A 268,196-nucleotide genomic window follows, 5' to 3' on the forward strand; every position below is an offset into this window, starting at 1 on the left:
TACATACAATATTAAAATTTCATTCAAATTCTGTAAACAGATATATCACATGCAATCGTTCTTCATACCAAAATAGGTGGAAGTGCAGGAATCAGGTTGATATCGATACTGTCTGCCCTTTATTAACATGGAGCAGTGTAGAAAAATCATTTGTCGACTACACATCACTTACAGAGTCCGAAGTGAGACAGGAAGTCATCAGTGTCCACTGGTCAAGCTGTATCCTCCACAGAGTAGGCTGGGCTGATTGTCATCCATGTCAAAATGTTCTGGTATCTTGAGACCAACGGCACACCTTGTATGATTTGACCATTTGATATAATAACTGTTATCAATAAGTAATAAATGAGACATAATGTAACACAGCAACTGACAACTGAGACAGGGTGTTCCCACTTTTCGAAACACAGCAACTGTCCACTGAGACAGGGTGTTTTGACTTTACAAGACCCAAGACTGAAGTACTAAGGTTGAAACGATTAGGGCTGCAACGATACAGGAAGGTGACGATACGATACGCATCTCGATATTCTGGTCATGAAACGATACGTATCTCGATATGCAATGATACAAAAACAAGACTTAAAGCATGTCAAGATTGAACCTTTCATGATTTTGGAACAGTCAACATTATTTTATAATAACAAGAATACTGAAGTTGTTCAGCTTCAAAGTGAAACTTACTCTAACTTTCCTTCAAAACAATTCAAAGTTCAAACACCAGAAAATAATTAATGTACTTCACCAGTGATACAACTTCAAAGAATTTGTATGCAATGGTCGAAGAAATTGTATCTGAAATTATTGTTTTAACAGGAATAATGTATTCCAATATGGTGTTACCTTAGTTGCAGCTTTGACTCTATATGTATTTAAAATTATGAAAACCACAAGCGTAGCATTTTGGTACTGGTGATTGCTGTTGCAGGATATTTTTACGTATGGAACAATTTGACCAGTCATCGTAGGGACTTCCCTGCGACAGGTATTTCGATTGTGAAAATGTTATGTTGAAATATATTAGCCAAATTGCCACAAATACGACTTTTAACGAGTCAAAGTTATCATTTTTAATATATGTATCCATTTTTAGCAACTAAAGTTCGTTTCAATGCGTCAAATGCGGTTATCTGACCGTGGTTGCTGTATCTCTTCACACACAATTTCACCTAACTTAATGAAAACAATATTAAATGAAGTTTTTAACAAAATTAATAAAATATATTACAAACACATGTCCAGATAAAGTCGTAAAGTCTCGTATCGTATCGTGACCAGAATATCAAGATGCGTATCGTATCATGACCTTCCTGTATCGTTGCAGCCCTATCAAGTACCCGAGTTACCCCTCCCAGGCCTATACTCCATCAGGACCCTGACTGCTCAGTACCCACCCGACCGAGTACCCTAGTTACCCCTCCCAGCCCTATACTCCATCAGGACCCTGACTGCTAAGTACCCACCCGACCGAGTACCCTAGTTACCCCTCCCAGCCCTATACTCCATCAGGACCCTGACTGCTCAGTACCCACCCGACCGAGTACCCTAGTTACCCCTCCCAGGCCTATACTCCATCAGGACCCTGACTGCTAAGTACCCACCCGACCGAGTACCCTAGTTACCCCTCCCAGCCCTATACTCCATCAGGACCCTGACTGCTAAGTACCCACCCGACCGAGTACCCTAGTTACCCCTCCCAGCCCTATACTCCATCAGGACCCTGACTTCGGAGTCAGAGCCTCCTAAGAGCTGAGGTCTCCACAACTCACCTCCACTTTCCTGTCCCCCACCAGTCTCACCAACAACACAACGTGTTGCTCACTACTGGCCACTCCAGGCCTAGGACCATGTACATCAGCATAGTATCAACTGAACAGCAATAGTCTGTCGAATGATCAACTTAATCACTGTCAAATAACATCAATATCACAGTTCACATTGAAATTCAATACAATGCCATGGAAGCTCCATATAAAACATGAACACATTCGGACTTGCAGGGGGAGACAAGCTATGCAAATACAACTTACTCAAAACTATGAGCTATACCAGGATAATTTATAGGAACCAATTAATTTGTAGTAACAACACATTCTCTGGACCAATATTGTCGTAACAGGTGATCTCCAGAATAAATAATGGCTTATTTTCAATGTACATATATAACTTCTCTTGGTCCAGAAACATGACATCATAGATAGTTATCCTAACTGATTTTCCAAACTGATGATATCACACAAACATTGTTTTTTTGTCACGTTGATAGCAGAATAATAACAATTAAAAAAGGGTTAAAAAATAAAAGATTTGGTTCTCAGGCAATGACTTTTGAAAATATAGTGCAGGCGGTGCTTCTTTTTTTTTCTTTTTGCTTGTTCAAACTAGTATGTAACCAAATAAACAGTTGTGTACCATGAACCTGGGAAAGGGCCTCCCTACATAAACAAGCATACAAGCTCCTATTGCCGCCATAACCATAACACAAGACGTGCAGTAAAGCAGTGCGCATGTAAAGGGAAGTAACTGCATGCTATACTGAATCAGATGGTTTTGAAGTATTAGGATTTTTTTAATTTGTTTGACAATGGAAAAAAAATGAAATATGTGGCTTTATGATGATGCGGACGATGCCTGAGAACCAAGACTATTATATTGTTTAGCCTATTCATATTTGAACATACTATATGGTCTAATCAATTCTTAATCAACATCAGGGTGAGGATGGTGTTAGCGTCATGAAGAACATTAGTGGTTTCTGATTACAAAGAGTACATCAGTATGTGAGGAACTTTGATGTCACAAGTACTGTTCCCTCAGATGATTCTCTGTCCCAAGGGCTGGCAGTCTCTGAACAAGCAGCTTCACACAGTGTAGAACTGTGTTGCTGCTGATGACTGGACTTCGATCTGCCCGAGCTTGAACTGGATCCTCTTGAGCCAGTTGAGGAGGATGGTGGAGTTGAATGAGCGTTGGTCCCGGGTTGGGTGGGGGGGCTCCCAGTTCTGACACATCTGTAGTCGCACATGGAGGTGTCCCGGCAACTGCAGCAGCAGCAGCATCAACATTCACATCATCATGTTCAGAAAGAGATCAACTAGGTACGTGCTTGTGTAACAGAAACCAGTGTTTAGAAATTAAGGTAGTCCTTAGGGTTTTCTGCTCCGCGTGTTTGAATCTATAGGGACCTAAGGACACTTGATTTGAATGTTAATTTCAAAAGCTGAAAACTATGGAAGCCTTTTAGGGTCATTTGTTTATTTATTTTTTTCTTGGAATTTCAAGATACTAAGTTGAAATTTCAAGATACAAAGTTAAAATTTTAAGATACTAAGTTGAAATTTCAAGATACAAAGGTAAAATTTTAAGAAACTAAGTTGAAATTTCAAGATACATGATCATGAAATTTCAAGATAATAAGTTGAAACTTAAAGATTATAACTAGAAATTTCAACTTATTATCTTGAAATTTTAAGATGCTATTTCAAAATTTCAAGATATTATGTGGAAGTATCAAGATTCATAAGTTGAAATATGAAGATAAGTTGAAATTTTAATTCAGTATCTTAAAATTTCAAGAAGAAAAAAAACATGGCCCAAAAAGGCTTCCATAGAAAACAGATTGGCCGAGTGAATTTTGTGTACACTGCATTCTGCAATACTCAAGCAACCAAGCACACTGTGTCAAAAGGGGCTCTTGTATTGTATGGCTCACACTTTGATCGTGACGAGAGGGGATGGGATGTAAACCGTGCACACTGTGTCAAAAGGGCCTCTTGTATTGTATGGCTCACACTTTGATCATGACGAGAGGGGATGGGATGTAAACCATGCACACTGTGTCAAAAGGGGCTCTTGTATTGTATGGCTCACACTTTGATCATGACGAGAGGGGATGGGATGTAAACCATGCACACTGTGTCAAAAGGGGCTCTTGTATTGTATGGCTCACACTTTGATCATGACGAGAGGGGATGGGATGTAAACCGTGCACACTGTGTCAAAAGGGCCTCTTGTATTGTATGGCTCACACTTTGATCATGACGAGAGGGGATGGGATGTAAACCATGCACACTGTGTCAAAAGGGGCTCTTGTATTGTATGGCTCACACTTTGATCATGACGAGAGGGGATGGGATGTAAACCATGCACACTGTGTCAAAAGGGGCTCTTGTATTGTATGGCTCACACTTTGATCATGACGAGAGGGGATGGGATGTAAACCGTGCACACTGTGTCAAAAGGGGCTCTTGTATTGTATGGCTCATACTTTGATCATGACGAGAGGGGATGGGATGTAAACCATGCACACTGTGTCAAAAGGGCCTCTTGTATTGTATGGCTCACACTTTGATCATGATGAGAGGGGATGGGATGTAAACCGTGCACACTGTGTCAAAAGGGCCTCTTGTATTTTATGGCTCACACTTTGATCATGACGAGAGGGGATGGGATGTAAACCATGCACACTGTGTCAAAAGGGGCTCTTGTATTGTATGGCTCACACTTTGATCATGACGAGAGGGGATGGGATGTAAACTATGCACACTGTGTCAAAAGGGCCTCTTGTATTGTATGGCTCACACTTTGATCATGATGAGAGGGGATGGGATGTAAACCGTGCACACTGTGTCAAAAGGGCCTCTTGTATTTTATGGCTCACACTTTGATCATGACGAGAGGGGATGGGATGTAAACCATGCACACTGTGTCAAAAGGGGCTCTTGTATTGTATGGCTCACACTTTGATCATGACAAGAGGGGATGGGATGTAAACCATGCACACTGTGTCAAAAGGGCCTCTTGTATTGTATGGCTCACACTTTGATCATGACGAGAGGGGATGGGATGTAAACCATGCACACTGTGTCAAAAGGGACTCTTGGATTGTATGGCTCACACTTTGATCATGACGAGAGGGGATGGGATGTAAACCAAGCACACTGTGTCAAAAGGGGCTCTTGTATTGTATGGCTCACACTTTGATCATGACGAGAGGGGATGGGATGTAAACCATGCACACTGTGTCAAAAGGGGCTCTTGTATTGTATGGCTCACACTTTGATCATGATGAGAGGGGATGGGATGTAAACCGTGCACACTGTGTCAAAAGGGCCTCTTGTATTGTATGGCTCACACTTTGATCATGACGAGAGGGGATGGGATGTAAACCATGCACACTGTGTCAAAAGGGGCTCTTGTATTGTATGGCTCACACTTTGATCATGACGAGAGGGGATGGGATGTAAACTGTGCACACTGTGTCAAAAGGGACTCTTGGATTGTATGGCTCACACTTTGATCATGTCGAGAGGGGATGGGATGTAAACCGTGCACACTGTGTCAAAAGGGCCTCTTGTATTGTATGGCTCACACTTTGATCATGACAAGAGGGGATGGGATGTAAACCATGCACACTGTGTCAAAAGGGACTCTTGTATTGTATGGCTCACACTTTGATCATGACGAGAGGGGATGGGATGTAAAACCGTGCACACTGTGTCAAATCGGACTCTTGTATTGTATGGCTCACACTTTGATCATGACGAGAGGGGATGGGACGTAAACCGTGCACACTGTGTCAAAAGGGGCTCTTGTATTGTATGGCTCACACTTTGATCATGACGAGAGGGGATGGGATGTAAACCGTGCACACTGTGTCAAAAGGGGCTCTTGTATTGTATGGCTCACACTTTGATCATGACGAGAGGGGATGGGATGTAAACCATGCACACTGTGTCAAAAGGGGCTCTTGTATTGTATGGCTCACACTTTGATCATGACGAGAGGGGATGGGATGTAAACCGTGCACACTGTGTCAAAAGGGGCTCTTGTATTGTATGGCTCACACTTTGATCATGACAAGAGGGGATGGGATGTAAACCATGCACACTGTGTCAAAAGGGGCTCTTGTATTGTATGGCTCACACTTTGATCATGACAAGAGGGGATGGGATGTAAACTATGCACACTGTGTCAAAAGGGCCTCTTGTATTGTATGGCTCACACTTTGATCATGACGAGAGGGGATGGGATGTAAACCATGCACACTGTGTCAAAAGGGCCTCTTGTATTGTATGGCTCACACTTTGATCATGACGAGAGGGGATGGGATGTAAACCATGCACACTGTGTCAAAAGGGGCTCTTGTATTGTATGGCTCACACTTTGATCATGACGAGAGGGGATGGGATGTAAACCATGCACACTGTGTCAAAAGGGGCTCTTGTATTGTATGGCTCACACTTTGATCATGATGATAGGAGATGGGATGTAAACCATGTACACTGTGTCAAAAGGGCCTCTTGTATTGTATGGCTCACACTTTGATCATGACGAGAGGGGATGGGATGTAAACTATGCACACTGTGTCAAAAGGGGCTCTTGTATTGTATGGCTCACACTTTGATCATGACGAGAGGGGATGGGATGTAAACCGTGCACACTGTGTCAAAAGGGACTCTTGTATTTTATGGCTCGCACTTTGATCATGATGAAAGGGGATGGGATGCAAACTATGCACACTGTGTCAAAAGGGCCTCTTGTATTGTATGGCTCACACTTTGATTGTGACGAGAGGGGATGGGATGTGCAGAGAAAGTAGAAGATGGTTACCTGTGCATGGTAGGCAAACAGGATGCACTGCCACATTGGGAACAGCTGAAACAGAGAATGCACACTTAACATGAATGACCGACAATCTTTACATTGTTTGTTTGTTTGTTGTTTAACGCCTAACTCAGCAATATTCCAGTTATCGGACGGCGGGTCTGTAAATAATCGAGTCTGGACCAGACAATCCAGTGATTGATATGAACATCGATCCAAGCAATTGGAATACGATGACATGTGTCAACCAAGTCAGCTAGCCCGACCACCTGATCCCATTAGTCGCCTCTTCCGACAAGCATAGTCGCCTTTTTCGGCAAGCATGGGTTGCTGAACACCTATTCTACCTTGGATCTTCACGGGTCGACATTCTTTACAATACTCAGGACAACAAGAAGATCTATTGTAAGGTGGTTTGTCAATTATACTTCTAAAAAATATTTTGGGTTAGAGCAAAGATTCCTATACAGGCTACTTATTTACAAAGCAAAGGAATTCTTTACCAAATCTGATTTTTCTTAGTAAGAATTTAGAATTTAGAATACAGCACCACAACTTGTGAGGACGATCTCTGCCATAGGTCACGTGTCACTAAGACCAGTATTTGTGAGAATCCGTTGGACACAAAATCGCAAGCTTCAGATTGTTAGCCCGATAACTAACCAACTGAGCTTCGTCCACACTGTGAAACTATGTGCAAATTTACCTAGTCATGCCTATGACTGAACGGAACTGCACAGAAAGGTCAAATGGGTGATGGACACTTACGAAAGTTACGGGTAGTCAAGGAGTCTTGTGACTTTAGTCTACAGACACTTACGAAAGTTAGGGGTAGTCAAGGAGTCTTGTGACTTTAGTCTACAGACACTTGCGAAAGTTACGGGTAGTCAAGAAGTCTTGTGCCTTTAGTCTACAGACACTTACGAAAGTTACGGGTAGTCAAGGAGTCTTGTGACTTTAGTCTACAGACACTTGCGAAAGTTACGGGTAGTCAAGGAGTCTTGTGACTTTAGTCTACAGACACTTGCGAAAGTTACGGGTAGTCAAGGAGTATTGTGACTTTAGTCTACAGACACTTGCGAAAGTTACGGGTAGTCAAGGAGTCTTGTGACTTTAGTCTACAGACACTTCCGAAAGTTACGGGTAGTCAAGGAGTCTTGTGACTTTAGTCTACAGACACTGACGAAAGTTAAGGGAAGGCAAGGAGTCTTGTGACTTTAGTCTACAGACACTTCCGAAAGTTACAGGTAGGCAAGGAGTCTTGTGACATTAGTCTACAGACACTTCCGAAAGTTACAGGTAGGCAAGGAGTCTTGTGACTTTAGTCTACAGACACTGACGAAAGTTACAGGTAGGCAAGGAGTCTTGTGACTTTAGTCTACAGACACTGACGAAAGTTACAGGTAGGCAAGGAGTCTTGTGACTTTAGTCTACAGACACATATAAGTGATCCCGATGCATAATATACACGATACCGAGCGGTGAGGATAGAGCCGATATGGCCCGTACCTAAACTATTTGATATCTCACACAACAAGTCCACCCACGGCAAAAGGAGCACTATGCATTGTAAGATGGTACAACAATGGGGTAAAAGTCACGGGTCAATCAGCAGTAGTCAAGCTACATAACGCTGACCTGGAAATAATTTCAAGACCCGAGCAAACCAGTGCCTTAAAGCATGAGCAATGATCCATGGCAAGATGACACACAATCAAAACGTCGATGTGCCTGACCACAGTCCATTTCAGTCGACAGAATCCCCACAGATTAATATCGCCACAGACAAATACACCGATGAGTAGGAAGAGAACCCACCTTGGCAAGGACACAGGAGTTGCACTCCTGGAGGGCTTCCATGAGTCCCAGAAAGTGAAGGTTCACCATCTCCACCAGCTGCCACAAAAACAATGTTACACACTGCATGACTATCTACACACGTGTATAATGCCAATGGTAAGAAGTTGCAGGTTTTAACACAGAGTTGGTGATAGTTCAGCCCTATTGTCGGCCTATCATTAAGAGACACTACAGTAAACAATGAACATGAACACAGGGACAGTTGTAATGCGATTGTCGTATGCGATATATATACTTACTAATCCAATGCAAATTAACATCCTTGAGTTCCTTTAATATATAGCGATATAAAATGTTGTGATAAAAGATTCAATTGAATTTTTTTTAAATGTTTTAATAGAGTTCAACTGTTCGCTCTTTATCAAAATTCAGGTTTGTACATTTTTTATCTTAAAAAAAAATCCAAAATATTCTTATGATTTCTTATTTAATATCTGGAGATTTTTATTTTTTTAAAGTGTCAATTATTTTTTGTAGTAAATATACATTCCAGACTTGAATCAAAGAAACTAAACAAATCCTGAAATGTATTGTGATGATTGGATAGGTGAATGTTGTTTAACGCCATAGTCAATATTCCAGACATATCACAGTGACCAGCTATGAGTCATCAGGGCAAGACAACACTCTGCTGGCCATGTCACCAAGCCTGACCACAATATCCACCTTAGTCGCCTCCTACGACACACAAAGGGATACTGCTTCACAAGCACCAGGTCTAATCAGGGCACCAAGTCTAATCAGGCCCACCGCTGAGTAGTGCTGCAAATGAATGTTAAGGACATCTTGTGTACATCTACAAATTCAATACCTACACGAAAGATAAAACTAGAAAAATACTGATAAACTAGGAGAAGCTCCAGGATTTCTCCCCTGAAATGAAACAGAGAAGATCCATGCTGTGGACGTGAAAACATGCTCCATTACAGCTGGCTAAAGTCTACAGAAATGTGAAAAGGGAATCAGATAAAACAAACAAAACACTGGTAGACATACATTTTTATGATAGGTCCATGGTCTTTGCCACATTAAACAAATGAGTATCATTGTTTTATATTTCCTTGTGTGGCTAATAACATGGAGGGGGATGCTTGTGTTAAATCTAACCTGGTCTTGCTACTATAACAAGTCTCATGCAGACCAAGATTGTTAGTAGTCTCTAGGGGAATAGCATAGACACTAAGTCAACAACTTGGGACTGATGACTCTTTGAACAGCATGTAAGTTAAAACCATTGCAGGTCGGGCTGGGACGGGTAACTCGGGTACTCGGGTCGGGTGGGTCCTGAGTAGGACCAGGGTACCCACAGGACTACCCGGACCCGTGGTTAGTCACGTGATATATTGTTTATATTGTCACACTATAAGTGACTAATGTTCGCATTTCTTTCTGACTATACACGCATTCCTTCTGACTTTATATCTTTCATTAGAGATAAAACGACAGTTGACTTGAAGGTATACATGACCAGATCGTTTTATATGAGTATCTAAATACATTAACGGTCAAACTATTCCCAATCAGACATTTGTACCTATCTCTTGAGACCAACAGCAGGTACCCGTGTAGGGTAGGGTAATAGTGAGGTGGGTACCCGGATGGTACATTTGGACTTGTCCCAGCCCTAATTGCAGGTCAGTGTGATGTGGGAGGGTACATCAGTGACGCAGGTCTTAGAAATTTAACACTTTGGTGAAACTCATGAACACAGATATGGAACTGACCCACCATGGATTACAGGATCCTGGCCTATCAAAGGGATGCAATTCTGCTTAGTAAACTGTTTTCATCCCAATTTGAATGGGCACAATTGCTCCACAATTCACTGAGCAGAGTTGCTTCCCTTATACATGCAAGGATCTGCTATCATGGGTTTAAATCACCCAACCTACTTATGGTCATAGGTCTGTCAATATCATATCCATGTTTGCAGGTTCCACTAAAGCGGCAACATCTATGACCTCGGTCATGTTGGGCCTTCCTCCAACAATTAATTCGAGATGCCGTAACAAAGTCACATACTTTTCAAAGTGTCATTCAACCCAACTTATTCACTCTAACAATGATATGGAAGGTAAGGTAACATAAAATCTGTGTGAGAACAGACACTTTGAGAGTTAAAAATTGGTAAATCAGCAAAAGTTGTGTTAAGTAGACAAAATTGTGTTAAAAAGACAAAATTGAGCGTGCAATCGCATGCATCAATTTGTGCAAATTTCTACACATCATGCTAAAGAACAATGGGTGTGTGATAACGGCAATATCAAACCTCTAGTGTCGGTTTATCCTTCAGTGTGTCATGGAGCACAAAGAAAAAAATTGTGCCACACATTTAGCCAACCTCCCACAATTGTACAAGGACAGTCATGAGGTAGGTGCATGGGGCGTGGTGAATATAATGTAGTCAGCGACTTCAACCACTAGTCCAAAGCCTGAGTCTATTATCATGGGCATTAAATACGAACATGAGTTTTGTAATATATACATTAATGAATAAGGTATCAGTTTTAAACATTAAACATTATTACAAAACTCATCGGATGCTATTCGCGCACACAGCTAATATTAGTCCCCATATTCACACTAAAATCTACTTGAAGGATGCCAAGATACAGTTTCTGGTAGATTCAGAAGTTTTGCCACAGACTGATATTGTCCGTACATGTATCATACAATTTTGGCCACACCAGCCAATATTTAGCAGATACATTGTACAAATATGACATATCAATTCAGAGCATAATGATCAGGCTGGAATATATTTATTATGTTATACAAACCTAGAATTATCATAAGGTTGATAAATTTTTTAGTCAAACCATCAAAAATTATATACATTATATTTAATCCATAAAAACAATGAGGGACTAAAATGTGCATTGTTTGGTCACAATGTACATACCTATATTGTATACGTCTACACGTTTCAGACTAACACCATCCTCAATTATCAAATGCGTCCCATCACCCTTCTATATATCATAATATATTCAACACTACCCTGTTCATTGTTGACTGAAACAAAAGGTGATACCTCCACACTCATCTTTCAAGCGTCGTCCAATATGTGCAAGTTGTATGCAATGATTGACACTAGAGACTAACTCCTTATAAAGTTTATTCGACAAATCCATCCAAATATCCCTATACTTTGCAAAATGTTTGACCCAAGCCAAAACTAAAAGAACAAATAGTTAATCTCAATAAGTAAACTGTAGAGTCATACTGACACATCAACAACATCACATTAATTCTCCACCCACCAGAGTGTGTCCTCTTGGAGTAATGCGGTACCATCTCTATACCCACCAAGCCCCAGTGCACCAACCTCCTGACACAGTGAACCATCAACTCCCATCACTGCCCAGTGACGAGCTCACCCCACATGCACATCCCACTTCCATCTTCCTGAGGCAGGGGATTTAACTGACTATTAAAGTCCAGTTTCCACGCTTGCCGAACTAGGCTGGAATTATAGAGTCATATTTTGGCCGGACAAAACGGTATGCAGAGTCCAATCAAAATCTCGTAACAAAACTGTCTCGCAGATTTCTGTCTACTGCAGGATTTGCAAAGCATGTGTACCGCCAACTTGGCATCAACAGATATTTTCCAATTTTTTTCATATTTTTAATTAACTTGGTCACGTGATTTGACACACTTCACTTTTCTTTATCACAATATTGATTTTGATTATCGATCAGATCGTCTTGACTGGGTGCTGCCGTCTTGTTGAAGTAAATGCAAGGGATATGAGAGGTGGAATCTGATTGGTCAATATTAGGGACATGGAAGGGACACAACTCGTAATAGCCACTGGTGGCACTACGATGGAGCCCAGAAATTTCAGCCTAGTTCGGGAAGGGTGGAAACAGGACTGCTACAGTCAGTTGACTCCCTTGTCTCAGGAAGATGATTCTTCTCATCAAAACAGGCAGGTTTAACCACGTGCTTTACAGCTCAGTCGCCCGACTTCCATAAATGTGGAAAAACAATGAAAACTCTTTTCTTCCAAATCTTTTATGAAATGACATAATTCTGTTTCTTACTGGACTGACAATTTTGATGAATAACTTTTTATAATTGTTATTAAATTATATTGTTATTTCAAACACCAATCCTAGTCATAAACTAAGTGAAAAAAGGCCTTTATCACTAATATTTCAGAAAAATGTTCAGCACGTTCCATTTTACTTGTCTGCATGTTCAGGATTAGTTCATGACAACAAGACAGTGATCCTCCAAGGGAGCTCTTAAGAAAACATGTTATCATAACATAACAATTGAATATGACATTAAGTAATGTCATTTTTTATGCAAAGTAATAATTAAAACATTGAAAACCCAGCCTTTTGATGACGGAGACAAGGAAACTGGCCTCCGACATGATGATCAATTTGTTAACCAGAAGACGATGTTAAACCATGCTGAGTTGGAAGTATCAGTGCAACATCATCATGTGAAGACCTTTACCAGGATGCAAGACGCAAGTCAACTTTGCTGGACATTCTTTGCAGTGTGACTTTAGCCACTAATCCATAGCCCGAGTCTAGTAAAATACCTTTTGGTATAATAAGCTTTAATAATAAACACTAATATCTACTGAAAATATTATCAAGAGACATGTTAAGGCTAGTAGACTGAAAATATTTTTGGCACAGACTGTCTTTGAATAACAGTGTAATACATTCTCTTGTCTTCTGACGAATGCTTGCGCCCAATTGGTCAAAACAAGATTATGATCAGGTATCAAATTCCATTTGATACCTCTCAGTTAACCAAACCTTTTCACACAAAAAAACGTGTGTATGAATACATCAATCTGTCAATAGCCTACACATAAACAATGGCTGCTGTTAACCCAGCAGAATTAAATCACTTCATTCCAAATTAAATAAGAGGTATCAAATCTACCTCAAATTTCAAAATACATCAGGTTTATCTCCTACACGAACACCTCGCCACCTCCATTTGTTAAAAACCATGATATATATCTTCCTACACTGGCGCCACCTACCTCCTTGGAGTGGGAGAGCAGCTGTAGGATGCCCGGCGTCACCCGGGCCCAGAAGTCCATGATGTGGGCGGATGCAGACTGGTACTGCTCGCTGTTCTGAGGGTGGAGCGCTGCCGCAGACTCACAGTACATTGTCCACAACTGGAACAGTCAGCTGGATTAGTACATGAAATATTGTTGTAAGGTTAAATCATGATACTTTCACATCTGTATGTCACAGACCCGTGACGATCTCGAGTAGAATAGGTTATCTGCAACCCATGCTTGCTGTAAAAGGCAACTAACGCGATCGGGTGGTCAGGCTCGCTGACTTGCTTGATGCATGTCATCGTAACCCAATGAGTCAATGCTCACGATGTTAATCACTGGATTGTCTGGTCAAGTCTTAAATATTTACAGACAGCCATCATATAGCTAGAATACTGCCGAGAGTGGAGTTAAACAACAAACAAACAAACTGTATGACACAGACCAGTAATAAAATCCTAAATTAACAAGTTGAAAGTCTGTATCCCATCCCAGCCAACAATGTTCCACAATATCACGGTGGCCTGTAAACAATCTCGTCCGGACCAGCCATCCAGTGACGGAAAGTTTGAACAATGATCCACACCAGGGCATGATGAAGTCACTAAATCTGACCAGCCAATGCCTTTCATCAACTGTCGCAACAAGTGAGTGAGTAAGTGAGTTGTGCTTAACGCTGCTTTTAACAGTATTCCAGTTATATCACGGCGTGTTAGCTTAATGTGGGAGGAAAGCCCGAAGTGATGCAGGTCTCAGACGTTTACCACTCCGGTGAAACCCACGAGCACGGGTATGGTGCTGACAAACCTAGAAACATAATCGCGGCGACCCGGGATCCGAACCCACAATCATAGGTTTCTGGCGTGCCCAAGGGACGCAACTCTACACAGCGAATCAGGGCGCCTTAGACGACTGGGCCACCCGTGCCCCCCGCAACAAGCATAGGTTACTGGGGACTAATTCTACCTTGGACTTACTGGGGACTAGGTCTTCAGGAACCCATGCTTTCCGTAAAAGGCGACTATGCTTTTTGTGTATCGATGCTCAGGATATCAATCACTGGATTGTCTGGTCCAGACTCGATTATTTACAGACTGCTGTCATACAGCTGGAATATGCGGCATCAAATAAACAAACAAACAAACAAACAAAACTAATTCTACCTCGGAATCACTCTGGGGTTTGCCTCTGTAAGGAATTGAACCAATTTGATGACAAGCTATCCAAGCAGTTGTTTAATGACAAAATACTTGCTTCTACAAGTGCATTCCAGACAGGGTGAACGGGAATGGAAGACTGATGGAACTGCTTACCTGACACAAGATGAACGCATGGAAGAGTGATGACATGTGCAGTACGGTGTCCTGGAAGAAGAAACACCTCATGGTACATCCATGTCCTTCTCATCACCTGTATCTTCTACACTATTACAACAACACTGTCACAATGTAAATGTTGATGGCATGTTGTACTGACGTTAATTGTCAGAAGCATCTAAGATGATCTAAGGAAGTTCTTGTCCATCTTCTTTAGTTTTCAAGAATCATAACCTAATCTCTTAACTTGTTGTCTTTCACGATACAGACACAATCTGTATAAAATTCAAAATTACATAGGCAAACAAAGATCCTCTGTAATCGCAACAATGAAACACATATAGCACATGTGGTGTCTTCTAAGGTAAGTGACTTTGTTTGAAATATGTCTCTGTGAATAGGTACCTGGTAGCATGATTGGAATGTGACAATTAACCTCCTGTGCCTCAAAGGCAGCAAGGGTTAGATACCCCCCAGGGAGCTGAGAATGAAAATCAAGTGCACAATGATCCGTTGACCAGGATAATGATATAGGGCTTTGAGCATGCTTTAAGGTGTGGATCAGAAATAAACATTATTATTAAGAGTCCTGACCTTGGACTGTTCAGCGAAGCCAGTGACGATGACCAGGACATGTTCCGAGATGTGGCACCCTGCCTCAAGGGGCACCGGGAGACAGGAGATGGGAGCGGCACCCTCCGTGACAGCTGTGTGCGTCAGTGAGCCAATCAGAAGCCAGGACAGCAGGCGAATATGTCCGATGCAGTCTATGAACTCCTTCGGTCTACGAGAAATAACGAAAGTTGATTTCCCCCATTATAAGCATGAAATCCTGAAACTCTCTAGTCACACGGAACAGATATTGATAGTTAACATTCAATAAGTAACATGTAACACTTGAAGGCAAATGTTCATATTTGCCATACCTGAGTTTGGGATATAAACAAGAAATTTTCTGGGCAGTGAACTATAAAGAAATTCAATCTCCATATGCATTCGATTAGACCTAGGCTACTGAAATACCCCGTTTTCCGTCTCTAGCGACAAGCATCGGTTGCTGAAGACAAGCCATTATCTTCATGGGGACAGGCTCACTGTTCCACATGACTGTTGCCCTGACTCTACATCGAACACAGGTGAAGTTCATGCCGTTATTGCTCCGACAAAAGCATTGTCTCTACAGGTAATACAGGTGAAGTTCTTACCCTTATTTCCCCGACAAAAGCACTGTCTCTACAGGTAATACAAGCTAACTCTTACCCTTGTTGCCCTGACAACAGCATTGTCTCTACAGGTAACACAGGTGAAGTTCTTACCGTTATTGCCCCGACAACAGCACTGTCTCTACAGGTAACACAGATTAACTCTTACCCTTGGTGCCCCGACAACAGCACTGTCTCTACAGGTAATACAGGTGAAGTTCTTACCCTTATTTCCCCGACAAAAGCACTGTCTCTACAGGTAATACAAGCTAACTCTTACCCTTGTTGCCCTGACAACAGCATTGTCTCTACAGGTAACACAGGTGAAGTTCTTACCGTTATTGCCCCGACAACAGCACTGTCTCTACAGGTAACACAGATTAACTCTTACCCTTGGTGCCCCGACAACAGCACTGTCTCTACAGGTAATACAGGTGAAGTTCTTACCCTTATTTCCCCGACAAAAGCACTGTCTCTACAGGTAATACAAGCTAACTCTTACCCTTGTTGCCCTGACAACAGCATTGTCTCTACAGGTAACACAGGTGAAGTTCTTACCGTTATTGCCCCGACAACAGCACTGTCTCTACAGGTAACACAGATTAACTCTTACCCTTGGTGCCCCGACAACAGCACTGTCTCTACAGGTAACACAGGTGTAACTCTTACCCTTGGTGCCCCGACAACAGCACTGTCTCTACAGGTAACACAGGTGTAACTCTTACTCTTATTGCCCCGACAACAGCACTGTCTCTACAGGTAACACAGGTGTAGCTCTTACCCTTGGTGCCCCGACAACAGCACTGTCTCTACAGGTAACACAGGTGTAACTCTTACCCTTGGTGCCCCGACAACAGCACTGTCTCTACAGGTAACACAGGTGTAACTCTTACTCTTATTGCCCCGACAACAGCACTGTCTCTACAGGTAACACAGGTGTAGCTCTTACTCTTATTGCCCCGACAACAGCACTGTCTCTACAGGTAACACAGGTGTAGCTCTTACTCTTATTGCCCCGACAACAGCACTGTCTCTACAGGTAACACAGGTGTAGCTCTTACTCTTATTGCCCCGACAACACCACTGTCTCTACAGGAAACACAGGTGTAGCTCTTACCCTTGTTGCCCTGACAACAGCACTGTCTCTACAGGTAACACAGGTGTAACTCTTACTCTTATTGCCCCGACAACAGCACTGTCTCTACAGGTAACACAGGTGTAGCTCTTACTCTTATTGCCCCGACAACACCACTGTCTCTACAGGTAACACAGGTGTAGCTCTTACCCTTGTTGCATGGCGGAAGGAGGATGGTACAGCCATGGCAGGTAGCGTGAGATGGCACGGTTGTCACGTCCGTTGCCCCGGGTGATCTCCAGTGCCACATACTGAGCCATTCCAGACTTCAGCTGACTGCCAAGGGTGTCCTCATTCAGACTGTTGGCAGCCCCACCCTTCATAATACTCTGCAAATGTAACCATAGTAACAGTTTCTTCTCTGTAAAGAGATTCTCAGGAGCATTTCCATTCAAAATGTGTTGAAATGAGAGTGAATGTTCTTTCAAACTTCAGTCAGCAATCTTTCAGCTAAATCACACCGGTCTTTCAGTATCAAGCCTGAATGCAGTGGTTGACACAATCAACAACCTGTACCATCAAGAAGGCACACCATTGACAGGGTCATACACTGCTGCCCCTCTCAATGATGGGTTACCCCGAGCTCTCATGACCTCATACATATCATCTTGATTACAAATACATAGACATATGTCACCTTGACTTTGGTGAGTGTGTGTAGATCGGTGATGAACTCCATGGCATCGTTGAGGTGCTGCCTCATGCACTCGGCTGCACAGGTACTGACTAGAGACTGGGACTGGTAGTTGTACAACATGGCCGCGTCATCCACAGAGTGAGACAAGCAGATCGTGCCCCCAGTGTCCAGGACCAGAAACTGTAACAAGCAGATGAACTTAACTCTATACAACATGGCCGCATCATCCACAAACAGAGACAGGCAGATAACGCCCCCAGTGACCACAACCAAGCACTTTAACACAAGGAGACAAACGAGAAACAATACAACATTGCCGCATCATCCACAAACAGAGACAGGCAGATAACGCCCCCAGTGACCACAACCAAGCACTTTAACACAAGGAGACAAACGAGAAACAATACAACATGGCCGCGTCATCCACAAACAGAGACAGGCAGATAACGCCCCCAGTGTCCAGGACCAAGCACTTTAACACAAGGAGACAAACGAGAAACAATACAACATGGCCGCGTCATCCACAAACAGAGACAGGCAGATAACGCCCCCAGTGTCCAGGACCAAGCACTTTAACACAAGGAGACAATGAGATACAACACAACATGACTAAATTATACCTTTAACATCGGAAATAAGATGATAAAAAAGAATGAATTGGCACGTAAAGACGAAAGCTTTCTCAAACAGTGGTCACTATGATATTCGATGTTACCTGCACAAGAAGCAAAGCATTCTCGTCCGGAAGACTGGTCTTGAACTTGAGGGCCTGGACCAGCTCGTATATCACGGTGCGGGTCAGGATCAACTTGTCTCGCTCCTAGCACCAATTGAAGGACAATGGTCATAAGGAGAATAAGTAGTGCTGTTTTTTTAGTTAAATATTCATAATCAGAGCTCACAAATCAATTATTAATCAAATATTATCCTAATTTTTTGCTCATGAAAATATATACTGAAAAAGATTCTTTCTTTGTTTTGTTTTAAGAGCCATACTCAGCAATATTCCACTACATAAAATAAATAATAGTCAGGACCACACAAACCAGTGGTGATATAATATGAGCAAGGATCCATGTCATTATGGTATTCTAACCAAGGATCCCCACAGATGACTGGCAATACTCAACCTGGAAAAGGTCCTGGGGACCTATTTTAGCCAAAGATCCCCACAGAAGACTGTCGTTAGTACTCACTCTGGAAAAGGCCCTGGGGACCTATTATAACCCAGGATCCCCACAGAAGACTGTCAATACTCAACCTTGAAAAGGCCCTGGGGACCTATTATAACCTAGAATCCCCATTGATGACTGTCAATATTCAACCTGGAAAAGGCTCTGGGGACCTATTCTAACCAAAGATCTCCACAGAAGACTGTCGTTGGTACTCACTCTGGAAAAGGTCCTAGGGACCTATTCTAACCCAGGATCCCCAACAGATGACTGTCAATACTCAACCTGGAGGGGCCCTCATGACCTATTCTAACCTAGAATCCCCACTGATGACTGCCAATATTCAACCTGGAAAAGGTCCTGGGGACCTATTCTAACCCAGGATCCTCAACAAATTGACTGTCAATATTCAACCTGGAAACGGTTCTGGGGACCTATTCTAACCCAGGATCCCCAACAGATGACTGTCAATACTCAACCTGGAAAAGGCCCTGGGGACCTATTCTAACTAGGATCCCCACAGAAGACTGTCAATACTCAACCTGGAAAAGGCCCTGGGGACCTATTCTAACTAGGATCCCTACAAATGACTGTCAATACTCAACCTGTAAAAGGCCCTGGGGACCTATTCTAACTAGGATCCCCACAAATGACTGTCAATACTCAACCTGTAAAAGACCCTGGGGACCTATTCTAACCCAGGATCCCCACAGATGACTGTCAATACTCAACCTGTAAAAGGTCCTGGGGACCAATTCTAACCCAGGATCCCCACAGATGACTATCATTGGTACTCACCCTGGAAAAAGCCCTGTTACACATGTAGCAGACGTCCAGTAGCTGTTGCAGCTTGAACGGACAGTTCTGGATGGCAAAGCTCAAAAGCTTTGAGAATGGCTCCAATATACCCTGAAAAATAAGAACCATGAACTCTTTACATAAAAACAAGGCACTGTTGTTCACCTGCTCACTGTTGAACACCTGCAACATCACCAAAAACATTGGAATGACATCAATCGTCAATACAGCTGCAGTGCTGAGCTACAAACTACTCATTCTTGCAAGACTACATATTAAAGCTGAGTATTGCTTGTTGTCCTGCGATACGATTTATATCATGATACGGACAGACGATACTAGTATCAAATAGTCAGAAATGATGAAATCACTGAAATACATATCTCAAACCTCATTCTTAATACATTTATTTATTGTTATCTCAAAAACTTTGACAAAGAAAACGACAAGAAAAAAAAGAGTTTAAAATGAAGGGATGGTTATCAAATGTTAATAGTTAGTCAGCGTGTCCTCAGTCACCATGTCCTCACGTTCTCCCATGCGTACAGGTGGTATGTTACTTCTGCCATTACGGGAGGTAACTCTATGAGTTCCTGTTCTATTTATAGCATATCATGATCGCACACACTGCGTTTATATTAAAGTATCGTGTGCACCTAAGTATCGATGAAATAGTAGGTATCGATGAATCGTTACAGCCCAACTACATATATTTGTCAAATAATGGGATCAAAGCTCAACACAACCCCCCCAAAATGAGGCCTTTGGGTTCTATCACATGTCAATAGCACCACCTACCCTGACGTTACAGATGCTGGGTATCTTGAGGAGGGAGATGATCGTCTTCAGCAGCCCCGACATGTCACACGGGTTGGGCAGGACTGTGAGCAGACGTCGGAAGAAGATGTCAAACTGCGTGAGGATATTGGTCCACATGGGTGTGGAGCTCTCCAGGGTGATGCAGTTCATGTAGGTGCAGATGTTGCCTAGCAACAGCATGATGTTCTCCTGGGGCAGGTTCTTCCTCTCATTCAGCCCCTGCAGGAGTAAAGTGGGGCCATTGCAGTATTGGAATCAGCCCTTGAAATGGCCGACTTTGGCAACTCATTTATGGAGGCAGCTAAAGGCATCTTCTATGCCAAAATCCATAAAGATTCATTTCAGATGCAAAATAACATTCGATTTAAAAGATCTATTAAAAAAAAGTTTGGGGTAAAAATTCGCACCTTGGCAGGCTTTTAGGCTTTTACAGTTGAACAAAAAAAAATTCAACTACATCCCGGAGTCAGAACTGTTTGTCCCTAGCTTGTCATTTTCCCAAGGGAAGGGTGACTATTGACTACAGAAGTCCAGTTTCCACCCTCGCCAAACCATGCTGAAATTTTGTGGCTCGATCGTAGCGCCACCAGTGGCTATGTCCCTCCTATGTCCCTCCTACTGACCAATCAGATTCCACCTCTCATATCACTTGCCTTTGCTTCAAACAAAATGGTAGGCGCCCATGATTTTGATTGGACTATGCATTGACTCGTTAGTCCAAGTAAAAAGTAATTTCAGCCTAGTTGGGCAAGGGTGGAAACTGGACTTAGTCAGTTAACTCCCTCGCCTTGGAAAGATGCTATGCCAGTAGTTCCCTGACACTCCATAGGTCAGAGCGCAGGACAAAAGGGAAGACATGGCAGCTACGAGTGAGACAGCAGCAGCTACGACTGAGACAGCAACAGCTGAACCGAAGTGTGAGCCACTGGTGAGAACCTACCTCCAGGAGGTACTGCAGAGGGGCGTGGGACGTCAGGTCATTGAAGTCCACCAAGGCTGCTGCCATCGTCTTCAGGAAGTGGGGATCTACCAGCACATACAGCATACACTAACACATGTGCACTCACATCCACAGGGTAGGATAAACACCTTGGCCAGCACGATATAAACAATTCCAGAAACTAGCACAACTCTTAGAGGCTGCTTTGAAAGATATCAGATGCGTTCATAGGAACGAGAACTGGTCTATACTCTGTTCAACACAAGCATGCTTGGCGCTAACAACACCAAACATGAAAGTGTTAAAAAAGGCATATTTTAGAGGTTTTTAGGACCCTTTAGGTGATAATTAAACATGAGTAATTCTTTACCCAACAGATATTCCTAGATAAAAAGGTATTGGCAGTACAAACATTTAGTGCATCAATCCTGTTACAGCCTAATCATTAGCTTCACAATGTTATCAGATATTATTAGAGACAAAAATAATGTTCCTATTATTGCATAGGTGTGAAACATCATCAAATCTCAACAAGGTGGTAAATGGTGGCTGTGGCATTATGTCAAAGGCTTGGACAAATTAGGAAAACAGGAGCATATTTTAGTTTGTTTAACAGGACAGGAAGACTCCATCACCTTCCAAGTTACTTGTGAACAGCATGGGGAAGATTCCATTGGGGGCCAGCTGATGGAGGACACATCGCAGGAACTGCCTCGCGATGCTCACACTGTTGCCCGGCATCATGACACTACTGCAGACACACAGACAGACAGACAGGTAGGTAGGAGCTCATATATATTGTAAATCTTGAAATGAGATGCGACTGCTGGCCCCTAGCCCAAAATGTGACTCAATATGAATGCCATCCCTCCCCTAAACACACACACCCCTTCTCCCAGCCACAGTGTAATTACTAGTATACTACTCAAAAGAAGTTAAAGAACACCCAATTCTTTCATATTACTATAGTTAATCTCACATGCCAAGACAGATTAACTATAGTAATATGAAAGAATCGGGTGTTCTTTAACTTCTTTTGAGTAGTATATATATAGAGAGAGAAAATGGCTTCTGCGAGGCCACAGGGGGTTGATTATGTAATTTCAATTTGAATGACATTGTTGTATATATCTTACAGGTGCTGCTCAATAAACTGTGATGTGGAATATACATAGTTGATTGTTTTTATGTCCAAGTTGGTATTTCTGCTATCCAAAATGTGAAGTATGGCAGTCTTATTGTTGATAATCTTTTTGAGATATAAATGTGATGTTTAATCAATGCGAGCAAAGACCACTCGCATTTAATTCACACTCGCATTAATTTCAAGATTAATTTTTCATTTTGATCGTAACCTTTCTGTTAGAACCGTACATTCATCATTTTAGTCTTTGTAAATCTCGAGATGACAATCTGTAGTGACATATTATTCTACTTTATTATTTTTATTAACATTAACCAGATACACACATTCTACACTAACATAGACCAGCACTGTCCTACCTTTCAGCCTGCCAGGAATACTGACTGCCTGATGCAATACTGAAACAACAAGACAAAAAGTGAGCCGGGCTAACTAATAACCCGACTTTGACTCCAACATATTTCTAAGTTTAAAAAATGAAGAAAACATTATTTCTCAGAAAATCCGCTTATCAAAATCAAACTTTGCATTGCACCTCTCCTATTGCAATAGAAACTGTACCACCAATTGGAAAAGAATCCATGAAGTAGATTTTAAGTTATAGGAAGCACAAATGTTGAAGTAAAAAAATATTCCAAGTTCAAAACATGAAAAAAAATCACATTTTTTTCAGAACATACACATATCAAAATCAAACTTTGCACTGGACATCTTCTATTAGTATGGAAACAGTTCCCTAAATTTGAAAAGAATCCAAGCAGCAGTTTTCAAGTTATAGGTCGCACAAATGTCTCACTAAAGCAATTATAAGTTAAAAAATGAAAAAAATTCATAAAATCCAAATATTGAAATCAAATTTGGCAGTGCACCTCACCTATAGGTATAAAAAGTGTTCACCAAGTTTGAAGAGAATCTATGCTGTAGTTTTCAAGTTATAGGTGACATAAAAAAAATATCCGCCTAAGGACGGACAGAATGCCTTGGTATAACTATGTATCCCCGCCCTATTAGGTTGGGCGTATAACAAGACACTCTTCTCAGAAACTACACCAACACCTAAACTGACACACAATGAAACCACATAATTATGTTTTCAAGCTTCAGACAAGATGTGTTTTTGTGCTCAAGTCATCTCGAAACACATCGAATAAGGTTCCAATACAATTAATATACAGAACAACTTAAAAAAACAGAACAGCCAAATACTACAAAAAATTGAATGTGTTTTCCAAGTCTATCTGAATACTAACATAGCTTGGCTACAATTTTCTATGAATACACAATACCATTTAGAAAGTGGTCAAATATAACAAATGTTATCATGTGGATAACAATTTTCTAACATACAGAAAATGCAAAGCAAAGAATCTTTCTCAAAGCGCACCCAAGTTAATTAATCTAAAATTATTTTGAGATATGATTGTATGATTCTCAAAACTACAGGTAATAAACTCTCCAATATGAGCGAAAAATGTTTGTTAGTTGGTTTGTTGTTTAACGCCGCACTCAGCAAGATTCCAGCTATATGACGGCAGTCTGTAAATAATTGAGTCTGGACCAGACAATCAAGTAATTGACATCATGAGCATCGTACCACGCAATTGGGATACGATGACATGCATGAACCAAATTAGCAAGCCTGACCACACGATCCCATTAGTCGCCTCTTACGACAAGCATCGTCGCCTTTTACGGCAAGCAAACTACTGCCTGATGAACCTATTTTGCGTCAAATAGGACTCTTTGAACAAATGATTGGGAGTATTTTGAAAAAAAAACGTGCTTCAAATATGCAGGCATCCCGCATCACTTGAAACACTGAAGGAGAGGTTCATTTCACACATTGCACTAAGTAAAGACCCTGACTAGACATGGTATGGATCATGACAAGAGAGTCCCTCGTAAGACAGCCAGTACACACAACACTCACCTGGAGACACTCTGCAACATCTCCAGCAACATCGGCGTTGCCAGCGCTGGCTCTCGGTGAATGAAGGTTGCGAGGACGGTGGTGCACAGGCCAATGGTGTCGTCGTCATACTGCTCCAGCACGGCTCCACACTCCGAACACCGCTCCACCATCACGTTCTCTCCATACCGCGATGCAGTCTGCTTCTTGGCAGCCTGGCTCTTTGCCAGGAGTTCGGCTTTGCGGGCCTTACGTCTGAAATAAGTGTTTTGTTTGTTTGTTGTTTTACGCCGCACTCAGCAATATTCCAGCTATATGACGGCGGTCTGTAAATAATAGAGCCTGGACCAGACAATCCAGTGATTGATATCATGAGCATCGATCCATGCAATTGGGATCGATGACATTCATCAACCAAGTCAGCGAGCCTGACCACCCGATCCTGTTAGTCGCCTTTTACGACAAGCATAGTCGCCTTTTACGGCAAGCATGGGTTGCTGAAGACCTATTCTACCCCGGAATCTTCACGGGTCTGAAATAAGTGACATGAGCTACAGGGGGCGGTTACAGGGCTGTTACAGCTGTTGTAACTATATCTTGATATTCAAGGTGTTATATGGCAGTGTGTTTTATTGTTGAACAATGATTGAAACTGTGTTACATTGTTTCTGTGGAGATTCCATAGACATTCATTGCATTTGGTTTGAACAGTGAATAGTACTATTTAATGTAGGCAGTCGTCAGGAAGTTACTATATTTAGATGCTAGAGTGGTGTGGTAACTTCCGGAAATGGTAAGACTCTTTCACGATTGTATAGAGCCTTACAGCACTGTATAGAAATTTCCTGTCGCTAGTGAGACACAACAAGGGGACAAGAGCATGTCTCTCGTATCTCTCACACGTTTCATCACATCAAGACAAGCTTTTGTGTGAAGATCACTCATCACCCCTGAATCACAAAGACCGTCTCGGAAGCTTGACCACTGTCGCTGCTGGATGAGTATATATTATTGCTGACTTTTGCTATCACCACTGTATTTTGTATACTGACCACTGTCGTCATATTATATATTGCTGTTCAATATTGTACTCACACTCTATTGTGTACGGCCACTGTAATTGCTGTGTAGGAATTTGTATTGATTTGTAAACCTAGTTAATGTTTAATACAATTGTTGATTGTATACCATTTGTTGGTTGTTTGTTGGTTTCACGCTAAGTTCTTTTACGTACAGATTTCTGGATTGAGATATTGTTTGAGAATTGACACGTAACAAAGGTGACTGCAGGCTTTCAAATTGGCCCACAGTGACATGACTCATCCAAAGTGTTAAAGAAACTGTCCTATCAAAATGAGTGAATGAATTGGGTATAACTCCACTTCAAAAAGTATGTCTGTTATATCATGTCATGTCAGCTTTATGTGTGGAAAGCCCAAGGTGACACAGGTCTTAGGCATGTCTCACTTTGACACATCTTCCCCTCACAATAGTTTATGTTAGCTGTTTTACACTGAGCAGTACACCCCAGCAGGACCCTCTTTAATTACTTCTGTGAATCAGCAGACCCAAAATTTCTCAAATATGAAATAAAATTTAGTCTTTTCAAAAAGAAAATAAGTGACAAATTTTGGGAAGGTGAGTACTTAAACACTTTGACTTGTCATCGCCATGATCAATTAAAAATACTCTTTCTTTAATGTTTTTCAATCAGACTAAACAATTTTTACAAATGTATTGCGACTATTTGGTTTTGGTTATCTCCATGTCAGAATGATGAGATCTGATTGGTCCACATGATCTTGATAAAATACTGAGTACGGTATCCCACCTTGTAGGGAAATAAATTTCTCAGTGGGAGAATAAATCCCTTATATCCCACCACCAGCAAGTCAGGCTGCATGTGGATTTCTGAGAGCCAGAATAAATCCCTTATATCCCACTTCCAAGCAATGTCAATGAGTCAATGATAGTTCTGTGACATAGTACAAACTAACCTCAGCTGTTTTCTATCCGTGTTGATTTTGCTTTTATTCTTTTACAATGTCACATTAAAACATGTCGGTAGATAAATTCTTTGTAGCAGGATCACTCGGGGTACATGGGGTTTCATGTGTCCCTCATTAGGCCTGGTGATTAAGTAAGCAGCAAGACTTACCCTGAGTGGCGGGTGGTGATGCCCACAGCTTCCTCAGTAACTGTGCCATTCTCACTGAGCTCGGGGAACTTCTTCTGCAGCTCCACCGTGGTGAACCCCGTCCTCCTGGCCTTCCTCTGCCTGAAGTTGGGCTTCAAAATGTTGCCCCTACGACCCTCTGTACTCTCATCTACCAACACAGGGAAACAGTTGCCAGAACCTGCAAGCCATATTGCCTCCACTTTTATTTAGTAGTGAAGACTTAGCCCACAATTTCATAAAAATCTCCCCCAATATATTCATGATCCCTAACTTTTTTGTTCAGTATATATCAATAAATCAATACTCAAATAGCTGATGAGTTCACTGGGATTGCCACCATCCTGACTTAGGAGATTTCAATGTGTATCACATGGAACCACATAATTCTATGGTTCCAGAGAAAATCTTTGAAAAACATTGGCATTTGACATTCAATAATGTAAAACTAAGCGTTAAAGGCTCTTCGTCTTCACTGGTCCTGATTTCAGTGAAATACAAGTAGACCTGAGCAAGCCATCACATTTATATATCTATTTTAACATGATTTGGGAATGTGTTTTATCCCAATTTGGAATTTTTACTGACATTTGCTGGAGACTTGGGGCCGATTAACACTCTCTGAGGAGGTCAAGATACATCTGTGTGATTAATGTGTGATTTGCTACACTGACAAACCTTTCTCCATATTTGGAATCCATTTGTTCTAAACTTCTAAAGTTTGCAGCTAATATAAATCACAAAGTAGCATCTCTTCCCAATCCATAGTATTAGACAATACAGTTGCTTTACAGACTCAGCATTTCAGACCGATTCAGTGGTCTAGTGAATAGAGTGTCTGCCCCGGAAAGCGGAGAGTTGGTGGTTCTATCGTGGCTGAGTCACACCAAAAGATGTTAAAAGAAAGTACTTGTTGTTACCCTGCCTGGCTCGCATTAAGCTGATAAAACAAGGACAGGTCAGCTCGGAGTCAGTATGCTGTGTCTGAGTGGGGTATTCATCTTAAACTGCGGAATGGTATCACAGTGGGATAGCTCTAAAAAACGTCATTTGTCCAAGGACACACTCACAGACACACATGACATTAACCCCACTTCACCACACCTCAGCATCACACAGATTACCTTTGCCATCTTCCTGTGGGCCATCCCCTCCTGAGTCAGTTCCAACTTGATGCTTCTCAGACTCACAATCTGACGTCTGTGTCTTCTCACTCTCCTCCGTGCTCTCGATCTCACTCTGGACGTCCCGACTGATCTCGGACACTGTCCCGGCATCACGTGATCCCTCCGTGGTGCTGCTGCTGGCCGCCCCAGACATGCTGATACTCGGACGCTGGGTCTCACTCTGAGATGCTGCGAACTCCTTCAGCTGCTGCGCCATCTTCTTCTCCACGGCGGAGGCGTACGCTGGCGACCCCGGCTGACCGTGCTCAATAAGGACTTTGCTGTGGTCCGACTTCTGAGGAAGAAAAGATGCGGTGTTAGCTTATCCAATCATAACATTCAAAGGTCTTTAGTGGGACCTGCAATGCTCTGTGTAGAGTTGTGTCATTTGGGTATGCCGAAACCTATGATTTGTGGGTCAGAATGACATGCAGTGATAATACAGGAATACTGTTCAGCGTGGAGTTAAACCCAACTCACTCAAAGGTATCTGCTATTGATTCATATACATAAATGAACTGATCTCCTGAATATTTTATGACCTTGCAGCATCAAAAGATGATCAAATATATACTGATCCTCAAGTTATTCCCATCCATTCACTTCCAAAGATTAAATGTTTGTTTGTTTACTTGTTTAACGCTGCACTCAGCAATATTCCAGCTATATGACGGGGTCTGTAAATAATTGAATTTGAACCAGACAATCCAGTAAACAATAATGTAAGTAACAATCCACACCATCGGGATATGATGACATGCGATCAACAAAGTCATTGAGCCTGACAACCCAATCCATTTGGTCATCTCTTCAGGCCTAGGTAGCTGGGGACCTATTCTGACCTGGAATCCCCACTTGGTCAGTCTCCCTAAGAGGATGACATACAATTCAGAACAGTTTTAACCACGTCAACCATTCTCAAAGACACTAGACCGCTGTCTACATCTGAACAATCAGCCCCAAACCTTCATCATTGCCTATTCAGCAATATGATGTACATGCAGGGATTACAGGATTTTATGAGCTGAATGTTCTTGAACACCATGGGACCAAATTTATCACAATGAGTTCATAAGTTACAAGACTTTTCAAAGAAATTATACTGTGTGAGAGTGAGATCTATCTCGCGTCTGCCACCATGGTAACTCAAAGTGTGAACGGGGTCTGTTTTGACACATGATGTTAATATGAGCTGGATTGTTTCATGAGGATATCAATATATTCTTTCCAGTTCTCATGAAGGTATGGGTGAGTGAGTGAGTTAGTGAGTTCGGTTTAACGTCGCTTTAAACATTACGACAGCTGTATCATGTGTCAACTTGATGTGGGAGGAAGACCGAAGTGATGCACGTTTCATATGTTTACAACTTTGGTGAAATTCACAAGCATGGTATGGTGCTGACAAACCTAGAAAAATAATAAGATCGAACCCAAGATCATAGGTCTCTGGTGTGCCAAAGGGACATGACTCTGTACAGTGAATTCCTGAACCTTCGACGACTGGGCCTCCCATTCTCCACAAACTGTCAAAAATTGTATGTTCTATTACAAACAGCAACATTTTTTACCTCATCGTCTGCTGAATCCGGCTCCGAATATTCAACGAGTCGTCGTGGCTGTCGGAACTTGGTGACTTTCCTCACACCATCCTTCTTGGCTCCTGGCAGGGTCGGTGTGCACTCGGCATCGGACAGCATCCCCTCGCTGCTCTCAGCTCCATCTGTGTGCCCCTTGAGGTACTTGACGACGCTGGCCCCGGGAGGGGAGCGGACATGGACCGTGGCCTTGTCCTCCTGCACTGACTTGGAGCTGGATGGACTCTGGGGGGGCGTGTCCGTTTCTTGGATGTTCTCGAGGTCACTGATGGACATCTTGCTCAGATCTGTGGACAGACAGTTATTTAAATAACAGAGACAAATATTTTAAGTCCACAGTGGGTCAGTAATTAATTTTTTTGGTTGCTGTCAACAATATTCAAACCATATACTAGTAGAGGTTCTTAAGCTGTGGCTATGAGGGGAATCAAACCCAGGTCTTCGGCAGAACTAACCAACGCTTTGACCACTAGTCTTATCCACCACACCAGGGCAAACTGATAACATATTTAGGGAGTTTTGTCAGTCCCCTGTCTCCAAGTTTACAAGTGCAGACAGATATTACGGTCCTCTTCCATGAACAATCTTAGCGAAAAAAATAATCAAAACTACCCTCCTTTAACTTTGACTAACGACAGTCACAGCAGTCATTCCCTTTGTGGAACAGGGCCGAGATCATTATCAGAGCGAACAGGGCCGAGATCATTATCAGAGCGAACAGGGCTCAGATCATGATCAGGGCAAGCGGGGCACATATCAGGATCATAACACTGCGAGGCCACCATTGTCCCCTGAAGGATGACCTCAGCAAACCAAAGAAATACAAGGTTTTCAAAGAGACCTCAGTTTTATCAATATACCACCAACTTGATACGTGACAGAAACTGCAAGAACTTGTCCCCACAGTCACCGCATGGTGCCTGGTGGGACCCTCACCCTTGTTGCGGTGGATGGTGGGGGAGGGAGGGGGAAAGCCGTCCTCAGTGATCTTGCAGCGGTGGTGCTGGGCCTGGATCGTGTTCACCACCAGCTGCACCAGGGTCTGAATTATGGCCGACACCGGTGACGTGCTGATGTGATACTGCAAGAAATACCAAATTGTTACTGCATGCTTCTCATAGTCTAATAGCAATGGAATTCAAATATAGTTCATCAGTTGAACAGACAATGATCCCATAGATATATGAAATGTCACTCCTTAGATGGACCACCTACCTTGTAAAGTATGACCTATAAGAAGGACCACCTACCTTGTAAAGTATGACCTTTAAGATGGATCACCTACCTCGTACAGTATGACAAACAGAGTGGACCAGCTACCTTGTACAGTATGATGCACAAGATGGACCTCCTACCTTGAGCAGTATGACCTATAAGATGGACCACCTACCTCGTACAGTATGACCAGCAGAGTGGACCACCTACCTTGTACAGTATGACCTACAAGACAGACCACCTACCTTGTACAGCATGACCTACAAGATGGACCACCTACCTTGTACAGCATGACCTACAGAACGGACCACCCACCATGTACAGTATGACCTACAGAACGGACCACCCACCTTGTAGAGTATGACCTAAAGGACGGACCACCCACCTTGTACAGTATGACCTACAGGACGGACCACCCACCTTGTACAGTATGACAAGCAGGGCCCGGAGCCAGGAGAGGCGGGTATGGGGCTCTAGGTACCACAGTGTGTAGTTGGGGGGCTGGTAGTCGGAGGCGTAGCGCTGGGGGGAGGGGCAGTACTGCAGCAGTAACAACGTGATGGGGAGGATGGTGTTACCCAACTTGAAGTTCCGGTCAAGAACCTGGAACAAGTCAACAGTAATTAAAAAATGAAATAAATCAATCATATGATATCACGATACATTTCTCAAAACATAAAGGATCTTCAGCAGTAAAAGTTATTGCTATATGCTAGAAAAGAATATTCCTTAAGCATCAGTTGAGTTGAGAGAATACCCGACAAGAAATTATGGATTATCCATCCCAAGTGAATCCCATGACAGGAAACGTTCAACATTATCAAACTATGGACAGATAACCCATAATTGCAAGTTGCACATAGGCTATTCTTGATATTACCATAGTATTCTTTTCTGAGAAATATGGAAAATGTAAGTTTCCTGATTTCAAATGGAGACATCTAGTCAATATTGTTGGCATGGAACAATTGGAACGAACTAGCCAATCAGCAGGAAGCAGAAATAATGATGATCTGTGAGAGAATAACTGAGAGTAACTGCACCAATTTACTTGCACCTAATATAGAGATATACTGCCTTAGTACCGGAATATGGAATTTGAATGTCAAATAAATTTTCCTGATAAAGTCTTAAACTCACAAAGGGTACGCCACTCAAGAAAGCATTGAACACAGCTGAAGATCTGAAAATAGATACAAAAAATATTAAATTCTGAAAAAAACAGTGACAACTTGAATTTATCACCAGATAAAGTCACTGGATAGAAATGGTATCCTTTGGAGTAATTTACGGATAAAAATGCAAAGGTCAGGTCTGTATTACTTTCAGTGTTCACTAACAAACATGGCATGCCTTTGTCTATTGGAGATCAAGTCAGAGTGACGTTTGAGGGCTGGACAAATATTGGGATAATTGTCATCCTTATCAAAATAATAGTCAAAGATACCTAAAATTAGTGTTTAACAGCGGCGTAGCTTAGGCTTTGACAAGTGTAGGCAACATTGGAGACATAATTTGCAAAGATATTTAGCAAGGACACTAGAGGGAACAGTGTCCATATCTCTGCTTGTGGATATGCCTTAAATGTTTATATGTAGAGTCGCTTCCCTTTGACCAAAGGGCAATTACTCTAGTGGATGCAGCTATCGCTGACAAAGTTATTTTTGAGCTCCTTGATGTGTAAATATTTGCTTATATGGTACTTACACAACTCTCTAAATAAGTTTCACATGGAACAATATTACTTTTTTGACTAATAACTAACCGTGTGATGTAATATGTTATTGCACACTTTCAAGGGCAATTTGAAATGTTAAGGTACAAATTGTGAGAGATAAATATTTTTTTCCAGATGCACTATTTGTCTCGTGCAGTATCAGCATAAAAAGTTTGGACATCACGTGCAGCATACCGTGATAAGAATCAAGACACTGTGGTAACACTTGACTGATTGTTAGTTACATCATGTTTCTATGGTAAACTTTTCTTTTGGTTGGGAGTATACATAATGTCTTTTCCTGATATAAGATATTTACCATCCCAAACACACACATGATAACCTCGATATATCAATAGCCATTGTCAATGGAAGGTGTCCCTACAGAAACATGAAGGCTGCATTCACAGTGCTACCTGAGTTTATAGGGTGGCACGCTGAAGGACTTCTCTGTCTGGTTGTATCCGAGGAGGACATTCAGGTGCCGCAGGACTACATTCTGCAACAAATAACCATGGTAACCATGGTAACCATCACAACAGTGTTGAGGGCATGGAGTCATAGGCCAAAAAAATAATAGTCTTTGTTCTCTGGCACTGCCAGATGCGGCGTTAACAATATCCACTCACTCACTGGCACTGCCAGCTTCATCATAAAGGCCGCCACATGTTTCACTTTTATTTCCATTTTCCAAAAAAGAAAAAAATCCTAATACTTAAAAACAATGGGAATTCAATATAGCTCACAGTTACTTCCCTTAACATGTGCACTGCTTTACTGTGCATCTCGTGTTATGGTCATGGCAGCAATAGGCGTTTGTATGCTTGTTCATGTAGGGAGGCCTCCAAGGTTGATGGTTCACAACTGTTTATTTGGTTACATACTTGTTTGAACGAACAAAAAAGAAGTTACCTCCCTTAAACAATCATCCATTTGTCCACTCTTTCACTTCATGATGTTAATAACTGGATTGTCTGGTCCACCCGCCGTCATATAGCTGGAATATTGCTGAGGGCAGAGTGAAACAAACAAACAAAACTCATTCACTCACTCACTCATCCACCAGTAAGACCTACCTGAGCCTTGACATCTTCACTGGCGTCATCCACCTCCTCCTTCACCATGAACTGAAACACAAGACGAGCACCGTGAACATGTGCTTCACTATGTCACTGTCAATCTGGCCTACAGGAGGCCAGACCGCCTCCGTGGTCTAGTGGTAGAGCATCCACCCGGAGGGCGAACGGTCCAGGGTTCGATCCCAGGCCATGTCATACCAAAAGACGTTAAAAGATGGTACTTGTTGTTACCCTGTCTGGTGCTCGGCAGTTGGAGTCAGTATACTGTGTCTGAGTGGGGTATTCAAGTTCAACTGCTGCATGGTATCTCAGTGGGATAGCACTATAAAATGTGTTTGGACTAATACATGCAGCCACACACATGCACGTCGCTATATAAGCGCAATAATCTTGAATGCGACCTTTAACCCAATTTCACCTCACCTCACCTCACCTCACCTCACCTCACCTACAGAAGGTCAGCTTGTGACAACCACAAAGATAATCATTCACAGCTTGTAAAACCAATGAGCGTGTTTGAAGCAGTCTGATTAGTAACAAAATGTTGTGAAATGGGATGAGAGGACCTGAAATCTTTTAGACTTTTCACTGCGTATGAATACATTTCTTGAGAAGCATCATGTCTCAAATTTGAAAGAGAAAAAATTCAGCTCTTGACATGTGACATCAATATCACAGCCATTATCTATTGTGTCTGATTCATATATTAAAAAACCCTTTGATTCCAGAGTGATGGCATATATAGTTCACAGCGGTTTGAGTCCATGTAAGAAGAGAGTGATACAGAAAATGACCAGTTATGTGATTATTGGTATTAATCATCCTCAGACGTTGAGAGATAGTTCTTGGTGTATTCCTGCCTGGTGCTCGGCATCAAGGGGCCAAAACAAGGACTGGTCAGCTCAGAGTCAGTATACTGTGGGCTAGCACCATAAAGCCAGCATTCGTCCGCACTAGTACAAGCCTCACACACACAGGTGCAGTCACAGAAACAAAGAAACAAAGAAACAAACAGACAGACACACACACACAGAGACATGCACACACACACACAAACAGACAGACAGACAGACAGACAGACAGACAGACAGACAGACAGACAGACAGACAGACAGACAGACAGACAGACAGACAGACAGACAGACAGACAGACACACACACACACACACACACACACACACACACACACACACACACACACACACACACACACACACACACAAACTACCTTCATGAGGAGGGCCACCAGCTGGTAGACAGTGTCGCGGTCCACCCCATCCAGGTCCATGGCTCGCTGTAGCAGGGCAGCAAAGTTACTCTCCTCGTCTGTGAACTCCCGCAACTGGCCGCCTGTGGGGGACAATACTCCACATTTCATTTAATTGCCCATCCCATGAAGTATACATTCACAAGGCTCTGCAGCTGGCCTGAAGTATTTTTGAACCTTCCTTTACAAAGATCATAATAAAAGGTGAAACAAAGGTGTTGATACAAGAAAACAGCATGAATATTGCTTAAAGGTACATGTTGAAATGTTATGACAAAAATGATTTTTTCAATATGGCTGCACTGACGACCATGTCTAAAACAGGAACATAATTCTCTGGGCACTCTACAGAAACACCTGGGATCATCCCTACAAAGTTACAGCTTCATAGGCCTTATGGAATATGTAAGATACAGTCAAGTCTTGTATATCCGATACTCGTTAATCCTACAATTGGCTTTATCTGACACAAATGACCTGTTCTTATTAGACCCGTTAATCCGACAGTCTGGCACTCCGATTTAAAAAAAACCTAATTCCCAACGAATTACCAAAATCACTCTTTATCAGCCTCGATAATCTGACACAATGATCAGCGTACTCCGTGGTCATCTGCCCGCAAGTACATAGCCCGTGTTTTGATGCGAGATGAGTCGGCTGGTAGCTGCATATTACAACAGCTGCAGAGATAAACTTACTTAACAATAAACAATTAATGCTTTAAATAAACAAAACAGGATTAATCACATGCCTAGATTACCTCAGTCTCATGAATAGATACAAGTTCTACCACTGAGGACATCCCATTACAGGGCACGTCAGAACGACATTTCGCAAACTTTGACCAACCAATGAAATGACAAACAGGAAGTCGACATTAGCAACTGTATTTTGAATCAGTCATACAGCCCCTAACCGTAGTTTTGTGTTACGAACACGGATATAGCGAACAAACGGATACAACGAACTGTTAAAACATCCCCGATTTATCTCCTATATAATATCATATAAAATTTACGTATATAACGAACTCTCTACAGCGAACTAACGGATACAGCGAACTGATACCTGATCACCAACAAGCCCATCTATAACTAATTAGTGACGTGTATAGCGAACTGAGAAATCTCACTCAGTGTCAAGTGTCACTGACAATTGGCTGTACGCAATCAGTGGCGAATCAACACAATCGCGGCGAATCAACACAATCAGTGGTGACGGGTCAACCTTGTTAAATTTGCATTGTGTTAATCTTACCTGTACATGTAATCTTGTTTGTAAAACAAACATTAAACATATACATTTTATGAGATTGTGTCCAAGTGTCAGTTCACTTGCATGTGCTATCATGGCGGGCTATAATAAGAGGAATGCTGTTTAGACACGAAATTGAGAATTATTAATGCTGTTGATGCTGGCATAAAAACAAAGAAAGACCAAAGCTGACGAACTTGCGGTGAAATTAGGCCATGAAGATTTCACGTGTAACACTGCAATTACGTGTATTGTGTTTTGTCTTTTCCAAGATGGCGGACGTTTTCGAGCGAAAACGTGCATAACGAACAACGGATATAACAAACTGATTTCTCTGGTCCCTTGTTGTTCGTTATATCCGTGTTCTACTGTACTTAATTTTGTTTATCCGACATACTCATTAATCTGATATAATCATATGCAACCAACCATGTCGGATTAACAGGACTTGACTGTACAAAGATGGTCGGACAGACGTGCTACAACATCACTTCACCTGAACAGTTCAAGTGTGCTCATAAAACAGGTACATCTTTATAGTTTGTTTCATGTGCTCTGTACCTGGAAACATCATGCCTCCAAACGACCCGAGGTTCATCTTCGACGTCATCCGCCTCGTCAGACTAAACTGTGGCGCTGACTTCTGACGAATGTAGGATTTCTCTCGGTCAACTAGCAGAAGACAACCAGGCCATGAATCAATAAAATATATCATGAAAGATACAATACTTTGATTTAATACAGTGCAAGGAAAAAACAATCAGCACAAATTATTTTTCTGATATATGATAACATTGCAGAACATTTGCTGCTGTATCCTCTCATCAAGACCAACATGATCCACTGGCCTAATGCCACACTAAGGGGTGACAAGCTCAGCAAGTGTTTGCAATATCATTGCTGGAAACACCAGAAATAGACTTCACACATTTTACCCATGTGGGGAATTGAACCCAGACCTTTTGTGTGTCAAGCGAACACTTTAACCACTAGGCTACCCACTGCCCCTCTTACAATAAGCAAAAAGTGCTGTGGACTGATTCTAACCCAGGTCTCACAGGGTGGAAAGGATGATGATGATGATGATGATGATGATGATGATGATGATGATGATGACGACAACAAAGTAATGATAATATACTTCATACAAACTGTTTCATAAATTGACATTAGATTCTCAGAAGAAACTTGACTTGAAATGAAACTTGTAAATAAGAAATGTTAAAGTACAATATTATTGTGTGGGTAAGTGCATGTGGGGAAATAAGAAAGTCACGAAATTCATGAGCAAACTGCGTAATTTGGTATAAAAACACAGTATCTAGTATAAAAGATGTGTGTGATTATTCTGACACTAAGATGTGTTAGGCCAAAGAGAAATCGTCACAAAGGTAAACAGTGCATGGTGACGGGATCACATCATTTGCCATGCTAGAGCTAAGTAACAATGGTGGGTGAGTGAGTGAGTGAGTTGGGTTCACACAGAAATACGATCACAGGGTGTGTCAGCTTTATGAGTGAGGAGAAAAAGAGGTGATGCAGGTGACAGCCATTGACAACTGTGACACCTGCATGCACAGAAACATGATCAAGGATCGTAATCCGGGATTCAAACCCACAACCAGCGGATCCAGCATTGCTAAGGGATGCAACTTTGCACAGCAAGTTATGGCATAAGAGACAGTATTTATCAATGTCAATTTCTTTATTATGAGGAACACATTTTGGTGTATATGCTTATAAGGGTGATGAATGCTGGTATGCACAGAGCATATATATGTGAGTGAGTGAGTGAGTTGAGTTTAATGCCGCTTTTAACAGTATTCCAGTAATATTGTGGCGTGTCAGCTTAATGTGGGAGAATAGCCCGAAGTGATGCAGGTCTCAGACATTTACCACTTTGGTGAAACCCACGAGCAAGGGTATGGTGCTGACAAACCTAGAAACATAATCGGGGTGAACCGGGATTCGAACCCACAATCATAACTTTCTGAGTGCCCAAGGGAAGCAACTCTTCACAGCGAATCACGGCGCCTAAGACGACTGGGCCACCCGTGCCCCCAAGCATATATATATGTACATGCATAAACAAGCACATAAAGTAACCACATACTCCGAAACATGTTCCTCATAATATAGAAGTTGACATCCATAAATTCCCCTCTCTTGTTTGTATCAGGTATCAGTTATGGCACCTTGGACTGGGGGCCACCAATGTAATCCAGTGAAATGTTAGGATAACCCACAGTGTAAGCAAAAAGACATTAAAAAACACAAATCCAGCAACAACATTTAGCAGAAACTTCAAAATTCAAAACTGGGATTGTTTTTGGACTTACGTATACCTTCAACAAATATTTCCGGATATAGAGAATGTCGTTTTCTCGGTGCTTGTACATGGGCCTCGGCTGTCAGTGAAAACACATGGAGACTGACAACCACACACACCCAATGCTCTTAGGCAACATAATATTCAGTTTAGATTTAAATTTTTCTAAAAATATTTGATGGGAGAAATTTTATTTTGGGGCATTTTTTAAAGCAAACTCTCCTGAGCATCTTGCATACATCAGTAATGGATGGATATGGGTTATATGTATATAGAGTACACATCAATAAGGTGAATGGAGTTTCATGTCACATCCCAGATTATTGCACTTATATAGCGACGTGCATGTACGTGTGTGTGTGTGCTTGTACTAGTCCGGACTGATGCCGATTTTATAGTGCTAGCCCACTGAGATACCATGCCACAGTTTAACATGAATACCCCACTCAGACACTGTATACTGACTCCGAGCCGAACAGTCCTTGTTTCAGCAGCTCATGCTGAGTGCGAGACAGGGTAACAACAAGTACCATCTTTTAACGTCTTTCATATGACGTGGATAGGGAATGAACCCGGACCTTCCGCTCACTGGGTGGATGCTCTACCACTGGACCACAGAGGCGGTCTACATCAATAAGATGAACAAGGGAACACACAGAGCAATGTTCTTCATCTGTGGGTCCTTGAGGCAGAAGCGATGTGAGATGGAGGCCTTTGTGTATTTTCATAAATGTCCTTCAATGGGGAGAGCAGATCAAAACCTTTCCTATGCAGATAAGGCTGAATGGACCAAAGTAAAGATGGAAGATACAGAATTTTGGTATTGAGTCTAGTTTTGGCAGTGGTGGTAGTCGATGATTTGTCTCTAAAATATATATACACAGGGGTTGGTGTCTGTTAATGTCGAGTTGTTAATGCCTGTACCCGATCATAGATTGGAGTTTACCATATAAGCGTGAACCTACATATTCAAATATTTTCAGGGATTTATCTAGGATTCTCAACAAGTGTCCCTGGCAGACAGTTTGTTAAAAAAATGATTATTTTGTTCATAATAGGGAATTTTTTTTTAAAGGCAACATTTTTTACCATGTACATTCAGAGTTATTTTAACATTGCATTATGAGATTGAATAATATAAAACAAAGCATCAAAACCTCATCCTATTTATTGGTCCTGTTATCAGTGAAATACGGGTTATCTCTACACAGCCATAACATTAGTTATGAGGTATATATAATAATATGAACAGGGAATTTTCTTTATTCCAATTGTGGAATTTTTACTGACATTTGTTGAATACTAGGGTCAAGTATCAACCTCTCAGCAAGTCCAGGTCAATCCTTGAACATATACAAGAAATCCTTTAGGAGTTGTGCTCAATCGGGGGTATCTGTCTGGCTACTGGCCTCCTCATACTGACCACTGTGGCAGGCTACCAAATTTGACCTGTCTTTACATATTTATAAATATTAATATTGATATTGTTCAGAAGTACTAAGTAAGTTTGTTTTGTTTGTTTGTTCGTTGTTCAACACCACACTCAGCAAATATTCCAGCTGTATGACAACGGTCTGTAAATAATCGAGTTTGGACCAGACAATCCAGTGATTGACATCATGAACATCGATCCACGTAATTGGGATATGATGACACACATTGACCAAGTCAGCGAGCCTGACTACCTGATCCTGTTAGTCACCTCTAACGACAAGCATGGGTTGCTGAAGACAAAGTACTAAGACAAATATGAGCCTGGTCATGCGACCTTTGACCTATTTGGCTTTTTATTGGATTTCACCAGTCTCCTCATATACCAAATTGGGTCAAACGTCTTGACATATCAGGTAAATTTATTGCCTGGAAACCAAACAAATAATAGCTGGACAACAGACAGATGACCAACCATATTTAAGCTGTTCTGGTCTATGATCAGCTGAGTCAAGCTATAAAATAGAGAAAAGAAATAACACATCCTAATGCAGACACTTATGGTTCATTACCATATTATATAAACCTGACAAATGAATATGAAAATATGCATGGAAAGTTCCACATCAACGCTTACGTTTTGGTGGAATCGTCCCCTTGGTGATGAGATGCAGAGGGACAGACACCGCCCTCCTGTATGGCGGCTTGCCCCTCAAGCTCTCGCTGACCGACCGGACACTGTCCGTCCTCGCTAGTGCAAACCTGGCCCGGTTCAGCTTCCGCAGAAAGTGTTCACTCTGTCGATCGCTCCCACTCAGATCTAAAAAGAAACCATACTGGATTACTTTGACTCCATGACTCCCTACTCATGCCGAGCGGGGACCCTCATGCTGAGATGTCATGCAGCCTTTACCCTAGAGGACACTGACAAGCCAGGCGTTACCCCCACTGGGAGACAGCTAGAAGACCATGCTCACACTAGGCAGACAACTCAGAAGTTCACCATCACTAACAAGAGGAGAAAGGTTTAAAGGAACTTTCCTCAGGAACCTAGACCCTAGAAAACCTGTTATATCCTACGAACTGTTAGAAATAATGCTAAAATATTACAAGAGAAGCATCTGAGACTATGAAGGTCTACATGTGTGAGTGGTGATGCTTAGGTACTGGAACCAAAGATGAGGATGCCATATTGCTAAGCAACAAAGGAGACAAACTGGAAGGGATACAAAAAAAAACAATGCAAAGAAACAACAGTACCAGTGCAATGGTGCTAGGTAGGGATCAGGAGAGTTTAAATTTTAAAAACAGTTGACATCTTTACATTAAATGTTTCTTGGACTTGGTAGAAGATGGTTAAAAAGAAATTATTATTTATTATTTCAAGATGAGTGAACAGCAATCATTTTAATCAAGTCTTAATTCTTAATATGAATGACATTTTAAACGTACAGCTCACACACTGATAATTAATATGTGTTCAGATATACAATCAACTGACTTACAGAACTAGCAATCAATACGATCCATCATAAAATTATTTGAAGAAAATCATATTTGTTTAGAAAACAATTTTTTTTAAATGTCATTTCAATATGACTAAAACTCTCCTGGTCCCGGACACGGACGACGGGAGGGAGGAAGTTCTACAGGAGACTAGAATGCATGGACGGACACACGGACGGACAGACACACGGACAGACAGTGAGGGTGAGGTATGGTTGGAGGTAAGTCGCTGGTAGCTCTAGGGGTTGGAACCTGTAAGACAAGATATATCACCACTGGTTTCCAAGTCTAGCTGGGCCTCCAGAGACAAAGTGTCAAAACGGTTAAGGAAGAATTCCCATGAGAGAATATTTTCTTTCGGTAGCACTGATGCCAGCAGTTGCATGCGATGGAGTATCATGCTGCGGTCGTTGATGACAGAGTCAAACTGGAACTCCAGACATTGACAAAGGCACTGAAACAGAGAGAAGGTGAGATGAATTGTGTGGCCATCTCAGATTCTTGTCACATTTTCTAAATACGTCATTTTCTAAATATGTACCTTAGTATGTATATTTGTGATGAAGGGCAAGAAGAAACCTTGAAAAATTGTACATCGAGTGAGAGTGAGTGAGTGGGTGTGTGAGTGAGTGAGTGAGTGAGTGAGTGAGTGAGTGAGTGAGTGAGTGAGTGAGTGAGTGAGTGAGTGAGTGAGTGAGTGAGTGAGTGAGTGGGTGGGTGGGTGGGTGGGTGGGTGGGTGGGTGGGTGGGTGAGTGAGTGAGTGAGTGAGTGAGTGAGTGAGTGAGAGTAAAATTCATAATATTTTCATTAAGCCTTTTTGTCTTTATTCACCTGCCTAATGCAAGAGACCGCCTCCGTGGTCTAGTGGTAGCTCGTCCGCCCGGAGAGCGACAAGTCCGGGGTTCGATCCCCGGCCGCGTCATAAAAAAAGACGTTAAAAGATGGTTCTTGTTGTAACCCTGCCTGATGCTCGGCATGAAGGGGCTAAAACAAGGACTGGTCGGCTCGGGGTCAGTATACTGTGTCCGAGTGGGATAGTCATGTTTAACTGCGGCATGGTATCTCAGTGAGCTAGCACTATAAATCGGCATCAGTCCGTACTAGTACAAGCAGCCACACACACACACACACATGCACGTCGCTATATAAGTGCAATAATCTTGGACACGACGTTAAACCCAATTTCACCTCACCTCACCTAATGCAAGAAACACACTACAGAGGCGTAGTACAGGCTAGGCGGGTCTACAACACAAGCAAGTGGTGCGAAGACATGAGGAAAACCACTCACTCTGAGTGCTACCGGTCTAATGGTCTCTAGGAACATGATGGTCTTCTGTGCCACGGCGGCGTTGATGTCCTCCACGGAGCCAATCAGATGACAGAAGGCGTGGGAGAGACCTGTCATGATCACCTGGTTGTTGCGGATGGAGTCGGTCTCAAGACAGCGGGACAGCACAGTCACCTTCTCCACTACAACAGAGGTTCATGCACATTTCAGTTCAGTCAAAAACCTGCTTTCAAGACATGTTTTATTCACCCAAAATGTAGGCCAGTTAGTCACTTCAACATAATAAATTCAATGTTTCAGAGCTTCAACTTTTCAACTTTTCTCATCATACGGATGTCTAGTTATGATGATGATAATGTTGCCCTATCATGTGGGGTGCATGGTTGGTTTGTTTGTTTGTTGTTTAACACCGCACTCAGCAATATTCCAGCTATATGACGGCGGTCTGTAAATAATCAAGTCTGGACCAGACAATCCAGTGATTAATATCATGAGCTTCGATCCACGCAATTGGGATCGATGACATGCATCAACCAAGTCAGCGAGCCTGACCACCCGAGCCCGTTAGTCGCCTCTAACAACAAGCATAGTCGCCTTTTACAGCAAGCATGGGTTGCTGAAGACCTATTCTACCCCGGATCTTCATGGGTAATGGGGTGGTCCAGTCATCTAAGGCGCTGCAATTCACTGTGCAAAGTTGCATCCCTCAGGCATGCCAAAAACCTATGATAGTGGGTTCAAATCCTGGTTCGCCCCGATTATGTTTCTAGGTTTGTCAGCACCATACACATGCTTGTGGGTTTCACCGAAGTGGTAAACGTCTAAGACCTGCATCACATCGGGCTTTCCTTCCGCTGTGATATAACTGGAATATTGCTAAAAGATGCTAAACATAACTCACTCACTCATTCACTCACTCACACAATCACGTGACAGGGAAAATAACCAAAGAAGTGACAATAGATAATCAAATTTGTAAACCTATAGAAGGGAGGTTTGTTCCCATTAAATTTCCAGCCCTTTTCAAGCACTGTGAAATGGTCAATTTCATGTTTGTATGGACCATGTCCACCATGGATTATCTCACACTTTTGATATAGTCTGCTTAACTTTTGACTTCTTGATAGGGATAATCAGATATATCATTCTATATAAATACACACTTGACATGTGATGAGATTCAGTGAGTGTATCATGGAGAGATACATCAAGCTGTTACTTTTTTCAAAGTAACATTTTTTTTAATGTGACGCTTACACGACATGCACCTTATCCATTAGATGAGAATCTCCTCACATGACCACAAAACTGAAGTTCATAAGCATATGATCGACACATTTTGTCATTCATACCCTTTACATAAGACTGTATTCTTGAAATGACGTAAACACTGACAGACTACATCCACATTCCTGGGGAACCCCTCGGAATTCCGTAGCATGAATAAATACAGAAGCGTTATTTCTGAAACTTAGACCCTTTAATCTTGAACTCAGCTTACGGATAAATGGACAGTGACAGTCTTCAGCGATCTGTAGACAATCAATATCTATTTGACATCTTTATAATCACCTATCAATGACTAACACTTGTCATCACCCAAAGTTCATCAACAATTTCGGAAATATCTCCCGTCACATTCATCTTGTCTGCCATTTTGACGTCCCGTTCTTGTAAATGTATTATGACATGCTCTCATCCTTAGGTAATTCTGAGGTATTTCTTAACAGAGCTATCCCATTTAATGATGATATTATTTGAATATCTGTTGTAACCAAACTACAACAGATGTGAGTGTACAGCAATTGGAGCTCCACCTCTCAATTTGAGGAACTATTTTATTCCACAATACAGCCGGTTGTTGTATGGCTGTCAGAGTAAACATGAAGTCACACTTACCAAATGAAATTGTGTATATGTTACACCCAATCTGTGCAACTGCCCATCATGTGCATTAGGCAGGCAGTTTGCCCATTGCGTGCATTAGGCAGGCCGTTTGCCCATTGCGTGCATTAGGCAGGCCGTTTGCCCATTGCGTGCATTAGGCAGGCCGTTTGCCCATTGCGTGCATTAGGCAGGCCGTTTTCCCATTGCGTGCATTAGGCAGGCCGTTTTCCCATTGCTTGCATTAGGCAGGCCGTTTGCCACTTGCGTGCATTAGGCAGGCCGTTTGCCACTTGCGTGCATTAGGCAGGCCGTTTTCCCATTGCTTGCATTAGGCAGGCCGTTTGCCCATTGCGTGCATTAGGCAGGCCGTTTGCCCAATGCGTGCAATGGACAATCACGTGTATGAGTTCTAAAATCTTATTCACAGAAGTCAAAAGGACAAAGTTATTATATCAGGATCTATTAACCGAGTTATTTTACAAAGATCTGTTCACTGAATCAGAAATTACGATTTATATGGTTTCTTAACTACTGTAAAACACAAATAAAATACGACTCGAAAATAATATGTCTGACCAAATGTAGACTTAAATGCACACCAAATAATGCATTCAACCATAATTTCTCTTTTTTTTTAAATAACTAAACAATGATCTTCGCTGAACTATATCTAAGATCTTAAGATCACATATTTCTTTTGTGGTTATTTTTAACAGTTTATTCACTTAATAATAGAGGTTACTTTATTAAAAACAAAACATGTAAAACAATACCAACTTCAATCAAGTGCTTTGGGCAGAACAGTTACCTGCCCACTGCGTGAAATGAGCAACCTGGTTGCCCATATTGTGAAATATTTGGAGAATTATTTTTCATTCACAACTATTGGCCATTGCATGCAATGAGCAGTAGCACAGATTGGGTGTACATCACGATATACAGATATAATAGAAAAAAAATTAAGAATTGACATTCACTCTTTGAGTTCATTGGAGTAAGAACCTTGATAGAGTGAGGGCCAAACTGTATGAACATCTTCGCAATGGTATTTGATACCTCATTTTAATCCTGTTTGGACCATTGAGAATCTAGAATTCTTCAATGTCATGGTAGAATTAGAAATAAAGACATCTGTCTGACTACACGTGACATAAGGTTACCTGAAGCAAACCTGGCTCTCCAGTCATCGTTGCCGAAGTCCTCCTCCACCAGCCTCCACAGGATGTCTGCGCCGGTTGGGAGGGTGATGCTGTGCAGCAGGAGGGGCACGGAGACTGTGGCCAGCTGGGAGTGCTCCGCCTGCAGCAGCTTCCACAGGCTGAAGCAGAGAGTAGCTGGTATCTCAGTGGGCTGGCACCATAAAACTGCCCAAGGTCCAAACTACTACAAGAATCCAGACTCATGTTGCCAAATGAGTGCAACAATCTTAAACACAGTTTATTAATCTACTGCCACTTTTGCCTATTGTATTTTTCGATATCTTCCTATCTCGTGATAACCTCTAGGGAGGTTTACTGTTTCCTAGTAAGACCTGATGATTTGAGTAGCAGATGGAATTTGGAATTACTGTTTCAAACGTCCAATGTTCTAAAATCGAAGACAAGAACTGAAACTTTTTTATTGTGGCTGACAGGAATCGAACCTGCAACCTCACATATCATGTTAAGTTTTGTAACCCACTGTTTTCCCACTGAGCTACTGGGGCAGGTGATGAGAGAATGTTCTATTTTAGATGTCATGACTTAGTTTTGTCTATGCTGCATGTGTTTCTTCTCTCACACTCTTTGATCGCATTCCTTTTATACCTTTATATTTTTTCTGTCATTTCTTGCATTTAGACGGTTTATAAGTGAGATACAGCACTCCTCCTCGGTTATGGTTGAGGAAGTAAGACCTTGGTAATCGGGTTTCAGCAATGTAAGCACCTGTTTATTGCTGATACCCTCTTGCCTCGGTCTTACTTCCTCAACCATAACCTAAGAGTTGTGCTTTATCCTTCACATAATGCACCATTTCCCCTCACAACAAGCACAACACCATCACTATCCAGACAGACTATAAGAGTGTTCTAGAGCACAACACCATCACTATCCAGACAGACTATAAGAGTGTTCTAGGGCACAACACCATCACTATCCAGACAGACTATAGGAGTGTTCTAGAGCACAACACCATCACTATCCAGACAGACTATAAGAGTGTTCTAGAGCACAACACCATCACTATCCAGACAGACTATAAGAGTGTTCTAGGGCACAACACCATCACTATCCAGACAGACTATAGGAGTGTTCTAGAGCACAACACCATCACTATCCAGACAGACTATAAGAGTGTTCTAGAGCACAACACCATCACTATCCAGACAGACTATAGGAGTGTTCTAGAGCACAACACCATCACTATCCAGACAGACTATAGGAGTGTTCTAGAGCACAACACCATCACTATCCAGACAGACTATAAGAGTGTTCTAGAGCACAACACCATCACTATCCAGACAGACTATAGGAGTGTTCTAGAGCACAACACCATCACTATCCAGACAGACTTTAGGAGTGTTCTAGGGCACACACTTTGGTATGAGCCTCCTGCGGAATGTGAACTTGATGAAGCCCCCGAACTGGCTGATGGTGTAGTTGAGGCATTCCCCATGCAGGATCAGGTACTTCATGGACATCAACAGCGCAAACAGAGCATCGACATCGGTGACGCTGCACAGGCTCTGCAAAACAATCAGGCATACTCAGAACTGTTTGAGAAACACTGGTACTGAAACATTCAGTACATCCACAAGTTGGCAGTAGGGCTGGGACAATACACCAACTGGGCGATCCGATACGTATCATGATACCTTGCTCACAATCCTCTAGTAGGAAGGTGATGTCAGACAACAAGGGGGTCATCAACTAATTGTGACACTGGGGGCAACATGATCAAATTGAATTTAGAACAAATACAAAGAAAATATTTATTTCAGTATTTTAGAATATTTGACGTTTCTCCCATTTATATATTGGAACATTACTGTAGCTACAGGTGATCTTCCAACCATTGATCCTGAAGCCTTGACTACTATGAAGAGTGGAGATTTACCTTATGGGAGACAGTCCTCTAGGGGTACCCGTATATAGTTCGGCATAAAGCAACTAAAACAGGCCTGAAGTACTCATATCCCCTGCCAATATCACATGTCCGGTTGTGTGCAAGGCAAGAAATATTGAACAGGTTTCAAGATCTGCTTCCGAAACGAGCACTACAGCCATTTTCAGTATAACTCAAAGTCATTCCATGTAAACTCAAAAAATAAATTTTTACCAAATCCCAAACTATCAAAAGGTACCAGTTCACCACCAGACCTATCTATGTGCCAAGTGTGGTTAAGATATTTTTCATGGGTTTTGAGTTCTGCCCTAGAAAAGAAACATGGCTGATGTCTACAGCACCTATTCCCATATCCCCCTTCCACTTTGAGGCGGGGGCTAAAAAACCTGTTGTAAATGTAAGATGAGTCAAACTGTCATCATCAAAGATTAACATAAAATATACAAAAAGACTGCTAAGTGTAAACTAAAACTTAATGTTTATCGTACTCATGCTAAAATCTCAGGATCTACTGACAAGAAAACCAGTCAGGGTGTTAAGAGTTATGAAACCAAAGCAGAACCAGCTGTCCCCATGTTTCCCTATAGACGGGCTGACGACCAGCATTCGCATGGAGATAATTTCGCATTTAAGACTCAACTTGACAGCACTTTCCCCTGGGTCCAGTCACAATCTTCTGTCACTACAAGTCCACACTGTGCCCTTACTGTCTTCAGAGATAGCAATGGTTCTAGGTTTGTCAGCACCATACCCGTGCTCGTGGGTTTCACCGAAGTGGTAAAATGTCTGAGACCTGCATCACTTCAGGCTTTCCTGCCACATTAAGCTGACACGCCGTGATATAACTGGAATACTGTTAAAAGCAGCGTTAAACCCAACTCACTCACTCACTCAGAGATAGCAATACAGTGGAACAGTGCACAGCAAGGCTGCAGCTTGACCCTGAACAACACAGCCAGCTAACAAACTTGACAAGGCATGTCTGTTTATTGTCATAAACTATATACACTTTCTTCCCATGTTGTTAGAATACATTTCAAAGTTATTAACTAAATATCCTACCTTTTAAGACACCTTTCAAAATTTACTGTAACTACATTAAACACACCTTAAGCAGCATGTCGTACAACTGCAGATAGACCGGCATGGTCGTCACATCATAGTCCTGCTCCCGCGTCTCTCGCTCCTCGTGACCATTGCTGTCTGCTGCTGTAGCAGAAACACAGGCTCTAGACATTTATCAAAATGAGACCAATGTTATATTTAGATAATTCCAAAAGAAGTGGAAGTTTGGAAATATTGAAGAGGTGGTGCTTAGCCTTTTTCAACGACTATATTTCATTGTCCCTGACTTACCTGACTCTGGAATGGTCTGATGGCGAATCTCGTCCACTTTGGGCAGCTCCTTTGTGGGTATCTTGAGCGGGTCCCGTGGGCAGATGTGTTCCATGAGCTGTGTGGCCAGTTGGTGCCACAGAGCGATGTTCTGGCAGAACACACAGTTGACCCGGTGCTGCTCCGTGGTGCACGAGTGAAGGCCGTCCCACTCCTTGCGTAGCATCCCTGTGAGGAGCTGCATCACCTCCCGGCTCATCTCATTGTAGATGCCGAGATGCGGGGGAGACTCCTGCAGCTCCATCTGCAAACAACAGTGTGAGGAGTACAGGGCTGAGGGCTTCCTACAGCATCTCAATTACTGTAAATCGTGAAATTAATGCATCTCCAAAAGAATGCAACCACTTGACCCTAGCCAAAAATGCGACTCAATATGAATGCGACACCTCCTCCTCTCAAGCATCAGTGGATTTCTATCTAAAGATGTCCTCAGTCAGGTTTAGAATCCTCACCTTAATCCAACCTTACATTAATCCAATCACACACCAAATAGCACCGCTTATTAGCACTGTACTTCCGCAAAAACAATACATGCGCGCTGGCTCGTGTCGGCCTGTGACGCAGTTGCAAAGAACAAAGGGTGGCATCTGTTTGGACTTGCAGGTGTGATCAGAACTCTTGTCTTGACCCCAGCAGTGACAATTCACAGGACGTAATTAGTGTTTGAATGACATTGTTTATATACTTTATATACAAGTGCTGCTCAATAAACAGTGGTGTGGAATACATCAGCGTTTGTCTAAGTTGGTATTTCTGCTATCCAAAATGTCTTATTGTTGATATAAATGCGATGTTTAAAAATGCGAGCAAAGACCACATGCATTTTTCGCATTTAATTAGCGTTAATTCCAAGATTTACAGTATATCATTGATGGGGGAAAGCTGGGGAAAGCTGGACAAAGGGTCAAACATATCTAAGACGCTGACAGATAACAGTTTGGCATGATATGTTTTGACCTGTTGCCCCTGCTATGATATGTCTATATCATGGACTATTTTGTATCAGCCAAACCAACACGCTTGAATACTGGGCAAGGCGTTTGAGGCTAGTACCAACATGGCTGCTGGCAACTGATCGGTCTGATTGTCTAGTTGAATACAGATTGAATTCTTTTTTCTTCTTTTTTTAATTCTTGAACATTGTGTTGTCCATGTTATCACAGCACCTAGTTTCCCCCAATGGTTGTTCTAAGGTGCTGCTATTTGCTGTGCTGTGACACTAGTCAAAGTCTGCCTGTAACAGCCTTTAACCATACAAGCTGATGACTACTGATACAAATACCATACTTGTTGTAGCCCACACAATTCATGTTTGACAGCTACTTTGTGGGCCAGCATCAGTTGAGTGTGAGTGTATCACCTCTTCTTCAGTGCCTTTTTCGAGCCATTTTTAAGATACTGTAACTGGGTTCCAGATAAATGAGCAATTTCTAAAAGTTTGGTCTTAGATTTTTAATGGTGGGACTTGCAGCAGTTATGTGAAGTCTGTACTAATGGGATCTCACAACAGTATTTTCTGACTCTCCGGTCTATGCCAACCAACCCACCTACTTGAGGCAAATGTCTACCCACCTGTCTGAGGAACAAGTCCACCCCCTGTCTGAGGAACAAGTCCACCCACCCACCTGTTTGAGGCACATGTCCACCCACCTGTCTGAGGCACATGTCCACCCACCTGTCTGAGGAACAAGTCCACCCCCCTGTCTGAGGAACAAGTCCACCCACCTGTTTGAGGCACATGTCCACCCACCTGTCTGAGGCACATGTCCACCCACCTGTTTGAGGCACATGTCCACCCACCTGTTTGAGGCACATGTCCACCCACCTGTCTGAGGCACATGTCCACCCACCTGTCTGAGGAACAAGTCAACCCACCTGTTTAAGGCACATGTCCACCCACCTGTTTGAGGCACATGTCCACCCACCTGTTTGAGGCACATGTCCACCCACCTGTCTGAGGAACAAGTCCACCCACCTGTCTGAGGCACATGTCCACCCACCTGTCTGAGGCACATGTCCACCCACCTGTTTGAGGCACATGTCCACCCACCTGTTTGAGGCACATGTCCACCCACCTGTTTGAGGCACATGTCCACCCACTTGTCTGAGGCACATGTCCACCCACCTGTCTGAGGAACAAGTCCACCCACCTGTCTGAGGCACATGTCCACCCACCTGTTTGAGGCACATGTCCACCCACCTGTTTGAGGCACATGTCCACCCACCTGTCTGAGGCACATGTCCACCCACCCACCTGTCTGAGGCACATGTCCACCCACCCACCTGTTTGAGGCACATGTCCACCCACCTGTCTGAGGAACAAGTCCACCCACCCACCTGTCTGAGGCACATGTTTCAGACACATGTCCACCCACCTGTTTCAGACACATGTCCACCCACCTGTTTCAGACACTTGTCCACCCACCTGTTTCAGACACATGTCCAACTGCATGATGAAGCAAGGGAGGATGAGTTCCGTCTCGCGCTCGTAGACTTCGAAGGAGTTGTCCACATGTCCACCCACTTGTCTGAGGCACATGTCCACCCACCTGTCTGAGGAACAAGTCCACCCACCTGTCTGAGGCACATGTCCACCCACCTGTTTGAGGCACATGTCAACCCACCTGTCTGAGGCACATGTCCACCCACCCATCTGTCTGAGGCACATGTCCACCCACCCACCTGTTTGAGGCACATGTCCACCCACCTGTCTGAGGCACATGTCCACCCACCTGTCTGAGGCACATGTCCACCCACCTGTTTCAGACACATGTCCACCCACCTGTTTCAGACACATGTCCACCCACCTGCTTCAAACACATGTCCACCCACCTGTTTCAGACACTTGTCCACCCACCTGTTTCAGACACATGTCCACCCACCTGTTTCAGACACATGTCCACCCACCTGTTTCAGACACATGTCCACCCACCTGTTTCAGACACTTGTCCACCCACCTGTTTCAGACACATGTCCACCCACCTGTTTCAGACACATGTCCACCCACCTGTTTCAGACACATGTCCACCCACCTGTTTCAGACACATGTCCACCCACCTGTTTCAGACACATGTCCACCCACCTGTTCAAGACACATGTCCACCCACCTGTTTCAGACACATGTCCAACTGCATGATGAAGCAAGGGAGGATGAGTTCCGTCTCGCGCTCGTAGACTTCGAAGGAGTTGTTGTAGTGAGGTTGTCTCTCGGGACTCAGTGGTGGGGGGTAGTCGTCTACAGGGGAGTTGGAGGGTAGGATGTTATGGGTGTGGCCCTCTGTGGCGTCCTCGGGATCGGAGTTGATCTGCTCCACCCCCATCTTGAACATCTTCAGCAGCAGGTGCATGGGGATGACGATGTCGAGGCTGGACAGGATCTGCAGCAGCAACACCATCACAATGTACGTGGAGGCATCACTACCAAGGGCACAACATCTAGGACCCTGTTCCACCTATCGATCTTAGCGCTTTGGAGATCCTAAGTCTCATACTTTAACATAGACTTGGTCCGCGTTCCACAAAGCTATCTTAGCGCTGGGGTGTTCCTAAATCTCATACTTTAACATAGACTTACAATCATCACAATGCTAAGATCGCCTTGTGGACTGGTATCTTGTGCCATGTTCCACAAAGCGATCAAGTGCAAAGATGATCGAAGCTCGCACAGCTTAACACAGAGTTAGGATAGTGCTAGTCTGCTTTGTGAATCAAGTCCCTTGGCCTACTTGGATAAAATAGTTGTAACACTATGATTATAACGTAATTCCCATACCTTACATCAACTAACAACAGTTGTGGTACTAAAACTGCTTTGTGGTTCAATGCCCTTGGCATACTTGTACATAGTGATCTTAGCACTGTGATGACCACACCTTCCACACCTTATTGTGTATTGGCATATGAGAGTTAAGGCACTACAGTCGATATAGTTGACCTACCTGTAGCCTACTGTCTACACACAGGTGCTAGTTGACCTACCTGTAGCCTATTGTCTACACACAGGTACTAGTTGACCTACCTGTAGCCTACACACAGATGCTAGTTGACCTACCTGTAGCCTACTGTCTACATACAGGTGCTAGTTGACCTACCTGTAGTCTACTGTCTACACACAGGTGCTAGTTGACCTACCTGTAGTCTACTGTCTACACACAGGTGCTAGTTGACCTACCTGTAGCCTACTGTCTACACACAGGTGGTAGTTGGCCTACCTGTAGTCTACTGTCTACACACAGGTGCTAGTTGACCTACCTGTAGCCTATTGTCTACACACAGGTGCTAGTTAACCTACCAGTAGCCTACTGTCTAGATACAGGTGCTAGTTGACCAACCTGTAGCCTATTGTCTAGATACAGGTGCTAGTTAACCTACCTGTAGCCTACTGTCTACACACAGGTGCTGATTGACCTATCTGTAGCCTATTGTCTACACACAGGTGCTAGTTAACCTACCTGTAGCCTACTGTCTACACACAGGTGCTAGTTGACCTACCTGTAGCCTATTGTCTACACACAGGTGCTAGTTGACCTACCTGTAGCCTATTGTCTGCACACAGATGCTAGTTGACCTACCTGTAGCCTACTGTCTACACACAGGTGCTAGTTGACCTACCTATAGCCTACTGTCTACACACAGGTGCTAGTTGACCTACCTGTAGCCTACTGTCTACACACAGGTGCTAGTTGACCTACCTGTAGCCTACTGTCTACACACAGGTGCTAGTTGACCTACCTGTAGCCTACTGTCTACACACAGGTGCTAGTTGACCTACCTGTAGCCTAATGTCTACACACAGGTGCTAGTTGACCTACCTGTAGCCTACTGTCTAGATACAGGTGCTAGTTGACCTACCTGTAGCCTACTGTCTACACACAGGTGCTAGTTGACCTACCTGTAGCCTACTGTCTACACACAGGTGCTAGTTGACCTACCTGTAGCCTACTGTCTACACACAGGTGCTAGTACACTGACCTGCAGCCACTGTAGGGCCTGTTCCTGCACTGAGGCGCTGCTATCGCTGAAGCGGTCCGTCACAAAGTGGTACATCTTGTCCAAGCTGAACGGCAGGGGACACATGTCGATGTCAAATGCTTTGCTGGAAATAACATTTCAACAACTGTGATATCTGTATGATGAAAAACCACCATGTAACAAAAACGATATCCATGATATTAAAGACACCATTTTTCAACTTTGAAAAAATCTAAAACATTTTACCATGACCTTTCAGAACTATATGATATTTTTCCGCTTTCACCCATGAGCAGTGTTGTTCCCTCCTCCTCGACCTGTGAAGATCCGGGGTAGAATAGGTCTTCAGCAACACATGCTTGCCGTAAAAGGCGACTATGCTTGTCGTAAGAGGCGACTAACGGGATTGCGGGGTCAGACTCGAAGACTTGGTTGATGCATGTCATCGTATCCCTATTGCGTGGATCGATGCTCATGATGTCAATCACTGGATTGAGTGGTCCAGACTCAATTATTTAAAGACAGACATTATTTAACTGGAATATTGCTGAATGCGGCGTCAACCAACAAACAAACAAAAAATCCTCCTCCTCACCTGAGCAGCACCTTCAGCTTACTCAGCTCATCCTCCGGGACCTCCGTCCTGATGGCCTCCAGCCAGTAGGGCATCACGTAGTCCCAGATCTACAAGGGCAACAACTCTTAAACAGGCCATATCTTATTCAGTGTTTGTTCCAGAATGCAAATTAATCATGTCTTATAAAATATAAGATAGCTACGCAATAAAACACAAAGTACAATAAGTAACGAAGAGTTGGTTGTTTCATGATAAAACATTGTCCTATCATGACGTCATTTCTGGAGATTCGAATATGCGCTTGCAACTTGATGGCGTCGTAAATTGGACAATGTTATTTCTGAGAGGGAAGTGTCCAGTTAAATTGTTCCCCATAGATGTAGCTGGGCAATGCAGATAAACGCAATGGCTGAATGATCGCACCCAAAAGTGGGAGAGATATGAGAATCAGTATTGGGAGAAAAGGTACAGGTATTCAACGTGAAAATTGTGAGAAAACCAAACTTAACCCCCCTGCACATAAAACAACTTGTGGTAGTTGTTTATCATACAATAAAACACTGCAGGGAGAATAAACCACTCGGGAGAATAAACAACAACAACTAGTCGTTTATTTCTTAATTAATCATATCTATTTATATCATATTGTTGCCATGGTTGCTGAGCTTCAACAATCTACCCAGGGAAATAGGAAAACTAATTTCATTTTGTCAGAGTTACTTTTCTTAATTTTTTGGCCCAAAATAATCTCAATACCAAGATAATGTGTTCAGCCTTAGCAGATCCTTGTTTATAATTATTCCCATAAATCATAACAATTCTGATGGTATTCTTATCTGAGCTGAATAATGAAACACTTTAGTTAGGATATATTTCTCAATGTACTCAACAAAATGTTGTGCTGAAAATGGGGACAAAACGTTCCAAATGATATATTGTCTTGTAAACAGAAAGTAAACGGTTACCTCAAATGAAATAATGTACGGCACAAGACAGAAGAAGCAGTTGAGTCCCTCCTTGATCTGCGTGGTCCGCGTGGCCAGCGTGTCCCTAGGGGGAGATGGACATGATCAATCTTCTGACCCAGGAATCCATTTCAACATGGCATTTAATCACGTCATTTAGAAAGTGGTCAAATGTAACAAATGTTATATAACAATTCCTTAGTAAAATACATCCAGGATTCAAACCCACACTCTCAGAGTATGTGATCTAGGCCACCAGGTGTCAGACTTCCATTTTTAAGGAGGCCTCGGTGGCTGAGTGGATTAGATTACTGCCTTTGTGTGCTGGCGATCAGGTGCCTCACTCTGGCAGTGTGGTTTCGAATTCCAGTTGGGACTCAACCCCAAAAAGTACTAGAATATGTACTATACTCAGGAAGTGTAATCCCAAATATAACATTTGTTACATCATACTAAGTAACAAATATTTCCATCTGGAATTGTTTATAACTCTAAATAAACACGTTCTGTTATGATTATTATATTTCCAAATAGGTCTACAGTCATGCCTCGCTTATACGGACTTCAGATATCCGGAAACCTCGGTTCCCGGACGATTTTCATTCAAAACGAAATAATTACTATATAAATTTACCCGTATATCCGGAAATTCAGTTTCCGGAACCGGACGGTCATTTTCATACACAAAACACTGAAATGCACACTTATCCGGACAATACACTTCCGCTGGTGGTAATCCTTTGATTCGTGAGAAGTCAATTAACCAAGTGACACTTAGTTACGTTTGAGACGAGCTTGTTTATTGTACATGTAATCCCATTCGATAAATATGGCGTCTGTGGAGGTCAGAGGTCAAAGTTGTGTAAGTATGGCCTGTCAACTCACAAGGAGGCTCGTGCTTGTATAGAGACCTTGATTACCTATTACGAGAACACAGGCGATCTGGACAATTTGGAATTATTGTTTAAAATTCAAACCTCAAAATGTGGTAAAGTTCCATGACAGACTTTTTGAAACGTGTATGAATAAAGATTGAATGGATGTATCTGTTTGCTCTGTCATCTGTCATGAGTTGCATAATTGAAGGGAAGTAACTCTTCCAGTAAGAAGCTGGTTTCAGTTATACGGAAATTCGTTTATACGGACGAATTGTGAAATGACACAAGTGTCCGTATAAACGAGGCATGACTGTAATACTACTCACACTCATACATTATTCGAAAATGTCAGAACATAATTACACTACTTCTGTATTATCAGTGTCATGTGTAGTAATACAAGGCTTATATGTATTGTTGCTCGGCAAGTCATCACAGCTGTCATACCTCCCCGTTAGTACTCACCAGACTCCTCCCACTCGGGAGTACTCCACTGGGTGCGGCAGCAGGCACGACACCACCACCTCGAAGTGAGTCTTCATCACCTCCTGCAGCCAGGTGCAGATGTACTGGAGGAGAGGGAATACCACTGGTTATAACACTTAGCATGGCAACAATGTACAACATCAGTGTGAGATCATTGTGAATACAAGATGGTCACTACTGTAAGTGGATCAGCAAATTGCATGTGCAACAATGCCATAGTAAATCATATGTAATGTTATAGAAAAAAGGTTGAAACGAAACACATTGTTACATGGGTGAAGAGAAAAATCAAAATAAGTTTACAACAGGACAATGTCATAAACATCCCTTGCAATGGTAAATACTTGTCGTGAATAAATATATGAAACTTGTCACCATGGAAACTCGAAACACATTTGTTGAAAAAATCACAAACAATCAAAAAGCACCTGTACACCACTTGACCTTGCCAAGTCTGGTGAAGAAATATTGTAGTTTTCAAGATCTGCTCCAGAAACAAGCACTACCACCATTTCAAGCCCAAGTCAAAGTTGTTGCCATGGAAACTCAAACAAATATATTTTTCAAAAAGCCCAAACTATCAAAAGTCACCAGTTCAACACTAAACCTACCAATGTACCAAGTTTGGTGAAGGAATATTGTAAAGTTTTCAAGATCTGCTCCAGAAATGACACCTTCCACAGACAGATGGACAGTGTCCATTTAATACCCCTGCAAAACGTGTTGCGGGGGATTAAAAACAAATGCTTATGATTACGAATTCATCCATTTATCAAGAAACATCTAATCCATAATCTTACCTCGGGCTTCAACCTTTCAAGCGCATTGCCCACATTGTCTGAAACATAAGGTACAGCATTAATCACCAACAAAATTATTGGCAAATCGTTCTATTGTACCGTTCATTACAAAGAACCTTTTACACATATAAATTAGTAAAGTGGGGATTCCTGGTCAAAAAACATCGACTGCAATCAATGCTAGTCGTTAAAGGCTACCAAATCAGTTGGCCAGTCTCTGATGCCGACAGCATGGATCTATGGGCGGCCGAACAAGCCGACTAAACTCGGAATGTTTTACAAGTTGCAGCGCCATCTGGCTTTCTTTATTGTCAACGTCCTTTAGCAGTTCAGTGTCCTTTCATGCGCACTGACGTTCTTTTGTAGACATTGTTCTTTCTTTACATATGACGTCTTTTCGTAACATTTTATTGTGTCAATGTTCTCACCATTAGGAAGGTAGGCGGTGGCATCGAACCACTGGAACATCATCCCCAGCAGACGCCCCAGCACCTCCTGAAACACAGCATCAGAGTCAAACATCCATCTTGCCAGCATCCAACACAGCCCATACATTGGTGACTTTGAACCAAGAAACATTTGGACCTTTAAAGAATTACTGCTTGCTGAGAAATCATAGATACACCAGTTATGATGGTTATTTATCCAACTTGATACATTTCCATGTTTTTTTTCTTTTAAAAATCCACTCACTGGCTTTAGCAATCTATAGAAACTGCCCCATCTTGGTTCATAACATGGGCGTAATTCTTTCAAGCCCATTCCCCTGTTCAGCTATTGCTTGGTGCATAGACTGCAGACCTAGCAAACTCACTATAGGTATCTCCACGTCCACCCCATCTTCTCACTATGGGTATCTACTCACTATGGGTATATCCTCATCTATCGTGAGCTACAGCGTCTACTCACTGTGGGCATCTACTCACTATGGGTATATCCTCATCTATCGTGAGCTACAGCGTCTACTCACTGTGGGCATCTACTCACTATGGGTATATCCTCATCTATCGTGAGCTACAGCGTCTTCTCACTGTGGGCATCTACTCACTATGGGTATCTCCATGTCCACCCCGAACTGCAGCGTCTACTCACTATGGGTATATCCTCATCTATCGTGAGCTACAGCGTCTACTCACTGTGGGCATCTACTCACTATGGGTATATCCTCATCTATCGTGAGCTACAGCGTCTTCTCACTGTGGGCATCTACTCACTATGGGTATCTCCATGTCCACCCCGAACTGCAGCGTCTACTCACTATGGGTATATCCTCATCTATCGTGAGCTACAGCGTCTACTCACTGTGGGCATCTACTCACTATGGGTATATCCTCATCTATCGTGAGCTACAGCGTCTTCTCACTGTGGGCATCTACTCACTATGGGTATCTCCATGTCCACCCCGAAACTGCAGCGTCTACTCACTATGGGTATATCCTCGTCCATCCCGAAATGCAGCGTCTACTCACTATGGGTATCTCCATGTCCACCCTGAACTGCAGCATCTACTCACTATGGGTATCTACTTACTATGGGTATATCCTCGTCCATCCCGAACTGCAGCGTCTACTCACTATGGGTATCTCCACGTCCACCCCGAACTGCAGCATCTACTCACTATGGGTATCTACTCACTATGGCATCTACTCACTATGGGTATATCCTCGTCCACCCCGAACTGCAGCATCTACTCACTATGGGTATCTCCACGTCCACCCTGAACTGCAGCATCTACTCACTATGGGTATATCCTCGTCCACCCCGAACTGCAGCATCTACTCACTATGGGTATCTCCATGTCCACCCCGAACTGCAGCATCTACTCACTATGGGTATCTACTCACTATGGCATCTACTCACTATGGGTATATCCTCGTCCACCCCGAACTGCAGCATCTACTCACTATGGGTATCTCCATGTCCACCCCGATCTGCAGCATCTACTCACTATGGGTATCTCCATGTCCACCCCGAACTGCAGCATCTACTCACTATGGGTATATCCTCGTCCACCCCGAACTGCAGCATCTACTCACTATGGGTATCTCCATGTCCACCCTGAACTGCAGCATCTACTCACTATGGGTATATCCTCGTCCACCCCGAACTGCAGCATCTACTCACTATGGGTATCTCCATGTCCACCCTGAACTGCAGCATCTACTCACTATGGGTATCTCCATGTCCACCCTGAACTGCAGCATCTACTCACTATGGGTATCTCCATGTCCACCCTGAACTGCATCTTCTACTCACTATGGGTATCTCCATGTCCACCCCGAACTGCAGCATCTACTCGCTATGGGTATCTCCACGTCCACCCCGAACTGCAGCGTCTACTCACTATGGGTATCTCCATGTCCACCCTGAACTGCAGCATCTACTCACTATGGGTATCTACTTACTATGGCATCTACTCACTATGGGTATATCCTCGTCCATCCCAAACTGCAGCGTCTACTCACTATGGGTATATCCTCGTCCACCCTGAACTGCAGCATCTACTCACTATGGGTATATCCACGTCCATCCCGAACTGGAGCATCTACTCACTATGGGTATATCCTCGTCCACCCTGAACTGCAGCATCTACTCACTATGGGTATATCCACGTCCATCCCGAACTGGAGCATCTACTCACTATGGGTATATCCTCGTCCACCCTGAACTGCAGCATCTACTCACTATGGGTATCTCCACGTCCTCCCCGAACTGCAGCGTCTACTCGCTATGGGTATCTACTCACTATGGCATCTACTCACCATTGGTATATCCTCATCCTCCCTGAACTGCAGCATCTACTCACTATGGCATCTACTCACTATTTGCATCTACTCACTATAGGTATATCCTCGTCTATCATGAACTGCAGCATCTACTCACTATGGGTATATCGTCTATCATGAACTGCAGCATCTACTCACTATGGGCATCTACTCACTATAGGGATATCCTCATCTATCATGAACAGCAGCGTCTACTTACTATGGGTATATCCTCGTCCTCCCGGGGTTTACACAGCTCCACCTGGAGCCAGATGCCGTACCGACTCAGCAACTTCCGCTCCCCACCCTCCTCCACCTCAAAGTCCTCCTCCTCTTCGGTGGGGCGACGATGTTCCTCGCCCATCTCAACCATACGCTTCGACTCGATAGGCTGGGCCTCTTTCAACAGACTGGGGGAATTTGGGCCTTTATTAGATGTAGTTGTGATGCATATGAACCTTAGGGTAGTGATGAGGCACCCTAAGGGTGGATTCTGTACGTATTGTAACATTAACATAGCAAAAACGTCCTGACCATCATGACCCGCCTGACTGTGACCCATATACAGCCTACTGAGCATGCTTAGTGAACTCAAACACGAAGCTGACATACCTTAATAAGAAGAGATACTGTAAAAACAGGCCTTAAACCCTCAAACACATACCCTTGGAAATACCTGGGAAATATGAGTAAATACCTGGGTCCCGTTTTACAAAGATGACTGCATCTTCCCGGGGCAAGTCCAGTTTCCACCCTTGCCGAACTTGGCTACTGAGTTACATTTTGGCTGGACAAACGAGTTTATGCATAGCCCAATCAAAATCACATAAGGAACTAGACATCCGGTTTGTAAACAAGAAGAATTTCAACATGCAGATTTTGGTCGACTGCAGGATTCCACGTATTCCACCAACAGATAGTTTGCAAATATTTTCATGTTTATAATTAAGGTGCTCAAGTGATTTGAAGCACTTCGCAGAGTAAGACCCATTTTATTACAATATAGATCTTGATTATCGATCAAATAGTTTTTGACTGGGTGCTGCCATTTTGTTTGAAGCAAATTCAAGTGATATGAGTGATGGAATATGTTTGGACATAGAAGGGACATAACTCATAATAGCCACTGGTGGCGCTACGATCAGCCTCGAAATTCCAGCCTAGTTCCACAAGGGTGGAAACTGGACTTTCAAAGTCAGTTAATGCCCTCGCCTCAGGAAGATGTATGACTGTCATAAGTCTATGTTTAAGTATCTATAGTGTTAGCACTAAGATCACATTGTGAAGGGGGCCCAGGCATGTCTGATTTCAGGATGCATGCTTCGACCGAGGATTATTCAAGCAGACCAAAATGCTCCTACCTCACGATGGCGTCCATCAGGTACCTCTGTATCTCTGGCAGACAGGACCAAATGTCAGGGATGCTCAAGTGGAACACGTGACTCTGACCTCCCTGGTTGCTATGGCGAAACTCATGACACGCTCGGCAGTATCTGATTGGCCGGTTTCCATTGAAGCTGGCACACTCAATAGAGAAGCAGGTGCACACGGCCAGGTTCACCTCAGATCGGCAGTTCTGAAGGAGATGTGAGCTTGTTATTCACCTCCTTCTCAAGAGGAGTTTCCGTTATAATGACAACAATGTACCAGCATTATTCATAGGCCTTCAAAAAGGTATAGAACTTGTAGCAAGCTTGTAAAAATTAGAAATTAAAGAAATATTTAACTGTTACTAATTTTTTTTAAATATATCTCCTTACATAAAGTAATCCAAGCTATGAATTATTTTAATGTTTCATCATGATAGGAAAAACACTATATTTCTGGGAAAAATAATATATATCCTTAAGATTGAGGCACTGAGTGAGTCAGTTGGACAAGGATTGGCTTCACAAATACCCAATTTAGGAGCTAACACCTCTTAATCTGAGGCACTGGACCACCTCCTTGGTCTAGTGGATAGAGCAAAAGGTTGGAGGTTTGATTTCAGGCTCTGTCCCACCAAATTCGGTGGATCACGATTTTTTACTTACAATCACAATTACACACTTAGTAATGTGAACCCAAACACTAATTACACATGAAAATGAGTAGTGAAAACGTAAATATTTCAAATCCATTGCGCCATACTTGACACTGCCAACTGTGAATCAATAGTGTGCTAGGTATTTGGCCATCCTGTCTATGACAAAGATGGCTTAGGGACCACAGATAAGAGCACATGCATGTATCTTGATAAGTATCGTATCGTGAGCAAGGTATCGTGATGCGTATCGGATCACACAGTTGGTGTATCGTCCCAGCCCTAGTGTACCTTATTCTCGCAGATGGTGGACACGTGTGTCATGGGGAGGAGGAGGTCGACCATGTACTCGCTATGCTCTCTCCTCAACACCTCCGCACAGTCACTGCAGATGTACAGGGGCGGCGGCGTGTTGCCAGACTGGATTGCCAGCGCCGGGTTGATGCACATCTGAAGCAAAACAAACATTATTCTCTTTCAAAGGAAGCCATACAAAAAAACTGTTGAATAGATCAAGTATGTTCAGCTTATTTCAGTCTGAAGCTCATAATGCTTTTCATCCAGGAAAGCTCTTTCAACAGTGAGTGAATGAGTGTTGTTAAACATTGCAGACATAGCATGAGTCTTAGTCAGGCAAGCCAGTGGTTGATAGCACGAGTCTTAGTCAGGCAAACCAGTGGTTGATAGCATGAGTCTTAGGCAAACCAATGGTCGATAGAATGAGTCTTAGCCTGTCAAACCAATGGTTCAGAACTAGGGCAAAGATTGACAGTTTAAGTATAAAATGACTAACAATCTGCCAGGTCATTGATTATTACCACCCTATATTCATTAGTTGCCTGTAATTACGCCCCAGAATCCAATTTGGGTCACCTGAACAAAGATCAGTCCCTTCAAAAGACAAGCATCAGTTATTCTGTGCACACTCTAAAACAACCAGGGACACAGGTGACCTGGAGTTGCGTCCCTTTGGCATGCCAGAAACCTGGTTTGAATCCAGGTTTGTCCTGATTATATTTCTCGGTTTGTCAGCACCACAGCCGTGCTCGTTGATTTCACCAAAGTAAACGTCTGTGGCCTGCATCACTTCAGGCTTTCATCCAACTGACACGCTGTGATATAACTAGAATACTGTCCATTGTGACATCAAACCATCAATGTTACACGCTTGACGGTAATAACTGAATTACTGTTCAAAGCAGCATTAAACCAAATTCACTCATTCACTCTAAATAATAAGTGACATTATTACAATGTCAAACCAACCTTGACAGCTTGACAGTTTTTAGAATTCACACAGTCCTTTCTCTGGCAAAGAACTGGGGGCCAAGCTGAAATAAATATTTATTTAAAATTACGCACTTTTTGTTATTATGTTTTCATGTTTTAGTTTTTAGCAAACATAATAAACATCCATTCTTAGGTCAGGTTTTGATTTATCAACTGATATTGTTTGAATAATACAATTATGTTATCAGGATGTTATTTTTATATCTAAAATATATGGTGCAATATGCTGCGGACTGACATATGCTCACAACTATGATATTAATATTTTTATTGTTACCATCAAAGAAAAGGCAAATTACATACTTGCATCTAAAGTGTTTTGAAACTGATAATTATATATATATTTGATGGTCCAATACATTTCAAGTTCAAAAAGTTTTATTCTAGTCTTTAAACACTGGATAAGATTGTACCTCATACTATGATCTACATTTACACATGAACACACACACAATGTAGGTACTTTACCTGTGAATTCCATTCCTTTGCATGCATTTGAACATGACATAGATATTAGCAAAAATAACTTTACATGTATATCATCAATAAAGCTAATCACACTGACAATCAACTGTTTTAATTTTTAACATAACAGTTAATTAGGAGATAAACCTCCCATGTTTTCAATGGTTAACTGTAGATTTAAATGTTTTACCACACATACTAGGAATATTGTGATAACGGCATATCTGCATTTTACAATTGTAATCCCTACATGTAATCCCGATAATTACTTCAATACGCCCACTGGCTATGACTGGAAAAGCCAGCTTCCGTGGTGATGTGGCCGTCAAATCGGTCATTTCAATCAGAGGTGGTTATTTTGATTTGATACCTCTGATTGACCAATCAGAAACAAGTAATTCATGGTGAAATGTTTCTTGACCCCATGATTTATTCAAGCTGTTGCAATGATGCTTCTTCAATGCTGCACCAGATATTTAGCTATTTTTTGCATCATGATGATCAACATGTTTCACAAATGTTAACCTATGCAACATTGTATTGGCTTAACAATCAACAATAGCAACCTGTGTAACATTGTCCATATTTAGCCATAATACTGTCAACAGCTACAAAACAGGGTTTCATATGACACAGGAATCATCAGTCCGACCAATGAAAGCCGGAGAAAACCGGTGAGACCAACCAGATGGTGGAACAGTTTTACTGGAAACAAGCACTGTAAATCACACAGACTGCAACAAACCAAGGGCGCACACATTCAGTTTGTTGTGGTCACCATTGAAAATGGGTGGGTGTAAACATTACCCATGCACACTTTATGGGGATTAAGTGTTGTTTGGAATTTGTGTGGCTGTTTATAGGTGATTTCAGTGTATGCATATTTTACTGGCACAACTCCAGTCTTCAATACATATTCAACCCTAGCGTATTTCTAGCATGACTCTACCCCGCCTACCACAGTACTTGTAGTGGATCCCCCTGCGGTCACTGAGGGAGGGGTTGAGCTGTGGCCAGTAGTAAAACAGCAGGTGGGCGGCGGGGGCCCGGGCAGCAGGTGGACCGTAGGCGATGATGCTCAGAACGTCCTACACAGAACAAGACATCTCAATGTAATACATGTTTTGTTTTAACTACAATTTTCTACATTTTTTTTTATTATTCATCAATCTAACGACCCCATTGGTAACTGGGAACAATAAGTCCAAGCTTGTAAGAGGCTGTCAAAGACTTGGTTGATAGCATGTATCGTATCCTGAGAGCGTAGGAAGTGTTCATAACATAACCAACTCATTCGATTGGCCCAGATTTCATTACCTGCAGGCTGCTATGATACTGCCAGAATACGGAAGACTACAGTGTAAAAAAACAGCAAACAAATAAAAGGGCAGTCTGAGGTCTTTAAAGTTCCTTGAAGACACTAAAATAACATAATGTTTAACATTCGGATTACGACAAGGACTCTTTCAACATTTATTTTATAAATTGATCATTCTTGCCAAACTTATCATGCTTACAAGCAGTGAATAATATCAAACATGTACTGGAATGAAATTAGCAATCAACAGCAAATTCTAAATGTAAAACAAAATGTCAGTTTATGAATTCAACTGATTCTAAGACCACATTCCTCCTAGTGCCAAGGGCCTCCATCTATACAACTCCTAACAGAAGCCTATTGGACAGGTGTGTAGAATGATGCCCACCTTGACGATGTCCTTCTTCATGCTCATGAGACACTCCAGGATCTGGGAGTGGAAGGCTGAAATACAACAATGAACACAATCTCATTAAAATCAGATCTTAGTTCTCGCTACCACTAAACAAAGATCTTAGGACATTCCATTACGGGTCACGTCAGAACGACCTTTCATCTGATCAGTCAGAGCATTGCTTAACAGATCAGGAAAGTGACAGTCGGAATGTGTTTTCTAATCGTGCAACCTCGAAAACTTTAACACAAGGTATTCGGAACAACAGTTAAAGGCTTCAAAACTGAATCCATACTATCTAGACCATCTATTGAATGTTCTTTTGTTCAGTTTTCACATTTTAAATCGAGAATTTGTCAAAATATGTTTCGAAGCAAAGTCACCAGTTTGACACTTGTGTGGTAAAGCACGAGAAAGCTGCTAATGTTGACTTCTTGTCAGTCATTCTACAGGTCGGTCAAAAAGGTCATTCTGAGGTGACCTGTAATGGGATGTTGTCAGGTCTTTGTTTGGAGGTAGCAGGAACTAAGATCTGATTTTAATGAGATTGGAATGAGCATGGATACAGGAGGGTCACAGCATGACAGCCCAATCGAAGGCAGGTTGTGGAGTTAACTAGGGCTGGGATGAGTCCAAATTTACTACCCAGGTATCCAACTCCCTATTACCCGACTCTACCTGGGTACCCGCTGTAGGTTTCAAGACCTGGGTACAAAATGTTCGATTGCTAATTGTTTTACCACAGCTCTGGCAAAAAGTATTTAGATACACGTATTAAATGATCTGGTCATGCATGTAGAGAAGTTGACTGAAGCTTCATCTTTACTGAAACATATAATAATAAGAAGGATTGTGTGAACAGTCAGAAAGAAATGAGAACATTAGTGACTTGTAGTGCAATCATGGTGTTAAAGTGACAAAACACGGGTCCGGGTAGGCCAGTGGGTACCCGGGTCCTTCTCATTACCCAGCTGACAAAAGTACCCAAGTTACCCGTCCAGCCCTAGAGCTTACCACTTTGGTGAAACCAATAATAATAGTACTGACAAACCAAGGGTCATAATTAGGTTAAATCTGTCGATCAAACCCATACCTTGCAGTTCCTGGCACAACTAAGCGATGCAACTCTGCACATTGAATTCAGATACCAGGTCCACTAATGCCACTGAGAGTCACAGAAGTGACAATAAAATAAAATTAAATAAAATATTTGATGCAATTACTAACTGGAATTAATACTATAAAAGGACAGATTTCTAATTTCTTGGTTCAAGTTTCATCTTGTGAAAATCTTTGTAAGATGGTGAAGAAAAAAAATACAAAAACATTTCAAATGAAGTTTTTGATTCTTGGTCAAAATCACCTTGCAGATTGTATGCAGTGGACATGTAAATTTGTGTGTCACAAATAATAAAAATATTGCTTTTCCTATTGCCTTTTTTCACATTTAATTTTTTATGGTTGCAGAATTGGTAAACAAGTTAAAAAGGAGCCTCTACTAAGAGCTGTAACTGCAACCTACCCCCATTCTCAGTATGCTGAAACACCATGGTAATGATGGCCGCTGCAGACTCGCTGGCGTAGGTCGGCTCAATGCATCCGTCATAGCCGAGGGTCATCGGCAGCAGCCTGGTACAGAGCAGGTCGATGGTGTCCTTGTGGAGGGTGGCGGGGAAGATGGCCAGGGTGGACGCGACGGTGTAGGGCAGCGAGTCCAGCAGGTCGTGCTCCAGGAAGGGCACCAGCCACCCCAGCACATTCAGCACTGCCTCGCCCACATTCAGAGCTGCACACAGACAGAAATCATAGCATTGTGTGGTCTGAAAATGTTACAATTCTATCACTTCCAAATGTCGTGGCACAATCTACAGGATTCAGCAGAACAGATTTGGAAAAGAATCCCCTTCTACATACCAAAAACATGTTATGTTTATTTAGATTTAAAATTCAGTGCCCATTACAAGCATATCAGGGGAAAAACATGGCATTTTGGAGTGAAAAATGTACAACTAAATATATTGTCATTTGCGTATTTTCAGTGAAATTCAAGTTACCAGTGTATAGCAAAAAGATCAGTCTCAACTTCATGGACCATTACACATCTTCCTGAGGCAAGGGAGTTAACTAGCTCTAAAAGTCCAATTTCAAGCCTTGCCTAACTAGGCTGGAATTTCTGGGTTCAATCGTAGCGCCACCAGTGGCTATGAAGAGTTATGTCCCTTCTGTGTCCCTCCTATTGACCAGATTCCACCTCTCATATCACTTGCATTTGCTTTAAATAAAATGCTCTAAATAAAATAAAATGGGTTTACTTCACGAAGTGCATCAAATCACATGAGCACTTTGATTGAAAACATGAAACTATTTGCAAAATATCTGTTGACGCTAAGTTGACGGTACACATGCTTTGCAAATCCTGCAATCAACCAAACTCTACATGGCAGTTTACGAACCAGATGTCGATTTTGTTACACAATTATGATTGGACTATACATACACTCGTTAGTCAGGCCAAAATATAACTCCTTAAATCTAGGGTGGAAACTGGACTGTTATAGTCAGTTACCGCCCTTGCCTCAGGAAGATAGGCTAGACAAATCCCGGAGTCAAAGTAACACTAACATGTGCAATCACTTTACAAAGACAGTATACACACTAAACTGTGGGCCCCGGATTGGGTGGTCAGGCTCACTGACTTGGTTGATGCATGTCATCAATCCCAATGATGTGAATCACTGGATTGTCTGGTCCAGACTCGATTATTTACAGACCTCCGTCATATAGCTGGAATATTGCTGTGTGCGGCGTTAAACAACAAACAAACAAGTTGAGTGAGTGAGTGAGTTTGGTTTTACGCCGCTTTTAGCAATATTCCAGCAATATCACGGCAGGGGACACTAGAAATGGGCTTCACACAGTGTACCCATGAGGGGATTCGAACCTGGGTCTTCGGCGTGACAAGGGAACGCTTTAACCACTAGGCTACCAGACCAACCCCCAAACAAACAAAACTAAACTGTGACATAACAATTGTGTGGAGCAATTACATTCAATATCAGAAAAGTCATCAAAACCATTTGAGTATGTACACACAATAAAATATGGATTTAATAGAACATGGAAAATAAACACTGTCAATAAAACGAAATTGTGTAATTCAACCCTCATAAAGATCACAAAACACATCACATCCCACCTTGTGTTGGTTCCATCTGCGACATCGGGAACAGGTCGATGATGTTGAGAACGGAGTGGTAGAGACCGCAGTAGTTGAGGTTGGGGAACACAGAGAGACGTACACTGTCACGTTGTCTGGGCCCATAGCTCTCCGCCGGAATATTGGGGACATCCTTCAACACACTGACAAAAGAAAATGGAGTTGTTGAAATACTGAACAATTTGTTGAGATTGTTTCCTCTCGTCCATCGTATAAACCTCCAGTGACGTCATGACAATGAAGTTTTTATAACTTTGAAAAAACCCTAGCTATGTCATTCTTAGCTGGGACTTTCTACAGAATATCCTTCTGACCAAGAAATATTCTTGTTGGTATTGCCTGCATTTAGACATCAGTTGGATAAAACACTTCTAGATTTTGGTTGAACATGTAAACACCAAGACTATTACATTCCAATGAGTTTACCCTTTCAACAAAAGCGTGAAGGCGTGTGCTACCCTTTACTTCACATGATATATAATATAGGGATTATCATGATTATAAGGATGCCTTTATGATGTCAAGTAATATGATAGAAGAAGTACTGATACAGCGTTCCTTTGACATTCAGACAATGAGGGCGATGACCTTTCAATATCATCTGACTTAAATCATGTCTGCAGTGATTTCAACAATCCATATACATTTGCCTTGTATATTCAGAACTAGTGTAATTTTATATCAAATATGTCATGACATGTCAATATATTTTCTCAAGGACACAAAGACCATCAAAGTACACATTAAAAAGTATTATGGAAATATTTTACGTCCTAGTTCCAAAACCATTTGCCTGTTTCCATGATTGGCATGATGACTACACTCAATATGTTGAATGAAACTGTATCCTGTTGAATGTAACTGTATTCTGTTGAATGTACCTGTATTCTGTTGAATGTAACTGGATCCTGTTGAATGTAACTGTATTCTGTTGAATGTAACTGTATCCTGTTGAATGTAACTGTATCCTGTTGAATGTAACTGTATTCTGTTGAATGTAACTGTATCCTGTTGAATGTAACTGTATTCTGTTGAATGTAACTGTATTCTGTTGGATGTAACTGTATTCTGTTGAATGTAACTGTATCCTGTTGAATGTAACTGTATCCTGTTGAATGTAACTGTTTTCTGTTGAATGTAACTGTATTCTGTTGAATGTAACTGGATTCTGTTGAATGTAACTGTATCCTGTTGAATGTAACTGGATTCTGTTGAATGTAACTGTATCCTGTTGAATGTAACTGTATTCTGTTGAATGTAACTGTATCCTCCTGAATGTAACTGTATTCTGTTGAATGTAACTATTCTGTTGAATGTAACTGGATCCTGTTGAATGTAACTGTATTCTGTTGAATGTAACTGTATTCTGTTGGATGTAACTGTATTCTGTTGAATGTAACTGTATCCTGTTGAATGTAACTGGATCCTGTTGAATGTAACTGTTTTCTGTTGAATGTAACTGTATTCTGTTGAATGTAACTGGATTCTGTTGAATGTAACTGTATCCTGTTGAATGTAACTGTATCCTGTTGAATGTAACTGTATCCTGTTGAATGTAACTGTATTCTGTTGGATGTATCTGTATCCTGTTGGATGTAACTGTATTCTGTTGAATGTAACTGTATCCTGTTGAATGTAACTGTTTTCTGTTGAATGTGACTGTATCCTGTTGAATGTAACTGTATCCTGTTGAATGTAACTGGATTCTGTTGAATGTAACTGGATTCTGTTGAATGTAACTGTATTCTGTTGGATGTAACTGTATTCTGTTCAATGAAACTGTTTCCTGCTGAATGTAACTGTATTCTGTTGAATGTAACTGTATTCTGTTGAATGTAACTGTATCATGTTGAATGTAACTGTATTCTGTTGAATGTAACTGGATTCTGTTGAATATAACTGTATCCTGTTGAATGTAACTGGATTCTGTTGAATGTAACTGTATCCTGTTGAATGTAACTGTATCCTGTTGAATGTAATAGATCGGAAAACAACAAAGTTTCACTGACATCGTCAGTGTGCATTTGGAACGCTGTTGTGGGCTGGTGCAATAACAGGACCACACCGAACGTTACTGTACGAGGGAACTGTAGCTTTGAGTAACTATCAGCAACCAGAAAACATGGTAATCACGGTAAATATTGGATAGTAAGGCCACACATTTTTAATTTTTCGTTTCACAGGCCAGCCGATCCTCCTGAAAAGCATTGTTATGTCTCCCGCTGGTAACATAGACCCTCTCATGAAATATAAAATGTAATATATCAATGCCATGTCTACATCACTATCAGTGATTCAAGAAGCCAGCTGCAATTTTAACTCATCGGCAGTATGATTATCATATAAAATACATAAATGATTGACATAGTTGTTTATTTTTATTTCGACCAACCTTGTGCGGAAAAGCTTGTATAAATCCATGAAACATAAAATTAAAAAGGCCTAAAAGCAGAAGTTAACCATAGCTAATATTTCTCACCTAAGCTGCCAGGCAAAAGAAAAAATACACTTGAAAATTGGATTTGAGTAAAGAAATTACAAACGTTAAGAAATGCTACTAGATGAAACAGTGCAGACTTAAGCCAAGGTCTAAAACACAACCATGATATCTGCATCAAGTACATCACCATCAACATGATCAAATAACCATGTTTTGTTTGTTTCATTTCTAGCCACCATCACACATTAGTATACTTTCTTCTGTCAGGCAGTGTACACTGACTTACAAAGTGCAGTGCTAACAACCTCAGAACATCAGACACATATACACGATATAGGGAGCTTATTTTTATTGTGCTGGTGATACTATCAGTGCATTTCCATAAGAAAACTGACTAAATGCATGTCGTATATGCATACTTCAAGTGAAGAATTATACAAACTGTGCACAAGAAAAAGCCAATTTACTGACTTGAGCAGGGTGGTGGAGAAGTATTTGAGGGTGTTGGCAATGTCTGATCCTGTGGGGAGGGGTGTCAGGTTGTTGGTGATCCGGTAGTGGTAATCCTTCAGGTTCCGAATCTTGGATGTGACTGCAAATAAAATATACATGTTTAAAACAAATCTTTTGACCAATATTTCAATGTTGATATTTGTGTGTCCTATCTGACCTATCATGTCACTTGTGACCACCATTTGTGTTATCATATCAGGTAGTTGTTGGGAAATCAGTTGTAGGTATTCGTATTGATGGACACGAAAGGTCAGCCTGTGCTGAAATAGTACTGAGCATCTTCCCGAGGCAAGGGTGTTAACTGACTATAAAAGGCAAACCCTTGCCGATTGGGAACATTTTTAGCATAGCCCTGGCAAAATGTACTTAGATACATGTATTAAACAATCTGGTCATTCATACACCCAAGCTGAATTAAGTTATATCTTTATTCAGCAATATGAAAAATCAGAAGGAACTGGAGCTTAGTCAGAAAGAAATGCGAACATTTGTGACTTGTAGTGTAACCATATAGTTCTTGATAATTTTTGTCATTAAACAATATATCACATGACTAAACACGGGTCCGGGTAGTCCTGTGGGTACCCGGGTCCTACTCAGTACCCACCCGATCCGGGGAACGAGTTACCCGTCCCAGCCCTACTAGACCGCAATTATGAAGTTATTGTTTGGCTGGACTAACGAGTCTATGCATAGTCCAATCCAAATCGCGTAAAGAAATTGACGTCCGGTTCATAAACTGTCATACAGATTTAAATCAATTACAGGATTTGTAAAACATGTGTACCGACGCTTTCAACAGACATTTTCAAATCTTTCCATGTTTTTAAAGAAGGTGCTCACATGATTTGGCACAAATTTACAACATTTCAAACATGGTAGGGGTCATGTGGTTGCAAATTCATTTTTTACCCCAGTCTCCATTGAACCAATATATTTTTACACAAAATTACCCAGCCACAGATTACTTTTCACAAACTGTTGCAGGAATGAGTGATGGTTAAATAGACATTATCAAATTTAACAACAGTTCTTTCAATTTTCAATTGCCCTTTATGTTTTTTAAAGATTAGTTTTAATCTGCTGCTGTGATGCACTGCCTGAATGGGTTAATAAAACCACGCTGACATTCAGTGCTGCTTCAGAGTGTGCCAGCATTTGGTCCAATTCTGGTCAATGTTCTCAAGGACCAGAGGAATTAACTGAGTGGTAAACTGGGCATGATGGAGGCTTTGTCAAATTTGGGGGCAGCAATGTTGATTAATTCTCTAACTGGACACAGAAAACTGTGGCACACTTAAAGCACAATCATCAACCAAAACAACTGTGGACATATTTGGTTTTTTTTTCTATCATGTTCATCACGTTCATAGATATTAATCATGTCAATTATTATTGACACATTTTGGTCAGGGCCACAAGAGATGGTCTGCATATGCATAAGCACTCCTGTGCTCTATTCTTACATATTGCTTATATTGCCACGACCAACAATTTGATACTTATTATTTATTATCATTAATACCATATTTGTGGCACTAAGTGCCCAGCTGCAATAAACGCCACCTACCAAATTCTTGGCCAGTCTGAAAGTAATCTTTATAGCGTGCTGTACTAAGACCAAACATTTACACGAAAATCCATCTATGTTCTTCCGTAAATGTATGTATGTATGTATGTATGTATGTATGTATGTATGTATGTATGTATGTATGTATGTATGTATGTATGTATGTATGTATGTATGTATGTATGTATGCCACTGGATTGTCTGGTCCAGACTTGATTATTTACAGACCGCCGTCATATAGCTGGAACATTGCTGAGTGTGGTTTAACAACGAACAAACAAAAACATTTTTGGTATATTTGAGATTATTAACAGGACACAAGCTTAAAAAGGGTATTGTAATCGTGACTGATCAGCTGCATGATATATACTACAATCTATGAAAAACAATTTAAGACATGTTGCGTACGGTTTTAATAAGCACCCCATTTGTCAGTTTTCTAAGCAGCCTAGCCATTATTGTATTACCGTATTCGACGTAATAAGCGCCCCGCTCTAATAAGCGCCCATGGTGATATTTGCTGATATATAGGCTAGTGAACAAACCCAATTAGCACCCCTTCCGATTGATCAATGTACACAAGACTTAATTATTCGCGTATAATACGCACAAGTGTGTTATATGCACCCTTAATTATGGGCAAATAAATTCTGGAAAAATATATCTGTTGTATATAAACATTTCAGGCTGTCAGCATAAACCACAAAATTTATCTTTTAACTCTGTTTATTTCTAATTTTGAGAGCGCCATTGGCGCTTATTACGTCGAATACGGTATTACGGCAAATACGGTACTAAAATGATTATCATCACACAAATCATTAGAGGTACCAAATACAGTTGTCTATGCATCTAACACGTCACTTACATGTAGCGGCTCTGGTCGCCATCTCGAACACAGCTCAGCGAAGTAAACAAATGTATTGATGCCGGGCCGTTATCGCAGACTCAACAGGCTTCGGCGAATCGCAATGGCTACTGTGCAGCAATAATTGCAGGTCTCCGCTTCTAGTTGAATTGTGGTCGTTTCAGATGCATCTGGCGCATGTCACCTTCCTGGCAAAGAGTTCTCCATGCATCGCGGATCTTGTTGTAACGTTTTACATGTTTGCTTCGTCTGTACAACAATTTCTGCTACAGATGTCAGTGGCCATTTTTCTTGCAGAACAGTCCATTCTCGCGTCACAGAGATGAAAAGCTCTGTTGATTGAGATAATGGGTGATTATCAGTATTGTGTGGCATCGGAAACGCTGTCACATTATTTATACGACAAGTTTACGAATAAGCATTTTATGGAAATGTTCTCTATGTGATTAATAAATATGCATCACTCTGAAGGATAAAAATATCTATACCTACGGTGCCAAAATAGAATCGTCCGATAATACCAATCGTCCTGACGCGCGGCTAGGATCAATATCGCTCCTCGCAGCGTTATCTCTATTTCTACAATCTCAGTAGTATGCCGTGATCGTAGTGAAAGCAGCACGCGTTGGTATGGAGCTTTGAATCAATAGCAGCACTGTTGGCCTTTATCTAAACAATTTGAGTGTAGGGACTGGTATGGCAAGCGGTAATTTGAGAAAACTTTCATCGGCACCTTTCATGATATTTAATACCATATTTTATATTCGTACTGTAATACGTTTCTTGCTTTATCGAGCTATCCATTTAACAGCTTTAACAAAGGTACTAAGCTATATGCATCCCTTTACATTACATTTTATTGTAATTTCCTCCCAATTCATAGGAATGATAATGCTTTGTTTTATATGTTTGTTTGAGTGAGTGAGTGAGTGAGTGAGTGAGTTGGGTTTAACTCCGCTTTTAACAGTATTCCAGTTATATCACGGCGTGTCAGCTTAATGTGGGAGGAAAGCCCAAAGTGATGCAGGTCTCAGACGTTTACCACTTCGGTGAAACCCACGAGCACGGGTATGGTGCTGACAAATCTAGAAACATAATCGGGGCGAACCGTGATTCGAACCCACAATCATAGGTTTCTGGCGAGCGCAAGGGACGCAACTCTTCACAGCGAATCGCAGCGCCTTAGATGACTGGGCCACCCGTGCCCCCATATGTTTGTTTGAATCTTGATTCAGTGATTCGGGTTAGAATTGGTTTTAAGTAATTCATGCTTGTCGTTAGAGGCGACTATCAAGATCTGGTGGTCAGGCTTGGCGTCATCGTAACCCAATTTATTAAATCGATGCTCATGATGTTAATCACTGGAGTGTCTGGTACAGACTCGATTGTATACAAGCCCTCGTCATATAGCTGGAATACAATCTTGATCTTAGTTCTTGCTATCGCTAAACAAAGATCTTTGTTCAGCGGCAGCGAGCACTTAGATCTGATTTTAATGAGATTGCTGTCCAGATAGTTTAAACTGACTTTATTTCACCTTATCCTTTTACGTTAAATCAAATTGAAAGTTGCGAAAGTGGTGGGTGCATCACACTCACGGGGACCCTCGATCTTTTAATCTAGTCGTACATTGTAAATGGATATAGCTCGATTATATAATGTCTGTAGAAGCTCTATGCATAAATTATATAGAAAGCAAACCGAATTTGATGCGTGTTACTATCTTGTTTGGTTTAATAAAGTGTTTGTAAACATCTCTCGCTCTCATGAGATTGCTTCAGTTCTGCCTCGTAGTTGCAAAATGAATGACGTCTCGCGGTTTTAAAGAATGAAAAAAGTAGTCCCGGTGTGACAGAGGCCACGGTTATCCAATCAAAACGAATAAAACAAGGTCAACCGACACACGTGTGACGTGCGGATTTAGTATCTTACCACCTGTATCTTCACCACGTGGGAAACAACAACAATGAAAATGCATCACAATGCTTAGCAGACCATTGTGAAGTCATTGTTACCATGACGTCACAATCAAATGACATCACTAATCGCTCTGCTACTGAAGCGGTTAGCAGTGGTTGGGTGGTTTGTTGTTTAACGCCGCACTCAGCAATATTCCAGCTATATGACGGCGGTCTGTAAAATAATCGAGTCTGGACCAGACAATCCAGTGATTGATATCATGAGCATCGATCCACGCAATTGGGATCGATGGCATGCATCAACCAAGTCAGCCAGCCTGACCACCCGATCCCGTTAGTCGCCTTTTACGACAAGCACAGTCATCTTTTACGGCAAGCATTGGTTGCTGAAGACCTATTCTACCCCGGAATCTTCACGGGTCCCTCGTCATACGAGGTATGCCGTTAGCAGTACTTTTTACACTTAGACACTGCTTATTACTGTCTGCAAAATGAAACAGTTGGAAGAATGATGTTGGATGATAAATAAAATCTCACCCTCGTGTCTTTTCATATCAAATATATCAACACTCGTTGATATATTTGATATCAAAGAACACTCGGGTGAAATTCTCTATATAACAAATGGGATTGTAAAATACACATGGGAAGAAAAACATATTTACTGGAAAATAGTTAAAAGGAAATCATAGGAGAGAATCATTTATTGTATTTGCATGTGGGGCCCGACCAGGGTGCTGTTGTATCAGTGCTACGATGATCGTACGTCTATGTTAAAGTATGGGAGTTGCGATCACCTTAGTGCTAAGATCCCTTTGTACAGCGGCACCTAGTTCCGAAGAAGCTTTCAGAAATTGCTATATGATTCATCTTTTCTCAAATCATTCGGAGGCAAGTTCAGATTCTGGTGGCCTCCTAAGCAAATGAATTTATACCGAAGTTGTTACCGGAGAAACCAGAAATGGGCTTCACACATTGTAACCAGGGTCTTCGGCGTGACGAGCAAACGCTTTAACCACTAGGCTACCCGACCGCCGACAGATACCATATCTTACCCTTCCTACTCAGGTATTGGCCCATGGGTTTAAGAACTGCGAGTTGGAGATTTACATTACTTGTGCCTTGCTTCTCTGGGTTACCCTTCCTTTGATTGTTCTCAAACAATCGTGCATTTCTAAATTGTGACGTCATAGACTGGATGACGTCCGTTCTCAACAATACTGAGAGTTGTTTCAATAACCAAAGAAAAACGCCCCATCCAGTGTGAACTGATTCACTGATGCGGCGTAATATTCGCACTAGGAAACCACAATTCCCTCAAGCAGGACAGTGATATTAAATGCCGGACCCATATACATAAATAGGCATGCTTCTTGGGCCTGTGTGCAAAACCTGTTTCATTTCAGTCCGGTAAACAACTGAGACAATCCAGGGGAGGTAACTCTCACCACTAAAAGGAAATATTAACGACTGTAATAACATCGTGCCGAAATTTGCTTTGTTTGGGAATCGCATCCTGCAACCACACCGGCAATATGTCTAAGATCTATTTTGTCAACATCTCAGTGACCCCGCTCAAGGAAGGGATGGACATGGTGCTATTTGTGTCAAAACTCGCAGGATTAGTGCAAAATTACTCCAACCACACGAAGATTCTTCACAAGTTCAAAGTAGGCTTTGTGCTTTTACAACACGTATCAGTTGTTTATTATATGTTCCCCACACTGTTCTTAGGGCTTGCTTAGACTAAATTCACGTCTGTGGGTTGAAAAGTCCAAACTGATTTGTAAGTAAGAATAATGGAATGGTAGATCGATTTGCATATATAGGGCCTATGACCACGGATGTAGGTTGATAAACATGTCAATAAAAGATTTGAACATATATGGTGACAAACACGATGTATAATAATAGATATATAGAAAGTATATTCATATGTTATCACGACACAACAAATATAGGATCGTATAGCAGTTTGTATTTTTAAAAAAAGGCATGTTATAGCTATAAATCTGTTGCTCAAAGAATTTATATGTATATTTATGAATATATGACTGTGTCCACTTAACTGGAAGGGATGCGTTGGTATTTGTGTTCCAAAGTAGATTTGTATGAGCAGGGAATTCGTACCCAGATATGCTTTAGGCCAGTTACAAAAATATTCATGTTTCTTGATTTTATATTTTCATTGTGCTTTTTTACAAATCTGTAAAAGTCAATTTGAATTGATGACAATTTGACCTTTTTTTGAAAGGGACCCAGCTGTGAAGTATAAAGAGGTGTGTCCAAAGCATTGGTGACCAGGGCTGGGCTTCGCCATGAATATGGCATACTCTGCCTTCGAAATTCACGCTAGTCCGCAGGCCTGAGATTACTAAACTCGTTTAATTAATGTACTAAAAAAATATTACAGTAATGTTTCGGACCGAAACATGGGTATCAAACTTATAAAGGCTGAAGGGGCCGTTGTCAGCACAGGTACTATAGACATGTATACATAAATGTACCCCAGCCAAAAGTGGAATACAGAAATGTACCTGGTACACTGAGTCTATCTTCCCTAACCCGAAACTAAAACCGGTTCATGTTGTAGTTTCTGTATACAGAAACGTACCTGGGGTACATTTGTAGTACCTGAAATTGTTTCTGTACTTTGTCCTCAGGACTAGTCTTAAAAAATAAATTTCTAAAGCTGCATTTTATGGACAGCATTTGCAGAAAGTTGGCATCCGGTGCAAAAACAAAATCGAAGCTGAAAAGTTCAAAAGGGTTCAATTTTGGAGGCGGGCAGGTATTGAGAAACAAGGAATTTATTAACACAAAAGTTTAATGTGCATAATTATTTCATTAAATATGGCAATTCTTATGAGTTTCATCTGGGTACAAATTCACTACTCTTGTTTTGTATATGTGTATTTATATAAAATCATTATTTTATATTTTTGAAATTTATTTATTTATTGTTTGTATTACATTATTTATTTTTCTGTTATGCCAACACAGGTAACTGGAGAGCCCCAGATAGTAGCTAGTGAGTTTATATATATTACTCACAATATCATATATTTTGTATCATTTATTGATTATTTATCATATTTCTCATATATGCTCTTTATACATTTTTATGATAATGTCATATCATATAGATATTAGATATTCAGTAACAAACACACTAGCAGCATGTAATACACACAATGCTAAACATTCCTGAGATATCCTTTGTGAACATGACAGGGGCACAGGTGGCCCAGTCGTCTAAGGCGCCGCGATTCGCTGTGCAGAGTTGTGTCCCTTGGGTACGCCAGAAACCTATGATTGTGGGTTCGAATCCCAGTTCGCCCCGATTATGTTTCTAGGTATGTCAGCACCATACCCGTGCTTGTGGGTTTCACCGAAGTGGTAAACGTCTGAGACCTGCATAACTTCGGGCTTTCCTCCCACATTAAGCTGACACGCCGCGATATAACTGGAATACTGTTAAAAGCCGCGTTAAACCCAACTCACTCACTCACTCATTAACATCACTGCAGGAGAAAGTGGTCCTCTAGTAATATCTTAACTCTTTCACTTCTAAACAAGAGCATTAAGAGCCCTGAATAGTTTCACCCTAATACTTAACCTTACCAGAAATAATTTATAAACTAATTTTACTTTCATAAACTTGGGCCAGTAGAGTCCTTCTTGCACATTGAAATGTTAACAGTTACATTTAGAACCCTAGCTGCACTTAACGCTTAAAAAAGAAAAGGCATATGTTCTATAAGTGTTTGTGTTCATTATGTACAGAGATAAGCCAGAAAATGTTTAAATCTAACAGGTAAGATTGCCAATTAAAATGTTGAGATTGTCAAAAACTCTTGAACATGTTAAACATTTAATGTACCGGTACATGACTTGTCGTAAGAGGTGACTAACGGGATCGGGTGGTCAGGCTCGCTGACTTGGTTGATGCATGTCATTGTATCCAAGTTGCGTGGACCGATGTCAATCACTGGATTGTCTGGTCCAGACTTGATTATTTACGACCGCCATCATACAGCTGGAATACTGCCGAGTGCGGCGTTAAACAACAAACAAACGAACAACAAACATTGTTAGTCACTGGATTGTCTGGTAGTTACTTGATTATTTACAGGCCACTCTCATATAGCTTGAATATTGTCGAGTCTTGCATTGGATAAGAAAGAAAAAACAAAAAAACCAATCAATAAACATGTTTAAGGCCTTGTGTATAGGTACAGAAGGAACTGACCTGTGTATTTCATCACTTAGTATTTTAGGATGTCGGTAACAGTTTGCTTCATCCCACGTCCTTTTCGGACTTAAATTCTGCCTGTGATTGAATTTAATTAAAACAAGGCCAGACTTTTTTTTTATTGTTTTTGGTTTGCTTAAAAAATATAAGGACTTTTGCTATTCTTTTTGTGATTTTTCAAAGTGTTATTTGATTTGTTGCCATGTGAACAAGTTAGTTTATCTTAACAGTCTTACAGTTTAACCTATTGATTATAGAATGTTTGAATGGGGAACAAACAAGTTTGCAATTTTTGAGAGCAAGAAATGTTGGGATTTTTAAAAACTCCTTTATTCATGATATAAGTCTTGTTGGAATCCATAAACCAGTTCATATAAGACTCATTGAAGATCGATGTTAATCATGTGACGTCAGTGTCCTGCAAGGTTGATAATAATGATAATAACCACAAGAATATACAAATTTATAACAAATACATTATGCATAGATTTGAATAAAAAAAGCATAAGTAAGATTCTCAAATCATTATCAAGTTATATATATTTAAATGGTAATTATTATTATCATTAATATTGTTGGTATTATTATGGGTGTTCCATCACCTTGACCTTTACGCATCGTTACCTTGTTTCAGTCATTGAGGTGGCTGATGTTATTGGACTAGAGAGGACAATTGCTGGGCTGTATCGCCTTGGTAACGTGTCTGTGACATGCACCCCTCTCTACTGCTATGAGGACTTCGCCAACTTTCTGGAAGTGGGGCCGATCACATTCCCAGGACCATTGCCGGAAAATGACCTCTACTGGCTCGAGTTTGATTTGGAGTATAAAGGTAAGTGTCTGCAGAGTAGCTGCTGTTGCCAAAATACCATCTTCCTGAGGCAAGGGAGTTAACTGACTTCATGAATCCAGTTTCCATCCTTGCCGAACTAGGGTGGAATTTCCAGGCTCGATCGTAGCACCATCTGTGGCGATTATGAGTTATGTCCTTTCTATGTCCCTCCTACTGACCAATCAGATTGCATCTCTCATATGTAATCTGATTGGTCAATAGGAGAGACATAAAAGAGGGACATAACTCGTAATCGCCACTGACGGTGCTACAATCGATTACATCTCTCATATTATGCTTGTTGTAAGCGGCTCATGATATCAATCACTGGATTGTCTGGTTCGGACTTGATTATTTACAGGCCACTGTCATATAGCTGGAATATTGCTGAATGTGGCGTTAAACAACAAACAAAACAAAACAAAAAAACCCATCTCTCATATAAGTTGCATTTGGTTCAAACAAAAGATGCCAAAACACAGGATGGTGGTGAGGTGAAATGATGTTTAAAGTCATGTTCACGATTATTGCACTTCTATAACTGTCTGTGTCTGGGTGTCCTCTCTGTACTGGTCTGGACTAATGCTTGTTATATATAGTGCTAGCCCACAGTTTTTAATATGAATACCCACTCAGACACAGTATACTGATTCCGAGCTGACCAGTTCTTGTTTCTTATCCACGAGTTCCAGACATCTTTCAACATCTGTTGGTATGACATGATGAGGGATCAAACCACCGACTTTCAGCTCTCCCAGCAGACGTTTAATCCACTTGGTCGCGGTCTTACCAAATTATAAGATGTTTATGGTTCTTTCCAAGGATGGTTTCTTATTGAAGACAAGCTATTCTGCATTGTTTTAACTTGGTGAAGCTTACTTTACAATATAAAAAATACAGACCATGCCTATGGTAAAGAACATATGGTTTATGTTAAGGACACTTAAAATTTGTTCTCATTTCAAAACGTTGGATTGCTTAATTGAGGTGTGTTTAATCAATTAGATTTAATCATTAGATCAGATTTTTTCTCTCATATACAATACCTGCAGATCTGAGGACAGCTCCCTTGGAGTTCTTCCTGTGAAGATTCGGAGTTAGAAATAGTCTTCGGCAACCCATGCTTGTCGTAAGAGGCGACTAACGGGATCAGATGGTCAGACTTGCTGACCTTGTTGATGGATGTCATCGTATCACAATTACCTGGATCGATACTCATGGTGTCAATCACTGGATTGTCTGGTCCATACTCAATTTTTTTACAGACCGCTGTCATATAGCTGGAATATTGCTGAGTGTTGCATTAAACCACAAAGAAACAAACAGATCACATGAGTTCACCTTGAGAATGTTTTATCAGCCCAGTCTAAATGAGGGATTCATGGGTTCTTGAACCAATCAGATATCAGCTTTCTAAAACGATTTGGCTTCATTTGTTAACTACCTCAATTGAGAAACATTTATTTTAACAAAAGAAAATCCACACAGAACACTAACATACCTTCATTAGTACTCTCTTACAACAGGGTAGCCATGGTAACACAGCCTCTATAATATTTCATTTGGAACTGCTCTTTTATATTCGTTTTATATTCCTCTAACTAACCTGAACCTAGACTGTGACTAGCCTGTATTAAACTAACCTGTACCTAGCCTCTAACTAACCTGTACCTAGCCTCTCACTAACCTGTACCTAGCCTGTAACTAGCCTGTATTAAACTAACCTGTTTCTAGCCTCTAACTAACCTGTACCTAGCCTCTAACTAACCTGTACCTAGCCTCTCACTAACCTGTACCTAGCCTGTAACTAGCCTGTATTAAACTAACCTGTTTCTAGCCTCTAACTAACCTGTACCTAGCCTCTCACTAACCTGAACCTAGCCTGTAACTAGCCTGTATTAAACTAACCTGTACCCAGCCTCTAACTAACCTGTACCTAGCCTCTCACTAACCTGGACCTAGCCTGTAACTAGCCTGTATTAAACTAACCTGTTTCTAGCCTCTAACTAACCTGTACCTAGCCTCTAACTAACCTGTACCTAGCCTCTAACTAACCTGAACTTAGCCTCTAACTAGCCTGTATTAAACTAACCTGTACCCAGCCTCTAACTAACCTGTACCTAGCCTCTAACTAACCTGTACCTAGCCTCTAACTAACCTGAACCTAGCCTGTAACTAGCCTGTATAAAACTAACCTGTACCTAGCCTCTAACTAACCTGTACCTAGCCTCTAACTAACCTGAACTTAGCCTGTAACTAGCCTGTATTAAACTAACCTGTACCCAGCCTCTAACTAACCTGTACCTAGCCTCTAACTAACCTGTACCTAGCCTCTAACTAACCTGAACCTAGCCTGTAACTAGCCTGTATTAAACTAACCTGTGCCTAGCCTCTAACTAACCTGTACCTAGCCTCTAACTAACCTGTACCTAGCCTCTAACTAACCTGAACCTAGCCTGTAACTAGCCTGTATAAAACTAACCTGTACCTAGCCTCTAACTAACCTGTACCTAGCCTCTCACTAACCTGAACCTAGCCTGTAACTAGCCTGTATTAAACTAACCTGTACCTAGCCTCTAACTCACCTGTACCTAGCCTCTAACTAACCTGTACCTAGCCTCTAACTAACCTGTACCTAGCCTCTAACTAACCTGAACCTAGCCTGTAACTAGCCTGTATTAAACTAACCTGTACCTAGCCTCTAACTAACCTGTACCTAGCCTCTCACTAACCTGAACCTAGCCTGTACCTAGCCTGTATTAAACTAACCTGTACCTAGCCTCTAACTCACCTGTACCTAGCCTCTAACTAACCTGTGCCTAGCCTCTCACTAACCTGAACCTAGCCTGTAACTAGCCTGTATTAAACTAACCTGTACCTAGCCTCTAACTCACCTGTACCTAGCCTCTAACTAACCTGTACCTAGCCTCTAACTAACCTGTGCCTAGCCTCTAACTAACCTGTACCTAGCCTCTAACTAACCTGTACCTAGCCTCTAACTAACCTGAACCTAGCCTGTAACTAGCCTGTATAAAACTAACCTGTACCTAGCCTCTAACTAACCTGTACCTAGCCTCTCACTAACCTGAACCTAGCCTGTAACTAGCCTGTATTAAACTAACCTGTACCTAGCCTCTAACTCACCTGTACCTAGCCTCTAACTAACCTGTACCTAGCCTCTAACTAACCTGTACCTAGCCTCTAACTAACCTGAACCTAGCCTGTAACTAGCCTGTATTAAACTAACCTGTACCTAGCCTCTAACTAACCTGTGCCTAGCCTCTAACTAACCTGTACCTAGCCTCTAACTAACCTGTACCTAGCCTCTAACTAACCTGAACCTAGCCTGTAACTAGCCTGTATAAAACTAACCTGTACCTAGCCTCTAACTAACCTGTACCTAGCCTCTCACTAACCTGAACCTAGCCTGTAACTAGCCTGTATTAAACTAACCTGTACCTAGCCTCTAACTCACCTGTACCTAGCCTCTAACTAACCTATACCTAGCCTGTTACTAGCCTGTATTAAACTAACCTGTACCCAGCCTCTAACTAACCTGTACCTAGCCTCTCACTAACCTGAACCTAGCCTGTAACTAGCCTGTATTAAACTAACCTGTGCCTAGCCTCTAACTAACCTGTACCTAGCCTCTAACTAACCTGTACCTAGCCTCTAACTAACCTGAACCTAGCCTGTAACTAGCCTGTATAAAACTAACCTGTACCTAGCCTCTAACTAACCTGTACCTAGCCTCTAACTAACCTGGACCTAGCCTGTAACTAACCTGTACCTAGCCTGTAACTAACCTGTACCTAGCCTCTAACTAACCTGTACCTAGCCTCAATCCTGTACCTAGCCTGTATTAAAATAACCTGTACCTAGCCTCTAACTAACCTGTTTCTAGCCTCTAACTAACCTGTACCTTGCCTCTAACTAACCTGAACCTAGCCTGTACGTAGCCTGTATTAAACTAACCTGTACCTAGCCTCTAACTAACCTGTACCTAGCCTCTAACTAACCTGTACCTAGCCTCTAACTAACCTGAACCTAGCCTGTACCTAGCCTGTATTAAACTAACCTGTACCTAGCCTGTATTAAAATAACCTGTACCTAGCCTCTAACTAACCTGTACCTAGCCTCTAACCTGTACCTAGCCTCTAACTAACCTGTAACTAGCCTGTATTAAACTAACCTGTTCCTAGCCTCTAACTAACCTGTACCTAGCCTCTAACTAACCTGTACCTAGCCTCTAACTTACCTGGACCTAGCCTCTAACTAACCTGTACCTAGCCTCTAACCAACCTGGACCTAGCCTGTAACTAGCCTGTATTAAACTAACCTGTACCTAGCCTCTAACTAACCTGTAACTAGCCTCTCACTAACCTGTACCTAGCCTCCAACCTGAACCTAGCCTGTACCTAGCCTGTATTAAAATAACCTGTACCTAGCCTCTAACTAACCTGTTTCTAGCCTCTAACTAACCTGTACCTAGCCTCTAACTAACCTGAACCTAGCCTGTACCTAGCCTGTTTTAAACTAACCTGTACCTAGCCTGTACCTAGCTTTTAACAAGCATGTAGAAGCATCAATGCTGATTGGCTAATGAGAAAGTTCACCTCATCATGCTGATGCAACCTCCATCGAGGTGTCGTCAGATCTTCACACACAGAGGTTTCGTACCTGAGTAAAAGATTTGCTTGTCATGATATCTATGTATATACGACAAATATTGTATAGTTAATGAGGTAGAAGCATGGTCAAGGCTAATGTCATGTTACAGGGAAAAGCCTGGATCAGTTTGTGGAGATCTGGAGGAAAGAGGCCCACATGGCGCTGAGTTCCAGAGCTGAAGGTCTGCCTGTTGCCCTGTACAAGGTGCTGATGGAGAGGAAAGTAGGTATCCATGGATGCAGCCATGGTTGTTTGTTGGTTGGCTTGTTTGTTGTTTAACGCCGCACTCAGGAATATTCCAGCTATATGACAGCGTTCTGTAAATAATCGAGTCTGGACCAGACAATCAGGAGATTAACATTCGAGCCACGCAATTGGGATCGATGACATGCATCAACCAAGTCAGCGACCTGACCACCCGATCCCGTTAGTCGCATCTTACAACAAGCATAGTCGCCTTTTACAGCAAGCATGGGTTGCTGAAGACCTATTCTACCCCTGATCTTCACGGGTCATGCAGCCATGGAACTGATGGAGAGGGAGGTAGCTATCCCCTCTCATTTTGGTTAAGATTAGTCAAAGGTCAGGGTTTTTAAATAGAAAAATGTCATGTTCTCTTTGAAGTTCATTCACTCATGAACTGACTTTTAAATGATGAAAATAGTCATAAGACCATCTATCTAAGTTTACAAATCTTATCTATGCATGTGATTTGAGGACATTGAAGGTCAAGGTCAGTGAGCATGAAGTGATCCTAAGCGCTTTTATACTCAATATCTAAGCATTTATTATTCAAATTTGACGAAACTCCATTCTCAGTGACCTTTAATGAAGTTCACCAGAAACATGGAACACTTGATATGAAGTCATGAAAAGGCTTAAAAAATCTTAGAATTGGTTCTTAGGTAGTGACTTTTGAAAATATGTAATGGGCTTTGTTTTTTAAATTTTTTTGCTTGTTCAAACTAGTACCGGTATGTAACAAAGTAAACAGTTGTGTACCATGAACCTGGGAAAGGGCCTCCCTATATAAACAAGCTTACAAACTCCTATTGCCGCCATGACCATAACCAGAGATGCACAGTTAAGCAGTGCGCATGGAAAGGGAAGTAACTCTGTGCTATATTGGATCGCATTGTTTTTAAGTATTAGAATTTTTTATTTTAAAAAAAAATGGAAATAAGAACGAAACGTGCGGCAGACTTTATGACGATGTGGGCATAGGCTGAGAACCAAGACTATTGGTTTTTTCAGCCTAACACAATACATTTTTTGATGATTAATAATACAGTAGCACTTTCCATGTGTCAAGGCACCCAAGGGTATGTATGTGTTTCAGGTACATGTGTTCCTGTGTGTGCCCGACCCTGCCAAGTTGGATGAGATGGCCTTCAACCTGCCAATCATGGTGGAGAACGGAGAGAATGTCCACATCAAATGCAAGGCCATTCAGATGCTGGACGTCTTCAGACAGAAAGTTGTGGCCTAGTGGAGCTCCATACTGGTAGACACATTTCCGCCATACTGGCGGACATATCTTGGGATTTAACATGTAACGCGAGGTGGCCTAGTGCAGCTCCATACTGGCAGACACATCACAAGATGTATCATGTAACACGATGTGGCCAAGTGGAGCTCCATACTGGCAGACACATCACAAGATGTAACATGTAACACGATGTGGCCAAGTGGAGCTCCATACTAGCAGACACATCTCCAGATGTAACATGTAACGTGATGTGGCCAAGTGTAGCTCCATACTGGCAGACACATCTCTGAATGTAACATGTAACACGATGTGTCCAAGTGGAGCTCCATACTGGCAGACACATCTCAAGATGTAACATGTAACACGATGTGGCCAAGTGGAGCTCCATACTAGCAGACACATCTCCAGATGTAACATGTAACACGATGTGGCCAAGTGGAGCTCCATACTGGCAGACACATCTCCAGATGTAACATGTAACGTGATGTGGCCAAGTGTAGCTCCATACTGGCAGACACATCTCTGGATGTAACATGTAACACGATGTGTCCAAGTGGAGCTCCATACTGGCAGACACATCTCCAGATGTAACATGTAACACTATGTGGCCAAGTGGAGCTCCATACTAGCAGACACATCTCCAGATGTAACATGTAACACGATGTGGCCAAGTGGAGCTCCATACTGGCAGACACATCTCCAGATGTAACATGTAACCAAGTATCTCACAACAGATGTAGTGAAGGGCGAAGTGTATTAAGCTCTCTCATCATGGGCAGGAACTTTTAACCAAATACAGGTATGTCTTGACAATGGGTTCGTCTCATTTGTGACATAAGTCATGTACATGTTTGTAATATTTCATAGTTTGAGTGTACAATATATGTTATCATTGTTCGACCACGTTGTGAGAAAATGATTTGTGTATTATCGTTGACTATAAGCATACGTCTCCAGGCTGTTGGTGGTATCAAGTTTCTGTGTTTTGTTGCTTGGGTCAGAACTGGGTTTTGAAAATATAATAAACCTGTGTTTTAAATTACATATAGAGATATACATACATAGATATGAAATTGTTGTCATATATCACTGAAGGGATGCTTTGCTTCAGAATTTAGAACCCACAGTGATTGACTGATTAGAAATGTTGCCTGACAAGAGAGTAATGAATCAGATCTGTTATTATGGCATTGGTGGGAAGCAACATCTTAACAATAATAGCTAGGGATCGTGAATATTTTTGAGGTTATATTTATGAAATTGTGTGCTCAATCCTCACTATAAAAATATAACCCCAAAAATGTTATCGTCCTACGCCTTTGTTCAGTATGTAGTGACTGATTTATCCACCTTCTGGACCTCGAATCATGGAGATGAGATCCAAAATGTAAGACTAAATTCCTCATCCTATACCTGTAGATCGCAATCTCATTAAAATCAGATCTTAGTTCTCGCTACCGCTAAACAAAGATCTGAGCACATCCCATTACGGGTCATGTCAGAACAACCTTTCACATACTTTGACAGACCGATGAAATGACTAACAAGAAGTCGACATTAGCCAATCAGAAAGCAGCTTTCTCGAGCTTTATGGCACAAGATTTCAAACTGGCAACTACACTTGAAAAATATGTTGCCCACGTACTATGCAAAGTCTCTTCCTTTCAAATGTTTATCCCATTAAAGCGAGATAGACGATGCTTTATACGGCATGTTGTAATTGTCGTTCGGAATATCCTGTGTTGTCCTTTTCGACAGTTGCATGAATAGAAATCACATTCCGACTGTCACTTTCATGATCTGGTAAGCAAGGCTCTGGTAAGCTTGGATGAAAGGTCGTTCTGATGTGACCAGTAATGGGATGTCCTCAGATCTTTGTTTAGCGATAACTAAGATCTGATTTCAATCATTATTGCCAGGACAGTGACTGGATTAGGGATGTCCCAGCACATCATTACCCTATTGTCTTGTGTATAGTACACGCTTGAGTTGAAGGCACACACCCCATTGTTGGGAAGAGGTTCGGGGGAAACTTACATACTATTTGGTATATAATAAGCTGTCAAAAACTACTGAGATCACATCAGGTGAACAAACAATAGATAAAAAACTTGGTCAACAAGACTTCACCGAAAATTAATGTACACAATATTAAATGAAATTATGAATAAAATTATGGATGTAGATTATAAACATGAAGCCACAAATTGAACACTTTATTACGGTGTTTAAGGCTTAAAAAATAAAAGAATTGATTCTCAGCATTTTGAAAATATAGTGCAGATGGTGTCTTTGTTTTTTGTCTGTTTTTGTTGTTGTTCAAACTAAGATGTACCCAAACAAACAGTTGTGTACAATCAGCCTGGGAAAGGGCTCCCTACAGAAATGTATGTTTTGATGAGTAAAATACTGGAATACAGTATTTGACTACCGTTGGTCTTGGAATATTTAAGGATTTTTATATATTTTTTTTTAAAAATGGAAATAAAAAACCAAACGTGTGGTGAACTTTATGATGATGACTGAGAACCAAGACTAATATTTTTTTTAGTCTAATAACAGGACTTTAGTACAGATTTTGTTTACATGCAGTTTTCGGAGCTATTTACTTTGGAATTAATTCATTTCCTGCATGTTTAATATGTAACCCCCTCAGCTGTATTTTTTGGGGTGGTAGGGGGGAATTGAACATTATACACAGGAATATATGGCATTATTGGTTATGAATTTAACCAAATTACCTCGTCATAATCCTGTCTAGTGTACAAGAACTCAGCCCTAACTTTATATCATAAACATTCTGAATGGCTCATTTTCATTGGAGTTTGAATGTTTTCCCTTTGGCTTATTTCTACCTTTATAGGGCAGTGGTTAGCCTAGTGGTTAAAGTGTTTGCTCGTCGGACCAAAGACATGGGTTTGATTCCCAACATGGATATGTGTGAAGCCCATGCCTGGTGTTTCCCTCAATGATATTGCTTCCTAAAACCAAACTCACTCACTTTTTCTACCATAAGAAATATTAATATTTAATCTGTAAACTACTATATGCAGGTTGCTATATATTTTATCTATATTATAACCACATGGGCGGATGTTGTAATGGGTGGATGGGGTCCATTTGGGAATTTGTCACTTCAGTGTGGGATTGGGAGGAGCAGATGTTCAATGTTTTACCTTCAGCATCAGGATGTATCAGTGGGGTTGGGTGGAGTGTTTAACTTGTCGAAATACACATGTGTATCAATAAAACAAGGATATTCTTCGTGATTATTTGTTTTTTATTCTGGAATGTTATTACAGAGATGTAGAAAAGGGAGGAGTTCAAATGTTTGATGTCTGATAAACATCATAATTCCTTGCGTTTGGGGGGAAATGTGGAGGGCAAACAGGTCTTTGAAACTTTTTTGATAAATTCAAGATAAATTATGGGAAAGATTGTGTGAATTCAAAAACACTTTTTGGTGCCATGCTGTTTCTCTTTTTATAATCTCAGAATATATCTAAACAATGTAATGTTACAAAAGTTAAGGAATAAAGATTTTATCAGACATAGAACTTTGAACTGCTCCCTTATCCACAGAATAGCATCATTGTCCCACAGTCAGCCAAGAATAACATCATTGTCCCACAGTCAGCCAAGAATAACATCATTGTCCCACAGTCAGCCAAGAATAACATCATTGTCCAACAGTCAACCACAGAATAACATAATTGTCTCACAGTCAGACCCAGAATAGCATCATTTTTCCACAGTCAGACACAGAATAACATTATCCCACAGTCAACCACAGAATAACATCATTGTCCCACAGTCAGACACAGAAGAGCATCATTGTCCCACAGTCCGACACAGAATAACATCATTGTCCCACAGTCCGACACAGAATAACATTATCCCACAGTCAACCACAGAATAACATCATTGTCCCACAGTCAGCCACATAATAACATTATCCCACAGTCAACCACAGGATAACATCATTGTCCCACAGTCGGCCAAGAATAACATCATTGTCCAACAGTCGGCCAAGAATAACATCATTGTCCCACAGTCAGCCAAGAATAACATCATTGTCCCACAGTCAGCCAAGAATAACATCATTGTCCAACAGTCAACCACAGAATAACATAATTGTCTCACAGTCAGACCCAGAATAGCATCATTTTTCCACAGTCAGACACAGAATAACATTATCCCACAGTCAACCACAGAATAACATCATTGTCCCACAGTCAGACACAGAAGAGCATCATTGTCCCACAGTCCGACACAGAATAACATCATTGTCCCACAGTCCGACACAGAATAACATTATCCCACAGTCAACCACAGAATAACATCATTGTCCCACAGTCAGCCACATAATAACATTATCCCACAGTCAACCACAGGATAACATCATTGTCCCACAGTCAGACACAGAATAACATCATTGTCATAGTCAAAAACATAATAACATTATCTCACAGTCAACCACAGAATGACATCATTGTCCCACAGTCAGCCACATAATAACAATATCCCACAGTCAACCACATAATAACACCATTGTCCCACAGTCATACACATAATAGCATCATTGTCCCACAGTCAGCCACATAATAACATTATCCATCAGTCAACCACAGAATAACATCATTGTCCCACAGTCAGACACAGAATAACATCATTGTCCCACAGTCAGCCACATAATAACATTATCCCACAGTCAATCACAGAATAACATCAGTGTCCCACAGTCAGACACATAATAACAATATCCCACAGTCAACCACAGAATAACATCATTGTCCCACAGTCAGACACAGAATAGCATCATTGTCCCACAGTCAGCCACATAATAACATTGTCCCACAGTCAACCACATAATAACATCATTGTCCCACAGTCAGACACAGAATAACATCATTGTCACAGTCAGCCACATAATAACATTATCCCACAGTCAACCACAGAATAACATCACTGTCCCAAAGTCAGACACAGAATAACATCATTGTCCCACAGTCAGCTACATAATAACATTAAACCACAGTCAACCACAGAATAACATCATTGTCCCACAGTCAGACACAGAATAACATCATTGTCATAGTCAAAAACATAATAACATTATCTCACAGTCAACCACAGAATGACATCATTGTCCCACAGTCAGCCACATAATAACAATATCCCACAGTCAACCACAGAATAACATCATTGTCCCAGTCAGACACAGAATAACATCATTGTCCCACAGTCAGACACAGAATAACATCATTGTCCCACAGTCAGCCAAATAATAAGATTATCTCACAGTCAACCACAGAATAACATCATTGTCCCACAGTCAAACACATACTAACAATATCCCACACTCAACCACAGAATAACATTATCCCACAGTCAGACACAGAATATCATCATTGTCCCAGTCAGACACATAATAACATTATCCCACAGTCAGACACAGAATAACAGCATTGTCCCTCAGACAGCCACATAATAACATTATCCGACAGTCAACCACAGAATAACATCATTGTCCCACAGTCAGACACAGAATAACATCATTGTCCCACAGACAGCCACATAATAACATTATCCGACAGTCAACCACAGAATAACATCATTGTCCCACAGTCCGACACAGAATAACATCATTGTCCCACAGACAGCCACATAATAACATTATCCCACAGTCAACCACAGAATAACATCATTGTCCCACAGTCAGACACAGAATAACATCATTGTCCCACAGACAGCCACATAATAACATTATCCCACAGTCAACCACAGAATAACATCATTGTCCCACAGTCAGACACAGAATAACATCATTGTCCCACAGTCAACCACAGAATAACATCATTGTCCCACAGTCAGACACATAATAACATCATTGTCCCACAGTCAGACACAGCATAACATCATTGTCCCAGTCACCACAGCATAACATCGTTCTCTATATACTGAGGATATTGTATAGACACTTTTGTTTCTGAACACCATGACATATACACACCAAAAGGGCGTACTAATGATGGTGCTGGGGTTGTGCTCTGTTACAATCAAAATTTCCGAATCGAAATTTTAGAAAGCTGACATCAGATTTACTCAGGAACCCACGTAGCCTTCATTTAGACTGGGCGGTCAAAGTTCGCTCGATTGGCCTGGTGCGGCCTTCTTTGTAGTTCAGGGACCGCCTCCGTGGTCTAGTGGAGCATTCGGTAGAGCAGAGATCCCTGGTTCGATCCCCGGCCGCGTCATACCAAAAGACGTTACCCTGTCTGGCGCTCGGCATTAAGGGGCTAAAACTAGGACTGGTCAGTATACTGTGTCTGAGTGGGGTATTCATGTTAAACTGTGACATGATATCTCAGTGGGCTAGCACTATAAATCGGCATCAGTCCGGACTAGTAAAAGCAGCCACACACACGTGCATGCACGTCGCTGTATAAGTGCAATAATCTTGGACGCGACGTTAAACCCATTTCACCTCACCTCACCTCAGATCTTCAGGCAGAGAGGTATGGTAAATAACACCGGTCCATAATACCTATTACATTACCAGAAACGTTCGAGGCGCACATAAAAGTATTTACAATTTACAGTACATGGTTTTGGGGTTTATTTACACCTTTAAGACAATAGCATAGATTTGTTTGGACGTTTTCATTTTTGTTACTTATGACGTGTATTAGGGATGAGAATTTATGGATGACAACTTCTTTATTATGAGGAACACAACATTTCGGAGTATATGCTTACTCCATCAGGTGAATGAATGCTATGAGGCAGAGAGCATATTTCTGTACATGTAAGAATAACAAAAGTAATGAGATAACAAAAGATGGAAACTTAACAAGGGAAGCCAATAGATAATTGCCGCTGATAGGTGATTAGCAATAGACAATGGAAGCCAACACTTTACAGTAATTAGCGCTGATAGTTATGGACAACTTGAAGCCAAGATTTAAATTATCACCGGTTGGTAACTGGCAATGGACAATGGGCAAACGGGAGGCTGGGGATAATTAGCACTGATAGTAGTCTGCCATACAGAACCTGCCAAAAAAAAAATCCAATACAGCCCATGCAAGTCTATAATGTTTGGCAAGTCTAGATTACTGCAGTTTGAAAATGAAAAACGTCTCTGGCCTCCTTTTTATTACATTTTATAACTATAATTTAACAACTGTTTTTTTCTGTAAAATGTGTTCATTTCAGAGCCTAGATGTTAGTCTACACTGATAGGTAAAAGAATAGAAAAAGCAATGGGCAAATAGAAGCCAGCAAGATAATTACGTGTATCACTTTTAAATGCCTTTCAAAGACTTGACGTGTATTAGATAGTGTTAGTTTTCTAAACTATGGACGCAACGGGTAATAAATGTATTTCTTACATCATAGTATCATTTACATACAAACAAAACACCTATGCCAAACCTATAACAATGAATAAAGCCATGACTGTCTTCTTCACGTAAACAGGGTAGGAGTTGGAGCGGGTGGTGACGTGATGAAGGGACGCAACTCTGCATAGTAAATTGCGGCAGAACCTGTGCCTCGCTGAAAAAGGGAAATACCTTGCTCTGTGATAATATTTGTGCCTTTGAAGATAGTCACACTACAGTCAGGCTCAGGTAGGGTTTAACACGTTTTCACTTCATATCGGAAACAATGTCGTATAACAATTATGCAATATATGTTCAGTACGATATATAGAGGAATTCACAGATTCGCACGCTATATATAAATAAACAACATGTATATAATTAATACCTAGATCTAAAGTTTTTCCAGTGTTCATGACTGACATGATGACATTTTAAAAGTATTAAATGACTATTTAATACTTTTAATAAAGATGCATGATTTACTACAAAAGTACCTCACCAAAGGACCGTTAAACAGTGTTATATATATGCATCAGATCTAACTCATCGAGGCACATACCTATGTGTCACCTTTGAACAAATGTATTTTATTCACGGTTGTTACATAATGCAGAACCACGATCGCTCTTTTGACAGAATGGCCAGGGGAGTCGAACGCTGACTTCGACATACGGTAACGGATCGAGAAACAGAACCCGAGCGCCAAGCAGATCTACGGAAGATCTGTCAGGTTTCACCCGAATGGGCTGCCCGCGCGATATGATGTCGGTGTAAAAGTGTGAATTTTTCTTTCAGAATGTTGAAGATTCCAAGAACTCTCCACCGACGAAAGGATGCCACCTGCCTCTTTCAAGCACTATTTTACCATGCAAGATCGGGAGTTTTCGGATTTAAGGCAAGACAATCACAAGAAAGCAACGATTTTGCACGTAAGTTGTTTTTTCCGAATGACCGACATGGGATGTCCTTGACACTCCGATGTGGCACTGATTGTTTAAACTACAATGAGCTGAGATATATGTTCGTTCGTTAACGCCATGTTGTTAATAGTTACGTAGATGAAAATTGTGGGTTATGAGAAACTTTTTATTGAGTAAATACGTTACAAATGGTTGCTATTGTAGGGAAATTGGTTAGGGGGTCAACACCCAATTTTGACCAATCAGATGATTGTATCCGACCACACCTCCAAGTGAAATATTCAACGTGTGATTGTGAGATTTACCTGTTGTCACAGAAACGATTACCTGTGATATAAGGCAAATGGTCGATAAACATCAATATTTAATGACATGTTTTACAAGAGAAAGATTCACCATATAATTAGAAACAGTAATACCAGAACCATATTCCATATCACAGTTCCGTTATGTCAGAGACCATATACCGATATGGTCTCTGGTTATGTTCATTATCACATGAGCTAGGTTAATTGATGAAGTCTAAAAAAGTTAATTTATGAAATAATAGGTATAGAATCAACAGTACAGATCAACTATTTCATGAATATAGACATATAATAAATGATATATTGTACTGAATAAAATGAAATAGTTTGGACCAGAACAATCTTATTAATATCTTGTGTTATAGTTTTAATGTTACAATTAAAGCTTATTATGATGGAGACTTATTGAAGGCCAATTACAAAGAAAACATTAAGTATATAAACTTGAACGTCCAACAAATTTAGAAAACTCTTCTTCGGGGATTTCATGTGTTATTTCCCTGTTAAAGAATTGAATGTGATTATAAGCATTACCATGTGATTTCAAACATTTGAGGCTTCATAAAACATGGGTTCACTCGCAGATGCATGGATTCGACGGAAACATTGAGAGCATTAAGATGCGCATTATTGTGAAGTAAACAATTTGACTCTTTCTAATATTTGAACATACAAATTGTATCAGTTCATCATACTGTTTGACAAAGAGTTAATGTGTGTTCTTTTAGGGCTGGGATGGTAAACTTGAGTACGTGGGTCGGGTGGGTCCTAAGTAGGACCTGGGTACCCACAGTACTACCCGGACCTGTGGTTAGTCACGTGATATATTGTTTAATGACAAAAACTCACTATAGCTCAGTGGTTACACTACAAGTTGCTAATGTTCTCATTTGATACATGTATATAAATAGTTACTGCCTGGGCTGCAGTAAAACAATTCCCAATAAGACATCTTGTTCCCAACTCTTGAGACCTACAGTGGGTACCCGGGTAGGGTCGGGTGATAGTGGGGTGTTTGAGTGGGTGGTTTAGGGATTTATCTGGACTTTCTCACTTTAGATTTTCCTGTGACACTGTTCAAATTCATGTTAAACTAAACTCACCAACTCACTCAAACACCACCCACTCAAACACCAACTCATTCAAACACCAACTCACTCAAACACCAACCGCTCAAACACCAACTCACTCAAACGCCACCCCCTCAAACACCACCCACTCAAACACCACCCACTCAAACACCACCCACACAAACACCACCCCCTCAAACACCAACTCACTCAAACACCACCCCCTCAAACACCACCCCCTCAAACACCACCCACTCAAACACCACCCCCTCAAACACCACCCACTCAAACACCACCCACTCAAACACCACCCACTCAAACACCACCCCCTCAAACACCAACTCACTCAAACACCACCCACTCAAACACCACCCACTCAAACACCACCCCCTCAAACACCAACTCACTCAAACACCACCCCCTCAAACACCAACTCACTCAAACACCACCCACTCAAACACCAACTCATTCAAACACCAACTCACTCAAACACCAACCGCTCAAACACCAACTCACTCAAACACCACCCACTCAAACACCACCCACTCAAACACCACCCACTCAAACACAACCCACTCAAACACCACCCACTCAAACACCACCCACTCAAATACCAACCCCTCAAACACCACCCACTCAAACACCACCCACTCAAACACCACCCACTCAAACACCACCCACTCAAACACCAACTCACTCAAACACCACCCCCTCAAACACCAACTCACTCAAACACCACCTCCTCAAACACCAACTCACTCAAACACCAGCTCACTCAAACACCAACTCACCCAAACACCACCCACTCAAACACCAACTCACTCAAACACCAACTCACCCAAACACCACCCACTCAAACACCACCCCCTCAAACACCACCCACTCAAACACCACCCACTCAAACACCACCCACTCAAACACCACCCACTCATCCACTGATCGATAGTGCTGTTACTGTTGTCTCTCCAGCTGTTGAACCATTTGACATACTTCTTATATGTAACAATTATGATGTGCATTTTTTTCATGCTTTACACATTTTTTAGGGGCAGGGGAGACAAAAATGCAAATCCATTTTTGTATTTCAGTTTACTGCTCCACTACAGGCTGGCTGGTATAAAAAAATATTAATGATTTATTGTGGGAGGTGAGTGAGTGAGTGAGTTGGGTTCAACACCGCTTTTAATAGTATTCCAGTTATATCGCGGCGTGTCAGCTTAATGTGGGAGGAAAGCCCGAAGTGATGCAGGTCTCAGACGTTTACCACTTCGGTGAAACCCACGAGCACGGGTATGGTGCTGACAAACCTAGAAAAATAATTGGGGCGAACCGGGATTCAAACCCACAATCATAGATTTCTGGCGAGCCCAAGGGACGCAACTCTGCACAGCGAATCGTGGCACCTTAGATGACTGGGCCACCCGTGCCCCCTATTGTAGGAGGAGAACCTGCAACACAGCTGTTGCTTTAAGCAATTCAAACCTGACGAATCAAGCAGGATTACTGCTGTCCTATCAATTTCAGGAACAACAAACTATATATTGCCTCCTATGATTGATATATTGAGTGGGTCCTTGTTTAGAAAAGATTTTTTGGATGCAATATGGTGGGATAAAAAAAAAAAATTGAAAAAAAAATCAATTTCTACAATTTTAGTCAGCGGATCCATAAAGCAACAAAAAAAGAAAAGTGTGGCCTAACTTGTTGTGATATTAAACGCAATACTCATATTTGGTGAACCATTTCTGGTTCTTATTTCTGGTGAACAATGTTCCACTTCAACATGTGATTTTCACCCCTCAGCCACTGTGGACCAGCTGCGGAACCGGACTGAGAACGCCAATGTGTTCCGTCTTGTGGAGGCGTACAGACAGTTCGGGCACAAAAAGGCGAGACTAGACCCCCTGGGGATTACACAGATTGGGTGAGGGTCTTGAATTATTGCAGACCAGCACACAGCCACTTGTTATGATTATTATTATGCTGACATTTATGTTACAAATATACCAGCAGTGAATCTACTTGTTCTACCATCTCACTGCTAGCCCCTAAGTTACAATTAATGCGGTTGCATGTGACATCATTTTGACTTTGGCTGGTCTTAAAACAAAATGGTGGTTGGCAAGTTGTACATTCAGAAAAATAATATTTCTGGTAAAGATGGCTAAAAATGTTATAAGATATATGTGATAGGGGTGATCATAAGGTGTACTTTTTCTATTGCAATAATTGTGCAATTATCAGATCATAAATATTATCAGAGTTACCTCCCTTGACTATTGACACCCCAAGCTCCTCACAGCGATATCCCATTCACAGAGCTCTCTGTACTATCATCGTCACCAGTCACAGCTCTTCACTGTGCTAGGCAGCTTACAACCATGCATGGAGTTGAACACGCAACCTACTCACCGTTATGTTTACAAACACGTGAGGACTGTTGTGATGCAGAATTTACTTTCCTGGCTAACTGATTTTGTTTGTTTGTCAATTTGAATTTCTATTTCATTTCAACTGTCATGTAATTATTGTACAGGGAACAGGCTTTTCGGTTAGTCTGCCATATTAAAGGGACAGAATGTCAACCGTTCTCAAGCTTTGTTTGTAAACAAGAGCTGATATTCCCCGAACTTTCTCTGCTCTGCTTGCCTTATTCTGTGACAGAATGTTCTGCTCTAGTGACCACATCGTGGACATCGGCTTATCACGTGACCCAACTTTTCTATTGTTTGATAACAAACGCACTTATTGTAAAATAAGAACAGACAGGCCTGATGCAAGCCTTTTGGTGCGCTTTACATGTTGTTTTGCAAAATTTTATAGACATACAACTACAACTGTGAGAGTGAGGTGCAAGACAATACAGCATTACACGTCAAAGTGACCGTATCGCTTCGATGACAGCACGTTGAGAATCTGTACGCAATTATTGGATCTTCTCTCAATGAATGTTATGTATTATGTGTAGACTCGTCAAAAATGAAACAGATGAAAAACACACGAATTGACTGTGTAAGATGTGACGATGTGAAGATGTGACGATGTGACAGAGGTATGAGGCTGGTCGCAAGGAACTCTGGGTAGGAATCATGTGGTAATACAACTAAAGTTGATTGGTTGCTGTTGGCACAGACTCTGTAAAGATGTCCCCAGTGGTAGACTCCAATACAGATATGAAACTCTAGAACAGACTTGTACACTAGGTCACAGGATACTCCTTCTGTTCTTAAACATGACAAAATTATTGGATTATTTTTTTCTGAGGAAAGATTTGTGATAAGAGTTGAGATGGCTAACCCTAGCATTTCCTCACATCAACCTTCAGAATGATAGAAATGCTAACACGTGACAAAAGAGGTACATAATTGTATAAACTTCTTTCCATTGTGAACACATTCACTCGAGGCCTTCCTGAGGTACATTCCTGTTGTAGCTGTGTGGTAACAACGACTCCCAATTTCACTACAATATAGTTCCAGAATAGTGTTTATTACTTTGGGAATACTATTGCTTCAGACATTAACTGAAACATCCATGTTTCCAGAGATCCCCCGGAACTCAGCCTGAGCCAGTTTGGGCTAACCCCAAACCAGACTGTGGCCAGTCTTGATGGAATATACAATGGCAGTCAGGGGCAGATAACTGTGTCAGACCTCATCACACAACTGGAACACACCTACTGCAGCCATGTTGCTGGCGAATTTTCACATCTACAGGTAAAGATAGGTAAAGCTAGGTATCATTTGGGAATAACTGTTTAGAATTACCTTTCATTTTGTGACATTGGAACTCTATGAATGGCTTATGGAACATGAGGCACAGGCCTTGTGACAGATATGAAATGTAGGCCCAGAAGGTGGGATCATTGCTCATATTATTAATCACTGGATTGTCGAATCCAGACTTGATTTTTTAAAGGCTGACGTAATATATGAGCTGAATTGACTTGTGCAGTTCGATCGAGATCTTGTGATTGTTAAATACATGTCAAAGAGTAATAGGGTTTGCCTAAAACAGAAGCATTCAAAATCGACAGAAGAATTCATTATTGACAGATTGAGAAGTGTTCGGTCATTACCTCAGAGTCATTTTTTACCATTTACTGCTTCCCTCATCCCCCCCTTCATTCCTCATCCCCCATCCCCACATCCCTGCTTCCCCCATCCCCCCAATCTCCACTTCCCCCCATCCCCATCCCCCAATCTCCACTTCCCTCATCCCCCAATCTCCACTTCCTTCATCCCCCAATCTCCACTTTCCCCCTCCCCCAATCTCCACTTTCCCCATCCCCCAATCTCCATTTTCCCCACCCACCCCAAGTCTCCACTTCCTTCATCCCCCAATCTCCACTTTCCCCATCCCCCAATCTCCACTTCCCCCATCTCCCAATCTCCACTTCCCCTATCCCCCAATCTCCACTTCCCCAATCCCCCAAATCTCCACTTCCCCAATCTCCCAATCTCCACTTCCCCCATCTCCCAATCTCCACTTCCCCCATCTCTCAATCTCCACTCCCCCCATCCCCCCATCCCCACTTCCCCCCATCCCTGGGGCGGTCGGGTAGCCTAGTGGTTAAAGCGTTCGCTCGTCACGCTGAACACCCCGGTTCGATTCCCGACATTGGTACAATGTGTGAAGCCCATTTTCTGGTGTCCTCCGCCATGATATTGCTGGAATATTGCTAAAAGCGGCGTAAAACCATACTCACTCACTCACTCCCCCCATCCGTACTTTCCTCCCATCCCCTCTTTACCCTCATCCCCTCTTTTCTCCCATCCTTGCTACCTCCGTATCTGCTAAAATGGTAAACAAGCTTATTGAAAGAAGAAAGCCTCACTTTAGAACTTACAGTTATGTCACCTGACCTCTATTTCCCAGACTGAAGAGGAAAGAAACTGGTTTGCTGCTGCCATGGAAACCAAAGGTCACATGTCACTCCAGGCAGATAGACGGGTTGACCTTGCCAAACTAATGCTTCGATGTCAGGTGAGGCCTCATGGGATATGCATGCTGAAACAAACTGTTGATAGATGTGGATAACAATTGTCAGATTTCAGTACTGTTTAAATGTACAGTGTCATAAGACCTGTGAAGATCCGGGGTAAAATAGGTCCTCAGCATCCCATGCTAGTTGTAGGAGGCGACTAACGGGATCAGGTGGTCAGGTTTCACTGACTTGGTTGATGCATGTCATTGTATCCCAATTGTGTGGATCGATGCTCATGATGTCAATCACTGGATTGTCTGGTCCAGACTCAATAATTTACAGATCACCATCAATAAGCTGGAATATTGCTGAGTGTGGCATTAAACAACAAACAAACAAACAAAACAAAACAGTGTTATTAACAAGCCACTTTGAAATACAGTCAGACATTGTTGTGTCGAACTTTGATTTGTCAAACGTACGGGTTGTCTCAAAGTAAAAGCTTTTTTTTACCATTAACTGCTTCCTTCATCCCCCCTTCTCATTCCTACTTCCCATCCCTGTTTCCCCATCCCCACCTCCCCAATTCCCCAATTCCCCCCCTCACCCCCCATCCCCACATCCCTGCTCCAGATCCCTGCTGTCAAAGCTTGGTCCCTGCGTATTGCTTCTTTAGTCATCATTTTCGGTTGTGCTGAACCTCACATAACTCAAAGTATTTACGTACGTCCCTTCAACTTCGACACAACAGTGTTTGACTGCACCTGGGATAGAACTGATTTCAGAGTGAAGAAACTGTCACTCACTCACTCAGCAGTTATGAGTATGTAGTTGTAGATAGTTTCAACAATCAGTCAGCATGATGTCTTGTCATGGTTAAATAGGTCGCACAATGTGTGGAACTAGAAGACATCCAGTGGATTAAGGCTCTCCAATTTAATAAATCAGTTTTGGTTGAATTTCTGACAATGCCATTAATAATTATTTATGTTGTTTTCACAGGCGTTTGACCATTTTCTGGCCAACAAGTTCACCACGGTGAAGCGCTATGGAGGAGAGGGCGGGGAGAGCATGATGGGAGTTTTTGATGAGGTGTTCCGAAAAAGTGCTTCAAGTATGTTGCTGATCTATACGCAGAAGTTTAAGATTCATTTGATGAGTACTGTATATCACAGTCTATAAGCGACCCCGCCAATAAGCGACCCTGCCTATAAGACCACCCCCTGTAAAAGCCTTTAAAATCGATGCTAGTTTTTATACCCCTTCTACGAAGTGAATCGGAACGAAGCACATCACCAGTGCATACACAATGCCTACATTTGCAATAAAAACGTGTTTGTATATTTGAGAAACTTCATGCCTTTTGATATAAAACATTTAACAAGAGTAGATTAATATTTAAATCCTCAGAGTTTTACACTTTTATCAACTTATGTTGATAGACAGTCGGTCGAACCTCGTTTAACCTCCAGATATCTGAACCCCTTGTGAACTGACCAGAGTTACCTCCCCTCCCAGATGACACAATGCATATGTGAAATGAACAGAAGAAGTATCATTTATGAAGGATCGATGGATTAATAGATAAAACACATTATGTCCTGCACAGCATGCTATGACAATGCCATTTTATTACTGAAACAGCTGATGTTGAAAGAAACGTATGAGTAGCCTTGTTTAGATAATACACTTAAAAAATAAAAGAATTGGTTCTCAGGCAGTGGGTTTTGAAAATATAGTGCGGGCGGGCGGTGAATTTTGTTGTTGTATGTAACCAAATTCTGTTTACAATAATTTTGGCGAAATCATGTTCTTAAGTATTGTAGCATTTCACTGCCGTGGTCATGTGTTCGAGATGGGGAATAGGTAAAGATTTTTGTTATTTTTTAAACTGGAAAAAACCCCGAAACATGCAGCAGACTTTATGATGATGGGGGCGGGGCCTGAGAACCAAGACTATTTTTTTTTTTTAGCCTTATATAAAGTTGTAACGGAGACATTGAGCCCACCTGCCACACATAAACATTAAATATAGCCATGTTAACCTCCACTAGATGAAAGCTAAGGTTGTTTAAGTATATTAAGTTAAACTCATTCACGTATACCGTATTCGACGTAAAAGCACCCACGGCGATATTTGCTAATGTATTGGCTAGTGAACAATCCCAATTAGCACCCCTCCCGATTGATCAATGTACACAAGACTTATTTATTTGTGTATAATACGCACTCGTGTGTAATATGCACCCTCAATTATGGGCAATTAAATTCTGGAAAAATATATCTGTCGTATATAAACATTTCAGGCTGTCAGCATAAACCACGAAAGTTATCTTTCAACTCTGTTTTTTTTCACCAAAATAATATTCTAATAAGAGCCTCCTATTTCTAATTTTGAGAGCGCCCTGGGTTCTTATTACGTCGAATACAGTATGCATGAATGAACCTTGTGAGTTTGCAATTCTCCTTTTGCAGCGTTTGTGATTGTGCATTTTGCACTGTTTGTTATTGAAATCTCACTATCTCTTATCATGTTGAATTCTCTCTCTGTTTGATTCGGACCGCCTCCATGGCCTAGTGGATAAGTGTCTGCCTGGAGGGCGGAAGGTCAATGGTTCAATCCCCCAGTGCTTGGCATTATTGGGATAAAACAAGGACTGGTCAACCCTGAGTCAATATAACGTGTCTGAGTTGCACCAGTGGATCGCGATTTTTTACGTCTCGATACAAGTATCAATCGCAATCACACACTAAGTAAAAAGTATCGATTTTAACCTTAAATGTATTCTTTAATAAATGTTACACCAAGCACTAATTACTAGTGAAAATGTAATATTTTCATCCACTGCATGATACTTGACAGAGCCAGCTGTCATTAGTGTGCCAGGTATTTGGTCATCCTGTCTATGAAAAACATGGCTTATGCACCACAGATAAGAGCACATGCAAGTATCGTGATCCTTTTGGATTGTGAGCAAGGTATCGTAATATGTATCGGAACGCGCAGTTTGTGTATCGTCCGAGCACAAGTATTCATGTTACATTGTGGAATGGTATCTCAATGGGCTGGCACTACAAGACTGGCATTAGGCTGGACAGCCACACAACCAGCCACACACAGAGACACCAACATACATCTTGAACATGATGTACACCCCATTTAACCTCGGCCCACTTCTATATGTTTCAGATGACATGTCAGATGTTGTGCTCTGCATGCCCCATAGAGGGCGCCTCAACTTTCTGACGTGCATGCTAGACTTCCCGCCAGTTCTTCTGTTCAGAAAGGTAAATCTGTACCTTTATAATGTTGTGTGTTATAGATGCAGGGAAGACTGAACTGTGTAACAATGCTGTGTGTTATAGATGCAGGGAAGACTGAGTTATGTAACAATGCTGTGTGTTATAGATGCAGGAAAGACTGAACTGTGTAACAATGTTGTGTGTTATAGATGCAGGAAAGACTGAACTGTGTAACAATGTTGTGTGTTATAGATGCAGGAAAGACTGAACTGTGTAACAATGTTGTGTGTTATAGATGCAGGGGAAGACTGAGTTATGTAACAATGTTGTGTGTTATAGATGCAGGAAAGACTGAACTGTGTAACAATGTTGTGTGTTATAGATGCAGGGGAAGACTGAACTGTGTAACAATGTTGTGTGTAATAGATGCAGGGAAGACTGAACTGTGTAACAATGTTGTGTGTTATAGATGCAGGGAAGACTGAACTGTGTAACAATGTTGTGTGTTATAGATGCAGGGGAAGACTGAACTGTGTAACAATGTTGTGTGTAATAGATGCAGGGGAAGACTGAGTTATGTAACAATGTTGTGTGTTATAGATGCAGGGAAAGACTGAACTGTGTAACAATGTTGTGTGTTATAGATGCAGGGGAAGACTGAGTTATGTAACAATGTTGTGTGTTATAGATGCAGGGAAAGACTGAACTGTGTAACAATGTTGTGTGTTATAGATGCAGGGAAAGACTGAGTTATGTAACAATGTTGTGTGTTATAGATGCAGGGAAGACTGAACTGTGTAACAATGTTGTGTGTTATAGATGCAGGGGAAGACTGAACTGTGTAACAATGTTGTGTGTTATAGATGCAGGGGAAGACTGAGTTATGTAACAATGTTGTGTGTTATAGATGCAGGAAAGACTGAACTGTGTAACAATGTTGTGTGTTATAGATGCAGGGGAAGACTGAACTGTGTAACAATGTTGTGTGTTATAGATGCAGGGGAAGACTGAGTTATGTAACAATGTTGTGTGTTATAGATGAAGGGGAAGACTGAACTGTGTAACAATGCTGTGTGTTATAGATGCAGGAAAGACTGAACTGTGTAACAATGTTGTGTGTTATAGATGCAGGGGAAGACTGAGTTATGTAACAATGTTGTGTGTTATAGATGCAGGGGAAGACAGAACTGTGTAACAATGTTGTGTGTTATAGATGCAGGGGAAGACTGAACTGTGTAACAATGTTGTGTGTTATAGATGCAGGGAAGACTGAGTTATGTAACAATGTTGTGTGTTATAGATGCAGGGGAAGACTGAACTGTGTAACAATGTTGTGTGTTATAGATGCAGGGAAGACTGAACTGTGTAACAATGTTGTGTGTTATAGATGCAGGGGAAGACTGAACTGTGTAACAATGTTGTGTGTTATAGATGCAGGGTAAGACTGAGTTATGTAACAATGTTGTGTGTTATAGATGCAGGGAAAGACTGAGCTGTGTAACAATGTTGTGTGTTATAGATGCAGGGGAAGACTGAACTGTGTAACAATGTTGTGTGTTATAGATGCAGGAAAGACTGAACTGTGTAACAATGTTGTGTGTTATAGATGCAGGGAAAGACTGAGTTATGTAACAATGTTGTGTGTTATAGATGCAGGGAAAGACTGAGCTGTGTAACAATGTTGTGTGTTATAGATGCAGGGAAGACTGAACTGTGTAACAATGTTGTGTGTTATGGATGCAGGGAAGACTGAACTGTGTAACAATGTTGTGTGTTATGGATGCAGGGGAAGACTGAACTGTGTAACAATGTTGTGTGTTATAGATGCAGGGAAGACTGAACTGTGTAACAATGTTGTGTGTTATAGATGCAGGGGAAGACTGAGTTATGTAACAATGTTGTGTGTTATAGATGCAGGGAAGACAGAACTGTGTAACAATGTTGTGTGTTATAGATGCAGGGGAAGTCTGAACTTTGTAACAATGTTGTGTGTTATAGATGCAGGGGAAGACTGAACTTCCCGAAGGTGCAAAGGGGACTGGAGATGTCTTGTCACATTCATGTGAGTCAGTTAAGATGATAATGTCATATACGAGTCCTGCCATCTGTCCATCCTTCTGTCCATCTGTCTGCATCCAATGGGGACATATTTTCTCAAAACTATTTACTTTAGAGAAATGAAATTTTATACACTAATGTTACTCGTCACGATCTCAAATAAGTTTCAAAACAGGTGTCTTGATTCATTTTTTACAGAATTATGCACTCATGGCAGGGGAATTGCGATAATGTTCTTTCTTGTTGACTGTTGATTAAGGAAGACTTTGTATGAACAGATATATGACCTAAGTTTTTCAAATAATTAAAAATACAACATTTATTTACGTACATACGGTGCAGATTGCAATGTCAATATTTTCGATTCGTTGATTATTGTGTTTTCATATCTCCATTGTGTTACAATGATTACCCTGGACCAAGCCACCATAGTACCTTCGTTTTGAGCCTGGTATCATCGCCCTTGTAATCACGATAACATCTTTTCCAGCAAAAAGTTCATTTATAACAGTCAACAGTCTTATCACTCAGTTAAGTCTGTTAAGGGTTCGTGGATGAGGGGCTGTGATTTTGCATATAGATCTACGCCGAATTAGCATTCAGAAGAGGAATGTTGATTGGTTGCTGATTTCAATGAGGAAGAAAAATTCTGCTTGAAGCTACTTCCAGTTGGTCATAAGGAAGATTGAGACAGTGTAGTCACTTCTGCAGTGATTTGTTTGTTTGTTGTTAACGCCACACTCAGCAATATTCCAGCTAAATGACGGCAGTCTGTAAAGAATCAAGTCTGGACCAGACAATCCAATGACTGACATCATGAGCATCGTTCCACGCAATTGGGATATGATGACATGCATCAACCAAGTCAGCGAGCCTAACCACTCGATCCTGTTAGTCACCTCTTATGACAAGTATAGTCGCCTTTTACGGCAAGCATGGGTTGCTGAAGACCTGTTCCACCCCGGATCTTCACGGGGCTTAGGGTGTATGATAATAGAATGGAGATATGCTAGAATGGATAATCGTATATGATGGACTGCCAACAAGGATCTGAATATCTACTGTTATGGTGTAAATGTCACAGATACATCCGTGGACCTGGAACATGGCGGCAAGTCGGTCCACGTGTCGATCATCCCCAACCCATCACATCTGGAGGTACGTCCCAGAATCCGCTTTATATAATAGTGTAGTTGGAATTTTCTAATTTAACTATTTTAATGTTTCCATGGAAACACATTTAAAATCAACTACATTGTATAGAGGCAGGATTAGATTCATGTCTTGAAAGGCCTGTGTGATGTTATGTTATGACCAGTCTTCAGTTGGACGTACACTTCAACTTCTTCTCTATAACATTAATGTTATTGTCAAGTCTTTGAAAGGCATTCAGAAGTGATACACATAAGGAAGAGAATTTATGGATGTCAACTTCAAAACATCTTCCAAAGGCAAGGGTGTTAACTGACTAAGAGTCCAGTTTCCACCCTTGCCGAACATTACAAGGTCCCTGTTTATGAGATTTAACCCGACTGGAGAACAATAGGATGACGTCACCGGAGGTTTATGAGGATTGGAGAAAACACGCTTCCTCGGTTTTGGTAGACAGAGCATGCCCTGGGGAGTGGGAAAAACCAAGGGGGCGAAATTTATTAAATGTTATAACGAGCATCTATAAATGAGGCGCTTCATTAGAGCGCTTCTTGAAGACGTGATATCATAACTTGCACGTGAAATTCGCTGACTTGCCAGGCGGTCAAGAGCATTTTGATGTGTCAACAACAAAACACAACTAAAATACTTACTTTAAAATGAAAGTGAAATCTTCGGTCTCTAAATGTTTGTGTTGCAATATTCCACTTCTTTTAAACTTTTCAAAACGAAAATTCGCAAATTTAAAAGGTGTTTTTTGCTTTACACGATTTACGACTTTAAAGAATCCAACTGTTACATAGAGGTAGTTGTGACGTAACGGCTAGCAATTACTTCACGTGCAAATTGTGCAGCATTGATAAGCACTTGTTTAAAAGCACGTGTTTTGAAACCTCGCTGTCCTTTCACCAGAGACTCTGAAGTGGAAAGATGAGCGACGACGACTTTCATTTTGTTACCCAGTCTTCATTCACTGTACACATGACATTGAATTTTAATGGAATTAAAATTTTGAATTGCTACTTGTAGTCATTTTTTCAGTTACTTGGTTAAACCTGGGATTTGAGGTTTTACATTCAAAGTAAAACCTCCAGAACGAAAATAAAACCTCATGATAGGTTTTACTTTGAAAGTAAAACCTCACAATAGGTTTTAATGCCTATAGAAAGAACTCTCTTACTTAATAGAGATCCCAATGAATAGGTTTATAAGTATACATAACACTTTTTATGGATAGCACCTCCTTTTATTTTTAGTCACAATATCTATTGTTATCTTTGTACATTCATCCCACCTTGTTTTATGTAAACATATTATGATTCATATACATATATTAACTCTATGCACTTAATCAGCATTCACCTGATGAAGAAGCAAGTAGCTCTGATACGTCGTGACAAAGAATAGAAGAAGTTGCTTTCTATATAAAGTGTCATGTATTCATGTTTTTCCAACTTCTAAATGCCTATCAAAGACTCCAACCAGCTTGTGTATAACCAGCATGTTTTAGTATGGCCACCAGGTAGCCATCTTTTATTTTAATTTTTTTTACAAAATCTTCTTCTCCAAAATATAAAGAGTCTTGAAACTTGATGGGTGGGATGGTCCTGTGAACCTATTGTGATGTAACACTACTGTGTGTGTAGGTTCTTTAACATGTTGTTATACTGTGAATGTATTCAATGACCAGGAAACCTCGGGCATTCCTGGAAATGCTCCAGCTTTAATTGAATTGTAAGAACAAGGTTTAACAGTTGAATTTTATAAACTGGCCTTTTGATGTGAACGTAATGTTGATTTTGGATGGGTTAAAAGTCACAATGATTTTCACATGAAAATTGCATGATGAGAATCAAACCTGCAACTTCACATATCGTGTTTAGTTTTGTATCCCACTGTTTTCCCACTGAGCAACTGGGGCAGGGGATGAAATCCGTGTTCAGTCTTACTTGTCATGACTTCAGTTGTCTGCATGCTGCACATGGCATGTTTCATCAAATTCCTTTCATACAATGACTCCCTGTATTGTTTTACTGTCAGATATTTCTTTGTCTTTTTTGTTGTTGTATTTCTTGCATTTAGACGGTTTATAAGTTGGATAAAAGCCTCCTCCTCGGTCTTGACTGAGAATGTAAGCCAAGGGTGTCTGTTTTTATACTTTACATCAAATACGTTTCTAAGTTTGTTGAGGGATCTTGATTGGAAATATAATAATATCATGCGTTATTTGTCTTAAAAATCTTCTCCTCCAAAGCCACTAGAACAATGAAGCTGAAAATTCATGTGCTTGTTTCCCCTTTTGATAACAGCCCAATTTGTTCAAGAGGTTGGGATCCAATTTTCAATATGGCCATAATGGCAGCCATATTGAAAAAGCAATTTATGGCTTTAATCAATTTTTCATAATGTAATGATATTAGGTAACAGGACATGTGTAGTTAATATTTGAGGTCAACTACTATGTTATTTTTTGTGTGCAAAATCATTAAATTTTTCCCTGATTTGACCATTGCACTTGGACCACAGTGAAAGCTGAAACATCTTATTGCCTTTACTCATCCTTTTCTGTTCAAAGTGTAATAGCTTATGTTTAGTTACTAATGGAACCCAAGGCATAAATTCTGTTTTTGCAATGTTCTGTATTTTGACCTTTTAACTTTGAATATTCTCCTAAATTCTCTCAAAATGCATTTAAAAAAATTTCATTTCTTTTTAATTTCTTATTATTTATGCAGAAAATACTTGAATATAAATGTTGACAGCACCTTTTGTTATGTGTCTGCCTTTCATGACATTTTTTAACTTTAACTGAGCTACAGTGCTGTGGCACTGTTGTTTATACATCCAGCTGCAAGGGGGACATCTGTAAATACATGTAAAACTAAATAGGTCTTGCCTTTAAAGTTAACGTAACAAAATTTGATGTTTTGCAGGCTAACAACCCTGTTGCTGTAGGCAAGACAAGGGCGAAGCAGTTGTACGTCGGGGAGGGGGACTACGCCCCGGGGGATGAGGGGCAGGCGGGGGAGAAGGTTCTCTGTGTACAGGTGCATGGGGACGCCTCGTTTACAGGTCAGGTGAGTCCAGCATGATGTTGTCAGTTGGTGTGTGGAATATTGCAAACAACAGCGACAAATTCATGATAGGAATAATTATTAAGCTAAACCATATAAAACATATATTCTGTGGTGACATATGGTGAAATTAATGCAGACCTCAAAGTGTAATTTTGTACCTTAATCTCTAATGCAATAAAATACTGTCACAGTAATGCTGTGTTGTAATTGTGTTTGAAGGATGCAGATGGTGCCTGAGGATAAAGGATAATTTCATAAGCCTCATCATTGTGTATCATAACATTCATAATAATCCTGTCAACTTGACTGTATCCAGATGTGTATCATGTAGGGATGGGACGGGTAACTCGGGTACTCATGTCGGGTGGAGCAGGAGACCATTGAAGATCCGGGGTAAAATCGGTCTTCAGCAAAACATGCTTGCAGTAAAAGGAGACTATGCTTGTCATAAGAGGCGACTAACGGGATCGGGTGGTCAGGCCCGCTGACTTGGTTGATGCATGTCATCGTATCCCAATTGTGTGGATTGATGCTCATGATGTCAATTGCTGGATTGTCTGGTCCAGACTTGATTATTTACAGACCGCCGTCATATAGCTGGAATATTGCTGAGTGCAGCGATAAAACAACAAATAAACAAATAAACAAATAATAAACTGAGTAGGACCTGGGTACCCACAGGACTACCCGGACCCATGATTAGTCACATGAAAAACTGTTTGATGACAAAAATTATCTAGAGCTCTGTATGGTTACACTACAAGGCACTAATATTCGCATTTCTTTCTGACTATGCATCCATTCCTTCTGACTTTATATGTTTGAATAAAGATAACGCTTCAGTAAACTTCAGTGTATGTATGACCTGATTGTTTTATATGTGTATGTAAATAGTTTTTGTCAGGGCTCCTGTCAAACTATTCCCAATCAAACACTATGTACGCAACTCTTGAGACCTACAGCGGGTACCCAGGTAGGATCAGGTAATTGGGGGGTGGGTATCCGGGTAGTAAATTTGGACTCGTCCCAGCCCGAGTATCACACAAGGCACTATAAGGAAATGTATCATATCACATCCTGAATGTTCTCTATCCAGCCTTTAACACTAACCAACAGCTATCCTTCAGTAGAATGAAAAAAAATAATCCGGGTTTTTGCTGCAGTAAGAGAGGGTTAGAACAAACTCCTAGGGACCGTTTGTTATATCCGTAGTTTATTTCTCGCGAAACTTGTCCTCCATTTTGGACTCCTTAACTATTTATGTACATTAGCTGCAGCAATTGAATTGATTGGGTGTCAAACTCGGTGACTTGATTGTTTGTACCGATGACATGGATCTTTGCTCACAATATCAATCACTGGATTGTCTGGTCCAGACTTAATTATTTACAGACTGACGTCATCTAGATGGAATATAGCTGAGTTTAACGTTAAACAAAAAACAAACTAGCAAACATGAGCTGCAACAGCAGTAAGAAGGGACATTGATGATGTGTTGCAGATGGATGTGAGCGTTGAGCTGATTGTTATTGACATTACTTGAGGCTCACAACACGTTGTACTGTAGTGCTATTGGGATATCTACACATTGTTTGATGCTCCAGTGATGGTGACTGATGCTGAGTATCGCCTGGTGTCTTGTGATATGATTTGTATCATGATACGGACTGACGATACTACTAGTATCACGATACACCACATCAAATAGCAAGAAATGATGAAATCACTGAAATGCAGCTCTGAAACATCTTTCATCATAAATTTGTTTATCATTATCTCCAAAACATTAACGAAGAAGGGATGGTTATTAAATGTAGCAGTTGGTCGGCGTGTCCTAAGCTACTTCTGCCATTATGGGAGGTAACTCTATTAGTTCCTGTTCTATTTATAGCATATCGCGATCTCACAAACTGGCGTTTCAAGTATTGTGTATACCAAAGTATCTATGATATCGTAGGTATCGGTGAATTGTTACAGCCCAATTGATTGCATTTGACTGATTTGTTACAAATCGTATTTGTTTCTTTATGATGAAACATAAGTCTGCAATGTCCATTAACCCACAGTACAGAGTTTGTTAGTCATGTGAATTTTTACGATAATATATTTTTTTAATAGTTTGCTTTGACCTTAAGTATGTTTTACCTAAGTTCGATATAACCTTGTTCTTCTGTAGCTAAACTGCATCATTTTGAATATGGTTATAAATGTGTTGTGTATATCGTCGGATCATAGGTTTTCAGACATCATACGTTTTTGGATGGACCTGCTTATCACGATTAGTCTAGCTATAACAAGGGGTGTAGCATCGCACAGACGTTGTTAATACTCAAAGAATGGCTTGTATAAATTTAAGAGACAATTGTCTGTAACAATAACAGGGGGATATTTTGTGTTTCAGGGAATAGTGGCAGAAACGTTTTGTATAGCGGAGTGTCCTCACTACCGCGTCGGCGGCAGCATACACCTCATCGTCAACAACCAGATCGGCTTCACCACCGAGTCCCTGCTGGGCAGGTATAGACATGGCGTCAAGTACACGTTTATACACTGTCACACTGAAACATGAACTTAGTATCCAGCCACACTTGTGTAAGTCAGTTAATGATGTTATATGCCGCAGTCAATAATATCTCAGCTATGTCACAGCGACCTGTCAGTCATCTCGCTTGAGCCAGGCAAACCGGTGATTGAACAGACTATGTCAGACCCACACAATCAGCCAAGTCCCTGGGCCTGACCACCCAGTCCCAGTTGAGTCCTATAAACAGCATCTTCCCGCAGCAAGAGAATTAACTGACTATAAAAGTCCAATTTCCACCCTTGCCGACCTGGCTGGTATTATGGAGTTACATTTTGGCTGGACTAGCGAGTCTATGCATAGTCCAACCAAAATCGCGCATCGAAATCGAAATCCGGTTAGTAAACTGTCGTGCAGATATCGGTCGATTGCAGGATTTGCAAAGCATGTGCACCGCCAACTCGTTGTCAGCAGATATTTTCCAAATCTTTTCATGTTTTTAGTCAAGGTGCTCACATGATTTGATGCATTTCATGATGTAAGACCCGTTTTATCACAATATAGATCTTGATTAACGATCAGATCGTCCTGACTGGGAGCCACCATATTGTGTAAAGCGAATGAAAGTGATGGAATCTGATTGGTCCATAGGAGAGGCTTAGAAGGGATATAACTGGTAATAACCACTTGTCGCGCTACGGTCGAGCTCAGGAATTCCAACCTAGTTCGGCAAGGGTGGAAACTGGACTTTTAAAGTCAGTTAACTCTCTTGCCTTGGGAAGATGTATGAACAGCTAAAGTCTAGGTGTTCCAGATATGATCAGTATGAGACAGCTGTGATACACCTGGAAACACAACATTCTCACAAGCAAATGGGTGCTGTCCATCCATCCTTCCATGCGTCACCTTTTTTTTCCAGAGCAGAACTAAAAAACCATGAGAGATATCTTAACCAAACATGGCACATAGACAGGTCTAGTGACCTGGTGAACTGGTGCCTTTTGATAGTTTGGCATTTAAAAAAAAAAAAAAAATCAAGTTTCCATGGTAATGACTTGGACTTAGACTGACAATGGCGTATTGGCTGGGGATGTGAGCATTTCATGCTTCTTTTGATTGTCCACATCTGAAGGTACTTGCAGAATACACAGTGATGCACAGGACCATGTAACTAATATTCTACACCAACAAACTTGCAGTCTTTGTGTGTTTGTTGGTAGAGATTATTAGTTACATGGTCCCGTGAATTATGTGAAGCAGGCAGGGATGAACTCTAATAATTCTTTTGCCATGACCTTACTTTCTGTTTGCAGGTCCTCCAAGTATGCCAGTGACCAGGCCAAGATCAATGGCTACCCAGTTCTTCATGTCAATGGAGATTCCCCGGAGGTGTGTTTTAGATACCAAGTTGTAGAATAACTACAAGCCTATGCAAGCTGTTTCCTTTATTGTTTGTCTCGATTACATATCCCATGTGGTTCCCCCCTTCTGGTTTTCTTGAACCAAGGGAGGTAACTCCCAAGACTATGTCTCAGCCATGACAGTTTGGCGGTAGAGACACTAAAGTGTGAAACTCTATACTCTAATACAGTGGATCTGGCCACAGATGAACTAAAGTAATAGACAGACAAATGCCTAAAAATCATGTTTTATTTTGTTATAAAAAATTAGGAATAAACAAGATGATTACCAAACAGATGTGACACCAGTTGGTATATTTCAGGTAAATATATCCTGTCATATCCAGGGTAGAATAGGTCTTCAGCAAACAATGCTTGCCATAAAAGGCGACTATGCTTGTCGTAAGAGGCAACTAATGGGATCGGGGAGTCAGATTCGCTGACTTGGTTGATGCATGTCATCGTATCCCAATTGCGTAGATTGATGCTCATGATGTCACTCACTGGATTGTCTGGTCCAGATTTGATTATTTACAGACCTCCGTCATATAGCTGGAATATTGCTGAGTGTGGCCTTAAACAACAAACAAACAAACAAACAAACAAAACAGTTCTGACGCAGAGCAGAAGGCATCTATCCTGTCTTATCCTAATCATCAGCTGCTGTTTTTTTCGTCATCTTCACCATAACTTTCTTTGCCAGGATGTTATACGAGCCACTGCTATAGCCATGGATTACCGACACAAGTTCCACAGAGACGTCATCATTGATCTCATTTGTTTCCGCAAGTGGGGTCACAACGAGATAGACGACCCGACCTTCACCCAGCCGATCATGTACCACGCTATCAACTCTCGAAGTAGCATTCCCGATCTCTATGCTAAACAACTGGTGGTAAGATAGTAGAGGCTGCCATTGCTCTTATGGCCATGTGTAGTAACTGAGTTTCTCATCCTCATAATCAGAATGAATTTTCTTTAGATATTTCTTCATAAGTCCAGAGTACAGCAGAACATGGATATAATGAACACGGATACAACGAACTGTTTCAAAATCCCTGATTTATCTCCTGTATATTATCATATAAAATTTACGTACATAACGAACTCTCTACAGCGAACTAACGGATACAGCGAACTGATGTCTGATCCCCGACAAATCCATCTATCACTAATTAGTGACGTGTATAGCAAACTGAGAAATCTCACTCAGTGTCTAGTGTCACTGACAAGTGGCTGTTATGCAATCAGCGGCGAATCAACACAATCAGCGATCATGATTCAACCTTGTTAAACTTGCTTTTTGTTAATCTTACATGTATATGTAATTGGACTAATCTTGTCTGTAAAACAAACATAAAACTTATGCAGTTTCACGAATGCAGTCAGCAAAATGAGGCCTGAGCAAAATCACCGACTACACATCCTCTCGTATGTAGGGCGGTCGGGTAGCCTAGTGGTTAAAGCGTTCGCTCGTCATGCCAAAGACCCGGGTTCGATTCCCGACATGGGTACAATGTGTGAAGCCCATTTCTGGTGTCCCCTGCTGTGATATTGCTGGAATATTGCTAAAAGCGGCGTTAAACCATACTCACTCACTCACTCTCGTATGTAAATCGTGAAATACTAAATACATATTTGATAAACAAGGTTCTAAAAATGTTATGAATATAATGTTATTGAATGAATGTTATGAAATGTTATCATTTGAATGCTATGAAGTGATCACTGCTAATAAAAGTCAATGCTGCAATTATGTGTAGTGTGTTTTGTTTTATCCAAGATGGCGGACATTTCGAAGCAAAAACGTATATAAGAAACTGATTTCTCCGGTCCCTTGAAGTTCGTTATATCCATGTTCTACTGTACTTTCCTTTTTCACGGATCCCCTTTGTAAATATGCATAACGTGCATGACGTTTATGTAAAACACCTGTTGTTGTGGTGTCCCCTGCCGTGATATTGCTGGAATATTGCTCTTGATATATATATGGTTAAAAAATTGTTTTGAAAAAAGATATATGTTACTAAACTATTCTTTCAATGCAGTGTACAATCATTTTATTTCTAGTCTGAGGGTGTCTGTAAGAGTGAAGACTTAGACACTGTGGTACAGACATGGAACTCCACATTGTTAGCTGACCTAGCCAAGGCAGACTCTCATGTTGTACAGGTAGGTGGTTATTGTCATCCACAAGGGAAGTGTGCCCATTAGTTCTTATAAACAGTTATCAAATATTTGCATTTGTGTGACACGTGAAGACCCAGGGTAGAATAGGTCTTCAGCAAGCCATGCTTGCCATAAAAGGCGACTATGCTTGTCGTAAGAGGTGACTAATGGGATCGGGTGGTCAGACTCGCTGACTTGGTTGATGCATGTCATCATATCGCAATTGTGTGGATCAATGCTCATGATATCAATCACTGGATTGTCCAGACTCAATTATTGACAGACCACCATCATATAGCTTGAATATAGCTGAGTTTGACTTTAAACAAACAAACAAACAAACAAACAAACAAACAAAAAAACAGCATTTGTGGAATCAGCTAAATATTAGATGAAGCACCCATAAAATATTAGGGCTGACATTCTCCTGGAATTCAGATTTTTTTTCTCTTCGGATGTCATAATATTCTCATTGATGTATAAATCTCCAGTTGATACCTTTGCTCCAAGAAGATCTGACAAATCCTCCATAGGAGGTCGCGCCAGGTAAACTTTCAACCAATCAGAATGGAGGCTTCTACATTCTTGGTGAAAGCAAGCAAAGCATTCAGAACAACAGGTCTGTTTTATGTAACGTGACAATGTCCATAAACAGGCAGTTCCAAATGAAAAATAATAAAGGCCACTCTAATATATTCTCGTGGTTATTCCATACACCCTGTTGCTTCTAAGCTCAAAGACATCCATCTTCCCGAGGCAAAAACGTAAACTGACTATAAAAGTCCAGTTTTCACCCTTGCCTAACTAGGCTGGAATTCTGGAGTTAAATGTTGGCTGGACTACTAGAGCGACTATGCATAGTCCAATCAAAATCATGTAACATACAAGACAAACGGTTTTGAAACAACATGGATTTCAGCGTGCAGATTTTAGTTGACTGCAAGATTTGTAATTGTGTATACCGCCAACTTGGCGTCAACAGATATTTTACAAATCTTTTCAATGTTTTTAATCGAGGTGCTCAAGCGATTTGATGCACTTCGCGGGGTAAGACCCGTTTTATTACAATATAGATCTTGATTATCGATCAGATCATCTTGACTGGGTGCCTCCATTTGTTTGAAGCAAATGCAAGTGATATGAGAGTTGGAATCTGATTGGGCAGTAGGAGGGACATAGAAGGGACATAGAAGGGACATAACTCGTAATAACCACTGGTGGCTCTTCGATTGAGCCTGGAAATTTAAGCCAAATTTCGTCAAGGTTGGAAACTGGACTTTTTACAGCCAGTTAATGCCCTTGGCTCGGGAAGATGCAAGGCATCTAGACCCCAAAGGGTGTCCTATCAAGAGATGATTTGTGTTCTGTGTGGGTTTTCATTTGTTAAGAGCAGATTTTTAGGGTGGTAAAGAAATGAACTTCAACAATTTTAGAAAACTGACATCTGACTGGCTCAAAACCCCACACATCTTGTATTTTAATTGTCAAAATTCATTCAGGGTTCACTTGATATGACCTCCAGTGGAGGGTTTGTCTGCCACAGGGAGGTATTACAGTACTTTGATGAATACCTTCTGCGTATCCCAGAGCTACTGGAGAGAAAACATATACTCATAAACATGACTGTGTTTCTAGCCGAAGCACCTACAGAAACAGTGGTCCCATCTTGTACAGGCGTCCGACTCCATCACGACCTGGGACACGGGAGTACGCAGCGACGTCCTCAAGTTTGTGGGTGCCATGTCTGTACATATTCCAGAACATGTGGTAGGTAGACTTCTATTTTTGTAGATCTGTGCCTGAAAATCATTTTTGTAATTCATACATCTATTATATAAATATTATGGTAAAATACAGCCAATACTGATGTACGGCTCGGAACTTTGGGGAACCTTATATCGCCACTGTATTGAGAAAATTCATACACAATTTTATAAGTTTGTTCTTGGGATCAGCTACTGGTCACCAAATAAGGCATTTTTAGTAGAATGCGGAAGGCACCCGATAGATGTAAACTATCAATGTAGAGTTCTCTCATACTGGATACGTTTGCTCAGACAACCAGATACACAATACTCTAGACGATGCTATTACATGCTTAAGCGTCTTGATGACTTTTGGGATATAAACTGGGCCTCAGCTGTAAGAGATTTTTTTTTCCCATGGATTTGCATACACGTGGATATCCCAGGATGATGGAAATAAAATTACGTTCTTAACAATGTTTAAATAACGATGTAAAGATATGTATTGTCAAGGCTGGTCAGTTGACATCAGATGGTCAAGATCGCTACATGTCTATTCCATGTTTAAGATGGAAATAACACCAGAAATCTATTTAACAACTATTCAATCTCTATCTTTACCGAATGTTTAACGATGTTCAGGTGTGGTATACTTACCCTCAATATTCAATTATACAGACATTCCAAAGATAATGATGTTTTAACATCCATGTGTCCTTTCTGCAAACATTACCAAGAAGATGAATACCATGTTTAATTGATATGTTCAGTAAATGAAGATATAAGAATCAAATACCTGCCTAACTATTATTATACGTATCCATCACAAAGAAAATTTGTACAGTTAATGAACAGCAAAAATAGCCACATTCTTCTCAGACTTGCAGTTTTTGTTAAGATATTTGAAAGAAGGATGATACATTGAATATTAATAAAACTGAGTACATCTATTTAGCTACAATCTAATCAGTATGCAAGTTTGTCTTATCGTTGTCATTGATATAACAATGAAAAGTGCTGAAAATACTGGTACTGTCATTGTTTTATGAACCTGTAAAATAAGACTCGATTTGATTGGGTGGTTCAACATGTGACTTGGCGGATTGTGTGACCTTGAACCTCAATAACATGGAATGTTGCTTATGCTGTCGACCACTGATTTGCGTGGTGCACTTGGTAATATCCAGGCTGTCCGGAAATATCTGAAATATATTGGTGACTGTGGTGTAAACCAACATTCGCTTATCTGATTGCAAAGTGACCAGTTTACCAGTCAGACGAAATCGTTAGATCAGTTGATAAACTGATTAATTTTGCCTACTTCAGAAAGTGCACCCAACCATCCAGAAGAGCCACGTTGAGCGACGGCGACAGAGGATGGTGGACGGAGCAGCGCTGGACTGGTCAGCAGCCGAGGCCCTCGCGATGGGCTCACTCATCTATCAAGGTCAATATGGTGTTAACTGGGCTACAGTTGGGCTGTGATAGTGAAAGATCGTAACACAGCTATTACAATACGATTTATTCAAAGTCAAGACTCAAACTCATGTTTCTACAATCCTCGTTACATCCTCACAACCTACCCCGATATCCTAGCAACATGTACCAAACATTCCATCACTTACCATTACTTACAAGTTACTTAGCAATATTAGAATTTCCCCACACTGACTTCATTATTACTTCTGGTATCTAGAGTTATTTCCCTTTGAGAATAAACGCTTGTCACTTACAATAGGTTCCGAGCAAATTAGGCAGGTCGTAAGAGGTGACTTATTGGATTGGGTGGTCAGGCTCCAGTGCAATCTCGCTACCGCTAAACAAAGATCTGAGGACATCCCATTACGGGTCACGTCAGACCGACCTTGCGGGAACTTTGACCGACCAATGGAATTACCAATCAGAAGGCAGCTTTCTCGTGTTTTACGACACTAATTTCAAATTGACGACTACGCTTCGAAACATATTTTGACAAATTCTCGATTACAAATTTGAAACCTGAACAAAAGAACATTCTGGGATGGCTAACAGATGGTCTAGATTGTATGGATTCAGTCGTTAAACCCGTAACTATCGTTCGGAGTTAAAGTTTTCGAGGTCGGATGAAAGGTCGTTCTGACGTGACCCCTAATGGGATGTCCTCAGATCTTTGTTTAGCGGTAGCGAGAACTGAGGTCTGATTTTAATGAGATTGGGCTTGGTGACTCGGTTGATTGTGGCATTACACAAGAAACAAAACAAAACAAACCCAAAATGTGCCCAGGACATCATAATGTACCACCATACCATCACTGTGTACCCAGTGTTGCCATAGGGATAGCACTTTTAAGATATTCACCACTTTGCATCAACATGGCTTCAAATACTCAACAATAACTGTAAATTTGAATACAGATAATTTAAATCAACATTCCAAAATACAGAAGTTGTCTATCTATAGCTTTCCTCAACACTCTGCAGTTGTGTGATGATTGCTAATGTATAGGATTCTGCTGGTATGCTCAATGTGCTGAAAAACTATTTTGAAATTGTTCTGATAAATATTTAACAAACTTTATATGTTATATATGCTGTAACCTTTTTGAAATTAAGGATTTAGAAAAAGAAATACAAGTACTTTTCAGGAAAACTATCCACACATAACATTAAGTCCAGAAGATTTTCAGGTTCCAAACCAATTTAAGTTCATTTCTCAACCATTCAGATTACAGCCAGTGTATCAAATTCCCCCAAAATTCAGTCAGACAACCGAACTGGTAGCTTTTCAAAGTTACGAGACCAGATATATAGAATGTTGCCAGTCCAGTATTATCTAGACTTACAAAGAAAAGTAAGAAAAGGGTAAACATTGGAAATGTACTGTTTAATGTTAGTTCTCAGAAAATAACAATAAACTGGTGGATTGTCACTATAGTAACTTTAACTCATTGAAATATAATTCATCAATAATGTTTTTAATGTTTACAGTTAGTTTACCTGTTACATTGAATTAAAACTAGAATGCTTCGGTAATTTAGGGAATACAAAAATAGCTCGACCTTCAGTTGCGCAACTTTTATAAACTGAACGTCCGTCAGCAAAATAGACCATCTTAGACTGTCGAGCAGGCGGGTATTCTAAGTATAGGAGAAACCATTTCTCCTCGGGATTACCAGCGATTGTAAACCCTGACATGAGGTATATATGTCACCGAATGTCAGGGTTTACAATCGCTGGTAATCCCGAGGAGAAATGGTTTCTCCAACTTATAAACCGACTCATCGCATAGACAACGCTTTTAATTAAATAACTAATAAAAACTCTCAAATGTATAACCTGTATCGGAGATGAAATATCGCCTGCGGTCGTGAACTTGGTTCAATGAAACCGGTGACCTCAGTACGTGGGTTTCGCAACGGTGCGAAATCTGCACGTGGCGTCTCGCAATGACACGAAACCTGCACGTGCGTCTCGTAGGCTGTTCGTAGTTTTTGTTCTATCAAGGGTTTACAATGATTGTAAGCCCTCCTACGAGGTGTTACCACAATTTAAAAAACTCCATATCGAGTTACACAAACAGCCAGTAGGTTTATAAACACTGTTACAGCACACACCTCCATGTAAATACTTTGTTGACAGGTTACAATGTTCGCATCAGTGGTCAAGATGTTGGACGGGCGACATTCAGTCATCGTCACGCCATGATAGTCGACCAGGAGAACGACAGTATCTACATACCCCTCAACCACATGACAGACAGTCAGTCGGCTCACCTGGAGGTGCGACATTGTACTTATACATCATTACAACACTGTTCTTATTTTGTTTTTTTACAGATTTTTGCTAACCAAATACCTAGGGTCAGTCAAAATTTAAAATTCCTTTTTATTTGTAGTTCAATATATATACTCAGCCTAGTTATTTAGGGGTCACGTATATAATAAGTATTTAAAAAAGACACATTTTTAAATTTGATTTTTACATATTTTTGCAAACCAATTACCTTGGGTCGGTTAAAATTAAAAATTCTTTTTTTTTTTGTAATTCAATATATATACTCATCCTCATTATTCTGGGGTCACATAGATAATAAGTATTAAAAACAAATGACACATTTTCAACTTTCAAGAATGCAGTTCAGTTGCATCTGGAATGAAACATTTTAGGCCCAAATACACTGTTGCTTGTCATTAATTGCGCGGGCTAAACCCATGGTTTCGTTCTGACATGTTTTGGTTGGCTGTTTCCATCACCTTAAATCGTTCATTTTTCATTGTTTTTAATAGTCGTCCATTTTTCCAGTTTCATAAAAACACCCAATCCGTGTGACATGGGCATAAACAACACGTTCTTCAACTGTTCATCACATTGTCAACATACTCAGACCTACTGACGCCTAACTTCTTTGATGGCATTTAGAAGTTCGAGGACTAAGTAAGGATAAGATATATGGATGAATAGCTTCTTTAGGAGTGACGTCTTCATGTAGGTTCTAACACCGTTATCAAGCAAGTGATAATACTGCTTGATAACGGTGTTAGAACCAACACCTTCGCTCCTAATTGTAGTAAAGGAGTTATTCATCCATATATCTTGTCCTGACTATTGACGCCTGTTGGCCTGTGGTCATGTTTAACACACTTCACAACTAGGTGACCCTTTAATTATGACGCTGAGTATATATATCATATTTGGTTCAGTCAAAGACATATATACAATACGTCTTTGGTTCAGTGGCTCTTGTGGGAAAAATCAGTGCTTATACTGAATTGGTGCATCAGTGTTGATGTAACTTGTATGAGAAGTCCTTCACTCTTTACATGTGGCCAATGATGACATACATGCAATCAAATTATGATCAATTTTTGTTTAAAAAAGAAAATAATTTTGTAACGGCACCAAAATGTATGAGGCCTTGTTTATTTTACTTCTTCAAAGTTTAAGGTGGGTGGTGGGAATAAAAATGAGAATAGAATTGGCCCCTTGAATTATTATCATTTTTTGTTTTTTTGTTCTTTAAAGTAAGGTCGATAAGATAAATTAGTTCAAATATCTATTTTTCATTTGGCATTTTTATGAAATATGACAGGAAATGGGTTATAGCTTTAAATGGGAAAACTTTAGCCACACGCTGCTATGTATAAAGTTTTGAAAAGTATTCATCATGGCTACATCTGATCTCAGTGTTACAAATGCTTCTAACTGTACCTGATTCCCCATTTCTGAGTTTCTGGGGCGGTGGATCCATGAATGAAGTAATAAGCCATAAAGTGACTGAGTATATTCACCACTGTTTGATAACACATATATAACCCTCTCCCAGGTTGCTAACAGCGCCCTCACAGAGGAGGCGGTCCTGGGCTTCGAGTATGGTTTCAGTATGGAGAACCCCAACACTCTGGTCATCTGGGAGGCCCAGTTTGGGGACTTCTTTAATGGAGCCCAGTCTATCATAGACACCTATATATCAAGTGGAGAAGGTATGTCATAGACACCTTTATATCCAGTGGAGAAGGTATGTCATAGACATCTATATATCCAGTGGAGAAGGTATATCATAGACACCTTTATATCCAGTGGAGAAGGTATGTCATAGACATCTATATATCCAGTGGAGAAGGTATGTCATAGATACCTATATATCCAGTGGGGAAGGTATGTCATAGACACCTATATATCAAGTGGAGAAGGTATGTCATAGACACCTATATATCCAGTGGAGAAGGTATGTCATAGACATCTATATATCCAGTGGAGAAGGTATATCATAGACACCTTTATATCCAGTGGAGAAGGTATATCATAGACACCTTTATATCCAGTGGAGAAGGTATGTCATAGACATCTATATATCCAGTGGAGAAGGTATATCATAGACACCTTTATATCCAGTGGAGAAGGTATGTCATAGACATCTATATATCCAGTGGAGAAGGTATGTCATAGATACCTATATATCCAGTGGGGAAGGTATGTCATAGACATCTATATATCCAGTGGAGAAGGTATGTCATAGACACCTTTATATCCAGTGGAGAAGGTATGTCATAGACATCTATATATCCAGTGGAGAAAGTATGCCATAGACACCTATATATCCAGTGGAGAAGGTATATCATAGACACCTTTATATCCAGTGGAGAAGGTATGTCATAGACATCTATATATCCAGTGGAGAAGGTATGTCATAGATACCTATATATCCAGTGGGGAAGGTATGTCATAGACACCTATATATCCAGTGGAGAAGGTATGTCATAGACACCTATATACCCAGTGGAGAAGATATGTCATAGACACCTATATATCCAGTGGAGAAGGTATGTCATAGACACCTATATATCCAGTGGAGAAGGTATGTCATAGACACCTATATATCCAGTGGAGGAGGTATGTCATAGACACCTCTATATCCAGTAGAGAAGGTATGTCATAGACACCTATATATCCAGTGGGGAAGGTATGTCATAGACACCTATATATCCAGTGGAGAAGGTATGTCACAGACACCTATATATCCAGTGGAGAAGGTATGTCATTGACACCTATATATCCAGTGGAGGAGGTATGCCATAGACACCTATATATCCAGTGGAGAAGGTATGTCATAGACACCTATATATCCAGTGGAGAAGGTATGTCATAGACACCTATATATCCAGTGGAGAAGGTATGCCATAGACACCTATATATCCAGTGGAGAAGGTATGTCATTGACACCTATATATCCAGTGGGGAAGGTATGTCATAGACACCTATATATCCAGTGGGGAAGGTATGTCATAGACACCTATATATCCAGTGGGGAAGGTATGTCATAGACAACTGAATTATTTATTTGTCTTGTAAGAACTATGAACAGTTGTGTTCTCTTCAAAACATGTTAATCAAGTGAATATTCATCTGTATATTAATTTTTTATTCTTCTACTCTTCCATCTATCTATCCATACATGTCCCTGTTCTGTGTCATGTGTCTACATTCATCCCTTTATCATTCTGTCTATTTATTTGTAGATCCATACATCATTTCTTTGCTCCATCCAAATATCTGTTCATCCATCCTCCTATCTGCCTATCTTCCCTTTTGTCATCTGTTAATAAATTGTATATCCATCCTTTCATCTACATAAGGATTCCTCCATCATCAAGGCATCTTCAGTGTACTTATCCTTCTGTCCAACCATTCTGCACTTTCATCTGCTCATTTTGATGTTCCTTCTATCTTTCAATCCCTCCATTCCACCATTCATCAATGCATCGCTCCTCCCTCCCTCCATCACATTAATTGTCCTTTTATCCCTCTCTCCACTCTCCTCAGACCTCCATCCATCAATCCACCCACCCTCCAACCATCCATCCATCCACCCTCCATCCATCATCCATCCATCCATCATCCATCCATCCATCCACCCACTTTCAATTTCCACCCACCAACCATCATCCATCCACCCACCCACTTTCAATCCACCCACCCACCATCCAACACCCATCCATTCATCCAACCATCCACCCATCCACCCACCAACCACCCACCATAAAGCTCCATCTGCCCACCCACCTACCCGACCAACCTCCATTAATGCATACACCCAACCACCGAACCACCCTCCATCCATCCATGCATCCACCCACCCACGCTCCATCTATCCACCCACCCATCCACCCTCCATCTATCCACCCATCAATCCACCCTCCATCAATCCTCCATCTATCCACCCACCCATCCACCCTCCATCCACCCTTCATGCATCCACCCTCCATCTATCCACCCATCAATCCACCCTCCATCAATCCTCCATCTATCCACCCACCCATCTATCCACCCATCCACCCTTCATTCATCCACCCACCCATCCATCCACCCACCTACCCACCCAACCTCCATCACCAATCCGCCCACCCTCTTTCAATCCACCCACCCACCATCCATCCATCCATCCACTCATCCAACCATCCACCCACCCATCTACCCACAACCACCCACCCACCCATCTACCCACAACCACCCAACCACCCTCCATCCATCATTCCACCCATCCACCCTCCATCCATCCATCCATCCACCCTCCATCCATCCGTCCATCCACCCTCCATCCACCCTGCATCCATCCATCATCCACCCTCCATCCACCCACCCATCCATCCATCCACCCACCAACACTCCATCCATCCACCCTCCATCCAGCCTCCATTCAACATCCCACCCATCCACCCTCCATAAATCCACCCACCCATCCACCCTCTTTCCATCCACCCTCCATCCACCCTCCATCCATCCACCCATGCACCCTCCATCCACCCTCCATCCATCCATCCATCCAGCATCCATCCAACCACCCATCCACCCTCCATCCATCATCCACCCACCCTCCATCCATCCATCCGGCATCCATCCACCCACCCATCCACCATCCAACCACCACCCATCCATCCACCCACCCATCGACCACCCATCCATCCATCCATCCATCTATCCACCCATCCATCTATCCACTCACCCATCCACCCTCCATCTATCCACCCACCCATCCACCCTCCATCCATCCATCCATCCATTCCTTCACCCATCTATCCACCCTCCATCTATCCACCCACCCTCCATCCATCCACCCTCCATCCAACCTCCATTCATCCATCCACCTTCCATCCACCTTCCATCCACCCACCCTCCATCCACTCACCCATCCTCCATCCAGACAGGGAGCCACTCAGATTGTTCTTATTCTTCCCAGACAAGTGGTTGCTACAGAATGGTCTTGTAATGCTGCTGCCTCACGGCATGGATGGCGCCGGCCCTGAACACTCCTCCTGCCGCATGGAGAGGTTCCTACAGGTGGGTGGCATCACACACCGATCTATGAAGGCACAGAGGCCTAAGTCACTTTAACATGTAGAGTTGTGGCCCTTAGTTGTACCAGGATATGCAGGCCATCAGTTCAAGACCAGATTTTTTCTAGGTTATGATCTTTGGTCTGTGCATCCTGCACATTCTCATGGTAAACTGTTATGACTTGTGTCACCCTCATGTTAAGTAGACAAGCTGTGACATCAGGCCAACGGTGTCCAGAAATTTGTCCAGAGTGTGGCCAGACTGCTAGCATTTCAGTCAATAATCACTGCAGGTCATGAGAGGGGATATGACTGTAGCTCAAGATGAGCAACCAGATCTTCTGATGAGAAGAGCCAATCAACAACACATTCAGCATTAACAGTTTGTTGTGTGATTGACAGATGTGTAGCAGCCATGAGGACGGCATTGACGGCGACCACGTCAACTTCCAGGTGGCCAACCCCACGACACCAGCCCAGTACTTCCATCTCCTCCGCAGACAGGTGGGTCCTGCTATCGTGCAGTCTCGTTAATGTCACATCAGCTCTGATTCGATACCTCTCTGTGTGAGGACCAAACTTTCTAATCAGCCAATCAGCATTAAGGCTTTTCAAATTGTCTGTACAAGCAAGCAAGCATAGCAACTTATCTAATTTCTTACACAGATAACACTTTTATCTTCGATAGAGCCCACCTGACTTCTTCAAATGTCACTGCCTTTTTTTCGTTTACGTTCAGATGGTTCGTAATTTCCGCAAGCCTCTAGTCATGGTGGCGCCAAAGGTTCTCCTTCGACTGCCTGCAGCAACCTCATCTCTCGCTGACATGGCGCCCGGCACCAACTTCCTGCCAGTTCTTGGTGACCCCAAGGTCAAGGCTGACTCGGTGACGAAGGTCATATTTGTCTCAGGAAAGCACTACTACACACTGGTCAAGGAGCGAGAAACAAGAGGACTTGATAATGTCGCTGTAGTAAGGCTAGAGGTAAGTGGTAAACCCATATGGACTTACTTCTTACCATCTTCTATAATCCAGGGTCGTATATTGCCAGTCCATAGTGACCCTGGACCCATTCGTCACTAAAGCTTTATTTCAGAAGTCACCACTTCCTAATTAGACCAAAAATTAATATTACAGTCTGTATGTTCTTTTGTATATTACATATGTTTTCACAGGAAAGAGCATTGTAGAAGGGTTATATATGTGTCAAGGAGGCATTCAAAAAAAGGTTAATTGTTTTTGTACACTACTGCTCAATCACTGACAACAAATTTAACTCGTTTAATAAGCACCCCCTTTTGTCAATTTTCTACGCATCCAGGGCACTTATTGTGGTGAATACGGTATGTTTACCACTGTTAAGTATTCTCTATATATCTGACATGAAGACTTTGTTTAATCCTCCCAGAGTCTGTGTCCATTCCCTGCTGAAGAACTTAGGGCTGAGATAAAGAAATACTCCAAGGCTTCAGGTATGTACTACAAAGTCACAATAAAATACTAGAATATATTTAATCTGGAGCCAACTTTGGTGTGCTGTAATTTGCTCATCAATATGTGTTCTACTCAAACTTTGCTTGGAGTATTGACTGTTTAATGAACATGGAAATATATGTGTCCTTGTATGTGTGCTCATACTGTCGACCTCTGGGTTTTCTGGCCCATATTTGATCAATGATAGTTTCAGCATGAACTATCTGTGATAGTGCTTCAACACACTTCTCTCACAACCTTGGCTTCCACACTCTTCTCTCACTCCCTCGGCTTCCCCACTCTTCTCTCACTCCCTCGGCTTCCCCACTCTTCTCTCACTCCCTCAGCTTCCACACTCTTCTCTCACTCCCTCGGCTTCCCCACTCTTCTCTCACTCCATCGGCTTCCCCACTCTTCTCTCACTCCCTCAGCTTCCACACTCTTCTCTCACTTCCGTGGCTTCCACACTCTTCTCTCACTTCCTCGGCTTCCATGCTCTTCTCTCACTCCCTCGACTTCCACACTCTTCTCTCACTCCTCAGCTTCCACACTCTTCTCTCACTCCCTCGGCTTCCACACTCTTCTCTCACTTACTTGGTTTCAACACTTTTCTCTCACTCCTCAGCTTCCACACCCTTCTCTCACTCCCTCAGCCTCAGCTTCCAAACTCTTCTCTCACTTCCTCGGCTTCCAGGCTCTTCTCTCACTCCCTTAGCTTCCACACTCTTCTCTCACTCCCTCGGCTTCCACACTCTTCTCTCACTTCCGTGGCCTCCACACTCTTCTCTCACTTCCTCGGCTTCCACGCTCTTCTCTCACTCCCTTGGCTTCCACACTCTTCTCTCACTTACTTGGCTTCAAAACTCTTCTCTCACTCCTCGGCTTTCACACTCTCCTCTGACCTTCTCGGCTTTCACACTCTTCTCTGACTTCCTCGGCTTTCAGACTCTACTCTCACTTCCTTGACTTCCACACTCTTCTCTCACTTCCTCAGCTTCCACACTCTTCTCTTACTTCCTCGGCTTCCACACTCTTCTCTCACTTCCTTGGGTTCCACACTCTTTTCTCACTCCTCGACTTCCACACTTTCTCTCACTTCCTCAGCTTTCACACTCTTCTCTCACTCCCTCGGCTTCCACACTCTTCTCTCACTTCCGTGGCTTCGACACTCTTCTCTCACTTCCTCGGCTTTCACACTCTTCTCTCACTCCCTCGGCTTCCACACTCTTCTCTCACTTCCGTGGCTTCAACACTCTTCTCTCACTTCCTCGGCTTTCACACTCTTCTCTCACTGCCTCGGCTTCCACACTCTCCTCTCACTTCCGTGGCTTCCACACTCTTCTCTCACTCCTCGGCTTCCACACTCTTCTCTCACTTCCTCGGCTTCCACACTCTTCTCTCACATCCTCGGCTTCCACACTCTTCTCTCACTTCCTCGGCTTTCCACACTCTTCTCTCACTTCCTCAGCTTCCACACTCTTCTCTCACTTCCTCGGCTTTCCACACTCTTCTCTCACTTCCTCGGCTTTCCACACTCTTCTCTCACTTCCTCAGCTTCCACACTCTTCTCTCACTTCCTCCGCTTCCACACTCTTCTCTCACTTCCTCAGCTTCCACACTCTTTTCTCACTTCCTCTGGTTCCACACTCTTCTCTCACTTACTTGGCTTCCAAACTCTTCTCTCACTTACTTGGCTTCAGAACTCTTCTTTCAATCCTGAGCTTCCAAACTCTTCTCTGACTTCCTCGGCATTCACACTGTTCACTCACTTCCTTGGCTTCCACACTCTTCTCTCTTCTCCTTGGCTTCCACACTCTTCTCTCTTCTCCTTGGCTTCCACACTCTTCTCTCTTCTCCTTGGCTTCCACACTCTTCTCTCTCCTCCTTGGCTTCCACACTCTTCTCTCTTCTCCTTGGCTTCCACACTCTTTTCCCTCCTCCTTGGCTTCCACACTCTTCTCCCTCCTCCTTGGCTTCCACACTCTTCTCCCTCCTCCTCGGCTTCCACACTCTTCTCTCTCCTCCTTGGCTTCCACACTCTTCTCCCCCCTCCTCGGCTTCCACACTCTTCTCCCTCCTCCTTGGCTTCCACACTCTTCTCCCCCCTCCTCGGCTTCCACACTCTTCTCTCTCCTCCTCGGCTTCCACACTCTTCTCCCTCCTCCTTGGCTTCCACACTCTTCTCTCCCTTCCTCCACTTCCACACTCTTCTCTCTTCTCCTTGGCTTCCACACTCTTCTCTCCCTTCCTCCACTTCCACACTCTTCTCTCTCGTATTTTGTAGCTGATGCATAGGGTAGACAGTATACCTCCGTATCAGGAACTGTAGACATGACATGTAGTTATGAAGTGTCTGTGTTCTGCAGAGTTTGTGTGGAGCCAGGAAGAACACAGGAACATGGGAGCCTGGACCTTTGTAGCGCCTCGCTTCCAGAACATCGTCGGAGTCCAGGTAACTCTTGCTTATTCTAATGTAACACATGTCAACACTAAAGTAACCTGCTCCTTGTGCTGTCAGAATAGGTCCAAAGTATATTGATCAATAGAAGTTAAAGAACACACTATTTTTTCATGAGACTATAGTTAAAGATTATAGTGTTAAATATTGTTGAATAAATGTTGAGCTACAAGTAAATATTTAGCATTATCATACTTCCATGTCAGAATGATGAGATCTGATTGGTCCACTAATCTTGATACAATACTGTGTAACCCGCCTTGGAGGGGAATACATTTTTCAGCGGGGGAATAAATCCCTTATACTCTGCCCCGAGCAAGTCAGGCTGCACATGGATTTCTGAGAGGCAGTATAAATCCCTTATAACCCGCTTCAAAGCAAAAAGGCGCACACTTTTTCCGAGTTAATGGAAGTCACATGACATAGCGCAAGCTAACCTCAGCTCAATTGAACAGCTGTTTTCTATCAATTTTGAATTTGTTTGAATTCTTTTGCAATGTCATAATAAACATGTCGGTAAGATAAATTGGATGTAGCAGGATCACTCGGGGTACATGGGGTTTTATGTGTCCCTCTCCTCCGGCTCATGGTATAAAACCTAACACGGGACGATAAAACCCCATGTACCCCTCGTCATCCTGCTTACAAGTTATACTATTTAAAATGCTTGAATCTCCCTTGTCTTGTAGTTGAAGTATGCCGGTAGATGCAACCTTGGCGTGCCAGCCACCGCCATCGGAGAGATTCACAGGCAGGAATCAGCTGCCATCATCGAGCAAACGTTTCAGTAGACAGCAGGCGTAGCAACTTGAACAATCAATGTACAAATCAGACATGGGTTGTAAGTTGACTGACAATGCTTTAAGAATATTTTGTGATCAACACAGTGTGGTGTCGTGAAGGACCGTACAAGGTTATTACCCCCCGCCATGAAGTGGAAGGGGGATATAGGAATGGGTGCTGTCCATCCATCCATCCTTCCATCCGTCCGTCCGACCATCACGTTTCGTTTCCGGAGCAAAATTAAAAAAACATGAGAGATATCTTAACCAAATTTGGCATATGGATAGGTCTAGTTGTGAACTGGTGCCTTTTGATAGTTTTGGATTTTTTTTAAATTTATTTTTCAAGTTTCCATGGCAACGACTTTGACTTAGGCTGAAAATGGCGGTAGTGCTCGTATCCTGGACAGATCTTGAAAACCATACATTATTTCTAGACATGCACACACCCGGACATGTCATATTGGCGGGGGATATAAGTATTTCAAACTTGTTATTCTACATGGGAGGTAATAATTGCAGTGTCATGGTGTCTCATCCATCCATCAGTGGAAGGCAGCTAATTGTGGATTTGGTGGACAAAATAGCAGCTGGGGATGCATAGGTAGTGCTTTGGAGGGGACACCACCTGGGAGTGTTTGCTTGTTTAATGCCGCACTCAGCAATATTTCAGCTATATGACGGCAGTCTGTAAATACCCTGGAGCAGACTATCCAGTGATTAACATCATGAGCATCGATCCACGCAATAAGGATACGATAACATGCATCAACCAAGTCAGCAAGACTGATCACCCGATCCTCGTTAGTTGCCTCTTACAACAAGCATAATCCCCTCCTATGACAAGCATGGTCATAGGACCCAGAAACAAACTTGCATCGCCAATTCTGTATGGAGGAGGGATGTCAGCTTTCTTCAATGGTTTGGCTTCATTTCTTGACCTTGATTTGGACATTTTGATTTTAATGAAAGAAAACACCAATATTCCTTCGGTGGTACTCCCTTTTGGTGTAAATCAAATGGCACTCAGAAAAGACAGGGCATATCAATATCCACAATACAATGGCACAGCCTTTTTTTATTTCCATTCAGAACTGTCCATTTATGATAACTTTTGAGAACAAACATGTTGCTCTGAATGCTTAGCTCACTCATACCGAGAATTTAGAAGTCTCAACGATGATTGTCTCATTAGAAAGTTCGCCTGAGGTAGTTTTCTATGGTGTTGTCAGATCTTGATGCAGAGACATATTGTATCAGAGTGAAAGATGGGTTTTATAGAAATTAATTGATCTGAAATTGGCAATCTCTGGCAAAAAATACTTACTGTTCTATCTTAGTTGAAATCCCAATAGGGATACATTATGTGAAGGGCATTTGGTCTCTCACTGGGGTATTGTGCCGGAAATGTCTTGAAACTTTGGTGCATATTGTTTGTTTTAAAAGAAAAGGTATGTAGCTATATTTAATGAAGTATTTGTTTTGTTGATCATAAATGCTTGTTTCTATATACACAGATCATTTGTTTTTATCAGTGTTAAAATGGTATTCAGATAGCTTTAATGTTATACAGTTAAACTCTGTTAGTCTGGATGTTACCACTCCAAATGAATTCATCTGACTACCAAAGATTGGGATTAATAATAGTTACAGTTTAATACTCTCAGACATTCCTAACAGACAACAGGTGTCCTGATTAACAGGGTTTAACTGTATAGAGAACATGAATCTCTGTGATTTGTATAATAGAGATATTGCCTGACAGTTCTGCAAAGTATAACTGCGACCATTAACATTAACAATTTGGGTGGAAAATGGTGAGGTCAGGTGAAATGGGGTTTAACATATCATCCAAGATTATTGCACTTTATAGAGACGTGCATGCACACGTGTGTGTGTGAGTGTGTGTGTGTGTTTGTGTGGGTGTGGCTGCTTGTACTAGTCCAGACTGATGCCGATTTATAGTGCTAGCTAACTGAGATACATGCCGCAGTTTAACATGAATACCCCACTCAGACACAGTATACTGACTCCGAGACGACCAGTCCTTGTTTTAGCCCTTTTGCCAAGCAAGAGGCAGGGTAACAACAAGTACCACCTTTTAACGTCTTTTGGTATGACGCGGCTGGGGATCAAACCCCGGACCTTCCCTTATCCGGGTGAATGCTCTGCTGCCAGACCACGTAGGTGGTTGGGAGGGCTGCAATTCACGTCCCTGCTTGGTTTATCAACACCCATGTTCTTTGGGTTTACTGAAATGTCAGGCAATGTAACATCTACCAGAATTATATAACCTCATAATGAAACCTTTTGTTTTCTCTCCAAAGAAATGTGTCCCCCTATGCTAAGATGGGATTAAATCTTCAATACCAGTGCATAGAAAGTATGAACCTTTGTGATGTAATCAGTTCACATCCAACATGTTTGGGGGGCAGGGGTGGCCCAGTCGTCTAAGGCCCTGCGATTCACTGTAAAGAGTTGCGTCCCTTGGGCACACCAGAAATCTATGATTGTGGGTTCGAATCCCGGTTCACCCCGATAATGTTTCTAGGCTTGTCATCAGCCAGAGGTTACACTAACATTGTGAAAATAACGACCCTCCCCTAATTCTTGTCCTATTTTTGGATGACCCTCTCCATGTGCTTGTACTCCATGAAAAGACAAAATGCAAAAGCATTCATTTTATTATACGTCCATTTTTACACTCCCCGAATGTTATTTTATATGACCTTTCCCCTAGAGGGTGTCATATTTTAGTGTGACCCTTCTATAATTAACTGGTTACATTTCGCACAAACTAAGGCTGAGATTTGTTTTACTCCGGTGAGTTATATTATTCATATTTTGACTGGAAGTATATGATGTACTTAACAGGATCCCAATGTCTGTACTGTGTGCCCACGTAGCTCTGGGTGTCTTATACTTGGCACTTTGTTAATAATACAGGTAATAAATGCTATACCAGAAAGTACATTGTGTTGTTATTACATAGAAGTATGTTGTGTTGTTTCAAACACTGGCAGACCCCTGAAGATCCTGCTTGCCGTAATTGGTGACTAGGCTTGTCGTAAGAGGCGACTAATGGGATCGGATGGTCAGGCTCAATGACTTGGTTGATGAATGTCATCGTATCCCAATTGCGTAGATTGATGCACATGATGTCAATCACTGGACTGTCTGGTCCATACACGATTATGTACACACAGACCGCCATCATAGCTGGAATATTGCTGAGTGGGGCGTTAAACAACAAACAAATGAAGCAAGCAAACCAACAACACAACTCCGAAGCAGCTTTTGACTTTTGTTTAATAGGAAGACAATATACATGATCCTCTGTAGATGTTCCCCTGCAGACAGACAGATGGACAGACAGATCAAGGTAGAGACAATGACAGCGTTATCTCCATCAGCACTTCAAATGCAACATGGACACAGACGGGGAGGGTGCAAATAAATAACACAAAGGTCATGGCAACATTTGTCTCCGTGACAACCCATTACTGAAATATCAGAAAGGCTTACCAGAATGGTGATTTGTGATAGTTTTCAACAAATATTTTAATTCAACAAAAAACTTCATATTATTTCCCATTGCTTATTATCATTACATAGACGTTTTGATTAGTAATATTTATCAAAAATTCGAGAAAATATTCCATTCCAAGTTGACTTAAATTGAAAAGTAAAATAACCTCCTTGTCACCTTAACCCTTACATGACCTTGACCTTTTGTTTATGTCACTGTGACTTAATAGGTCAGCGTGACCTAGTGATAACATATTTCACCAGTTTCTCCAGAACACAGGTAGATGGAATAAAGTTTGAAATTATAACAGAAGTATGCATATCCCAGCAAAGACAAAAGGCACTTAACTGCAGATGGGTATGACGGAATAAAACATAGGCTAAAAACTGCAATCCTCGTAGATGACGAAAGCATTAAGAAATGGCACGGGTTATAGGTCCGTTAACATTGGTGTAGGGTAGTAATCTGCATAATTGTCACAGGCAATTCATATTATGTTGCAAATATTAATAAATATTTACAAAATATCCGTTATAAAAACAGAATCCATGTGTTGTTGATAGAGTGACAGATTGCCAAGTCAGCATATTTTAGCTGTAACACTGCAGGAAATCACTGACAACCACGTGATAATGAATCATATACAATGGTCAATGTTTATTGCGTTGATATATTTATTATATTAAAGTGTTGTATATGATATAGGTAGGTACAGGCTACAGTTCGGCCCTAGTGATCGCTACCATCCACATTATTGTAATTAGTCTAGAATAGCCAATAGCTAATATCATGAGGTATGTTTCATTGGAACTTCGTTAAGAGATCGAAGGAAATACGGCAAATGTCCGCGTCTGATGAGTTTTATACAATACAAGCAGCCGTGCTGTGAGTTTGTTAAAATGATTGGACAACAAAAAGATGTTGGGCACATTATTATGCGACAATGAGACTTAATCTATTTTATTTCACTTTAGGAGTAGTTTTTGAGTATTTATGAACTTTAACACACCGATGTAATCTGCACTTAATGCAGGTGCCATTCTTCAATACCATTACGATATTTTTTACACAATTGAAATTTACAATATTTCTTACACGATCAAAAATACATTTCCTTTAACTAAATTATTCGTAGAATTTGGATAACCAACAGGTTTAACAATTACGACAAACATTTCATTCAACTGACTGTACAAACCGGTTATGACAGCGTGTATAATAATCACATGACCAGCAACATCATCATCATCATCATCATCATCATCACTCAGCACCAATGTAATTGCACCCCTTATAGTGACTGATGAATTCCTCAACACACGGGGTTGTCATGACAACTAATACATATTGGTTAATAAATCAAACCACTAATAAATACCTTGATAGACATATCAGTTATCAATATTTATCATTAACAACATCTTGGCATCGTCAAACCAAGTATAATTCGTGATGTATTTCAACGTCCGATTTCCACAATAAAATATATTTCTAAGCACAGTATGTACATAACGCTTTTACACAGTTTTTCAATCTTAGTATTGGAGAAGTATATAGTCTAATATTGTTGACTTTTTAATAAAACATGCCATATTAATCAGTTTCCATCACAGGAATATGCTGGTAGTATATTTAGTTAACAACTTGGTATTTTGACAAACATTGAAATATATCGGAACAACAGCCAAAAGAGAGAATTGTGATAGATGGTTATACGGAAGCGGTATTTTAGATGATACTGGTTTCCTGTTATATATGACAGACACTGGCCTAAATATACATCCACTAAGCACCCTTGTAATGTGATAGGTAAAGACTGTGTCCTGAAATGGCGGTCCTCTACTCTCGGATATTTTCCTCTGCTTGCTGAGTGAGTGTATAACTACATCAAACAGAACACAGCTCCTGGTCTCTCACAAGATGCCCTAGAAGACTCTAGCATAGGCCATGGATAGCCAAGGCCACACATTTATTTTACAGTTTACAGATTTTGGCTCAGCAATAGCTTGGGTCGGTCAGGAAAATATAAATTAGTTCAATATATTTTACACATATTCTTTTATCCACTGGCATAAAAAATAATAATGTATTTTCACATTATCTTCTGATTTTTGCTTTTTGTTCCAGTCAGTCAAATCTGTAAACCGGAAAAAGTGTTTCCTTAGCATGGGCAGAATCAGGCCTTCACTAATTAGTTTTATCCTTGTCACTCGGCGAGTCACACAGAGGGTCCCTATCCACCCCTGATGACAGTATTCCTTGACACTCATCATCAGAGATGTCCTCTGATGATCCGCACCAGTCCATCAGCTGTCCTCACCACACACACACCAAGTCATTTCTCGGCCAGCTTCTCTAAAGCATCTACCCACATTAGAACTGCTACTTCCACCGAATGTCCCAAGTTTCTCAGTCCGATGTGTTCTACAAAACAAGCACTACAGTGTCCATCTTCAACAGAACTAGTGTTCCATCCTCAGCAAGCACTATGTTGAAAAGCTGTTCACTTCCTACTAAGTGTTCAAACACTGGGGCCATCCCATCCAAGTCAAACACCTCCCGAACAGGCACACAGACTGCGTTCTTCTCTCAGAGAAAATGTCAGTGCGGAAAACATTTTGTATTTGTAAAAGTCGTCATCACACCACCACGATGGCATGAAGCATTATGGCTGTCGCTATTAACAATTCCAGTTCATATGTGGCACAGGACAGAGTCGTAGTATTTAGCTATGATACACTTAACAGATAATAATCTTATAATCTAAGACAAGGCCCTAAGCTTGCTTGGGACCAGCCTAGCAACAAACAAAACAACTATGACTGACAGCAGTGAACCCGGAGCGGTTGCCATGCCGACATGGACTCATTGCTATGGCAACAGGCAGATTTCTGTTGACATGGCAACCACTTCCATAAAGAGGCACTGTTATTGAATGGAGAGTTCTGATTGGCTGAGGCGGCCTCAAGACCAGCCACCTGTCAACTTGTGGAATAGTTCCTGGTTCAATGATTGGTTCTTGTCCTGTGATCTCATCGACAGGAATATGTAGCCTCCGATAAACTCGTGGATCACTTTGCAAGGGGTTCCTATTGACGAGAATGTGACTCGCTCCTCCTCGAAGTTGAGAATGACGTTTTCGTTTTCCCAGTTGACGTGCCATGACTGGAGCGTGTTGTAGCGCCATGTCTTGATGGAGTCGCCGGTGTTGGGGTCCATCCGGATTATCCTATTGGAAGCCACACCAATCAACTCCTGAAACAAAACAAATCCAAAGGTCAAACTTTTGTTTCACTCATTGATTTAGAGCAGATGCATATTCATTAGGCCCACGCACTGTAAAAATAATTTCAAGTAGATACGGAAAATACCCACATCTGGACGGTACTATTAAAGTCTGTGACATTAGCCCCAAGGCTAAAGTCCAAATCTAGTAACATCATGCTAAGTTTAGCTCTACGGTCTACATAATAACACAACAATTCAAGTCTCTGAAAGGCATTTAGTAGGGATACACATAAAGAAATGTTTCATGTGCTAGGAATTCTTGACATTTTGAAACATAGCTGATGTTTGTGACTATGCCATCAAGTACTGAACACATGACCGACCTCCTTCTTGCTGTTGGACATCTTGATGAGGAAGTAGGTGATGCCGTACTCAGGCAGCGCCTGCCACGCCCGGATGTACGCCAGCTTGGCCTCGATGAGACTCATGCCCTGGACGTTGGTGTGTGCCTCCATTATCCTCTGTACCAGCTGAAACACACAGACAGCACTGTCAACATCTACTGCAGCATCAACATCTCCCACTACCACTTCAACTACAACATCAACATCTACTACAGCATCATCTACTACAGCATCAATGTCAACTACAACATCAACATTTCCCACTACCATATCAATTACAACATCAACATCTACAACATCAACATCCTACCACATCATCTACTACAGCATCAACATCTCAAACTTCAGCATCAACATCTACTACAACTTTAACATCTTCAACATCAACATCTACAACAAAATCTCCTACTCTGGCATCAATATCTACTACTTCAACATCTACTACAACACCTACTCCAGCATCAGCATCTACTACAGCATGAACATCTACTACAGCATGAACATCAACATCTACAACAGCTTTAACATCTACTACAGTTTAACATCTACAGCATCAAAATCTACTAGAGTTTAACATCTACAGCATCAACATCTACAGCATCAACATCTACTACAGCTTTAACATCTACTGCATCAACGTCTAGTACATCTACAGCATTAATGTCTTCTACAGCATCAACATCTACTATAGCATCAACATCGCCTCCTACAGCATCAACAACTCCAAAGGCAGTAACAACATCTACAGCATCAACACCTCCTACTTCAACATCAACACCTCCCACTACAACATCAGCAACATCCATTACAGGGATCCACCATAGGAACAACACCGCACCATCAGTTCAGCAGTTCAGCAGTTCCTCCTACATGGTCACCAAGCTGGTCTAGCAAGGAATGACTTGCCTGAGCCAGTAGGATTGTACAGAATTTCACTGACATCACTGACATCACATAGCGCTAATTGTGGGAGGAAAGCCCAACGTTACACAGATCCTAAGAATCATATTTGTGCCAACTGAATCACAATTTCCCAAATCAACCCTACTCCTGCCAGAATCCATTCTCAGCTGAAAGAGGTCTTTATACTACCACCTACAATGTGGGACATTGAGCATCGTGGTCAGTCAAAGCAAGCATTACCTATATACTACAAGTAAAAAAGCTTAGCAGCTCCACAGGATCCAGTTTAAAAAACAACACTGAATGTTTATACCGACTCACCGATTTTGATTTGATTTTCTTGTAGAATCGTGGCGCTACAAAGTCTTCTGCTTGGATGTTGATCTCGTTGGCGGAGATGGTGGGGACCGTCGCAGGATGCTGCATACTGAGGAAGGTCTGCAGGGCCTGGACCTCACTCTCGTACGAGCTGTCCATCATCGTCTTGCCCTTCGACGCCAACTTGCACGCCGCCATCCACCGACAGTACTGCTCCTCCTGGGGACAGTCACATGACCAAACAATGCAGTTATCCTATTTCGGGTATATCGATGTCCCAATACTGCATGCGGAATATACACATGCTGGGGACTGATCTGAGTAGCTTGAGTGAGTGAATGTTGTTTTACTCAAGTCGTCATCAATATCCAACCTCTAATACTCTTGCAGTAGCTATTCTTATTTATCTTACAACTGTCGTCATTTTTCCCATGGGTCATAATTAATAATGTTGTATGAACAGATTCATAATCTGCCAAAAATGGATGATTATTTTCATACTGCAATGTTCTCAATCATGAATTTTAACTTGAGAATGATCATGACTCATAACAGATTTTCAAGACAACGAAAACACGGAGCGTCAAAGACTTAACTCACCAGCTCAAACCTAAGGCAGATTTCCTGCATTCCGTCCTGTTCCGGTACAAACAACTTGATGCCATATTTCTTAGAGGTAAGGTTGACATCTGGGTTACACTCACAGCCTGAAACAATCCAAATCAATTTTAAGGTTTAACCAAAAATTCAAAGTGAATTCCTACCCATTTGTCACTGCTCCCCTACAACTGTAAACTGAGTTACCTCCCTTAGCCCATGCCGAGGCGTAAGTTAATACCCTGGTGTAGCAGTGCGTCTGTATCAGCTGTTCAAGTATGTTTGTGTGTACAGTGTCAGCATGTCCATCTGTCTGGGTGTGTGGCAATGGCGGCAGACAGGTGTCGGCCACATGCTCTCTGGTACTTTACCCTTAAGCTTGCAGGTTACCAAGGTTTCCCTGAACTGTTTCAGTGAATGAAACGAGGTTCATGTCATGATTTGAAAACATATCAATATGCTTTAGTTTCAAACGTAATATAGGAATAAACTATAACAATAATGCTGATGATGTTTCAGAATTGATGAAGATGCATCAATAATATAGCCAGGAATCATTAGGTGGTAAAAAGTGTACAGGGAAACTGTTAAACCCAGTCAGTATTAATTCTAGCAAACTCGACCAAAATTAAATTTCTGGATTAACAAAGCACTGGTATGGAACAAGGTGGCCTTGCGTGAGTATTCTCAGAAAGAGCGTCCTAAGAGCAGTCTTTACTGTAGGTTCAGTTATCAATATCTTCAGTAATACACGAACCGTCAAATGATTCATCATAGTGTGTGCGTACTATGAAATCATTTTAGCAATATTCCAGCAATATCATGTCAGGGACAGCAAGAGAGAGCTTCACTGTTCTAATCTGCATGAAACCGGGTCTTAAGTGTGAAGAGTGAACACCTCAACCCCTGCTTCCTCTACTCTATGAAAATGAATTTAGGTTCATAACAGATGCATATTATCAATTGTGTTTCTGAAGAACAAGACAGCAGTTGACAGAACTATTTCAAAACCAGATTGGTGAAGTGGAAGTTGTCCTATGTGCTGTAAGCAGTACACGCTTGATCCTGAAGAGTGTTATGTACAACCGCCCCTCCCCCCAAGGCCACTGAGACCCCCCCCAGCTTACCTAGTCACAGGGTGACACTCTAGCCAGCACTGGGGCCATACACTCGGAGAGTCTACACACTGGAACATCCTCACTTCAACACCAGCTTCTCAAGACAGTTTCAATAAAATTTGATACAATATATCTTGACATTATTGATATTTCCTCAACATCCTCTTCTATAGCAGCTTATAGGGACCCATTTCCTGAAGTGTTCATCAAACATGCTTGTTCCCAGTTCATCATTCCACTAAACGACATTTCTTACTTTCGTCTTACTGACCCGTGAAGGTTCGGGTTAGAATAGGTCTTCATCAACCCATGTTGGCTGTAACGGGCGACTATGCAAACGTAAGAGGCGACTAATTGGATTGGGTGGTCAGGCTTGCTGACTTAGTTGATGCATGTTATCATATCCCAAATTGGTTGATCGATGCTCATGATATCAATCACTGGATTGTCTGGTCCAGACTTGATTATTTACAGACCGCCGTCATATAGCGGGAATATTGCTGAGTGCGGTGATAAACAACAAACAAACAAACAAACGTTCACCTTTCTACTTTGGCTCAACTTTTTCCTGTTATTTTCAAGATTTCCCTTCTGGTGAATCAAAGACATGTATGATTTCAACATTTGGCTCAGCTATAGAGTAAAGGCCGAGTCCCCACTGCATGTTTATACAGTCTCCATACGCAATATCCTGATGCTTTGACGCATGTTTCCACGACCCCACCCCATCTGTTTCTCTTTAGCTTGCTACAACTTTCTCCCCTCCATGGCTGACATTTACCTCTCTCTCTGCCTCAGGAGACAACACATCACTTACACTATTTCCCTGCCTACTACCCCTGAGATAAACACCCTCTCACGCCCACCAGGCAGACGGCCCGGCCCAATGACAGAATTGCAGGCCCTTTCATGTAAGTCATCATTTAACCCACATCTTCAGGCTAATATTCCCCAGATTTATCTGACGTAAAAAATGTGTCGATGGAGCAGGCGTGGTCACTTTGTTCTATAAACATCACGTCTTGACATAACATGGCTGCCGCAGGTATCGCACAATGAATGTTTGCAGACGCCACTCACCTCTGACATTTATCCTCATCACTGGAGGGCCGTTGCTTTCCTCTCGGCTTCGGAAGAACACAATATGAGTGTCTTTGAATGTCGCCCAGTACCGCTTGTAACTTTTTAGTGTTATTCTCTTCGGCCTTTAAAGAAAACCGATCACTGAGTTAGCATGGATGCATTGGTTTGGACAGTGTAGTTGTGACAATGTCCATCATGGCTTTAATTCTGGACATCCATGGCTACACTTAAATCATTTATTGGCATTAAACTACAATGTAACATTCGCAGTCATATGAATAATTATCTGTTTTATAAACCAACAACTAGTCGCTGTGACAGATAGTGACATAAATATCTAGCCAGAACCACTAGCAATGTTTTTGCCAAAATGTGTAACATATCCTAGTTTATTGGTGGAATTAGGTACAGAACATTGTAATGATTCCTCCCAATCTTAATGTCCCAGGTCACCTCACACCTTCTGTTAAATAATGAGACAAGAAGACTATATACCCGGGTTTCAAACTGGTCAGGTGAAATGGTATTCAAGACCTGTGCACTTACATAGCAACGTGCATGCCTGTGTGTGGCTGCTTGCACTAGTCCAGAGTACTGCCGGTTTTACAGTGTGATACCATGCCGCAGTTTAACATGAACACCCCACTCAGACACAGTATACCGACGCCGTGTTGACAATTCCTTGTTTTATCCCCTCAATGCAGAGCCAGGCAGGGTAGCAACAAGTACCATATTTAACGTCTTATAGTATGAGGTGGCCAGGGAACGAACCACCTTGTGATCTAAGGCACAGTAAACCCTTTTGTCTATACCTATGTCATTGAAATTATCAGGAAACAACTTCAATGTCTCTGAAACGTGAAGGTACTATTACTTCTTAGTCTGTACTCACTTTAGGAACTTGACATAGTCTCCGAGTTCTGGTATATGTGTGATGTCACCGGCGTTGGACACAGAGGTCCCCTCCAGAGACTCCTGGAGGTCCTTGAGAGCGGCGTCAATGTCATCCTCCTCATTGTTCATGGTCTCAAGGTCCGGCTGGGGCAGACCCGACTGCCGCTGAATCTGGAACTGTGGACGAGGACGACATCAGCAACACCATGCCTTTGTTATCAGGCTTAATTCTGGGAATTTCCAATTATGACTCTTTGTTGCCATACCAATGCTTGTGATTTCACCAGTGGCAATTTTAGGCATCTATGGCCTGTCACTTTAGTCTTGGCTCTCACATTAAGCAAACATGCCGTGATAAAACTGAAGTGCTGTAGAAACGACTTAAACTGAAATCTTTCTCTTGATTCAAGCAAGACAGAAGGATGCTGAATGCTGATGAAGAAGTCGGAGGAATTACCTGTAGAGCCGCGAACATCATCATTTCTTCCTCTGTACACTCGATCTCCTCCGCCATCAGTGCCCACTTGGCCTGCTCATACACCTGGTTGATACGGATTGCATCGTACTGAAACAACACAACAATAACAAGCATGAAATACTCATATCCCCTGCCAATATCACATGTCCGGTTGCTTTGGAAACTCGAACAATAAATTTGTAGCAAATTCTTAACTATCAAAAGGCACCAGTTTACCACTAGACCTATCTTTGTGCCAAGTTTAGTAAAGAGATATTGTACGGTTTTCAAGATCTGCTATAACAAGCATGAAATACTCATATTCCCTGCCAGAATGGAGTACTACTGACAGTTTCAGTCTAAGTCAAAGTCGTTGCCATGGAAACTCGAAAATATATTATGAAAAAATCCAAAACTATCAAAAGGCACCAGATCACCACTAGACCTATCTAAGGACCAAGGTTTGTTAAGATATTTCTCATGTTTTTTCAGTTCTTCTCTGGAAACTAAACATGACGTATGGACAGACAGCACCCATTCTTATATCCCGCTCCCGGGGGGGGGGGAGAGAGAGATAATTAAATCTTTGGCAGGTTTATACAGATTGTATCACGCTAAAACAACAGAACAACAGTCCAACAATATTTAAATTATTGTCAGATTAACATACTGAATCACAGGACAGTTGAACAAAATGTTCAGACAGTTTGATAGTTTCTATCGCTGTATGCACATTAACCTCCGCCTTTTTTCATATTGACTGTGATCTTTATTATCTAAGATTTTATTTCACAAAACATTATTCCTCCAAAAGCTCCACAACATCAAGTGTCAAGTTTCACGTATCAAATCGTGATCGTAATTATTAATATACTAAATCATGACAAAGTGTAGCGTTGCAGTAATAAATCAGTAGTATATCTTCTGTGAGAAGTCAAACTGAAGCAATCTGAATCTCCTCTGAAAGAATTAAGTCCGTCCAACTATCATAAACACCACACAGTATAATAACAGTTGATGACAATGATATATGCAGTGTATAACTAACACTCTTTGTTCTTTCCAGCTAGGCCTCTCTCATTACACCAGTGTTAAAGTACAACGTGGAACTTCTAAAGACCTTCTTAATGCAGGAAATGGTACACTTAATATGTGCGTGTAATATACTAAATAGGACAGATTGGGCAGTATTTATGACGATAATAATTTGAAATGTCAACACAAATGTCTCCTGATTCAGGGAGATCGATGTCACATTAAACACAGCCTGTGTGTAGCATGCGACCTCTGAACTGCTGACAAATGTCATTGCTGAGTGAGTGAGTGAGTGAGTGAGTGAGTGAGTGAGTGAGTGACCTGTTCTATGTAGAATTGCAGGGTTGAGTTTGACTAGACAACACGCAACAAATCAGGAAAGCAAAGCACCGACACCACTATCACAGGACTTGCTCTTCTCATTCAGTCTTCTTAAGAGTACTTAAGATTCTCTTTACAATATCGTTTAATAACAGCAGCTCGGTCCCATTTGCACACAGGTATCTGAGACGTTTTCAGAAGTTAAGGACAGTCTGGATCAAGACATTCCAGAAGAACTGTTTTATCCTAGGCCTGTGTCCAGTCTAGATGTACACTGTTTAATCAGAGAACTGTGTCCGGTCTAGATATACACTGTTTAATCAGAGAACTGTGTCCGGTCTAGATATACACTGTTTAATCAGAGAACTGTGTCCGGTCTAGATGTACACTGTTTAATCAGAGAACTGTGTCCGGTCTAGATGTACACTGTTTAATCAGAGACCTATGTCCGGTCTAGATATACACTGTTTAATCAGAGACCTATGTCCGGTCTAGATGTACACTGTTTAATCAGAGACCTATGTCCGGTCTAGATATACACTGTTTTATCCTAGACCTGTGTCCGGTCTAGATGTACACTGTTTAATCAGAGACCTATGTCCGGTTTAGATATACACTGTTTAATCAGAGACCTATGTCCGGTCTAGATATACACTGTTTTATCAGAGACCTATGTCCGGTCTAGATATACACTGTTTTATCCTAGACCTATGTCCGGTCTAGATATACACTGTTTAATCAGAGACCTATGTCCGGTCTAGATATACACTGTTTAATCAGAGACCTATGTCCGGTCTAGATATACACTGTTTTATCCTAGACCTGTGTCCGGTCTAGATGTACACTGTTTAATCAGAGAACTGTGTCCAGTCTAGATATACACTGTTTAATCAGAGACCTATGTCCGGTCTAGATGTACACTGTTTAATCAGAGACCTATGTCCGGTCTAGATATACACTGTTTTATCCTAGACCTGTGTCCGGTCTAGATGTACACTGTTTAATCAGAGACCTATGTCCGGTTTAGATATACACTGTTTAATCAGAGACCTATGTCCGGTCTAGATATACACTGTTTTATCCTAGACCTGTGTCCGGTCTAGATGTACACTGTTTAATCAGAGACCTATGTCCAGTCTAGATATACACTGTTTAATCAGAGACCTATGTCCGGTCTAGATATACACTGTTTAATCAGAGACCTATGTCCGGTCTAGATATACACTGTTTTATCCTAGACCTGTGTCTGGTCTAGATATACACTGTTTAATCAGAGAACTGTGTCCAGTCTAGATATACACTGTTTAATCAGAGACCTATGTTCGGTCTAGATATACACTGTTTTATCCTAGACCTGTGTCCGGTCTAGATGTACACTGTTTAATCAGAGAACTGTGTCCCGCCTAGATGTACACTGTTTAATCGGAGAACTGTGTCCGGTCTAGATATACACTGTTTTATCAGAGACCTGTGTCAAGTCTAGATGTACACTGTTTTATCCCAGACCTGTGTCTAGTCTAGATGTACAGTTTTATCACAGACCTGTGTCTAGTCTAGATTTACAGTTTTATCAGAGACATGTGTCCAGTCTAGGTATACCATGTTATCTGAGACCTGTGTCCAGTCTAGGTATACCATGTTATCTGAGACCTGTGGCCACTGCCTCATTATAGCTGGCTACTGCCTCTTACCAATCAGGATAAATAATCAAACTTAAATGAGCTTGCTACAAAAGATATCAATAGTTGATGAAGCTTCCACAGGCCTTGGAGACGACCTCACACTAAGGGCATCTTTATTAAACTTTCTCATTTCCATGGCTCCACACAAGGGGGCGCACATCGAAAACACAAAAACAAGGGAATAAATGCATGATACAGATATTCTGTTACACTAACACTGCCTGTCCAAACTATATGCATGTTCAACACCACTGTCATCGCCTCTGATTGAAACATTCACTGGAGAGGAAGATCTTGCATTTCTTAAACCTTTTGTGTAAATGTTTTCACTCAGTGACATGGAACACAGTCTATTATAGATCAAGACAAGACTTTGTGTGTCCATTTCCACACAAGTGTGTTATACATCTCTGTACAACATGAAACATCAGTTAACCATTGTGGATGCGAATTCTACAATTCTGCAAGGAATTTCAATTGTTTGTTGTTTAACGCTGCACCCAGCAATATTCCATCTATATGACGGCGGTCTGTAAATAATCAAGTCTGGACCAGACAATCCAGTGATTGACATCATGAGCATTGATCCACGCCTTTTGGATACGATGACATGCATCAACAAAGTCAAAGAGTCTGACCACCTTATCCCGTTAGTAGCCTCTTACGACAAGCATAGTCGCCTTTTATGGCAAGCATGGGTTGCTGAAGACCTGTTCCAACCCGGATCTGCACGGTATTAATTTCAATTAAATTCCCCCCAAATCTGACTCCCTTTTAAAGAGTTTCCGAGGTTCATTTTTAACTTTTAATTATCAATATGTTCGACACCATTTTTTTCATAATTAAGTTTCATTGTGAAAATTGATATATATATTTTTTAAATAGCACCATACAAATACAACCAAGTGAGTAACTAAACAGTGATATAATCACTCAAGTCATAAGACAGCTGGGGAGATGAGAGGAAAAACATACCATGTGATAAAGGCAACCAAAAACAACAACCCCAAACCTCATCCTCTCGCTATGCAGGGTCCCAGATCCACATAACGGTGAAGAACATCTCTGTTGCTTCTAACAACGTCCCATTAATCATGACATCTTCATCAACAGATGACAAAAGAGATCCCCCAATTACTGTAACACAACCGCAAGTGGCTGGCTCTATCACCAAAGCTCGCCTTGCAGAGCAATCTCAATTTGGTAATGTGACTCAGTGTCAACACAGACTGAAAAGGAGAAGGTCAGAGGTCACACCCCTCCCTAAAAAATAACAGTTTATTATTACAAAGTCAACAAACTCCAGAAATTGTTCTGTGCATTTTTTTATGTGGATTGCGATCACAATGCTTGTATTCAACTGACCTTTAAAATGTGTATAATCAGACCTTATTTGAGAGTGTAAGGGGATTGATGCCAAAATAGCAGAATATAAGGATTGTTTAAAATAATGTCTAAGATAGTCTGCATGAAGTTCTTCATGATTTGAAATCTCAGGAGCCTGGACCCTGTTAGACCAAAAAGACACCTCTCAGAGAGCTACAGTCTGTGACTACAAGGTCAAAACTCGAGTCTCATAATTGTTATTTCAAAAAGTAAGCTTAGTTGATTACTCAAATTGATGCTTTATGACAACTTCAAGCCAGTAGGCTCAAATGATGCAATATGTTTTCAATCCAGTACAAAAAAAGCCGGAAATACACACATTCACCAACCAACCACTACTGTACTGGCCATCCATGCAACTTCTCTCTATTCTCTTGTCCCACCAACACTCTGTGTATCTCTACCTACATCTCTACCTCTTCCAGGCGTCCTGCATCCCGGTCTCTTGTCCCACCAACACTCTGTGTATCTCTACCTACATCTCTACCTCTTCCAGGCGTCCTGCATCCCGGTCTCTCTTGTCCCACCAACACTCTGTGTATCTCTACCTACATCTCTACCTCTTCCAGGCGTCCTGCATCCCGGTCTCTTGTCCCACCAACACTCTGTGTATCTCTACCTACATCTCTACCTCTTCCAGGCGTCCTGCATCCCGGTCTCTCTTGTCCCACCAACACTCTGTGTATCTCTACCTACATCTCTACCTCTTCCAGGCGTCCTGCATCCCTGTCTTTCTTGTCCCACCAACACTCTGTGTATCTCTACCTACATCTCTACCTCTTCCAGGCATCCTGCATCCCGGTCTCTCTTGTCCCACCAACACTCTGTGTATCTCTACCTACATCTCTACCTCTTCCAGGCATCCTGCATCCCGGTCTCTCTTGTCCCACCAACACTCTGTGTATCTCTACCTACATCTCTACCTCTTCCAGGCGTCCTGCATCCCTGTCTTTCTTGTCCCACCAACACTCTGTGTATCTCTACCTACATCTCTACCTCTTCCAGGCATCCTGCATCCCGGTCTCTCTTGTCCCACCAACACTCTGTGTATCTCTACCTACATCTCTACCTCTTCCAGGCATCCTGCATCCCGGTCTCTCTTGTCCCACCAACACTCTGTGTATCTCTACCTACATCTCTACCTCTTCCAGGCGTCCTGCATCCCGGTCTCTTGTCCCACCAACACTCTGTGTATCTCTACCTACATCTCTACCTCTTCCAGGCGTCCTGCATCCCGGTCTCTCTTGTCCCACCAACACTCTGTGTATCTCTACCTACATCTCTACCTCTTCCAGGCGTCCTGCATCCCGGTCTCTCTTGTCCCACCAACACTCTGTGTATCTCTACCTACATCTCTACCTCTTCCAGGCGTCCTGCATCCCGGTCTCTCTTGTCCCACCAACACTCTGTGTATCTCTACCTACATCTCTACCTCTTCCAGGCGTCCTGCATCCCGGTCTCTCTTGTCCCACCAACACTCTGTGTATCTCTACCTACATCTCTACCTCTTCCAGGCATCCTGCATCCCGGTCTCTTATCCCACCAACACTCTGTGTATCTCTACCTACATCTCTACCTCTTCCAGGCATCCTGCATCCCTGTCTCCTCCTCTCCCCACCCTCTCCCCTGAAACAAGACCCTCCCCAACTGCCATGCATGTCTTTCTGCTGGGCTCATCAGGGGGGGTCATGTTACAATCACATTCGGCTATCTCTCACGGGCTATCTGCAGGGGTAGCATGTCAAAACACACATAAACACACATTTCTTGTCACTGCTGTGAACTAACTATTTCCATGGATACACTGATGTTTCTGTTAGTGCTTCCTTCTTCTATTACCATTATGCTGAGTGACATCGACATCCTGATTCCCCTCGGGATATAGAGAAGGGGATACTCCCTTCATATTCAGTCACCCCAATTCCCCTTTGAACTCCCAACCCCCACTTCTGCCCCTCTCTTCATGATCTCCTGGTCCCAACTTCTGACTCCCGGCCACGCCTTGCCCCCGACCTTTCCCAGCTCCCCACTTCTGTCCCCCCTGTTCCCCACTTCTGCCCCGCTCTTCATGATCTCCTGGTCCCAACTTCTGACTCCTGGCCACGCCTTGGCCCCCTGATCTTTCCCTGCTCCCCACTTCTGTCCCCCCTGCTCCCCACTTCTGCCCCTCTCTTCATGATTTCCTGGTCCCAACTTCTGACTCCTGGCCACGCCTTGGCCCCCTGATCTTTCCCTGCTCCCCACTTCTGCCCTTCTGTCCCCCCTGCTCCCCACTTCTATTCCCCGACTCCCCACTTCTGTCCCCCCTGCTCCCCACTTCTGCCATCCCCTACTCCCAACTTGTCTCCCCTACTCCCCACTTCTGTACCCCCTACTCCCCACTTCTGTCTCCCGTACTCCCCACTTCTGTCTCCCGTACTCCCCACTTCTGTACCCCCTACTCCCCACTTCTGTCTCCCCTACTCCCAACTTCTGTCCCCCGTACTCCCCACTTCTGTCTCCCCACCTCCCCACTTCTGTCTCCCTTATTCCCCACTTCTGTAGGACCTTGTATTAAGGATTTCAGGGAGGCCTTGGATCCGGCACCTGTGGCTTCCTGTTCTGACACTGCACTGATCAGTTGCAGGAGTACTGCCACACTGCCACTCTTTACAGAACAGCAGATATAGCCGAGAGTACTGAAGGTACTTTTGTCTACACGCTGTAACAGGTAGCACTACAGTGACAGCTCCAACACATCGGTAGCAAGTAATTACACCAACCACCCGCGTTTGCAACCACAAACAATACACTACTGTTCCCAGTCTACAGTTCAGGTTTCACAGACAACTCACTGACTGTTACTCCAACACTTGGATTTCCTTCCTGTGTAATGTGAATCCCCCATACCTGGTTTAACGCAAGTATTACGAGTCTCAGGTAAGTATTATGGCCCATCTCAATCACACGATGGTCTATAAAGACCACTGCCTCCATGACAAGGTGCAATGACAAATGTAATCCCGGCTGTGTAAAGCGTAACCCGAGCGCTAGTTTCACCATCGTGTCTCAAAGGTGGACACAAGCCACAGTGGTCTCAGTGGCTATTGTTGCCTGACACATCAGTTGATGGTGCGCTTACACACCTTTGGATGGCGTTTAGTTTAGAAAGGTCTGATTCAATTCCCAAATTTAACACCACATACTTAAATAACCACCTTGTGGGCCACACAGTCAGTAGGCTACAATATCTATCTTGTCTGTTTGCTGTGTGAAGTCTCGTGTCCATAGGATGTGTCTGAAGAATTAAGCTTGTATCCAGATCATGTCTTGCAAATCTATATCTGTCTGTGCAGTAATGTTGATATGTTTGTCTTCCACTATGACTGGAGTCTGTATCTGGTCAGGTGTCTGGCGCTGATGTCTGGAGATGTGTCCAGAGTCTGTGTCTGGAGTCTTTGTCTCAAGTCGAGTGTCTGGCAGATGTCTGGAGTCTGTGACTGACACATGTGTCTGGAACATTTGTTGGGAGGTCTGTGTGGGGAAGTGTGTTTGCAGTCTATGTCTGGAGTATTCTTACCTTAGGACTGAGGTCGTAGTAGGAGTAGTACTTGAACTTGAAGAGGATGTAGTCATTCTCCCTCACCCCCTGCTCCATCAACGACCGGGACGAGTCCAGCCACCTGCACAGAGCCACAAACAACATATTTACATACATTTCCAACTTGGGCCTACGTCATACAGCTGTAACATTGCTAAGTGCAGCATTACACAAATCAACCAACCTCCATATTTTCAAAGCTTCTGACAAATATCCAGCTAGCTGAGACATAAACATAAAGACCAAAACTAATGAGTGAGTGAGTTGGGATCAACGCCGTCGTGAACAGTATTCCAGTAACATCAGGGCGTGTCAGCTTATAAATATGGGAGGGACACCCAAAGTGATGCAGGTCTCAGACGTTTACCACTTTGGTGAGACACAGGCACAGTTATGGTGCTGACAAACCTAGAAACATAATCAGGGCGAACCAGGATTCAAACCCACAATCTGGTTTCTGGGTGCCCAAGGGACACAACTCTGCAAAGTGAATTGCAGCGCCTTAGACGACAGGGCCACCCGTGCCCCAGAAACTAGTGAAATACACCAGCAACAAACATACCATGAATAATTAAAACACAATAACATTAGGAAATTCTGTTGAACCAAAATGGTAAAAGCTAATCAGGAATGCAAGAAAGGGTGTTCATGACTTTTACCTCTCCCGATTCCTGTAAACAAACTTTATCATTTATCCGCTTCATGGCTCTGGTTATCACAGCTTTTCAAACAGTGTTTATAGCATTCTTTCAACGAACATTGCTTTCAAATTACAGATCACTGTCTTATCAGTTTGACAGATTTTCCAAACTTCAGCCACACTGTTATGTGACCCCAATAATCAGACTGCCTGCTGTTCATGAAAACAATAGCGCTACTGTCTGGAATTTGTCTGGGGTAATAGAAGCAAATTACTAGGTTGTTCTAGCTTTCAAATAGATTTCCTACATATTGACTGACTTGAATGAGATTAACAGATTTCAATCTGCAAGTCTGCATCTTTCAGGACAACATAGTGGCGTAGTGTATCTTGGGTATTTTGCAACCTAGTCCAAAGAACAATTGGTCTTCTAATCATGAATAGGAAATGTGACAAAACAAGCTCATCTGTCATAGGGTTGGGTGGCTTAGTGGAAGTGTTCACTCATCAAGCAAAAGGGCTGGGTTCAAATGGTTTCCTTGTTCTCAGGGTAACAAATGTCCAAGTTTTTGTGGGGAATTTTACAGACACAGACTTATTCAGCTCCTACTGCATTTTTGCATCTGTGTTTTATTTGTAGGTACAAGTTGTATTTTGAATAACAAATCTTTCAATTTTTCAACATACCCTTCATATCAATGATGAAGACTTTGAAAGTTTTCCAACAATAGTGTCATCTTCTGTTCAGATTTGGTTGGTAAAATATGTATGTATATTCATGAGCTGTCGGACCCTTAGACTTGCACAAGTCTCTAAGCACAAGTCTCTAAGGCAATAATTATCAGTTAAAACCATAATTTCTAGTTATGTAAATAATAAGAACAAATTGTCCCTATAAGAGACTGGAGTCCTTCACATATCTAGACTTGCCTATCAGGAGGATAGAATGACTACACATCCAGGGACTTTTCTTTCAGTAGAGCCTTGGTGCAAGGCTGTCGGACCCCGGACATTCCCTCCTTTAGCCTAAATGTTGTAACTGGATGCCCCTGTACAGCAATGTGGAGTACCTGCTCACTTTACACACATGCTTGTGTGTCTAATGACTGAAAAACTTCCAGATGGCCAGTTAGTGATAATTCTCTGCATGGGACATAGAGGCATTATTTCCATAATGAAGAACAATTGGACAGAGATAGTTTGTGAAATATCAACACAAACACTTCAACCAGAAGTAATCTTGACAAGAGTATCAGGTGTCCAAGAGCGCCTCTGTAGATCACAGAAAATTGGGGAACATTAAAAAATGTCCAAGACATCATAGTGGCCTGTCAACAGGCCAACCTGTGGCAATCAATATATATTTTGGGCATCTCATCTTCCCTCACCTTCTCTAAAAAATTACAAACATATTTCATATCCACCAACGTGTCAGATTTATTATATATAATTGCCATCAGGAACTTTTATTGATAAATAGAGATTATTACCAGTGTGTGTTTCCATATTGTAAATATCACATGTTTGGAGTATACATTGTATTATGTCAGCCTATGGTGAGTATATTACATATACTTTACTCCTAATGTATGACATTTAGGATACGGAAACATGCAGATAATAATATCATTTTTAAATATTCCATGTTTAAGACTTATTTGCATTTAATGAAGTAGCTTTAGAAACAGCGTATGAATATACTGTTTGAGTGAACCCACCCGTGTATCATATATAGTGCCAAATGATTTGAAGCCACGTTTGTGTGCAGAAATACCCTCATCAGGGAAAGGCTATCTAAATTCATGTCAGACAATAATACTTTAAATCAAACAGACATTACATCGATGTATGGAGGTTAAAAAGTAGTTCCTGTGAGGTAAACTAATTTGCATATTAATTGGATAGTGATTCCAAGTTTATTGGATTGGTTATCACATCAATAACACTATCCTTTACATGATAATCAAAATTCTGCACTGTTTTTTGCTGGGTTTTTTTAAGAAGGGAAGTGACTCTGCCTATATTTCATTGGTGTTTTAACATATGTAAGCCCTCCCTTCTCAACATTAATACTGTAACCATGGTATTGTGAATATAGGACAATTACTACCATATAGTAAAGCCATTATTGCACATATCTTTAATAACGGGGATTATTAGTGAATTTTTAGTGTTTTTGTGAATCTTACGCGCAGTTAATCCTGGCTTTTTCTGTGAAGTTCTTTGGTCTGTACAAGTACTGGAAGGCCTCCTTGGCCGCGACTGGGGGACTGTTGGCGAGTGACGACTCCATCATACCCTCGAAGGAGAGGCTGTACATGGACCCCGGGGACATGGTGCCGTTAAACGTGCTGTACGGAGACATCGACGACATACTGTGGGGGCTGCGGATCAGGGTATTCTGCAACATCATCATCGTCATCATTACTATTATCACCACTATCACTATCATCAGCACCTATCACTATTGCCACCATCATCACTATCACCACCATCAACTTCATCATCATCATCATCATAATTGTATGATCATAATTATATCTAAATTCAAATTTTAGACTGATAATAGCTCTTGGCATCTCCCTTGTTTCTCCTGAACTGAAGATTTGCCACTCATAACAGTAATTGGAGATTCTTAATTTCACAGACCTTTTAATTCATAGTAGGCCAGACAATGCTACAAAATCTTGAATATTACAAAGTACAACACTACCTTTCTGACTGTACACCATTACCTGACTTAAACCTCCTCATGCCACCATGAATGGTATATTTGGCCAAGGCTCAAATAGTCCTCAACAGACCGGAGACCCTGAATTATTACCAGACTGACTAAAAACACAGACCTCAAATGAAAGTGTTACTGCAGCGACTCATATAATGCTAGTCACTTGCAGGTTAGAGTAGGTCCCCGGCAACCTATGCTGATTGTAAGAGGTGACCAAATGAATGGGGTGGTCAGACTCAGTGACTTGGTTGATAGCGTGTCAACATTTCCCAATGGTGTGGCCTTTGTACACAATATTGATCACTGGATTGTCTGGTCCGGACTCGAATATTTACAGGCCTCCGTCATACAGTTGGAATAATAACTGCTGAGTGTGGAATTTAACAATAAACATCAGATAAGACTACCATCTGTTCTATCCACTAGACATGGTATAAGATACTGATGTTCAACTGGGGAAGGGCTGACTTTGTATCAAGACACATAAGGCAAAGATCCCCCAATAATGTATGTACCGAGGGTGAGGGTCCGATGGGACTCCGACTGGGGTAGGGGCTGAGTTTCCCGTCCAGGCTGCCCGATGAAGACTGGAGGGTTCCATTAGCACTGAGTGTCCCGGACACATTCGATTCTCCGTGTTTCTTTTTCCGGACTGCTTCCTTGACCACTCGCTTGAGGTCATCCTTGTCCATCCGGACCATGAGGGAGACCTCCTCGGGGTGGCGGATACCTGCAACATAGGGAGGGGTCAGTGTTACACCTGTCGTGATTCACCTCGGGTGTCACTAACACTTACCTCGCGTATTGATACATATCAGAAACAAGATAGAAAACATAACACAATACTTAAGTTGCATCACCTCTGCCTGAAATTCTCCATGACTACACCGGTCTCAGTGGGGATTCCATGTTAACTATGGGATGGTATCTCAGTAGACTAGCAACATCAAATCAGCATTAGTCCAGACTACAGCAAACTGCCACACATATGTGCATGAACATCTGTCAGTTCAATAATCTTGGTTGTGGCACTAAACCCCATTTCACCTCACTATATCAGCAGCATCAAACATGGTGGACAGTTATAAACCTACTGCCACTTTTGCCTATTGTATTGTAGGTATCTTCTTCCTATCTTGTAAACACCTCTTGGGAGGTTTTACTTTTTCCTAGTAAGACCTGGTTTAACAATGAGGTTTTACTTTTTGATAGTAAGATCTGATTATTTGAGTAGCAGATGGAATTTGGACTTACATACATCCAATGTCCTAAAATCGAAGACAAGAAATACAACTTTTTTATTATGGATAACGGGAATCGAACATGTAACCTCACATATCATGTTAAGTTTTGTAACCCACTGAGCCACCAGGGTAGGTTATGAGGGAATGTTCAATTTTAGATGTCAAGACTTAGTTTTGGCTATGCTGCACATGTTTCTTCTCTCACACGCTTTGATCGTATTCCTTTTATACCCCGTCACACTGCATTGTTTCACTATTAGATATCTCAATGTTTTCTTATTTTGTCTGTTATTTCTTGCATTTAGACGGTTTATAAGTGAGATACAGCACTCCTCCTCGGTTAGACCTTGGGAATCAAGTATCGGCAATGTAAGAACGAGGAGTCGTGCTTTATTCTTCACATATAAAATGCCGTGTAGCCCACATTCCATCATTATGTTCTGGGCTGACAGGCCGAGAGCCTGGATACATAAACTACAGCATTATCTGGGCCGCTCAAACAGTGGTAATAGGCCACAGATTTACCTTGCAAACACCTTGCTGGGGATGCTGGTGTACTCTCATGTAATTACAAGAAACAATCAACATAGTTAGCCCGGTATGTCGACCAGAACTGGCCATTCCCACACCTTGTCGTGATGGGGATCGACCCGAGTCATCAGAATACATGGTAGCATATCAGTAGAAACAGGTCAATAACCATCACTATGAAAAACTGCCAGTACTTGGTGGTAATATCAATCAGTCGCCACTTGTTAGTTTCACGTCTGACATGAACTGACTAATTCCTCTTGTCGATAGTGCGGCAACATTATCAATCATGTTTGCAGAAACGATAGGGTCAGAGTGAGTGAGTGAGTGAGTGAGTGAGTGAGTGAGTGAGTGAGTGAGTGAGTGAGTGAGTGAGTGAGTGAGTGAGTGAGTGAGTGAGTGAGTGAGTGAGTGAGTGAGTGAGTGAGTGAGTGAGTGTTGCTTCCTGCTGATTTTATAAATATTCAAGTCCTCAAGCGGCAGGACACCAGAAATGGGCTTGAGTGAGTGAGTGAGATTTAACACCACTTTTAACAGCATATTAGTTGAATCATGGCGCGTCAGCCATTCATGGGAGGAAAGCCTGAGTGAGAAATCCACCACTGTAGTGACTGCGCTGACAAACAAAAGAAATATAATTCTCATATGTCATAGGCTTCTGCCACCCTCAAGGGACAAAACTCTGCACAATTACTGCGCCTTAGACAAATAAGACACCCGTACCCCACAAGAGTAGCAGACAGATCCCAATTTGATGCATCCTCTCTTTTCATGTTTCGCCACATTTCAATTCGTACGAGCCAGTGAGTGATGGAGAAAACATGGGGATACAGAGGAGAGGAGAAATGAACATTTCCCCATTTGTCAAAAACACAGTACCTGGAGACCATTGTCAATAATATCCACCTTTTAGGGCTTTTTAGGACTGTTTCCATTTCAGTTTCAATAAAGGAAATGAACCAACACCAGACCTTAACGTTTACTTTGGATGTTGGCGATCGTGCAACTGCAGAATTCCACGGTGAATTATTCTTGAAATAGACGTGGATCCGACTGAGTGTCCTTGTTAGAGCAATACATCAATCTACCAGTCCAATACAAATGTTTGTTTTACAAGCAGACATGCACTGATGTATGGGCTTACGACATGTAGGGATAGGGATTATTTGCACAAGCAATCACTGGAAAGAGACATGGGTTTTTTCTAGAAAATGTCTAGTACATGTGAAGTCCTCATTGATTAAAGACAAGGTAACTGATTTGGTTACAACATTTCTTGAAATGGCGTCATTTGGCGACTGTGAAGATTGTTTTACACAGCAGCCAGCACTATTTCGGCCACCCTGGTGGCTTGGAAATGATGGGTCTTGGCGAAATGGCCACCCGTAACCCCTTGATAGTATGGACAACTTGTGCCCTCCACCACCCCCCCACCACCCCCGATAGTACAGGCCACCCGTGCCCCCTTGATAGTACAGACCACCCGTGCCCTCTTGGTAGTATGGACCCCCTGTGCCCTCTTGTATGGACCACCCCTGCCCTGTTGATAGTATGGACCACCCTTGCCTTCTTGGTAGTATGGACCACTCGTGCCCCCTTGATAGTATGGACCACCCGTGCCCCCTTGATAGTATGGGCCACCCGTAACCCCTTGATAGTATGGACCCCCTGTGCCCTCTTGTATGGACCACCCCTGCCCTGTTGATAGTATGGACCACCCATGCCCTCTTGATAGTATGGACTACCCGTGCCCCCTTGATAGTATGGACCACCCGTGCCCCCTTGATAGTATGGACCACTCGTGCCCCCTTGATAGTATGGACCACTCGTGCCACCTTGATAGTATGGACCACCCGTGCCCTCTTGACAGTATGGACCACCCCTGCCCCGTTGATAGTATGGACCACCCCTGTCCCGTTGATAGTATGGACCACCCGTGGCCCCCCCTCCCCGCCTTGGCAGTATGAGCCCCCCGTGCCACCTTGATAGTATGGACGACCCGTGCCCTCTTGGTAGTATGGACCACCCCTGCCCCGTTGATAGTATGGACCACCCCTGTCCCGTTGATAGTATGGACCACCCCTGGCCCCCCTCCCCGCCCTGGCAGTATGGGCCACCCATGCCCCCTTGATAGTATGGATTACCCATGCCCCCTTGATAGTACGGATTACCCGTGCCCCCTTGATAGTACAGGCCACCCGTGCCCCCTTGATAGTATGGATTACCCATGCCCCCTTGATAGTACGGATTACCCGTGCCCCCTTGATAGTACAGGCCACCCGTGCCCCCTTGATAGTATGGATTACCCATGCCCCCTTGATAGTACGGATTACCCGTGCCCCCTTGATAGTACAGGCCACCCGTGCCCCCTTGATAGTATGGATTACCCATGCCCCCTTGATAGTACGGATTACCCGTGCCCCCTTGATAGTACAGGCCACCCGTGCCCCCTTGATAGTATGGATTACCCATGCCCCCTTGATAGTACAGATTACCCGTGCCCCCTTGATATTACAGGCCACCTGTGCCCCCTTGATAGTACGGATTACCCGTGCCCCCTTGATAGTACAGGCCACCCGTGCCCCCTTGATAGTACAGGCCACCCGTGCCCCCTTGATAGTACGGACTACCTGTGCCCCCTTGATAGTACGGACTACCCGTGCCCCCTTGATAGTACGGACTACCTGTGCCCCCTTGATAGTACGGACTACCTGTGCCCCCTTGATAGTACGGACTACCTGTGCCCCCTTGATAGTACGGACTACCTGTGCCCCCTTGATAGTACGGACTACCTGTGCCCCCTTGATAGTACGGATTACCCGTGCCCCCTTGATAGTACGGACTACCCGTGCCCCCTTGATAGTACGGACTACCCGTGCCCCCTTGATAGTACGGGCCACCCTTCCCCCTTGATAGTACGGGCCACCCTTCCCCCTTGATAGTACGGGCCACCCTTCCCCCTTGATTGTATAGGCCACATTCAATGCATACAGAGGTGGTAATTTGTCATATTCAGTTTTTATTTATTTTAGACCTCCCTGACTTCTCCTGAGCATCTCCAGCATCACCCAGCAGCCGGAATGTAGGTCAGTGAAGATTCCCTACATTCCATGGCTCACCTGTTAACGAGCTTATCTTGTCTGTTTACCTGTCGACCCATCCCCCCAGTCACAGGGTCACACCTAGTTAATGTCACTCTACCTGCTGGGTCAGAGACTGCAAGTCTTGTCCTGGGGACTCCCAGAGGTAGACAAGGGAGTGGGGGGTCTTGTAGTAGAAGTGAGAGACAGTGAGAGAAAGAAGAGAGAGAGTGAGTGAGTATGGTTTTACGCCGCTTTTAGCAATATTCCAGCAATATCACGGCGGGGGACACCAGAAATGGGCTTCACACATTGTACCCATGTCGGGAATCGAACCCGGGTCTTCGGCGTGACGAGCCAACGCTTTAACCACTAGGCTACCCGACCGCCCCTAGAAGAGAGAGAGAGAGAGACAGATAGATAGTGATGTGTACCCAGTGATACCTGGGCCGACTGTCTGTGACACATCTTACTTCATCATTAGTTTATTGTGTTTGTTGTGTAACTCCACTCTCAGCAATATTCCAGCTATATGACAGCGGTCTGTAAATAATTGTTCTGGACCAGGCAACCCAGTGATTGACATCATGAGCATTGATCTATGCAACTGGGAGACGATGACGTATGTGCTTCATGATCAATATCAAATCAGGCTTGATTCAAAGACCCCATAACCATGGTAAATGTTTGTTCACATTTCAACCAATATAATTCAAAAAGAGTCCATCCAATTCAGCACCATCATAAAATCGGCCCCAGGGGAGCAGTTATCTCTCAGAATGGATAAAAATATAAATCATTTCATACTAAACTGCAGCATCATAATCCACCCTTTTTCACCCAAACAACAAGCAGCCAGCCAGAAGCACCTGCACAAGCCGAACATATCCCCTGGTAATTCCACAACGAGGTGATTCAGCAGTATTTCTATTTCCACCAGCCAGAAAGTCCCCTGATTAAACCGCATCATCTGTAATTGCTTTCCAATCACTTCAGTTTAGTGTGTACTCCTGCACAGCCTGCTTGAGCATGTAATGGCATCAATGCATTTCCTCACCCACTTGGCGGCACCGTTACTACCACAGCATGCATGATCAAGTCATATGTGACATGCTATACATAACACGATTTGTTTTATTATTCATTTTCTAATACACTTCTTCATATTTCAAGTCAGGCTGACTTTTTCATTAAAAGTAATTTCTGCCTGAATTTGTATGACATAAGTATGACATATATACCATTCAGACTCTGAATAAGAACATCTTGTCTCATCCTCCTACTTCAGAGACCCTTAAACACAGTTTCATATGTTTAGTCGGATTTAATGCTGCTTTGAACATAATTTCCGCTAAGTATCATGGCTTTGAACAGAATCTCAGTTAAATATCATAGCTTTGAACAGAATTTCGGTTCAATATCACAGCTTTGAACAGAATTTTGGTTCAATATCACAGCTTTGAACAGAATTTCAGTTCAATATCACAGCTTTGAACAGAATTTTGGTTCAATATCACAGCTTTGAACAGAATTTCAGTTCAATATCACAGCTTTGAACAGAATTTCGGTTCAAGATCACAGCTTTGAACAGAATTTCGGTTCAAGATCATGGCTTTGAAAATAATTTGAGTTAAATATCACAGCCTGGCTGTGTAATGTGTAATGAGTGATGAAAAGTGATGGTCAAAGTGACCACGTTGTACACATCACTTCAGCACAGGTATGGTGCTGACAAACCAACAATCATAATCTGGATGAATCTGCAATTACAACAATCAGCATATCCTGGTATGACAAGGGCAACAACTGTGAATTGAGAGGGCCTGCGACAACTCAATTTCTTATAATTGCATATCATGACTTGGACGGATAATCTTGACAACCACACAGTACTGTAACCACATTGATAATCACATGGTGATTTTTGCCACATCTACTAACATTTCTATATGTCAAGTAAACTCAGTTAATACCAACTCATATATCCAATTCTAAATCCACAGACAACAATGTCAAAAGACAATTTTTGGTTTGTAAACGCAAACATTTTTTCTACTGACTGCTTGTACCAAGGCACCAAGTATCATGACATTTTCTACACAATAAAAGCTTACAAAATGTCTTTCATCTGTGTCTAGCTTACTCAGAATCCGTCCCTTGCCAAAACAGAATTTGAGTTTTCACGAATGAACTATTGTAACAATTTTCCCATTACTACAATCCTATAGCAATGGCCACTTTGTTATAATCCCTAACAGATTATTCTCCATAGATCTGTTGTTATATCCGAGGTAAGTATTCAAATGACATTAATTAAAAATGATTCTGTCACACAAGATATGAATAACATACAAGTTGTATATAAACATCTTTTCCCATTAAAAAAGCCACCACGAAAAGCACCTTGACACACCACCCAGTCGTACACACACTGTACACCAGCAGGTATCGGGGTTTAACACACACACGAGATCACAGAGTTCATCATTTGTTTTCTTTCGCAACTGTGCCAACAAACAGGTTCCCAGAGTAATGCACTGCCAACTCTGCCTTGATCTGGGATAAATATATGATCAATTAAAAGGGTGTCTCCATATTTAAGCCAGACAGGCCGAAACACGCCACAAAAGACTCACATAACCACCACGACAGCTTCGCTATACGTGTGTTATTTTAAGATTGCAGATGTTATGGTGATATTTACACGCTGTTGTCAATTTCATTTCTGCACCAGATTGGTCGACATGATAGACATGGCTGCTATTTATTTATCAAGTTTAGTCTGGAGAGGGTTGCATTCTAACCCTGTTGATATTTACATTGCATAACATGGCATTTATAGCTTGATACAGATTTGACTGATAGATGCACAAGATGTTCCAGTGACTGGGTCTACACAAGGTGGCTTTTTCCTCCCTCATTTGTTTCAATATTCTATATTACTTTCAAAACATTTTCATTGCTTTTTATCAGCTTTTAATTCAATATTCCAAATTCAAATTCCCTTTCTTTTAAATCAGAGCAGTGATCTTGAAAACATTTGAATTTGGCCTTTCTGTGGCTAGTGACATTTATCGGGATTTGCTTTTTACTCAAAAGGAACAAGATCCAATCCAAGATATTACAAAGAAACCTACACACCCAAAAGATGTTGTCTCAAGAATGCCTTTCCTCATGTGCCATGTCTCATATTTAGCGCCCATCTGTAGATATATTACCAACAAATGTCACTGAACTGCTCCCAAACTATCCAAAAGGTTACGAGAGCATATTACTCAATTCTGTTTACAGATAGGGTGATATGGCTTTGATGTCTGCTGATGAAATGCGTTACGGGCAATAGGATCATGATGAAGCACACACCACTAAGCCTGTCTCTCCGTCAGCATCACATACCATTTCTCAACGGAACCTTCCGCTTAATCACATCTTGGAAGCTCCAGCCGACACTACAGCCCGCCTGACCAACTCCTTGACCAGAGACTGGCCACTTGGACCTGACCAAGTTGTAATGGATGAGGGATTATCAGAATCAGGGAGATGGAGGTCGAAACCTCCTGACTTCTGTGGCAACATCAATATTTCAAAGGTTCTTTTTGTGGGTCAGGAACCACTTAGAGTGAGATGTTTACAAGTGGGTTAAACGAAACGTTATGTCCATCTGATGACTACCTTTCAGCCTCAACAGGAAATGATTCCCTCTTGATTTAAGACGGTCAAGTGTCCCACTGACCATTATTATAAGGGTGTTATCAACACATTGAAATGTAAAACAAGCCGTCCTAAAAACATCCTTATGTTCAGGACAATTTGCCGTCCAAATGCATTTCCATTTTATGAGCTACCTGCTGGAAATTCTGAACGCATAAATGATATTACGCCTGTTACAAGATCACATGGACAACTGAGTATGTAAGTACATCATACAGACAAAATCTAATGGAGCTTAAAAGGATACTATATAATTCATATTCGACCAATTCCTGACCTAGATCTGATCACTGGGGCAGAATCCATCAATGCCTGTCATCTGTAAGTTCTTTCAGGTTTTCCTTAACTTTCTAAATATAACACCTACGAAGTAATGGGGACTGGCATCTGAACAAGGACCTGACCTCCTGACCCTCCCCCTCACCGTGTGTCCCTCCCCCTCCTGGTCACCCCCAGGTTAGATACAGTAGAGGTATAGGGGGTGCTAAATGAAGGCCTACTGTGCCTTCTTACTGGAGGGTTAGAACTCCAGGAGCTGCTTACAGATGCTAGATGCCATGTCAAATATGGTATAATACTGTATTTGCCATATTATTAAAGTGCCTCGGCCACTCCTAGACCAATCTGTGAGCCATCACACCCATGTAAGACCAAACATTTACATGGCAGTCCATATTTTCGTGTATATTACAGATTTTTTTACACAATATCTATAGCAATACAGAAGAGAACATAATTCTCTGGTAACTGTTACTGAAACACTGTTTCATTGATGTCATACTGAGTTTGTTCACCACAGCTCGATCTCTGACAACAATTTTAACTTGTGAAAGCTAATAGCTATTTAAGTTTCATTAAGACCAAAGTTAAACAAACTTTTCTTGACCTCTTTAAAACCATTTCGAGGAAATCAATGCTATCACAGATAACCTAAGCGAAGTCAAATATCTATCTGAAACTGCTCCAACCCTTTTAACATCTTGCCTGAGCATATAACACCGGGAATCCATTCTAGTTGAAAAAGGGCTTAACATTTTTGTCAATCTGTATTACCACACGAGAACTGCATGCTTATCTGAATGGAGAAGAAACGTTAAACTGAGGCGTGTTTAATGAGGCATGGTGGGGGTGAATGAAGAGTCTCGCTAGGATGGGCTCTACATCATAGACTACACTATTATAAGGTAATAGTTCAACTGACAGGGCGACCTGCTTGTACAGACTCGGCTACCATTTCATGCTCCAATAGTTCCGAGATAAGTCAATCTCCGCCTGAACAATCACTAGTGTTTATCTAAAAAATACATTTACAGATCAGTTAAGCACTGTTTATAATTAACTTTTTCACATATAGATTCATTATTGAAAGTCTGCCCGAGGAGAGGAGTCGCTTGGTCGTGTCATCCAAAAGACGTTAAAAGATGGTACTTGTTGTTACCCTGCCTGGTGCTCAGCATTAAGGGGATTAAACAAGGACTGGTTTGCTCAGAGTCAGTATACTGTGCCCAAGTGGGGTATCTCAGTGGGCTAGCACCAAAACACCAGCATTAAGTCGGAACTAGTACATTCAGCCACACACACACATATGCATGCACGACTGCACATAGCTATGAGTGAAATAATCTTGAACACAACAATAAACCCCATTTCACCTCACCTCATTATTCAAAACTCAAATAACAATATGCAACTACAAAAAAAGGCTCCTCCTCCAGAGCCCTTTCTGTGGTTAAGGAAGTATGCAGCTACTGACCTCCGATGACCTGACCTAGATATCAGCTGATTTACCCATCATGCTGTCATCATCCCAGCTCATCCCAGCTGTGATGCTATTGTTTCCAGATAGTTCTGAGAGCTGCCACCAAAATGCCATGTTCTCTTATCAAATTGATAATCCCCCAAATATTACATTACCAAAATATCAGCCCAGTGAAATATCATATTAACACCCAAATATGGTGTTTGACCATGAGCTAGTATGAACAGCTAACCGATATTGGTTGCATTTTTATGAGACCAGAATCCGGACCAGGAATACACGTGATGAAATACAGTACCCCTTGGGGAGTCTGGCTGTAGGTCCTCTTCATAAATGATACCCACAAGGCCGAAATATATTTGTGTTTTGGCAGAGAAGCCCTCAACTGATGGTGTTAGTAGGTAGGCCAAATGGTTTATTATTTTTTTTAAATATACTTTTTATGACCAGTTACATATGTGAGGAAAACACAAACAGTGCCATTATGATGATGTCATGTTACAATGTGTGACTGTGTTGTTACAATGTGTGACTGTTGTTACAAAGGGTGACTGTGTTGTTACAATGTGTGACTGTTGTTACAAAGTGTGACTATATTGTTACAAAGTGTGGCGTTGTGTCAATGTACCCAAGGACATTGATAATTGCTCATGCTTTCAAACACCAGTTTTCCTTGCCCAGAGTTTTCAGGCTGCCATGACACAGCTTGACTTTCACCGTGGTAAAAAACGTCACCACTCACCTAGCTCCTTGCACAAGCTGATGACAGCAGCGAAAACTCGAGAAGAAAAGTCAACACGAAGTTCCAAAACTTGCAAGTCAGGTAACTGCACTCGAAGATTTTTGTGCATTGGTGTGAAATGGAGGCGTGCATCGGCCTGGACATTGTACTGGTCTAGAGTTGACCGTGTGCGATCCAACCACATGTTCTTTTCCGGCCACCATAATAAGTGATCTGACCAATCCAAGGCAATATCTGAAAGAAACAATGACAAGTATTAGATGGATCTATGACGAACAGGAATACAATTCATCCTTCAATCTTTCCTATAACCAGATGTTTGTGTCGTAACTCAAACTGCACATCTCATCTCATAGCTGATTGGCTGTATACATGTAATGAAACATAATGTGAATAAAGCCACCAACCCTTTCCATATCCAATAGTGAGTGAGTGAGTGAGTGAGTTGGGTTTGACGCCGCTTTTAACAGTATTCAAGTTATATCAAGGCGTGTCAGCTTAATGTGGGAGGAAAGCCCGAAGTGATGCAGGTCTCAAACGTTTACCACTTCGGTGAAAACCCACGAGCACGGGTATGGTGCTGACAAACCTAGAAACATAATTGGGGAGAACTGGGATTCGAACCCACAATCATAGGTTTCTGGCGTGCCCAAGGTACGCAACTCTGCACAGCGAATCGCGGCGCCTTAGACGACTGGGCCACCCATGCCCCCCGATATCCAATAGAAATCTCTGCATAAAGCAGAGTCGAGTGTACAATTCTGACTATACCAGGAGCATGTGTTTATGAATTACTGTCAAATAGTAATGAAGCCAGGTGTCCGCAAAAAGGTTAGCATATCCTGCGCCTAGGTGGCACCCATCACAAACACATACAAAGGCAAATCAATTGTTCAGCTCATGATGTCAATCACTGGATTTCTGGTCCAGACTTGATTATTTACAGACGGCCGTAATCTAGCTGGAATATTGCTGACAGCGTCGTTAAACAACAAATAAACAAACAAACAAAACATCAAGCACTACATAGAATATTTGATTTTCATTGACATGACTTTCTTGTTAGTTGGTTATGAAAACAAACGTCTCATCTTTCTCACTTCTTTTAATTTAAGTAGCATGAATGCAACGAGGAAGAAAGAAGACACATTTTTCACCCTCTGACAAGTTCATTAAGTAGAAAATATGCGCCACAGCTCCTAACCGCAAAATGAAACATAAATTGATCGAAAAATGATTTCATATCCAACCCGTACTCATCTCCCCTGGTGTGGCAGTCAATATAAAATATTGGGGGTTGACAAGTACAAGTCATGTTTCTTCATTACCTCACGGTGTGACATGACGAACATGACACTGCCTCAACAACACTGTTGATCTCCCTATGAGGGAAGGTTGTTAATGATGTTAAAAGGCTAACAACGATTGCTAATTGTGATGCATACTTGGTGCAAAAGTATTTACAGGAGATTGAGTGGCGCCAAATACTTTCCATTTAACTCTCATGATACACATTTGTTGACAAAATCAACAAAATTTTATCTTTACAAGATAACCTACATCTCAGGTTGCCAAAACATGACAAAGCATTTGAACTACGCCATTTAAATTGTTTTTTCGTGACTGTCAAATCCTATTCAGACATTTATAACACCAGGACATGAATACAACAATAAAAAACAAACATATTTGACACCGAAAGCTACAAAGCTACACTCAGGTGATACATACAAAACACTTTAAACCCATATGAGTCATCCGTCTTTATTCATAAATCTTTTAAGTTGTGAATCAGCTCTTGAGAAATCAAGTAACAGCAGTGTAACATTTTCCTTACAACTACCTCACATACACTGCAATCAATATTGTCATCTGCCAGACGAGAAACAGCTCCACTTGTCAAAAACGTAATCGACAAACGGAAGCAGAACAACAGGATCACCAGCAGCAAAGTCTTAAATGAAACACATTTTTCTATGTATCCATTACCTCACATTTAGAGAATACAGCGCAACAAGCCTGGTACAGTTAATAGGACAACACTACCTGAAGTCAAACAAACCCTTTGGGAGTTGAATCAATAAACTGTCTTTAAGAAAGTAGTATTTGATACAAAGATTCTTCAGGGTTATGTCCCCTGTGTATGCTCATTGTGATGGAGTGCTATTATCATCTAATAGTCTGTGTTCAAAGGGAATTGTATTTCAACCATCAATACCAGATTCTGCCTCAAAGGAGTTTAAAGCTTGAAGTTTTGTAATGTGAAGTTTAACTGCTAATTTGTATTTTAACTTGTTCATGTTAGCTTCATTTCCATTTGTATTTGATAATAGTGTTCATATGGGTGCATGCTACGACATATCACATTTATCAATATTATTATTAATATTTCATCAAAACCCCAATGACAGTAATCCTAATCTATAGAACATAAAGGTTTGAGGATAATTCTTTTACAGGCATTCTCATTATTCAGATTTATAGGAGAGAAGAAGGATATATTTATTTGCACCATGCTGTGAGGTTAATAATCAGAAGTTGTAGATAGGGTATTGCTATAGCTCAGTGCGTCCCAATCATGCCTTGACATGCAAGGCGACCACACGACACTGCCTATTTCCCAGCGCCATGCAGCGCCACTCCACACACAAGATGATCATTTACCAGTCTGTCAATACACCTCCGCAGGGGGCGGCACAACACCTCCAACAATCCCACCTCTCCATTCTTCCAGTTGTCATGGATTGCTGGACTATGAAGCTGTCGGATGAGACAGGATCACTGACAACGTTCCAACTAGTCATGGAGTGAGTGAGTGAGTGAGTTGGGTTTAACACCGCTTTGAACAGTATTCAGTTCTGTCACAGTGCCTGCCATGGACAAACCAACTCTACCACAACAGTGGGTCAGAAGGTCACATGTTTAAGTATTTCAATATAGGAAAATCAGAGCTCAAGGCCTTATCAGGTTTTATTCTTAATTTCAAACACAAGTATTGTTTTATAACAGTTTGTGAAGTCAACCTGTGGTTTGAGGTTTACTTATATAAGTCCTTTCCTTGAAAGTTGCAATGACTTTCTAAATAGTTGTCATCCACTTTAGACAACCTGATGCTAAACCTGCCAATGTGAAAATCGTTATTCTCAAACAGTGGAAGTCAGGGACAGTGGTCCCCAGTGTATGTCCACCTGGTCACACCCACTCTCAAGGAGGAAAACTCATCAGTATTCTGCAGCAGTCTACAAGGTACATGTCATGTATTAGCAGAACTATTAACCTTTCTCAAGGACCGGGCTATTCTCTTGGTATGCTCACAATCCATCATCTGTCAGAGTACTCTCTGTCCAACCCTTTTACCCCACATGAAAATACACACACTGAAATCCAGGAATTCATCCATCTCCTCCAGCATCTTCAACTGCTGACATATTGACTGCTAAAGCATAACAGTACAGAACGCCATTAAGATCACAAGCAGCCATTAGTTAAGAGCGAGTGAGCTCTGATTTACGCCGCTTTTAGCAATATTCCAGCAATAGAACGCCGGGAGACACCAGAAAAGAGACCTTAAGTGTGACGAGCGAAAGCTTTAACCACTAGGCTACCACAGCGCCCCCATTAATTAAAACGAACATGGAGCGAGCGAGTGAGTGAGTGAGTATGGTTTTACACCGCTTTTAGCAATATTCCAGCAATATCATGGCAGGGGACACCAGAAATGGGCTTCACACATTGTACCCATGTTGGGAATAGAACCAGGGTCTTCAGCATGATGAGAAAACACTTTAACCACTAGGCTAACCCACCGCCCAAGACAAACATGAATCATAGCTGTTCTTCTCACCGAACTAAATTGTCTTGAAGTAGTGACCGAAACAATATTGTCACTAACAATAATCCCAACCAGTACCTGACAGTACACTGACACCCCTAGAATATGACCTTGAGAGTGTGAAGCCATGAAGTCAGGCCACTGGGTAAATTGCCTGACTGTAGTTGGTCAGTAATTGGCTATATTACTCTGATATCTTGGGGGGAGAAGGGTAGGGGAGAATGGGTCATCAGGTGTCTTGACAACTACTTATCAGTTTGGACGCTGCCAGATAAGTGTTGACAGGAACAGTCGCTGCCTGGGCCGGATCACAGATGCAGTAAGATGGTGGCTATCTCCTGGGGATTCATCATCAGACAGCAAACAATTACCTATCAGGGTGGATTAGCCCTTGTTATCAGGTTTTTGACAACAAAGCCAGCAACTTGGACAGGACAAATCTGCTCAACGGTTGGTCAGTAATTGGAGGTTTTTAACTTGTCAGGTCAAATACTTACTAGACCGTGACTTTTATTGTTTGGGAGTACAGGCTTCATAAACATCATGTCAGTCTTGATTTTCTCTTGTTCTCCGATATACCTGTGAGAATTTACTGTGGACATCAGGGGACTTGTCATTTGTTTGATGCTGTTGTGTCAGTGGACGTTTGACATCTGCTCTGTCCGATTATTCAATAAATAACTGTGTGTTCAGTCAATGTGCCAAGAATATAGGCTATACATATATTGGCCATTTCATTTGTTGTTGTAGGGTTGAGGGTTGGGTGTTTGGGAGGATGAGGATGGAGGTCAGGGGGAAGGGTGAGGGGAATGGGGGCGGGGGCAGTGGAGGATTAGGTAGGGTTGTTTAGGGGTTGAGGTAGGGATGTGGGTCAGTGATGCAGGGTGATGGAGTGAATGAGAGCTGGGTCGGTGTGTGTGGGTAGAGGGGTGGGGAGTGAATGAGAGCTGGGTCGGTGTGTGTGGGTAGAGGGGTGGGGAGTGAGGGTTGTATGTATGTGGGTGTTGGGTTGGGGAACACGGCATGGAAGCCATCTCACCATAACAGGTTCAGTAACACAGTGTTAACATAAGCATCTCCACGGGATACAGCGTTAAAACTTTTTAACATCATTCAGCAGACAACAAAGATAAGACATGAACAACGATGTGTCTTCATCCCCTCACTGCAAGACCATACAACACAGTATCACCACCAGGCAACTCCACAACTACAAAAGCCAGCTTCATGGTGATGCAGTCAGCAGATCCCCTACATGTACACATGTCTCAGCCTCCACAGATGATTCTAACTGATCTGGGCTATTTTGGGTAGGAAATCCGGAAGTGCCAACTGTCGAGCTGATGAAGGAGTTTCATCTAATCGCTACCTACAGGCAGCCCAGATATGCTGGAAGAGCTACATGCACACATTTCCTGGTGCATTTAGCCGCATCAGAGAATCCAAGTGGTATGGAAAACACATATCAAGATAGAAGAAACGCTACTCTACAGGTCGGCCAAATGGTCCATCCTCAAGGTGAAGGTTGTTTGTCTCATAACAGCAATACCAGAACCTCCTGAAGGTAATTTTACGATGGCTGTGTTTGTGAAGAGATACCTCGCCACCTGTTGAAGGAGCCTGATTGTCAAGTGGCTACAGGTACATCATTTACTGAAAATTTGCACATCTTGGACAATTTGTAAACAGTTTTACAATCATCTCAGAAACTGAATCACTTGCCGAAACCAATGTTTGAAACTACAAGGAGCTCTTGGCTCAATATCGTTTATTCCAATAGTATTTTGAACCCAGTTGCTACTGTCCAAACTTAGGGGAGGTCCTAGTGTCCTTAGGTTTACTCCTATAGTATGAATCTAGGCACCCCCTACATCTTGAATACTGGAGTTCAACCTGTCAAATTCTTAACCTCAATAAATTATTTTCCACATGAATGACATAATGAGGTGCAGATTTTGAAAGTTGCTGGACTATGCTAAAAAAAATCATTATCTTTCTGAAAGCCAGAATTCAAGAATGCTACAACTGACAAAAGCCATGTTCACCGCCCTGACCTAGAACTGGCACACCAAGACAGAACTCCTGAATAGCAAATCTCCAGCATACAACCTGACAGAATTGCTGAATAGTAAGTCTACAGTATACAGCCTGACAGTATTACTGAATAGTAAGTCTACAGCATACAGCCTGACAGTATTACTGAATGGTAAGTCTACAGCATACAGCCTGACACTATTGCTGAATAGTAAGTCTACAGCATACAACCTGACAGTATTGCTGAATGGTAAGTCTACAGCATACAACCTGACAGTATTGCTGAATGGTAAGTCTACAGTATACAACCTGACAGTATTACTGAATAGTAAGTCTACAGCATACAGCCTGACAGTATTGCTGAATAGTAAGTCTACAGTATACAACCTGACAGTATTACTGAATAGTAAGTCTACAGCATACAGCCTGACAGTATTGCTGAATGGTAAGTCTACAGCATACAACCTGACAGTATTGCTGAATGGTAAGTCTACAGCATACAACCTGACAGTATTGCTGAATAGTAAGTCTACAGCATACAACCTGACAGTATTGCTGAATAGTAAGTCTACAGTATACAACCTGACAGTATTGCTGAATGGTAAGTCTACAGTATACAACCTGACAGTATTACTGAATAGTAAGTCTACAGCATACAACCTGACAGTATTGCTGAATGGTAAGTCTACAGTATACAACCTGACAGTATTACTGAATAGTAAGTCTACAGCATACAGCCTGACAGTATTGCTGAATAGTAAGTCTACAGTATACAACCTGACAGTATTACTGAATAGTAAGTTTACAGCATACAGCCTGACACTATTGCTGAATAGTAAGTCTACAGTATACAGCCTCAGGCCTACTGGGATAGATAGTTCATTACCAGATTAACACTTTGACATTACAGGATTGGTACGTAGTCACACTCACAACATGAGGTAAGGTTATTGTCGGAGGCTGGTTTCCAGGTCCACGTTACACTCTAGTACCCTGAAACCTTGTTAGTCCGGACCCTGATAGTACCACACTCTTCTTCAGGATGATCGTGGTCAGTGTCTGAGTATACTGGAGACAACATTACCCATTCACAATTCGTTAATCCAGAAACTGTTAATCCAGACAGTTTCCCAAGGAATGATTCTGTCCATGAATGGTTACGTTGTACTATCAAAACAGGGGTAGAAACCCTGTCCTAAATCACAAGAATCCCCGGGATATACAGATGTCTGGAATCTATTCATGATTTCAAAAACATCTTCAACTGTGCAAAGAAAAACCTGTTTAACACATCTATTAATCTGAAAATGTGAGAATGTCCCACTTGATGGGTTTATCACAAGATGGAATTTTGAGATAATTTCAAACTATTGCCATGTACACTCACTTCCACAGTCATACGAGGTGGTGGGATAGGTTAATGGGTAAAGTGTTAGCTCATCAACCTCAAGACCAAGGTTTGAATCCTCCTCATGGGTACAATATGTGAGTCAGGTTGTGTCCCTCACTGGAATATGTCTAAAATTGGTGTAAAACCAAACTTGCTCACATATACATGAATAAGGGATGGAACCAGATACCAATTTCTAACAAATACAATATTAATATTTTTCTTCCAAATTTCACAGTGTAGAAAAAGCCTCAAAACAAGCTCCAGGTCTTCAAACTCAAACTTCCATGATCTTTTGAATTTTTTTTAATCAAAATCCATTCCCCCAAAAGATAACATTATTGAGTACCATAATGAACACCATATTTCCTATATGGAGAACATATAATTAGATACAGCCCCTGCACGATACCGCTGCTTATATTATGTCATGACATGACACATGCTATGGCAAAAGGAGAAAATATTGCTGAGTAGTAGTGGGGGTGGTGGAGGTCAGCAAGGTGGCACTTGTGTTGTGATCTCAGACAAAAGAGGGGAGCTCGGAATGCCAGTGTTGTAAGTCTCTATCACACATACACTGGCCATTCTTCAGCAACTGCTGTCATATCCTAGCAGAGACATGCTGTATAGGCCCTCTGATCCCTGGGAGCTTGGAATTTGTCACTGTTGGTTCTCCGCTTTGTAAGTCATTGCGGGCACACGGATAAAAAAAGGGAAGACTTACACTGAGTCAACTGGCTTCTTTCCAACACAATCTCATGACAAATTCTACATAAGTTTCTTCATAAAAGAACGGGGGGCCTAGTGGTTAAAGCGTTCGCCCGTCACGCAGAAGACCCGGGTTCGATTCCCGACATGGGTACAATGTGTGAAGCCCATTTCTGGTGTCCCCCGCCGTGATATTGCTGGAATATTGCTAAAAGCGGTGTAAAACCATATTAACTCACTCACTCATAAAAGAACGAATGGATATATACTCACCACCAAAAGAAACACGAATACCACACATGTTGGTAAATATATAAAGACTTTCTCATATCCATGAGATATTAGATTGGTTTGATGCACAAACGAACAAACTGGCATGATGTGTGAACCAGTGCTCAGGAACGCATCACATGTGACGTCATAGATCCATGACTCAAGATGCACCATTTGTCTCATGCAGGATCAGTGTGTAAAGTTTGGAAATCATGTGCAGCACATCGCGATAAGAATTAAGACACTGTGGTAACACTTGACTGATTGTTAGTTTTGTCATACTTCTCGATATGTTTCTATGGTGTGCGTTTCTTTTTGTGATTTATGATTTTTTATTTTTTTTGAGTTCATCAAAGATTGAGCTATCAGGCACTGAAACTAAAAACTATTGGCTGTTGGCTCCTGTCATTTAAATCCGTAAAATAACTCCTGTTTTCCTAGAATCGACAGACCAAAATTGCTAATGATGGAGTTGGACCGAGCTGATTACACATGTCGACTGTCAAATGGTGTCAGTGTTAACACGCAACAGTCAAGGTCAGGACCTGCTACCTTGGCTGCCGCCAAACAATGTAGGTAGCAATTGTTGCCACGTGTGACCTCCGACCCTGCAGTCAGCAACACTGGCAACAATGAGGAATTCTTTCAACAGGCTACTACAGCCTGTCATAAACACTCGGCCACACACACCCATCTATTGTCTAATTCCACAGACTGGATTCACCACTGATGCCCCTGTCTCACATCTATCTATTCTTCAGTCGGGTAGCCTAGTGGTTAAAGTGTTCTCTCATCAACCCAAAGACCTGGGTTCGATTCCCACATGGGCACAATTTGGGAAGCCCATTTCTGGTGTGCCCTGCCATGATATTGCTGGAGTGAGTGAGTGGGTATGTTTTTTCGCCACCTTTAGCAATATTCCAGCAATATCATAGCGGGGGACACCAGAAATGGGCTTCACACATTGTACCCATGTCAGGAATCGAACCTGGGTCTTCGGCATGACAAGCAAAAGCTTTAACCACTAGTCTACCCGACCGCCATGATATTGCTGGAATATTGCTTAATTAAGAGGCTTAAAACCATACTCACTCATTCTATTTCTCCAATGTATTTCATTCATGGGATTCATTAAGATAATAAGTGTATGATATTTTATGAAGATGACAGCACAAGTAATAATAATGATACCAAGGGACCAGGTCACACATATGTAAAGTGTAACGGGTGCTAGGGACCTACTCTGCCCCCCAAATTGAATACCGTATTCGACATAATAAGCGCCCCGCTCTAATAAGCACCCACGGCGATATTTGCTGCTATATTGGCGAGTAAACAATCCTAATTAGCACCCCTTCCGATTGATCAATGTACACAAGACATATTTATTTGCGTATATGCACACTCGTGTGTTATATGCACCCTTAATTATGGGCAATTAAATTCTGGAATAATATATCTGTCGTACATAAACATTTCAGGCTGTCACCATAAACCACAAAATTTATCTTTCAACTCTTTTTATCTTTTTTCCACCAAAATAATATTCTAATAAGAGCCCCCTATTTCTAATTTTGAGAGCGCCCTGGGCGCTTATTACGTCAAATACAGTAACAGGCAATTTGAAACATTTTTCAGGAAAACACACAAATATGTAGTAAAATATCATAATTAATGATTGACCAACAAAGACAAATACCTATAATCACAATAAGCAGCAGTAGAAACCAACATTTTGAGTCCACTAGTCCTTATAATGATAACATATAAACCCTTTAAAATGGTTTATTGGGCAGTTTGGCAAGGACTACAGGACTAGTGCCAATTTCTTAAGCTGATAAGGCAAACCAAAATGATATATACAAGCAACAAATTACTTTTTGATATCATTTGTCTACACAGATGTCTTCACACTGCAAAAATCTTTCCATAACCTGATATCAGTTTTCACATTCCAGGGTTATCAGTGATCACATTAATAAATCTCAGTGTTTAGACTGCAGCTGTCAGAGCATTCCATTCACCACTCCATGCCCCGATCATTCATGCCACTACACCCCTGACTCATGCAACCTTTTTTACACTCAAATCCACAGTTTTACTGTTGAATTCCGTCCCACTACTTGCCAAGCCTTTACCTAATACCCTCTCTGGGGGCTCCAGTCCTGCCACTCTGGCACTGACGACAATACCAGACACTTGGCGGAGCAACTCGGCAATCTAAACACTGGAAGATATTCCTAAACAATATCTAACCCTGTACTGCGGATAAACCAAAAGTTGCCTGAACTTGATGGTCTGCTATATTAACATCTAGACTTGCACAAGTCTCTAAGGCAATAATTATTAGCTTAAATCATAATTTCTACATTATTTAAATAATAGCAAGTTGTCCCTAAAAGAGGCTGCAGTCCTACTGTCCACATACCTAGACTTGCCTATTAGGAAGATAGAATTACTACACATCCCTGGATCTATCTTTCAGTACAGCCTTGGAGCAAGGCTACCCCAACATGGTAAAAGGCAACTGGAAATAGTAAATAAATCTATTATTTCCCTTTAGGTGAACGATCCACTTTTCTACTTTACACACAGAATGAGACAAAATCTGACAAAACAATAGCACCATCCACTTCATTCTGAGTACACTTGATCCATAAACAGCGAATATTATTCCTAATGCAACTGGAATAGCTACCAGCCCAAAGTCTTTAGCTCAATAAACTTTAACACACTTAAACCATTATGTGATATTGTTGTAACCGGTCGCCACAGTGCATGGTGTGCTCACTGTTTATATGACAAGAGCTGAAACAGCCTGCAACGTGCTGCACAGCTTGCTGACTGCCCTAAGTGCATCAGTGTAGATTGTTTGCATTGTTCTATTTCAACCTATGTTTAAACGGAGTAAACACTTGCAATTAAACTCATTTCATTGTTCTCTTTGTTTCTGTGCTAAATCTGTCTAAAAGTGCAAAATTGATACAGGAAACGGTATTGGAAGCGTGAAAATAACATATAGAATGTTTGAATGCAAAAAAAATAACTTAAGCACTGTACTTTACATTTCTAGTCATCTAGTATTTGACATAAAAAATGCAAAAAGATTATTTACTGTTGATACCCCAATCAAAACAGCATATTTTGTCAGAACAAATGTTTTAAGTTAATGCTTTTGTTTTGTCAAAAATGACGCATGGTGTTGTCTGACACCAAGCACAACCCTTCAGCCTGCACCACATATGTTGATATACATACCGGTAAATCAATATAGATGATACATCACTGTTTAACTCCACTTATGTTAACATTAACATGTTGACATCATTAATGTTAACAATGCCTTCTTTATCAACATAGATACCTGAATATCACAATTATCAATATTGACAATTCCTGTATATATCATTATCAATGACATCAGTATATATATATCATTATTATCAATATTGATCATGTCTACAAATACCAAAATTGACAATATATATCATCACACCAACATTCTCAACAATTCCTTTCTAAATCAACAGTGATGACAGGCACCAGGATATACCGATTTTAATGCTGTCAATATACATATATATTGACCACCGACCTATCAACGTTGATGACATCAGTATGTCAACGTAGGAGTGTGAAGATTGCTGTGATAAACACCTGCTGGCATTGTCCCATCTGCTGACTCGGCCAAATCTGATGTAAACACTGGACTTGACATAACTCAGTGGCTGCCATGTAGACGGGGAGACGAACACCATCAACAGATGTCTTCTGTCACAGACTGACGACTCCCACCTATTACCTCCAATTTATCAATTTCTAGGTTTTTATCGTTTGATCTGTAACGCAGTCATTAATTCTCACAGACATTTATCATTAGTCGCTATATACACCTGCCAAAGAACAGACTTGCTTAGTCACTTGCTCTTTTAATTGATGTATTCAGGAAACGTTTAAGAAATTTTCGACTGGTCTGTTATGGTTCAATCAATGACGGATGCCTCAATTATTCAATATGTTAGTTATGGTCACCGACAGTTTTAGTATGCATATTGTTGACAAAATGTTTACAATGTAAAAAAACTAAAATAAATATCAAATATGCACAAACCATATTAGCTTGCCTGTGGCAGAGGTCAGTAAATTCTAAAATTTGAGCACTTTCTTATAGGCTGTCCGGAGAGTAAATAGTCCAAAGTACATGTAGACAAACACTGTTAAGGTGAGTGGGTGAGTTTGGATTCGATTCGGGGTAAAATGGTCTTCAAAAGGTGACTACTCTTGTGGTAAGACGCAACTAACGGGATTGGGTGGTCAGGCTCACTGACTTGGTTGATGCATGTTATCGTTTTCCAAATGCGTGGATCACTTCTTATGATGTCAATCACTGGATTGTCTGGTGCAGGCTCAATTATTTATAGACTGCCATCATATAGCTGGAATATTGTTGAGTGTGGCGTTAAACAACAAATAAACAAACATGGAACAGGAATTCAGTTCAGTCACGGCGTCTCCAAAGAAATGCAGATCTTAGATGTTTATATTTCTGACACACCTAAGGGACATAACTCTGCACAGAGAATTATGGCGCCAAAGTGGTTTATTGTTACGTCCATACTTCATAATTTCAAAGACATATGCTGACTCCATGGAGATTCTGGATCAGAAGACGATTCAACACGGTAAGCCACATGATCATCATGCAAGAGTCATCGTATCCTGGATCACTGCTCCTGCTATCGTCCACTTGTTTCCTGGTCAGGCTAGATTATTTACAGGCAGCAGTGACATAGCTAGAACAATCACTCACCATTTGTCTGATAGGAATTATTCATTGGCAGAAAAGTCATTGTTGTGAGGGTCAAGGTCAAGGTCGAATGAATCACAATAAGTCATTGCTGTTAACATCAGTAAATGTTTGACTTTTATCAACCTTGAGTCAAACATAAACTGTACTGAGTAAAGATCCTAACACTTCATGAAGAACAAACGCATTTCAAAGAGCTACCGAACTTCTTTCTGAAATTACCTGTTCCAGGACAATTGGGTTCCGATACATATGAAGCTACCGATACTTGCTGACATACACCGATACTTGCTGACATACATCGATACTTGCTGACATACACCGATACTTGCTGACATACACCGATACTTGCTGACATACACCGATACTTGCTGACATACACCGATACTTGCTGACATACACCGATACTTGCTGACATACACCGATACTTGCTGACATACACCGATACTTGCTGACATACACCATAGATTATGATTCAGCTAGAACGTTCAACAGGCTCTTTACAAACCAATAAAGTCTCACCATGCCTAGAGAGGATGATTCAGAGGCCCTAAACCTGGCAATACACACCAACATGGGTAGCCCATGTAAAAGAGAAAATGATGACAGTACAGCTATTCTTCACTATTAGATTACCAAGTTGAAAGCTGCACGTCAGCTTGGTTACAATTTCTAAGTTATGCCGGTGATGAAAGGTTTCTGGGAATAGAAATTAGTTCAGGTTCTTTATCTACCTCTAATAATAGTCCTGGTATCATGAAGATGGGAGATTGGAAGGTTCGTCTTGGGTTTTCATTATAGGAATGAGTGCTTGAAAAAGTCTAGTTTCACATCAGGAGAGAGTTGCGTTGTCATGGAAACCAGACTTTCCGATTCCTTACAAAGTATGCCAGCCTGCTACAGAAGCAAGAGACCTGGAATTCTACCTTTTGTTGTGGTGGCTCAAGTTACACACCAGGCAGATACAAGGTATTTTATTGTACAAAACCACCTCAAGGTAGAAAATCTCTACAACAAATACAACATCTTTCACATAACTCGACATACTTGACTAACATAAATGCAAACAGTGGATAATATGGGATTAATAACAGCATTTACAAGAATTATGTAGCAACAATTGGTGAATTAATGGCGGCAGCTCTTCGAGAAAATATATAAATAATATTATACACACTTTTTGCAGTGACATGGCTAGGACTTGGCATACATGCAGCAGTTGACTTTATCATTTAAGTTGCTAAGATAAATTTTCAGCATCGATAAAACAATTTCAGAAAGGCAGAAAGGACAGTGCCGAGAAAAGTGAATATCAGCTAGCACATCTTGTCAGGTGGCGCTTTCAAACTATGCTTGAGGTCCAACCCTTCCGATGTTGATCAAGATAATTACACAATCAATCTGCCTGTCCGCTTCGCCTACTTGTTGCCCTGTATTGGGTTATTTATAAGAACAGGATTTGAGTGCACAACTTTCACATGTTGCCTGTGGCATTTTTCAAGGTGAAAATCTGTACATGTCAGGATGATCTAGCTGATAACGTGATGCCTAGACTTGCACAAGTCTCTAAGGCAATAATTAAATATTTAAAATATCATTTCTAGATTATGTACATAATAAGAAATAGTTGTCGCTTTAAGAGATTGGAGTCCTTACTTTCCATATATCTAGACTTGCCTATAAGGAGGATAGAATTACTACACATACATGGACTTTTCCTTCAGTACAGTCTTGAGCAAGGCAACGTGAAGCCTTAACAAAATGGTTTATCTCTCTTGGACCAGCTAATGGAGTCCGCTTAGTCAACAGTTGTCCCTTCTTTAGATATTTTCTTCATTGCTTAAGTACAAATACATGTACTACCGGTGTCTGTTGGTTGTTCGTCGTTAACGATGGACTCAGTAATGTTCCAGGTATATGACAGCAGCCTGTAAATAGTCAGGTTTGCACCAGGTAGTGATCGTCAACAGTTACTGTAACCACTCGATCCTCACCTGATTGGGCACTTACATCAAGCAAGGGGTGCAGGGAACCTATTCTACCCCATACCCCGACAGCTAAAGTCAACAGTGGGATTCCGGGTAAGAACAGATCCCTAGTGAGAGTCGACCAAATAAGTCGAGTTGTCAAGGTTGAAGACTTGGTTGATTGCGTGTCATGGATATCTACAGTCTGCCCTCATATCACTGGAAGAGTTTGGCATTCAACAAACAAAACACAATGATAGATGCAGTGATAAAAGGATTATTATGAATTTGATCTTCAAGATCATTCAACCAGAATCTTTAAGATTTTTGGGTTTGATGCTTAACGCTGCACTCAGCTATAATCCAGCTGTATGACAGTGGTCTGTAAATAATCGAGTCTAGACCAGACAATCCAGTGATTCACATAAGGAGCATCAATGACATGCATTAACCAAGTCAGTGAGCCTGACCACACGATCCCTTTAGTCGCCTCTTACGACAAACATGGGTTGCTGAAGACCTATTCTACCCCGGATCTTCACGGGTCAGAAGAAGTATGTGCCAGGTGTCAAACTAGAGTATTCTACAAATCTTCTAAATGAATGTCACTTTCATGCTGTAGGCTGTTGAATCGTTCCAGTTCTAGCCTAACACAATGCCCCACTTCCTGACCTACTGTTTCACACATGCTAATGGGCAGTATGCACTGTGTATCCTCCATTGTATCAAATAGCTTTCTTCCTACACTTTCATCACACCACTTTCAAATAAAACCACTTAGGCCTTTAGCTTTGGTTTACATGCATTTTTTCGTAAAACCTTGCGTCAGTGGTTGATATAAACATTGAAATCAGACTGGACCTTCAACATTGAATCAATCCTATTCACGATTAATTTTGGTCAGTGGACCAAGTAATATTTATAAAATGAAACTTCCCACACCAAAATCCTTGTCTATGAACAGGGATAGACATTACACTAGTCTGCTAGCCCGGACCAGCTTTGTTAGTGTAAAAGATGCCTAAGGGCCAGTAGAATCAAACATTTTGGGGGTATTGCTAATGATATCACTATTCAGGTTCATAAGTGGAATTTCTCGGTTAATTTCTATCCCTGGTGAAAATCAGAGTGAGTGAGTATGGTTTAATGCAGCTTCTAGCAATATTCCAGAAATATCACAGCAAGGGACACCAGATATGGGCTTCACCCATTGTACCCAGGAGGGGAATCAAACCCGACATTCAGTATGCTGAGCAGACACTTTAAACACTCAGCTACCCTCCTCTCCACTTAAAATGAGAACTTTAGTCCACAAAGTGTCCAGACATTAATAAATAGGTCATATGCAATGTGTGTCTACATGTGATGAAATCAACGTGCACCGACACATGCTGTCACTCATGTCACTGTGTGGGTGTCAATAGCACTTGCTGATTTGGAAGACGACGTGAATATAGTCACAGCCTTGACGTCAAATAGCGCATGTGGGTATGACTTTTAACAATGAAAACTAAAGAATTTAACTCATATAAAAACATTTTTTTGCAAAACAGAAAATACACTTTTCATATAATGATGAAATGTTTTTTAGCATAACAATTACACCTACATTCCATTGTCTAAGTATGAAAATTAGTCTGGTATATTGCGTAGCTGGCATATTAAAACAGATAACATCACCATCTGTGTTGATGTGTGGGTGTGTATTATTAAAATAATCTGAACATCAGTGGTGAACAAACTCACAGTAACCATTAAACAAATACTTCGCTTTGTACCATGCCAATACCTTTGATCTCTGCCTGCATGAATAAACTCACCATCACTACACTGGTTGCACAACAGTTTCAGCAACAGAGATCCATGGTCACATCTGTAGAACTGGTATCAATACCAAGATAAAATACCAATATTGTCTCACATCTGTGGGGCAATCTATGTAAGGCCAAAATCAATTAATTAATAGATTTTCATACAAATTGTTCGAAACATGAGGTGGGAACATTAATTTCAAATATTGTATTTGTTTGAAATAAACTGTGAAAGGCATCTGTGGACTTACTGTTGATGGTCGTTATTCATGTGAAGTATATTTGGTTGTTGGACTAGAAAATTTGAATTTGGTTGAAAGAAGGGACCACATATTGCTCTTCATCTGTTGATACCTTCTATGCTCTATTACTGCTATACATTGATGTTCATGGATTTGTTAAAACTGAACTGTACTATGGGCCATATGGCCTTACATACTGAATAAACCGTCTGTCTGCCACCCTTACACTTTACTATGCTAGTTTACTGTTATACCACATTAACATCACACTTTACTTGCTATATTACTGTTATACAACCCTAACATCCCACTCTACTTTGCAATTTTACTGTTATACCACATTAACATCACACTTCACTATGCTATATTACTGTTATACCACCCTAACATCACGCTCTGCTATGCTATATTACTGTTATACCACATTAACATCACACTCTACTATGCTATATTACTGTTATACAACCCTAACATCCCACTCTACTATGCTATATTACTGTTATACAACCCTAACATCACACTCTACTATGCTATATTACTGTTATACAACCCTAACATCCCGCTCTGCTATGCTATATTACTGTTATACCACCCTAACATCCCGCTCTGCTATGCTATATTACTGTTATACAACCCTAACATCCCGCTCTACTATGCTATATTACTGTTATACAACCCTAACATCACACTCTACTATGCTATATTACTGTTATACCACCCTAACATCCCGCTCTGCTATGCTATATTACTGTTATACCACCCTAACATCCCGCTCTACTATGCTATATTACTGTTATACCACCCTAACATCACGCTCTACTATATTACTGTTATACCACATTAACATCACACTCTACTATGCTATATTACTGTTATACAACCCTAACATCACACTCTGCTATGCTATTTTACTGTTATACCACAATGCAATTCTATGTCACACTACTGTTTCACCATGCACTCCTCCCCCCCCCCCAAATACCCTGCCACGCTGGACTACTGTTACACGCAGGTACTACCCTGCCATGTTGCTACTATAGTTACAGAGTGTGGACTGCTCCCACCAGTTGCGTGTGATCAGGCCCCCAGTCAACAGATCAGCGAGGTGTTAGATACCCTGGGCTTATCGCCTGTGTTGACTCAGTACCCCTAATACCCCAACATACTCACACACAGGATATCAGACCGACTGACGGGTGGCCAAAGGCCCACACATGATTATATCTGACCAACAGTCTAGTGGTCAACAGAATGTTTCTACAGACAGATCATAGATAGCAAGGACACTATCCCTAGTAGCTGTTTACCGGACTTCAGTAGACTAAAATCTAGTCTCTGAAATGAACATATCGTACATAAAAAAACAGTTGTTTAGTTATCTTAATAAAAATATAATAAAAAGGAGCCCAGTGACTCTCTTCATTTTCAGATACTGCAGTGATCTAGACTTGCCAAACATTATAGACTTGCATGGGCTGTATTTGATATATATTTGTATCAGGGTCTGTAAGACAGACTAGGACTTCAGTACAAATACAAGTATAGCTCTTCAGTAACCAATGCTTGTCGTAACAGGCGACTATGCTTGTCGTAAGAGGCGACCAATGGGATCGGGTGGTCAGGCTCGCAGACTTGGTGGATGCATGTCATCGTATCCCAATTGCATGAATCAATACTCATGATTTCAATCACTGGATTGTCTGGTCCAGGCTTGATTATTTACAGACCGTCGTCATATTTATAACTGGAATATTGCTGAGTGTGGCGTTAAACAACAAACAAACATATTTGGTTTCATCATGACTATGAGATTGGAACCATTGACCAGCAGATTCTGGCACAGCTATGGGATGCAACTCTGTAAAGCAAACTGAGGTGCCATAATTACTAGGCCACTGTGCCCCATCTACATACCCACATTCATGACGTTAACCCTGAAAACACTTGACATCACAGAACATAAATATTACAAGCAATGAAATATTTATATGTGCCCAACACAAACACAACATCACTCGGCACTCTATCAGAAACCCGTCTGGGGAGATGTACAGTTGACATTGTCTCCTCATTTACAGACACATAGCACAGGCTCTCATGTCTATATCATTGAGTACATCACAAGAGTGTCCATCAATGTTTTATAGACAGGGATCAGGTCAACACATCCTCATCAATGTCTCCAGTTCATTTCATCTGAGAATTCCCCAGTGTCTTTTAAGCTTTTACACATTCATGTCCAATTCATTTAGTAATAATAGTTGTCTGGACAATAGCTTCTCATGCATACAGGCCAACCCACACATCTTCATTAACATTCATCAGAGTACCATCTACAGATGAAGTACATATTATCAGTTGTAGTCATATTCCACAGTAATGCATAAAATATAGTGTCCCAATATACCAGGCTTGTATATAAACAGTAACACTACTGGTAATGTTTACCTCACAACAAAATCATTGTTCATCACACAGTGAGCACACAGGTGACCGAGTGGGACTTAAGGAGGACTACATGCTCTACTAAAACTTAAGCTGTTGCATGTCATGGATGCAAATAAATGTCTGAATGCTAACTAATTGATCTCAGTTCACTGTCAACATCTTGACTTGACATGCCCTTTGATAGCAAGTGTGAATTGTTGTATGCAGCTGTTATTAAAGATCATGAACAGTGAAATTTAAAAATATAATCAATAGAGCATTGTGCCAAAATCAATCATGAAAATGTACAAATATATTTTTATTAAATTATATGACAATTATATCCCAGTGAATATTATGTAATAGTATTGATTTTAGGGCTAGACTAAGCTACCTCGGTAACATGCTTACTGAACAAACCCATGGTCACAAGACTTTTTGTAGTGAGTAATTATAAACGGTATTTGAATATTATCAGTCATATAATGTGCGAGGAAAGACCGAAGTGTTGCAATTGTTAGCAACCTTGGTTAAACAAGCATGGCTTCAAACAAAGAATCAGAATCAGAATCTAGGATTTGAAGCTGCACAGCCAATCCTGGTGTGACTAAGGGAGGCAACTCTGCAAATATGATTGTGGTGCCTTAGATCACTAGGTCATCTGTCCCCTAAGCCTGTAAACAAATCAATGAAATGAATACAGCAGATCTATTACAGGCAAAACCAAAAAGCATAGAAAATGGGTACCCGGTGGGTTGGTCAAGGCTGTAGATACAAGAGGATTAATTTAACCCATAAATAATATTATATTGCCTCTGTAGTTGCCAAAGTAGTCTTGATTGCTGCAGCAGAGTTGAATGAGTAGTTTTACAAAATGGAAGCGACCATGACAGTTGTAACAGCAGTTGTAATACCCTTTACTATAGAAGTTTCTCATAACATTTTTCTAACATTTGTGCTATTTGTTTGCTTTCCTAATCTGGTACAATCACCTTCAAGCCAACCTATGAATGGAGACAAATCTGCTACAGCTTCATGCTGTCACAGTTCAACAGGATACCGCTAACAATGAAGTGGCCCAGATGCACTAACAAACTCCAACTGCTGCTACTGTCACTGCCGGCTCCACAGCCACAAGTTCAGTGTCGCCAGAGTACAGTCACCTCGCCCAACAATCGACTTTACCCCAATGTCAACCAACGTTTCACCTACACAGACCACTGCCCTCATCCATATTCCAAGTTTTCTTTTGCAAATGGCTCGGAACATTCAAAGGCTGTTTGGGCCTCTTTGTGGGATTTGGAGTATTAAGAAAGAAAAACACTTCTGTCAATGCAGTTGCAGACTCCCGGAGAGCAATAACACAGGGAATAATGGCGGGAATGACACTGAGGATAATGCTATTCATATCACTGCCTCGAGGAATAATTAGATTAGATTTCTTGGTCCTCCATTTGTCAGAGGGCTGGACCCTGTAGGACAAGTCTGAAGCTAGAACCACCTCTTCCCTCTTCCTGTTAGAATAAGCTTGATGTACAACAAACACCTCAAGGCTAACCTGTCTTCATTATGTGGTTCATGAACTTACAGGACCTTGATGACAAACATAGGTATCTGAACACAGGGACACAACCCAACTGTTACTTTGGGACAAAATCTATTGTGAATGATCACAAACAGTAGTCATTCAGACTTCATTCATTCATTTGTTGTGAGACCTGTGAAGATCCGGGGTAGAATAGGTCATCAGCAACCCATGCGTGCCGTAAAAAGCGACTATGCTTGTCGTAAGAGGCGACTAAGAGGATCGGGCGGCCAGGCTCACTGACTTGGTTGATGCATGTCATCGTATCACAATGGGTTGGATCGAAGCTCATGATGTCATTCACTGGACTGTTAGGTCCAGACTCCATTGTCTGCCGTCATATAGCTGGAATATAGCTGGGAGCGGCGTCAAACAACAAACAATCAATCAACAATCATTCTTTTTGAAAGGCCAACCTTTGCACTGTTGGCCTCTGAAGTTGAATTGTAACACTGAAATTAAACAAATTCAGAATCTTAAAAACATATTTTCATGTTTTCAAAACTCTTTGATCCAGGAAATGGAAACTGGAGGGTTATACCTCAAACGTGCTGTGAATGTTACGATGAGTGAAATGACAGTCGTAACCGCAAGGCACACTTCGCAAACTGATCTCAGGGGAACAGCTATCATTAACGACCATTGAGACACAGGACTAATCACTGTAATTGTAAATGAGTTGTCAAGATGACATTAAATTCCAAACAGGCCCAATATCGCCTCTCCTAACATGCAGTTTGTAGACACCCTGAAGCAAAACTGTTCCCATAATAGGCCATCATTTTCATCAATTAACATTTTGCAAGTTCAAGCGAAAACATGTCATCTGGGTCCCTAAGTCATCGCAATACTACTGAAGGAGTTTCTAACTCCATCCATTGACCAGAAACAAAGTCTATCAGGACCTCTTTTCTCAGACGTCTGACTCAAGTTCCCAGGTCCACAAAAATGACCAAATCTTGCATGTAATGGCAGGTCATTCACCTTGGCTCAAACATATGTAAGCCGAAGGCTATAATTTGTCTCCTCAAGTCCAAAAGGTTCCTTCTGATCGTTGAGAGCCAGTCAGTTGTAAAATCTCCGTCCACAAAGCACCCAGCCAATCATAGCAGACACTCCTTTCTCCTCCAAGTTAGAAGTCAACACTTATATGGTGAATAGTCGTATCGCTAACTTTATATCCAAGAGGCCAACCGTAGACAAGGTTTTGTACCCTGGCTGACTGGGCGATATGTATTTTTACATGATTAGGCGTCGTTTTGTCAATAGCCTGGTCCCACCTCACATGGCCATCACACACAATGGACAATATGCTGTGGCTCATAGCGATACTCCCTTCCTCCGTACTCATATACTCCATTTAACATAGCTGCATGTCATGAGAGATTTCAGTCAGCGAGTGAACAGATGAACAAGGGAGTGAGTGGCTTAATGACCTCACACAAACTACAAAACATGAGTGAGTGGGAGCGAACCTCCATCAGCAAATGAATGAATGAATGGTGTAATAGCTCTTGTATCCACACGAAACACCATCAATAAATAAAAAGTGAAAGTGATTATTGTTTAACGCTGAATTAACAATCTTGCCGCTATCTGCAGTGAGAAAATAGCTGTCTGAGCAATTTCTGTCTATGAACATCTGCAGCCTATCTAGCTACATGTAGTTGATGACAGTTTGTACTCCATTGAAATCAAGAACAATATTCCGAAAAATTCATTGCACAATCACTCCAAACCATGACCAGTTCCAAAAGAAAAACATTAACACCCAAGGATACGATGATCCCCAGTTCCTGAGCCACGTTACGAACGGCTCCTACCCATCAGTTTCACACAAGCCAGAAACATAATTCACCACTAACATGCTTTCCAAACAATTCTAAATCATGAAGATCATCCAAAAAGATCAGAGAAGATTATGGGCTCGGAGAGATGAAAGGGTTATCAATGATCATGGCACATCATTCTCCTTTGAATATACAGGAAGTGGTCCTGGCCATATCAAGGATGGTTTTCTGCAGATGAAGACTACGAGCTATGGTAGATGACTCATAAGTCATTCTTATTTTTATTATGCTCATAAGTTTATCTTTCAATGTCAAAACATCATTTAAGATTGACATCTCATGTTCAAGCCATGATATAAGTGAGCATATCAGTGTTAGAAATTGGCACTCGCCCGATAGCCCCTGCCAAACTGTCCAATTGTTAAGGCATCATAAGGACTAGTAGAAATCTGCCATTAGGTTTTACTATATGTTATCATTTTAAGGACTAGTAGACTAAACTGTTAGTTTCTTAGCTGCATATACAGACTTTAGCCATTGTGTGTGTACATGTGTGTTGCTTGTAGAGCACCAGATTCAACAACATTCCATCTATATGATGGCAGCCTGTAAATATCGAGTCTGGACCAGACAATCCTGGGATTGACAATATGAGCAACGTTAAAGTGAGGGGTATGATGACACGCTGTCAACCTAGTCACCAAGCCCCACCACCCTTTACATTACGTAGCCTCTTACGGCCAGCATAGGTTGCTGAGGACCAATTCTAACCTGAAAATACGCGTATTTCCATTTTAACCCTTGGATCAATTTGTACCAAACAAAGTCATGATGATGAAGACGTGAGATAGTCTCTCACACTCCCTCCAATCACACTGAGGCTCCTTCTCAATGTAAATGGAGTCATTTGTTTCTATCAAAAGTATATATTTTTCAGAGACTAAGCGTTAGTCAAGACGTCAAACTATACACTCATTTATCAAATAAAATTGACTTACATTTAAATATCACTGACGTGCATCTTTGCCGTCTGAACACTTCAGACTTAATCCCAAATATCGAAAATGCTTTTTATCCCATAATACAATATGAATCAAACATCAAAGGTATCTTGCCTAGAATCCCTTACCAACAGTGTCTCAGTCATGTCTGATCAAATGACTAACGTTGATCGAACAATCATTCAAGTCTTTATCAACCAGGAGCTCGAGGCTATTGCTAATCAGCCAATAAATGCTTCATTCTCTTGTTCATCGATGAGTCATAATGGCACTGGATTAAACAGATCCAGCTATGTCTATCATGGACAGTCGGTGAATGTGTTACTCTAATATTGACTGATTCAGGCTGGGAGACTGGAAAACGTACCCCACAAACTGAGCAAGTGCTGTCAGATTTGTTTGTTGAACAGACTTACAAGATGGCTTAGTATTGGGTCTGTTTTATTTTTACAACCAGCCTGGAGGGAACAAATGGGAAGTACATGTTATGTATGGTATGTGGAAGGCTCATTCACCAGGCTCCTTGCATCCTATATCTTACTATGAACACAATTCTTATCTCATTATTAACGCTCACAAATATTTACAAAACAAATAAAGCTGTTGAATAACATAAACACTGTCAGTTCATGTGGACTACGGATAAAGTCATGTTGACGTTTTGGATACGATTAATAAGTCAGTAAGGTTGACATAAGAAATAGGATTAGAAAAAGTTGTCATGAATGTAGCATCGGGGCTCAGGTCCTGATCCTAATGATGGATTGTCCATGTCTACAGCACTGATAGCAGAATAGAAGATGAACAGAATTGCCTTGCAGAAAACACAGGGTACAAGCATAATGTTTGGCACATTACAATAACATTATATACAGTGACATATATATATGTGTTTGTGTATTTGTCATAATGTTATAACTATATATCATGTTGTTATCATATCTGCCAAAGCATACATTTTTAATGTCTCTGTCCCGAGTGGGCGCTTTGTACAGTATTTTTTCTTCATATCCTTTTATACATGTCTGACTAGTCTGTTGTACAGACCCTGATACAAATATATCAAATACAGCCCATGCAAGTCTACAATGTTTTGCAAGTCTAGATCACTACAGTATCTGAAAATGAAGAGAGTCTGTGGGCTCTTTTTTATTACATTTTTATTAAGATAATTTAACAACTGGTTTTTTTCTGTACGATATGTTCATTTCAGAGACTAGATGTTAGACTAATGTCTGACAAACATTAAATTTAATAAACTGATCTTGTTTCTTGAAGCACACAGGATAACTTCTACGCAGAAACAATAAACTTGTTGGCTTTCTGGCAAAAGAGCAACCATTCCAGCTATATGACAAAACAACATTCCTGTCTGAGGTAGTTGGCAGGAAAACAGTCTTGATACTTCTACTGTAATAAACAATGACAGAGTAATGTGTGGGGGTGGAAGCATTCTGTGGACCAGAGGGATGTAATTAGTCAGTACAGTCAATTAAAATGTCAAACCGGATAACAGCAATGCCCCTGTTTCTGTTGTAATAAGGGACAATTGATTTAGGACGATAGGATAGTCAGTCATCCATACCACAACATCCTCATCACCATCCCATATGACTTCAAGCAGCGGAGACGGCCAGGTAGCCTAGTGGTTAAAGCGTTCGCTCGTCACACCATAGACCTGGGTTCCATTCCTGACATGGGTACAATGTGTGAGGCCCATTTATCTGGTGTCCCCTGCCGTGATATTGCTGGAATATTGCTAAATGCGGCGTAAAACCAGTCTCACTCACTCACTCACTCACTTCAAGTAGCGCACTCCTCCAGTGGTAGAAAGTAACAAAACGGGTAACATTTACTTGCCTGAATAGTAACACCCCTTAAAAAGCCTGAAATTCTTCTTGCAAGATTTGAGTAAGTGTCCACTACACATAGCAGTCTTCAAACCTCAGGGAGACCTGGATTCAGGGCTCGACTTAAGGAACCTGATTCAACTTGCTCCAGGCACGTGTTGACATGAAAACCAAGTTGCACCAAACAAAACCAGGTTGCACCTTGGTCCCATAAATGTATCAAAGTTGAAACATACACCGTTCTGCTGCCAGTGTCACATAAATTAATGACACAGTGCTGTAAAACCTAATAAGAACGTGCACAAAGTACCTACAGTTTGATGGCATCATGCCTAAAAAAGCATGACAAATTACACATAACATAGGGATTAGTGATGTAGTATGGTTAATAAACTGTAGAGTGATTGAGTGTGTTCAAAGATCAATTTCGTGTGGACAAGTAAGGATCAGTCAGACACAAATCTGACTTTTTTTACATGTACTTGGTGCAAGTAGACATATTAGGTTGCAGTTTTTTAATAATAGGTTGCATTTGTGCATGTTTTCTATAGCTTAAACGAGCCCTGCCTGGGGTCCTTAGCACTTTTTGCTAAATCGAGATAAATGGGGTTCCCAGAATCAAATTCAATCAAATACCGAAATTATTCAAATCAAGGGACCCCCTAATCTTCAATTTCAAAAAATATATTTTGACAAGGCTTTCACGGGAACAAGGATATATAATATGTACCTAAGCACTCCAGAACTCGATCTCAGCAGTACGAAAGTTAATGTTAAAGTATGGAAGTTACAATAGTCTCAGCACTATGGTCGCTTGCGGAAAGGCGCCCATGATAACTGTATCATTTTCCACATTGAATAATTGGATGCTCACACTATCAACCACTGGTGTGTCCAGTCCACACAGGTCTGACAGGCTGTGATGATGTAATATGTCTGACTACATGCATCCCCTCCCTCCCCCCCCCCCCCCGGTGCTCCAGTGTCAGGGATGATCAAGTGATGGAAACTGGATCCCGGACAGAGATAGAGAAGGGGGGAATCTCCAAATATCCTGGCAACTCAGCAGATTTACAGAGCTATGTTTAGCCGGGTAATTGTCTATTTGTTGCCTCCATGTTCATAACAACCTGTAGAGCCAGTGGTCCGCTGGCAGCCGCTTCCGCCCACGGCAGCTCTAATCTTCCTCCCTTCTTTGATGCAAGCCAGGATGTACAGGACCATCTCCCACAGATAGGCAACTGTGGCCTCCACTTTGAAGATGATGCTTCTAATAACGACCTAAGTCAACTCTCGTTTCCCTGACTCTTGCAAAGAGGTTGTAACTGTATGGAAACTTCACTGAACATTATCTCAGTCATGCTAACAATTGTACAAAACTTATATGACAATAAACAGTGAATCTAACTTGTACTGCACAACATTTGCTAAGGACAATACCTTTGACTAAAGATGACTATTTTGTCCCTCCTCCTTCTATCCTCTATTTGAATAACCTTTTTTAATTGAAGGTTTGATAAGCAGCTCATAATCTCCTAGACATTCAAACATAAAAAAATATCAACGTAGAAACCAAATGATCTCTAACAATTACATCATGAGTATATTACATCTAGAATAACTTAAATCTGAACTAAAATATTTTCAAAATGCGTTACTGTACAGTGTCCTCTTATTATTTAAGCCTACTATAATTTAATATTATCAGAACACAGGCTGCGGACTGCTTTTTGAAGCAATCCAACTTCTTCCATGAAGACTTTCACGGCCATTAGATTAAGAAACAATACAGTGATTAAATCTAGAGCCTGCTAAAGGAATGAGGTGTCCATGTAAGTCTAAAGTACATCTCACCACTCATGACCGAGGAATGCAGGGTTAGGAAGTAACACAAGTCCGCGACCAGTACAATTAAGGGAGGACCAATGACATTTCCCTGCAGACGCCCACTTTTACCTTCGGTAGATAGCAACTCTGTAACAACATAATCTTTGCATACTACTGAAAACAAAACTTAATTTCTGACTTTGGTATGAAATACCACACCAGGCTACATCATCAACCATCAGGCTACATCATCTCCTGGCCGTGACCCAGTTTCACAATTCTCATAAGAAAGATAATTACCTGTAGTGAAGACGGCCTTAACGAGGCACGCTCACCTTTGCCGACCTTGCTAATGACAACGGCCCACCTGGACACGCTCGCCAGGAATGTGAGGATGGAGAGTACCCAGAGAACCTCATTATCCCAACCAGGTTAATTCTATGTTACCTTACAAACACTGATATAGGAGCTATATAAATGTATGCTGACACACAGGACTACGGCTGTTTATCAAGTATTTTAACTATCCACCATTAGGACTGTTAATGTCAGATTACTACATCTTAGGAGCAAAAAAGGAGTCCTTCCAACTTTCACTAGTTTCAACTGGTGTGCATGCGATTTCCTCTGCAGAGTTGTGTCCCTTTACCACGCAAGGAACCTGTGATTGTGTGTTTAAGTCCCAGAGTTGCCCCGATTATCATTCTAGGTTTGTCCGCACCATGCCAGCATCGTTTGTTTGTTGTTGAATGCCGCACTCCAGCTATATTCCAGGTATATGACGGTGGTTTGTAAATAGTGGAGTCTGGACCAAACAATCCAGTGATTGACACCATAAGCATCAATCCACGCAATTGGGATACGATGACATGCATCAAACAAGTCAGCGAGCCTGACCAACTTAGCCCATTAGTGGCCTCTTATGACAAGCATAGTCGCCTTTTATGGCAAGCATGGGTTGCTGTAGGCCTAACCTACATGGATCTTCACGGGTCTACGCCAGCATTGAGTTTCACCAAAGTGAGATGTGCTATGAAATGAAAATGATGTATTTGAATCTTAAATCTTGAATCTTCAGAATCAGCCTCTCTCTCTCTCCCTCCCTCTCTCTTTCTCTCTCTCTCTCTCTCATTTACATGAGAAATTAGGTCACCTTTGACTATTATGTGGGTCATACATACGTGCTAAGTCAAAGTAATCAGATTTATGCCATGTCACAAACATGGTTCCATGTCTATCCCAAATCTGCACACTAAACAGATACTTAACCTACATTCACATCAAACCCCTTCTATTCTAAACTATTCTGAATATTCAAAACCTGAGCACTTTCATGACTTTTCGATCATAAACATGAATACCTACACGGTCAGAGCTACCCCAGGAATGTCTGTCCCACTATTTACATTCCCAACATGTAGCTGAACCACATCGTGTGTCCCTCATATGGGTGGTCTTAAGTCGGAATGCCTGCTCAGTTGTGTAACATACAAACAAACCCAGTGTGTGTAACTAGGTTAGCTGTGGTCCGAACAACACCAGAACAGGGTATAAAGTCTACGTGTGTCGTCTGGCTATGGATATATCCGATTCATCTCAAATAATTTCTTCATCACACTATATTGTTTTGCTTCTTCTATGATGCCGGATCTAATGTCATGCCACCATGATTCCTAAGTAGCGACGTAACCAAGGATTAGGGCTGCATGAACAATCTCAGGGTATCAGGGACAAACCTAGACTTGCACAAGTCTCTAAAGCTAACATGATGAGTTTAAATCATAACTTCTAGATTATGTGAATAATAAGAACAAGTTGTCCTTATAAGAGACTGGACTACTGTCCACATATCTGGACTGGCCTATTAGGAGGATAGAATTACTATACATCCACAGATTTATCTTTTTTCAGTACAGCCTTGGAGCAAGGCTAGGACAAACCCAACTGTGAAACTGAAAACACGTATCCAGTGAGCGCCCCAGGAATTACGAAACATGATTATCTAAAATATTTTTCTCACTTTGGAATTTATGGGTAATGATTGTGACTGATATTACTTTTAGTCTGAGAGAGTTCAAATGACTCCTCATGATTATTATAATGTACACTATGTACCCAGAGTGAACGTTTTCTAGTCTGTGATCATTCCATTAAGTCATCTTTGATAAAAGATTATCCTATATGAAACTCCCATACTTTAACTCTGACTAACGATGGTCATAGAGCTAAGATCATTCTTGTGAAACAGCCCACATGCTCATCTTACTTGTCTCAGACTAGCAGGCCATCATACTTTATATAACTGTTACAGACCTCACCCATGTTGAAGGGACACACATACTAACCCCTTGCTACAGAAGTACCCTTGCTACAGAAGTACCCTTGCTACAGAAGTACCCTTGCTACAGGAGTACCCTTGCTACAGAAGTACCCTTGCTCAAAGCACATAAATGGAAAATAATTCCTTCACTTATTCCATCCAAGGGTTCGATGAGTTTCACAGAAACAGTATTGCAAAGGGCAATATTTGAGCATAATTGATCCCTACTAATGATACCATTACTACGTGTTTGCTTCACCTTAAATCAACTGAGCCCCATTTCCTTAGCTTTCTTAACAGATCAGGCTTTACTTCTGCTGGCCATCATGCCACGTCCACTACAGGAGTACTGTCTGCCTGACAACAAACAACACCTTGACGGTTTGCCAGGCAGAACTCAATCGACCCAATCAAAAGCATGTCCTCATAACCTACATTCCAAAACCTGTACAATTTCACGGAACTCTAACACAAATGTGCCCAATACCGATTCAATTCTGACCTCAATCAACCTAATTATAAGAGTGTCCTCATAACCTACATACCAGAATTTGCACAGTTCCTTGAAATTCTAACCTGATTTGGGATCCACTGTACCTAATACCGATCACATTCTGCCCTAACGGAATGAACGTTAATCCTTACAATATCAATTTCATTAAACAGTAGAGGTCTTTTATCATGTGCTAGAGTGTAGCAGATGTAGTTGCATGGAAAGCTGTTTAATTGAAATGGTTGTAGAGTCCAATCACGGCCTCAATCTCCTGCCACATGTTGCTAGGGCATCATGACAAATTACCTAACTCACTGACAATAAGCAGACTCGAACGGTTTGGGTTTCTCTAGCTCATAAGTAAATGCCAAAGTGTCGGTGATAATAGGACAGGCCGCTGGGATGTTTCTTGTTTCAATTACTAAACATATCTTTTTAATGTAAAATGGTCGTTTCAGAATGAGCGTTATCGGATTATGATAACTGGCATTTGATACGAGATTTTATTCAGTGGTTCAACTGCAGAAAAGTGCAATCATCTACAGGCTTTTTGTCAAGGTATCTGTCATGGGAAAATATTCACTAATCCTTGTGATCACAGGAACTACAAAAACATAATCAAATTTTAATACCTTCATTTGAACCTTTTTTGTCAAAGAACCCAATAATTCAAATGATTCAGAATGACCTCCAGCTCAAACACTGACCAATCCCCTGTTTGCATTTAACAATTAAAAGTCGATTTAAACTTGACCTCGACATAACGAGCTTAGCAGCTTCTACAGCTGTAGTAGACTCGTCAACAACAGTTTGGGTCGTACATGTGTATCACTACTTGAAATTCTGCTCCTGTTTCCTGCCTAAACTAGTTGGACAAGCCTACAGAACCTCTTGTTGCAAGCAAACCTAACTGTATGCATGTATACATGTACACCAACATGGCTGCCAGATGTCTATTGAGTGACTAATGCACACCAACATAAGAGCAAAGTTGTATACTGCAACATTAAACCAAAAATTAATCAACAATATATATTTATTTACAAATCATCATGAATATCAATCCCCTTTTTAAACAAATTAAACCACAAACTGTGACACATCCTAGTCTTAATATTAAGATCGTCACGATATGGCTGAAATACTGCCGATGTGACGTTAAATTTTAACTCATTCACTCATTAATATTAAGAAATAATCAAACATACTTAGATAACAATTTGGAAATGTACATATCGGTGGCAGAATGAAATATACCTTTATAAACCCTTCCTAAATCAATCGCCATGGAAACAGCATTCTTTATGTATTTGGCATGACTGTGACACTACAGTAAAACCTATAAGCACGTATTCCAATATGGCCTCCACTGGGAAGAGAAGAGCAGACACATGTCTGTCCTGAAACTCCTCAACTGGTGTGACACCTGTCCCTACTTCAAGGTGGTCTGCAAGTCACAACAACTTGTCTTGTCCTTCCTTCCTTGTCACACAAGCAGGATGAAACACAACCTGCTCATATACAGCATATTCTGTGTAGTCCTTCAGTTTGAGAAATGATTGAGTCCTTATTGGCTTGTAATCCTTAGATTACCAGCAACTGAACATGCTTTAGAAGTGAGTGGCAATTGTTTTCTGCCAGTCTGCAATATTCCAGCTATAATTGAGTGTGAGCCAGTGGCCGATAGCATGACCAACAATTCATGTCCTTGGTATAAGACACTCGTTCACATCTCTACAATTCAACATATTCATCATCCCTCCCTAATATTTGCTCTGATTATCATGATTATAAAGACCCATGAAGATTTGGGGTAGAATAGGTCTTTAGCAACCCATGCTTGTCGTAAGAGGCGACTATGCTTGTCATAAGAGGCGACTAATGGGATCGGTTGGTCAGGCTCGCTGACTTGGTTGATGCATATTATCATATCCCAATTGTGTAGATCGATGCTCATGGTGCCAATCACTGGATAGTCCAGATTTGATTATTTATAGGCCGCTGTTATACAGCTGTGATATTGCTGAGTGGTGCTATGCAACAAACATACAAGTAACCATGATCATAAAACATAACCATCCCAACTTATGGATACTACGGTCTTCAACAAATTCTTGAAAAAAGTGTATTATTAATGTGCCAATCAGCCCCCTCCAGTATGGTCCCTGAACTTCTTAGACGTCCAAGGCACTAATAACATGGCTTACATACAGGACAATCATTGTGTGGAGCAGACTGATGGTATACTAAGATCTTGTGGATCGGAAGAAAAGTTGAGAGAAGAAATGACATGTACCAACATCCTCCTATTCTGCTTCACAGCATTGCAATCTTTGACCAGAACTACTGGAGACAACAAGACCACTGTCATTTCACATTTTATTTCACCTTTTGATCTAAAATGTCACCCGAGTTCCGTTCATAACAGCTGAGTGAAGATGCCATCTATTGCCATCAGAATCCAGAGCCTCCATCACCACCTCCACTACCATCCTCCGAACCAATACCTCTAACACATGGCCCCAGTGCAATCCCTATGGCATGTCCAGTCAAATGTCAGGATGTCCAGTTATTTGCCCTCCCCTGATCAAAGCTGGATCTGACACAGTTTGACAGAAGGTCAACAGGCTTAGACAGCAGTGACCATCTGTGTACATGGCGGCACAAGGCCATTACTGACCCATTCCGTCAACACTGGACATGCTGCCAGCAACTGGCCGCCCTTGTATGAACAATCAGGAAGCCATCAATGTCCAGTGTAGAATCCACGTAATGACATCTTAATCACTGGCAGAAATAAAGCAGAAACGTTTACTAGCCCAAATAGTAATAATGTAAGAGGACAATATACCTTTGTCATTAGACAAACGAACTGGGCAAGTAGACCAGTGCAGTGATCTATCCCTGTTATGCAGGGTGTCAATATTTTGGGGAATGGTAAACAAAGATAATCTCTACTTTCATTAGAACCTCATTAATCTTGCAACAACAAAAAATATGACAACCTTTCTGATGGAAATTCAGAGTTTTGTAAACCTGGACAAGTCCCTGGGCCCACTTTCGCACAGCGATCTTAGTGCTATGATAATTGTAAGCCTATGTTAAAGTATGGGAGTTAGGATCATCTTAGCGCTAAGATTGCTTTGTGCAAGTGGGCCCAGGACATTTATGTCACAAAGAGATCTTAGCGCTAGGACAATCATAACACTCCTACGTCAACAATAATTTACATTTGGTGCAGCACTTAAGATCAGTTTGTGGAATGGAGCCCAGTGCCTCATTCAACAAAGCCACCATAGCTTTGTGATTATAACAAATCTGTAAGTACACAAGTATCAATATTCCTAGTGCTAAGATCACTTTGAGGACCTGGGCCCTCATGTAGTGGTTGGTTGATGAACTAGTCAGCTTCTGTCCGGGGGCTCTGATTATTTTAAAGAAAATTAAATAGAACAAATTCCATCAGTGATGAGCAACTGATGAGTGTGTGATAAACTAATAAACTATGATCAACTGTTCTTACTAATCTCAGCATTAGAGATTGGAACTACTCCTATAGTCCTTGCCAAATTGCCCAATAGGACTAATAGAAATTGGCCCTTTTTAAGGGTTTTTGCTCATTGTTATCATTTTAAGGGTTAGTGGACTAAAACTGTTAGTTTCTATTGCTGAAACTGGAAACAATTTACCAGACTCAGGCTTTGGACTAGTGGCAAAAATTGCAGACTGCATATTGTACCCATGTTGAGAATAGAACCTGGATCTTCATGATGATGAGCAACCACTTTACCCTCTGGACCACCCCAGAATGAGCAGCACTGGAACTATCGGCCAACCAACAATTGTGATAACATGTTCATTACCTTCATACTCAAACATATCCCAAGTCACAGGAATATGAATTGGCTATGAATGTGTTCCAAACAACAATTACAAACACCCAATTACTGGTAACACTTCAACAACACATCTACCACGACCTCGTGGTCAGTAAAGCCCCACAAGGGTTAGGTGGACGACATGAGCCAAGTCCGTGACATCCAAACCACACGGGTCCCCAAAGACTGGGCTCCCTAATAACATCATCTGTATTCACAGTATTCTGTTTCACCATCCTCCCATATCCCTCATCCCTCATCCCCAACAATGCCTGCCTACGACAACAACAACATCAATCTTAATGACACTGTAACTCTCACTAATCCAGCTCCCATGTTTGTCCAGTAAGGCAATATGTACATCCCAGGCTCGGTGGAGATGTCCCTGGGTATTACCATGAATGAATACATATGGGTTGCCTGTGTCCTGCACCATGACTGTGGAATTTATATTTTTTTCTACTAGAAGCCTATACAAGTCTAGATCGAACTAACCAGGTCTAGTTAGCTTTCGAAAAAATTTTTTAAATTATTTTTAAAGACATGTTTTCATTGACTAGGTGTTAGTCTAGGGGCTGCCTGTACTTTAGGCGACATTAGCCACTAGTCCAAAGCCGCAGTCTAGTAAAATTCAGATCAGTCATGTGACTTTAACTAATACTAGTCCCTTTAGACCATACGATTAACAATAAAATGTATGAAAAATGAAGCAAAGAGCCAAGTTCGGGCAAGTTGACTCAATAGTTTTTGCACAGCCTGCATAATAATAACATTAAATGCGACATCTGTTACTCCAGACAAAAAAAAATTGATTACAGAAAGTGCTAAATTATCATTTACATACATTATTTCATATCTTTATACATGTGTATACAAATATTTATCTAATTTGTAATATATATTGCTTATCCCTTTGGTGCATGTCAAAAGGCCATATAAAACTAATGTTTATCAAGCAATATTCTGGTATAAAAACTTATCTTTTTCACCATGCATTAAGACAAATATTTCCCACCACAACATGTCCCTGTGCTATCTAAAACATGCCTGCTAATCAAATGACATTCCAGTTTACAGACTAAAGAGTTCATAAATATGAACAAAGGTCTAAATGTCTCCAGTTGGGACCAAAGTTACTCCATCCCTGACAATGATCCTCTGAGTATAGTACACATGTATGTTTGTTCAATCTTTTCTGGTACAGTTGTAAGCCTGCCGAGAGACCGACAAGGTTGTCCTGACCGGGCACGTTTGATTGGGCCTACACTTGTAACCATCCCTGACGTGAGTCAATACGAAGGGAGTACTCAAACAAAACTATCGCTAAATCTGACTTGGTTAACACCAGTAAAGATCAACATCATGATGTTCAAGTCAGCAATATTCAACAACATTTCAAAACATCATCAAAAGAGATACCAAAACAATTGATTAAAATCCATTCTTCAATTCTAATGCATGAAATACACAAACCATGGCGCTATATGTGATAACAATATTTTCAAATCATCATCTTGTAAGCTACTTTCTGACTCCACAACTAATTGTCTAGCTGGGTTTGGAGTCTTTTTATGTTGTTCCTGTCTTTGGCAAACATTGACTCCTACAATCCCGAGCATATTCCCTCCGTTTTCTGACAAGGGAAGCAGCAGACGTAATCCCAGTTGGAGCAGACGTAACACACATCTAATGTTTCAGTCTAATCACAAGCCGCCAGACAGCAGTGTAACAACTCCAGCAGACATGTACAGCTGGGCGTTGATGTTCCAAATCATCATAAAATAGGCTATTTTGTTTCTCATTTGATGAGGAATATGATATGAATAATCACTCTAACAAAAACCTGCAGCAAACTGAAGATGCATAAATGTTCAGCGTTTAAGTTAAAATCTCCCAGGATAAGAAATATTCTGAATATGAACGTTCTCTCTATAACAAGGATTATAATGATGATTCACCCCATGAAGGGGCAAGAAGTAGCCCTGAAACGTAGTGTATGTATAATAAACACATTGTTGTCCATGATAATACTCCTTGTCATGTTCACATCTAACTTCTAAATGTCTATAAAGACATAAACACTTTCTGTTCATGGGATGTCATGGGGTTCTTAAGCATTTTGGCTGTGATATTTTAATCAAAGGACTTTTTAAATCTTCTTATTTTTAATATTAAAATAATGCAGAGGACCTTATTTTCATGAACTCAAACACTGAAAATGCTGAAAAATTGCCACAACCAGAATCAAATTCAAGTTCTGCTAATATACATCTTCAAAAAAAAAGGGCTTAGATATTGTCCAAGGTCAATTGTTGAAAGACATGTACTTTGACAGAGACTTACAATTGTCACACTACACTTCCTTTGAGATACAACGCCTGGTTTGAGAAACAAATTGAAGACAACAACCGCCTTGGAGTAGAGACAGTTCCTGGTCCTTACCTAACCAATAGCTTCAGCACACTAATACCAACACGGATATCAAACACTTTACTCCACAGTCTCTACAACCAATCAATCCGGTTTGCTTCATGTATAATCGTCAATTTGCCAAACTGAGACGCTTGGCCACATAAACAGACGTTTGTAAGACGCTACTTAAGCCAATAATGCTAAATCAAAAGACATTAGCAATTCCTGTCAGGTTCGATCCACTGATTTGCTTATAGATCAATGGCTGCCAACTAGCTGCAGGTCGTTTGTGGTCATTATCGAGTTCAATGTCTTGACAACGTTCATTTTCAGTGGCTCTTTTACCACGAGGGATTTAGGTGGCTACATTACAAGAATCACAAATGGTTTCTTAACCATCTGTGGTAATGTTTATCGGAAATAGAATTGTCCTCATTGCAATTTCAAACAGTCTTAGTAGACATGTTTCCTGGAATGACAATCAATTAATATCAATCTTCTTCAAAATAATTCATATCCAAATATAGGTGTAATTCTTCTCATAGATTTTTATCAAAATGTTTAAGACCTCCAAATCTTTTTCCTTTCACAGACTCTAAACAGGGAGAGTGATTGAATGTTGTTTGATGTATATCAAACAATGTTCTAGTTTGATCATAGAGGCCTGTAAATGTTCCTGGCCCACGGTCAGTAGCTTGAGAAATGATCCACGCCTCTGACACACAATCAGCCAGGACACAGGTCAACCATCTGTGCCAAAAACCTGCGAGTCTACTCAACGGAACCAGGCTCATGATATGATTTTCAGTACTCGAGCTTCGGACTAGTGAAGGTTTTGTTTGTGTGTTTGTTTGTTGTTTAATGCTGCACTCAGCAATATTCCAGCTATATGACGACAGTTTGTAAATAATCGAGTCTGGACCAGACAATCATGTGATTGATATCATGAGCATTGATCCATGCAATTGGGATACGATGACATGCATCAACCAAGTCAGCAAGCTTCACAACCCGATCCCATTAGTTGCGTCTTATGACAAGCATAGTCGACATGTTGCTGAAGACCTATTCTACCCCGGATCTTCACAGGTCACTAGTACTGACTAAACTCACATAGTAGCATCTGTTAAACGTATCAAACCTAACTCCATGAACCAAACAGTCTTATTTCCACCACATTACATATGAATGTTAAATTAGATAACATTTTGGTGGTTAATTTCATTTCCATATTAAAACATTTTATACAATAATTTGATTTCCCAGAGAAAATATTGAAAGACCAAGTGACAATAGGATTATTTGGGACAAAATCAATGACTTGACTTCCCACAAGGGAATGAAACAAGATTATATAAGTAATTCAATCATATGTGGTCGTTCTGTATCGATCACCCAGCCGATCAGACAACCTTTATCAACAATTGCTATGACCAGCAACAGTTGATCGAGCAGTTTGAACCAGTCCAGTAACAATCTCCCTCGTGGTTGTCCATAAACTGTGGCTGCACTATCAAACATAAGATCATAATTCATCGCCAGAGATATCCAGGATCAATAACAAGAAGGATGTCCAATTCAGAAGCTTTCAAAGACATCAGCTCTGTTCAAGCTCCATCTGAAACTGTGCTGCATCTCAAGGACAATGTATCCTCTTGGAAAAGTGGGCGCTGCATCTCTAGGCACTGTATCCCAACCTGAAGAGTAGACGCTGCATCTCTAGGCACTGTATCCCATACAGAAGAGTAGGCGCTGCATCTCTAGGCACTGTATCCCAACCTGAAGAGTAGACGCTGCATCTCTAGGCACTGTATCCCATACAGAAGAGTAGGCGCTGCATCTCTAGGCACTGTATCCCATACGGAAGAGTGGATGCTGCATCTCTAGGCACTGTATCCCATACGGAAGAGTAGGCGCTGCATCTCTAGGCACTATACTCTCCTGGAGGAGTAGGTGCTGCATCTCTAGGCACTGTACTCTCCTGGAGGAGTAGGTGCTGCATCTCTAGGCACTGTATCCCATACAGAAGAGTAGGCGCTGCATCTCTAGGCACTGTATCCCATACCGAAGTGTAGGCGCTGCATCTCTAGGCACTGTATCCCATACCAAAGAGAAGGCGCTGCATCTCTAGGCACTGTATCCCATACCGAAGAGAAGGCGCTGCATCTCTAGGCACTGTATCCCATACCGAAGAGTAGGCGCTGCATCTCTAGGCACTGTATTCCATACGGAAGAGTGGACGCTGCATCTCTAGGCACTGTATCCCATACGGAAGAGTAGGCGCTGCATCTCTAGGCACTATACTCTCCTGGAGGAGTAGGTGCTGCCTTTCTAGGCACTGTAGCCTCCTGGAGGAGTAGGTGCTGCATCTCTAGGCACTGTAGCCTCCTGGAGGAGTAGGTGCTGCATCTCTAGGCACTGTACCCTCCTGGAGGAGTGGGTGCTGCATCTCTAGGCACTGTACCCTCCTGGAGGAGTAGGTGCTGCATCTCTAGGCACTGTACTCTCCTGGAAGAGTGGGTGCTGCATCTCTAGGCACTATACTCTCCTGGAGGAGTAAGTGCTGCATCTCTAGGCACTGTAGCCTCCTGGAGGAGTAGGTGCTGCATCTCTAGGCACTGTACTCTCCTGGAGGAGTAGGTGCTGCATCTCTAGGCACTGTAGCCTCCTGGAGGAGTAGGTGCTGCATCTCTAGGCACTGTACTCTCCTGGAGGAGTAGGTGCTGCATCTCTAGGCACTGTAGCCTCCTGGAGGAGTAGGTGCTGCATCTCTAGGCACTATACTCTCCTGGAGGAGTAGGTGCTGCATCTCTAGGTGCTGCATCTCTAGGCACTGTAGCCTCCTGGAGGAGTAGGTGCTGCATCTCTAGGCACTGTACTCTCCTGGAAGAGTGGGTGCTGCATCTCTAGGCACTATACTCTCCTGGAGGAGTAAGTGCTGCATCTCTAGGCACTGTAGCCTCCTGGAGGAGTGGGTGCTGCATCTCTAGGCACTGTACTCTCCTGGAAGAGTGGGTGCTGCATCTCTAGGCACTGTAGCCTCCTGGAGGAGTAGGTGCTGCATCTCTAGGCACTGTACCCTCCTGGAGGAGTGGGTGCTGCATCTCTAGGCACTGTACCCTCCTCGGGGTATGGGTACTGCATCTCTAGGCACTGTATCCCATACCAAAGAGTAGAAGCAGCAAACAAATGTTACTGAAGATCTATTCTTATCCAGAATGTCCACTGGAAGTATGGCCTTGACAACAACAATAGTCATAACAAGCCAACAAATATGTACAACGCACCACTTAATGTCAGCGTTTGAAATTGATGATGCAAGTCAAGGGTCCTTGTAACACTAATGTCATCAATCAAACTTTAGGGGGTCCTCAGACTCAAATACTACTACAGAAAACTCAAGGACCCACATTCAACCAAGCCACCTCGACTGAGACTGTCAAGTTATGTTTGAACTTACCTTACACAAATGAGAGAACGGTCTTATTGCTCCCAATTATACATCTTATCTCTGATGGGAATAGAACTTGAGTTCTATGAATGATCAGCCACTCAAACCTGGGGCCCATATACTGCATTATGGAACCTGATCACAACCCAAGCCATAAATGTAAGGAACACACGTTTTTACAGTGCAGTAAACTAAACAGCACCAGTTGACAGCCATAACCATGTGACCCAAAAAACACGGGAACTCGATACTTGTATTGTTTTTGGACGAGTGAATAAAACCAGATGTAGTGCATTAAATTGTCTGCCTATTCTCAAGTTGAACATTCCGCACATTACTTAGGTGAGAGATTTGTGTTGGGCTGCACGATCTAGGTGATCTAAGTGTCAAGTCTGTGATACACCATACCTTCACACATACCGTATTTCCCCTATCAAGAACACTGGCACTTATTAACTACAGATTCCAACTGACACAGACAATACGAGGGCATTGCTCTAATTAGAGGCCTGCACCTGTTTTTTTCTGATCTGATCTGGCCATTCATTCTTTTTTAGGAAAATGTAGACTAACGTTAGTCTCTGAAAATATATAATTTTGATAGAAACAAGGAACTACATTTAAATTGAAAAGCTGAGTTACTTAAAAAAAAGAAGGATTTGTTTACATCTGAAAAACATTTTTAAAATCCTAAGAAAGTCCTATGTTCCTTGCTACGAGGTGACTTTCAATGCTATTCCCTTACAAAATAGTGTTAACTAGATTAAATAGTAGATTTACATCAAATTATGACCATCCTAACTTATGACATGATGTAAAGTAATCAGTCATATATCAAGTTATTCCCCATGGTTGAGAATGGCAGTACTGAGAACGCCTGACTCAGGTTTCCCTGACTTCTGTCACAGATGTTGTTAGTCAGACAAGGAATGTTGCTGACATCAGGTCACCCACACAACATGGCAGCATCATGCACAATGCTCAGCATCTTACACTTTGAGACAACAATGCCTGATTGCATTTGTTAGCACCGTTAGCATCTGCAACAAACATCTCTTCTAAAACACATACATTCATACACTCCATTCACAGAATTTGTGACACTTCTGATAACCTTTGTTTGTTTGTTGTTTAACGCCACACTCAACAATATGCCAGCTATATGACAGCGGTCTGTAAATAATTGAGTTTTGACCAGACAATCCAATGATTGACATCATGAGCATCAATCTACAAAATTGGATCACAATGATCAACCAAGTCAGCAAGCCTGACCACCCGATCCCACTAGTCGCCTCTTACGACAATCAGAGTCGCCTTTTACGACAAGAATGGGTTGCTGAAGACCTATTCTACCCCGGATCTTCACAGGTCCTTTTCATAACCACCAACTCGGAGATAAATGACTCTTTTGACTTTCTTTAAGTTTTTCATCATTCAGGTAAGAAAATCTTTATCAATCACATTTTACTAATCTGATACAGGTATTCAAAACGTGTGACTTCTCATCAAGATAACTTCTCATCATGAATCAAGACAGACCTTAGAAATGATGGAACACATGTGATGCAAGAAGACTTGGCAAGTCCATCACAAAATGGAGAGTGAGGTAGCCTCATGGTTAATCATGATCATCATGATAAAGACTCAGATTGGATTACCATTTTGGTAACAGCATGTGAAGCCCATTCTTGGTGTCCCCAACACGATTTTGCTGGAATATTGCTGAAAATTGTTAAAACCCCTGTGGTGAATCCTGATTATAAAAGGTCCCCAGCAACCAATGCTTGTTGGAGGACGCGACTAAAGGGATCTAGTGGTCAGGCTTGATCACAAGGTTGGTAATGTGTCACTGAATCCCAACTGTGTGGATCGATGCTCATGATGTCACTCACTGGATCGTCCGGTCCAGACACAATTATTTACAGACCACCATCAAACAGCTGGAATATTGCCGAGTGTGGAGTGAAAAGAAATTCCCCCAAAACAACAAATAAAAGTGGTTAAAAATCCAACTCACTCACTCCCATCACAATGAATTATAAGTAGTGTGGTCTATGTGGATCTAACATCTTAAAACAAGGGAGATTAAGCATTTACTTCCAATAACTTCCTGAAAAAATGTTTTTCAACAACAACTGATAGCTGAAGGCTTTTTCTTTGATCTGTATTAATTGATATAACCTTTCCCAAAGTCCACTATTCATATGTCAGTAGACATGAAACATATCTACAGTGCCCGTATAGATCCTGACACAACAAATGATGTAATAACCTTTCTGTGGAGTGTTTAACAATAGATCTCAAACTCCTCCTGTGTGTTACGACAATCTGATACCACAAATGTTATAATTACTGAACAAACACCAGCATCGTATTTATCATGCAGGGAAAGATAGGACTTGTTATCACTTTGAAGCATAGCCTTACATAAAACCGTCTCACATCAAAGCTTGTTTAATCATATTTATTTCTATATTCAGATAACTAAGTTCCTTAAGAAAACAATTACCCTAACAGCCTTTATAAAGGAACATTTAGATAATCATAATGACACTGCACCAAAACAAATGATCCAAGCTGATCTTGATTTAAGTGAGTGAGTGACTTGGGTTTAACGCGGCTTTTAACAGTATTCAAGTTATATCACGGCGTGTCAGCTTAATGGTGTCAGCTTAATGTGGGAGGAAAGCCCGAAGTGATGCGGGTCTTAGACGTTTACCACTTCAGTGAAACCAACAAGCACGGGTATGGTGCTGACAAACCTAGAAACATAATCGGGGCGAACCGGGATTTGAAACCACAATCATAGGTTTCTGGCGTGCCCATGGGACGCAACTCTGCACAGCGAATCGCGGCGCCTTAGACGAATGGGCCACCCGTGCCCCCGATCTTTATTTAAATATTTTATTATAGATTTAAAGAACCTTCAATCAATGTTATCCCAGGTTCCAATCTGTTGTGATCATGCAGCAACAAGTGCAAATGAGGACAAACACATTTATTTTACTGGTGTCAACCAGTAAAAAGGATTCTTACTTAAAATACTGATTACATAACACGAAATATATTTAGATCTCATAAAGTATTAAAGATACGAACCGAACGACCTGTCTCTGATCTTGAACTAATTAACGGGGTCAAATGAGAGCGTATTCACTGTATCTTAATTTCTTCCCATAATTCCTCATTAGCGGGTGATACTGACAGCACGTTGGAGCATCCAGACAGCATGACCAATGTCCAGACAGCCAAATGACCCCTTTCTTTCATCCAGACAGTGTGATACAGGCAGTTCAGGTTGATAACAACTGATAAAACTCATTGATTCTTTATTAAGAGCGCCATTTTAAATTCAAAGCCACTAATTTGTATCAATTTGTGTTGTACAGAGTCTGAAATGTGATGATCGCTTACATGGCAGCTGAAGTGGTCTGCATAATTGAATGGCAGAATATGGAAACATTTAGAGCAGAACGTGTCTATCAGTATATTTTTTCTCATGTCATTAGTGAGTGAGTAGTTGTGGTTTTACACCGCTTTAAGCAATATTCCAGCAATATCACGGCGGGGGGACACCAGAAATGGGCTTCACACATTGTAACCATGTCAGGAATTGAACCCAGGTCTTCGGCGTGATGAGCAAACGCTTTAACCACAAGGCTACCCGACCGCCATCCCATTTCATTAGGCTGACCATACTTTTAAGAAATATAAAACATCAACATCAGACAAAAATCAGTATTGAACTTCTGAAACAGATTCCAAGAGGCGTTGAAGACAAATTGTGATGAACACTATAGGAAAGGATCACTAAAAATCAGTGTTGACACCCGGTGTTTGTGAAACATGTCCTGCTCTACGGGAAGCACCCACCATCCTCACAAATTCATGAAAAAAGAAAGTATTTATGTGTTGCCTAACACCACACCCAGCAATAATACTACCATACAACGGCGGCCTGTAAACAATCAAGTCTGGACCAGACTAGCCTTGCTCCAAGAAAGTACTGAAAGAAAAGTCCATGGATGTGTTGTAATTCTATCTTCCTGATAGGCAAGTCTAGATATGTGTACTCTTGATATGTGGACAACTTGTTCTTATTATTGACATAATATAAAACTTATGATCGAAACTAATAACTATTGCCTTAGAGACTTCTGCAAGTCTAGGACAAGACATTCAAGCATTTGAAATTTGCACAGGTCCTGTAGTCCTTGCCAAACTGTCCAATAGTTACGCTATCATATGGACTAGTGGAAATTTGCTATTGTTAAGGGTCTTGCCATATGTTATCATAAGGACTTGTTGGCTAATACAGTTAGTTTCTATCTCTGTAAAGTGATCAGGATCATGAGCATTGATCCATGTTATCCTGGTACGATTCTACGCTGTCAACCAGGTCACCAAGGTGGCCACACAATCTATTGAAGAACCAGTGAGTAAGGAAGTGTAAAAACTCACATGTCAAATTACTTTATCCCAAAAATATAAATCCTTCTCTCTCAACAAACAACACAACAATTAGTTAGAAATAGAAATCCTTAAAGGAAGGATGAAAGGCGAGAAAACACTTCCTAGGGATGCATTACTGAATTTTATAAAACTGGATCAGTTTTTGAGAAAAAGCTTCTTCTTACTCAGTGATACATCATTTCTTCCTTGTCATGATCATTATTATCATCATTAATCATCATTACCATGTCACAAATCCACAATTCATATGAAATTATTATGCAGGGATTGTAATCAGTGTTTCTTCAAAATCTACAATTTCCAAATTTTGTACAAAATGATGAAAGACTAACTGACTTCACACCAGCTTGCAACAATAAACCATTCAGTCCAGAAAGGTAAACCCCAATGAGATGATGACTTGCACGGAAGCACCCGGCATAATGATTATCCCCGGAAGTCTTGAGCAGCAAGTTGATCCGACATTTGTAACAGGGTGCATGTCAATTTCATAGGCCAAGTCAGTCAGTCGCTCGTAATTGGACATTTATGAGGCAGAAATTCCCAGCTTCGCAAACTCGTGATGAGAGAGTTACATATGGGCTCCCAGTACAAATTGTAGGTTACGACAGCCATACCACACTGGCGTTCTCTGTTCTCTGACAAGGTGGGAAAACAGGCAGAAGAATAATAATTTTTCAAATAACAATAGTTTAAACTATAATATATTCCTCCACGAAAACAATATGTGATTTCAGGACACAGTTCGACACTAGTCCACAAATGATTTAGGACCATTGTATCTGAACTACATAATTTAAGGAAGAAAATTTATGGATGTCATCTTCTTTATTATAAAGAACACATTTCAAAGTAAGTACTTACTCTGAAACGTTGTGTTCCCCATAATAGGTGAGGTGAAATGGGGTTTAACGTCGCGTCCAAGATTATTGCACTTATATATCGACGTGCATGCACGTATGTGTGTGTGGCTGCTTGTACTAGTCCGGACTGATGCCGATTTATAGTGTTAGCTCACCGAGATAGCATGCTGCAGTTTAACATGAATACCCCACTCAGACACAGAATATTGACTCCAAGCCGACCAGTCCTAGTTTAAACACCTTAATGCCGAGCGCCAGACAGGGTAACAAGAAGCAGGGTTAGAAATAGGCAGTAGTCCTATAATCCTTGCAAATCTGCCCAATAGTTAAAGTATCATAAGGACCAGTAGATATTTGCCATTTATAGGGGTTTTGCTCTATATTATCATTATAAGGACCAGTGGACCAAAATTGTTAGTTTCTACCGCTGACAAGTACCATCTTTTGACGTCTCTTGGTATGACGCGGCAGGGGATCAAACCCCAGATCTTCGACGGATGCTCTACCACTAGAACACAGAGGCGGACACTTGTTATTTATTGGAAGAGACATGAATCAAACATTATGCCTTTTATAATTGTTTTTGTGTACACTTATCTTTATTTTACATTAGGATGTGTCATAAACCACAAATACACCACACTATCTTCCAAAGCAACATGAATGTGATAATCTGCTGTGCACATCCTCCAACACAGAGATCCACCTTGCCTGCTTCCTGCTGCCTCGATAAGCCCAACTTCCAAACAGGAAGAGGTGGTACGAGCTACTTCCCTGGCCACTGGTCACTGTAAAGTGCAGACTGTGCTGCAGGATTGAACGATAACCACAAACCACTGGTTCGAGCAGTGCATGCAATGTGCCTTATCTCATACAGGCAGATCAACTGCCTTCTTTCTGTGTTGATACTGAGAAAGATAGAGAGAGAGAGAGAGAAAGAGAGAGAGAGAGAGAAAGAGAGAGAGAGAGACAGAGACAGAGAGAGCGTGTGTGTGTGTGTGTGTGTGTGTGTGTGTTGTTCTTTAACTCAGCACTCAGCAATTATCCAGCTGTATGACAAAACAAAGGCCTGTGAATAATTGACAATCGACAATCCAGTGATTGATATTGTGAACAACAATCCATACCATTGGGGTACGATGACTCACTCTCAACCAAATCAGCGAACCTGACCACCCCATCCAATAAGTCGCTCTTTGACCAGCATAGGTTGCAAGGGACCAATTCTAACCCCAAATCCCCAGAGGTGTTGAGACCTTGAACAACGAATCCTCCATTATTAAAATATTTTTTATATAATTTTAGTTGTGTCCACAGTTGTAAAAACTAACTTCTTCAAGTCACCTGTCCCCAGGGTGATGTTTGCAGGAGAGCTTTCTAAATATGAGTGTATGAGTGAGTGAATGTAGTTCAACACCACCATACATAATCAAATCTGTACCAGGGCAGAGACCTGACCACCTGATCCCTGTGTTAGTTTGAGGACCTATCTGAACCAGAATTCCAACATGGGCCAAATAATAGCATATTCCAGAGCTCCAGATAAGCTTTTGGTGTTGTGGGTATTTTACCCATGCATTTAAAATCATTGGGTATCAGTAATTCTATCTGGGTATTCAAATTTCTGTTACCCACTAGTTTTTAAACATGTGGGTATTTAAGTTAAATATTTAAAAACACTATTCATCTAGTCCCTGCAAATTGGTGTCATGTGGGTTTCGAGAGCTTTATAGGACTTAAAAATACCATGATACTTCCACCAGAAAGTGTGATGGCAAATGATCATGATGTAACTGTCATCGTGGAGTTTGGCAAGGTTTACGGAATGCCCGTTTATAATTTCAAAATAAGTTTTTATGACTTGCTAATTGAATACGCAGGGTTATTTCACAATATTTTGATGATACGCACAAGTTTTATTTTTGTAGCGTATCTGTAATGTTCGTTGCGTATTTGATACGCTTGGATTTTATTTTACGGCGTATTTCTGCATTTCTAATGCTTATTTTACGCAGATATGCAGCTTATCTGGAGCTCTGATGTTCTAATTGACATCATAACTGTTCCAATTTTAGTTCGAGCTATGTGCCATTTCCTGAAACTATTTCACAATATATTTCCTTAAATGCAGACATAGTTTCCTTCACAACTTATTGCCACTTAAAACACATCATTTGTCCAGTAGTACTAGGACTATTTTGACAATTGTTTACAAAAGCAAAGTGCTCTACTTTTGGTTTCATATGAGACAAACCATTATAGCAATCATGACATTAGCACAAAGAGACCAATAACGACAAACATATCACATTACGGAAGTAATACTAAAACTGAGTCAATGGAATTACCATTGTGACAATATGTCCATTTGTCAAGGAAAACAACAGGAAAACCATCTCCACCTCAGTGACATTGTGTGATTGCTATGCTTGTTAACCGTATTCATGTGTCTAAACATAGCTCAACTGACAGAAAATAAGTCTTATGAGAAACCCTTTTCTTATGCAATGATTTGTTTGTTTGTTTTTTGACGTCGCACTCAGGAATACTCCAGCTATATGACGGCGGTCTGTAAATATTCGAGTCTGGACCAGACAATCCAGTGATTGACATCATGATCCACGCAATTGGGATCGATGACATGTATCAACCAAGTCAGCAAGTCTGACCACCCAATCCTGTAGTCACCTCTTACGAGAAGCATAGTCGCCTTTTATGGCAAGCATGGGTTGCTGAAGACCTATTCTACCCAGGGCTCTTACGCAATGAAAATGACTTCAAATCTCATGTAAAGTGAAAATGTCAACAGTCTGTGCCAAGACACACTTGAATCTATTAGCCTGAACTTGTCACCTGACATCAGTTTCATAGATTTTAAGTTAATATATATGGATTTATATTTAAGCTTATCAGTTCCAAGATCAAAAGTAATTTGACTTGATCCTGTCTTCAGGCTAGGGGTTTGAGTTGCAGGAGCGTCCATGTTAACACATGGAAGCCCTTGTCATAACTGAAGGTCAAGGTCACAGATCTGCCTATAAACCACCAAAGTAAACTTGATTTATTGGATTGCAAATGGATGTATGATTTACACAATAATAGGTACGAACAAAGCAACCCACCGCAGACTGGCGGACAGTCTACACGTCACTAATTCATCAGACGGAACCTCATAATACTGGTTATCATTTCAACACGATCCTACATCCATTTATTTGGACAATTCAATGATGACTGGAAACATAATATTGAATGTCTTACAAAACTTAACAGTAAGTGACTGAGTTTGGTTTAACGCCGCTTTTAACATTATTCCAGTCATAAAACTTAACAGCCAAAGAATCAGATTATGAAATCTATTATTGCATCACCTTGCCAATCAAACACAAAAAAAGGTTGGAACGAAGGATTGCATCATGTGATGTCAGCTTCAGTGAACACCTGTTTAAAAAACATCACCAATGTCCCTAAAACTACACAGCTCATCCATCTGTGACAAAAACCTTCGAGACCACTAGTCCGAACAATGCCACCGCATCATTTTCAGTAGAACTTAGTGTAGACTATTTTTAGCTGAGTTTACTAGACCAAACAAAACTTTACTAGTCTCGGGCATCACACTAGTGATAAAAGACGTTAACTAAGTCATATGAAGTATTAAACAGTTTTGGAATGGTTAAGCATTTAGCAAATGTGTATCAGTCCTCTCATTCAATCAAAAGCCTAGGTCAATTGTAGACTGTAGTGTGATGAACGAAGCTTGTAGTGTGCATTCAGTGGGCATGAAATGGCCAAATGTGTCGCCAGTTCAACCTGGAAGTGGGTGTAAAGGGCCTTTTAGATATCGAAATTATCCTTCACATCAATAATCAATACAGACGGGATGATTGATGCGTACTGTTGCCGCTACTGTTCATCGGTGCTGCCAGCTGACGCAGGTCATGTGACATGCCTCACACCAGCACAGCAGGGGAGGGTGATAACCCATGAATACAGCATTGTGATACGGAATGATATATAGACTGGTGTATAAGCCAACTGAATGTTTTTTGTTACCTGTTACAGCTTACCTGTAGGTTGAAGAATTTTCACTCACTGACCACACCAATGATTGTCTGGAATGATGTTCTTAATCAGCCAAACAAATCCCTGTTACTTCATAGCATTCAGAACTACAGATAAGCAGCGTATTTGCGTCAATTACCCCCCGAAAATATTCAAAACCCAATTACTTTCAATTAACTTGCACACAGAAATTAAATGGAAAACTAAAATGTATAAAACTAAAATGTATAAAAACAGCACGCGTAAATACCCAATGAAGCTTTTTCAGCATGAGTACAAAGGAGCTAATTTCTGAAACACAATTATGAGTTAATTTACTTTCTGAGTCAAGCCTAAATATTTGGAACAGTTATATACATCAAAATCATTATTTCGTTTTATTAAAATCTTAAAATGTTCACTTATTTTAGGAAAAACCCAATAGTGTGATGAATAGATGAGTGAAAAAATATTGGTTACCCAATGAAAAATGTAATAACCCAATTATAATAGAAACCCTAGAGTAAAAACACAATTGCTCTAAATTCTATCTGGTGCTCTGGCATTAGGTAATTGTCATACACATCTACATAATAACGGTAATTGATGTAGGAATTTCAAAGGGAGAGATTCAAATAACATTATTACAATGTCATAACCCTAATGTTTTAAAACAAATAAATAGGTGGTCCCTTGATTCAGATCCCTTTATAAGCAAGTCTCAAGGACCCCAGCATCCCCTCATCTCTAAAACTGTATATTAGTTGGGTAGAAAATTCTAGAAAATTGACAAGAGCATATTAAACGTAATTTGTAAAAGTTCAGTCCAGACCCCTGGAGCCCTGTCTCGAGTCTATTTGTCTCTTTTCAGGAAATTTATCAATCCTGTAACACCACTGACTACACTAAGCTAACAGTGAAAGACTCCACCAATATCTGTTTCAGGAATTATCATTACAACAAAGGGCGGTCTGAGGAATGTTTCAAATACAAGCAAACTGATGCTTCTCAGTCAAGCTTCTTTAAGATCCCTCACTGATTAAATTTTTAGTAGTGTATTTACATTTCTAAGTGGATTAGAGGACTGACCAGTCAAAGTCCTCCTGCTGACCCATCAAACATTGTTCAAAGGGGGGCTTATCTTCTTATCCTCTAGGGTCACACTGTTCGTATAATTGGTTTCATTTACAAACTGAAGGTCAAGGTCAAGTAATCACATCACTGGCCACTGAATGGCAAAAAATGGCCCGATACTTTAGACTCAAGGTTTATCCTCAAATAAAATGTTACACCCATAAAGGCTGTTTCACCCGAATGGATTCAAGGTCAAAAGGTCATTCTGACTTAAAAGTTTGCTATCTTGTATTATTGTTAAATTTTGAACTTGGAAAAAGATGCTACGAGGAAATAGGTTCACATTTCAGACTCCGTCATGGTTGGCTAGTCAGATATACATAACTAAACACTTCACACTAGTGTCTGTACAACACCTGAGGCTACAGTATGAATGTATTTATTTCAGACAGATCAAGCCACTCCGAATTCACATTCTTATAACTAACTCCAAACTCAAAATACAACACAGGCATCAAAGCAGCTGTGACATCAGCCACTGGTCTGAAGCCAGTGTCTAGTAAAATTCCGCTTGGTCTAGCAAGACCCGATAACCGTCATAGTCATACAAACTGATGAAAAAGAACATCGGAGAGTTCCTTATTTATATGATATATAGTCCATCTTATCTGAAGCTGTCAAATTAAAATGTCTCAAATAAAATGAAAACCCTAAGGTTAAACACGGCAGAGTGCTCAGTCACATCTAAACATATGATTATAGTATAACATTACGCACAATCACACAAACATCAAGAGATACAGTACAATCTCGTATCACTGAACCTGACGATAGTAAATCTCCCTGCCCACCACCCTACCCCTATTGTTGTCTAGACTACCACCAGGTGTGGTCCATCAACCGTGCCCCGCCCTTTCCCCTCCCCCGGACCGAATCTCTTCTTACTCTTGACCTAATTACACAAGTACTCAAGGGCTTGGATTGAAACAGACTGGCCCATACACAATGGTCAATGTCTTCCACCTTTATCCCTTACTTGACCCAGACTGTTATTGTTTCCATAGCAGCACCTTTCCTTATTCTGGCCCATTTTCTGACATATAAGTCAACTTCAGAGATGAACAAAAAAAGAAGCGGCAGAAACTGACATTTTTAATCCACTAGTCCTTACAATGATAACATACTGGGTATAGCAAAACCCATAAGGATGACAATTTTCTACTAATCCTTATGATACGTTGACTTTTAGGCAGTTTGGCAAGGACTACAGGACTAGTGCCAATTTCTAAAGCTGAACAGCTGTGTTAGAACTAAACTCAAATGCATTAATAGCCTGGGTAAAGATAAAATGCCCTTGTAATGTTAAAACACTGGGGAAATGTGGACATTTTTACTAGCCCGCAGGAATTTGTACTTGCCCCGTGATAGCGGGCTAGTGTTAATTTCTAGCCCTGAACAGTCTATGAATCTTTTACAGTAAGATAAATGTTTAGTTTTGCTTTTTCATAATGCTGATTTTTGGAAGATGGCTAACTAGACTTGCCTATTAGTACATGTATCACCTACATTTAATTTTGATAAAATTAAATGAAGATATTCCTCAGTCATGATACATGGCCATGGCATCAAATATTGTACAAATAAAACAAAGTTATTACATGATGGAATAAAAATATTTTCATGGAAACATTTTAAAAATGATGTTTTTATATAAAAAAAACTACAAATATACAAAATGAGCTAAATCCATTTTGTCAATTAATTTCAGACTATTTGTAACATTACTGATATTCCTAACTTCTAACTAGTCCCAACTAACACCCAAGTTCCCATGCAAAACCAAAGTAAGGGTTGGACCGCTAAACCACACCAAAACCATTTTTAATCCTAATCAAACAGTTCCAACCATTACCCCCCTCCTTCCTCTACCTTAAGCCCAGCTGAAGCAAGGGCAGCCGAACTTGAATAGGCCTAATTGCCAACTAACTGAAATGAAATAAATTGAACAAGTGCCAAGCAAATAACACAACTGTTGGCGACCACCACCCATGTTTCAACCCCACCCACCCTGGGACCAAATTATTGTGAAAGTGAAATAGGATTCGGATCAAAGAATAGGCTAGAACAATGAAAGAGTTTAAGTGCCTGGCTGTGCCGGAACATCATATTCTTCTCTTTCACAACACAGTGTTCCGTGCCGTTCCGTGTCTCACTACACCAGCTGGGAGTCTTCAGTAGGGGAGGGAGCTGGCAGTTATTGACAGTTAATATTCAAATAAAGTCCCCTAGGTTGGAAAAAAAGATAAAAACATGATCAAGAATGCGAGATAAAAGCCTTTGCTAAGTGTCTGTTTGACACACTGGATGGTACCGTGTCGCCTGTCTGAAGTGTGTTATGTATGTGTAGGGTGATAGCCTTCATATTATCTCACACCACAGAAATGTTTCTGCTTAAACCAAACTGGATTCATTTCAGCAGAGATTTTTCATGATTACAAAAAGGGTTTTCATAAAGTTGCTTTTATTTTGAGGAAAGAAATCTGGTCGGATCACATCTTTCATATTTTTTGCTCCCTGGAAAGAAATTTCCTCCATCCAAAAGATATGATCTTTTCAACATCTTCTAAGATATAGTTAATCCTGACTTGAAAATATCAACACAGCTAGCTCCTTGATGGTCTGTAAGGGTATTAATGAAAGAAGTTTCTCTCCTATGTACACGTTTCCAGATTCAGAATTGCATAACATGATAAAGTCCTGTGCTGACTCAGATTGACTTCATCAATCTAATTTCATGCGGAGTTAAAGAACCCTTGCTTTTTCCATGATTAAGTCCTAAACCTCGCAATCGTCGTCATCATTTCCTCAAGCAGCTATGCAATCATCCTAAAAAAATCAGAGGGGAATTAATTTGTTTCATTGAGCTAGACATGCCAACATTACAAGCAGGCCCTTTCTGATTCACTGAAAGTTTAACAGTCTCAAAGTTTCCATACTAACTTCCCATCCTACTCAGTGAACAAAAATGTCTTCCACAGTCCAAGCATCTGAAGCGGCAGATGAGTAATCGATAGCTTCACAAAGCATCCACAGCGTGCCGGAGCCATTGAATGATGCAACCAGTGGACATGAAACTAGATGATCTCACTTTTTATCAAGACAATTCAAATCTACCATTTTTTCATCAATGTCAAGGTGACCCATCCTCAAGGTCAGAGGTCAAGCATGAGGTCGTAGGTCACTCATGTCATGAATATAAGATATTTATTCAGCTGAAGGTCGGATGTTTTGTGTGAAGACTCCTCTGTCCAAATACAGTGTTAAGAGCTACACTATACTGCACTAATCAGTGCCCTCATTATACGATAAGCTGATAATGTTCTGAAGACTCCAAATAAGCTTCATTGTCGGGAGGCTAGAACTTGACACCCGATTCCACTCCTGCAGGATTTCAGTGTAAGTGGCCATCATACCAGCAGGCATGTCTCCTAACTTCCTGGTGTTAGTATAAGCTCACGTTCCCCACCAACAACAGGCATGGCTGGCAGATGATCATGTCCGACTGCTTTCTTCAACTCACACAACTAAATGTGAGACTGGCTTTAATAGAATCATGATTTTCAGCATAATAAGATAAATACTTAATTAACTGCATGATTTGAACGAGAAAATAACTTTTAAAACTTTTGATATTTTCAAAGTACAAAAACATTTCAAAAGTTCATCCACAGAAAATTGTCAGTTTTATTAATCAAACGATGCTTCTTATACTGCTTCATGTAAAAATACTCCCAGAGCAACAATCACCATGATTAATAATAATATTATGACTCCAATACTTGAACATTGAGCTACTGGTTAATCATTTTGATTTTGTTTGTCTGTTGTTTAATGCAGCACTCAACAATATTCCAGCTCTATGACAGCGGTCTGTAAATAATCATGTCTGGACCAGACAACCCAGTGATTGACATCATAATCATTGATCCATGCATCAACCAAGTCAGTGAGCCAGACCACCCAATCCCGTTAGTCGCCGCTTACTTACAAGCAGTCACCTTTCACATAAAGAATGGGTTTCTGAAGACCTATTCTACCCCGGATCTTCATACCAAAGCTTCACACTTGATCAATGTCCACCATGTCATCAGGACAGACTGTGACTAGCAACAAAATCAATTAAATTTGTACAACAGATATTATCATTCACTTTTCTGCTCACTGAGTCACCATCCCTTGTTCAAAGCCACTCGAGTGATATCCATCAAGATCATTGCTGACAAACTCAAGTCCTTTATAATGACCTCTCCATTGTCCCCAAAGCAGGTGCAACAACAATCTCCTCTAAAATCAGTATCTGTAATTGTCACCAACAATTAAATGGAAGACAGGAAAAGAATTGACAACATTATTGATCACACGGTTCTGTCTACATGAGCACAGGATTAGTGAACAAATTTGGTACAAAGTCCTACGATTGTATATTAAGCCCATAATCTCATGTGGTACCCTGCTGATGAATAGATATAGGCTGGTGGGCTATCTGGCCATCTTATGACCCTGTGGGTTCAAACTCGAGCTGGTGGATGGTGCATATTCCTAGCTGTCTATATGCTGTCACAGTTGACGGTTGCATCAGCACTCCTCCCATCAATAGTCTCCTCTAATACATCTCCCTCTAATAGGCTATGAAAGTCAAATGGCCATTTAAAGGACTGAACCATTACACGAGATGATCGTAAATCAATTGCTATGAGCAAGTGGTTCACAGATAAAAGGACAGTGACTTGTGTGAGTCTGGAATCAGAATTCTTCGTGGGATCTATCTTTTGGAAAAACCAGGATAACTATTAAACAATTTCCATAATTTACCATGTCATTTGCCCACATCGTGACGTACATCTCTTCTTGTTTCGTTGTTGCATGAAATCTACTTTATCTCTATTCATATTTTGAGGTAATGTGTTTTGACACAATCATTAAGTAGAGCAAATATGTCCCTATGAATGATGAAGGGAACGATGCAGACAGAACACAGCAGCTGTTGCTGGTACTGGTGTTGATGCTATACTGGAGGTACTGGCCAGTCTGTCCTCTACATAGGGAGGACAAAGTAATGGCCAGTCTTTCTCCACTAGTTAGGGAGGTCAAGGTACTTGCCAGTCTATGTCCACTACACAGGGAGGACAAGGTAATGGCCAGTCTGTCCACTAGATGGGTTACAAGGTAATGGCAAGCTAATGTCCACAAAATCAGGAGGATATGATAACAGCCAGCCTATGTCCTCTACATAGGGAGGAAAAGATAGTATCAACTCTATGTCCACTAGATAGAGAAGGGACAAGATGATATTGGCTGACTGATACATACGATAAAAAAATCTCACTTTTTAAAACAATATTGTGTTTATTGGATTGCTAAAGTGAATATCCTTACAGAACAATTTCTTTGGACATATGGATCGAGTTCCCTTTTGAAATAGCCATTTTCCAGGTTAAACCAGGCAGAAGACATTAGTAAATTTGATAATTTTTCCCAGATGCATCATTTAAAGGGTCATCAACTTGCATGAGCTAAACATTCCAAAGCAGCATGAGCTGAGCTGACACACAAGTCTACTGCGTAATGTGATAATAAGGAGACATAAAACTACGTAACCCGATCGATGCTGAACACGCAATGGAGTTAGCATTCAACAATAGTATTGCTTGTGTAACATCTGTCCACCAGATCACTCAACATTCTTGTCGCCTCTCGTCATAACGGACATGAGATCTTCCCCACATACTCAGATCCCCATATCTCCACTTGGCAGAAACACGGCCTTCCTGAAAACTACTCCCAACAGGACCTACACTGTTCCCAGAATGTTCTTCAGACTGTAAACTTGCATGACTTTACCAAAAGGAATGTTAAAAATGTCCAATTTTTTTGTATTCACTGTTGGAGGGAACATTTAGCATCTAAGAACCAATGACAATATTTTAATCATAAGATTGCATAATGTTTTTCAAAATCACATACAAGCCAGTGATTCAAAACCTACACATGTAAACCTCACACGAACCTGTGTTGACTTAAACCGACAAGTGTTTCTAAAGTTAAGCTCTTCCGTCAATGTTCTAACAATAGTACCGTTTTGATTGTTATTCAACATGAGGAAAATTACCCAAATATACATAATCCAGCACAAAGAGAATAATCAGATCAGTGGCATTGTGCATGTTAGCAGAGGTAGAGTCTCCGGGTTCATGGAGGAATGTTCTAGTAGTTCATGCCATGTGAGGAATTTTCAGGGAAAACCCTTGACATTATGCATTTGCCTGTAGTAACACCCTTGTGTAGATTCCCTCCAAGACACCGCCAAAACGAAAAGGTTTTTTTAAGAACCATCTGGATTGGGACAGCTCTTACACTGACTACCAGAGTGAGTGAGTGAGTTTAGTTTTATGCCACTCTTAGCAAAATTCCAACAATAGCACTGCAGGTTATACCAGAAATGGACTTCAAACTTAATACCTATAAAGATCCGTAAGATTTTCATAAGAGACGACTAAGAGGATCGGGTGGTCAGGCTCGCTGACTTGGTTGATACATGTCATTGTATCCCATTTGTGTAGATCAATGCTCATGATGTCATTCATTGGATTGTCTGGTCCAGATTTTTTACAGACCACCGTCATACACCTGGAATATTGCTGAGTGCAAAATTAAACAACAAACAAACAAAAACAAAGTAAATACTTTTAACCATTTGGCCTAGCATTTTCTGAATACCGAATTAAACTCAACTCTGTCCTATCATTCAAACTCGGCTATAATTAAAGTGTCATTAATGTAAGTCACTTTGTTGACTTAATGATTCAATAAAACCTAACAAACTATAATCCTTGTCTGAAATACCTCCAGTGTATTCAAATAAATGAGTACGTACTACTGAAAGGTCACGCATGTCGAGAACTGCACACAGACAACGTACATGAAGCCGACATCTTTTGTACCACCCCCACCCTGACTGGCTCCCTCAAACAATACCAACCTGTTCCCCACAATATCACGCACCATGAAACACTCACTCATTTCGTTCAGCCTTGATAATCAAATAGCGTGCTGGATAAAAGTTTGCCCTTTTTTCTCGTACTCTCATTGTGACTATGCATACAATTCAATTACTTGCACTGGCTTCTTTAGTTCGCACGAGATGGAGTTTATATGGAGAGCAAGCTGCTTGTGAACGGACCTCTTTGATTTGTCACAATCAGATAAGGAGGACAAAACAAGTAGCAGGACATTATACACATTCTCATTAACGTATTTGAAAGCCATTACCTAGATCTCAACAGAAGTCTTATAAGGAACGATAACGGCCTTGATGTAGGACAAGAGTTGACTTGGGTTGTTTCTCTGATAATGTTCACAGACGGGTTCACATAAACCGTCCAGAAGAAATGGTTTAAGAATAAAAGTGTTTTGTTATTCAAATATGGTATTTGTTTCGTAGCGGAATGTTTTCTGCAATAAATATTATCTTATCTTATCTAAGGTATCACAACAAATGGATTCGGGCAAATGAATTTTCAAAATATTAAGTCATCAGAGGACATTATCCCACCCCCCCACACACCCACCCCACCCCCCATAAGTTTAGCTACTTATATCCCACTTTTGGTTCATTGCCATTGGGTACATTCAGTTCAGTGAAAAAAATAAAATAATGCAGTTCAGTATTTTTCAACATCCGCAATCATCAAAAGGCTCAAGTTTATCAGTACTGATCTGTATAGTAAGGTTTAATAAGGATTATTCAACGTTTTTTGGAGTTCTGGTTGGGAAACGAGCACTACCCCCATTTTGAGTAAAGTCCAACTTGTCATGAAAACATAAAAAAATATCAAAACTAAAAAATTCCAGACAGTGGAATAATGAAAACAAACTGGACCATATAGGGCTCCCTACATCCCAATACTATAGGAGCAAATATGAAGCACTCTTGGACCCCCTTGAATGTCGAAAACTGGCCCTTAGTTAAATAGCAACGCAAGCCGAAAGGAAAGCTGGCATTTTAAGGAATTGCGGTTCAATCAACTTAACGTCATTCTGATATCAACAATGTCTGTTAAAATATTTCAAACAAGATTATACTCAGAAACTTTGGGAATTTGGTAATGGACGATGCATATTTTTGCATCTTCTTAAAGACAACGTATGTCCTGTTTGTTCCATGAAGCAAGCCTCCTGATGAACCTGATAACAAGGATGAGGATGAATCGGACAAACTACGTCTATGTTGGGATGGCGCCAAACCTCAGTGCATCATGGGTAACCTGTGCTACACACCTCAGGTAGTTCGTGCACACAGGAGAGGGAGATACCATCGCTCATACCGACTGCCTTCATGCACGCGCAGTTCATGAGTCAGCAACAGCTGCCATGCATGCGCCTACGTCGCCGCCGCCGATCTTAGTCACATCGTTCTTTGCTCATGAAGACCAAAATAACTCGCTCATCATCCAAACAAAAATACTGCATACACCAAAATATTCTGAAGACAATCTAATGTAGATAACAGGCTGAAGTAACACAAAACCAATAAGCGCTTCTCGGCAGCTGGAACAGAAAGTTATGTTTCTCAAGTCAGAATTGCCATCTACCTCCCACTAAGCTTGCCCAGGATAAAGCCTAGATTAAATTGGCAAAAAGAAATTCCAGTCATAAAAGACAACAGCAAAATGGATCTGTCATTCTCGAAAAGCATGATAACATCATCGACTCTCATAAATATTACCAGGTACTTTGAAGAATGAAACCGATAGATGCATTCCTTGGGTTCAAAAGTTTATCAAGACGTCGAAGATAAGCCATTTTGACACTTATTTTCCTAAAGCAGGAGTGGACACCATGGGCTAAACCCAACTAGTCCACATTTCATTACAAACTGTTGTTCAAGTAGTGTAACATTCCTAGATTTGAAAAAACAACAACAGGTTTTACAACTTTTGACTCAACTCAACAAACATCTCAGTCAAGCCCCAAAACATCTTCTGATGATGACGACGCATCTTGTAACCTTATCTTACAATCTATCCATGGCTAGCCAAAACAAATGTTTCAAGCCCAATTAAGATCAAAGACGGTCTGCAACACTAAGACTAAGAGCCTAATAAGGTTTCATCTGTGATCCCTGCACATCTGCTGATAAAGCAAGAGGCATGGCGCTAGAACAATACAACAGATGACCTGACAATAATAAACAGGGGTAAAATCAACACATTGAGTCAAATGATTGACATAACAGCCACCAAACTCTTAGCATAATGGTCAGCAACACCGGCAATGGTCATCCACGAACTGCCCACGAGATATTTGGCCAACGAGCCTCACCTACACACATTCCTCTGCCAAGAAGACCCGAGGAGCGAGGCCCACACATCAAAGAAAAACACACAAATGTAATTCCCCCATTCCTGGGCCGACCGACTGCGGTAAGGTAAGCTGAAAATGTCCATCAAATGGCCAGCAGGGGGCAGGAGATATGCAGGCATGTTCATTATGATCCTAAGGATGAGGTTTCATTACCGCCATCAAGGCAGGATGGCATGGATAGTCTCTGATCCTCCATCAAATAACACCACCTTCATTTCCGTTAGGTAGTCTCCGTCAGAAATCATTATGGCTTAAAATTGGTTCCGTCAGAATCACTGGCAAAGGTATAAACTTGGTCAAAATATTCTCCATACAAACCATATTCAGTAGTGTTACTGATAGAAATTAAGGGGCTTGTTACTTGATTTGGACACTGCAACATATTAATCCTGAATGAAAATTCTCTTATACTTATAATAAAGATACCAGACTATATTTCATGCATAATTTTTAACATGTAACAGAGATGCAACTTGGCAGTACCCAACCTTCCCTAGTCTAATGTTGAAGAAATCCTAAGACTGAATTTCACACTTTTTATTGGTTGACTGATAATTAATTGATCGTATAGCAACATCTACACATGAGGAGGCCAGTGACCTCAGCGCACAATGTCCACCTGTTCTGAAGTAGTAAACGTCAAAAGTCAAGAGGCACCATTCCCATATTTGTAAACTTCTGTGGGATCTGTTTTCAACACTTCACTCCTGGTGACTTGAATGAGATCAAATTACATCACACGAGTTAAAGTCTCGTGCAAGTCCCACATACTTGCGATATACAACCTGGACAGAACCATGGGTTATCTCAAGCTGAACATAACTGCAGACATGCGTCATAAACTCCACACACAAGCTTGTTTTAGTAATCTTGACACAAGCTTGCATTAGAAGCCTGCCGTCACTAGCTTGTATTAGGAGCCAGCTGAGACAAGCTTGTATTAGGAGCCTGTTTACACAAGATTGTATTAGGAGCCTGTTGACACAATCTTGTATTAGGAGCCTGTCCCCACAAGCTTGCATTAGAAGCCTGCCGACACAAGTTTGTATTAGGAGTCAGCTGACACAAGCTTGTATTAGGAGTCAGCTGACACAATCTTGTATTAGGAGCCTGCCAACACAAGCTTGTACTAGGAGCATGTTGACACAAAATTGTATTAGGAGCCTGTTGACATTTGCTTGTATTAGGCGTCAGCTGACACAATCTTGTATTAGGAGCCTGCCAACACAAGCTTGTATTAGGAGCCTGCCAACACAAGCTTGTATTAGAAGCCTGTTGACACACATTTGTATTAGGAGCCTGTTGACACTAGTTTGTATTAGGAGTCAGCTGACACAATCTTGTATTAGGAGCCTGCCAACACAAGCTTGTATTAGGAGCCTGTGGACACAAACTTGTATTAGATGCCTGCCAACACAAGCTTGTATTGGGAGCCTGTCGACACATGCCTGAATGAAAAGCCTATCAAGGTTTGTGCAGCCTGATTCCAATAAATAGCAATAGATTTCAAACTCATCCTTAAAAGTTAACTAGCTGGAATACTGGAAAGATATGTATTGACACCCCTAAAAATAGTTTGGACTAGCTGGGGAGCACTTATTTCTATCAAGCTAAAGTATAATTTTGACAAAACCAAACACCTGTTGTGTTTAACTAGCTGGAATACTGGTCATGAAAGATCTATGTTGACACCCCTAAAAACAGTTTCGACTAAGCGAGGGAACGCTTATTTCTATCAAGCTAAAATATAATTTTCACAAAACCAGACACCTGTTGTGTTTACAACCATAATTATCCCAGCTGAAGGTCACAGCATGATACAATCCAGTATGGCAGGCTTTGTCACGTTAACTTGAGAAATCTTCAGAACTTCGCATAAGGATTCCGGATGTAACAATACTACACTTCAGCACCCTCTTGTTGCCATGACAATGCACCCATTGACAAAGATTGTAACTAATGTCCAAAACAGCCAAGCAGAAACTGATGACTTTTTAACACTAAAAACGACAAAATACGTACATCCACTGAAAACAGTCAGGTCATGTTGAAAAACAGTTTGGTTTTCCCATCAGTGACTGTAATGCAGTGTAAACAATACTTACAATACTTATTTATTATGTGAAAATAAACAATAGTAAACCCGAGAAGATCCTGGGTAGAATAGGTCTTCAGTAACCCATGCTCGACGTAAAAGGCAACTATGCTTGTCGTAAGAGGCGACTAACGGGATCGGGTGGTCAGACTCGCTGACTTGGTTGATGCATGTCATCGTATCCCAATTGTGTATATCGATGCTCAAGCTGTCAATCACTGGATTGTCTGGTCAAGACTTGATTATCAACAGATTGTCGTCACATAGCTGGAATATTGCTGAGTGCGGCGTTAAACAACAAACAACAACAATATACAGCATGTCATATGAGGGTTCAAAACTTGGGGTTACTGGGATTTAGGAGGTTTGCTTCTATGGTATTTCAAACACGGTGCCCATCAATCTCTAACATTCAACATAAGGGTTATGACAAGGACCCCTAGTCTTTTAAGCTTACTTTTGACCACTGAAATATTATCCTTATATCGTATTTTGGGCATTGTGTTTTGTCTTTGGGACATCCCCCAACTTCAACGTGAGCAAAGCCTTGTAAACGAGAATGCTTGTATACATGTCCAAGTACTGTAGATTAAAATGTCACAGCACTGATACACTCGTTTGAGGAATGTTGGCCACAAATACATCTGACATTTGGCTTCAATGTGCAGTCGCTACAACACATCGGGGGCCGAATATATTTCCACTGAGCTGGAGACCTCTATGCCAGCTTGTTATTTCAAGAAACATCTACGCTTCTCAGGAAAACACTTATAATGTCCTTGCACGCTAATGCGTTTCATTTGCAGTCAATGACTAATCATATATCCTTCAATCTAGGATGGAATTGCTTCTACTCCAATAACATTTTTAGTTCGATAATTGGCAGTATACTTAAAACATATTTACAAGTAGTTGAAAATGACAAAAAATAAAATTTGTTTTTAATTCACATTATGTTTAAAACGTATTTGACATTAGTAAAATATAGGAAATAAGTATTGTGGAAGGAAATTCACACTTGATTGCTAGATATCATGGCTCAAGCATTTAGATCAGAATTGAATGCTAATTTTGAAGAAACAAACGTAAGGTTTTACGGTTTCATTTGTGTGTTTAAATTTCCCTGATTATGTCTTTCTGGCATTAGATCTTTCAAAAGTAGCTGTGACTCTAATTGTCAGGTTGCACATCTCCTGACACGCAAATGCCAAGATTAACAATGTATCCCTGTTTCATGTTATAATGAGGCAATGAAATGTACACATCTTGGCATGACACTAGAGACTTGTGTGTCCAATGTACATTACACTGTGTTAATCCCCAGGGGTGTGTCACATGATCTCCACTGCCAGTTTCTACAAGAGAAGATAAGTATACCATCCCGTAAATTATGTCACAGTTATAAAGTGGCCATCATTGGAATGTTAGGAATGGCAAAGTTTCAGCTGACTTGACTGTGCACCCTGCTATATCTTGCTCTGATAAACAGTGACAGATTGAGCCAACACTGGCCACCAAGATAACTAATAACAAGTGACATTTTGTGTATTTTGGATCATGAGCTCAATTAATGTTTACATAAAATCTTGACTTCTTACTTCAAGACGTAACTTTATCTTTTAGATACGTATTTGCCTGTGATGGATGGATCAAGGACAGACTCTAGAACGTAAAACTGTCATAATATTTAGTAGATATGCCTAGAAGATAACAATTATTATTTTTTGTAGTGCTGACAAAACACAAAATAATAGAGTAGCTGTATATCTAGAATCAATATTGACATTAAAATAATTGTCCAAATGATCCATAATGTATTCAAATAAGGTACAGAATTGGTGCATAAAAATATAATATACATGCAACAACTGTATTATTATTCATGAACAAGATCAAATTGTATATACATTTGACATGTCTGAAATAGCATTCATACTAGTTGAATGATTTTATTTCTAGTCAATATCGTCAAAGAAAAAATTCTGTTTGATAGTTACAACGAATGTGCTGAGCAGATAGCTGTTGTTTATGGTTTGTATAAACAGCTCTAACCGCAATAACACTTTTGTAACTAAAGAGCAATAAAACCAGGTCAACAGGTGAAATAATCAGGAAATCAATAAAGAAGCAGGTAAACACTCATGAATATGGGTCAACTTCGTCCGATATATTCATCACGGTATTTACAATAATTCACATTTCAACACACCTCATTAACATTCTTCTAATAGGACTGGACAATGCATGACACAACACTAATTAAGGTGGTGTTCCCAATTCAAAGGGGCTATTGTTAGCTGCAATTTGCAACCTGATTATACTTAAATGATCTATTATTGTTTATTTAATGGTCATCTCGCAGCCAATTAGCATTCTGGAATGGACTCCTGTTTCAGTTGGGAAATCAGGTGTTATTTGGAGTTTTCTGCTTGAATGACCACACAGGCTCAGGTGCTGATTTCGGGGATGCAATTAACGAAGAACTTGTGGCATTATTTCATACTGTACCCACATGTCAATCAACATGGCTGCATCACATATTCATAGGACGTCTTGTATAAATATATTGTGTGGGACTTCTGTATTTAAAACGTAATGTGTGTATGTTGAATACATTCTGTCTAACTAGTACCTTGGTTACAATTTATGTGTATACTTGAACAATGCTTGATGTTGTTCAATTCTGTTTTTAACGATCGTCACATTGCATAACGAGACAGAACAATGTACGTTTCTTTGTTTACCAACTACTGACACAATCGAAACGTGTGCGAAACATGTGGCTATCACACATGTTGTTGAATAGCGTCTACCGATGGCATAGGGAGAGAAACAGTGTTACATATAGCAGCAGAGAAACCTACCTAGTGCCTCAACGAGTTCTAGCATCAAGCCTCCGATATGCAGATCTCCTTTTACACGGAGCGTTTTCTCAACTTGCAAATCCGTCACGGTGATCGTGAGTTCCCATGACCCATCCACTCTCCCTGCGTCTGCGATAAATGCCATTGTATCTAGCTACAATCCAATCTTGAAACACACAAATAAATCTTGGGTTCTTCAAAGATTTCAAACTTTAGCGCGGGTTGAATACATGTCCCTGAACACTCATGGTTGTAGATCTAGGCCTATCCGTCCGAGCAAGAGCATTGGGTTCCACAAAGCCGCGCTAAAACGAGGCAGTTTTGTGTAGTTCGTCGATGATTAACAAATCCAAATGAAATCACACAAGTGGTGTTTGCCAGAGACAATATCAGACGTGACACCAGTCGTCGAATTATGACAACAAACCGATAGAGCACAACACCTCCAGATTCGAGGGAGGCAGATAAGGCAAGCAACACGGGATATTATCGGTCACAGTGCGAACTATCCCGTTTAGCTTCCGCCGAACAGACGACTGTCTAGTGTTTCGCTTCGCTGCTAAATGAAATCCGTAAACTACAATTCCCCCATCCACAGCGGTAATAGGTGTGTATTTACGTACTGTTGACACTTAGTACGATCTCTCGTCCTCGAAAAGTAGAACTCCGCTGACTCAATTCGACATGTCCCTATTAGGAAAGGCGTAATCTGCATTCAATGGCCAAGAGCGATTTGGAAGGTGCAACGTGATTGGCTGGTATAAACGGCAACGCGCACCTTGTTTGACCCATAAACTTTGCACTAACTTTGGGACTTAGTCACTATACCTGATGTTCCGCGAGATGTATAAAGTGTTATACAACCATGCACGCGTGTTGTTGACTACAACTGATTTGGAGAAAAATTACCGATTATTCTAAGGGAAATCCCACGGCATTCCTGAGAAAAAAATAGACCAATCATAGCGTGCGTTAAAAATAAAAAAACGCCAACTCATTTTATCAACACAATGACGTCATTCCAAGGAATCCCTTCCCTATGAGGAGATTTCCCGCTGTTTACCACGCCAATACTATCAGGCAGTGGCAATTTTCTAGCTATTTCGCAGTTGTCTCGGAAATATACTCGACTGGTAATACGAAGCCGGCTGTATAAACACACAAGCTCGTTTTTAGCATTAGGTGCAATCAAAGCAGCTTTATTCTTCCTGGTCCCCGCAGAAACTCTCCAGTTTGGGAGTTTTACACAAGAGTACATTTCGCCTTATTAGTATTAATAGCCACTGTAAATGCATCGCTATTTATACGCGTTGTTTGGCTGTATACAAGCAGGGACATAGGAAAATATACTGGTTTAAAACCAGTTAGACATTTTTTTAATTCTTTTTAATCCAATATCAGAATAGAACCGTTTTCACCAAATGCAAGTATGAATCATATCTAGAACCCTTTGAAAGAATATAGTAACGAATATTGGGAAAATGACATTTTAAAATTTATTTTGTTTTATTCACGTGTGCATATTGTATAGAACAATGAATTAATAATACACCTGATAACTGTTAAACACTATTGCTACTACAACCGCTACCAATATCAAGACACTACCAACTGCCTCTACTAAAGACTCATATAGCTGGAATATTTATGTGTGTGTGTTGTGTGTGTGTGTGTGTGTGTGTGTGGGGGGGGGGGGGGGGGGGTTAAACAAAACTTTTACTACTACTACTACTACTAGTAGTAGTAGTAGTAGTAGTAGTAGTACTAGTACCACCACCACTATTATACTGACCCGTGAAGATCCGGGGTAGAATAGGTCTCCAGCAACCCATGCTTGCCGTAAAAGGCGACTATGCTTGTCGTAAGAGGCAAATAACGGGATCGGGTGGTCAGGATCGCTGACTTGGTTGATGCATGTAATCAATCCCAATTGCGTGTGGATCGATACTCATGATATTAATCACTGGATTGTCTGGTCCAGACTCGATGTTTTACAGACCGCCGTCATATAGCTGAAAAGATTTGCTGAGCGCGGTATTAAACAACAAACAAACAAACTACTACCACCACTACTACTACTACAAATATTACTACTAATATATTTCTTAAACCACGACGATCATAATATAACATCTTGATATGCACTGAATCAGAAAGGATCTAATCTCAACAGGTTTGCCAAGTGATTTTGTCAGTATACAAGGGCGGATCCAACATTTTCTAAAAGAGAGGGATCCCAAACAATAAAATCCTCTCTCAAATAAGTTTACAGCCTACAGCATACTACCTTTGATTTTCAAAAAAAAAAAGGGGGGGGGGGCTCCCTCTGGAGGATCCGCTTATGGTACAGTAAAGATAGTAAATCAAGAAACATGGTGTAGTGTCAGTACGGGCCGGAGGAGCTACCCCCTCGTCCAACAAGTCGTCTTGTATGTCTCCCGCGAGCTCCAATTACCTGTGTCAAGTAGCAGAGTAGCAAATAACCACCTGATCAGGTAAGTGGCGGTCTGGTTACACATGAATTATCTCCCTTGTCAATAAAGGCTGTACATACATAATGTACGAGAACTCTGGTGACAGTTCTCGTGAGAACTGATTTTAAAGCAAGCCCTCCCATCGCAGCCACATAATTCCTGGTGCCAAAACACAATGTCTCCCCACAGCCCTGAGTTCTCAAGACAGTCTGTGACATATGTCAATTTGTCACATATAAAGTCTTGATCAATAACATAAATTACAAATGGTGTCAGTATGAGACTTTTTCAGTAAATTGTTTTGTAAATGCAAATCAATATTATCTGAATTCAACCTCGTTACTGCGCCTCCGTTGGGATCCCGATAAAGAGAAGGTCCCATTGTATGATATGTGTATTATAGTGAGTGTAATTGGTGCTATTTAAGTAATGTTTTAAGGCAACTTTCAACAATATCTCCGTTATACCACGCCATGCTGAAGAATTATTTGTTTGTTTGTTGTTTAACGCCGCACAATCCAGTGATTGACATCAATTTACGCAATTGGGATACGATGACATGCATCAACTAAGTCAGCGAGCCTGACCATCGATCCCTTTTGAGACCAACTATTTGATTTTCGGGGGTGGAGTGGGATTTTTTCGAAAAAATATCCCTGACAATTTCTTTGGAAAGTAATTATGCTTTGGATTGTTGGAAAAAAACGAAACTGCCTGCCACAAAAATCACATAGTTGCAAGGCGTTTTTCTTTTAAAAAAACCAGGCTCAGATAATAAAAAAAAGTATATCTGGTTTTGTACAAAATCCCAGACCCCCTGGAATATCAAATGGTAGGTCCCTTAGTCGCCTCTTATGACAAGCATGCATGGGTTGCTGAAAACCAGTTCTAACCGGGATCTTCACGGATGCTGGAGTATTAAGCTCGAAGTGATGTAGATCTTAGACAGTTCTCCATATGGGTGTGGTGTAAGGAAACGATAGATCATAACCAGGGCGAACCTGACATTAACACCCACGATCAGTGTATCCTGACACGCCTATGGGAAGCAACTCTATACGCACAACGTATTGCGACGCATTAAACACGACTGGACCCCGCCTCTGTATTTATAGTGGGGCGGTTAAGGCTTAAATGTGCACTTTGAGTTGAAAACACCAAAATTGGCACACGTATACATTGAACCGAACATTATTGGATATGGATCCACCTCAGCAGAGCCCCCTGGTGGTAGAACCGAACATTATTGGATATGGATCCACCTCAGCAGAGCCCCCTGGTGGTAGAAAATCCAAGATGGCCGCCAACATGGCGGAAATCTCTAAAGATATCAATATAGATTCAGTATATCATACTTATATGATCCATTTATACATACGAGGGGTGTTCATTAAAGATTTCCCCTGACCCTCATTTTGCGTCTCAAACCAGGACTTGACTTCAGAAATCAGTGTTTCATCATCTGTGAAACGTTTTCCCTGAATACATGACTTCATGGTTGGAAAGAGGTGGAAGTCAGATGGTGCAAGGTCAGGGGAGTAAGGAGGATGTGGAAGGATTTCATAGCCACAGGACCGCGCTGTCTCGGCAACATGAGAGTTGTGTACTGGAGCATTGTCTTGCAGGAGACGGACACCCTTGGTCAGCATGCCACGCCTCTTAAGCTTGATAGCGTCCCGCAATTTCCGCAGCAGTGAAGCATAATAAGCTCCTGTAATTGTGGTACCCTTTGCCAAGAAATCCATCATCACTACTCCGTGCTGGTCCCCAAACACCGTGAGCATGACCTTGACTGCAGAGCGTTCTTTGGGGGTGGTGACTCCACATGCTTCCATTGCATCGACTGAACTTTAGTCTCAGGATCATAGTGATGGACCCATGTTTCATCCTGTGTGATAAGTCTGTCAAAAAAGTTGCCTGTTTTTTTTGCACATGTCCAAAAGATCCTTTGAGCAATTGACTCGTTCCTGCTTTTGGAAAGGTGTGAGCAACCTGGGAATACATCGTGCAGACACCTTATGCATGTTCAAATTGTCATGGATGATTTTTTCCACAGACCCCACACTGATCTTGACATCTTGTGCTAACTGGCGAACAGTTATACGTCGGTCTATCAAAATGGCGGTCTCCACTTGATGGATAGTGTCCTCATCAATGGCTGAATGGGGGCGACCAGGAATGGCAGCTGTTTCCACAGATGTCTGACCACACTTGAACTGGCGATGCCAGTGTTTAACAACGTCATATGATGGGGCATCTTCCCCATAAGTTGCTTTCATTTCATCGAAAGTTTCTTTTGGTGTGCGACCTTTCAAATATAAAAACCCAATCACTGCTCGGTATTCTACTGGCTCTATTGTCACACCCTACTCGATCATATCACCTGTAAAAATGGTAAGATTAATAGTTCGTTGCTGCAAATATAGACATAACCCATAGATACATGTATCATTACACATGTGAAATTTCAACCAAATATGATAACCCAAAGTGGGTCAGGGGAAATCTTTAATGAACACCCCTCGTATATCCATAGTAATGCATGCGGAACGATTTGCAGCAGAGCTGTATATAATTCAAATATAGTATGCAGCGCCCCCTGGTGGTAGAAAATCCAAGATGGCCGCCAGCTGAAATCTCCATTGATATCAATCTATACTCAATATATCATAGTTATCCGGCCAATTATACACATTATCATTGTAATGTATTTAGGAGTAATCACAACACTCCTGTATATAATTCAAATCTAGTATGCAGCACCCCCCTGGTGGTGATGAATGGCCAACATAGTTGAACTCTGTAATGACTTTAATTTGTACTGATTATGTCATAATTGTCTGGTCAATTCATATAATTTATCACAGTATCGTTTTCAGGATCAATTGCAACACTGCTTTATATAATTCAAATCTGGTATGCAGCGCCCCTTGGTGATGGCGAAAATCCAAGATGGCCTCCAATATGTTTTAGTGTTCAGAAATTGTCTATTTCTACAGGAGATATAGATATCATTTCATATCTTTGGACGTAGGATAAGTTGATAAGTTTTGATATGATAAAACATTTTTAAATTACATTGAATCAATTTATATGTAAGTGTGTATGATCTATTCATATGCTGGATCAGCATATTATTTTTAAAAAATGGTCTACTGAGAAATATTCTACCTAGTTTTTTAATGTGTCATGTTCTAGAGACCAATTTAATGAAGGCATCTTTTCCTGAATAAAGCGAACTGTATCCATTATATTAGATCACCCCAAAAACCGCTCATAATCATCTGGGAATGGATTCATATCTTAAAAACAGGAATGTATGTAGAAGTATTATTGGCATTATTGCCATGAACCTATGAACTTACTTCCTAATCAAGTAGGACCAGGAATATCGGTTCATTGATGTGTTTGCGGTTCTATAATTCAGTTACTCAAGACCGGCAGTGTAAAGTTTACAAAGGCTTGCCAGACTTCTTGCAGGTGTAGTGTTAGTTTATAACACTTCTTTGTGCCTGACCAAGTGTTGTCCACTTGGGTATCTATATATTACTGCATGTCCTCTCCCAACCCCCGACTACAAGATTCTGTCGTGTGGGACGTTTGTCAAGCACTTGTCCCCATACATGCATTGGTGCTGTCCTTTCATACGGCTACTGAATTGTTCATGTGTCTGATCTTGTGCCACACCAGAGAATGTCCGTTCAGTCTTGTGTGTCACTAATCCACAGGAACAATATTCGTGGTACAGTCGTGCGTGTGTTCTACTGCAAGAGGGACATAACTGTGAAATGCAAGACATTAATATGACAAGTGATGCTGCATACTTTGGGAAATCTGCTTTTTGAATTGCACCCACCAGGCACAATAATCAAAGTTTTTGCTCAAGAACAAGGGGCTAGTAGTGAAACGGGCTGTGCAGCTTATTTCGATGCACACCAGTTTCTGAAAGGATCTTCTGTGTTCGCTTCTGTTTCCTTATATTGCACATATGCCTGATGTTGGTAAGGTGGGTACACATGATGAAGGTATCAGCAAATCTGCCTGAGGCAATTCCAGCAGCACAGATTGCAGTTTTCCATCTACTTCCTTCGGGACAGTTTCTGAGAATCCTGAAAGCAACTATTTCAATATGCAAATCTACCAAACATGATAAGGAACTTCATTATATAATTCAGGACAGTTCCACTGGATTGTTTTAGCAGTTGTGTACAGTTGTTCACCCAAGGCAAGCACATGCATCTGACCAGGACTCAAATGCTCAATACCCATTTTTACCACATTAATTGAATGCTGTGTCATAGCAACAGACTGTGCACATTCTAGAACATTGGCATATGGGCAGTTGTTGTTGGAGGATATGTTTGTCTTGTTTTCCCAGTACATCCTTCACGTGATATGAGCAGTTTTACTCATGGTCAGGCATTGTGTTAACACTATCTACATCTTGGAAGGTCCTTTTAAATGAGGCACATAATTACCCATTTTGCTAAAACAGGATTGGGGTACATCAGTATATATATACTGTGGGCTGTTTGGAAATGGTTTTCCTTGTTTGTGTTCCTTCTTCAGTCAAAAGAACAACATGTGATGTTCCCTCCCCTTCAGCTGTTGGACGTTGCTGCAATAGCGAAATACTGGTACCATGAAGATGTTATATTTTGAGAATGTTGTTGGGCATACCATACCTTCGTCTTCATAAACACCACAAACTGTGCTATATCTGTTGAAATACACCAGACAGTCATGCTAAATGCACAAACCCATTGTGAGATGTGTGAACAAGATCACGTGTTCTTGTTTAATACCAAGTAAACTGGGACTTGCATTTCTCGGTCTCAGTGGTGTCTTTGTGTTGATCAGCTGGTGCACCGAGATTTCCCGCTTTGAAGACACGATGTTCTAAGATAGTTTGGGATGCTTTTAGGATTGTTTTTTTTTTATCCCTGGTCCTTCAAATTTCATACTGACTAGAGTTTTCAAAGAGATAGCTACAGACTGTTTATGGCAGTAAGAAGGCAATGTTCCCCTGAAAGTTTGTTTCAACCTTACAGCAACTCTGCGGATAAGTGTTGCTCGTTTAGTTAGCCATAATGATTCAGAATCAAAAAGGCATGTTTCAGTGCTGGTCCAATATCTTTATATCTTCCAATGACCCTTTTGCCTTGGTTGTAATCTCTCAGAATTGCTGGCAAGATTCTGTTCCAGTCTTGTATTGTGTTCAGTTACAGAATTTAAACCAAGTTCATAACAGACTCAATGTATTTCGTAAATATAAAGACAAAGTGTCTCTTCAGCACTATCTTGCTGCAAGAAATAAGTATAAAGCTGTATGCAGGAATGCTAAAAGTTCTTTCGAGTTTAAACGTCAATCTGAATTGATAGATTCAATGAAGGATTCCCAAACATTTTGGCACAAAGTTCAAGTGTTATCAGGTACTCGTAAGGATAAAAATAACATAACTTCAGAAACTTGGCACGAGTATTTTAAAGACTTGTTCAGTATTGCAGAGCCAGACAGAGCTTTTTTATGAAGAAGATACACACACCTTGAATACTGAAAGTGTACTACCGGATGAATATACTGGTACTAATTGGGTTGAGTCTGTCCCCGATGATGTATTTAATGCCCCTATCACCAGTGAGGAAATACAAGAGAATATTCGTAAGTTGAAATGTAATAAAGCAGCTTGAACAGATTATGTAATTAGTGAACTGTTTCAATGTTCAGAAAATATCCTTGTTCCATATTTACTTGTATTGTTCTGTATATAATTCTCTATATGATAAAGGTGTTTTTCCTTCGGAATGGTCAAAAACAATCATTGTTCCATTGCATAAAAAGGGTGATAAGGATAATGTTGATAACTATCGGGGAATATCTGTGCTGAGTTTTTTTTGGAAAATTATATACCATGATTCTTAATGGCAGATTAACCTTTTGGTCAGATGCAATGGGAAACATTTTTGAAGAACAGGCAGGATTTAGAGCTGGATATTCCACAATGGACAATGTTTGCACTTTACAAGCTTTAACTACAAAATATCTCTCAAAAAGGGGAGGTAAATTACATGCATGTTTTGTTGATTTCGCTAAGGCATTTGATTCCGTTCAAAGAAAAAAACAACTCTGGCACTTATTTGGTAAACATGGGTGGGCATCAAAGATGGAAAAATCATTAAAAGCCATTTACGAATCAGTTAAAGCTTGTGTTACAGTACGAACCAATGACAATAACCTTACCTTATGTTTAATTGTCCTTTGGGGGTGCGTCAGGGTTGTGTATTAAGCCCATTCTTGTTCTCTTTCTTCAAAATTAAACTTGCTCTTGAAATGAACTCAAATTCTAAAAATCGCATCCAGTTATATCCAGAACTAATAGAAATATTCCTTTTACTTTTTGCTGACGATGTTGTCCTTTTTTCTGATTCGGTAATTGGTCTTCAACGTCAAATCAATATTTTGGAAAATGATTGTGACACCTGGTCACTGTCCGTTAATCTAAATAAAACTAAAGTTCTTGTCTCTAAATGCGGTGGGAAATTATCAAAATTAGAGAAATAGATATACAAAGATGCACATATAGAGGTAGTTTCATCTTATACTTACCTTGGAATATTTTTTACTAAGACTTTGAGTTGGAGTAAATATCTAGAATCTACATCTGTTAAAGCTAAGAAAGTTTTGATGTCAATCCTACAAAGTTTGTTAAAATATGATAATCTGTCCTGTAATTAATACTCTCAATTTTTTTTATACAAGGATAATGCCAATTTTACTATAAGGATCAGAAATATGGAGTTATAGAAAATATGAGTGTATAGAAAAAGTTCATCTTTATGCGTGTAAACGTGTAATTTGGGTTCGATCCTCCACCCAAATGGTTTTGTACTTTGGGAATGTGGCAGATGTCCACATATGTATTTATATATTTTCGCTTAAGCGCTGTATAAATTATTGGTTAAAACTAACGACTCTCCCAACAATTTATACTGGAAGAGTGAGTGTGTGAGTGAGTATGGTTTTACGCCGCTTTTAGCAATATTCCAGCAATATCGCGGCGGGGGACACCAGAAATGGGCTTCACACATTGTACCAATGTCGGGAATCGAACCCGGGTCTTCGGCGTGACGAGCGAACGCTTTAACCACTAGGCTACCCGACCGCCCCTTATACTGGAAGAATATCTAATATCTGTTACAATTAAAAAAACTTCGAGTATCGCTAGCTCAGTTCAGAGCAGGTTCTTATGATATAAAGATCTATAAAGGTATATTTTAAAAGTCTAACAATATCTGTACATCTTGTAACCTTAATGTTGTAGAAAATGAGTATCATTTTATGCTTGTTTGTAAACTCTATCTTCAACTAAGAAACAAGTATATTCCAAAGAACTTTACATCTTATCCAAATATCAATTTGTTTTGCATACTCGTGTCAACCTCAAATATTACTTTATCGCAAAACATTGCATTGTACATACATCATGCATTGTTAGTTAGAAGAAACGCGCATACCTTGTAAATACGTTGAACTATGGGCCTATGGCCTTTCAGTTTGCAATGAATAAACAATTTGAACAGACTAATATATTCCCCAGATCTGTCTTACGTAATACAGATCTTGCTTCAAATGAATGAATTTTAGTACCAAAAGCTTATACATTCAGTAAAGCATTACCTGGAATTATAATCAAAGTCAAATTTGATTGAAATGATTTCAGTGAACGAATAATACTGATATTGTGGACAAACATTTGACATTTCTTGAAGATTAAGTCATTTTGGCGGCCATCTTGGATTTTCTTCGCCAGATTTAAATTACTAAAACTGACAAAATAATTATGATATATTGAATATAAATTGACATCATAAGAAATTTTAACCATTTTGGCGGCCATCTTGGATTTTCTACCACCAGGTGGCGCTGCTCAGGTGGATCCATATCCGGAAATGTTCGGAATAGTTCAATGTATAAGTGTGCCAGGTTTGGTGCTTTAGCTCAAAGTGCACAATTTGGACAAAATCCAGCCTTAACCGCCCCACTATTGTTACAGCCAGCGTGTACGAAAGTCGGCTGGTGGCAATGATCTGTTCTGGTTTTGTATCTATTATCCGAGGTCGCAGCGTTGTCGTGACTATCGACCACTGTTTTTGTGATCCAGCCACATTATTCACAGCCTGTCGTGATATAGTTTATAGTTGACACAAGGTGCACACATGGATAGTTCACACAATTTATACTCACACATTTGATGCATTCCTTCATGCAGACACTCATACACACATTCTCACACACACGTGCACGCACGTCGCTACGTAAGAGCAATAATACTGAACGCAACGTCAAACATCATTTCATCTCATCCCATCTCAGCTCATCTCACCTCATATCACCCCATCTCACCTCATATCACCCATCTCAGCTCATCTCACCACACCTCATATCACTCATCTCACCCCATCTCAGCTCATCTCACCCCATCTCACCTCATATCACCCATCTCACCTAATCTCACCCCATATCACCCAATCTCACCCACCTCACCTAATCTCACCATCATCTCACCCCATCTCACCTCATCTCCTTTGAAGAATATATGACGGAGTCTATTTTCTACAACAGTTACATAACCATTGCAAGAAAAATCTTCTCCAATTTCAACTAGTTTGATAGTGACATCAACAAGATAAGATATGTCATTGACCCTGACGGTAATTCGTTACAAGGAGGAGTTTCAAGGAACTTTGAAAATTGATATAAATGTTCTTCATCTCCATGGATTTATTATGGCCATCAAAAAATATATGAAAAAAGGAAGATTGTCCATCTGGCTTCATGCCTCCTATGCTAGATGACAAGCAGGATGTCCGAGAGCTACGTCCTGTTAGAAGGGTGCTAAGTGCTATTTTTACATTTTAAGCTCATTTGAAACTTCTGTCAAAGGCAAACGGGAAGAACTTGTTGGGATTTACAGTGGGAAGAACTTGTCCATGCCAATGTACAGTGGCGATAAAGGATGTAAAAGAAACACTTTCACTGATAGTGTGTTTGATCTGATAATTCTTGAAGCCAATTATATTATTTATTTAAGTACTTCAGCGTCAATTATGTGGAATATGTGCATCTGAAAGAGTTATTGCCTATACAAAGAGTCAGCAAGGCAAATATCTTCTTGTAACTAATTATGTATATAGCTATATCATGGACTGTTCTATACTCAAGTTTGTTTGTTTGTTTGTTTGTTGTTTAACGCCACACTCAGTAATATTCCAGCTATATGACGGCGGTCTGTCAATAATCGAGTCTGGACCAGACAATCCAGTGATTGACATCATGAGCATCGATCTACGCAACTGGGATACGATGACATGCTTCAACCAAGTCAGCAGCCAGTCCCTCATATGCAAACATTGGTACCATCTTTTGGCACGTGGATCCCCTGTCTTTATATAATATATCGCATGTCATTCACGACTATATGCATTGTATACACGTGCAATGTATGTTAATCAGTAAAACCATGGCGTTATGAATTTCATCTCTCAATGTTCATTCCAAGTAGCTTCAGGCCTTCCTTGGCAGAAACTCCTATCTGCAACAGGACATCAGAAATAAAAACAATCTTATTACAAATCAGTGTATACTCATACCACTCGAACCCGGATCCCTCGTTGCGAGCGATCACACAGACCTTATGACCAAGTCATTTGTGAGGTGAGGTGAAATGGGGTTTAACGTCGCGTTCCAAGATTATTGCACTTATATAGCGACGTCCATGCACCTGTGTGTGTACTAGTCCGGACTAATGCCGATTTTATTGTGCTAACCCACTGAGATACCATGCCGCAGTTTAACATGAATACCCCACTCAGACACAGTATACTGACTAGGGGCCGACCAGTCCTTGTTTTATCCCCTTAATGCCGATCGCCAGGCAGGGTAACAACAAAACCATCTTTTAACGTCTTTGGGTATGACGTGGCTGGGGATCGAACCTCGGACCTTCCGCTGTCTGGGCAGACGCTCTACCACCAGACCATGGATGCGGTCCCAAGTCATTTGTAGAAGAGGGGAACAGTTATCCAATGCTTACATACAATGCTTAAGTACAATACTTTCCAATGCTTACATGCTGCATGTATCAAATTCAATTCTTTCCACTCCTTACATGGTGCACGTATCAAGTACAATACTTTCCACCCCTTACATGGTGCACGTATCAAGTACAATACTTTCCACTCCTTACATGGTGCACGTATCAAGTACAATACTTTCCACTCCTTACATGGTGCACGTATCAAGTACAATACTTTCCACTCCTTACATGGTGCACGTATCAAGTACAATACTTTCCACTCCTTACATGGTGCAAGCATAAAGTACCATACTTTCCAATGCTTACATGGTGCACTTATCAAGTACAATACTTTCCACTCCTTACATGGTGCACGTATCAAGTACAATACTTTCCACTCCTTACATGGTGCAAGTATAAAGTACAATACTTTCCACCCCTTACATGTTGCACGTATAAAGTACTTTCCATGCTGTATGCATTAAGTACAATACTTTCCATACTGTAAGTATTAAGTACAATACATTTCAATGCTTCCATGCTGCATGTACTAAGCACAATACTTTCCATGCTGTATGTATTAAGCACAATACTTACCATGCTGTATGTATTAAGCACAATACTTTCCATACTGATAGTATTAAGTACAATACATTTCAATGCTTACATGCTGCATGTACTAAGCACAATATTTTCCATGCTGTGTGTATTAAGCACAATACTTTCCATGCTGTATGTATTAAGCACAATACTTTCCATGCTGTATGTATTAAGCACAATACTATCCATACTGTAAGTATTAAGTACAATACATTTCAATGCTTACATGCTGCATGTACTAAGCACAATATTTTCCATGCTGTGTGTATTAAGCACAATACTTTCCATGCTGTATGTATTAAGCACAATACTTTCCATGCTGTATGTATTAAGCACAATACTATCCATACTGTAAGTATTAAGTACAATACATTTCAATGCTTACATGATGCATGTACTAAGCACAACACTTTCCATGCTGTATGTATTAAGTACAATACTATCCATACTGTAAGTATTAAGTACAATACATTTCAATGCTTACATGATGCATGTACTAAGCACAACACTTTCCATGCTGTATGTATTAAGCACAACACTTTCCATGCTGTATGTATTAAGCACAATACTTTCCCTGCTGTATGTATTAAGTACAATACTTTCCAATGCTGGCATGATGCACGTATCAAGTACACTACTTTCTATGCTGTATGTATTAAGTTCAATAGTTTCCATACCTACATGCTGCATGTATCAAGTACAATATTTTCCAGTTCTTACATGGTGCACGTATAAAGTACAATACTTTCCAATGCTTAGATGGTGCTTGTATCAAGTGCAATATTTTCGAATGCTTACATGCTGCATATATTAAGTACAATACTTTCCAATGCGTACATGGTGCCCGTATAAAGAACAATACTTACCAATGCGTACATGGTGCACGTATAAAGAACAATACTTACCAATGCTTACATGGTGCACGTATAAAGTACAATACTTTCCAATGCTTACATGCTGTATGCATTAAGTACAATATACCTTTCAATGCTAACATGCTGCATGTATTAAGTACAATATTTGCCATGCTTTGTGCAGAAAGTACAATACTTTCCATACTTACATGGTGCACGTATCAAGTACAATATTTTCAAATGCTTACATGCTGCATGTGTTAAGTACAATACTTTTCAGCGAATACATGCTGCACGTATAAAGTACCATACTTTCCAATGCTTTCAAGGTGCATGTATCAAGTACAATCCTTTCACCTCCTTACATGGTGCACGTATAAAGTACAATACTTTCCATTGCTTTCATGATGAATGTATCAAGGACAATACTTTCCAATGCTTACATGGTGCACGTATCAAGTACAATACTTTCCAATGCTTACATGATGCACGTATCAAGTACAATACTTTCCAATGCTTACATGGTGCACGTATCAAGTACAATACTTTCCATTCCTTTCATGATGCACGTATCAAGTACAATACTTTCCAATGCTTACATGCTGCATGTATCAAGTACAATACTTTTCAGCGAATACATGCGGCACGTATAAAGTACCATACTTTCCAATGCTTTCAAGGTGCATGTATCAAGTACAATACTTTCCACTCCTTAAATGGTGCACGTATAAAGTACATACTTTCCAATGCTTACATGGAGCACGTATAAAGTGCACACTTTCCAATGCTTACATGGTTCACGTATAAAGTACAATACTTTCCACTCCTTAAATGGTGCACGTATAAAGTGCACACTTTCCAATGCTTACATGGTTCACGTATAAAGTACAATACTTTCCAATGCTTACATGGTGCATGTATCAAGTACAATACTTTCCAATGATTACATGGTGCACGTATCAAGTACAATACTTTCCAATGCTTACATGGTGCACGTATCAAGTACAATACTTTCCACTTCTCAAATGGTGCACGTATCAAGTACAATACTTTCCAATGCTTACATGGTGCACGTGTAAAGTACAACACTTTCCAATGCTTACATGATGCACGTATAAAGTACAATACTTTCCAATGCTTACATGGTGCACGTATAAAGTACAATACTTTCCACTCCTTACATGGTGCAAGTATAAAGTACAATAATTCCCATGCTGTATGTATAAAGCACAATACTTTCAAATCCTTACATAGTGCACGTATAAAGTACAATACTTTCCACTCCTTACATTGTACATGTATCAAGTACAATCGTTTCCAGTGCTTACATAGTGCACGTATAAAGTACAATACTTTCCAATGCTTACATGGTGCACGTATCAAGTACAATACTTTCACTTCCTTACATGGTGCACGTATAAAGTACAATACTTTCCACTCCTTAAATGGTGCACGTATAAAGTGCACACTTTCCAATGCTTACATGGTTCACGTATAAAGTACAATACTTTCCAATGCTTACATGGTGCACGTATCAAGTACAATACTTTCCAATGCTTACATGGTGCACGTATCAAGTACAATACTTTCCACTCCTAAAACGGTGCACGTGTAAAGTACAACACTTTCCAATGCTTACATGATGCACGTATAAAGTAGAATACTTTCCACTCCTTACATGGTGGACGTATAAAGTACAATAATTCCCATGCTGTATGTATAAAGTACAATACTTTCAAATCCATACATAGTGCACGTACAAAGTACAATACTTTCCACTCCTTACGTGGTACATGTATCAAGTACAATCCTTTCCAGTGCTTACATAGTGCACATATAAAGTACAATACTTTCCACTCCTTACATGGTGCACGTATTAAGAACAATACTTTCCACTCCTTACATGGCGCACGTTTCAAGTACAATACTTTCCAATGCTTACATGGTGCAAGTATATAGTACAATACTTTCCACTCCTTACATGGTACACGTTTAAAATACAATACTTTTCAATGCTTACATGGAGCACGTTTAAAGTACAATACTTTCACCTCCTTACATGGTCCACGTATGAAGTACAATACCTTCCACTCCTTACATGGTGCACGTATAAAGTACAATACTTTCCACTCCTTACATGGTGCACGAATAAAGTACAATACTTTCCAATGATTACATGGTCCACGTATAAAGTACAATACCTTCCACTCCTTACAAGGGGCGGTCGGGTAGCCTAGTGGTTAAAGCGTTCGCTCGTCACGCCGAAGACCCGGGTTCGATTCCCGACATGGGCACAATGTGTGAAGCCCATTTCTGGTGTCCCCCGCCGTGATATTGCTGGAATATTGCTAAAAGCGGCGTAAAACCATACTCACTCACTCCACTCCTTACATGGTGCACGTATGAAGTACAATACTTTCCACTCCTTACATGGTGCACGAATAAAGTACAATACTTTCCAATGATTACATGGTGCACGTATCAAGTACAATACCTTCCACTCTTTACATGGTGCACGTATCAAGTACAATACTTTCCACTCTTTACATGGTGCATGTATAAAGTACAATTCTTTCCAATGATTACATGGTGCACGTATAAAGTACAATACTTTCCAATGCTTACATTGTTCATGTATAAGTACAATACTTTCCGCTCCTTACATGGTGTACGTATCAAGTACAATACTTTCCAAAGCTTACATGGTGCACGTATCAAGTACAATACTTTCCCCTCTTTACATGGTGCACGTATAAAGTACACTACCTTCCAATGCTTACATGGTGCATGTATCAAGTACAATACTTTCCACTCTTTACATGGTGCACGTATCAAGTACGATACTTTCCACTCTTTACATGGTGCACATATAAAGTACAATTCTTTCCAATGCTAACATGGTGTACGTATAAAGTACAATACTTTCCACTCCTTACATGGTGCACATATAAGGTACAATACTTTCCAATGCTAACATGGTGCACTTATCAAGTACAATCCTTTCCACTCCTTACATGGTGCACGTATCAAGTACAATACTTTCCACTCCTCACATGGTGCACGTATCAAGTACAATACTTTCCCCTCTTTACATGGTGCACGTATCAAGTACACTACCTTCCAATGCTTACATGGTGCATGTATCAAGTACAATACTTTCCACTCCTTACAGGTGCACGTATAAAGTACACTACCTTCCAAAGCTTACATGGTGCAAGTATATAGTACAATACTTTCCACTCCTTACAGGGGGGGGGGGGGGGGGGGGGGTAGCCTAGTGGTTAAAGCGTTCGCTCGTCACGCCAGAGACCTGGGTTCGATTCCCGACATGGGTACAATGTGTGAAGCCCATTTCTGGTGTCCACCGCCGTGATATTGCTGGAATATTGCTAAAAGCGGCGTAAAACCATACTCACTCACTCACTCCACTCCTTACATGGTGCACGTATAAAGTACACTACCTTCCACTCCTTACATGGTGCACGTATAAAGTACAATACTTTCCACTCCTTACATGGTGCACGTATCAAGTACAATTCTTTCCACTACTTACATGGTGCACGTATCAAGTACAATACTTTCCCCTCTTTACATGGTGCACGTATAAAGTACAATACTTTCCACTCCTTACATGGTGCACGTATCAAGTACAATACTTTCCAAAGCTTACATGGTGCACGTATCAAGTACAATACTTTCCCCTCTTTACATGGTGCACGTATAAAGTACACTACCTTCCTATGCTTACGTGGTGCATGTATCAAGCACAATACTTTCCACTCCTTACAGGGCGGTCGGGTAGCCTAGTGGTTAAAGCGTTCGCTCGTCACGCCAGAGACCTGGGTTCTATTCCCGACATGGGTACAATGTGTGAAGCCCATTTCTGGTGTCCCCCGCCGTGATATTGCTGGAATATTGCTAAAAGCGGCGTAAAATCATACTCACTCACTCACTCCACTCCTTACATGGTGCACGTATAAAGTACACTACCTTCCACTCCTTACATGGTGCACGTATCAAGTACAATACTTTCCACTCCTTACATGGTGCAAGTATACAGTACAATACTTTCCACTCCTTACATAGTGCACGTATAAAGTACAATACTTTCCACTCCTTTCATGGTGCACGTATAAAGTACAATACTTTCCACTCCTTTCATGGTGCACGTATAAAGTACACTACCTTCCAAAGCTTACATGGTGCAAGTATATAGTACAATACTTTCCATGCTGTATGTCTTAGGTACAATATTTTCCGACTCACATGCTGCATGTATTAAGTACAATATTTTCCAATGCTTACACGCCCTATGTATTAAGTACAATGTCTTCCATGCTGTATGTAATAAGTACAATATTTTCCATGCTGTATGTAATAAGTACAATATTTTCCATGCTGTATGTATTAAGTACAATATTTTCTGATTCACATGCTGCATGTATTAAGTACAATGTTTTCCATGCTGTATGTATTAAGTGCAATACTTTCCAATGCTTACATGCTGTATGTAGTAATTACAGTACTTTCTAATAATTACAGGCTGCATTTGAGCTAACTACGCCACCCGGCAGCATATGTCTGCAAGCAGTGACAAGGTATTATTTTCTGTTGATGAAATGGACAAACGTGCTTTTCGCGCTGCAATCAAGTATCTCCAACTGAAATGGCGCCAACAGACTTCCGCGCGGACATGGCGTCAACCCTAGGGGACGATGGTCCTTCCTTTGCCACTGTTAAGAAAAGCCTTGAAGATGATCCAAGATCAAGAAGACCTTCAACTGTCACCGATATGGAATGCTGAAAAATACATGATGTGATTGTGGATGATCGACGACTCACCGCACGTCGCATAACCAACACAGTTGGAATCTCTCATGAGAGAGTTGTGAACATTCCGAAGAACGAGCTGTGCCCTGTTCCTCAAAGCTACGATGATCGTAAGCCTATGTTTAAGTACGTGAGTTACGACCACCTTAGCGCTACGATGATCGTAAGCCTATGTTAAAGTACGTGAGTTACGACCACCTTAGCGCTACCATAATCGTAAGCCTATGTTAAAGTACGGGATTTACGACCACCTTACCGCTACGATGATCGTAAGCCTATGTTAAAGTACGGGATTTACGACCACCTTAGCGCTACGATGATCGTAAGCCTATGTTAAAGTACGTGAGTTACGACCACCTTACCGCTACCATAATCGTAAGCCTATGTTAAAGTACGTGAGTTACGACCACCTTACCGCTACGATGATCGTAAGCCTATGTTAAAGTAGGGGAGTTTCGACCACCTTACCGCTACGATGATCGTAAGCCTATGTTAAAGTAGGGGAGTTTCGACCACCTTAGCGCTACGATGATCGTAAGCCTATGTTAAAGTACGTGAGTTACGACCACCTTACCGCTACGATAATCGTAAGCCTATGTTAAAGTACGGGAGTTACGACCACCTTACCGCTACGATGATCGTAAGCCTATGTTAAAGTACGGAGTTACGACCACCTTACCGCTACGAAGATCGTAAGCCTATGTTAAAGTACGGAGTTACGACCACCTTACCGCTACGAAGATCGTAAGCCTATGTTAAAGTACGGAGTTACGACCACCTCAGCGCTACGATCGCTTCATGGAAAGGGACCCTGGGCATCACGCTGGGTTCCAAGGCTTCTGACTCCTGATCAGAAACGCTCCAGGTTCATCATCTCTCGTTAGAATTGACGTCGTTTAAAAGCAGACTGTAACCATGGATGAGAGTCCTGGGTTCATCACCATCAGCCAGGGACAGACAACCAGTGGCAACATCTAACGTCGCTTCCTAGCCTGACAGGTCACGGCTTCGGGTTTCTGGGATTCCAAGAAATCCTGGTGGACTACCTGCCGAAAGGGCAGACCATTAATGGCTAATATTAGGCTAATCCGTTTAGGCAACTGCTTGAGAATATCAATGCTCAACGTCGTGGAAAACTCACTAAAGGTGTATTGTTCCACCAAGACAATGCGCCAATTCACCAGAATGTTGTTTAACCCGTAAACTAAGATGAGGGTGGAATGGCGGATCCAGTTGGTGGGGTAATGGGGTGGGCCCATTGTTTTTTGTTTTGTTAGAAAACTCGAATATGAACTCCAAAATAAAAAAAGCCCTTTACACGAGGGGTGTTCATTAAAGATTTCCCCTAAACCACTTAGGATTATCATATTTAGTTGAAATTTCACATGTGTAATGATACATATATCTATGGGTTATGTCTGAATTTGCAGCAACGAACTATTAATCTTACCACTTTTACAGGTGATATGATCGAGTAGGGTGTGACAATGGAGCCAGTGATTAGGTTTTTATATTTGAAAGGTCGCACACCAAAAGAAACTTTCGATGAAATGAAAGCAACTTATGGGGAAGATGCCCCATCATATGACGTTGTTAAACACTGGCATCGCCAGTTCAAGTGTGGTCGGACATCTGTGGAAACAGCTGCCATTCCTGGTCGCCCCCATTCAGCCATTGATGAGGAGACTATCCATCAAGTGGAGACCGCCATTTTGGCAGACCGACGTATAACTGTTCGCCAGTTAGCACAAGATGTCAAGATCAGTGTAGGGTCTGTGGAAAAAATCATCCATGACAATTTGAACATGCATACGGTGTCTGCACGATGGATTCCCAGGTTGCTCACACCTTTCCAAAAGCAGGAACGAGTTATGCTCAAAGGATCTCTTGGACATGTGCCAAAAAAACCAGGCAAACGTTTTTGACAGACTTATCACACAGGATGAAACATGGGTCCATTACTATGATCCTGAGGCTAAAGTTCAGTCGATGCAATGGAAGCATGTGGAGTCACCACCCCCAAAGAAGGCACGTGTCCAACACTCTGCAGGCAAGGTCATACTTACGGTGTTTTGGGACCAGCACGGAGTAGTGATGATGGATTTCTTGGCAAAAGGTACCACAATTACAGGAGCTTATTATGCTTCACTGCTGCGGAAATTGCGGGACGCTATCAAGCTGAAGAGGCGTGGCATGCTGACCAAGGGTGTCCGTCTCCTGCAAGACAATGCTCCAGTACACAACTCTCCTGTTGCCGAGACAGAAGCGCGGTTCTGTGGCTATGAAATCCTTCCACATCCTCCTTACTCTCCTGACCTTGCACCATCTGACTTCCACCTCTTTTCAACCATGAAGTCATCTTTGAAGGGAAAACGTTTCACAGATGATGAAACACTGATTTCTGAAGTCAAGTCCTGGTTTGAGACGAAAATGAGGGCGTTTACAAGCGAGGTCTCCATAGTTGCATAAAACGATGGGAGAAGTGTGTAACTCTTGGTGGTTCCTATGTGGAGAAAGACTAACACCTATGCCAAGTTTCATTCCACTAGGTCCATCGGAAGTGGGTCAGGGGAAATCTTGAATGAACACCCCTCGTATATCATTGAAAAATAGCTGAATTCGTCATTATTTTGGGCTTCTTTTTTTTTGAGTATTTAATACGTATTTAACCGCCATGATATTGCATGAATAATGCGGCGTAAGACAACATTCACTCACTCACTAGATAGTTTACTTCTCACTCGCAGCATTTGAATAATACATTATCACTGGTGAGTGTTAATATTTCGTTGTTAAAATGCATTCTATCAAACGTGAGTCAGTAATACACACAAACGGGTCTGTTGTTCGTTGTGGATAAAAGTTTCTATGAAATGAACTGTCTAAACTATTAACAACGTAACGTTGCGTCGAGAAAGGAATAAACGAAACACGACATGAGAAACACACATTTAATGGCCGTCTAAACTGTGACACGTTTCTCAGCCTGATATTGTTTTTTAAACCCAGGCACTGTCTGTAAAATGGGAGTGTCACGTTCAATGATGCACTGTCTGTAAAATGGGCGTGTCACGTTCAATGATGCACTGTCTCTAAAATGGGAGTGTCACGTTCAATGATGCACTGTCTGTAAAATGGGAGTGTCACGTTCAATGATGCACTGTTTGTAAAATGGGAGTGTCACGTTCAATGAGGCAATGTCTGTAAAATGGGAGCGTCACGTTCATTGATGCACTGTCTGTAAATTGGAGGGTTACGTTCATTGATGCACTGTCTGTAAAATGGGAGCGTCACGTTCATTGATGCACTGTCTGTAAATTGGAGCGTTACGTTCAATGATGCACTGTTTGTTAAATGGGAGTGTCACGTTCAATGATGCACTGTCTGTATATTGGGAGTGTCACGTTCATTGATGCACTGTCTGTAAAATGGGCGTGTCACGTTCAATGATGCACTGTCTGTAAAATGGGCGAGTCACGTTCAATGATGCACTGCCTGTAAAATGGGCGAGTCACGTTCATTGATGCACTGTCTGTAAATTGGGAGTGCAACGTTCATTGATGCACTGTCTGTAAAATGGGAGTGTCACGTTCAATGATGCACTGCCTGTAAAATGGGCGAGTCACGTTCAATGATGCACAGTGTCACGTCCGTTAGCAGTGATGGAGTGTGACAAGTGTACGGTATGACAGGCTTTGTTAAATAAAAAACGAAATACTAGTTGCTACAATTTTGAATGTTGGCAACCACCACCCCACCACCCAACCACCCGACCCCCACCCCACACACCTTCACTGATCGCGATTGGAGTGTACATGGTCCAGAAAATGGCGTTCCATTGTGTTCGTACATACAGTATCACACGTGATTTGGTATGACGCGGTCGGGAATAGAACCACCGCCCTTCCGCTCTCCGGACGGACGTCTCCCCGCGAGACTACAGAGGCGGCTCAAAGCGAAGGCACGACAGTCGATGTCAGTGTTGCGGAAGTAGTCTTGGGTAGACAATAGACCACAGCCTCGCTTTCTATTAGGGATTCCCTTTTCGTTGGCGTCACGAATATGGGATATAAATGTAGTTACGATAGTCGTGGCGATGAGCACGTTTTCAGCATCGTGACCTTAGGCAAGACATTTATCGAGATCGTGTTAGCGTTCACACAAGGTATGCATGCTCTCCACAATACGTCGGCGAATACAGGTTTTAGTCCCGGGATAATCTCCCCTATTAACCAGACCGTTTGTGTATAAACTGATATTGTAATGACGTTGAAAGGTACCTGTAACCTGAACTGTAAAAGATGAAAATCATTTAATGTCATTCAGAATATCTTGATAGATCCCCTCGAAATACCTTAATACTAATCCAAGTGTGATGACGTCATAAAAGAAATATAATCAGAACGAGGTCTCGGTCAGCTTGACCCGTTTGTATACTTAATTAGTTCCGGTCACGTATACATCTGCATCCGGTCTCCGCACAGCTGGGCGACATACGAGGTGCATCGGCAGTTGGTATATATGCACATCTGATAGGATATGTAGATACATACACGACTAGACAGATGGGCATAAATGAACGATGATAGACATTAAGGGGCATGTATAAACAATATTGATAGTAATTTATTTCAAAAAGGTAAATGATGAATCTATTTACTTAAAATCATAGGTGTGTGGATATGTAGAAGTTTGTAGAAAAGTCCTTTCCTGGAATATGTGTCTTAAATATTACATGTTCATAAATATTCGACATTAGGACAGGCAACTTCGACAGGAACTTTAGGACAGGCAACTTCGGCAAGGACTTTTGGAGAGCTTACTCCAACAGGGACTGTAGGACAAGCAACTCCCGCAAGGCCTTTAGGACAGGAAACTGAGGAAGGGACTTTAGGACAGGCAACTGAGGAAGGGACTTTAGGACAGGCAACTACGGCAAGGCCTTTAGGACAGGCAACTTCCACAGGGACTTTAGGACATGCAACTACGGCAAGGCCTTTAGGACAGGCAACTTCCACAGGGACTTTAGGACATGCAACTACGGCAAGGCCTTTAGGACAGGCAACTTCCACAGTGACTTTAGGACAGGCAACATCGACAGGAACTTTAGAACAGGCAACTTCCGCGAGAACTTTTGGGTAGACAACTTCCACGGGGACTTCAGGACATGCAACTCCGGTACGGATTTTAGGACAGGCAACTCCGGTACGGACTTTAGGACAGGCAACTCCGGTACGGACTTTAAGACAGGCAACTGCGGTAGGGACTTTAGGACGGGCAACTGCGGTACGGACTTTAAGACAGGCAACTCCGGTACGGACTTTAGGACAGGCAACTTCGACAGGGACTTTAGGACAGGCAACTGCGGTAGGGACTTTAGAACAGGCAGCTTCGACAGGGACTTTAGGACAGGCAACTGCGGTAGGGACTTTAGGACAGGCAACTCCGGTACGGACTTTAGGACAGGCAACTGCGGTAGGAACTTTAGGACAGGCAACTTCCACAGGGACTTTAAGACAGGCAACTTCCACAGGGACTTTAGGACAGGCAACTCCGGTAGGGACTTTAAGACAGGCAACTCCGGTACGGACTTTAGGACAGGCAACTGCGGTAGGAACTTTAGGACAGGCAACTTCCACAGGGACTTTAAGACAGGCAACTTCCACAGGGACTTTAGGACAGGCAACTCCGGTAGGGACTTTAGGAGATCTGGCAACTTCCACAGGGTTGGCAACATGAGCAACAATCCACGTTATCGGGGACTATGACGCACAATAAGTGAGGTCACACGTTGTAACCCCCTGAATCTCTCCCGAAAACAACAAGTTTTACTGGCGACGACCTATTCTCACTCGAGATCTCCACGGTGCGCTCTAAACGACAAAAACGGTGTACTGGGGGTCTATTCTCATCCGGAATCCCAGCCATGCTCTTGCGACAAGCATGCATGGTGTACTTGGAACCTACATCCAGTCTGACCTGGAATCCACACACAACTAGCACGCATGGTACACAGGAGAGAAACATGATTTGGCAAACTCTCAGATCCGTTGTATTCACGAATGAACATATGTCTAATTGACGTTAATTGTGATTATGATATATTATGGGTAATTAGTAATCATCTCACAGCAATAACTTCAACACTTTTTCAACTTCAAACAAATAAATAACCCGGAGTCACATATCTTGTTATTTTACAAAGTAATTCTTCCTAATTTCATTCCTACAGACGAATGTTATGGCTGACTTGATATGAATTCCAAATGACTGAGGCTAATTGGTCTCCTTTTACATATCGATACCAAGGTCCATAATGTCGTGACGGGGACTTGAACCCGCACTAAGGTGAGGCGAAACTGACAGAAGGTTGACAAGGGTTTTGTGCTCCGCTAAACAAACCTGGCAACGTGTGTTAATGGCGTGGGTAGGGTGTATTTATCATTGACAAATTGACATAAGAGTTTCCCCCTGTGTCATGTGATTATCAAGCGATTATTTCTTCTGTGTTGTGAATAGAGACGGGTCCACCTGTTGAGCTGTCAAACCTCGAGTTGTTAACTAATAACACAAGCCCGGAAACAACACTCGAAAAAGCACGCTGACTATTGTAATATATAAGCCATAATGAGCAAGCGTTGGATCTGCGGAGCACAGATGGCGGGTGTCACTGGTGCGATATATAACGCTTCTTCTTTCTGAGGCATGCGCTGTCTTTAGTCATACTGTGTTGGCATACCTGTGTTTATAGATCATGTCAGGTATGTAGGCGATAGGCACCTTGATTGACAGACATGCTGAAATAGTGAGTTTGTTTGTTTGTTCGTTGTTTAAGTCCGCAACGAGCAATATTCCAACTGTATGACGGCCGTCTGTAAATAATCGAGTCTGAACCAAAGAATCAAGTGACTGATACCATGAGCATCGGTCGAATCAATTGGGACTCTCTTCATAACAAATAAAACAGCAACGGTTGGATTCGATTCCAGCACCTCCGTTGTGTGAAGTCAAGGTGATATGTTGCTGTGTTTAACGCCGCACTCAGCATCATTCCAGCTATATGACGGCGTTCGGTCAATAATCGAATCTGGAACAGACAATCCAGTGATTGACGCCATGATCATCGATCTAGGTAATTGGGATACGATGACATGCATCAACCAAGTCTGACCACCCGACGCCGTAAGTCGCCTCTTACGACAAGTATAGCAGCTGCTGAATTCTAAGTGAGTCAGATGGTGAGTGAGTGAGTGGGTATTGGGTGAATAAGTGCGTAAGTGAATGGGTGTGAGTGAGTTAGTGACTTGGTCAGTGATTGACTGATTGGTCAGTGAATGAGTGAGGTGAGGTGAGGTTTAATTGGGTTTAACGTCGCGTCCAAGATTATTGCACTCATATGGCGACGTGCATGTACGTGTGTGTTTGTGTGGCTAGATGCCGATTTATAGTGCTAGCACACTGAGATACGATGCCGCAGTTTAACATGAATACCCCACTCAGACACAGTATACTGACTCCGAGCCGACCAGTCCTTGTTTTAGCCCCTTAATGCCGAGCGATAGACAGGGTAGCAACAAGTACCATCTTTTAATGTCTTTTGGTGTGGATCGAACCCCGGACCTTCCGCTCTCCGGGCGGACGCTCTACCACTAGACCACGGAGGCGGTCCAGTGAATGAGTAGGTTGGTGAGTGAGTGAGTGAGTGAGTGAGTGAGTGAAGATCAGTCAGTGCATGGTTTAAGCATAGCACCACAAGCCATTCTGACAACTACGGACACGAATAGGGAAAAAAACCAGGTAGATATGTAGGCATAGTATGACAAATGTGTGGATATTGTTATATGGCAGTGCGTTGTATAGTTTTACAATGACTGTAAATGTGTTACATTGTTTCTGTTGAGATTCGGTAGACGCCCGTTGCGTTGTGTTTGGACAGTGATTAGTCGTCAGGAATTTGGTGTTGTTTAATGTAGGCAGCTGTCAAGAACTATATTAGATGCTATAGTGTGTTGTGTAAACTTCCGGTTAGGTACACTGCGGACGGTGATAGTCTGTTATAGAAACACGTGGAATATTCTTTGTTGTGAGGACACAGTGTAGAAATTCCCAGTAGCTTGGTAGGTTGTTTATATGGAAACAAGGGCGTGTTTACGCATCTCTCTCACTTTTCATCACGTTAAGACCAGCTTTGGTGTGTGGAACACTCATCACCCCTGAATCCCTGCCGAGGCCCGTCTCGGAAGCTTGACCGCTGTCGCCGCTGAGTGAATATATATTATTTACACTCACTTTTGCTATCACCACTGTATTTTTGAATTTCATACTGACCACTTCCATCATATTGCCATTGAATATTGTACTACCACTCTATTGTATACTGCCATTGCAATTGTTGTGCAGTAATTTGTGTTGATTTGTAAACCTAGTTAATTATGTAATACATTTGTTGATTGTATGCCATTTGTTGGCTGGTTGTTGGTATCACACTAAGTTCTTTTACGTACAGATTTCTGGGTTAACACATAGTTTCAAATTTGGAATCGACACGTAACAATATGCATGTAGGCATGGCATGACAAACGGGTAGATATGCATGTAGGCATAGTATGACACCCGGGTAGATATGCATGTAACATAGTATGATACGAGTACAATGTTTTTGAGTGTTTGTGTGTTTGTTGTTGAACGCCGCAGCCAGCAATATGTCAGCTATATGATGGCCGTCTGTAAATAATCGAGCCTGAACCAGTCAATCCAGTGATTAATATCATGAGTATCGATCCACACGCAATTGGGATACGATGACATGCATCAAACCAAGTCAGCGAGCCTGACCACCCGATCCAGTTAGTCGCCTCTTACGACAAGCATAGTCGCCTTTACGGCAAGCATGGTTTGCTGAAGACCTATTCTATCCCGGATCTTCACGGGTCTATTGCAATGCACATATATTGGAAGACAAACGGGTAAATACAGTCATGCAGGTATTAAGGAACACATGGGTAGATAGGCATACAGGTAGAGTAATACATTGACATACAGGCTGCCAAACATTCCCACGTGTAATTAAATCAACATATCGCCCACCCTGCTCGCTGACCCCTGACCCCGCAGATCCCCGGTTCAAAGAGAGCCGAAGTTCAGGTCCGGTCAAGGTCAAATCTACAGGTAGAGAGATTTCAGCTTTAAATCTTTCACCGATTAATCAGACTGTTTCTTGTAAATTAATTACAAGAAAACCCTCCTCGTTACCATCTGTCTTGGAGTGCAGGTGTGATTGATTACTTGCTTGGCGGCCTGGGTTATCGCCCTTTGTTTAGTCAAAGCCAATTCGATTAAGATGGCTTTGTGAAAGAAAAGACGCTTTGAAATCTTGGTAATTTTATGTTTGAAAAAATAATTAAGTTGTTTGTGAAGAATCCAACGTGCGTAAGCGAGCCTAATAAAGTGACATAAAAACTTGACAAAGTTTTAGATCACGCGAGTTGGCCACGAAACATACATACTTCTCTTCTTGCTCAAACATTCTATTGGCTGTTGTTCAGGTGAACATGCCTGGTATGACGATAGAAGCATATATCCATGGCGTGGTTATAGAAATACCTGGGTACACGATACATTAGCGGAGTTAGCTGCAGTACAGTGAGTGAGAAAGTATGGTTCTACGCCGCTTTTAGCACTATTCCAGCAATATCACGTCGGGGGACACCAGAAATGGGCTTCACACATTGTACCCATGCCGGGAATCGAACCCGGGTCTTCGACGTGACGAGCGAACGCTTTAACCACTAGGCTACCCGACTGCCCAAGTTGCAGTACAACCTATATAGAAGCAGTAGTAGTAGTTTATTTGTTTATTGTTTAACACCGCACTCAGCAATATTCCAGCTATATATATGACGGCAGTCAGTAGTAATAGTAGTATAGTTGTTTGTTTGTTGTTTAACGCCGCACTCAGCAATATTCCAGCTATATGACGGCGGTCTGTAAATAACAGAGTCTTGACCAGACAATCCAGTGATTGACATCATGTGCATCGATAGTAGTGATCCGTGAAGATCTGGGTTAGAATAGGTCTACAGCAACCCATGCTTTCCATAACGGGCGACAATGCTTGTCGAGAGAGGCGACTAACGGGTTCGGGTGGTCAGGCTCGCTGACTTGGTTGATACATTTCACCATATCCCAATTGCGTGGATCGATGCTCATATCAATCACTGGATTGTCTGGTCCGACTTGATTATTTACAGACCGCCGTCATATTGCTAGAATATTGCTGAGTGCGGCGTTAAACAACAAACAAACAAAGTAGTCGTGGTATTTTTTGCAGATCCTCCTTTGGCTACAGACACTGTACCCATGTTGGGAATCGAACCCAGGTCTGTATCTTTGCTTACCCAACCAATCCTTGGCTAGAAGTCAGGTTTTACAGTAGCAGCAGCTGTTCATAACGCGTGATGTATAGTAGAATAAAAGTACTATCAGGCTATATGAAATTATATGCCCTCTGTTAACATCAGAATATATTAATCAAATGACGAAATGCCGTTACAACGAGAGAACAAACCCCCCTGTTATAATCCCTGCCCCTTCAGACGAGGAACAGCTTGGCACACCTCATGTGAATCACTGGTCTTGAAATTAACCCATGAGAATAAAATATTTATATCTTCATAAAAATGTCCGCTAATGTCTTTCTAATCACACGCATTCTGACCATCAGGGTATTTTAGCCACATGCTGGACACGGCGAACTGACCACACACGTGCAATATTCAGTCGCAGTCAAGCATGTAATCAACATTCCGAGATCGCCTTGCACGTGCGGCACGTGAATTCATCACGTGACCCGCCGATGTAATTCCAGTTGACCAGTCTGGGCGAAGTTTAGTCTGCTGAGACTTGGTGCTGTGTGGCCGCACGTGTCGTCACTCCCAGATGGACGGACGATCTGATTGGCTCATTAGTCTCAGGCGGTGCCCTTGCTTCAGGGCGAGACTGTATGATTCATACGCATCAGCTAATAATACGACTACCTCTGTTTGTGGCGTCAAGTCTGAGGTGTGACAATTTTGGCAGTGAGCTATACGATATTTTTAACCACAAACACTAGAAAAATAAAAGGCTGACGATGTTTATAATTTTTTTCAATCGTGGCATAATATCCTTTTTTAAATTATGACATCAAGAGGCGCTGCATTGGTTTCTGAATTAAGTGGAGAAGACGAGGAGCTAGTCATTTAATTGCTCAAAGGCTGCATTAGAGACGACGAAAATATAGTTAGTTTGAATACTTTGCACCTTGTTAAACTGTTCTCTTTGTTGATTTTATCAGAGACAGTATAAATATGGTATTTGGTCCCTGAGTGTATTCTTTGTACAGTCTCTGCATGTTTTAAACTTTTTATGAAATTTATTTAATGTAGAGAACACAGACATAACAGATTTACTATAGTAACATGAAGGAATAAGGTGTTCTCTAACTTCTTTGGGGTAGCATATTATCTATGTGATATTGAATCTATATGATATAGACAGAAACATGACAAATGTGTTTGCATCGTGTTTCAGTGAATAATATGACTTCCTAAGCAACAGAAACATGTTTTCCTATATATGCGCCATACTGTAGCAAGTCGAGACATTGTCTCAACTCTTATACTTTTAAACATCTGACAACGCAGGAACATGAAGGCACTGACCCAGTCTTAATCCTACACCCACATTTGACACAACAACATCCGATAAGCTCCACCCTATCGCGCTTGTCGGAATCAAACAGCTTTGAAGACGCAACCCAGTCGTCTGATTACATGTCCGCACAGCGTTCCACTGATAACAAATGTCATGATATTGGAACCTTCATCGGCGTCATGTGACCAGGCCACACCCCGCACGTGCAGTCTGTCCGGTTGGGGGCAGTCTAAACTGTTACATAACACCCCTGTAAGTGTGCTATAAGACCCTTGTAATCGTTAGTGAACACCTTCGTAAATACGGTGTAACATGATTAAGTACCGACACAAGCAGGACCGTTAGCCGAGGTCAAACATTCGCGGACATATGGCCGTCAGCTGGTGTGACTAGTTACCATCATTCCCTGCGCAGCCGGTTGTTGCCAGACAAAGCCCAGTCTATGAAGTTCTTCAGACGATGACGTTTGATGTTTGCTTTATATTCTGGAAACTCACACAACAAAAGGGACACTCACGCTCGTGGACGCTTCTAAATTACTATATCAAAGGAATGATTCTATGTTTGTTGTTTAACGCCGTACTCAGCAATATTCCAGCTATATGCCGGCGGTCTGTAAATAATTGAGTCTGGACCAGACAGACTAGTGGTTGATATTATGAGCATCGTCCCATGCCGTCGGGTACGATGACACACAATCAACCAAGTCACAGCGTCTAACGACCCGATCGTTAGACAAGCAAGGAGTTTGAGAGAAAGCGGTATGTAGTTCCAGCATTTCCTGGACTGAATTTCTGAATTATGAATGAACTGAACAATAACATTCTCTTCACTTTGAAACTTCCGCAATTGTGCACTAAATGGTGAATGAGCTTTGAATAGTATTCTAGCTATGTATCCCGTGTCAGCTTGATGGGTCACAAGTTTACCGTGACCCCGGGCAAACAGCAGATCCTGTTTAAGGAACACCACTCTGCACAACGAATTGTGGCTTCAGACAACTGGGTTCCATTATGTGAGAACTGGGTTGCTTTTAACGCCGCTTTTAACATTATTCCAGTTATATCACGGCGTGTCAGCTTAATGTGGGAGGAAAGACCGAAGTGATGCAGGTCTCAGACGTTTAACACTTCGGTGAAACCCACGAGCACGGGTATGATGCTGACAAACCTAGAAACATAATCAGGGCGAACCGGGATTCGAACCAACAATCACAGGTTTCTGGCGTTCCCAAGGGACGCAACTCTGCACAGCGAATCGCGGCGCCTTAGACGACTGGGCCACCCGTGCCCCAAGAATGAAAATGAATGAACGTGTTGTTTGTTTTTCCTCTTATCTGTTGCACTTCGTGATTTTTTATATATTGTATGTGACTTGCTAGACCATTAATTCCAATAAATATTGCTGCTGTGAGAGAAGAGTTTGCGTCTGAAGCGTTTGTGACAAAACATTTTCGCCATTACCGAATTTATACTCATTCTACTCGCAAGAAAACAATAAGGTTGAAATTTCTCTTGTAAGCCGGGGGAAAACTGATAGCAACTCTTTATTTCGGTCGACAGTTTCGTTTGTTTATGAAAGTTTTAAGTTGCAAATCCAGAGATCGCTTCAGTAGATTTAGACACATCGATGGCACATCACTACAATTACGTCATTACGGCAGAGAATTTGAAAAACACATTTTCGGCAATTCATACACATAGCCTAGACTAACATCTAGTCTCTGAAATGGACATATTTTACAGAAAAAAACAGTTGTTAAATTATAGTTATAAAATATAATAAAATGGAGCCCAGAGACTTTCTTCATGTTCAGATACTGCAGTAATCTAGACTTGCCAAACATTATAGACTGTATTGGATATATTTGTTTCAGGGTCTGTATGACAGACTAACACATAGCCAGACAGATGAGAACTTCTAACACCTGGCGCCAACAAGAAGACTTCAGTTCGTTATCAGTATTGTACATTCATTGCTAACCCCTTAATCTGTCGGGTTTGCTAAATGTCAAAATGAAATGTTTGGCTCCTGGACAAAGTTGAATTTTGATCAAACTTTGATGAATTCATAACTGCGTGATGAGATGAAGTCTTATTGAGATTCAGAATTTGGTAGAACACGAGTGACTTAGTGATTGAGTGAGTGAGTGAGTGAGTCAGCAGTAAGGTCAGGAAGCTCCAATGGGCAGTACTAACGTCAGGAAGCTCCAATGGGCAGTACTAACGTCAGGAAGCTCCAATGGGCAGTACTAACGTCAGGAAGCTCCAATGGGCAGTACTAACGTCAGGAAGCTCCAATGGGCAGTACTAACGTCAGGAAGCTCCAATGGGAAGTACTAACGTCAGGAAGCTCCAATGGGCAGTACTAACGTCAGGAAGCTCCAATGGGAAGTACTAACGTCAGGAAGCTCCAATCGGCAGTACTAACGTCAGGAAGCTCCAATGGGCAGTACTAACGTCAGGAAGCTCCAATGGGCAGTACTAACGTCAGGAAGCTCCAGTGGGCAGTACTAACGTCAGGAAGCTCCAGTGATCGGTACAAACGTCTTCAAGCTCCAATGATCAGTAATAATGTCATCAAGCTCAAATTGCCTGTGCTAACGTCAGGAAGCTCCAATGGTCAGTAATAACGTCACAAACCTCCAATGATCAGTACTAACGTCAGCAAGCTCCAGTGGTCAATACTAATGTCACGAAGAAGCATAAGGGAACCTGTTCATTTCCAGCTCAGCTGTACAGCAAGTGGACAAAGGTCACCCTGCAGTGACCCTAATCTTCCTCCAAGTTCTTGTCCTACATTCCTTGAGGAGTTATGACGTAACCCTCTCCATGTAGAACAACACTCAGACTTTCATCTGCCCTGCTCACAGCTCTCTGGGAACCTGTAAACATCTCTCTACAATCAGGTGGTCATGTTGACTCATGGGCGAACATAACCATTGTAACACTCCCTCCTCGTCCATCTTCCAGAGGATGTATCAAAGTCCATCTTACTGAGCACTTGCGATTCATAACCAGTCCAGATAGTATTAGATAAGGATTATAATGATGACAAGGCCTTGTTATGTGTACTGGAAATGATTTGCCAGAACTATTTTCATCTGTGTCCTGTATGGCCATCCATATTTTTTCAATGTTTCTAATTTCCAACCTCAACCGACAAGAGAGAAGATGGGCAAAAAAATTAATAAATATTTTTTTTCACTAATTTTGTTACTTATTTTATGACATTTTAAAGTTTACACTTGGTAATAGTCTTTACATTGATTTATGACATAGAACCAATCGCTTTGCTTTGGATAAATTTTAATAAATATAGCTGAAGAAGGATGAAGCTGGCCTGGGGTTTATGAGTGTGCAATGACAGGAATATATTTTTATCACATCAGGGCATAAATTTCCAGAGCAACAGGGAAAATTGTGATGGGAAAACCTTTTATTATTTCACGTTGGAATGAAAATTCAGGGCTGGAGGAGAAGGGAGACACAGAAAATAGCTTCTGGGAATGAAAGTTTCCTGGTAAATAAATGTCAGTTAATGCAGCTGTTATCATCATTCAAGCATCACATCACATTGGCTTGTAAATAATTAAGTCTGGTCTAAACCACAAGTTGGGGTACAATGAAACAATTGCCTCCATGGTGTAGTGGCCGGTGGTTCGATCCCCGTCCGCGTCATTCTAACAGATGCTAAAAGATGGATTGTTACCCTGTCTGGCACTTAGCATTAAGGATCTAAAATCAGGCCTGGTCAGCTCAGAGTCAGTATACTGTGTCTGAGTGGGTTATTCATGTTAAACTGTGGTATGGTGTCTCAGTGTGCTAGCACTATAAAACCAGCAGTAGCCCTGACACGAACATACACACAGTTATATAAGTGTAGTAATCTTGATCTGACGTTGAACACAATTTCACGTCACCTCACGATACAAAGCTGATACACTGGTAACACAAAGTCACCACAGCATATCGATACCCTGGGTAACACAAAGTCACCACAGCATTTCCATACCCCTGGGTAACACAAAGTCACCACAGCATTTCCATACCCCTGGGTAACGCAAAGTCACCCCAGCATATCAATACCCCTTGGTAACACAAAGTCACCACAGCATATCAATACCCCTTGGTAACACAAAGTCACCACAACATATCAATACCCCTGGGTCACACAAAGTCACCACAGCATATCGATACCCCTGGGTAACACAAAGTCACCACAGCATATCGATAGCCCTTGGTAACACAAAGTCACCACAGCATATCAATACCCCTTGGTAACACAAAGTCACCACAGCATATCAATACCCCTTGGTAACACAAAGTCACCACAGCATATCAATACCCCTTGGTAACACAAAGTCACCACAACATATCGATACCCCTGGAAACACAAAGTCACCACAGCATATCCATACCCCTGGGTAACGCAAAGTCACCACAGCATATTGATACCCCTTGGTAACACAAAGTCACCAAGTCATATCGATACCCCTGGGTAACACAAAGTCACCACAGCATATCGATACCCCTGGGTAACACAAAGTCACCA

The 268,196-nt window shown here is 41.2% G+C and overlaps 4 protein-coding genes across 7 annotated transcripts; 2 read left to right on the plus strand and 2 right to left on the minus strand.

Moving 5' to 3' along the window:
• Positions 1 to 2,410: 2,410 nt before the first annotated feature.
• Positions 2,411 to 74,835, minus strand: LOC124132337 (protein unc-79 homolog). Of its 3 annotated transcripts, none has more exons than XM_048403225.1 (52): positions 74,537 to 74,835; positions 72,057 to 72,177; positions 69,125 to 69,288; positions 67,451 to 67,714; positions 65,923 to 65,978; positions 65,175 to 65,304; positions 64,220 to 64,234; positions 63,728 to 63,792; positions 62,753 to 62,911; positions 61,800 to 62,014; positions 60,659 to 60,848; positions 58,102 to 58,168; positions 57,674 to 57,711; positions 56,853 to 56,956; positions 55,510 to 55,594; positions 54,563 to 54,651; positions 53,968 to 54,091; positions 52,104 to 52,373; positions 48,958 to 49,240; positions 48,710 to 48,810; positions 47,073 to 47,221; positions 45,657 to 45,814; positions 42,610 to 42,791; positions 41,591 to 41,771; positions 40,449 to 40,631; positions 38,391 to 38,459; positions 36,613 to 36,723; positions 34,759 to 34,880; positions 33,528 to 33,578; positions 32,868 to 32,950; positions 31,875 to 31,917; positions 31,155 to 31,337; positions 30,456 to 30,600; positions 29,493 to 29,806; positions 27,883 to 28,219; positions 26,741 to 26,909; positions 24,604 to 24,837; positions 23,033 to 23,071; positions 22,165 to 22,280; positions 21,530 to 21,615; positions 20,569 to 20,808; positions 19,771 to 19,881; positions 18,516 to 18,620; positions 17,801 to 17,980; positions 17,314 to 17,492; positions 15,421 to 15,610; positions 14,824 to 14,874; positions 13,484 to 13,624; positions 10,736 to 10,753; positions 8,425 to 8,502; positions 6,613 to 6,657; positions 2,411 to 3,041 (listed from the first exon to the last, which is right to left on the minus strand). In XM_048403225.1, exons 1-52 carry the CDS (start codon positions 74,556 to 74,558, stop codon positions 2,862 to 2,864), a joined length of 7,035 nt encoding a protein of 2,344 aa, XP_048259182.1. In that variant the 5' UTR covers positions 74,559 to 74,835; the 3' UTR covers positions 2,411 to 2,861. The 3 variants fall into 3 exon arrangements, with proteins under 3 accessions (XP_048259182.1, XP_048259181.1, XP_048259183.1); XM_048403224.1 differs by having other exon boundaries at positions 38,397 to 38,459; positions 41,570 to 41,771; XM_048403226.1 differs by lacking the exon at positions 38,391 to 38,459 and having other exon boundaries at positions 41,570 to 41,771.
• Positions 74,836 to 77,883: 3,048 nt separating this feature from the next.
• Positions 77,884 to 90,966, plus strand: LOC124132338. Its single transcript, XM_046496219.2, has 5 exons — positions 77,884 to 78,125; positions 79,459 to 79,486; positions 81,345 to 81,542; positions 86,323 to 86,435; positions 87,553 to 90,966. Exons 1-5 carry the CDS (start codon positions 77,991 to 77,993, stop codon positions 87,700 to 87,702), a joined length of 624 nt encoding a protein of 207 aa, XP_046352175.1. The 5' UTR covers positions 77,884 to 77,990; the 3' UTR covers positions 87,703 to 90,966.
• Positions 90,967 to 95,807: 4,841 nt separating this feature from the next.
• On the plus strand, positions 95,808 to 135,139 carry LOC124132339 (probable 2-oxoglutarate dehydrogenase E1 component DHKTD1, mitochondrial). Of its 2 annotated transcripts, none has more exons than XM_046496220.2 (23): positions 95,808 to 96,019; positions 99,192 to 99,312; positions 100,933 to 101,104; positions 102,267 to 102,374; positions 103,318 to 103,429; positions 105,506 to 105,603; positions 107,557 to 107,620; positions 108,701 to 108,774; positions 111,702 to 111,845; positions 114,247 to 114,362; positions 115,680 to 115,755; positions 116,470 to 116,661; positions 117,837 to 117,938; positions 119,571 to 119,702; positions 121,007 to 121,127; positions 123,299 to 123,438; positions 124,983 to 125,139; positions 128,394 to 128,494; positions 128,893 to 128,994; positions 129,230 to 129,475; positions 129,900 to 129,963; positions 132,331 to 132,416; positions 133,112 to 135,139. In XM_046496220.2, the coding sequence occupies exons 1-23, from the start codon at positions 95,887 to 95,889 to the stop codon at positions 133,211 to 133,213; spliced, it is 2,763 nt and encodes a 920-aa protein (XP_046352176.2). In that variant the 5' UTR covers positions 95,808 to 95,886; the 3' UTR covers positions 133,214 to 135,139. The 2 variants fall into 2 exon arrangements, with proteins under 2 accessions (XP_046352176.2, XP_048259184.1); XM_048403227.1 differs by lacking the exon at positions 95,808 to 96,019 and adding an exon at positions 100,357 to 100,468 and having other exon boundaries at positions 99,219 to 99,312.
• A 1,356-nt stretch (positions 135,140 to 136,495) lies between these two features.
• LOC124132340 (fermitin family homolog 2-like) lies at positions 136,496 to 233,842 on the minus strand. Its single transcript, XM_046496221.2, has 12 exons — positions 233,115 to 233,842; positions 168,175 to 168,408; positions 157,623 to 157,837; positions 156,569 to 156,780; positions 153,719 to 153,821; positions 145,736 to 145,843; positions 145,277 to 145,455; positions 144,382 to 144,506; positions 142,187 to 142,293; positions 141,590 to 141,805; positions 140,345 to 140,491; positions 136,496 to 139,988 (listed from the first exon to the last, which is right to left on the minus strand). The coding sequence occupies exons 1-12, from the start codon at positions 233,257 to 233,259 to the stop codon at positions 139,698 to 139,700; spliced, it is 2,082 nt and encodes a 693-aa protein (XP_046352177.1). The 5' UTR covers positions 233,260 to 233,842; the 3' UTR covers positions 136,496 to 139,697.
• Positions 233,843 to 268,196: the final 34,354 nt, after the last annotated feature.

Source organism: Haliotis rufescens, unplaced genomic scaffold (genome assembly GCF_023055435.1).
Source record: "Haliotis rufescens isolate VD_foot unplaced genomic scaffold, xgHalRufe1.0.p SCAF_3, whole genome shotgun sequence".
In the NCBI taxonomy this organism is placed as follows: Eukaryota; Metazoa; Mollusca; class Gastropoda; order Lepetellida; family Haliotidae; genus Haliotis; species Haliotis rufescens.

Bases quoted from the DNA above. Each gene is read 5' to 3' on its own strand.
- LOC124132337 (XM_048403224.1), bottom strand. From the start codon at position 74,558: ATGGCGACCAGAGCCGCTACAT. The intron at 22,281-23,032 runs GTAGGACAGTGC...GTGTGTCTGCAG, and splicing joins TATTCCTGGCAGGCTGAAAG to TAGTGTCATGATGCCGGGCA. The intron at 3,042-6,612 runs GTAACCATCTTC...CTGCTGCTGCAG, and splicing joins TGTTTGCCTACCATGCACAG to TTGCCGGGACACCTCCATGT.
- LOC124132338 (XM_046496219.2), top strand. From the start codon at position 77,991: ATGTCTAAGATCTATTTTGTCAACATCTCAGTGACCCCGCTCAAGGAA. The intron at 78,126-79,458 runs GTAGGCTTTGTG...ATGCCAACACAG, and splicing joins AGATTCTTCACAAGTTCAAA to GTAACTGGAGAGCCCCAGAT. The intron at 81,543-86,322 runs GTAAGTGTCTGC...GTCATGTTACAG, and splicing joins GTTTGATTTGGAGTATAAAG to GGAAAAGCCTGGATCAGTTT.
- LOC124132339 (XM_046496220.2), top strand. From the start codon at position 95,887: ATGTTGAAGATTCCAAGAACTCTCCACCGACGAAAGGATGCCACCTGC. The intron at 115,756-116,469 runs GTGTGTTTTAGA...TTTCTTTGCCAG, and splicing joins TCAATGGAGATTCCCCGGAG to GATGTTATACGAGCCACTGC. The intron at 129,964-132,330 runs GTATGTACTACA...TGTGTTCTGCAG, and splicing joins GAAATACTCCAAGGCTTCAG to AGTTTGTGTGGAGCCAGGAA.
- LOC124132340 (XM_046496221.2), bottom strand. From the start codon at position 233,259: ATGGCATTTATCGCAGACGCAGGGAGAGTGGATGGGTCATGGGAACTC. The intron at 145,456-145,735 runs GTAATTCCTCCG...CCTCGTCCACAG, and splicing joins TGATGTTCGCGGCTCTACAG to TTCCAGATTCAGCGGCAGTC. The intron at 144,507-145,276 runs GTGAGTACAGAC...TTTTCTTTAAAG, and splicing joins GACTATGTCAAGTTCCTAAA to GCCGAAGAGAATAACACTAA.